Source organism: Tetrao urogallus, assembly GCF_951394365.1.
Source record: "Tetrao urogallus genome assembly, chromosome: 5".
In the NCBI taxonomy this organism is placed as follows: Eukaryota; Metazoa; Chordata; class Aves; order Galliformes; family Phasianidae; genus Tetrao; species Tetrao urogallus.
The window spans coordinates 13,813,753-14,102,110 of NC_136818.1; the positions used below are offsets into that span (position 1 = coordinate 13,813,753).

Consider the following 288,358-nt stretch of genomic DNA (forward strand, 5'->3'; position numbering starts at 1 on the left):
ATCAGGGTCAAAAAAGAAGGTCCAAGAACAGTGATCTATTCACAAATCCTGAATTACTTCACCTCTTTCATGGAAAAATACAGGGCAAGAGTAGACTGTCTTGCTTCATGTGGTTACAACTAAAAATACATCTTCCGCTGACCCACAGATATTTACAGATATGATGCCAGGCAGATTAAAGGGACATTCTTGCCAGCCTCTCCCTCCTTTTGATAACAGGTATACATCCCTGACACTTGGCCAGAGTGTGGTCCAAAAATGACTTTGGGAATCTTACAAGCAACAGTGGCTATTTTTACAGTCCACTTGCCTAGATCTGTGGGATTTTCCCCATTAGATAATTGCTATTTTAAGATGAACTTGTCAGTCAATACGAGCCAGACAGATGAGAACCAAACTTTGTACTGTTTGTATCACCATCTTGAGTCAGTAATTGGTAATACTGTAGAACAACTGATTTTAGGCATCTGAGAGATGTAAGCAATCTTCAGCCAGAACAGCATCACAAGCAGGCTTTCTCTCCCAAGTGGAAAAGTGTTCTGTGTGTTTAGGATGCTGCCCACTACTATTTGGCAGGGAAAATCAATGAACTCAATATCAGGAGTCAGACAACATTGCTTCTAACCCACAGCATTGCTGCAGGTCACCAGGACCTTTGTGTGACAGTATGTACCTTGCAGGATGCTCTAACTTGGCCTCATTGGAGGGGCTCCCTGGGCACATGGGTACTGCTCACGGTGAGGTGATGGTGGATGGAGATTTCAAATCAACATCCCTGTTGCTGGTGGCAATTACTGCAGCCTTGAGCAATGCAGATTGTGAAAGAGTTTGGCTGTATGGGGAAAAAAAATTAATATTTTTCTTCCTCCACAGAAAGGAATGGATTCAGCATGTGCCAGACTTGCGTTTTTTTGGAGGCTTTTTTTGACAGCTCACAGCCCATTGTTTATAAAACGGCACCCTGAATCTTCTGCCTCCTATTTTCCTTGACTGAAATACTTTTATTTGACAAGATGAATACGATGGCAAACAAACAAATAAATAAACCAGAACTTCTGCAGAAACAAAGCTTACGATTTCCCACACAGATTAGATACTGATTTTCCTAATGAATTAAAACACTTGCATACAGTTCTGCTCTTCTGTACTCTTGATGAACTCAGAGCCTCAGACTACAACAAACTTCAGTGTGACGAGTGATTACAACCAGGTTGTGATCACCAATCACCTCATCGTTCTTTTTCCCCCCCTTCTGAGAGAGATGCTCCATATCCATTTCCCTTTGGCTTCTGACCTTCTTTGTTTCTCCCAACTGGAACAAATCTGCTCCAGAGGACACACGTGCCCTCCTGCCCAACAGGGAATTCCAGGGACAAGGCAGCTGATCCACGGTGGCTGTGGTCCGATGCTGTGCTGCAGGGCCCCATCCTGGGGCTAGGCAGGGGGTGTGCCAGTAGCATGTTAAACAGGAGGTGTCTTTGGCTGGACTCTGGTGTATGCCAGAATGGGACCTCCTGGGAGTTGTTAATGGCTTGAATAATCTTAGCACTGCTCTGAATCATACTGGGACTGCTTAACTCTCACTGCTGCACTGTTGTTGTGGCTATTGACAGCCTCCTCCGCTGAGCCTCATCCAGGGCTCTCACCTTCCCCCAGTTCAGCTCTCTCCAGTGAAACCGTTTTAATTTCTACCTTCCAACGGCAGAAGTAAACAAGAAATTCCAAGTGCGGTTTGCGACAGCCGAGAGCGGAGCGCTGTGAGCCCCTGCCAAGGAGAGGCGGTTACCTAACACTGCACCGCTGCTGCAGGACCGCTTCCTTCACCTCCACTCATCCCCACTTGCCAAAAATAAATGTAAAAAAAAAAAAAAAAATTAAAAAAAAAAAAAATCAAACCCTAAAATCCTTACATGAACCATACAACCTACCATGCAGGGGTTCAGATGTGTCTAGGCTAATAGCTTTGCTATGGAGGAGTACTGGCTTAACATACCAAAGGGTTCAAGTATAAATGAGCATTGTGGAAGGAGGACAAGACATGCAGAGGGTGATAGGGCTGTGACACTCATTTAACGTTTTTAGGTGGTACTTTCTTCTCTAAAAGACAAGATGCACATTTAAAAAAATTAAACAAATATCAATTATTTTGAACTTAAGTTTCTTCAGAAACTTTTCTTCAGGTAGAAAGAAGATCATTGTTTACACAATGTACGAGGTCTACAGCCTTTCTGGTTTGTTTGGTTTTTCAAGTAAGATACAGTTGTAAATAAGACCTCTGATGACTAAAATGGAGACAGAACAACACATAAGGCTTTTCCAGGCTGTTTATGAACATCTGAGAAAGGCTGCTTCACTTTTTCCTCTGCTCAGGCAAGTTTCCTCTGCCTCTGTGTACAGCAACAGAGGAGAGAAAAACACAGGGAAGATGCTGGAAAATGTGATAGTAAAACAACCAGCACTCACAGGTGGGCTCCTGTGAGGTTAATTCCTCCCTAATTGTTTTATTTTTAATGGACCAGACTTCACAGAGAAGTGCTGCCTTCCTTCCTGTGCAAGAAGGAGCCTACTTACAGGGAAGCAGGAGGGCAGCTGGGGAGGGAGAATGGCAGGACTGAGCTGGCATTTTATCCTGTCTCTCCCAGCTCTGCCGACTCGCTCCAGTCGCTGTCTGACACCCGCCTGCTGCCCTGCTCATACTCAGCACCTGTGCCCACAGACACCCTTGTCCCTGGGGATCCTGCATGTGTGGATGCAGCTGGCATCACCAAGGAGTAGCTCAGTTTCCTTCTAAGATCACTTGAACATCATTTAGAGCAGTGTATTTGAAAAGCTCAGTGTCATGGTGCTGGTGCACTGCCTGGGGCACAGACCCCTATGGGAGCCAACGCGTGGCTGCAGCCCACACTCACCGTGGGCTGCCAGGGTTGGGTCACATCCTCATAGCCAGGTTGCAGGGCCCAGCTAACCCAATGCAGTGTGGAGAAACAAGGGCTATTCAGTGGCTTTAAAAGGAGAAATTATTTTGCTGCCAGACCATCTCCAGCTTCTAGAACTCCCCACACCATCCTGCCCAGGTACTATGTTTAAAAGATCCTCTCTGCCTTGTTCTCCCTGAGGAGGATGTGAACAGCAAGCCAGAATAGCTGGAATGGCCCTGCTATAAAGCCACATTTTCCCAGTCAGTACAGTCTCTTGCAAAAAAAAAAAAAAAAAAAAAAAGAAAAGATCAGGATGGAATGGGCAGCACGGGAGCTGGGTGGCACACAGAGGGCGTCTTCCTACTGCCAGGCCTGTGGCATTCCTGGTCAGGGGTGGCTCTTGGGAGACAACTGCCTGGTTTCTGTTAGACCAAAGCAAATGCTTGGAAGCCCTGACAGAACAGTGAGCAACTTCTGTCAGCAGTAGCACTCATGAAACCCAGTTTCCTATGGACTCATGTTTTGCGGTGGGGCTTTCTGATGCTTTAAGAGCACAGGAGCTGCAAGAAGCACGTCCAAGGGAGGGCCTCACTGCCTTTCCCCGTTAGGTTCTCCAGCAGCCAGGACAAGCTGTGCTCAGACAGCTTGCTGAAATGGATCTGATGGACTCAAAAGCTATAGGGAGAACTAGCAGGCCAAAGTGACTTTAAAAACACTATTTAATGAGAAAACATTAAAAGCAGGTATATTTTGCATAAGTATTTATCTTTAATGAGATCTATTGTGTAGTACTGGCAAACACACAAGAACTTTGCTGACCTGGATCCCTGCCAAAGTATGTGGATCCTGCCATAAACTTCATGCACATCTTCTGTTAGTTTTCCACACAGATACAGGGCAGAACACATAGAACACATCAATAGTAAAAATGAGAGGCTGCCCAGCCTCCTGAGCTCCTTTCCAACTGGAGTTATACACTGATCAATTATTATCCCTGTGCCTTGATTTCTCAAGTGTAACATGCAAAGGAATATACAGATAGCATTTCCTGCTCACAACAGTTTCAAGAGAATGTGTGCACTGAGACTGCACAGCACCAGTGACTGGAGAGGTTTAAATATAACTACCTGCTTAAGACAGTAAGAATAGATTCCCGTCACATGAACAAGTGCAAAATCAGCTAGGAGGCTGCTGTCTGCGGGACAGGAATTCACTCTGCTGAGACTTCAAACATGGTTGCTGGTTTGGGGCCGAGCTGTATGGCACCAGGTGAGACCTGATGGAGCACACCCCCTGCTGCACGAGGAGCCCTATCCACATTCACAGCTTCCTCCATGCATCCAGCACCTTCTCTCCTTGCATGATAATCTGCTTCTCAAAACATTTGCCTTCCTAAAACTAACATGAAAACGAGAACAGGAGAAGCATAGCTTCAAATTGCTGTTTAAATAGCGCTGAGTTACTAAAAAGCATAGAAAAGGAAAAAAAAAATTAAAAAGTCATGCTGTAGACGAATGTTTCTGGAGTAGATGAGACTGACAGGCAGCAAGAGTCTTCCAGATATGCTCAGAGAAAGTTGGCTGCCATTTCCATCGACAGCATAATGTCACTCGGCATCTGGACCAGGACACCTCTGCACTGGAAGTTAGCTTTTAGATGGGAGAGGCCATTCTGCCATATATCCTTGTCTGTACCACAGTGACAGTGCTGCTAACAATTTATTTTGTTCATTTAGGAGACATCTACTTATCTCAATTATTTAACAATGTGTAAAATTACAAACATATTCAACTACAATATGTTCCTCTTGCGTAAACCTCTCCTCTTGGCCACATACATAATGAAAACCCTGTTGAGTCAGTAATAAAATCCAGAAAGCTTTCAAGTCTCAGAACTGAATGTTCAAATTTTGTAGCTCACTTCCTTTTCTAACCAGACAGCAGGGCTGCCAAGAGAATTTCTGGGCATTCAGCCCCTTTGGATATACATACGCATGCATACATACACACACACACACACACACACACATATATATATTTAGCACTTTACCAGGGCTGGCAGAGAGCAGGCACTAATTGTTTTTAAGCCAGTTACGAACTAATGCATTTTGAAAAGGAGTCAGAATACTCCTTGTTTTCATCCAATGGAACAGACGACTCAGACCTGGACAGGGAAAACGATCAGCTCCAGCTCTGTCAATAAATAAATATTTGTGTTTCATTCCAGCAGAGGAAAAATGCAGCACGGATTTTAGGAACCAACCTCAAAAATTCATGTGTTGAAATACCACCGTTCTTTATGCAAAGGGGACAGCTGCCCTTGCAAATGCCAGATTTGCACAAATAACTGCTCTATATGTATGCAAAGGCTGGGCACACAATCTAGCGTACCACATTTTTTGGAGGTTAAGCCTCATTCCTGCAAAGAGAAGAGCATCCTCATCCTGCACTGAAGCCAAACTGTAATAAGTAAACTTGGCCCATCACAAGTAGGAAGAGTTCAATAGCTAAATATGAGAGCTTTAAGATCGTATTACACAGCACACTTGTGATTCCTGCCTGAAAGTCTACATAGCTTCTAAATCTTTTGCACTATTTATAACAACAACCACCACAACTACATTTATTTCCCTTCAGAAGCACTGCCTGTTTTTGCATTTATACCGCAAGCAGCATAATAAAAAAGAGGACAAAATAGGTTTAACATCTGTCAATGCAATACAAGAGCAGGCAGCAGCCACGTGAAGGGAAGGACAGACATTCAAAGAGTTTCATATGGCATGGAAACACAAAGCTAAGTTCAAGTCTGAGAGTTTTCCCACACTTCAGCTAAGTATATTACCAACAGCCACCGCTGTACCACTTGCTGCGATTCCACAGGAGTGTGATGACACATGGCATGATGCAGCCCACCCCAACACACACAGGCTCCACAGCTAAGGATGCATGTGCATATACCAGCACGTGCTAGAAAAGAACTGAACAGTCTTAAATGGCTGTGAGATTAGCAAACAAATTGGCAAACTTAGACTGAGGAATTAGACCCCATGGCTCTTCAATTGACAACAGAAGTGAGGTTGTCCTAACTTACTTCACACACCCAAATGGAAGATCTATGCACTGCTCTCATGATCAAATCTTTCCACTACCAGTGGAGAGTGAGTCAGAATAGGACACAGATACTGTTTACTAAAAAGCTCTTGGAACTAGAGAGAGGAAAAGGGAAATACATAGGAGAGGCTAAGGACGAATTCCAAAAAACAAGACAAGAAAAATAAAACAGGAACAAACTGTGAGAGTGAGAAAAAGGTGGAGACAAATACTGAAGCACACGCAAAAGAGGAGACATGAGCTTGATGAACCCAGACAGAAAGCTGGGGACACGAGAAACCTGGTCTGAGTCATCAGGATGGTGGGAAGAAGGGGAGGAAGACTAGGGATATTAGAGGTGCCAGTTCTTCATGTTGTGTGCTGATGATGTGCACGTGTCCTATTTTTAAAGCAAACGCTTAGCCAAGATGACCCTGATACCATCAGGGCACCAATAGCACTGTTGGGACAGGCAGCTTGCACTGGCAGAGGATTTAAAGCAGAGCAGCCTGTGAGCAGGGAGAACTGCTGCAATCAGTTAGACAAGGCTGGAGACCCACCACCCCCAGCATGCCACTCCCAGTGGGTCTTTACCCTGCATGTTGTGTCTGCTCCACACATGTGAATAAGCATCCACACTGCTTGTGCTCACAGCCCAAGTATCCAAGTGTGCCCTAGTCTTTAGCATACCCAGATGACATCCCTGTGAATTAGGAAATAATATTTATCTCCTCTCTCTACAGATGGGGCATTCAACAGAGAAGAATGACTGCCCAGGACCACAGTGGCAGGCTGTGCAAACCTAGAGCCTGAACTCGCCTCTCCCAAATCTGTGGCCAGAACTGCAACTGCTATTGAGAACCAAGAAAATTCCAAAAATGCAAATGAGCCATCTTGAAAGTTTTATAAGTGAAACTCCTGCTGCAGGCATGAATGAAGGAAGCACAGGCTCCAGCAGGCAAATTCTTTGCCACCCCATCTCCTGAGTCCCAGAAATCCTGTTGATCTGGGCTAATAAATTTGCCCAAGCCTTAGACATTCTCTTGGCCCTCATCCCAAGTTCACATAAGAAGCTATTTCATAGGCAAGGTTCTTATTTACAGTTACTCAACTCCCGTAATATTTTATCTGAGGTGGCATTTTTAACACTCCCCTCCCCAATACTGGATGAACTGTCTCTTTCTTTGCTTTATAGATTTGTAACTAATCTAGTTAAAATCCCACAAATACCTGGATGTTTCTGAGGAGGCTAGCTGAGGAAAAAGCACATTAGCATGAAAACGATGGTGACATTCACACTGAAGCTGACCATTCATTTATTAAGTCTACTGTTATGCCAGGAGCTGACTGTGTATCTGCTGAGGGCTCCTAATCTTGTAGTACTTGGGCACGGGTACCCTGACATAAAATCCAGAGTCATGGGTTCTTGCCAGGTTGCACAGGGGGTTAATGTGCTGTTCTCCATCCCTTGCAGATCCGGGATAGAGTCTTTGTTTTTCTGTAGACCCACTGGCCACGCTAATAGCAAAAAGTGAGGTTGTAAAATGGAATGGGGCACTGGGGAACAGCCACAGCAGAGCAGGGTGCCTCAGGCCAGGGCTGCTCTGGAATCAATGGATCTCAGTATGGGTCTAGGACTGCTGTTTTTATTAAATTGGAGCTCACAACTAATGCACAATAAAGAGGTGCAAGCGGGCCATACTGAAATGTGGCCTCAGACTCAGTCTGCAAAGAAAGAGCTGCATTATTCTACCACTTCTCCTGGACGTGCAGCAGTCCACAAGGCTGTAGCCATAACACCAGGGCTCTGCAGAGGATTCTTGCTCTTGGCACCCAGTTTTGTGCTGCTCACTGTGCACCATCATGGTCAGTGGCTGCTCCAGGTGCAGGGTATGGTCAGTCAGACACAGATGGGCACAATCCACTTCAAGTAGCCATTCACTGGGCCTTCCTGCCCCCGATCTTTCCTGTTCTGGATTGTAAAAGCGTCTAGCAGCTTCTTTTTTGGCTGTATGTCCTCCAGGCTATCACACTCAGGTGTCCCCACCCTGTGTGACCCTCCATGCATCACCTGCTCCTCCTGCTCTGATGCTCAAATGTGGCAGCAAATCTCCTGGTTTGCTCTGCTCAGACTTGGGCTATTCCCTGCCCTTGCTGCCCACCAGGTAGCTGCCTGTTCTCCTTACAAGGGCTTCCTCAGCCTCACCTCCTTGTTAGAGCTGGTGCCAGGAAAAGCACCAAGCTGCCCCCAGCCAGGCACCCCAACCCCTTTTAAAAGTCACCTTAATCTTCTTTGGCAAGAGTTAAAAACTGGCCAACTGTTTAACCAGGCTATCAAAATAAACTGGCTTTATAGCCAAAGTAACTTCAGAAAAACACAGCCATCCATTTCTTCAGAGTTCTCCAGAAACTTGCATATCAGCTGCTTAATTAATATGTGCTAATTAATTAATGTCATTAACTGTGATCAGATAAACCAGATTTAATGTCAATATAACTGAGACCAGAAGCTCAGGTAAGATCCCAGTCAAGACAAAAGCTTTACAAAACCTTTTTGGACTGGGATTGTTCTCCTTACTGTCCTGGCCAGAAACTCACGTTTGTGTTAGGAATTCACATCCCACCAAACGGAAGCATTTTGCTTTCCCTGCAGCATCCATTCTTTTCTCCTTTGAGAACTTAACTCTTGGCAACATTCTGACTCTCCGGTTTGGTTCTGCGACGCAGCTCCTGTGGCAAACCAAAGGCACCTCGTGTGCCTCCAGAAGCACAGGGGCACAGCTCTGGAGCACTTCTTCCTCATCCCTCAGTGACCCTCCATCAGGAACATTTCAATGCCAACTCTGTTCTCCTTCAGCCAGAACTCCATCCTGACCGTCTCCCTCACCAGCTAGGTAAGCGAGGGAAACCTTCTTACCCCACATCCTCACTGACCACAATCTCATCCTCTATTTTTGAAATATTTAAGGCCTGAAATGTAGAATTTGGGGTTTTACACCAGCTAATATTAATAGAAACATTCTCAGGATTTTTTCCCCCAGTGTAAATGGAACGCTTTTATTTTTTTTTTTAAAACATCTCCCTGTGGTGCTCTCAGCCAAACACTGCAGCATTGTGCCAGTCCAGGGAGCTCACTATAAACAGATCTGTCTAGTTTCTCTCTCAGGCCCCGTGAGCTCGGCATGAACCAGGAAAAGTAAATGCGTACATTAAATATTTACTGTTTACAGCGTGTACAATCTAAAAGTGTTTTCAACAGCACAAGTAAGGCACAATTTTAATCACCGATTTTTATTTTGACGTGGCACTGTGAAGAAAAAATTGTATGGGTACATCCTGAAAGCCCACTCCTTCCAACCAGAGGCTCTCCTCTCACAGCTGTTGACGAACGTCACTTGGTTATTACACACTCCTCACATGAAATACCTATGTTGTGTGCCATTTTTCCACAAATAATCTTGTTAAAAATTGGGACTGCGGGCCTTTTCAGAATCAGACCTCAGTTACACAGCAAGATAAGACAGTGATAAGTATGTAAGTTAAGTATGCAAGTTGCTGAGTACAAAATGATGCAGAAGAGTACAAGAGGCACATGGACCAGTTTGAGTGGGAACAGAGGAGGGCCCTAGAAACAATCCAATCCTTCCCTGAAAGGACAGGCAGAGAGCGGGGGCTCTTTAGCCCCAAGAAGAGAGGCTGAAGGGAGGTCCAAGAAGGGAGACCTGAAGCAGACTTTTCAGTATCTAAAAGGGGGGCTGTAAGAAAGAAGGGCACAGATTCTTTGTCACGATCTGTTGTGACAGAACAAGGAGAAATAGTTTCAAATGAAGAGAAGGGAGATTTAGACTGGCTGAAGTATTCTTTTTCCAGTAAGGGTGGTGAGGCACTGGCATAGGTTGCCCAGAGTGAAGGTGGATGTCCCATCCCTAGAGACATGCAAGGTCAAGCTGGGTGGGACTCTGAGCACCTGACTGATCTGTAGGTGTCCCTGCAGAGAGCAGGGGAGCTGGACAAGATGACATCTAGGGGTCCCTTCCAACTCAAACAATTCTATGATTCCATGAAAATCAATAATGAACAAACACCCCCAAAAGTAAATAGCTGCCTGTCAGCACGATTTTTTTTTTAAATATATTTTTAAATGAATAATGTAACAGCTAGCTTTTAGTGTTTGCTCTATGCAAAAGGGCTTCTGCTTTCATCTCAACATCGACACTCAGAGTCGTAATTTCTGTACAACAACAGGAAAAGAAACGTTAACACAATCGTAAAAAAGTCTCCACACAAAAGTAGTCTGCTGATAGCCCTGCTAACCTTGTACTTCCTGAGGACACTGGTCTGTGGGAAAACAGTGAGCAGCAGACATCAGTGTGCTTCCTGGCTGACTCAAAGAGATCTTCCATCCCAGTGAGTCCGCATTCACTGGTGGGCTCCTCTATCCTGAATCTCCACAAGGGCTTGGAGCAGTGCATGCAACCTTTCACCGGGCAGCCTACCAGGTCTCACCCACCAGCTCTATTTTAGTCTCTGGCAGAGATAAACTGAAGAAGAGATTCCATTCAAACAGTTTGTTCTTCGCTCCTCAAGAAAAATTCCCCAACCAGTTCAATAGAGCAAGACGCACCTTTAAGATTTGGTATGCTATTCAAGGCTGGAGATGGTTTAGCACTTCTCCTTAATTGCAGACACGTAAGACTGGGATGGGCAGCTATTTGCACATTCTTGGATCATAACTCTGTCTCCAGAAACATTCTCAAAACACATACTGCTGGCTGCCTTTAAGTCCTCCCTATCTGCAAGGATGACATCGTGTCTACTTATTTGTCTGCTATTGACTTTTTCACTATGCTATCACTGACCAGAAGTAAGGGGCACGTGCCAGAGAACTGTGCAAAAAGCTGATCTCCAGCAGGGCAGCCCTAGTCTGGCTTCCTTCTATCAGTTAGCTTACGCGTGTCATAAAATAAACATGCACAACAGAGGAAAAGAACACAACTAGCTGCCACTGAAAGCTGATAGGTGAAAGGTAAGAGTGCAGATTGAACAGAATGGAAATAAACAGGAAGACAGCAAACACAATCACAGTCTCATTGTGTTTTAATATGCCTGTGTGTGTAGCAGAGGATAAGTAACGAGAGCGGACAAAGCCAACAGGCACCTCAGGGGACTCTACACTCATCTGAGACTGATGCCATGACATTTTCAGCAGGTAACCTGAAAATCAACAGAATTCACTGCGTGGCAAAACATCTTCAGTATCTTGAAAGCTCAGGACCTTCCTTCTATTTGTACTCAAAGAAAAAGAACTGCTTTTTAAACAAACACACAAAAAAGCACGCCTACAAAACTATGTTCTTAAAACCAAAACCCAGGCAAATCCTCTGAACACCCACCTATCAGTGACAAGAAAACGTATCCCTGGGTCATTAGTAGAAGAGAGGAAGTCAAAGCACCAGAACAAAGACAGAAGGTTCTGCTAGTACTGATATCACCTGACCTTAAGGGAATAGAACTTTGATGATGACTATAATGAAACCCAATACCCACTGGGAAAGAATAATTTGGCACATATTTTACATGTAGAAATGTAAAAACAAACCTGAATGTACTGAAGAGCAGACATTCTGGGCTGCAGAGCTCCACAGCACAGATAGAGACAGAAGGCAAATGACTCTTAAGGTGTAGTAAGTTGAACTGAGGCAGGCAACAGCTGAAAACCATTATGGACTACAGCCCATAAGTGTTCTTTGATTAAGAATTGCTCAGGCACTGCTCTATTGATTGCAATCAGGTTAACCCTGCTCCAGTAACTCTTCGTGATCATGACCAATTTTCCTTTGAGCTTGCTCATTTCATTTTAATAAAGATGTCAGTTTACATGCAATACTGCTCCACAGGGGAATCCTGCACGCTGAGAGCCAAAGCTGGAAGCTATGAAAAAGTTTTTCCTGAGGTCATATGGGATCCATGTCCAAGACTTTCTCTTTAGCTGGTGCTGGGAAAGCAGCTGTGTGCAGACCTGATGCCTCAGCTTCCTTCTGCAAAACTCACAACACACAGCTGCAAAAAGAATTTTTGTAAGATACATAATTTCAACTTATATTTTCAAGTAGAATCACTGCATAAAGAAGATAGACATGATTTGGAAGTCCACGTGCATCCAGATGCTGGCCAGGACCACGTGACTTTCATTACTTATTTACACAGCAAGAAGAGCTTAGGCCAAAGCCTTTAACAGTCTTTTCATTGAAAACTTCACATACAGGGAAGTGCCTGTTGCAAATACTGTCTTCTGAGCATATCCTGGTGTCAAAGCACACGCATGTGAGAGCAGGTTAAGGTACCTTAGTAATCCACCTGCCTTGCTGAGGAAACTGAATGCTTTCCCAGTGCTGCAGCAGCTGCTACTGTAGCATTAAAGTAAATTGAATGCCATCTCCTTGAGCAGCAGCAAAAAAAGAGCTTTGGGCTCTATGAACAAGCTGAAGGAGCTAAGCAGATGTCAGCTACTTTCCTTTCTGCATCCAGTTCTGGGTGAGAAGCCATGAAGCACATACTGCTAGTGACCATCTGCAGGGATGGTTCTTGAAGAAGCAATGAGAGCAACTGAATAATATTGCAAATTGTACTTGTCCGGGTTCCTGCAGGGTCAGCAGGCTCACAAGTTCCCTTTTCACATTCACAGAAGAGGAATCTTTGCAACTCCTTGACAGCAGCCAGAGGTAAAATCAGTGTGCCTACAGAGCAAAGTGTCTCTCAGTACATAGAAGCTGTAAAGCACAAACCCACAAATATTAGAAACCACAGGCAAAGCACATACTGAACAAAAACTGACAGGCATGAGCACAGCTAAAGGGAGGGCAGTGGGGAAAAGGAAGAAAATAAATAGGAAATACCATACTCAAAAAATTCAGCATGAACTGAGAAAATCAAAGTGAGAAAAAAAAAGTCTGAACCCACTTGGATTTGAACTGCTGAAGCCTTCTGGCTATTCTGCTGCTATGTTGCTATGCTTAATTTGCCCCGCTGGATTTGCACCTCCTGTGAGTCACTGAGAGGAGCCATTGACTCTGGAAGAACTGATTTAGTGCAGCAGGAACCAGCGGCCTGGCAGGAGCAGTAGGAGAGGCCCAAGCAAAGGTAGGTAAACATTAGGAGAGGAAAGGTCGTCAGGAAAAAGCCTGGAACAGGGAAAAGGAGAAGAAAGAGGAGGAGAGATGGAAGAAATGCCTAGTAAAGGATGGGCAAAGGAAAGAGAGAATGGGAAAGAGGAAATTACAGACAGTACAAAAGCAAGGGTTGGATGTTGGTTTTGGTAAGAACTTTCCCAGAAATTATGTGACTGTAAAGTTCTGATGTTCTCTACCTCAGACCAGATGCCTGCTGCCACTGGGCACACTGCTGTGTGGAGGGCTGCTGTCGCATAGTGCCTGCACCTCTCCAGAGTCCCTGCACACGGCCATGGAACGATGACCTTGGGTGGAGGAAGAGAAACTGTGTTTTTCATCAGGGTTTCTTCTTGATTTGTCTCTCCAGAAACTTCTTTTCCTGGGGAAATAAAGGCCTGTGGAAATGACGGTATATACCTGGTAAACTTGCAATACCTGGTGCATTAACCAATTGTTCCAAACTCCTGCTTAACCATGCTCTCAGCCCACCTCACCTTACCAACAGCTATTGCTGCCTATGGCACACAAGTTGGGAGACAGAAAGATGCTCTTCATTACACAGAGCTGGGAATATTTCCCAGTTTCCTTAGGACAGCAAAAGTCTGAAACTTGATGTTACGCTTAACAAAGCCTATGAAAGATGATCCCAGCCTTTTCCTGTCTCCCGATGTACACCTGCAGGCACAGTCGCAGCCTGAGATGTAAACACCAGGTCACAGTTTGTGACAGGGAACTGTGTGCAATGGAAGTGTATGAAAGGTTCATGGTCCAACCTCAAACGTTGTCAGCTGCTTGAAATTCAGGACAGATTTGTCAAAAGGCACTTCAAAGCTTTCCAAGTGACCTCTTTTTTTTTGAGCAAATGCAAGCTCGTTTACAGTTTCCCATCAGAGTCGTGTGGATGTGTGGTAAGACATGAAACAAACTGAGAAAAGCGCCATTCATTGGCTTTCCTGTGGCATTTGCTGAATGTTGTGAAAGCCACAGATCAAAGCAGAATGCTTGATGCACGTCCTTAAATTAGATGTAATTAAATAGATGAGTGTTTGCATAAATCCCTGAAAAGCAAAACGGTCCAATTTAACCACACGCTGGTGCAGCAGCTCTTCTCACTTCAATGTTTTCAAAGTTTTCAGTAACAACAACACACTGAATGACAATGTTGTTCCATCTGATCACAAAGCTGCCCTGTAGAGTCACTTTGAACAAAAAGCACCTGCAGGGTGTTCCACCTGAAAGGCAACGTTAGGCCGTTAGAAAAGAGCCGTGCCCAGAAAGCAGCCGCAGGAGCCAGGGAAGCGCAGGCTCCAAGACAGGGACCGAGCGTCGCTCCTCCTCCTCGCAACTGGAGCTGAGGGCTGGGAATGGCAGCGGGTACCAACATCACTGGTAGCCGCCTCAGCTGCCGGTGGGCTCCGTCTAACTTGACGAACGCGACCAATGACTCCTGCCGCCTGCAGTGGCACCGCACGGCACCCTCAGGAGAGCGTAACTAAGGACGGGATTTCCCTCTCCAGCTGCGTCTGCAGACGCGCGCCCGCTGCGGAACCGCCACCACTTCGGGCCTCTGGCTTCTCCCCCACGTGTGTGCGGCCGTACGGGCGGACGGGCCGCTCCGCTCCGGGGATGCGGCCGCACGTCGGGGCCGAACGGAGCGCTGCGTGCCCGCAGGCGGCCGCCGTCGTGGCTCCGCCAGTCGCAGGGCCCCCACCACATCGTGCCCCTTCTCTCGTCCCCGCGCCGCGCCGGCAGCCCGCGTCGCCCACCAACGCCGAGCCCGGCGCAGAACTGCAGGGCAACAACAGCCTCTTTTCTGCGGCGGGGTCCAACGAGGCCGTCGGTGCTAAAACACAAAAGCGAACAAACAGCGCGCACCTCCCCGACCCCGACTTACCAAGCCGTGCGCGTCCCGTTCGTCGCCGTGACGCCGTCCCCCAGCGGACAGCAGCCGGCCGCCCGTGTGCCCGCAGCCGTGCCCGCCCGCGGGGCCGCGCCGCCAGGGGACAGGCAGTGCCCGCAGCCCGCCCTCCCCACCCCTCCGCTGCGCTGGGCTCTTCTGCGCGCCTCCACCTCCATCCTCGAAAGCAACCGAAAAGGAAGAAAAAAACCTCCCCTGTAGCCCACCCCCAAACCGGTGTAAGGAACGGGTCTCGCTTGTAAGGAATCCCTGCGATGGGGACTCGCGGTCACGCCGCTGGAGCGCGGACGGAGCTCCGCTTTTCGCAGTACCCGCGGCGGGGTAACGCCAGTTGGCTGCTCCGGCGCTGCGCTCCTAAATCATGATGGACAGATTGCGTGAAAAGCAGGAATTCCAGAGAATTTCCTGCCCTGGGAACGGCAGCGAGGGCTATATTTAACAGCATCTGAAGCTGTCAAGAATGCTTTGCGGTTGGATAACAGAGCAGAAAAATGTGAAAAATGCGGGCTACTGCTATACCAAATATGGAAATATTGTTACGTCTGGTGGCTGAATCCCCATCTGGAAGCACTTACGGCCACGCAGAGAAAGGGCGCCACAACAGAAGCCCAAACGCTCCTTCCCGGCCCCAGCCCCGAACCTCCACCGGGAAACCGGTACCGGGAGCGCGTCCTCCCGAGGGGGGCAGCACGGGGGCACCGCAGCCAGCGGCCGTCTCGGCGGGACCCGTCCCGCTCGGCGCCCGCAGCTCCGGTCCCGGGGCCCGATCCAGCGGCGCCCCCGCGCAGCGCTCGCCCCCACGGACGCCCGAGTAACGGGATCGCGTCCGCGGCGGTGCCGGCGGGGCCGGCGGGACGCGGAGAGGCCCCCCGGGCAGCCCCCAGCCCCGCAAAGCGGCGCGGTGCCCGGACCGGGCGGGCGCGGTGACCCCCCGCGGCAGAGCCGCCGCCAGCGGCCGCGGTGCCGGGAGACGGGGCGGGGCGGAGCGGCCGCGCCGCGCGCCAGCCGCATTCCTGGGATGCCGCGAGCGCTGGACGCGGCCGCGGCCCGGAACGCGCGACGTCAGCGCCGAGGCGCACGCGGCGGCCCCGCGACCCATAAAAGGCGGTCGCGCCCGCCGCTGCCTCAGACCGCGCCGGCCCCGCTTCGCGATTGCATCTCGAGCTGCGCTCTCGCTCCGCGCCACTAAGACATGGGCTCCGTAGGAGCTCGCCCCGCGCTGGCGGCCGCCCTGCTCTGCCTGGCCCGCCTGGTAAGTGCCGCCCTCGAGGCTTTACGGGAGGGCTGGGGATAACGGATCGGCGGTGCCGGCGCTCACCGCTCCCCTCTGCTCGCCTCGCAGGCTCTCGGCTCTCTGTGCCCCACCGTCTGCCAGTGCCCGGCCGCCGCGCCGCAGTGCGCCCCGGGCGTGGGTCTGGTGCCGGACGGCTGCGGCTGCTGCAAGGTCTGCGCCAAGCAGCTGAACGAGGACTGCAGCCGGACGCAGCCCTGCGACCACACTAAGGGGCTGGAGTGCAACTTCGGCGCCAGCCCCGCAGCCACCAAGGGCATCTGCAGAGGTAAGAGCTGCCCGCAGCACGGTGCGGAGTGCCGGAGTTTAGTAACTTTGAGTCCATGTATGGTTATGCTTTGTTGTTGGTAGCTTGGCAGAAAGGCACATGACTTCAGCAGTCTGGAATGCGATTCAGTATGTCTGGGCTCCGCTAAAAGCACATAAGGAAAAGTGATTCCTGACTAACTTATTGTTCTAGCCCCGCGTCTCCGGGGGACTGTAGGGAACTTTACCATAAACCGAATTTAACAGAGCAGCAAAATATGTGTCTTTAAACGACCGATTCCCGGCGCTGACACCCTCTTCTCTCTCTTTTGCTCTCTGCAGCACAGTCTGAGGGGAGACCGTGCGAATACAACTCCAAAATCTACCAGAACGGCGAAAGCTTCCAGCCCAACTGCAAGCACCAGTGTACGTGCATAGATGGAGCTGTGGGCTGCATCCCGCTCTGCCCGCAGGAGCTCTCCCTCCCCAACCTGGGCTGCCCCAGCCCCAGGCTGGTCAAAGTGCCTGGGCAGTGCTGCGAGGAGTGGGTCTGCGATGAGAGCAAGGATGCGCTGGAGGAGCTGGAGGGCTTCTTCAGCAAGGAGTTTGGTCTGGACGCTTCTGAGGGCGAACTGACCAGGAACAACGAGCTGATTGCCATTGTGAAGGGAGGCCTGAAGATGCTACCTGGTGAGTGTGTGCTGATCCGTGTGACGGCATAAGCTGAGGTGGGAGGGAAGCTGTGTGACTCTTTAGATTGACGGAAAGAAACGCAGGGAGAAGGCAGAGGTAGTCTAAGCCCCCCTTTTCTTTTCCAGTTTTTGGATCTGAGCCACAAAGCCGAGCTTTTGAGAACCCCAAATGCATTGTGCAAACAACTTCCTGGTCCCAGTGCTCAAAGACGTGTGGGACCGGCATCTCCACCAGAGTCACCAACGACAATCCCGACTGCAAGCTCATCAAGGAGACCAGGATATGTGAAGTGAGGCCATGTGGCCAGCCCAGCTACGCCTCCCTAAAGGTAAATACAAACACCTCTGGTGCTCCTTTTCTTTCCAAACTGGTTCAAGTAGAGGGTAAAGGCAGGACAAGGATCTCCCACTAATGATGTCATTGTCTTCTTTACAGAAAGGAAAAAAATGTACCAAGACTAAGAAGTCCCCATCCCCCGTAAGGTTTACTTATGCTGGATGCTCCAGTGTGAAGAAGTACCGCCCCAAGTACTGTGGGTCTTGTGTGGATGGCAGGTGCTGTACTCCCCAGCAGACCAGGACTGTCAAGATCCGGTTCCGCTGCGATGATGGAGAAACCTTCACCAAGAGTGTCATGATGATCCAGTCCTGCCGCTGCAACTACAACTGTCCGCATGCAAACGAAGCTTATCCCTTCTACAGACTGGTCAATGACATCCACAAATTTAGGGACTAAGTAGTATTTGGGGTGGGATGTTAAACAGAATTCTGAAGTAACCAGCCATGGAGAAAGGACCTCTGATGGAAGTGGTGCCTTGCCCATTCGAGGGCAATATGAGATATTACAAGAGTGCACTGTGCAAATGGACACTAATGCAACAGAGATTTAAGCATAGTTAAAGCTTCATAGTACTGGAGCAACTTTACTGCTTCTTTTTGGAGCACCTTTATCTTATACTGTTTTCTGTTTGTAAGTGATCTGATGTTTTATTCCGGTTATGAAAACTTTTCCTTTCCTGTTCAGTTTAACACTATGCTTTTCCCCTCCCCTCCATCTTCTCCCCTACTTTCCCAACCAAGTTGGAAGTTACATTCCTTCCTGAGGTGGGCACTTGTGGGGTGTTCACAGTGGCAGCTATTATGTACCAACTGTAGTTTAATGGCAAACAGAAATCAGTTGTTTTAAAGCTGAGTATTTTATTTATCAAACTGTAGCTCTTGTTTTCTTTTTTTTTAACCCCTTCGAACCCCTGTAATACTGGAATAAGTTGTAAATGATTTTAATTTTATATTCAATGAATTAAAAGAATTTATTTATGGAATTAATCATTTAATAAAGAAATATTTACCTAACTATTCTTAGTAGAGAGCATCTTGAAAGGCAACAGACTTCAGCTCCTTTCCAGGACCACTTTGAATCGTCTGGAAACCAAAACAGGCTCCACCCCAAGTACAGCAATGAATGAGTAAGCTGAGTCTTTGGGTAAACGGTATTTTGAAGTGGTATATGCAATCTGTCACCCTGTGCACTAGAAAGTGTATACAGAGAAAGCTTCCTGGCACTGAAAGCAAACGTTTGGAAGAGAGACTGAAATGTTAATTAGTCTGTCAGATTATTCAAACTGTCCTGGAATTTGCAACATAAGGCACTTCATTAGAATGCAGTGTGTGCACAGTGATGTTGAGCACTGGGGTGGAAGCAGTGGGCAGGTCTCACATTTTTGGTGGCTGCTTTCTGCAAATTAATGGAGTTCAGTGGAAGAAGAATGTTTCCTACAGTCTGCAGGAGGTAGTTGGCTTTCACTAAATTCAAATTAAATGAGCTTGAAGCAATGACTTTTGTTAATCCTAATAACCCAGTGATGAAAAGTAAACATACTGTTAACAGGAGAAGAATGTGAGGAATTTCAAGTACTTTTCCAATAGAGTAAAAGGCAAAGCAGCCAATCTTCTCCCTTCTCCGCCTTCCCTTCCCACTTATTAAATATGTAACTACACTTCAGGGATGGGGATGACATTTAGTGAACCAAGGGAGTCCTAAGATAGCTAGCTGGCGTGCATTAAGAAAGTGACATTTAAAAATAATCTACAGCAGGAACTGAGAAAGCTGTGTGAACCATTTGTGCTATGCTGGTTAGCATAAAGCTGTACTACAGATAAGACTGAAAGGAAACCTGCAGCACCATTTTTTCCTCCTCATCATCAGTCTTCTGGCATAAGCCCTTCCTGTGGCCTTTACTAAGGAAAGCACTTCTATAAAGCAGCAACTGATGGTGTGGTTTTGGAATTGTGAAGCACTGCCGTCCACTGCTGTGCAGCTAGATGTGTAAGTGGTTAAGAGTTCACTTCTCATTTGATTAGGCATAAATACTTCAATAAAATAAATGGCCAAATATCTCGCTGGCAGTTAATGCTTTGCCTGAAAAAATTACAGCTGTCTCTCTTCTGCTCAGTCAAGTTTTCTCCCCGGAGGCGTTCACAGCTTCAGCTGTTTTGGAATTTACCACCTGGCCACCAGTCTTAGCTGCACCTAAACCTGTCTGTACAATACTTGTTGACAGCAAGAGCATAAAACACAGTGAAGTGCTTTTGTTTTTTTTTGGTAACATCTGGCACTGAACACTTCCTTACATCACCTTTCGCTGAGAAATCACATTTACTCACAGGGCTACTGTACGGATAGAAGAGTGTGCTGTGTGCAGACACAGTGCTGCCTGCACAGCCTGGGCCACCTCCACCTACAGGTACACCTGTGTAACACCTACCTTCAAAATGACCTAATGCAGCTCTCCTACAAATCACACATAGCTATAACTACACTGCGCTACACGCACAGGCTGTTTGCCTAAACACGCACGTACACAAGCACCCATGGCCCCTCCTACTCCCATCTGGTATGCAGTTACAGGTGCAGGCCTGAGGTTTTGCAGCCTATGTGCTGGGCTTTCCATGTCCCATCAGGCAGAGAGGTGCATCTGTCATCTCTGCTCAAAGAAGAGTTCTGGTGGGAGAGTAAGGGCTGCACGAGCAGGACATGCAGATTTTGGAGTAATGTGTACTAAATAAAATTACACTGTTATAAAGAGAGGAAAATGAACTACAAATCTTCCAGAGTTGTTCCTCACCAGCTGCTCATCAACAACATTCTCTTTTCATTTGTTGTATTTCAGTTACACAGCAAAATGACAAGCCCACAACTCCCAGTACGGTGTAAGGAGTCAGCAGAGTCAACACCTCTGCACGTGCTTTGAAACGTCCCTGCTGTTCCAACACTAGATATTGCCACGAAAATATCCCTGATAAAAAGAGGAGTTCCTTCAGGTGTAAGCAGGAGGGCTTACAGGTAGGGTAAATGAGCACAGATATGATTTTACATCTTGGTCAAAATCTAAGATATCCAAATCCTTCCTTCATAATGAATACTAACAGAACTGCAAAGAAGGCACGAGGAACATGACCAAAGAACAGAAGCTGTAAGCATTCAGTAAACGCTGCTTGTCACGGCTGCTCCGGCCAGCAGCCCCCGGCCAGCAGCCCCGCGGATGGAGGACGGGGTCACCCGAGGATGGAGCGTGGCACGGCGCTTTGCCGAGGCTGCTGCTGCCGCCACAAGGAACTCCTGTCGAACTGCACCGTTAGGACTGTCGGAGGTCTCTTCTATCCAATGCAGTCACTTACAAGGGCCCGATGGTGGTTCCTGCTGTACTATCAGGGCTACGTGTAATATATACATACGCTCCCTACTGAAGAAGGCAACAGTGGAGACAAACTTCATGCTTCCCGAAGTGCTGCATCACGGGAAGCACACGAAAGGCAGAAGCCAGCAGAAAGCAGTGCTCCCTCACTACGTTACGCCCTTTCCAGCAGGACTCTGCTAGCACTCTCATGAATGAGCAGGGAGGCTGAAGAGGAGCAGATGGGAGGAAAAGCCAACATCTCTCTGGCACAGCCAGCCAGCCACTAGTTAACCCGTTCTGAGCCTGCCCCAAGGACTGCTATAAGCTCCATATAAGCTATCATGGAGCTGCAGCAAAGCCACACCTACCAGGATGCTCCAGGCAGCAGACCCACCTCTTGCTGCTGGGGGCAGCCTCGGTGAGCTGGTGGCACTGCTTACATGGGTGCCCGCAGCGAGGGACAGCTGTGCACTTGTCCCGCAATCTGCCTCCAGATTGTGTTTCACACAGACGTGTCCCTGTTTTCATCTTCGCCATTCTTTCCTCAGTGTTACATATCCTCATAGAAAACAGCACACAGAAATACAGGGGAGGCCATTGAGAAAGCATCAACACAGTTCATTCTGGAGATACCTATAAATGCATTTCAGCTAAGGAACAACTGTGCTACACTGCAGTGTGGTGAGATTCGGTATATGGAAAATAGAAATCCAGCCAACAAATTTATACAATAAACATCAATGTGTACTGTCCCATGAAGACCAAACACCAAGAAACCAAATAGACAGTATCCAGTATGCAATGACTCTTTTTTTCCCTAGAAAAACTACAGAGCTATGAATTCTACATACACAATTTATGTTGGAGAATGTCCTGGAAGACCCCAAGGCACCATTCACAGAAGCAACCTCATATGTCCTGAAGTACAACCACTTACCAGATGGAACATAGCAACCATCCAGAACGGAAACATCACACAAGCTCTTGTAAGGCTTTCACTCACTGGATGGAATACCTTTGTAAGTAGGGTGCACAGATTTGTGCAAATGGGAACTGAGATAGGATAGAGACACCGACAACTTACCATCATGGTGAAAGCAGTCATAGTTTTAGTAACAGGAATGAAGAGACTGTTATAAATGTCAGTCTAACAGTCAAGAGTGTGGTTCACCAACATTTTGAGAACACTGTTTCCACATCTGATCAAATGGAGACCAGTGGGTCAGCAGATTCAAAGCAGCTGATTCTCTGAAACCACCGAGGTCCTTTAGCAACTCAAACCAAACAGATTAGATCCTAAAAATCTCATGAAATCTAACAAGATCAGACACTAACACCGCGTAGCCATAAATCCAGCAAGTTGTTAATGAGAACTTAAAACAGGAAGATACATTTTCCTCTATAGAAGTAGATACTTGCACTGCAGTGGAGCAACCCCATTAAAACCAATAAGGATGCCCAAGCACAGCTGAAAGTTGAAGCTGTGAAAAAGGATTAATAAAGGGAGATCACAGAGCTCAGATACAAAAGTGATGGGGATTTCCCAGATAAGCCTTCTTTGCCATCACTTAGCTCTTTTTCCGGAATGTCTGTGCCTCAGACACCTGTTCCTCACTTGTGCCTCTACAGCACCTGGAAAGTCCCCTACAGGCACTCCTGGAAAAACAGACAACTTCTGGGGTTAGGACATGATTCAGCAGAGAACCAGGAAGCAAAGAGTGGAAAGGCAATGGGCAGCTTTCACGCTTGTTTCTTTCTGCTTGTGACAGAAGTGGGATGACAGAAAGAAAGCACAATGTGATTTGAGAAATACTTTTGCTTTCTTCATAAGCTGGGATCACACAGCAACCAGCAAGCTCTCAGTGCAGTAGCAGTTTATTCTCTAAACTGAGACTCGCTCTCCCTCCTCACTTCTATCCTGCTTCTTTGGCAGATTATTTTTAACTTGTTCTAATTTGTCACACCACCAACAGCTGTCCTGATGCAACTGATGCAAAAAGTAGCCTCATGCAGAAGGACTAGACAAAAATGAGGACTACTGCGCCAATTAAAGAAAAGTCTATCATTTCTAGCACAAGCAGGAGTCAGCAAGGGCAAAAAGACTTGCCTTTGCCCCAAAGGTAGGTAAAGTGCTAGCTTATTTCCACATATTACCACTGTATTAATTTTCCTGCTCAACAGTCTACTGTTTTAAAATAGGCAGGAAAAGTTAGCAGTTGGGTAATCAGGCCAAGGCAGTGGAATTCTGCTTTCAAAACAACAACAACAAAATATGTTATGATACACAGAGCCAACGAGGGCAAGAAGCACTCAGTAAAAGCATCACTGGAGCAAAGCCACTGCTCTATGGGCCAGAGAGACCAGGCAGGGCACAGCAAGGACACGCTTCTGCTATCAGACCGCAGAGACAGGCAGCAAAACAACTGTCCTTGTGTTCTCCTGGTTTTATATGTCATCTGCAACTCTCCTTTCAGTTTCAGTATTTATTTTGAGTTGGTTTTGCTGTATTTCTTGTTTGTCTTCCATACATGTGACTTCCTTCCATCTCACCACAAATTTCTACCAAATAAAACCATATGCACTGCCATAGCAACATTGTAATACAAACACAGAGTAATCTTTGTTCATGAAGTACACAGTTGTTTTTTTTTCTCTCTTATTAACAGAATCTGCAACTGCATACATCAATGTCATGGCAACAACATAAACACAGATTCAAGATATTCTTTCTTCAGAGGGAGGAAGAATAAATGTTTTCAAGAAAAGTGTGTGGGATTTAAGGAAGCAGGATGAAATGTTTGTGACCAAATAGGGATGAAGTTACATCATCACAGCTGTGCACTGCTCTTTGAAGCCTGCTCTGGTAAGATGTAACACATTCTCAGCTCCTACAGGCGACAACAGAACACACCCCACCTGGCAGGCCATGTCTAAGCCACAGTTGTCCCCACACAACACACACGTGAGACTTCCCATCAGTGTGAAGGTGAACCCAAGCATTCATGCACTTTTTTAGACTAGATAAGGTCTCCTGCCCTGTAAACAGCTCTACTCCCAACACAAGGTGAAGCCGTGCTGTGTTGTCAGGTAGCAAGGCCTGCTCAGCTCTTCGCTCCCAGCTGCCTCTCAGGCAGCAGTTTCTGTGGCACAATCCTTTTTCCCTGATAGAACAATTCCCAAGGGACATAAATACGGTAAAACCTAGAATTTGGGTGTGTTCACTTAAAACTCAGCTTCTGCACTGACAGGAGCATGATGCTGTTTGCCCATGACAGTTCCATGACTTATGCCTCATACCGCAGGAAGTTTTACAAAAAAGGAAAAGAACCAAGTTCTCCCATATGACTGACTCAACCCCACTTCTCAGCTATTGCTATGCCCTTAGCTATGTGCTATTTTTGTTCCTTGGTTTGTGAAAGGGATGACTTCATTAAACATTCTTTTTTTTTTTAGCAGCATGTTCATTGAGTACAAAAGGCTTTACTCTGCTTTGTAAGCCAATGGCCCTTCAGTTCAGCATGCTGTGAGTGCTCAGGGCTTCAAACCTGAACAATCTAAACATTAACAGTGCCATAACACCACATGCAAATAGCTTGTTCTTTTCTGGGACAAGCAGTTTATAGAGGAAAACAAATGAGTGAGCATAGTAGGCATAAAATCAAGCACTCAACACAAGCTTGAGCTGAATGATGAAGATTAAAATATCAACACAGGGTTTCCATTCGCAGACATCATCTGCACTAAATCAAATAGGAGTCCTGTACTGGAATCCCATGATAGTATGATTGTGATCCCATGCTTTCCAAATGGATTGAAGTCTTCCAAACAGCCTCAGCTGTGTCTTAAATTTCAACTGCTTAACCAGAAATTCAAAAGTATGTTTAAGATGATTATGTCTCTTAGGGAGGGATTAAAAACTTCTAATTGCCTACAAAGGTATGTAAGAGTGGATAAGCCTTGATTAAATCACTAACTGTATCATTATGATGAATTATGATTCTTGCAGGACCTGTACCAGTCAACTGTCATCACTAAAGCTGGAGCAAAAACCATTATTTTGAATCATTTTTATATTAATTAAAAAAAAAAAAAAAAAAAAAAAAAGAACTAGCTAAACTGAGCCAGAATATTCTGATGCCATTTTGGCTTGCATTTGATGAATGCCTATACTCAACAAAGTGTAACTGTTACAAAAAGCAAAACAAAAAAAAACAGTGATACAATAATGAATGGCAAATGCACTGTATTAACATGGACTTTTACTCTCAGTTCAGATCTGGAAGATGGCTCATAGCTTTGTTTGTCAAATGTCATTTCCAGCAACCATTCTATGAACAGTACTTCAAAATGCTTAGGATTTTCTCTCAGGTAAGAAAGGATTCACATCTGTAAGATAGATTTAACAGCACCTTCATTTAAAAACAAATTAGGGTTGTGTTCTGACTCCCATGGGAGCTTAAACTAGATTTATATGAGAAAACACAATGTGGGGAAACCCTCTCATTCTATCAACGAAGACCTCCATGAGCAGGAAATAATGCAAATCACATCTATCACAGATCTGTGTTCCTCAGCCAAAGACTAATCACAATCATCCGCAGACCAACATGGATATCTGCAGCACTCCCATTCCCCTGCATGCTCCAACTGCACAGAACCACCACAGTGCTACTCCAGACGAAACATTTCCTGGCAAATGAACCGTGGCAGTTTTGCTGTTCTGCTCTTCTATAGGTGTTAATATGAATGGCTTCAAGAGCGGTTTAAAGTAATTTGTGGCTACCAAATGAGCATGCAATAATCACTGATTAGGAAAAGCTTATTCACTTCCACTGAACTGAAAAAATATGAAAGCAACACCTATAGCTAGGAATTGCAGTCCTTTAAATAGGGTTAAGAAAACAAACACTGAAACAAGATGTGGGCAGAAGCCCAACAATGATTAAAAAAGAAAACAGCACACAGGTGGCTACTGCCAGGAGAGGAGAAAAGCTTCCCTGTTTTATCAGAGCTTGCAAAACAAACAGAGGAAAAAGCACACAGTGTCCCTGTGAGGAGCAGCAGTACGTGCCTACCAAGATCTAATGTTCTTTCCAAACCTCATTAGCTGAATGTAGCTGTGAACAATAATTTAATGACAATTTGTCTGCAAAGGCGTGAATAAACTTCTACACAGCTCTTGAACATCTCAAAAATCTCTTCTAGGTATGGCTGGCAAGGACCAGACAAGCTGGTGCTGAGGTATGGGTGGAGCCTCTGGGAGCCTGAGCCCTTCTCCATATTTCTGTCATAGCCCCCTGAGACCTCAGCATGACTTCTCTGCTAGGTGTTGGATTTTTATCTGTAATGTCAGTTCCGGCTTTCTATCTGCAATGTCAGTCACTAGCTTGTGACTGACAAACCACCTCCATGGGAGCTGTTGGTCAGAGCATCCAGCCTTGCACTCAGGTAGCTGCCCAGTGGGCATCCCTTGCACCACCTTTAGTCACAAAGGTGACAGCCTCAAGCAGGGGGCAAAATAAAGTGGCAATGATGGCAGCAACCACCTCATGGAGCTGTTTGCCATGTAATCATGTGCTGATGACTTTGCAAATACTTCAAAAGTTTAGTTGATATTTCAGTACTTACACTACCAGGCTTCAGTAGGTAATTTCCAGATGCAAAACATCAGCACTTATAAAAAGTTCAGTGCATCAGCACTAATGGCACTCCGTGGACTCACTTCTATTTTATTTTTTAAACTGAGGCTAATTTAGAAGATGAAGCATGCCACCCCCCGAAAAAGTGCAACTTGCTCTCTCCTTAACATGAGGCAGGATGCAACCAAGCATAAAAAAAAATAATCTACTGCATCAGGCACCCAAAACGTTGCCGCAGAAGACTGAAGTCCAAATTAAAGAAAGATTACATGCAGCAGCTTTACATGGTGAAGAAATACTCTAAAAGAAAGTTGATCCAATGAAACACTAGATTTTATCAGTAAGTTGAAGTACTGTGACTCAAATCCACAGATAAACACAAATATGCAGTATTTACACTTTTAGAAATCTGACATTGAGGTGCTATGATAAAAAGAAAAAATACACATTGTTGAAGCCAACTTGGAAACTTTACATTTGGGCTATTGACTCAATAGAGATACATGGACAAAGGGGTGCTATGCAGTAAAATCAGCAGATTTTTCTGGAACCAGCCACTCCCAATCTCTTTATTTACATACCTAAATATGCATACTAAATCCAAAGTCAGGGAGGCAGTTTGGAAGTGCTGCCTTAAGTGAAGCAAACCAAACCGAACCTCAGAGAAAATCAGTTATGCAAAAAAGATTTAATTAAATAAGGAAATATAAAAGGCTCATCCCACCCTCTTCTCTCATAGAACTGTCATGAACTCTCCCGAATTTCTCCTTCTTCCTCAGAAGAAAGGGACGAACTTCCACTGTCCGAGTCCTCCGCAGATTCACTGGCCTCTGAGGGTGTAGGACACAAAACAAACAAACAAACAAACCATTAAGCCATTAGTTTCAGCAATTTCTTTTTCCAGTTTGCTCACAGAGAAGCAGTGTTTTCATTATTCTTTTCCTTCTAATCAGTCTCCTCAAGGATAATTATTTCATAAGGCGGAACCATCTCAATAGAGGATACCGCCCTGCAAAGGGCCTTGTTGCTGAAGGAGGAAGCAAGGTAATGTTAGGGATTCTTTTAGGTTTTAAATCTCAGTCTCTCAGTCAAGCAGCTAAGTAGAATATTCATCCCATACAAAATTTTTCATCTACTGAGTTCAAATTGTTCTCTTGATTTGTTTTAAGTGTTGTTTTTGGGGTTGCTACATAAACGTATTACAACTGTAATGAATTATAAATCATTAGCAGTTTTGTTAGGCTTTCAGTTAAGATGGGAAACTATTGAGAAATTCTAAATGGACAATTAAGATGAGGCACATATGTGCTCCTTCCTCATATTCCAGCATCCCAAAGATGGTGTCAAGCTGCATGAATCCATGAGCTAAGGCTGATGAGGTTAAAGCTACACAGCAACTTGTGCTTTAGGACAGGCTGCTGCATTCTGTTGAGCCCACATCATGAAGCAGTCATTTCCCAAACTGGTCTTAAGCCATGCATCCCGAGAACCCTTCCTTAATGAGCACTGACTCCTGTCACCTCACGGTGAGGTCACCAAATGCCACTGGTTGGTGGCACTCAAGTAGCACAAAAATAAACTACAGCCAAGTAGGCATGCGATTCACATGCTGCTCTCATTGATATTTTCAGCATTTGATCCAAATAGGAATTCAAAGACATTTTTGAGCATTTAATGTCAGAGGCTTCATTAGGAAACATTACTCAAAGGGAACTGATGAAACACAGTTACTGTCTTGTCTGGATTGGTTCTACATCTGGCAAACGTGGATAATACACAGGACACAGCATGCACCTGTACAGTTTCAATGGAATTTGTACAAGAAAATAGAAGCATTTCACCCAGAAACATCAGAGGTCACATTTTGTCTACATTAAATCTAGTGTATAATCAATTAACATTTATATGCCAGATATGTACGGAGTAATGCACAAAGTAAGGATTATTTTTGCCCCTAAGCCCTGTGAAAACTTCTATAATCCCCTACTATCTTCAGCCATGACTGACCTTGTATGCTGAAATCAGAGCACCTGTATTTTTTGCAATGAGCAAGTCAAGCATCAAAACACTGCATGAAAGAATGTGGCAATCTCCTGCCTCGCAAAGAACCTCAACAGACAAATCTTCACTTTGATTTAGCCTGTTATAAGTTTTATTTAACATGTATATAGATTGCCTGCACTCAAAAAGAACGTGTTTTTTTTTTAATCTTGATAGCATTGCCTAAGATTGCCCAGTCTCTGCCATCATAAAACTCTTGGCAGTTTACTCAATGTAAAATTTGAACTCTAGGTTTAAATTACTTGCAAAAACAAAAGGGAAAACAACCGAGTGTTGCCACGTTCTCCTTTACTCTGTAAAGGGTCTTAACACAAAACAGGAGCTTGATGACGGTGACACTGCTACAGAAGAGATTTTCTTGTCTAAAAATAACAGTGACATAAAGCCTCCTCCCACTCTGACGTTCTGAACATGCTTTTCCTGAAAGAATCTGGAGGACTGGAAACTTGGGAGAATTCAATACCAGAAAAGAAAGTGCTTGTTTGCAATACCCTGTCTGTGCCATATGCCTAAATACACAGCCAAGCCAGAGCAACAACAGTGTAAAATGCTTAGCTTCCATGTATAGGATCCTAAGAAGCACTAAAGGGAAGAGGGAAAGCTTACAAACACACACAAAATATCTTCAATATTCCTAAGCTAAAAACCTCACTAGAACATACAATTTGCAATGTTCTGCAGGTCACTATTCACTTCTATTCTAGTTCATCGTTGCTACTTGACCAGAAGTATCAGGAATATAATTGTTCTGCCAAGGCAACTTTCAAATGTAACATTTCTACTGGCCGGACCGAAAAGTAACATCCTCCACAAGTCAAACTCCAAGGCTTTATGAAAAAGACAAAAATGGAAAAAAAGAAAAAGAAAAAAAAAAAAAGGAAAAAAAAGATTGGAAAGACAGAGGTTTTTGTTTTTTGTTATTTTTTTTTTAAGATTATATAATCCTGTTGAGATACTTGCATTTTTAACATCCAGAGATGGTACTTTTGGAAAGCAAATGATCTTACAGCAAATATTCAATATGGGTTGAAATGAGTGTGATATGACAACAGTTGTGAAAAATCTGGTTATTTTTGCTATTAGCTATCATGTCTTCCTGCCACAACCTTAACACCTCAACATGCGCTTGACTGTGAAGGAATTTACAGAACGGTTACTAAAGCAAAAGAAGAAAATTAATGCTTCCCAAAACCTGCAGTAGTTGCCAATATTCCCTGAATACCAGCTTTGGGGATAGGGCTAAGTGAAGGATCCCTGCAGCAGAACAGGGTCACTGTCTGGAAGATGCATCCTTGCACAGCACTGGGTCGAAGAGCTATCTGCATCTTCCCAGCTATCAGCTCACTCCCCTCACCCTTCTGCTCCGCATTCATACAGAACCACTCAGTCACTCATTCACCACTTCTTGGTGTCTGTGCCCTTACACACACAATCCCTCCGCCAGCTCCAGAGGTGATAATGACAGCCACACAGGTCAGATTGAGTTTATGAGTCAATCAGTTCTAATTCCCTCCCGATATCTAAATCGCAGGCATAGGGCTGACTACCTTTTGGTAGCAAGGGACCTAGACTAGAAACAATGGATAAACCAAGGTACCTAGTTTCTGTGTATAGCAGTAAATCCATATGCAATGCTAGGGTGGACATCAGCAAATCAAGCTGCTTAGACAAGACTCCTGTCTCATTCCTTGGCACGGTGTCTCACTCTCTCCTGCAGTTCATAGCACAAGAAATGTCCACGTGCAGTTTCTTGCACAGCAGATCTCTGCAACAGATCACTCAGTGAAATCCAGACAGAACTGTGAAGATCCTTGGACATTTGATACCACGGTACAATATCATTAGTCTCAGATGTATTCAGTCTCATTATACACCTACAGATCTGTGATTCAGTTGCTGCAGGGAAACAGTAACAGCCAACTTATTTTGAAGCTTTTCTGATAGGGTGACCCATCACTGAAAAGTATGCGATTGGATGGCTAAGTTGACAACTAACTGGGACTCAAAGCTGAGACACAGACTCCGGGATAAATATGAAAATGAACTTCAAAACTAAAATATAAATTTCTGCTAGACCTGGATTGCCTACTAAGCTAATTTCAACATCAAAGCTTTTCCTCAACTAAATACTTCACAAAATAACAGTGCTTTATCCTACCCAAGAAAGCTGCTTTGCCATTACCATTTCAGTACTGTACTATAATTGAGGATTATTTGTCCAATTTTAGGAGTTACACTGGGAAATCACGATGATTCCCTTTTCTGGAGTAGGCTGACTTACAACTAATCTTCCCCAGATTAACATGTTAGAAACAAACAACTCTGCTGAAATGCTATGCACAGAATTTAGCCTGCATTACCTTAGTGGCTAAAATTATACAAAAAGGGATGAAGCACCAGTAAAGAAACTTAGGACAAACACATACAATACTGCTTACTGATGCAAGCCATCAACTTTAACATTTACGACAGAACATTTATAGCAGCTTTTTTATAGCAATCTTTTAGATTCTGAGGGAAATAAATACAAGACGTACAGTACATTCCTGGCATTAATAATGGGTGTATCCTTGATTATTGTTTATTCAACTAAAATATCTAAGTATAGCATAACAGGAAATAAATATATGCTTACCTTGGCCAAGAACCACCATGTCATTCTTCAATTTTTTCAAGACCACAAATAACGTTGGGTACTCAATTATTACTTTGTTTTTCAAATTTTCTAGGAGGCTTCTACTGGCATCCAGTTCATTGTACCTTAAAAATAACAGGAAAGTTTATTTTGGATTTTAATACTACCAAGAACATAACGTACACTTTCTAAAAAAAAAAAAAGAACAAAAAAAGTTTTCTGGCAGTTCATAGGGTTTTCAGATGATATCATGCTCAGAAGAACTATCTTATGACTCAAATCACATATTTGGTCTTATTATCCAACCACATTCATTTTATTTTTAAACCCTTCTAACACCTAAGAGTAAGAGGAAAACTGAAATCAAATTGCTCTACAGGCTAAGATGTTTCCAGAGTTCTTAATGAATATCTTGACCAAAATCAGATTCTAAACTGAAACTAAGACTTACTGTTCTACTTGTTTTCCCTCTCAGTTACTCTTAGAATATGTTTAATACACGTGTGTGCTTCTCTTTTTTCATGCTTACTGGCTTTTTAACACTACAGGTTTAATTTATATAGTTAATAATATATCCTATGATGTTTGCTTATGAATTATCATTTAAGTTTTGGAAAGACAGAATAAAAAGCATACATGGTCTACCATTAAAGCAAAGGAACACCAGAAGAGCTTTGTTTTAGTAGAAGTAAGGCTTGTTTACCCAGGTAAGACAGCAATGACTGCCACTGGAGCAGTCATTTCCAGCAGACGGTACAAAACCTCTGCTTGCAGCACCAACTGCAGGAAACCCCAGCAAAGAGCTGTGCATCTATGTGTGCTACAAGAGGCACATGACTCAGTTGCACAGCCCTGACCCACAGAAGAGCTCCTCTTCACCCCAAAGGGTGAAGCCAGTTTTAAGTAGTCATATTAGTAAACACAGTAAAAACTACACTGAACATCTTCTCAACAATTACATCCTAGAAATGTAATATTCTCTCTCATCTCTGTAAGAGGAAACCTGGAATCTTGGGGAAAGCAAGCGCTATTTCAAAACCCTCTTTACAACAGAAACCCTGTTTCTTTCACTTGATGCAACCGCAGCATCCAACAAGTGCTCTGATATTACACTACAACCTGAGTTATGCAATTCTTTCCGTAATCAGGATTATTCAATTACTATTAAGCTACTGTATCACTTAAAGCCAAAGGAAGTTCTGAACCAAAACACACTGTGGGTAATAAACTTCACATAGCTGCTCTGCCTTCTCTGATCATTTATATATTATGCAGTTGGGCTTTCTTTTGTCATTCTACTCCCAAAGCAAAAACAAATAAACAATAAAGTCAATAAAAAAAATCTCACAAAAAACATAAAAAACCAAAAACCACTGGATAGGTGAAGGGAATGTATCCTTCCTGATTTTCAGTAATGTGTGATAAAGACCTGTAGATCAGAGGAATCAGTAGACAACATTACTGAAGGCAAAACAGGATTTTAGTTCTCTGGATTTCAGAGAAACATAGTTTGAACGAAAACTATTTTTCTCTCATATTCAACTTCAAATCATCATGAAAATATTTGGTTTCATGTTTCTCTCAACCCAAAGAGATTAAGACCTGTTCTTAGAGAAACCCTTTAACAGGGATAAGAGTACACTGCATTTCTTACTGAATGAATATATCCATAACTTATGGATTAATACACATGAGGAGAAATATATTTACTGTTTTATTTACAGTACTCTAAATGCAAAGTATGGCAATACCTTTCCTTTGGCAAGAACTTCAACACATTCTTTTCTGATTAAGCAAACATTTACCACTAAGAGGCTAAACTAATTCACATGCCACAATACACTTTCCATTATCTCATGTTTTAGACAAAACATCTTTAGCGTCCAGCTTGGCATAAGATAAAACATTTGTCCTTAGAACCATTTTATGATAGTAAATTATTAAAGTGTTAGATCACTAAGTCAGAGCTTTATCTTTTTTGTTCTTAAAGTATATTTTGTTGGTTGGCAATGGCAGAGAAAAAATCCACATGTTTAGTTCATAATCTGTGCTGCAAACTTCAGGGAGAATATAACAAAGAGCCTAGAGCTTCTTGTTCTCAGATTTACTAGTTTGTGTCTGTTCTATCCAGAGACCCCAGTCCCTCCTTCCTTTACACACAAACACACGTTGAGGTTTTATGCTAACCCACCTGTCAGCCACTTCCTTCATGAGCACATTTATGATCTTGAAAGAAAAATACCTGTCACTCAATTCCAGTCAAACACAGGATGGTTCTGCTGAGCAAGACTGACTTTTCAGGTTCTCCCTGACAGACTTTATCACAATGAAAACCTCCCCAATTTATCAAAGAAGTGTAACAGTCATACCACGGTGGGTGAGCAGCACAAGCCTCTAGCCATGAGACCACCTGTAATACAGCTTTTCCAGAAACTTGACCTCACCACTTCAATTTTTTAATGTGAAAAGGTTAGACCTGCTTGGAGAAAAACCAAAAAGCACGAATCCTAAAACAGAAACAGAACAGCCTCTCACAAGTCACATACCACAATGTGGTCAGGAGCCAAACACGCAGACCCTGGTGTCAGAACAGGGCCAAGGCCTCACCACAGACAGGGTGGGCAAGGCTGGCACAGTGTGATGAAAACTTGCGTCTGGCATTCTTGTTCTCACCATGTTTACGTGCTTGTCCTGTACCACTAGGACTGCCTAGCCTGCCAGTAAGAACCTACACCAGGCTGCAACTTGTTTCAGGCCCTTCAAGTTCAAACCTACGTGTGATGCATCACAAGCCTGAAGTGTAAATTTGGAAAGAAACAAGTAATACACACAGTTTTTTTTCTTAACTTGTGGTTACACATGCTGCTGCAGAGCATCTTTCCCATTCTGGCACTGAACACAGACTGCTGGCCCCCTCTGCCTCACTCAGCTTCCCGGTTCCTGCACTCAGAGAGACCTCTCTTTACATCCTCCCTGGACCTTTGTCCCTGGTATTTACCTGCTACACGTTTCCTCTGCCCCTTCCATTCACTCCCTCAGTTTCTGTGTCCAACTTACTTGTCTAATGTACTTTCCTGAATATTTTCCTGCCCTAAGCAAGGCTTTATGCCCTTGTCACAAAGTAGGAAAATGGCCTGAATTTTTTCTTCAGAAGATTCCATTTATAAGGACCACAAAGAGACAATCTTGGCAGACAACAGCTTTTGGTTTTAGCTGGAATGAAGTAACAATAACGGCTTTTTACAAGACAAAAATTAAACAAAAATTGCCTGCCAGCAGGCAGTTTAAAAGCCTACAAAAATTGAGACAACTGAGAAAATTTAACAAGATTCAGCAATCCTACATCTGTTCCCTTAGAATCTTTTGTGTTTCTTCTATGCATTGCTTTGCTACTTTTAACACATTGCTGAAGTGAATTGTGGCTCTGCACTTTTGCTAGCACCTGCAAACTTCTGTAAAGGGTAATTTCACTATCTGTAGCTATTCTACTACCTTCCAGGAATTCAAAAATTCAGCCTCCTAATCTGTCTCCCACACACAGGAATGCTATATTAGGTCACAGCGTCACAACAAACTCTCTCAAAGGGAGCCCTGGGCTATCATTCACTGGTGCAACTTGTCTCCACGAATTCAGACGGCAGGAAATTCCCTGCTGATCAGGTTTTCCTGAATGTCATCTACAGGAACTTTGATTTTAATAATAGAGAAAAATCTGCAATCTGGAATTAAAGATAAATTGTAACCATGTTATTTCTTTAATTTAGTCTTCTAGCTACTGGAAAGAGAATAAAGAAGTTTTTTTTTACCAGTCTAAATAATTACAAACATCAGTAAAATAGATGTTTGCATAACGATGTTCCTAACTTTCCTGAGAGAGATATCAGCTAAAACTTTTATTCACATTTTAAACAAAGATGATTTTTCTTCCTAGAATTGAGTGGAAACATCAAAATATTTCCTTTGCATAATTCAGATACAACAAATCATGTTTATCTACTTCAGGCCAAATCCTAAAAATCCACAATATTCTGCTAATTTATGAGAAGAACGAGCATTCCTCCCCCCCTTCAATGTCCCCAGGCAAAGGAGGGCAGCATTTTCTATCTGCATTTGCCTAGAAGAGAGCAAAGACCGAGTACAGCTTTTAAAGGCTCTCCCAAGCACTCATTGTGAAGTGCTGTAGCATAGCAAAGATAATAGCTACCAGATGGACTTTCATTCCTAAGTGGTGAATAACCTCTTCGTGTGGTTATGATTTGGTGAACATGGAAGTAGTGAAATGTACTCCTGAATTAGATATGAAAGGAAAGTTATATGGCAGAAAGTAAACATGACGTACTGAAATAAAGCAGACTTTTAATATTTAACTTTGTCACAACTCTGACATTCTAAAAATCTAGAACAGTATATTTTTTTTTTAGTCCACATGCATGGAAAAGGATTAGAAAATTCAGTAAGAAAAAGGGCAGTCTTAAAAAAAAAAAAAAAAGAAGAGAAACAATAAAGAAAATTACTTGCAGTAATACTTCCTTTGTAACATAATTCTTAACAACAGCAGAACAATGCAGAAGTCTCTACTTTGCCTGAACGCTCTTAAGAGATGGGGAACAATCAAATTCAACTTAATATTTTAATACAAAAATTGTAATAGTGTTTACACTGATATTTTAAAACCTCTAAGCTCCTCCTTTCACTCTTCTCTATGGTTTCCCTCCTAGTGGAGAATCTCCACAGTCAGCCTTACCCATGCACAGTTTAATCCATACCAATACAGATAAGATGCCTGAACAATCCTTTTTCAAACCAGATCACCATTTTCAGCAACACCTCTATCACAGCACAGTAATTTTTTCTTCTTTTCAGAAAAAAAGGAAATATCAGGACAAGAAGCAACCTCTTCTTACCAGCATTACCAGCCCACCTGTCCTGCTGGGAAGCAGCTGAAAAAGCACAGGAAGAAAAGCTGCCAGTACACCAAGAAAAGCACCACACCAAGAAAAGTATCTCAGACTTCATCATCAACTCCTAACTACACCTATATACAGAGAATGCAAAAAGGCACATAACAGAAAATATGACATTGTTCCTTTTCATTCCTATATTTTAACCATAGGCCATCTGTACACACAAAAACCCTAGTAAGACAAGCTGTAACAAACCAGTCTTCTCTCTTTTCTGGGTCATAAGAGGCCCTTATATTAGGCAAATGAAAGTACTTCTGAAAATTGAAGTGTAAACTCAGAGCAAAATATCAAAATATTATGGAATACTCTTCTTATAAACATATTTCAGGGAGTTACAATTTAGAAAAGATTAAAGGGACACTAATTGTCACCTCAATTATTGGGGACAATAATAGCTGTCCAGAAAGACTCATTGGTCTGTTCATTTTTACCCTATAAAATATACAAAAGAGTTAATGGAAAGAAGAGATAAGCAACATAAAAGTATGTTATTGTAGAAGCACAAAGGCTATCCTTGTTTAAATCTCTCGAGAATGAGGCAATTGCATGAAGGAAAAAACACAGTAAAAGTTCTTCAGTGACAACCATGGAAAAATGTATCAATTGATGGCAAACACCGTAAAGTAGATAAGGCATCTGTTACAACAATTTAGTGGACAGAGCATTAAGAGAGATGTGGTAAAAGGACTCAGGATACAAAATAATCTAAAGATTAACTGAAGAATAAACCTTCTTGAATTTTTTAGTTAAGGGAGAAAGTATAATAAAACAAACAGGAGGAAAATGTGAAGCTAAGTAATGTCATTTTCTTGGATTCAGTAGAATTTGGTTCAAAGAACAGAGAAACTGTGATACTGAAATTTCAAGAAAGCAAATATTTTCCCCATCTCGTAAGACACAATGACAAGAAAAAATAAAATCCAGCAGCAAGTAACCATACTATCATTTAAGTGCATCACAGCAACTGTCCTTTACAGAAACAGAAGTTTGCTGGGAAGCTGCACAAACTGCTCAAAAGCTTATGGCTTATAAATCTAAGTTGTTTATGCAGATACGCTGTAAAGGGGTATACCATGACTGCTTACAACTACACACGACTGAAATAAAGAAACAAACCAGCCTGATGAGCCAATGACAGCCAGAAGGCCTAAGGGGAAAATGAAATTTCACGAGGGAAAAGTTATTAGAAAGAGAATGAGTTGAATACCAACCATGAATTCCTCTAGTTTCAAGAAGTGCAAAGATTTTAGTGGCATCTCTAATATAAGCAAAAGCTGTGGGTGGTTCCCTAAAAATGCAGGGAAATCAAGTTAAGTGACTTGTACCATTAATAAAAAACTGGCATAATCATGGGGGAAAAGTGATTGTCACAGGCCTACTATAATTACAGTACTTGTTACACAACCTCATGAGACAGTATTGAAACAATTTTAGAGGTGGGGAGTTTACCAAGGGATAACAAAGGATGCAATGAAAAATTCTTAATATACCAAGTTCAGAAAACAAATAGGTCAAGTCTCACTTGAAAGCTTAATGCAAGTCAGCAGTGCATTGACAAGATTAACAGAAATACAGGGTGGTTAGAAGTGAGCCCTCATAAACTGGCAATAATTTTCTTACACTTGGGTGAATCTAATGAACCTCTACTTCAGAAACAGAAGTTGTTACTTTTGGAATTTAGGAACCAAATTGTTTTGGAATTTAGGAACCAGATAGCAAATTCAATGTTTTCAAATTTAGCTCATATGAAGATAGTCTGAATATCTCTAATGCTCTGGGCTAAATGGTGGATATATATCCAGAAATTGATACTTATTAGCATGGAAATCAAAGTGTGATAAGCCTTCCATTAAGGGGTTACTGATGCTTTACAAAGAAAAGGAAAAGCTCTGAAATAAAGAAAACAAATTATTTTCTTGGCAAACAAGCAGAAAGGTCAATTCCCTCCTTGGCGGGGTCGAAACAATCAGTCCTAGCTCATTTCCGTCAGGAAGAAGAAAAAACAGAGGGATTCCCCTTTGGCAGCACCATAAGGAAATAACAAGATCTCTCCTTTCCCACTGGAGCACAAAGAGGTTCCCCCTTTACTACGCCTCTGTGAAAACACTGATGGCTGATGTGCCATTTTTCACAGTGCTGCAGCTTCCAAGTTCAGTCTATCACTTCGGCTACTCTCAAACCCAAATGAATTTGTGTATTTCCTTCTAGAAGTGTTTTATTCCAAACTCCCCATGCTGTCTGGTGACCAAACTGAGAAACTCAGCTAGCTGCAAGTCAGAGAATCACCTGCCTTTTCCTTCCATGAATAGCAATTAAACAGAATCTCTGAGGTGTATCCTCTGTATACTTCTGGAAAATACCAAACAGCAACCCAGATACGTATCACTGAATTAAACCCTTCAGTACAACCTACGTTTCCTCCCTTCTGCAATTCAATTTCAGCAACTCCCCAGGCCAAGTGGCAGCAGGGATGTTTCCAAACTGCAATCTTCTCTCAGACTCCTTCTTGCCTTTGAGTCTGCCTTACATGTGCATGCTAAACAGCACACAGACTGCGACGAAAGCCTTTTTCATACTATCCTCATGTTACATATTACGACCATACACTTAAGCTCATGTCTGCCCCCCAGAAGGGATGGAGGGCTGGAGCAAACTTCAAGAACTGCTCTGGAAACAGCCATTCCTAGACACACACTTACTTGGAGAGAGGAGAGAAAATCTGCCTACACATTCACTGGGTATGCCACTCTTATTCTATAAACCCAGTTATGATGCAGAAGAGGCTACTATGCACAGTTTTCCTTATATTTTAGAGTTTGGGGTCTGCCTACCTGATTTGCAAGCACGAAGGCTCTGCACATCTTTGAATCTGCCTGTGGTGCTTGCAGAACGCTATTGGATGACTAGATAGGGCAAAATGCTGGGTGAAGCCAACACTGCCACTTTTATTGGTATCTCATCCTCTACTCTTTACTTACACATCTCTTCCTCACTTCCTCTGTAAGTGGTCTGGATCTAACTTGCTGCAACACAGACTGCAGAATTTTGGAGCTGAGACTGTGACTTCAAATAAATCTTTGTGCAACAGATGTCTCAGCCTGAGATTCTCTAGCTGGGACACTCCAAAAATCCTAATGCAATACCATTAATTATAAAACAGTTCATCCAAAATAATTCAGCCTGTGTTACAAAACGCTGGATTGTTGCTTTAAAAAACAGGCACATACTGGTTCATAAAGGAATTCCTTTCAGGAAAAAAAAAAAAAAGAATGATTGCTCAAGATAGTAAGATGGACAAATTCTGATTTTGGAATCATCCCAAAAATCTTCTCAAAGGTCAAGTAATTGTAGTCAGACATCATAAACATTTAGCTATGCATGCTACAGATTCAGATCATACATACTTTTTATAATCAGCAATGACTAGTTTTCTGCTTTCCTTTCATGTTGTGTAAGACAGGATTTGGGTTAAGAACGTAAGTAGATAGGAAAGAAAACTGACTACTTTTTACAGTAAAAGCTGCATATCCTGGAATCTCTTGCTCCTCATTGCTTTGGTCAGCAGAGAAACCGATGAAGAAGGAGCAAATGAGAAGTGATGCTGAAATGGCTGCAGTAACAAACCTAGGAAGGCTAGAAATGATCTACAAGAAAATGGAACAAAAGTATTCAGTAAGGAAAGCACCAGTTTTAATAAAAAATAAACCAAAACAAAAGCCAGCACTCTGGGAAAAAAACAGCAGCAAGCAATACACAGCAGCACTGTGTTTAAGAAACAGACTACAGACCTAAAGCTATTTCCCTTGAACAGTACAAAGTAGCCAGAGCCTAACTACAGTTGTGCAGTGAAGAATGACTATTGTAAGCTCCCTGCCTTTGTAAGGCTGGCAGAACTGCTTTTGTACCAGCTGCTGTGAGCCAGAGAGGAGTAATGAATTCTACTGTCAATCTTCAGCTGGTGCAGGCTAAAGCCAGCTTGGAGTCTGTTCCAACTCATGCCAAGGCCAGCAGCTCAGCCAGGGATTTGTATCCCTAATTCCTGTCTCATGTATACCATGCACTAAATAAATGGGAAGAGAAACTGCTTCCTAAGTAAGACTAAAGACTAACAAATCACCACACATTTTTCAACGCCTCCAGGAAATGCAGAGAAAAATAATGCTTGAGAAGCCCCAACCTCAGTATGTTTGTTCTGATAGATAAATCAAGCAGCATTTTTGAAATGATTTCTATTTATGATAAAAAGTTGATCAATGCACCACACTGATAGCCCTGTTTTTTTTTTAAACAACCAAATCATGTGTGAAAAGCAGAAAGCAAAATCTATAAGCTCCACTGGTTTCACATGAAGTTATTCAGACACTACAGTGCAGAAGGAAGTGCCCTAGGAAGATTATACAAAAAATTAACACAATCTAAGGAAAACACTAACACCACAAATACGTGAGGCTGTGCTGTGGGTAAATATAACAGTATTTTATACTCTTACAATCACTGACAAAGAATCAGACATATAACAGGCTTTTTTTTAATGACAGGAAAATAAATAGTTCAACATAAATATTACATTTAAAAATATTTGTTTCCTTTAATTCATATTACTCCTTGAATTCCCAGACAACAGAATTCCATTGGAGTACAGAGGCTAAAGCAAAAAGAACTTACTTCATCTTCCTGAATCTATTACTCTGACTACTGCAACCTACTAATGTGATCTAACCCACAGATACTGAAAAACAATAGACTACAAAAGAAAATTCTCTTTGAGCACAGAACTCAGTCATCCAAGGAAAGAACTCTCCTTTCTGCCAGCTGATCTTGAGACAGGGAAGTGCTCCAACATTACTAACATCATCCAGGCTTCTGGGAAGCAACTGCACTGGATCAGTTGAAGCAAAATAAGCATTCACCACCATAAGGCAATGACATTTAGTAGAGAAGAACCTCCAATACTTGTTTAGTATTTTCTTTCCTGTGGTCCACAAAAATTAAGAGGCAAACATGCCAACATTCTCATGTTGCACCAGCCAGTGTCACCACAGAGATCAAGAAGCCCCTTGATGTTGCAACTGGCACAAAAATGCTTTGGATAATTTTGGCTTTCTGAGCAACTGAAGAAGCATGATCTGCACCAGTACTACTGCTACAAACACCAGTGCTACAACCAATCTGATATGCCAGCATCCCTAGGTAGCATGGCTGTTTTACAACAGGAAAAGCTGCTCTGCATTCAGTTCCTGGAAGGAAACAGTCCACTGAAAGCAGTGGGCTTTGCAAGGCTTCTAAGGCCAGGCAGGCTGTTTTCCAAGCACCTAAATATTCCATTAGCCTACCTAAAAAGACTCTCAGAATATTCTACAGTGACACACTCTGAAGCGATGTTTATGTGCTATTTTGAATATATTAACAGGTAAAAAAGAAAAATCTTACACAAAAGATCTAATAATGACGTTTAAGAAACCATTGCTTTTTAATTCCATTAAACTAAACAAATGTGGTTAAAGACAGATAACTATCTCCACTGACTTCATGCAAGATGTTACTGAATCCAGAAAGAGAGATCACTGAACAGTGACTCCTAGATAAAAATATCCATGGTAAATTAAATCTGTTGTAGTTCATTCCCTCTTAAAAATAGGATGATCTTACATGATAAGGAAGAGTAAATACCTCTCCAGCCATTCACTTAACCTACAACAAATATCAAGGATTCGTTGAATTTAGGATTTTCGGTTTTGCTTTTTTTTTTTTTTTCTTCATTACACAAAGCCTAATAAGGCAATTCTCGGGAAAAGAAGAAAGTGCATTTCCCAAATCAGACTGTGTAATTTGGCAGTTGCATTTTTTCTTCCCTTAGTGGAAAAAACAATACTCTTACCGTATGAAGTCACTTTGAAGGCATCCCAAATAAAGGACTGAAGGCAGTCAGGACATTAATTTATCCTGAAGAAAGAAAAGACTACTTTATAAAAGAATGTAGACTGTAAAAACCATCCAAGAGGCAGTGGCTAAACCTTTCTTGGAATAGTTTCAACCAAGGAGAGAATGGACACCAACTAAATATTGCATAAGAGGTGATAGAGGCAAGCACCACAAACGGAAAACTAACAAACCACTCAACTGCAGATGCTTTCCAAACCAAGGTTTTAAAGAAAGAAGAATTGTGTAACACTCGTGACTTTGAATCCTCCTTCATAAGGTTCTTTATAAAGTGCAACTAAATGAGAAGACAATCAAGTGATGTAACGGTTCTAGTGTTATCAGCTATTAGCTGACAGGTACAGAGGAGAGGATACAATGAGTGATTATACTGTAGGTTACTCCAAACAATCATGGAGTGCTACAACTCATACTGAAAACAATTCTTACAAGTTGGTTTTAGATTACATAGGAGGCAGAGATCAGGACGGGGAACAAGAAAGCCAAAATAAGAGCTTATCACAGATGGGAAAGTTGTATTGCCACTACTGACTATGAAAGGCACCTAGGAGCAAGAAAGCAAGCATCACGTTGTTTAGCTGCTATTCATAATACCCATATGGCACTGGATTTATCCAGTTGCTTTTAGAAGTTCTGCAGAACTCCTGTGAGGAAGCGGAAATCCGTGTTGCATGGTTAATTTATATCTTTGGAGAAAGGAAAAAAAAAAAGAAAACCCCTGAGACATAAAGCATTCTACAAAGGACCTTCAAAATGAAAGAACCGTTTGCGATGAAATGCAGAAACAAGCCAGAACTGAACCGCAAACTTCTGTTTCATAAACACTTGCAGGAAATACTAAAATCCTTCTGTAACATGCTTATCTTAAAACTAGCAGACAAACATTTTATAACCCATAATAATCCCGCTTAGATGTTTTCTGAAACACCACTGCACTGCCTCGGTAATCCATAATCCCAACTATGAAAAATACTTTTCTCAAATGGATCTGCTAAGCCAAAAAACAACAGCCAACCAAACAGCACCTTTTTTTTTCTTTTCTTTAAAAACAGCTTTCCCATTACCTAGAACTTGTGGAGAAGCAGTTTCTGCTGGGTCCAGGGGAACTTCAGGTAACAGGCTGTTTATGTAGATTTGCTTTATTAGATCATTAATAGACTATACTGATCCTACTCCTCTAGCCTGCCCACGGAGTGATGAAGAGCATTTTGTCATGCTGGAACAGAGGCCAGAAGTGTATGGAATGGGGTGGCACAGGGTGAGCTGACAGAGGCACTCAAGATGACACAAAGCAACAGTCAGCAGCCACTGCTAGGAATTGAACAGACCCAGTTCAAGCATTCCCACTGCAACTCCTAGGTACTGATTTTTACTAAGACAACATACACCCTAATTAATTTAACTAGGGAGAATCTTAAAATAGACAAAACCAAAGTAAATTCTCAACTATAATGCAACTAGAGTAAAAGTTCAGATTCTCTGAGAGCCTTAGTCACAGCAGCTACACTAGCACAAGCACATCCAGAACTTGATGGCAGAGACAAAGCTTACACAGACAAAAGATGTTTTCCTGCTGACATGGCAGTCCCATCACTTCAAACAAACTTTGTTCTTTCCTTCAGAAGCAGCTCCTTTCAGCACACTGTTTCCTTGACTGGTACGCACAGCCACAGCTGCGCCTGCTCCACTGACCAGGAGGTGCATTTCTAATCCTAAAACCTTCTCATTTTCTTCCTACAGTTCTATAATCTATAATCTATGTGACTCTAATATCAACCTATAGAGCTGATTCTTGGAATACAGATGAGACTCAAACATCAGGGTATTTCATGAGATTCTTCTAAAAAGCTTCATAAAAAAGAATGCTCTCTCAACTCTCTTCATGAGCTAAGGAGTTGTTACACCCATTTATGAACACCAAGGTTAAGTAAAAAAAGAAACTGATGAGCAACAGAGATTGTCCACTTTGATACTAGTTTATTTCCCAAGCCTTCTATGCAATTCACATGCCATATTTCAAGAGATCAGGAGGTGAATTTTACCTGCTGTTGCAGAAGCAAGTTTTTCTTCCTTTCTAAAAAACTGAAATGTAAAAAAAGCAAGTACCTATCTGAAAGGTGAAGCTAAGTAGCAACTTAAACAGTTCAAGAACTGAAAAATATCCCAAACTGTTAAAACTAAGATACTGAGGGAAAAACTAAAGAACATGTATAACTTCTTATATTTTAAAGATACAAATGAATATTCAAGCAATATCTTCTGAACACTACCTTTCCAGTAAAAAGTGACATATAACAGTAACAATCTGAATACATTTTCAGTTTTTGATGCATTAATTTGAGTACAAAGAAGGGGACAGAAGTTCATGCTCCAGGAACCTGTCCTGAGCAGCACTGCTAACAGATGAACCCAAGCCTGCCAAAAATATTTTAAAATTAGAAATAGTTCTGGTCTCCCAGCACTAAGTTCTAGAAAGGCTTCTTTGCTTTGTTGCACCACTGTATACAACCTGAATGGGTGAAGTGCCTGTGTTTAATTCATGGTAAATACAGTAAAGAGGAAAAAAACCAGAAATCTGCACCCATCCAGGTCCTTCCACACTGATCTTACCACTGAAGCTCACAATACCAGCATTTTTTATTTCCCTTCTAAGAATACAGAATTTGCAATTCTTGAAGAAAATGAAAATCAGTTGAGACATTTCACTCAAAAGCAACAGGTTTATGGGTGAGAACTCTAATGACAAATTTTAGAAACTATTTCTAATAGTGATTTCAAAGAGGGAAAAAAAATTTAAAACCATGAGGAGTTTATATTCTGGGGCTTGAGTGATCAAGTACGTTACTCACATCTGAATAATACTTACTGGGAAAATAAATGCAGCACAAACAGGAAGTTCAATTACAACTGAAATGTCTTTTCTGTATCTTTTTTTCCCCTTAGAAATAATATATAATGCTTTAGGGAAGCATGCTATTTCCACTTGTTACATTTGAAGAAAAGAATGTACATTAAAAACCCTAACTAGGAATCACTGGTCAACCACACTAAGCTACATTAAAGCTGGAACACATCCTTTCCAGAACAATGACAACAGTGGAATGTTCAAAATGGCATTTATACCATCAGAAATGATTTACTTAACATTTATTTTTGAAATTCAAGATTACTGTCTGCTCAGGAAACAAAGAAAGCAATCCTTTACAAGTCAGAATTCTGGAAGCCACACCCAGCAATATCATAGCATGAAGAATGATGAGCCAGAAACTGACAAAAATTCATTACTTCAGATGCTGCCACTGGATGCTGATGAGCAAGTCATTTTTGCTGCAATGCTTTAAAAAGACAGCTCTCCCCATTCACTCTCCTGGGGGGTTAACATAACCATGGAAGTGCTCGAAGAAGGGAACAGACAACACTTCTGCTGGTCAATAGAGTACTTTGCTGCTTAATACTCATCTAGCAGTGAGCTGAGTCACTTGCATGGATGGCTGCTGAAGCTCAAGCAGAGGCACTCTTGCCAATCCACCAATACAGCTGTGAGCGCCATAGCTTCTTAAATTGTCCAAGTAAAACTGAGCTGAATTTACTAATCACAGCACTTGAACAGATACTTCAATGTTGGCATAGGAAGCATAGGAACAGACAATGAAATAAGATTTTTGCTGCATCATTCTTAAAGTGGCTGATAATTACACATAGAAGTTAATCCATGGGCTTGGGCTATTTATTCTTGATATATTAAAGTTTAAGAAATACATTCTTTCTTTTTGCTGTCTTTAATTAATATGCACACAAACAAAGCAAAGAGCCACCTTACCTGGTGGAGTTTTGCCCCCTGTTCTCTATTTTCATTAAAATTTGTACATCTGACTGAGGAGACATTGTATATATCTTTAATCTGAAAAAAAAAACCAATATGCAAGAGAAATGAAGAAACGATGTGCTTCAGACTCTTCCTCCTATCATCTGTAAAAGATAAGAATGTTTTACATATCAACAAGCAAAAGCATTTTTTTATTAAAAAAGCTCATTTTCCACATCTTAAATACCTTCTAAAAATTAGGGCTGTAATTATTGGTATGTTTCTCTAACTCCTCCAAACAAAAGGATTACTGTTACCTCCACTGGGCTGAATTATGCTACGTTTCTTAGAATTAGAGTTGCTTTATTTGATTTTTATGTTATAAATCTTCATTATCTTTTCCTGGTTTAAATGTGGAGGCTATATTCCAGGGTTACTTGGTTGGTGAAAGTTGGGATGGTTTTTCATCACAGCAACTAAAGCTGTAGAGCTGACAGGGACCTCAGTCCTCCATGTTTGAAGTGCAGCAAGGTTAAGCAATCTGTTCAGAACCACTCCTGCCTTTTATTAGCAAAGCATATGGACAAGGCAGAAAGGAATTCAATACGCACCTTTGACAAACTACTGGATCTGACTCCACTGGATCAATGTAGGGCTTCAGGATATCAGTGAGCGTTTTATCCTCTGGCACTCTTCCCCAAAGATAAAAATCAAATACGTAAGACATGGTTCGTCATGCACACAGAACTCTATTATCTGAGTCATTTAGAGAAAGCTGGACGTTTGCACGCTACTGTGGTACACCTGAATACTTCATGGGTGAATTATAAATGTGGATCAATACAGCCCAGGTAATTGACAATTCCATATCAATTTCAACACTAAGACTTCATTGGCATCTGCAGAGAGTAAACAGATGAGTATCTCCAGTTCCAAACCCTGCAGCATAACATGCTGTCTGTACAGACCTAAAAGTAGATAGTGGCAAATTTCATATCCACCTTTAGACTACGAAAAAAGGAGAGAAACATTTGTCCATAAAAGCTGAATTTTTGGCTTTTACAAAATGCACTTGCAGGCTTTCCTACAAAGTAAACAATGACAAAATTTCATTGTGTGTGCAGGTCAGCTCCAGCACGCAGGCAAAGAGGGAATGGAAATCTTGCTGCACTTCTGTCCCACGAGAGCAGAACACATTAGCTGAGAGGATATTGCCACTGTAAACGTACAAGCTTCTTGTTCACTGCCAAGAAGGAGTAGCAATCAAATATTTCCTTTGATTTGACAACCTCTCCAGCCTTCAAAGAAGAAAGTACTGCACAACTTTAAATACATTTTAAATTTGAATGCCCTTCTAGTTAAGACATAAAATAATATTCGAGTTTACCTCATATAGCAGAAACAGTTAAGAATGGATCAAAATATTTCCCATTTGAATTCCAATAGAATAATTTCCAAAAATCCATTTTTCAAACTCTGTACCTTTTTAAAGCGTATTCAGCATTACAGTGAAGAAATACAAGCTTCAAATGCCAGTAGAACTTCTGCTCCCTGAAAAGAAGAAATGCAGATTCTTAACGCCTCACTAGTTAGCTGGTAGCTGTTACTTGTCTATCCACAGCACAACCTAAACAGAAGATGTGTCAGCAGCAGGGAGGGAAGCTGCCTTTCAGTGTAACAGTGAAAACACACGTTGGAAAGAATAAATGTAGTACAAAACTAACAGGAAGCTTCTGTAAGAGACAGAAGTTGATGTTGCATTCTGTTCTCCAGTTCATTTGTTGGCAAACCATCCTGCCTCCAAAGCTAGCATAATTAGTATCTGAGAACAGAAACTGCTGGAGCATGGTTTCAGTGCAGCATGGCATCAGGAAAGGCAGAACTGCCTAGAGGGCAGCGCTCTAGATCAAGAATCTGCTGAAGGCAGCAGTGACTTCAGGCAAACCATTTTTCCTTTTATTGCTTCAAATTCTCCCATCCTGTACAATGAGTGTAACAATCTTTTTCTAAGTGAAATCTCATAAGAAAAAGCACAGACTGAAAGATAGGTTTATGGCCCTCTCCTCTGGTTTAGAATTTCACACTTGAGACAAACAGTAAAGATTTAGAAAACAGATGCCAGGTATCTATCTGAAGCACAGGAACTTGAAATGGTACTTTTAAATTTTATTTTATTTTTACTACTTAAGACCCATGAATCCTTATATCTAAGATAATCAGCAACAGTTATGCAAAGATTCTGTTACTGCTACAATTAAAAATAAACATACTGTTGCTCAAACATGCTGTTTAATTTGCTTATCAGGCAGATGGAACTATCCAGCAGGATCTAGCTGCCTGCAGAGACAAGCACGCGTGCAATCAAGTAAAAAAGTAGTAAACAAGTTAGTTGCTAAGCTCAATTAACTATCATATCAATTTTTAGATGCAGGCACTTTATAAAGCACACTTACCAAATACATAATTATTGACTTAAGATACGCCTAGGGGAAAGCTAAGCTTCACAGCTGAGCTACACTTCTCATAGTCCAAGTACAATCACAGGTATTATCTTCTATCTTCACCTCCCACAAAAAAGATGCAAGAACCCTCCAAGGAGCTAATAATTTATATATTAGAATAAACTGAACTACAGGTGGCTAAGATCCACAAAGCAACCTGTGACTCAGTAGAGCTGTATGTGCCTCGTGATTTTTGCCCTGTATCTGCTCATGCTTGTAAAAACTGAGAATGAAGGATCCCTCTTTAGATGAAGAGGGATCAGGTCTGAAACAGGTAAGAAAATGGTATGACCAGAGCTGGACAGTAAGAGATAAAACATTATTAATTACACTGCATACACAATGCATAGCTGACGTCTTGCCTTGTGGATTTTTATGCTATTTTGCATATTGCTATGGCACAGTCTTAAATTACTGAACTGAAAAAGAAACAAGTCAAAATCAGTGAGTATACTGGAATTTGAAAGTTTTTTTGCAAGGTGATTGAAACAAAGTTTTCCAGTTCCTCATTTAACTACTGAAAGAAGCATCAGATGAGGCCTTTATAAAAAAACTAACAACTAACCTTTCTAGCATTTTTTTCCATTTAATTCACCACTAATATGTTCTATCAGACCATACACATCTATTCCAAGTGACCGACACTTACTGTGATGTGGACTCTCTTTCTGCCAAACCTCTGAATCGAGACCTTCGAAGTAAGATACTGCCAGATACTTCTCCCCAAAAGCAGAAACAGCAAGGTGTGATGATGATGACAGAAGCATGTACGTGGTCTACAGGACTGTTTCTAACACAGACACTTCAGTGAGAAATGTTCCAGAAATACTTCTAGCTATCGGCTACCTGTTAGGAACACTCTGTGTCCACACAAATTGTGGTCACACACCACATTCTGACTTCACATGCAAGACCAGCTTGCTGTGGGCTCACTGAGGCAGACTCAGTTCATCATACAGCTGTACAATCAGCTTAAGAGGGATCTTTTCAGACTTTCACCCTCCCTCCCCCTTACAGGCATAATCTAGTCTTTGGATTAGTGAACAGTAAGAGCTACGAATCAGGAAGACTGAACATTAAATTTAAAAACATCAGGAAGTTCCACTTTTGTCAGAAAGTTCCACTTTAGAAAAACAGAAATGTTGATATTTTTCAGCATGCTAAAAGGTAAACCAAGGTGAATTAATCTCTCTTCAAAATACACTTGCCTAAAAGCAAATGACAAGCAGAAAGAGGTGAAAGCTGGGTAAGAAGAAGGCAAGGAAGGAAGAAGCTTAGAACTGGAATAGCCTTACACACTTTGCTGACAAGTGAAGTATAGAAAAGCAGTAATACTTTGCACAAATTTCCATAAGTAGATTGGTAACAATCTCCTGGATGTCCATTATTAAAGGGAAGCATCCTTCACCATCATTGATTCCTGCCCAATACAAAAACTTGATGTCAACTCTAGATGCTATCAAAGCTGCTTCACAACAAGTTCAGATTTAAATTAGATACCCTGGCTCCAAATCTCACTGACTTCATTTTCCATTATGGCTCACTGGGGTAGTATTTCCTTCAAGTGTAACTGACATGTATTATGTTCATTGTCTAAATGAAAAATGCTTAATTGAGTAAGTCATCCTGAGTTGAGTAACAGCTCACACTGCTTGAAGTGTTCAACGCTGCTTGTCTGCCATGGAACGTCAATCCAAGGTTTGCTTGAATACCAAGGTCCTGACTATAAAGTTATCAAACAGCACAGATCTGGATGAGGCACAGCACATCCTTGATGTCAGTAAAAACAGCATCACTGCCCATCCCCACATTGCTTGGCTTCATATCCAATTCTGGCTAATTCAGAAGCACAGAAACTGATCAGAGAAAAAAAGAGAAGCTAAGGAACCTCTCCCCCTGCATTAGATGTAGCTGCAAATGGTACTTAGAACTGCAGAGGCCGTTCTGCCATTACTGTTCTACACTAGAGTAATTGTTTCCCTTTCATTTTTTCCTAAAACTTCCAAATAATTACTTTCTGTAATCAATATAATTTTTCCTCCCTAGTTTTCTTTCAAAGAACAACACATAAGTGATTTTTAAATTCATGACAGCTGAAACAGGTTTTTATTGCTGATACTACAAGACAGCACTGATAAATGTGACTGTTACCTCCAGCTAGATCTTGGCACAGCTATAAAGATTTTCTTCACTGGTTTTACAGTTAATGCAGCACCCTGCTAGACACTTCAAGCACAAGTGGGTGTATGCAGTATAGGTGCTGGCAATTAAAGAACAGATCTAGGATCTGTCTAGGATCCTACAGAAGATTTTGGGACCGACATAAGTGCCTTAGTGGATTTTTAAAAGTGTTTTTGAACTGATAGAAGAGATAAAAAGGAAATAGTGACCTTATCCTTAAACTATCCTTAAATTTCACAATACTCAGTACTCTCACCATGTGCATTGAGGTTTAATTGAAACATGTGGTACTCAGTATCTACTCCTTTGGATAATGTCACCTTTCACAACTTACTTAAGCAATGAACATTTAGTCCAAGTAAGTGACTAGATTCTCTTGTGGAATCCAAACAAACATTAACAGAAGATATCACACAGAAGCATGATGGTTTCCTTCTTCCCCCCTCAATTTCGTATTCCTTGCCAAAATTAGCTCTGCTCTACTCTGAACAACAGCACACTAAAAGGGACATCTCCATTTTGTTGGAGCTTCGTTAAATGAATTTCTGGACTTGATGTATAAACAAATATTTCTACTGCAACACTTCTACTGAAAGTTCAAGTGTTTCCTAGTTACGGTAAACAACAAGACAGTCAATGAAGAAGATGAAGAACAATTCCACTGCAGCACATGGTCTTCTGTCAAAGGACCTCCCAGCAGCAAGAGATGTTGTTACTGACCACATGTGTGGAACAGGCAAACACCACACCAACTTGAGCTGAGAGTCCCGTGTGAATCAGAAGGAGACTCGTAAGAAGCCAAACTCTAATCACCTTTAACAAATAAAACCACTGTCCTCTCCATTTCTATAAATAAACAAAATGACCATCAGATCCACTATGGAAAGAAAACAACTAATAAAAATCTCAGCTACAGAACTCAGTAATTACTTGTTTTCACATGGGGATGATCTGAAAAACTACCAACAGACTGAAATGCACCAAGGTCATGCTTTCTGCTCATTTCAGATCAGCACTTCTTTGCTTGTGAGGTCACTTTGGAAAGCAAGCAGAACTATGCACTAAATGACAGCTGAATTCAAGGTTAACAGCTCCAGCAGAGTAATACGATCCCCCAAACCAGCCCATATAACTCCTTGGTAAATTCTTAACATCAGCAACACTTGAAAAAATTCATTCTATTTATCTTTACCTAGTTCCAGACTAAAGACTGACATTTTAGGCTTTTCACATGCACCTCAGAGTAGCTTTTACAGCACTGATGATCACTTAACTGCTGCTAATCTCAAGGCTCCATACTACACTGTACTCATACTAGTAAGATGTCCTAAGCCATCTGCAAGCCAGATAAGAATTCACAAACTGGACTCAAACTCCACTTTCTAAAGATCCTCTATTATCTGCATTGTTTGAGATTACAAGTTAGTCTAACCCATGTTACCTAGCACTGGCACATATGCTTTCATAACACTGAGTTTCGCAAACCAACTACTGGAAGCTAGGAAACGAGAAGTGGTTAACACATCTTAACAACAACAGACTTGCCCTGCAGAACTGGCAGGGGCAAGGGATAACACCGGAACACACCTTACACCTCCTCATTTTGGATGGCTCTCCTCCCTGCCTCAAACAGCCGAGCAGCTTGGCTCAAGTAGAGAATACGAAGGAGACTTCTGAGCAGGCACACAGCCTCCCACGTACCTATGTGGAGCTGCCTCCAATCTCCATGCTCTGTAGCAACCTTTCCTCAAATCCTGGCAGACACAAAGCACAAGTGGGGGCTCAGATCTACTGAACACAGACACCAGACCCTGGCAACCACCAGATGCTAACCTCACAGAGAGCAACTATTAGCACAGCTTTTCCCATTAGACTGTAGTATTCAACAAAGTTATGTGTCATATCTTGAAGTCACGTGGCACAGGTGTTAAATGGCTGATGGATGCTTGTTTCAATCACACCTTTGGTTTGATTTCTCAGTCCCCCACATACGGATTAGGCACAACATGCCTATTACAAAAAATAAAATAGTTCTTAACCTACATCACTGAATTCAAACCATTCATGCCCACTGCTACATGAAAAACAGAAGTAGTAGAAAAAACATCATCCTTGCAGTAATCCCAGAGCACATCCTGTACCTCAGGATAGCATTTGCAGACATTTCCTTCCTACCCTTTTAAGAGCAGAGGACAATATAGTGCTCCTCTGTCTCAGAACAGAACAAGTGATAGGAGCAAATGACCAGGGGTTGCCAAGAAGCTCAGGTTGTTGTCTGTCCGAGAGGGACACCTGGTGGTTGGTCCCCACTGGGGCACCTCCCTTATCTACAGGTCACTGTTTTAAAGTAACAGAATAGAGGGAAAAACGCCTATGGAAAGCAGAACTTGCCACCAAAACTAAGAATGCAAAAAAAACCAACAGAATCTGGATCTGGTACATTTGATTACTACAAAAAGCAAATAAGGTGTTTTGGTTTTTTTTTTTTTTCTTTCCCTCCTTGTATTTTGAAGTATTTTCAAAGTAAAAAGTCTGAGTATTAGAGAAAATCCACAAGAGTGGATAAAGGAAAGAATATCTGAAGCCTTTTCTTAGCTTTTTTCCTGCACAAACTCCAGCATATGCCAGGCCTACAAAGGCTGCAATGGAAGTAAATGGATGAGGAATGACTAATCTCCGACTTCAAGGCAGCTTTCTTCAGGGTCAGGAATCTTTCACAATCATTTTATATCACTTCTCTATCACAAACCTTTAAATATAAGGTCTCTTCTAACAACAAAGCCCCAAAAAACCTTCACAATGTCATTTAACAAATGAAATATGCAGCAGCACTGATTCATCCTCCTCCTCACGTTGGCAGCTTTCAAAATAAAGCATGAACTGCACAAGTTATTAAAATGAACTCAAACAGCCTAACGGACAAGAACTGCAGTAGCAAATACAAAATCTAAATAGTTTTTGTAGAAAAGCTGTACATCTAATAGATTTTGAAAGTGAGAATGTCAGCATGAATTTACATTCACATCATTATGTGCTCAGTAAAAGCAAAATATCGTTGCCTGGTAGCCAAATGGAGACTCACTTCTTATTGAAGATAGTTGAATTTTCTCTTCTTTTTGTGAATCCAATGGGCAGTGTCTTCAGATTGATATTATGCCTTCGAGCTCTGTTTCTCAAGTAATTGATCTATCAAAAGTAAAAAAGATCCATATATTTTTTAATCTGAATGATGTTATTTGAATTATAAGAAAATTATACAAAGAACAGCTATGCGTGGAATATTTTAAGAATGTGCAAGCTGCTAGCAATTTATTCTTCGTGCAATTGGATGTAGCCATCAATACTACTATTAAATAAGCCCTGAGACTTCTCCAAAACTTGGGGCTGTTCACACCTACACAGTGAAGACCTCAGTCCTGAAACCCAGCCTGGCAGTGCCTCAGTAGGAACTCTAGGGCAGCAAATCCACGCCCAGCAGTCACACTGCTCACGTGGAACTTACGAATTTATTTGTTGTTGGCCGATGCACAGACAGATCTCGAGCAGCAGCATCAGCCGCTCTTCCCACGTCTTCCAGGAACCGATAATCTGAAGGTGAAAAAAAAACACAACACAGAATAGAAAAAAATAATGTAGTGCGGAACTATTAGAAATGACGGATTTTGAGAAGTACCTGGAATGTTCTTACCGCTCAGAAGGTTCAAGTCAGTAAATTCAGTCACGGAGACAAATGCAGTTTTGTCCCTGACTCCGTTACAGCTCAGGGCAAGCTTGTGCTTCTTCACGCACAACAGGCTGAAACGACAAAAACACGCATTAGTGTCACACTCAACAGAAGAGCAGACAAAATCAGCTCAATTCATATAACAGATACCTGCACGAATACTTCATGCATCGTGGACACCGGTACTTGGCCTCCTCTTCGCCACATGTCTCACATCTGAAAGAAGCAGAAAGCAGCTCTCAGAGCAGGGCCGGGCAGGGGAGCAGCTGCACGTGACAGCGGCCTTCAGAGGGAAAGCCCCACTGCTGGTGGCAGCTCAGAGGGAAAGCCCCACTGCTGGTGGCAGCTCAGAGGGAAAGCCCCACTGCTGGTGGCAGCCCGGCCGGCATGCACAGCGCTGCACAGCGCTGCACAGCGCGGAGCTGGACACACAGCAAGGCTGCGTCCGTGCGTGCTCCACAGCCAGCTCACCTCCTCTGCACCCATATTTTCATACAGTGCATCGTTATTTCTCTCAAGACCTGAGATTTGCACCGCCCCCTGAACGCCGCATCCCATGCCCACTTCGGGTCAGAAGTACCACGCGAGGGTTTGGCCAGCGACGAACCACACGGGCCGGGACCCCGCGGGCACGAAGCACGCCGACGGCCGTCAGCTCTCCGCCCCGCCCGGCGGTGTTGGGCGGCGGCGCCCCCTACTGGCAGGGCGGAACGCTGCACCGCGCGGCCCGAGCGCCGCGAGACGGTTATCCGTACACCGCGAAATCAAACCAGAAACGGGTTCGCCCCTTTGCTACACACCCGCGCCGCGCAAGGAAAGCCGACGCCGCTCCCGCAGGCCACCCCCCGTTTCCAGACCCATCCCGCACACAGACGAAACGAGCCGCCGCACGTGGCACGCTCGACCCACACCGAGAAGCGCGGGCCGCAGCCTCTCGCTTCGGCGGCCCCGCTTTCCCAGATCCCGGCAGAGGCGCCCTCCGGGCCGGGCCGCAACCCGCGGAGCGCCCTGCGGGCCGCGTTTCCACACCCCGCCCGCGCCCGCACCTCTGCAGGGCCATCTTCCGCCCGCCAGCCGCGCGCTGCGGGCTCTCGCCGCCGCCCTGCCCCGCCATGGCTGCGCCGCACCGCCCCCACGTGCCGCCCGACGCGGCTGGCTCGGGGCGGGCCCGACCGCGGCGTTTCCTGGGCGGCGGCGCCCCCTGGCGGCACACCGCTCTCCCTCCCGCCCTGCGGAGCCGGGCCGTACCTCCTTCCCCTTTCCAGCCCCGCTTCCCCCTGCTTTGGTTGCAGGTTTTTAACTACAAAGAACAACCGTGAAGGAAAGAGATGAAAGGGTTCTGCTGCTTCTGGCGCCGAGGCACAGTGCTGCCTGTGTGTGTCCCAGCCCCAACTTATCATGCTGTCTGCGTGGCAGTTGCGTTTTTATCATAACTGCAATAACACTTTAAGCTGCTCGTTTTTAAAATTGTTTTGTTTTGTTTTCTCTTGAAAGCTGTCTAACAAACAACCATAGACATGGGCTATAAAGAATTTCCGAAAGAAAGGTTTCCAAAAGAAAGGCCATGGGACTGAAAAACACCCGTGAAGCAGAGCACTTTCTAAGAGATGGCATTCTTAGAAATAAATAAATCAATAAATCCATTTATCACAATGTCAGCTCCAGAGCCAAACTAAGAGCAAACATCAGTGGTGCTGTCAGAGAGTAACAACCATGAGAACGTGAAAAACAACAGAGAAAGAAACATTCTCTGAGCTTGTACCATTCTATAATCTTCATTTGTCTTTGGTCAGATTTCTTCAATGGGGGAAAAACCTGATGGTCTAACAGAAAACACAGGGCATGTATCTACCTTACTGTGTAGAACTGACTACTGTCACTCTTGCAATACTCCATGGCACAGCAACTGCTTGTCTGCCCTTGGTAAATGAAGCACGGCCACCTGAAAAGTACCTCTCCTCATTGCTGAGGATGAACTACACAGCATGAGACAGAATAATAAAGACAAAGTGGTAGTGTGGAATCTTATTTTATTATATTTTCAGTATGATTTCCTATGGGTCAAGTCAGTTAAACAAGTTGTTTGAATGCTTCTCAGTCCCCAGTGTGGTTTGGCACCATCTTCATGAATTACTCAGCAGGTTTTTGATTGGTAATATGTTGAGGGATATCTTTATAAAGAGTGTTTTTCTTAATTGTAAAATTGTTTTGTTTGTTTTAAACAAAAGAAGATGGTTGAGCATTTTAGGTTTAATTTAAGGAAACTGAAGTGATCTAATAATATTACAAAAAAATGACGATTAAGTGGATGAAATGCTGATTATAACTTAACAGCCTGCTTTCAAAAGACATGCTGTAGGAGATTTAATGAGTTACAAATATATACACAGTATATCATCTTAAGATGCCTTTGTCATTCAAAAAAAGTTAACTGAAAAAACTGAAAACTACTGTAGGTAGCTCTTCTACAACGGGCTGTTGTTTTCAATGGCTGTAAAGCTAACTGTTTTGACTATATGCATTATATACAACGTGCTGTCTCATATGCCATTTCCACAACAGTACGCAAAAATATTTTAAACAAGAAATCCACATAAATAATGGTTTAGTTGTAGTGAAATATGTAACCAATGATTTAAAATAAGTACCTTGATAACAAAGACAGATCCTGATGTAACCGGCACATACAGTCTGAAAGATAAAAATGGACTCACATAATCTCTGTTAAGGCCACCAGCACCTTGTGTTACAAAGAGCACCAAGGCAACACAGACAGGGAACATGTAAGAGGTAGTGTGTCATCTGTTAAGATGTGTGTGTCCACAAAGGACTGCTATAGAACCGAGAACTTATTGTATTGTGACATAGTTCACTTTTCAGATATAGCTATTGCACATTTAGGAGCATTAGCCAGTATTGCTCCGTGGTATTGTATGTCTCCAGCTTTCCTCAGAGTGTTGTTTTGCAGTGCTGTCATACAGATTGTCAAGAACACCAGAGGTCCTGAAAAATTCCGTGCTCAGATATTCAGTTCCAGGAAATTATGCAAGAAAGCACCAACCAGTATTAAAAAGAGATTTAAATACTTTAGGAAAATTGTAGTCTTTTCTTTCTTTTCTTTGTTTTTAAATGCCATTTCTCCTTCTTCCTGAGGTTCTTTAACCAGCAGTGTTTAAAGCGATTCTTCAGTTTGAGAGCAATTTTGCCTCATTCATTACTCTCACACTCACTCCGCAGCAGTCCTGCACTGATGCAAAGGAACCAGGACACAAAACTCAAAGGAAGCACACCAAGCCACTTTCTATGAAGTGCTGCTGTCCTGGTTTGAGATGAGGAAGTGTATGAACTTGAACAACTGGAAGCTGATTGGTGTCCTGAGTGTGAAAAAAGAACTGTGTCTTGTGCCAGCTGCCATCCTGAATCTGCAACACACAGAGGCGGAATATTAAATTCACATCAAAAATGAGATTCAAAACACAAATGGAGGCTGTGCTTAAAGGGTGAGAGAAGTGTAAGTAAGCGTTTCTTCTTCCAGCAGCTTGTAAAGAAACCGAGTAACTCAACAAATGCCATTTCTTCCATGCAGTATCACAATGCTAAAAAGCACTTACCATGCATTCATCCACAAGCACCTTCGGTTCAAGTAGTGAATTGGCTTTAAACACTTGTCCATTCCAACCTTTGAAGCTAAGAGATGTCTTCTGGCCTCCTGCCTCACTTAATCCCCACATCGGTGTGTTCAGACAGTGAACTGTGATACTGTGTGTTGCTTCTGAGCTCAGTAAATGAAGAAAGTTCATCTGCACTTTTCCAATGCCAAACTCCAGCTAAGTTCCAAAAGAAATTTGCTGTTATACTTAACACACTGAATGGTCACAGCAACACCAAAAGGCATGCACAGGTGGGTGCACTGTTTATACATGGGAGCATGCATGAATGTTTATGCATTGGGATCGGTGCTGAAAAGCATGATTTGTATTCTTTAGGAGAGCAATTCGGTTCTATTATAGTGATTACTTCAAACAGAAACTTTCTAGGTCATTTTCAAAGCTTAAAAGAAACATTTACTAATGCCCACGAGTGCTGTTGGAACACAGCTGGGCAGAAAACATTATTTTTAAAATCAGGAAAGTGAGGCAAAGGATCCTGTGATTCAAACAAAGCTAACAGCGGCAGCAGTGTTTTAGTTGCAATTGCACCATTCTGCTAATTAGTCTTAGAGCATAGATTCTGCCTGTCAATATCTACCTTCTGTTAATAGACTGGAAATCATAAGCATGGTTTGATTTTAGACAGAAAATTCAGCTGCTCGTTACTCAACAAGAATTTCTCCGAGAGTAGACCATGTTCAGGGTCCCTACTAATGCAGGAATGCATATGTGAGTTATTCCTGATGTTCTTTGGTGGCTAAACTGTATATGCAGACCACCATATATATGACATCTTCACTACTCGCAGTGGTTTAATGACTATGTGTACTGAGGAGCACAGACTAATGACATAAAAGAAAGCAACCTTTCCCTAACAAGGCATTCAGCAGTAGCCAGGTGTTGAGAAGTAGTGACAAATACACCCTTGGCTGCCCTCCGAGATGAGTTACTAATGAGTAACGTAGAAGCATTTCAGGCTTATTTCTATGGCTTGTTTAGAAAGGTATAAAGTCAAATGAAAGAATGTCGTGAGCGTGGAAGATGAGTAAATGGAGAAAGTGACAGTCACAGTAACATACTGTCTCTAGATGTTCTGTAACTTCCTGATCAGAACATATGAAGTGTCCTTCCCAAAGTTGCACACAACACCCTCGCTCCCCTATTCCCCCGAAATCTCACAACTCTCTTGAGGTCAGTAAATAAGCAGCTACTTGTTCAAAGCTCTGCTGCAGAATGACTCCCTCAGGACACCATGCATACCTTTGTCACAGATGGTGGTGTTAAACATGTCTGACCACCCGCAGTGAAGTTGCAGAAAACTTCAATGGCATCAGAAGGACAGCCAATGTTGGGGTCAATCCAGTACTTTCCTATTAGTGTAGAATCCCAGAGAGAAAATGAAATCAAAATATAATCATTACTAAGCAGTTTACTAAAATATTCACAATTCTTGGCAAGTATTAAATTTGTTATTACCACAGCTTCACTGGGAAATGGATGAAAGGCAACATGGAAGTCTTTCCACTTCCATAATTCTATTAACAATGGATGCTGAGCAAGTCTATTAGCTGCTCAGAAAGTAAGTCATGTCACGGTATTGACATTACACATTCAAATAACTATTTTAGTTTGAACTATTAATTTGACACCTGCTAAAATATCAGCTGCTGCCAGTTTATCTGATTGTGGTGGGCTGTGATACACAATTTTCTTATTAGCAATCTAGAATCTGATCCACACAAAAATCATTTCTAACTGACTATAAATATTTGGGAAACTTTTGATCACAAAATGGAATTCAGTTTGAAAATTTCTGGCCACATCTTTACTTCTATATATCATCTCTGATATCTTTTTAATACTAGCTAGCTACATATGTTAAAATCCAGAAATTTTATCATACATGAAAGATAAAATAAAGATAGCTGTGACAAACTGCAACAGAATCTAATAAAGACAAATCTGTACACCAGAATAAGGACATAGGAAGTGTCACTTGGAAGCGACCAGCTCAGAGCCGTGCCATGTTGAAGCTCTGAGGAAAGCAGACACTTACCGTCGGACACTTTGCGCTCACAGCTGAGCAAGTCCCTGCAGATGCGTGCTGGGTTATCCCGTGTGCCAAGGGGGTTCTTGATGCTGTGCAGTAAATTGCTAAGGTAGTGCAGTGTTTTGTATATCTCTGTACTGTGATCCAGTAAAGTTACTTCAGTATTCTGGTATCTCTGCCAGGGGCCGTTAGCAAATGTGTTACCATGGAGAAGAAAGACGACAGCAGTACATGCAGTAAACATCCGATGGCCATTGAAGAGCCAGACAGAAATATTTATAATACATGCGATCAGCCATATGAAACAGGTTGGGAATAACACATCCCAATAAAAAAAAATTAGTGCATTGCATTGAAGCCAGCGAAGTTACAGACAGTAACAGTTTAAGAACAGTTAAGTACAGTTACAGTTTAAGATCATGCAAATATATCAGTATGACATGTTGACAGAAATATTGGATATGGGAGAAAAAGAAAAAAGGAAAAAAGTCATTTTTACAGTAAACGTAGTGTTTACAGTGAAAGCTATTCTTAGACTTAATTTAGAGAATACATGAAAATGCTTTCGACTTCACACATGTGAGGAGTTTTCTTGCTATCAGTGAGACCACACTCCTGCATACAGTTAAGTATGTGTGTCAGTACTTTTTGGATTCAGGCCCAAATGTCACTATTATCTGTAGCTGAACAATTATGGTCCCCTATCTGTGGTAGCTGATACATTTTAGTCTCTGTTAATTGTGATAAAAAGGTAGAAATGCTGCTGTTTTCCTCAATTTCATTTAAATGGTATCTTACGTATCTTTGCTTATTTAACTATATTTTTCAGTAATTACTTGCAGTCTGTGATTTGTTTTAAATTTAAGTTCCTTCAGAGAAGCCCTGTTCTGTCCTCAAATACTGTTTGTACTAGTGCTGCTCCAAAAGTAATTCCTCCTATTTTATTATGTTGGCCCATGACACCAGAGGCAGATGTTGGTGGTATGGCAGTAGAGGTTGAACCTTCCCACCAATATCCCATTACATGTTGTTGCTGTGTGACAAATGGCAGCAGAGGGGCAGTTTGACAACTTGGAGTCTGACGTGGAAGTGCGGATAAAGAAAAGAGGTGTCACTGAATTCCTCCCTCAGGAAAAGATGGCACCCACTGACACTCATCACCACTTGCTGAACATTTAAGGAGATCAAACAATGAATGTCAGCACCATGAGGCAGTGGTGTGTTTCAGAAATGGTAACAGCAATGTGAAAGACAAGCCATGTTCCAGACAGTTACACACAGCTGTCACACCATAAATGAAGAGTGAAATCAGCTCACCCACGCAAATCAACTAATGGTTGTGATGATGTTAAAAAGTAATACTAAGTAACCGAGAATTTGGTCTGTCAAATAGAATCACTACGCTCTTTGTATATGTTGGAATTTCCAAGGAAATGAATAGGAGGCATTACTTTTGGAGCATCCTATGCATAACTGCATATCCTGTATGACAAGGTGAATACAGTGTAATACATTACCTCCATCTGCAACGCAGCATTTGATGCAATCAAAGCCTGAACAGCAGCATTGATGTCCACAAGTTTCTGAAAACAGAAAACATATTTTAGAACATAAAAAGTGAACAGAAATATCCTAAATTGCAGGAGAAAAAATTCTGAGCATTGTTGTAGGAACATAAAGATGATCATAATGTTGCCATTTTAGAAACTAATTTGCAGACAATACTTACTTTTCAAACCAAATTTGCCCTTTCATCCCCAAACAAAACAAGCTTACATCATGATAAAGCATTATTTGATATTTATTCACATCCCCATCCCCATTTTAATGATCAAATTCCTGGAAGCTGGAATAGTTACAGATCAGTGCCTCAACTTAATCTCTCCCAGCCATTTAATTTGTACGGTTGAGAAAACCAATCTGCACAAGTATGAAAAGGTGCTACGTCTTTCAAGATTAGCATATAAAGAATGTTTGATCTAGTTAAATAGGTGCAGTTCATGCCATATTCTCTCTTCCGACTTTTGTGGCGGAAAGATCGCAGGACTTCTATCAACTGAAAACATCACTCCTGCTGAGCAGACTTTGTCTTGCAGAACTGCCACAGTTGCAGGTTGTTGGCCAAGGAAGGAAAAGGAGAACTGAGGTGAAAAAGATTGACTGGAGCATAACAGAGCTCTGAAAATGTCTGGTGATCTGAAACTGCAGGGTCTGTGCTGCTAAGAATTGAAGACATTTTCATGATGCATAAAAGTAAAATGAAATACCTAGACTGACCTAAATGCAGACTTTAGAGCAGAAAGACATTCCCTTGTGTATCTTCATTCTCTACACCTCATGAGATGTGCAGAGCAGACACCAGGTTTATTTATTTTTAACAAATTAAGGAAGCCATGCAAACAACTGTGCCTTGTGGTTGGCCCTTGTTCTCAGATTATGTACACCATCGCAGATTTAGGATGCTTCAAATACTGAATCTGAGGACTGTATTGGAATCATGTTATTTACTGTACTTACTCTTGGTCCTGGTGGCCCAGGTGACCCCTAGAAAATAAGAGAAACTACGTATTAGATTCTTCACACATTTATAGAAAGCAATCACAATGCAAAAACACAGGCATTTTTTTCAATGCACTTACAGGTGCCCCTGTCTGGCCCTGAGGTCCCTGGGGTCCCTGGAAGAAATGGAGATAAAATGCAACAGTTACAGTTGAATATCTCTGCTCTTATAATTATGTATTTTTTAAATCACAAATGCCACAATACATACAGTGAAATCAACAGGTTTGTGGTATGGGCCTTAGTAAAACTGTAATTGTTAATATTCTTAAAGTACCACACTCTGTGAATGTGAAATACTCTTTTGAGTATTGCTGGGTTGGCTAGTTACCAAAAATCGTTTATCCGACTACATTTGCTATAAAAGTCATTCTTACTCAAAGTATGACTACATAACATATCATACAACGTGCCAGCATTATGTGCATATTGATGATACAAATGCTATAGTGGACAAATTAGCATAAAAGTATTGTGAAAATGTTATAGGCTGTCAAAAAGAAGTGACTGATTTTCTTGTCTCCACAAATATCTTCAGGGCGTTTGTCAGCTCCATTTACCAGCAGTGATACTTTTCAGGTAGAATGCATTAGGTTAATTGCTTAACAGAAATATTGCAGGCTTCCTTTATATTAATGATATTATGTCCATACTCCCAACCTTAAGGGCCATTATTTTAGTATGTAGGATAATACGGTGGGCAGGAAAGGAGGACAGCTGCCTGGCCCTAGCTCATAGTTCCTGAGCTTCAGTTTTGACTTAGGGTTGTATACATACCCTCTCAAACACAGTCTTCCTCATATGAATGAGCCTTTCTATTCACACTGAGACAGAATGATACCTGTATCTCTGTTAAACTCCCTTCTCCATTCCCTATATACTGAAAGCCTCTAGGAGCTGCTGTAACATAATGCCAAGAACAGTGACAAGGAAAAGAGTAGGTGACAGCCATACAACACGAGCAAAAGAGAGAAATGAGAGGCACAGAGCAAATCTGCATTATGCATGAATAAAATCATAAAACCTATCTCAGTTTATTTAAGCAAAGCACTCCTTAGCTACTGCTGTGTATACCAATTATTCAAGCACAATGAGCTGTTCCAACAAAAGCATTCATATGCCACCATAGTCGTGCCAGAATTGTTCCTGCCAAAAGAGAAATAATCTTATCTGACATGGTAATGCAGTAAATATTGTGAGGTCAGTCTAGCCAAGGAGGTATCACCACTTAACATAGCAATAAAAAGTATTCCTGCTGTGAGATTTCACAAGATCTGTGTGAGAGTCACTGCAAGCTACAACTGCTGACCATGGGCTGCAGCTGGTCCAGCTGGAAAAGGCTCAGATAATCAATTCAGTCTTACATTGATTTCACAGAATCACAGAATTCTGTGATTTATGCATATTTAAGTAAAGAGGACCTCAAAACAAATAGCAGTAGTTTATTTAGGCTCCAAATTCATCTTTATTGAGGCAATAGAAGCACATTTCTTACTATTTCTACACATGCTCATAAGATAGAGCATACAGCAGCCACCTGGAAGTGTATCTGATGGGATTATGATGACTTCTGCAGCTGCTCAAGGTGACGAGTGCCTGCACGTCACCTGCTTTTCTCATGCCAGAGGGGTTCAGGTGCTGCATTGCTGCTGTCATGTCATTCCCAGCACTAGAATTATACCAACCAGGGGCTGAGACTTATGCTTTGTGCATGTTCTGTATGAGAACTGAAATAAGCTGTTCCTGAGAATTTAGAGATATGATCTTCCAACGCTTAAGAAAGACAAACTTAATAGCATAATTTAATGACTGAAAGTCATTTTTTTAACTGATGCACCCCAATCCTATTTATGTTTCATCCACTTGTAACCTCAGAAGGGACTCTTAAGTCATTTTGTAGGTAAGTGTTTGCTGTTATTTTATAAAGGCATTAATGATTAATTTTGAAAAATGTATTTCAAAGGATGAGTCACTTTAGCATATGCAGTAGTACAGAAAATACGGCAGGTCCTGTGGCAAGTACCTCACCTTCCATTTTTACTCTGATTTTGATTACTGCACAGCTTGAAATTACCTTTGAAATCCTGTTGTTATGAAAGAGACATATTATTTTTGTTACAAAACAGATTTTTTATTTCTGTTTTTATTACAAAACAGATGGGAGAGGAGTTTGCAGAGGTGATATCTACTTCACTATTTTGTGGTAGACCTTGACTGATACAAACAAACGGAATATCACAGAGCTGACCTCCACATTTAGTCAATCAGATCAGCAGCTCAGGTGCTGTTGGACTGCTGTGGGATTCAGTGGCATGTGGATGCACAGCTGGTCTCTATGATTGTGCTTGGTGAAGTATCTTTAGTATGAAATGAAAGTGCAAAGGAGAACCTTGGACAGACAAATTTGACGGTGTGAGGACATACTTGTTTATCTTGGTTCAGGACTGGATTATGCAAACACCAGGTCAAGCAAGGCACAAAGTCTCCAACAGTTCATCCCTAAGTAACCACTGCTCTCTGATGAATAGATGCCTTTGTTCTCTGGGTGTTGAGATTTAGAAATTCCAGGAAATTTTCCAGATGACCGAATACTTCAGTTAATATTCTATATTCTTGACATATGTCACAATTTTAAAACTTCTAAACTTCTGGGATTAGAACAGATGAAAATTGTGGTGCTTCTGATACAGAACTGAATATTTTAAAATCCCCAACTGCACTGTTCCAATGCTTGTCAGGGATCTTGCAAAAGAGGAATGGGACTTGTATTGATTCACTGTCACCTTGCCAACAAAACCAATCTGGGAAAAAAGATAAAAATTGAATGCAATTTGTCAACTGCAGTAAACATCTTTGGAGGGGATATTACATTTCCCAAATACATTAAAACTTAAAAGATCTATATCACTTACTTTTAAAAGTCTTTAGAATGTAGCCAAACTGTACAGAGCGTGTTGACAATCCTGTAAAGATGTTATATTCTTTCTTCCCGTTACATAGCAGCAGAGTAAGATTGAACTACACTTTTTATGGATTAAGCTAATTGCAGAATGTTTCATTGGAATGTAGGGGATTACCTTTACAAATCCACTTCATTTACCTTTTGATCATAATAGAATTTAAGTGAGAAGATTCTAGTATAATTCCAGTGTACTGAGTATAATTGCAGTTGATAACAAAAACAGATAACAGAGCTTTTAGTTTTAGGGTGCTCTTTAATTCTTTAACCACCCTCTATGCTAGTACAGAAGTTCAAAGGGCAAAACTCCAGCCTTCTTCTAACACTGATTTCACATGCATTGATAGATAAGTTTAACTTTGAAAACATGACCAGCCCCAGGGATGTCCATATTTTATATGCCTTCAGAAACTTTTGAAGAAACAAAGTGAAATATTTATTTAAAATCAATTGAAATGATTTAAAAAAGAAAAACTGGAATCCCAAAATGGTAACCTTTCCATGACTACTTTTGCTATTTTGATATTATTCCATTGCATCTCAGAATGGGTAAATCATAACAAAAACATAGTACTCTGATATACCAGACAGCGTATTAGCTGTTGTTAATGACTGTAAATCTACGATAAAAGATTGTAATAGAAAATTACAGACTCTGCTTTATCATATTTTACTTCACTTTTAACCATAGGATAGTCAAGTGCTGGAACACTTGCCCCAAAAGATTATCCAATCTCCATTCCTGGCAGTTATCAAGACTCATCTGAATTCAGGTCTGAGTGATGCAGTCTGATCGCAAAGCTGATTCTCCTTTAAACAAAGCTTTGGACGTGAAATATCTCATGGTCCAAACAACCTGGATTATCCTATGACTCTATATTATAATCTACTAATTTTTTATTATTTTGTATTACTAATGACATGCCCTGAAATTAAAAGCAAAAACAAAAACCAACAGTAATCTTAAACTAGGTAAGTTAAAAGACTTTAAGAAATGTCAGAATTCTGAAACAATACTCTATAAAGCTTTCCATGACTTTCTCAATGTTATAATGACAGCAATATGATTATTTTGAATTGGAAAATAATTTTCATTTTATTCCAAGAACCCTCTGTTTCTGACTACCAAATTTTCTCTAGAAATAGCCTACAGGACCTGAAGTTTTAACTAAACAAGGAGATATGGTTTTATATTCCATGTTTTTCAGAGGATGAGAGAACATTTCTTTCTAGTATTGAACACTATTCATGACAGACTAAAAATTTTTAACTAAAACTTAAAATCCTACAGAGAAGTTGAAACTTCCATGATTCTAGCACGAATGCCAATATCAATTTTGAAGGTATAAATGCAAGCTCAGAACATGCAGTTGGATGCAAATCACTTTATCTCCTTCACATGCGAAAACAGTTGGAAATATGCCCTTACATTGAAAACTGCTGCACTTTGTGTAGTTCAAAATTAAGCATCCTTGTTCAGAAAAAAATCTTAAAAGAGGAATTCATAATTTAGGTAATAATTTCTTAAGGAGCAGCACCACTAATGGAAAAGATGTTTTTTCACTGCTTTTTGTGCATATGTTTGCATGCATGTGTGTGCCCACATTTCTAGCTCTATGCTGTTACAAGCATTCTTGAAATAAAAGATGAGAATCATTTAAGATGGTTAATAGAAAGAATTGAGAGTCTAGTTTCCTCTTACTATGAGATAGGAATTGTCACATTAGGATCAGTGAGGAAAGCTTCTTGAGATAAATACAGAAAAGCTTCATTCTAAACCTTAATTATTTGAGTTTTTATGATTTATTTTTCAAAAACTTTATAAAGCTGTTAGGTTGGAACCGTACGTAGGTGGATAATAAAAATCAAAATCCATTAAAATGTGAAACTAAATGACCTTTGTGAGGTGGGATGAAAGGAAAAATATTGCATTGGCCAGTTACAGGAACAGGAAGTGATTGTTACAAACTAATGCCATATGTATCAACTGAAACTGCATTCACGTTTGCTGTAAATAAGATAAATTTACACTGGCTTTTCAGGTAGCCATCATTAGCTGGATGCTTTACTTCCTCTAACACAATTTTTAAATAAAACCAAACATTTAATATTGGACAAAAAATAACGTACTCTTCTTATTGAAGAATGAAAGCACAGCTTGATTAGCTATCAGCTGTGCCTGCTGTATCCACAGCTGGCATGGAGTACATGGACACCAGCCTCCTGCTTCTGGCTTCTCCCTCTCCAGACAAGAGCATGCAGGCACAAATGCGGTGCTGTATGCACACCCTGCTGTGAGGCACTGGAGTGCTGACAACAAACAGAAGATTTTGCTTTTAGATCTGAACCATACCAGATGTGGGGTATGTGCCTGCTATATGACTGTGAGCCATATTGTTTGAAACAGGAGCCTGCGTGCACAAGGAGAAGTCGAGCTTTTGACTTGTGGTCCCAGCCTTCAGGACAGAGCTTTGCTCAGCACAACAGAGCCCTCCGGCTGGCAGAGCAGGCAGGAGAGCACTCAGCATCACACACGAATACTTTCCACACAGCCAAGTGAATGAAAGCACAGAAGTGGTTTCAGCTTACCATTTCACCCCTTGTGCCCTTCTCACCTCTCGGTCCCTGTAAGAAAGAGAAGCTGTTAAGCCAGCATGCTTTCTAGCTTCTAGGACTTCAGCAAATCAGTGTGAGAGAGTCATACAGCTCCCATGAAAAGTCCACCTATGGAAGTATTTACAGCTCTGGGGCTTTAATTTTTCTGCATTATTAGAAGGATAAATTGTTTGAAAACAGCTTGTAATTCCTATATTTGAAAAACGGATTGTTTTCTTCAGATTGCAGACACATTCTTTTCTCAGTAATTTTAACAGCCAGTGTTCTCCCTCTCAGTAGGCTGTACTCTCCAATCTGATCCATCTTAGTGGGAGGTAAGTGTTTCACCATCTAACGAACTGGGAGCCAAACATGGTGCCCTCTGCCACTGAAGAAATCCATTGGTTACACATCCACTTTTGTTAGTTCTTTTCTCACAGCTAGATTACACACTGGTTTTCTGTCTCCGTGGCATTTTTAGCTAGTTTTTCATTTATGCTGTGTTACATTCAATATGAAGTCTATTAAAACCTTTGAACATTTATATAGAACTGTTTTCTTCCATGTGACAGTGAAATGAATACAGGAAGACTTAAAGTGTTGCCTTTTTCCCAACAGGTGGAAAGAGAAGTCTAGTTATCAGAGGAATTATTCCTTCTCCTTTTATTTTTACTTTTAAATAGTCATATATATTAATTTTATAGTGGAATTGCAGAATAGTAATGGTTGGAAGGGACCTCAAGAGATCATCTAGTCCAACTAAAGCAGAATCCTTTCAGCAGGTTGCACAGGAAAGCATCCAAGTTGGTTTTGAATATTTCCAGAAAAGGAAGCTCCAAAACCTCTCCAGGCAGTCTGTTCCAGCACTCTACCACCCTCAAAATAAAGAAGCATTTCTTCATGTATGGAACTTCTTATGTCCCAGTTTGTGCCCATTGCCCTTTGCTTTGCCATTGGGCACCACTGAAAAGAGCCTGGCCACATCCACTTGGCACTCAACCTTTAGATTCTTCTAAACATTGATAAGAGCCCTTCTTGTCCAGGGTTGAACAGCCCCAGCCCTCTCAGCCTTTCCCTGTAAAGAAGATGCTCCAAACTCCTCATCATATTTGCGGCCCTCTGCTGGACACTCCAAAAGTTCCCTGTCTTTCTTGAACTGAGGAGTCCAGAAACTGACACAGTCCTCCAGATGCAGCTTCACCAGGGCAAAGTAGAGGGGGAGGATCACCTCTCTCAAACTGTTGGCCACACTCTTTTTTAATGCACCCCGGGATACCTGAGGCTTCCTTGGCCATAAGGCACACTGCTGGTTCATGGCCAACGTGTTCTCCACCAAGACACTCAAGTCCTTCTCCGCAGAGCTCCTTTCCAATAGGAATATTATATATACCTGTTATTTTGAGGATTACTATTTCAACTTTTAGACATTCTCCTGAAATTGCCTCCAAGTTCTATGGATCAGGAATTTGGAGGTATAAAAAAAACATTATGTATCTTCCATGGATGGGATGGGTGTCTTGGGCACGGTAGGCAGAACCTGTGGATCTGCAGGTGGTCTTGTAGAATGCTGCTCTGTCCCACGCACAGGGAGAGTGAGACAGAATAGAAACAGGGATGGGGGCAGAACTCCCCTGCTTTAGGGAACCTAGAGAGCACTGAGGGCCATCAGAAAGGCCAAGAGGAAGATTTTTCTAGAACTCCTGCAGACTTAAGACTGAGTAAGGACAATCAGGTGACAGTTTATGTGTTGTTGTACACCTTGATCTGCTCACTGCCACTGTAGCCATGTCCTCTGTATGCTATGCTTCAGCACAATGCCACTACAATGATTTTTTCATCATCTTGTTTGTATCGGATGCTTCTATTACATATATTTTAACTTGCCAGCATAGTAACAGTACAAAGATGGTCCTGCTAGTTACTCCTTGCAGATGGCAAAATAAGATAGTGAACAGCCATAAAACAGATTATTAGAAATGAAGGTAAGTGGAATAATGAGAGTATGCAAAAGAAAAGGGAAACTCACAGGCCTGCCAGTTGGGCCTGCAATGCCTTCTTGACCAACAGGCCCAATATATCCCTGTAAACAAACAAACAAAAAATTAGATGACTGAGCTTTCAAAATGGAGAAAATCCTCATGACACATCCCTGCTTCAAGTTGCTCAGCACTGATAAATATCCAAAAGATCTTGGCAACATTCTTGTTCTGAATAGTGAACGCTCTTTGCTATATAATCAACAAGTGGAAACTTAAATATACTCTGACCACCAACGACCAATTATTTACTGAGCTACAATCACTAATATCTTGAGCCATGTTACTGACTGCAAGTACTCTTGTAAGACTACCGGTAAATACTGCTACAATGTGATTTTACCATTCTGTTTCATTTAGAGTGAAACAGCTCATTTCCAGTGTTTATGTTGTATAGGAACGTTTTAAAAAAGAAACAACAAACCAACAGCTATTAGAACAAGGTCACTAAAGTCTTTGCTCTGCATCTGGTTAACTAAACTGTCAGTGGTAGCAGTGAGAGAACTTTCCAGTAAGTCTTCTTGTGCTGCAAACTTCCCCCAGTTGATGCAGTAAGATGGACGCACGTTCCCAGATACTATACAATGCTTTCACATTTTTTGTAAGAAAGTACAATATCATGAAGGTGTCATGCAGAATGAACTAATGCAGACTAGTAACCTTATGAAAAAAGAAAGGAAATACATTTTTAAAAGACTACTTAGAAATTCTCAATGCCTAAGTACTGGTCTCTTTCACTGTAGGCAAAGTTTGACTTTTTTTTGCTTCCCTGTTAGACAGTTATGCAATCAGCATTGTGGTCAGTATGAAGAAAGAAAAATAAATAAATGACAGTGATAAAGAAACTTGTGTAGATAAAGTTATGCAAGGAGAGTGTCATTATCAGCAGAACCTGCTTTTTTCCTTAAAGCTGGGATCCCAGCTCTGCTTGTGTGCCTGCACCCACGTTGTAATCACACCACTGTGGCTGACCAAGCAAAGGGCTTCTAGCGGAAACGGTCTGAGAGAGAAAGTTTTGAGTAGAGGGTTCTGGTCTTTTAATACAAAAAAGGAGAATTCCTTCAGCTGGAAATGTGTGAAACCTGTAAGCCTTCCTGACAATGTCCTTTATGGAGTGAAACACTTACAATTTGCCCTGTTGGGCCTTTCGGGCCCAGAATTCCAACTAAGCCAACGTCTCCTGCAGGACCCTGAAAATACAAAGGAAAAGTTTAGTCAAACATAAACATCAGCTATCAGCTTGTTTTAAACTCTTGTAAGCAGTGGAAGATAATTTCTAAGAGCTGTAACAGTGAAAATACCAAGCTCGCTGACCCAGAACATTCATATTTGGACATGAAGTACACAGCTCTGACTACAGTGTTCCAACAAGTTCAGACACACTCTGAACAAATTATTGTTAAAGCTGATTAAATCTGTTCTTCCCTAGTATTTTCACTCTGTAAATGGCTTAAGATCTAACAAAAAAGAACAAACACATACTTTTGGACCTGGGAATCCTTGAAACCCCATCAAACCTTGATCTCCATCTTCTCCCTGTAATAGAAGCAGGCATCCTCACTTATTCCACGCTGGTAACTCTTGGAATAGTTGTTTTGCCTCAAGAGCTGTGATTACGTACAGTTTGTCCTTTGGCTCCAACCTCTCCCACTGGCCCCTGGTCACCTTGTGATCCTGGATGGCCTCTTTTACCCCGTTTTCCTGGATGACCCTGAAGTCCTTCTGCACCCTATGAGTAGGAAGAAAATGCATCTTAATATACATGCTTCAAGCTATTTCCAGTATGGTACCTCCCTGTGAAAGTGCTCAAGTGCACAGAGTGAATTACAGAACAGGAAGAAAAGGAGTAAATTTTAAAAAACAATCATTTGAGCATGGCATAATATAGCTGTGGAACTCCTTGTTGTTAGACTAAAATTTCACATTAGTTCACGCAGAAACTGGGCAAGTTCACGCTAGAGGAATTCTCTGAGGACAATTAAATGCATAAGAAATCACGTCTAGCTCAGGAGATCACCAATCTGCAAATTATTTGGATTGGGAACATACAACTTTCAAGATTGCTTTGTGCTTACGCTCTTTCTTTGGTAATTCCTTTCACCTCTAGCAAAGACTTTTGGCATGACTCAGTATGTCTCCTCCTAATACTTTGCAAAATCTGGTAACACTTTTCCCCTTTATTTCCTATCTTTCTCGGATTGCAAGCTTTTCTGAGCAGGAACTGGCTCTTTTCAGTTCATCATCCAGACCAAGCAGTATAAACTGGACTGGAAGTATCGGCAGAAGACACTAATAACAGTGAACACAGCTTTTACAAAATATCTTTATGAAAAGATAACAGACAGTATTTCCCTGCCCAGTTTTCAATTAACTTAAAGCATTGAAAAGTGCTTACTGTCGGAATCAAACAGAACATGGCAAATCACCATTTTAAATGAAAAGTTCATCTTTAAATGGTGAAAATTATTTGCAATGTTTCCTTTCTTCACTTTTAAACCATCGAAATGAGTCTGATTAATATTATCAGTAGAAGCAGAGGAGGCCAGCACAATCTATACTCACACCTTTCATATAAATCCTGCTATCAATTGTTTGTATGATTAACAGTAGCATGGTATTTCCCTACTCACTGCACGCTGAGCAGTATTAGTAGTACTGCACTTAAACGACATGATCTGATGTGCATACCTTTAGCCCGGGTGCTCCCATGGGCCCTGGCATGCCTGGCAATCCCTTTGGACCTCGAGCTCCAGGATAACCTGCCAGACCTGATAAGCCTGGGCTCCCTTTATTACCCTTAATAAATTGAAAATAATTATTATTAGCAGAAAGGTCAAACATGTTTTCACTATATGCTAAAACAGGCATGGAATATACAATCAGCTAAAGCTACTTAAAGCTTTCTGTATACATGGATACACTGATGGTACTCCAAAACATACAGAAAGAGTCATCAGCAGTATCATCTGGATTTCTATTAATTCTTAAAAAAAAAAAAAAAAAAAAAAGTCTGTCATACTTAGCAACATAGCTTCATGTAATTTCACTGTGGTATAGACAGAAGTTTCGGAGAAGTCAAGTAATTGCAAGATAAGTCACTGACTGTTAAGCAAAACAAATGTCAAGCACATCTTAGCCCATTGCAATGGGCTAACTTTACTTTCTAATCAGAATATCACAGAATCATGGGGATTGGAAGGGATCTCTGACGATCACCTTGTCCACTCCACTTCTAAAGCAGGTCTTGTAGAGTAGGTTGAACAGGAAGGCATGAGCAAACAGCCTGCTGTAATATGAGCACGTGGTATGAAAAACAATCCTGAGTTTGCCACCAATTTGCATTGCATCCTAACCAGAACAGTCAAATTTGTCCAAGTTTCTGAAAGTGCAAGCAGTTCACAGAAGGTGGATTATTGTGGAGATAGTAAATGGGCAATTTTTATTTTCCCAAATATATCACCATTACAAAGGAAAATCACTGAATGATGGAGGCTCAGGCTGGTGCCCAAATACATGCAGCCATGGGCATGTGATGTCATTTACCAAAGGGCTGTGATATCAGTGAGAGATGACTGTGACCTTCCTGACCCTCATGTATGAATTCGGGTATTGGCGGAGGTCAGTGTGGGCTTGTGCTTGGACTCTAGTTGAGCACAGCTGCAAGACTTGGAGCACTGAACGAGGACTTCCTTGGGTTGTGCAGTGGGGCTGAGGGCAGTTCTTGATGCCTATCCCAAAACACTGTCAATGTTTACCCTGCCCTGCCTGACTCAGGCAGCTGGGGCCCCACAGGGTGCACTAGCATCAGCAGAGGTGAGCGGTGTGGGAATACAGCATTGGGCAGCCGGTGTGGAGCAAGGGCCAGAAGGTCTTGCTGCTGAGAGACCAGAGCATTGCTGCTGCCTGTCCTGGGGACAAAGAGTGACTGCAGCCTCTTTTTCTCTTTCTTTTGCAGTTTATGACACCTTCTATATCACTGCAGTGCCAGCGAGGAGAGTAGCTTCCCAGTCTCACTCTCCCGCACCCACTGTGGGGCCATGGCAGTACCATCAGAATAGACCTGCCCCGTCTGTTGGCAAAACTGGGATGATGTCACCTACGTGACCCACCGTCTCCACCAACTTTGCTACAGCTGTGGGTTCTCGTGGGCCAAGAAGAAGCTGAAATGTGCTGTATGCAGACACAAGATCAGGACCATACGATATTCAGTGCAGTCAAATGATGATTACTTCTAGCATTCTGTTCTGCGGTTCACAGCTTGCTCAGGTTATGGCCTGCAAGGTGAACAGGAGTCTGCAGAGCCCATGCTCCTGAATCCCGAGCACAGCTTCCCACCTGAGGGCTGAGCTGCCTGTTTTAAAGAATATCCAGCAGACCTCAAACCCCTGCTCCAGTGCTTCCAAGAAGAGATCTGTGGCAATGGGTGGTGGAAGGTGTTTGAAGGACAGTGCACTGTCATAGACTTCCTTTGCATGCATGGAATAGAGGCTGTGGTCATTCCTCAAGGACCACATGGTGCCCTTTGTGAGGAGGTTCATCACTGCTGTCAATTACCATGTATGGCCCAGAGCTCCGCTGGCAGCAACACAAGCTGGGATGCCTGTGCTGCAGGAAGGCAATAGGACAGCCTCACAGCCACCCTCAGTCCCACCGCCTGCCATCAGAATCCTCCTGCCTCTAGTCCAGGCAACTCTTTCAGCCCTGCAGGCTCCAGCGCTGATGAGCTCCCTGGTGATCTTCATGGGGATCACAGGTATCCCACCATTGCCACTGTGCCCTCAGAGGAGGAGATGGAGCAGGCAGAGGTAGTAGGACTCTCCACCCAGGGCAGAGACTGCTCACCAGGGGGCTCTGGCATCCCCTGAAGAGGAAGACCCATAGCAGCCCCCCAGATTCACCTCCACCCCACAAGAGTTGGCTACAGCAGCGCCGTTAGGCTAGCAAAATCCACCGCCAGGCAAAACACAGCTCAGGGGATGGGAGACCAACATCTCTTGGTCTGCTTCTGAGAGAAAATAAAAGCTTAAAAAAAAAAAAAAAAATTGGTCTGATTTCCAAAATGTCAACAGAACTGAGACTGATTCCTTCTGTTTAAACACTGTAATCTCAGAAAATCTTTAATGCAGAATGACAAAAAGAGGGGCAATGTGGAAAGCAACTTACCTTAGGACCAGATTTTCCTGACAGTCCAGGCTTGCCAGGGTTCCCAGGAATGCCCTCTGGACCAGGGTATCCCACTGCTCCTTTCTGCCCTACTGGTCCCAGTTTTCCCTTGAAATAAATTTAAACCAAATATAACACAGTTGGCACTCCTCACCTTAAAAAAGCTAGATTTCAGTCACAGTATTTCCTAAATCCTAGAGTGATGCATGTGAATATTCACAGAGATGGAGAGTTTGCATGTATGGTTTAAAATGCTATTGACTTAACCTTAGGCTTGCTAGGTTGTGGGATCTGAGGAAATTCAGACAAAACCATGGAGTTGACCCTTCTGCATGCCAAGCCTGGAAGACAGCTGAGTGTGTTGGTTCTTAAGCTGAAGCAAGAAAACCTGGTAAAGTCACCTAGGTATCTCTGTAAACAAAACTAACCACACCTCTTTATTTCGCGAGAAAATTAATATCATATGTTTGCAAATTTATGCTGCTCGAATCTGCACACCTTAAAAAAAAACACAAAAAATTCTAATTGGACAAGTTTGTGCTAACTTGCTATACTTGCACTGAAAAACCTCATGTTACATTCACCAGAAGAACAAAAATTTTCTCTTTACAGTCATTTCCTTTTAGACTGACACATATGATCATATGGAACTTGGAGTTCTGCAATATCTCTCTATGAGTATATTTCTCAGAAACGTAAAGCATGCTATCTAGGCCACGGCTCATTATGAAAAGTATATTTGGCTGTCTTAAAGAATGTAAGTGTTCCATCTTAATCTCATTTCTAACTGATGAGGAACCTCACACTTGGAATGTGCTGTAAGACTTCTGCTTTACTGTCTTCTCTTTGCATCTCCATTTTTCTTGCATTTCCCATTTCTCCCGACATCTGCAGTGATGCTCTCTGCAGACCTCCAGAGGGAAAAGCCAAGTATTTACAAAAAACACACAGTTTGCCTGCCTTCAAAGGGCTATTCTTCCACTCTTCCCAGAAGGTAGAAGTTCTGTGAAGCAGCTGCATTTCTCTGGTTACCGACAATGTTTTGATGTGAGGTAGTAAAATATATTTACAAAATAGTCTTGTGTGGTATTATTTATTAGGGGACCAAAATAGTCTTGATGCATTTTGTTCTCAATTATGTTTACAGAACACCTACTGCTTCCTGCTTTCTTTTCCCTCGGGGAGAAAGGGATGCGAGTTAGCTTCTTTATGGTTACTCAAGAAAGAGCATTAAAAATTTCAGCTCAGGACAAGTGAAAGAATAAAACCTCCAGAGATCCATCATGGACATATGGATATAGCCTTCTGTAGGCCACAGCTGTTGAAGGAGCTGAAGGAATCCAGGAGTGCACAGTAGTACAGCTCTGCGTAATGTAATGTGATAACTTGCACATGTGCTATGGGCCACACGAACATCTAGTTAAGTAACTGTTCAAGTGGGATGCACCTTGTTGCTATAGTAGCTGCACTTGTCTGCCACATGCTGAGTAACTGAGTGTAAATTAGTAAGATTAAATACAGTCTCAAAAATTATTCTTACTTCCACAGGGGCCCCTTTACTCTTCCTGGAAAATGAGAACAGAAGGCTATCTAGTACCACTGCCATGAGTCAATTTTGCTGTCCTTCATTTCTAACCAGAAGATCAAAAGGCCAGAGCTGTGTTACTTACAGGAATGCCAGGTTTGCCCGCCTGACCCGTTGCTCCTTTCTTCCCTGTGGGCCCCTAAAAGTTACAGATACTTGGGTTACAAAACACCGTCCTCCAAGAAGATCTGAAAATTGATTTTCCTCGCTGGTACAAATGTCCATATTGCCTCACTTTGAGGTGGAGGTAGCAGAAAGTTTTTCAATAACTTAACACATTTGCCACCAGAAAACCACACCAGCACAGAAAAATATGCTCTTGCAGTACTTTCAATACCTTTCAAAAATGGAAATCATTAAGAACTGGCAATGCACTGAGTAAGGAAAGGAGTACTAGAAAAGAGTAGCATCACAAATAGGAACATTATTTCTATCTAAAATGTAGACAGAAGACAAAAACTACATAAAATCACTCTATTTTGGCTTGATCTAGTAATCTTTAGTTTGAGACATCTGAGTGATACTGACAGGAGATCCAGCAGGCAAATACCAATGCAGAAGTGCTCAGATTGGGTCAAAAGGATCTGAAAATTCTGTTTATATCACATTCTTCATCGAATGTAAATATCTAAAACTTGTCACAAAATTTAGAAAGTACTCATTAATTACAACATATTCATGAATTTTATCCTAACTCTCAAAGATATAACCACTCAGACAACGCAAATGAGAATATGTCAATTGAGTAGAAAAGAGCTCCCAAGATTTTTTTGATGTTACATTTAACAGTGCTCTTAAAGCAAAAGCTATATTATGTTACTATGCTGTAATATTACATAACATGCAGTAAAGTGAAAAAATAGCATTATAATTATATATTTTTGAAATTATTAATAAAAATATGATTTAGTTAGCAAAATTATGTCCTATTCCTTAACATCTTTAAGTTAATGAAGGCATACATAACATATTCAAAAAAATTTCTATTGTTTTAAAATAGTGGAACGCATATAAAGTAAATCCAGATGATTCAGCATTGCATTCTATGGGATTGTCTTTTTTAGACTTTTGGTTTGCTCCAGGTTGCCTACTTATAAATGGCAGTTTTAATTTGAAAGTTATTTCCAACACAAAGAATACGTTCCCTAAGGGAAAGGTAGAGGAATGACCAATTTTACCCTGTGATGTGTGTAGTTTCTTAAAGGCAATATATCCTGGTACATGGTTAGGGCACATGCTGATAGTGCTTTTACATCACACTTCCTTTTTATTGCTCCCCATTCCCCACTTGGTGTAGATTCTGGTATTCACCTAGGACTTTTTGAAACATTAACAACTGTCTATGAAACTTTTCAGGCAAAACATCTCATTTAATTTCCAAAATGAATTTGTATTATAATTGTATTGTATTATACATAAAATAGTTTTGGCAACTTTCAATGAACCATCACAGTTAACTATTATTTCTAAAGGAAAAAGACTTTGTGTTTTATTTTTATCTGGACTTGCTCTGCCTCTGCTACTCTTAAGCAAATTCCTTATTTCCAAGTGACAATTCAGTGCAAGAGGCTTCATTTATAAATCAAACCAGCAAAATCCTGGTTGTTGTCCAAACCTCGTCACAAAAACTCCACTTCAGGGTATAATTGATTATCACTGAAGTATTTCCAAAAGAGCCTCTCAAATGCTTTACACAACCCAAAGCAAAACTGCTTATTTATCAAATAAAACATAACTATTAAGATTATTATACAGTTTTCCCATATATACTTTTATTGCCCCTGCACATATGAAAAAGCAAGCCAAATACTGAATTTCCTTACAGAAATCTCCTTACAGAATTTCCTTACAAAGAAGCCTTACAGAACGAGAAAAAATGCGAGCAGTTTCCATGCTGCTGTCAGTCAGTTACAAAAGTTTCTTACAAGCTTACTATTTGCAAAAAAAAAATAAATCCCAGTAGTTTCAAAAGAGAATGCAAAAATAAAAATTGATTATTTTCAGGGAAAGGCAAGATGCCACTAATGGATGCTGTCATATCAACGCCAAGACATGACACAAGCATCTGAAAAGAATCAAAATATGCCTGCAAGGGAGAGAACACAGTGGGATCTCTGTGCAGGTGGCTACTGCCAGATGTAGATGCAGCCACAAGACCTGCTGGAGCTTCAGTGAGCAACAGGCACAGCACCGCCACCACTTCAGACTGGGTGTCTCACACATACTGCTGAGCCCCTGATGAACAGGCTCTTACGGACTTGGATCAGTGTGAAAAAACATTTGGTTAACATTTAGCAACAACTTTGGCCTAAATCTACAGAACAGCTTGCATGCAAATTTCTAATAACAGACTGCAATAAATCTGTGTAAGGCATCAGTCAAACCATAGTGGTAGATAATGATGCAAAATTAAGCAGGGTTCAACTTCAGAGTGCTGGTTAAAGATGCTGAAGACTTCATAGGATGTGCAACATGAGAACAGGTGATGGAGAGCCCTAGCCTTCTCATGACACTAGAATATAAAGGCAAATATTATGTAATCTTTAAGAGTATCCATCAGAAATCATGTTTTATTCTGAAAAGTTCTTGTATGTATCAAACACCTACACTTTTTTTTCCCTTCAGTGATGGAGAATAAACAAGAAAAGCAAATTCCATTTAAATGCTTTTTTATTATTATTATTGTTTTTACTGTTTTTCCACTTACTTCTGAACCTCTTTCTCCTTTCAGTCCTTGCTCTCCCAGTTCACCTGGCTCTCCCTTTGGAAAGAACACATTAAATAAGCAAATAACATCATTTGAACACAAATGAAAGTGTAATTCCAACAACCAATAAAGAAACCTCACTTCTCAAAACACTTACTGGAGGCCCCTGTTGTCCAATTGGTCCTCTAAGCCCTGGAAGACCTATATGACCCTGGGAAGCAGAAAATATAATATATTGTAATACACATAAATCAGGGTAACACGCTCAATAAGCTATAGATCTGCTTCTAAAGCACATCCTGGGAGGTGTTGAGTGGCCCCAGCTTGACTGATTTCACTTGCATAAAGTATGCTTAGCTCTCCTGAGATGAGACCTTAGGGAGCTTTTATTTTTTAAACTCATTATTTCGAACTCACTCAAGAGGAATATATATGTCTGTATTTTAAACATTTCTGCATTTTCATGAGCATAGTCTATATTTGGTTCTTTGATTTATTACGATGCCTATCTTCACTGTGCAACTTAAACAGGATATTCCAAGTACTGTTTTATATTTCACCAGACAAGTAGAAAGAGTTACTATCCTTTTCTGTTTGCTGAAAGACTGTATACAACTAATGAATGTTAGAATTAGAGAATAATTTAGGTTGGAAAGGATCTTATCCAGAGCAACTAAGCTCAAGAAAGACCATCAGGCTGTCTAGGACCATTGCCTAGTTGGGTTTAAAGCACCTCCTAGGAGTCACTTTTTTAAAAAAGTGTTTTCTTGTGTTCAGATGGAACATTTCACTTGTCTCAATTTGTGTCCATTGCCTGTCACTGCACACTACCGAGATGAGTTTGTCATCTTCATCCTCATTCCTTCCCATTAGGTATTTATACACACCAAGATTCCCTGCCCAAGTTTTCTTTTCTCCAGGTGGAAGTGCCCTTGCTCTGCCAGCTTCTCCTCACAGGAAAGACGCTCCAGTGTGTACTAAGAACACATCACTGCAGTGAGGCATCAGCACATGCATCTTTGTGCATGTGTGGGAGATGACGATACTTTTGCTGCATGAGTCTGCATGTATGCACACCAGCAATGTTCAAATGGAAAGTATTAAAAAGCAAGAGGTATTACCTTGTAGCCCTCATCACCAGGTTCTCCTCTATCTCCACGTTCCCCAGTGGGCCCCTGTAAAAAAGAAAAAAGAGCACAGTGCAGCAGCTGAACTGAAATGCAGCAAAATAAGGAAGAATCTGACCAAGCAGACTGAATGGAAGACTCAAAATATTATGTTTAGCTTGTCTAAAGGAATAAATATTTTTTTCCTAAAAAAAATTCACTGCAGTCAGACAGAAAGCATTACCTAAAATATTTTCTAATTGAAGTACTTAAAGTAGCTCTTATATAGGCAAAAATAAAATAGGAACACTGAGCTCATCAGAAATTCTGATACATATGTATATTCCATGGTATCGGAATTATGAATCTCATGAATGATCACACTTTGTTTTCAAGGAATACAAGGAAAACTCTTGTGCAATTTCCATAAGACAGCACATGGTAAATGAGGTTGTCTTTCACAATGGCTTGCTACACTCAGAATTTGCTTCAATTCTGAAGTTCATCCTAATAAGGAGGCAATGTCAATCCCTCAAGCTACTTCTCAGAAATTATAACTGAGCAGGAGTATTATTGTCAGTCAAGAAATAATGCCATTAATAACGCCAGTTCTTACTGCTGCATGCTGCCACCTTAGTATCCCTGCTTCAGGGAAAGCCCCTTGCTCTAAACCCACAGAAGAAATAGGATTTCCCCCCCGAATTTAATTCTCATGGCAACAAATTTACCAAACGTCATTCAGAGGAAAAAATAGTGGAATAAGGAATTATGCCCGCAGAAAGTAAGACTGGCCAAGACTTTGACAACTAGCACTCTTCAGATGAAATAAGGTCAGCCTTTTTTGTGTCTGAAGTAAAAACACATAAAAAAAACTTGGTGAGGCATAGATAACTGGAGTGTATCAATTGGAAATGAACAAATTGGCCAGGTCCATCAATATGTACTATATGCAACTGCTTCTATACCCTCCAAAGTTTTGGCATGTTCATGGCATGTTTCTCCTTAGGGGAATCTGCAAAGTGAAAAGACCTTGCTTGCAATGTTTGAGGAATCAGCTCAGCTACAAGAGAATCAACTAAGCCTCCTCTTATGCATTTCCAAAATTAAAACAAAAACCTGGCCCAGGTTGTCTTTAGTCACACCTGGGTCTTATAGTCCCTGCTTTTTGGGAAGTGAGGTACAAATATAAAGGTTAATCTGAAAAGATGTAGGCTGGAAGTATTGCTTCTAGCACAAAGCCATAATAAGACTTTGAGACTGCATTTAATTTTTGGATGTGCTCCTAGTTACTGCAAAGAGACACCTCATATACAAACTTACTAAACATAAGGTTACAAAATGCAGCTATTTCTCTGAGTCTGTCAAAATGGCTTTGCAGTGATAATGAAGTCAGACAAAACATTCTGGCTAGTAAATCAATTAGGTATAATTCAGTATAAATACAGGGGATTAAAATAATGATTCAAAATGCACTGGTCTAAACACAGGCTGAAGGCACTCACATAATTAAATACAAGGCACAATCTCAAGCAGGAAAGAGCACATGGTGGCATTTTTCAGAGTGCGTTTATCAATGGAAAAAACCATTACTCTACAACTTTGCACAAAGAGGGTACTGACTCCTTAGAAAGTGATAAGAAGTCTCAGAAAGCTCTCACTGTCTCTTGTTTTGAAGCACTAATAGAATTTTTTTGAGAAACAAAGACCTACTGGTTCACCTATGGGCCCAGGTGGTCCAAGTACTGTACTGTCTTCTCCTGGGTAACCCTAAAATAAAGGTAAACATTAAATACTTGTAAGTTCAAGATTTTCTGTAATTCATACACGTTCAAATGTAGTAATACATCAGAAAGCATACTGTATAGATGCTACTAGTGAGTATGATGCTTTTGGTTTTAAACAGTAGAAGTGGTAACACTGTTACAACATGCATCATCTTTTTAAGAAGCAAATATAGGACTAAAAACCTAAGTATTTGCTCTGTTCTCAAAAGCATCTGTTGAAGGAGTATTTGAACATTGTCCGTGTTCTTAGGAATGGAGGAATAGAATATTTGAACCAGAGTAAAAAATACAAAATTCTTCTAATGTCTTAAGAAATGTACTTAACATAGACAAATGAGTGCCCAGAAAACTCCAGCAATCAGCCTGAACAGGCTCATACTATTTCTTATTTTAAATATGAAGCGATCATCATCTAAAGCAATAGGAAAATCAATTATGTATTCCAACGTATTTAATACAAAGAGACACATATTTTCAATATTATTACAGGTGTCAGAAAGTGCACTGAACTGGATTTTCAGAAGCATCAAAAGCATCAAGGCAAGCTAAACTAGCTCTCAACAATTTTCTTTTTAGATACTGTTTCTGAACATCTTCTTGGAAGCCAATTACAAAATCCTCAGTAACTGTCTATTAGCAGTATTCATTGCAAAACTGGCCCTAACATTAGGACACATTTGTCTGCCTGGTGCAACTGTAAACAAATCTTTATGAAGGGAATCTCTATACCTTCCTGGGGCCACAGGGTCTTCACTTGGCATGCAAACTTGTTTTCAGGGTTCAAGGGCTTAAAAGAACAGTGAATTTAACACTAAAAAACCAAACTGGGGCAATTTCCTGTCCCTAACATCTTATATTAAACATCATAATTGGACCTTCAGCAAAATCCATGAGAGTACTCACAAGCTTAAGGTTGAGTGAATGCTACTCAGTTCCCACACTGATTATTCCTATCAGCAGTACTTACTGAGGGCAGCAGTGCTATCTGATACGATAGAGTGTGTTTTTTTAAACAATGGATAGCTTGTTTTTTGAAACCTGAAACATTTCAACAACAAAGCAGAACTCTGCCTCTGCAAGATCTGTTTCTCCACTTCGTAATTCTTTGCATATTCTCTCACAACACTTAATAAATGGTGGCTTTTGCTGCATGCTGTGGAAAGCAGTGAATATGCAGTAATATTTCCTCTTTTGTGGTTATCTAAACCATAAGAAAGAATAATCCATCTTCATACCTTTTCTCCTTTGGGTCCTGGGGGCCCTGGAGGCCCTGCAGGACCTCGGTGACCCTAAAGAATGAAAGAAAACAAAAATTAGTTCCAATGCAAATAATTAAAGAAATAATTAATTCCAAACTTTTGTTTAGCTACTTGTTGCCATTATTTTTGGCTGCTTGCTAATAATGCTGCATAATGATGTGGGACAAAATTAAGGGGCACTGGCAGGAAACTTATTGTGTGCAGGAAAATCTGTGCACACAATGGGAAGCCAAGGGCTGATGTCAAACAAGGGCTCGATGCATGTCAAGGGAGCTGGGCCTGATCTTCAGGCCTAGGGCCAAAGATGGAACTTTCTGTTTAGAGTAGACACAGCAGTCTGGTCTGTAAGAGGAAGATACAATGCATATATGAAGGCCATCAGAGAACAGCAATTTTTGTTCAGTGAATGCCACAATATCTTTATATCCTTCGGCTAACCTCATTCAATCAATGGTTCTGTTAATGAAAGTGAAACTGCCTGACCAGATGGTAAACAGAGGTAGTGGCTTGCTTAATTCTCTTTGTAATGAATAGCCATAGTAATTTTATAGGAACTTTATTAACAAATAGAGCGGAAAGCACGGAAAAACAAAGGAAGGTTTCAAATCTGATGCAAAAAAATGACTGCTAGTGAACTTGCTGACATTGCTTAATGCTTACACTTCTAAGTTGAAAATCAGGTGTGATGCAAATATATGCATCTGACACAGAAAACATTTGTATATTTTACAGAAAGACTCCACATGATATGTGAAACTATTCAGAGCACCAGAGCTGCACAGAGGTGTGAGTGCACATGAATTCAGTCAAAAACTCACCCCATAACCTGGAAGGCCTAGCTCTCCTCCTGGTCCCATTCCTCCAGGATGTCCCTGACAAATGCAATAATCAGTGATAGAAAAATGAGCTTCCTTTTAGAATATTGCAGCCATATAAACATTATAAATTCATCTTCAGACACTGATACTTGAACCACCATGGATTATCTCCTTGTTACTTTTAACTTAATTTGTTCATAATAATTAAGATCAAAAGGATCTGAGGCTTTCAGAACTGTGGAAGAACTTCATGTGTTCAAGAAACACAGTGCTGCACTCCATGGACTCACTGGACCCTAGAGCTGTGATTTAGATACATACTGGATGCATTTGGTTTTGCATTTGCCATCACACAATGTGAAGTATGCATGGAGAGCTTGTGATGAGTTCATAATGTTAGTAGAAATATCCTTAAATCAGTTAACTGTAGATTAGACACCCATTCAATAGGGATATAGCAGACTTCATCCAAAATGCTGTGTTTTGGCCATAACTAAGGCTTTATTTATGTAATAGCAAAGCCCATGATTTCAGTTCTTGGTGTCAGAAAGGTTTAAGAAACAGTAACATAAGTGAAGATGCATCTTGACTGTGGATATGTGTACTCTGTGGCATACCCTGCCATCCTGCTCTCTGATTGCCACATCAAAAACCCAATGAGAGCAGAAGATGACTTTCTGCTGATCCATGAGTTTCTGTCTGGACAGGTGCATAGGTCTCATTCTAACACCAGAAGCCCAGGGAACACATTGGCAGCCAGGGGTTGGGAAGGACTTCTAAGTAGCATAAACAGCACCTACATCTCCAGCTACAGCTTTTGCTATTTATACATGGTACATCTGTGACTTCCCTTCATTGGTGGAGAGACAGAACTGCTAAACCACAAATGCATGAGCTCTTAAATAAGCATACATACATACCAAGGGGCCTCGAGTTCCTCTTGCACCTTTAGGACCAGTTTTTCCAGGTTGACCAGAATCACCAGGGGGACCAATTTCTCCAGGAGGGCCAAGCTGCCCTTTTTCCCCCTGTTGGTGTTATTTTATTAAAAATAATTAGAGACTGATACTACATTTCAAATGCAGCTTCTGCCTAATCAAAGTGAATAACAGCACTATTTAAGAGGAATATTACATTTATATGTTGTTTACTGTAGTTCTTAGAAAGCCTGAATCCAGAACTCTGTAGGAAAAGAAGTCTACTAAACCCTGTCTTTTTTGTTTAGCCAGAGCTGAACTGTTTTTATAGCATCAGAAGCTGTTCTGATTTGCACATCCTGATTCAAATTTAATATTCCTAAGGCCCCAAATGCTATCAATCACAAAATAATGATTACAATTTCTATGTCTAACAATAAAAAAAAGTCACTTGAGAAGTGAAAGAAAACAGGCACGGACTTAGGTTGCATATTTTACCATCAGGCTGCAGTAAGAAATTATCAACATATAAAACCTACTGATGTCTTTCAGAGTGCTGATTGGCATTCTTCCATGTCAAGGAACTAAGTGGAATTATTTTGTAGTGTAAATTCAAGTTTCAGACAAAAGGAACAGAATTTGGGAAGATGAAAAGTAGTACCTTCTTTCCCAAACGGCCTCTCTGACCTGGGTTTCCTGGTCTTCCTTCAGGACCCTGTAGGTTTATGAGGGAGGCAAAAATAAATGATTGAGAAAGGCCCTGGAAACATGTTTAAACTGTGCTCCAAACTGGATAACTAAGCAGGCTTTTGTTATACAGAGAGGTGGGAGGAAAAATCTCATTAACTGTTGCTATGAGGAAGTTAGCGTGGCTGTTTCAAGTTACAGCAGAAATAAATGGGGAAACATTAGGGTTCACTTATCAAATCAGTGAAAATGAACTGGACAACAACAACAACAAAAAAGACTAACACTAAAACACAATAAATCTTGCCCAGACAGAAAGCATTATTTCAGGAATAAAGTCGCTTCTGGATTTAGAGAAATGCAATGCATAGTTACTCCTTAAGAAAACCTCGGGGTTGTCAAGTGCCAAGAGCAGGGCCCTGACAAAATCTGCTGCAGAGGAGAGACCTAGCTCAGTGCATGGTGGGGCACTTCCACTGCCAGCCCCATGGTGGTTGTGTAAGTGGGTGTGCTGTGTGTAGCAAGGGCTGCCACAGAGCTACAACCTCACTGCCCTCTGGGTCACTTCAGTGACCCCTGGAAAGTGTCCAGTGAAAATTGGTCTCAATTTATTCAATAGCTCTGTGAAGGTGAGGAGGTAATTTAGCTTTAGTTTTGGGAAAGGTGAGATACTCATACAACATTTTTAAAAATATGGTGGTGATGAGCCAGAGTAAGTAGAGTTCAAACAGAATAGTGAAGCTCATTCGTTGCTTCATTAGCTTCTGGTTAAGGAAAATGTGATATTACTCTCACCCCCAGTAAAACTCCCAAAAAGGAAATTGATTTCCTTGTTTAGACCAGGATGTTGTGATCTGTCCACATGTCTAGAATGAGGTCAAGTCAATACTGTGATACAAACACCCCAGATGCTGGGGAAGATGAATGGGGAGAGTGGCAGCTCTGCAACTACATTTGGAGCAGAAACGTGAAAATTACACTGCTAACCACATCCTCCCAAATTCTGAATCACCAGACCTGCCTGTCTCACTGAGGCGCAGCAGTGTTGTTTGATGTTGTTTACTCTATACAAGTATAATTACATTCAAAGCAGATCTGTCAGGGCTGAGATATTTTATGATTATTTTAATGTGCAAAACATTCTTGCTTCTGCTGAATTGTCAATCAAAAAAAAAAAAAAAAAAAAAAAGAAAGAAAGAAAAAAAGTCATGGTGATATTATTGTGCCAGAAACATCAATTTTTCTGCAGTGCACCCTAAGCTGTGACAGTTGAAAAGCGCATTTTCTTCCTTCACTAGAAGAGTTGTTTGCTATGAAGAGCCTAGGAATAAAGAAAGCAGATTGTAGTTCTGAGGCTGAGGACAGAAAGGACAGTGCTCACAGCTGGTGATAGCTGGCCCTCCAAACTGCTGCTTACTCATACTCCATCATCACATAAAAGCTACAGTGAAGACAACCAGGGGATTGTGAATGAATTTTGGGAGAGGGGATCTGATGTCCAACTTGAGGCTACATAGTCGCTTTAGAAGCTGTGCTCCAAAAGATTTGTTTACACTAAGTAGTTGCATAAAACTTCAGCAGAATAGATTAGATGAATGGATTGTAGCTGCTAGGCATGATGCCAGAGCAAACAGCAAACTGATCTAACAGTGTTAACTGTGGATCCCCTGATTCATTTGCTATTTCACTTATGTGTGCATGCTGCCATTTCTTTCCATTTGTCATCTCTAGCAATTGGTGATATTGTGATATGTCTATTTAATTCTTTTCACAGAAGGACCAAAATCTAGTTAGTTAAGGAATAAGTGTTTTTTAAGAACAAAAAGAATTTCATTATCCCATTCTTCCTCTTTTTTTTTCCTTTAATTTATTGTATATACCTTATTGCAGGCCCACTAACAAGGTAAGAAAAGAAGGCTCAGCAAAGCACTGAAGCAACAACTGAAGAAGGGCTGCCTGGCATGATAGTCCCTCTCTTCTGGAAGTCAGCTTCAGTATGAGTTGGGCAGCATTCATAATAATGTCTTTACATCACTTTGACAGCAGCGTAGAAAGCCCACTGCTAGGAAAGGCAGACTATCCTCCCATGGCAACTGATCACAGATCAGCAGTAGGTGGTGCTTAGATTATGCGATACCTACTACGATGTGATACTTCTTTTAAGTAACTTTTGAACTGCTCCTTGAATCTTAACAAAGAAGGCCCTATAATCCACACCAACACTTCAAGAAATCCTGTGCTCTTGATGTCTGTGCTGCAGTAATGTTGTAAATAAAGACACCTTGATGTTAAATACATCACTTCTTCTAGATAAATTAGTTTTAGTCGCTGCTGTTGTTGTTAAGGTATATAAAGTTAAGCATATATTTGGTGAGAATATTAGCATAGAATATTCAATTGGAGCCCACCTTTGCGCTCAAAGTTCTGGAGCTTCATTATTTACAGTGCTCAAAATGGCAATTATTTTCCCTAAAGAATTTCTAATCTAAACTAAAAACTGAACAGCCCTGTGACAGTAAGCAAACCCATTAGTAGGGAAAGATACAATGAAATGACAGAACTATTTGTGATTGTATATGCATCCAGGCAGACTCTTTGGGCATTTTTTTTAAATTTAGAGAGTGATTGAATTCTGTGAAATTACCCACAGTCTCCAAATTAAGGTGAGGATAGGATCTGACAACAGAAGGCTGTCTGCAGAGACCTCAAGTGAGAAAATCCAGGCTGTGTGTCGTATGTGTTGAGGTAACAAGAGTGAGGAATTAGTGTATGCTGAGAAGTCCCAGATTTAAAATGGGGAAAACATTTGTCTCTCTAAAATCCCAAACTACATAGGAAGGGTAGACAAGCTAATTTAAAGATGGTAATCTCTCACTGAAAAGGAAAACAAAACAAAAATAAGTAAGCAAAATTTTAAAAAATTATTAAAAAGCAAATGAAAAAAAAAGCCCACTTAATACTGAAAACACTTACTGGAATACCCATTATGCCAGGTTCACCAGAGGGTCCAACATTTCCTGGTGTTCCCATCTCTCCTTTTTCACCAGCTTCTCCATGAAGTCCCTGTTCTCCAGGATCTCCCTAAAGCAACACAAAAAATCTTTCATCAAGTTACAGCTCCAAAACTTATTCTTTAGAAAAGAGAATTCTAAATCTTCAAGTTCAACCAAAGAAAACAAACAAAAATGAAAAAAAGAAAACCACCACCACAACAAAAAAAGTCCACAAAGCAAAACAAAACAAAAAACTACCATACAAGAACTAGTGGGAGTCTTTCGGTCAAGGCTCCAAGCTAAGGTAAAGCCTTTTCTACAGCTAATTCACAAACTCATTCAACAGCCAGGTCTTGCCTCAACCATCTCCTACTACTGTGAAGGTGTAACATCCCCTGTCCTTGCACCTCTCATAGTCCCTGTCACAGTATTGATCTGATGCAGAGAGTGAAACACTGGGCTTGCTCTGTCTGGCACGATGTTCACAAGTGAAATAAGTTGCACTGAGTTCTTCACTTTGAGTTCCTCTGCCTAGCCATTCAGTTTTGCAGAGCAGGTCTGTGCCATTTAGGGCTTTCCATGGTAAAATTACATGCACTCAAATGGGCTCCGCTGAGTTTGTGTAATAGAGAGTGGGGATATCTGGGCCTTTAAATTAATGACTGCTTTACATCTGCTAAAAAAAACGAACCTACCTTTGGGCCATCTCTTCCCTGTACACCATCTTCTCCTGGAGGTCCTGGTTCACCCTTACAAAAAGGAACAGTTGAAAAGAAAATTATTGCCACTGACTGAACTTTTCCACACTTCTTTCTGCCTTGGTTTTACAAACATTTATTATCATTTTGGACTTTCTGGGTGATGGACAACTTTTATGGCTCTGTGACAGTTTATTTTGCCTTCATTTTTCAGTTATTTACTGTGACAATTACAGCCTTGTGAACCCAGAGCACCAATAACCAGAAAAAACAATCAGCAATAGAAAAACAAGACAAGGCTGATATAACAATGAATGTTTGGCCACTGGCACTGGGATTGCTCAGTTTTGGAGTACAGAACAGGTAATTACAGTAACTTCAAAAATACACCTATCCTGTCCTAGATTTCTATGCTTCTGTGGATAACTACTGTTGGTATGTTCAGTGATTCAGTGTAGGACCGTGGAAAACCTCATTTACCATCAGTAACCACACCATGACATTTTAGAATGCTTGCCTTTCTTATGGCCTGATCTTGAAAGACAGCGGCACCTTACAACTTTTGATGCAGATAGTGGAAGAGCAAATGTGACCTGCCCTCTACTAATAACATGGTATTTCAGTCATAGAAGTATGGTAAGGTGTGGAACTTCCATGTGGTCTAGTATGAGAAATTACTCTTCAACAGCAACAGATGTAATTGTAGAATGCAACATGCTGGAGATTTTGGCCAGGAGGAATAGATGACAGCGAGGAGCTAATGGGACATTAGAGCAGCTCAGTGGGAAGGCTTAAGCTTAAAAGGATACAATTTACATTCTTTTACAAGTGACCTGGATAAAAATCTGTCTCTAGCACTTGAAAAGACTTTATCATCCTTCAAAGGTAGGCAACTATTTGGGTCACATGAAAAAGGCAAGAAAGACATAGGGAAGGAATAAGAAGGTATACAAGAGTTTGCTGAAATCAAGTGCTGATTGAACTCATTCAGCACAGTACCAGAAGCAAATCACCTGCATGAGATGGTGATACACAGAAGTACCCTTCTCTGTTTCGGCAACAAAGTTCCATTATTTTGCCTAACTGCTACAGAGAATTACTGTCATCTTAACATCTGGGATGGACATCTTTGGATTTAGCTTCCTGCTGAAACCTGTCAGATCTCAGTGGCACCTAGAAATATTTCAGCATTATAATCCATGCTCTTTTAAACTTGCCACAGCATTGCAAATGTTCTCTTAAATGATAGATTAAAGTACTTATTAAATTATTTTCATAAATGAAAATTTTCTGACATGTTTGTAATGTATTTTCCTTTTTGGAGGAACATTCATGCCATTAGCTCACCCTTAAGCCTTGGTCACCAGCTTCTCCAGCCTTCCCAGCAGGCCCAGTGTCTCCCTGAAATGTCACAAGAGAATTAAGTCAATGGATGGCAGGGGACAACATTTCCCACAGTGATGAAGTTTACATGAAGACAGTGCAGTCATTATGACAATACTTCTTAATGGCTCACATCCTGTATCACTCTCTGCTTGGCTAATGAGTCAAATTGCTCTGATTTGCTTATGTGGAAACTGAAAAATTTAAATAGTCCAACAGGATATTTTCAGCATTTACCTTTGTGCCTGGTTCTCCCTGCAGTCCAGGTTCTCCTTCAGGGCCAGGAGGTCCCTGCATGGTACAGGAGCTACTATTACACATGGTCATTAGTAATTTTGCAACTATCAAATAATACAGCCAAAATACAAGCATAAATATGAAATGAGACACATGGAAAACTGCATGTCTGAAAAATTTAAATAAGAAAACACAGTTGTTTGGTCTTTCTGTAGACTGACAGAAGGAAAGTACTGGGGATTTTAGAACTGTACCATAGACAAATAGATTGTGAAGACACAGCAGCACCACTAAGCTTGCAACTTTCACCATAAATTACCAGCAAGCTGAGTAATCTACCTTTTGCAAATCTTACTGACAACTCTGTCACTGTTTTGGCCTGGATCCAAGTAGATACAGTCTTTGGAAAACAAATACAGAGGTTTTCAGATTATTTCTTCTAGAATTTATATTTAAACCTTTTTTAAAAAAGTATTTTCAACAGGCAGTCAGAAGACTGGGGTTCTGGGTGATTGGGAAAGCGCACTTCTCTGAATAAGCCAAATCCTTCAAGTCTCAAGTGACCTCACCCTTCAGCTACTTTATGGCAAATATAGCTAATGCATTCTGTCATATTTCTTTCAAAGAGTTATTAAAAACAAAGTAAAAAATAGAAGCAAAAATTAGCAAGAAGAGTGGCTGCAGCTGCTTTTCTTCATCTGCTATTTGCAAAAGCTGAAGATTAATATCGTTCCAGTTGCAAACTCCCACTCTTGGATAAGCTGTCTAACTGCAAGGAGGATGTTTCTCGTTTCTCTTGAATGCTGATTGCTATAGATGTCATGACCACATGCCTGACAACACTTCACAACAGAAAGAGGTACTTATTTTGGAAAGCCTATCAATAAGAGAGGCTCTCAACAGCTCATGGTATTTAAATCAACTACAGGTAATAAAATAATTTGTGAACACATTGTCCAGGCATATTCTGTTGCTTGAGTGTTTCTAGTTAGAATACAAATAATTAAAAACTCACCTCAAAACCCATATCTCCAATTGCACCTGCATCCCCTGGTTGTCCTCTTGGACCCTGGCATTAAATAGAACGTTGGATGCATTATTCAATTAACATTAAATTATATTTTAGAGCCTTGACTTTGACCCTTCAAAACTATCAACTGGTGTAAAGAAATGTATTTCACTGTTTCCTCTTGAATCCTCAGAGTATGTAAGTACCATGATTACACACAGTACCGAAGCCCTTATTGCCAGTCTTGACACGCTAGAATAACAGATTTCCTAGAATAACACAGATGTCTCTTCTTATAGACTAAAAGTAAACCATTATCTGAACAAAGCTCTCCTCTTGATTAACTGAGACTTTGTTTAATTAAGGATTGTTAGACTGTCTGGTTTGGTTTGTGGAAAAGCCTACAGTCTGGTACAGAATTAACTGGAAGCAACTACTGTGGATTTAGCAAAGTTTAGACAGAACAGTCACTGAGGTGTAATGGAGTAAATGCTGGGGCCTTTTTTGATAACATCAGTAACTATGCTACAAGCACTTTCTTACAAGGCATGCTTATAAGTAACAAATTGATTGCAATTACACACCTATGGATTGCTTCCTAAGGCAACATTCTCAATCTCTATGCACCTAAGATTGTTTATAGCTGCTCACTGAATGGGATTTGTGTGCTTGGGGAGCAGAGCTTGCCGGTAAGAGCTTACAGCTGATTCCATAGCCACTATGAATATATGTCATGACAAATCAACCACCTAGATCTATCCAGTCTGAACTCTGAGAAAGTTCATTTCCACTTACCCCAAATCTTGGTAAAACAGAGTTTGAGTTGCTAGGGAATTCAGTACAGTAAGTGGAAAAAATTTTAAGCAGGCATAAGAATCAACTTACTGTCTCTCCCATTGGTCCTCTGTCTCCTGTGGTTCCAGGAGGCCCAGGCAAACCCTCAAAGATTAAAATAAAATGAAGGAAAATAAAAAAATCAGTTGGAAGCAGGCTGTTTTACATTCTATGCAAAACCACTTCCCTCTCTCATTTCTGCTCACTCAATTACTTGCTTGAAATACTTCAGAAGCCTCATTTTCAGAATGATACGCATCACCACATCACTAGCACTTTTGGCAGGTAAGGAAGTCTCAAACAAACCCCTCCACTATTTTTACAAGGGATGAGCCTTGACTGACCCACCATTACCAGACCTGCATTGCTCCCCTTTGCCTCAGGTGGTGCTGGTGTGTGCAAACTGGGCCTACCCACAACCGTATGAGTGTCCTATCCTACAAATGGTATTTGAGATTACCACTAAGGTTCACACCCCAACTTCCTTTCTGTTTAACCTGGCTCACAGCATTTATCATATTCCCTTCTAGAAACTTCATCTGTAGGAGTACTAGTGCACTATCTTTTACTTTGCAGCAAATGTGCTAATTCCCATCATTTCAACCCAGTGAGATTTTACTCCATTCCTCATTCTGTATACACACAAATCTCAGTGAAGGAAGAAAGAAGGAAAACCCACTGTCAAAGCTGAGAGGCAACAGGCTTACAAATCCGACCAGAAGAGGCAAAAAAAGTGCAGTGGCAATAGCATTGTGAGTCTTAGCTTCAGCCCAGAATCACAACCATTACTGCTTTGCTTCTGTTTTTTGGCTTCCTGCCTTCTTGAATATCCCCTACCATTTTGATTCATTGATAACCTTATTTGTAGAAGACAGAAAATAGAATCATAGAATCACGCAGGTTGGAAAAGACCTCAAAGACTATCAAGTCCAACCACAACCTATCTTAGATATCCACTGAAAAAAAGCTCTAGATGAGGAATTTTCTCCTATACAAGTGGTGTATTTATTATATATTTTTCTATGTTTATCTCAACATTGATAGTACCCATCTAGTTTAAAATCTGTCAAGTAATTTTCTATGTCACAGTGACTTCTTCCCTTAAAACTACAATAAAATCATTTGCAAAGCACCCTCTATCCCCTCCACGCTACATACAGCTGCTGCTCTGCTGCACTTTGCAATCATTCTATACTCTGTGCACCACCATCTGTGAAAGCACTGGTCTGGTAGCAACTGCCATGTTCACACTTACTCTCACTTCCGCCTTTGATTCTCTGTACAAAAAAATGCAAACTCCTACGTTAGTTTTCTGTTAGTTAGTTAGCTGCTCTAAAATAATAAAAAAGTATGATATATATAAATGATGATATTTTGTGTTTCGGAAGTAGTACTGGAGTATTTAATACTCACACGTGCTCCTTGATCTCCTCTTTGACCTGGATTTCCAGCTTTACCCTGGTCAAAGAGAGATTTTTAAAGAGGTTGCCCTCTGATAATTTTAAAGAACAGGTCAGAAACTGGTAGTAAATACATTAAGGCTTAATACAAAGACTGGCTCCAATACTTACAATGAGCCCAGGAGTGCCTTTCTTTCCTGGATCTCCTTTTTCTCCCTGATAAATAACAACACATGAGTTCTATTGGCATTTGCTACATAATCTGCATACAGGCAATATATATTTAAATGCTGGTTAAGTGCAGAAATTGCAGATTTAGGCTTAGATGGGCTTCTACTACAGTTAAGGAGTACCTGGAGAAAGCAGAAATTTGCAAGTCTCCTCCTGGACTAAATGAAAAAGCTTCCAAGATGTTGACTTTCTAGGGATGGCATGGTGTATTGCCTATCACAGTCTATCCACATTTTGTACTATGCTGAGCAATGGAAGCACTCACCTTAATACCTTGTGTACCCGGCTCTCCAAGAGGACCATCTACACCTCTAGGCCCCTGAATATTGAACAAGTGATTAGGAACATTAATTGTGCATTATTTTGTATCAATATACACAACATATGCTCTAGAAGATGGAAATCTATTTTGTTGACTGTAACACTGAAAATTCACAGGATGAAAAGCAATTTTCCTTCATGTTAAGTATAAAATGAAGCTTCAAAGAATAAAATAAAAGTTTCTGGTTTGTCGTAATGTAAATTTTAGAATAAAGATATATGTTTATAACTATATAAACAGGATGCCTAAGGGCTTCACTGGATCAGGTTTGCAGTCAGATATTTTCTGCTCTTTTTCATCCACTTTGCATGCGTGCAAGGCATATTTAGAAGTACCTAGATGACTACTGGTTATATAAGGCACTTGCTTTTGGACTTCAGTTGTACACACAAAAAATCCTGCTTGCTTGAAAGACTTTAAAACAGGCAGATAAGGTTCTTCCATTAATAAACCAGCCCGAGGCAAGATCGAAACCAATTTATTACCTTGCATCATGAACTGCTGTATTATCAAACTAAATTATCTACTTTAAACTGACATTTTACAACCAACACATGAAAAACAATAGCCTATTTTGTTATGCTTGTTACGCTATTCCAACATAGTAAATATTTATTGCCAAAATGGTCAGACACAATTATTTAAGACTAGCAATCTTAATCCAATACAAGCAAACAAACATACAAAAAATCCTTAAAATAGGTAATGAGCAAAGTGGAAAAAAACCTGTTTATTCATCCTGACATTGGAGGGTATTTCCATAATTCTATACACTCTTTGGGTACAGAAACAAAATCAAAACTAGTTAAATACGATCTAAAACCAACAACTGCTTTAAAGCAAGAGCTAGACGAAAATAACAGAGCTGGGTTGTTTACAACAATATGTAATGGGAGGATGAGATGACAGCTTTTCTGGTGGCTTCCTGGCTGTGCTGTGCTGCTATCAAGTAGAGAGAATATGTATATTGCTAAGGCATTACCTCGATGAAAATGATTTGCATTTTCAGAGCGCATTTCTGAGTTACAGAGAATTTTCTTTGTTGGGTCATGGTTTTTAGTGCAGGGTATTCAATCACATCTGATTACAAAGTGTTTTAATAAGTAATAAAGTAGGGATGCAAAAAGGCTTTGTTGGAAGCATATCTGATTTTATTCACTTCCTTCTAAAAAAAAAAGTTTGTGACATCTCTGCCCCTACTGAGCTTTTTGAGACAAAAGATAACAAAATCCTGTCTGTTAGCTTGGCTATATTGATGCACATCAAAGCCCCTGTCAGAACAGATGAGCAGCCACCCGCTCTTCTCTGGAGCTACAGTAAAACCAAAAGCTGATGGGTACCTCGGAAACAACATGCATTCAGGTTCTGTTAGGCTTTGCTCTTGAAATGGAAATGTCTCAGGAAAAGTCCTTTCCTGTGGGCTGATACATAATTACATCCTCTGGCCAAGCCAAACTATCCCACGAGAAGCTTATCCATCAGCTTTTCAGCACTGCTGCTTCTGGCCAGCATGAGCAGTGCACAGGAGCCACAGGGCAAGGAAAGGAAACAGGATGGGAGTTGTTAGAATCCTTCTGATACCTCAATAGGCTTGGAACCAGCTTTTGTGAGGCTTTCCCTCTGCTTTCTTGGCCCCCTTTCTTGCTTTGGTCAATTACTGACTGAGCATTTACAGACATTTTTTTAAGCCAGAGGAGAAAAAAAAAGAAGCCACAAAACACAACACTCCTGGTCTCTGTAAGACTCTTGCTGAGTGCAGTCCCAATCCAAAGACAGCTGATGTCTGTGGAAATCCTGGTGACTTCAGCACACACAGATCAGAATCAAAAGACTAACAGCGCCTTCAAGGGTGATGGAGACCTTGATGAGAAAAACAGAACTGCACCTAAAGCTTAGATTATGTAACTGTGTAACTATTGAATTACTGTATAGCATAATCTAAAAGAAAGCTGAACATCTTGATCAAATTAATGTCAGGCTACTGCTCTGCACTTTTTGTATAATAGATGACTAAAATGTACACAAAATGGGTTGTGATGAAAACTTAAGGAGGACTAAGCAGGTTTAGAGTCCTGTGATTTGATATTGATGTTGGGTGAAAATTCTCCATGGAAGGGGGAGGGAAGGTTGGAAATGTTGAGATGAAGTGAGGGTGGATCAAAAAATGGAGGGCACAGGGAGATAGAAGCTCAAAGAAGAGCAAATTAATATCCTGAGCAACATACTGAAGGGAAGATTCAGAGTACTAAGTAGAGAAATTGCGAAGAAGTTTTATTCTTTCCCAGGCTTCTTAAGTACATGATCTGTTATTTGCTTTTCTGCATTCTCCACGGTGCTTTTAAGGAAATAGAAACTCAAGGAGAAAAATGGACATTTTAATTGTACGCTTCTGAGTAATAAAGAATTTTCATTCTAGGTTTTATCTTTTATCATTAATAATATTAACAGATCAATTGTTTTAAACACTTGTGACTTCCTTTTAATCACACTGGGGGTTCACAACCCACAGTTTGGGAGATCGGCCTGTAAGGAAAATGATAGGATTGTCAGTTTGTACTTTGTGCATAGTACACCAAAATCTTCCTGCTAGTCACAGAGATATTGCTACACTGACAGCCCATTCACTAGGAAGAATGATCACTAATAATCACTAACAATCAAGTGAAAAGGCCTATCATTCAAAACACTAACCTTTCACTAAATAACTTTGAATTGAAAATAAGTTAACAGAAACCAACACAATGTTCAGCTTTTGGCTCAGGATTTTGCCTGCCTTTAGCCAGTCACAGAGCAGAGTGTAGGAATCCAAGGGAAAGACAATTGAATGTTCTATCAAAAACACACCATAACATTCCTATGAATAGTATACAGCTATGCATTATTGGCACAGATCAGTTGGATCTGTATCTTTTCCTACTGTAACTTGTACAGAATGAGAGATACATACAATATGCTTGCTGCTATTTAATTTGGGTTGCAGCTAAGCTGAGGAGTAAGTCTGCCAAATAATTGCTGCTACTTTTTTCTTTGGCATGGGTACAGTTTTCTTATTAAAATGAAACATACTGCATTGAAAACTTAAAGATAATAAATAAAGCAAGAAGTTCATCTAAGAAGGAAAGAGGAACCAACCAATTCTTTTTATTTTCCTCATTCTGTCTCCTAGATCACAGAATCACAGAATCACCCGGGTTGGAAGGGACCTCAAGGATCATGTAGTTCCAACCCCCCTGCCTTGCAGGGCCACCAAACATACACATTTAGATCAGGTTGCCCAGGACCCTGTCCAACCTGGCCTTGAACACATCCAAGGACGGGGCATCCACAACCTCCCTGGGCAGCCTGTTCCAGGGCCTAACCACTCTCCTTGTAAAGAACTTTCCCCTAACATCCAACCTAAATCTTCCCTCCTTCAACTTGGATCCATTTCCCCTAGTCCTGCTATTGTCAGCCCTTTTGAAGAGTTTACTCCCCTCCTGGGTGTAGGTTCCCTTCAGGTACTGATAGGCTGCAATGAGGTCGCCCCGCAGCCTTCTCTTCTCCAGGCTGAACAAGCCCAACTCCCTCAGCCTGTCCTCATAGGGGAGGTGCTCCAGCCCCCTGATCATCTTAGTCGCCCTCCTCTGGACCCTTTCCAAAATCTCCATGTCTTTCTTGTACTGAGGGCTCCACACCTGGACACAGTACTCCAGATGGGGCCTCACAAGAGCCGAGTAGAGAGGGACAATCACCTCCCTGTCCCTGCTGACCACCCCTCTCCTGATGGAGCCCAGGATCCCATTTGCCTTTCGAGCTGCCAGAGCGCACTGCTGGCTCATGTTAAGATATAAGATATATAAGATATAGATATAAGAGTGAAAATAACACTATGTATGCTAAGTACGCCATCAGATACGTCTCTCTCAATAAGAATTCCAGGAAAATAAGAGCATAAAAATAACTGCTTTTAAGCTTTAAAATACTAAGCATTAGCCTGAAGAATACTAGCTGCTCAGAATCTTAGCAGGTGTTAAGAACTTTACTTTGGTCTTGTTCATGAAGTCAATCTTATGATACAGGAAAACTTTCTCTCAAATTAAAGGTAACAGTTGAGTTCAATGGAGATTATGGTACACACAAGAAGCAGTATCAGTCTCTGACATTCAAGTTTTCTTCTCCATACATTAACACACAAGAACTAAAAACTTGGCAGCCATAGAGCCACTGCCACAATATTGTTACCAGTATGTCCTTCAAGACTACTCTTCCTCTTGGCCATGAAAGAGATTCCTTCTCCTTGACACAGCTATTTCCATTCTCCAGAGTACCAATTCTGACAATAAAGTATCTACCAAATGGCATTCTCCTTCTGTACTTTCAAAAGATCAAATAGTATACAAGAAAAAGAAAAGTGAGTCACAAAAGGACCCAACAGAGAAAGCTCTGCTCAGTGGCATATCTCCCCCAAGCCCCCAGCGTGCTCCACAGACTGCCAGACAGCCTCCCTTCAGCTGGCCAGAACTCCCCAGTGTGTTGGAGACTAGCAGCTGGATGCTCTCAGCCAAAAGTATTCTGCTGGGAAACTTCGGATGTGAACCGGTTGCTGAAAGATCCATAATTTATGGGATGAAGGAATTCCACTCTGTGACAGTGCAGAAGTAGAGGTCAGTGCTCCCAGGGGTTTCTGCAGATTCCAGCTGTGAAGATGGGACAATTTCTTGTTTCAGTATACAATAAAAGGAATTTTCCATATGCTTCTATTTAACTTCTGTATGTGACCACGGTATGAATTTTTCCAAGTTCTGCCACACAGAGCTTTGGGTTCTTATACTTGTCATTCTGAATCCAGTGATGACAAACCCCAGATTTCAGGGGCCTCCAAATATTTTCCTTATGCGTTCTGGGTTTGATATTTTGATTTTGAGAGTAGAAAGTATTCTCAACAGCTTCACTGGAAGTTTGTTCACAGAGCATAAAGATTTGGGTCTGCTCCAAGACACTTTTCCATGAAGCATTCCTAGTCACGTTGGATGTAGGCAAAGGCACAAACCACAACTCTGTACCACGACTTCCACAGAACTTGGGATGTTTGGGATTTATTTTGAGTGATCTTTAATTATAAGCAATGTACTCAATGGTGTGCTGCCAAAATCGTTAAGAGACACCCTCAAAAAATCTTGTCTCAGTTGGCAGAAGATGTGACATTCCTTAAATAAAATACCTCCTACCTTCAAAACAGAATCTAAATTAAATCTGCTGCCAGGAAGGAGGAGAGCCTGGAGCACTCACATTCAAGCAGCTTCTTGGTCCCAGTCCCAGCACTGGTGATGCTGGCAGATGGACTATCAAGAGGGAAGGGTCAGAAGGGAAGTTTCAAAGAGAATGCTGTGTCCACTGGAATTAAAACATACTACCTGAAAGAAGTTTAGTCCCAGTTTCAGAGACTGATTACTTTTTAGCTGGCCTTTGAACTCACTGTATCCCATAGGTGACCAGTTGAGCAAACTCCAGTAGACATGTGGCCCAAAGAATTCTCAAACATCAGCTTCGTACAGTCAAGACTGGGTTTGCATAATACAACTCTTCTGCAAGCCGCCGGCTTGCAAGTAATAATTCAGCAAAACACTTCAGGATGCATTTCACTTTGAGTCATGCTTCCACTGAAATCATAGAGAGGTAAGTGCACTCATCTGGTTCACTGAATCAGACCACTGAAAGTGGTGCCAAACTTCTGCTTATTTTCAGTCTCGCAATTGCCTTGCATTTTTATTTTGATACAGATTTTCAAATCTGTCTGTGAAGTAAATGGGATATTTGTCTTATTTCTCATCTAAGCTAAAACAGAGAACCTCACTCCTGTCAGAAGGCTACCAACACAGGTTCCTGGGAGACCTTAGGGCCTCCCTATATCAAGCCTATTTGTAAAAACACCTTCCGAATGCTTCAGAAGCTACTGTTCTAGAAGCCAATGGCTGGGGTTGGACTCTGCTGCTAAGATAACTTCTGATAATTCATCGGGCTCCATGTTTCTGAAAGGCAGGGTGGGTTCTCAGCTTCTGCAGCTCATTAAGGTTTCTCTTTGAATTTTGTCAGATATCTTGCATAAACAAATACATCTGCATTCTGAAAAACTGGCCTCAATTAACTCATTTTTTTCTAGGCATTGACTAGTATGACACTTGCTCCCTACATCTCACATGTTCACATGCTAATTTTCTGAACTTAATTTTCTTTTTGTGCAGGTAAGATTACCAAGCTAATACATTCTCTTCTGACTTTGCTATTCCCTCACTGAGCCACTGGGTATTTTTATTTTACGTTCAAAAACATAAACGATGTATTGATGAAGAAAACTGTTCCTAAAACACCCAAACAGATCAATAGTGGTCATGAATGTAACACTTTCATATTTGTCTATAGAGGATAAGGCTAATAGTTATATTTGCTCTGGTCCTGCTCTCAGCTGAAATCAAAAGCAAATCCTCATTTAACTGAAACGTGAGGGGAAAAGAAGATTCCTACTTTTTCCTGGATAGAAATACAATTATCTTCTGCTTGATTTCACTACAAATAGCTGGAATCCAGAATTCAGAGGAAGCAACTGTACGTGGGTTCCACATCAAATTTATATTGGGCAACACCCTGCTCTAAGTACCATGAAAAAGCAGAATTACTTACCCTTCTGCCCTTAGGCCCCTGTGGCCCTGGTGGTCCCCTTGTCCCAGAAGGTCCCTACATGTCAGATAAGCTAATTATTGTCTTTGACATATAGATTTATAAAAATTATAAGGTTCATACACAATGAGTAACAACCAGTGCAACCAAAACAAATTAGTAATTTCCATCATAATTCAAATTAAATTAATTGTGTTAGTATGATTTATCTAGTAAAATCTGGATAGCAGTTTTTAAGTAATCTTATTCTGAATAAGAAAGCGTGATCTGTTGGATTACATTAATTCTGTCCAATGTTCAAAAAATTCCTCAAAGGATACTCTCAATTCATGGATTATCCTGATACAGAGCAAGTGAACACTGCGTCTGACTGGACAAATTTTCATGACAGTTTTACAGACTCCAGTACCAGCTAGAAAACATTCGTAACTCCAGCAGAGCAAAAAGGCAATTTAAAAAATGGTATATTTTATGTCAAATCAAAACACTATTTTATACCTACAGGTAATCCTTCTGGCCCCACTGGCCCAGGGCCTCCTGGAGGTCCTAGGTAACCCTAGAATTGAAGTAAGTATAGAAAAAAGACACAATTTCATCAAAATTGTTACTAGAAGAACTATAATAAATCCAGTCAGTTGCTTGAAAAATTGGAGGTAAATTAATAAAATGCCAACTGATGCATTCATTGTTGCATCTCGACTTAGAACAAGCACTGCTGTCAGGAAACCAGTCTTCCCACTAGGGCGAACCCAGGGGCTGCCCGCAACTGCTGTGCAGTAGATTGAAGAGCTCACACTGGTTACCAGTCTGACTAGTAGTACAACTTGGTTACAACAGCATACACAACAAATCGTTTGATCTACTTCCCTTCCTTTATTTCTCTCTTCTTTCAATTCAGTGTGTTTTATTTTTTTATGCAAGTCTCCTGAGAGCATTTTGATAAAACTTCTGTTATTTTGCTGCTTCATTCAGAAGATCAGTTTGCAACATCAGCTCAACAGCAGTCAAAATGTTGCTAATGAAGCTTCCTAGGAACACCTTATTATAAATACTACTATTTTCCATAAAGTTTGCACAGTCAGAAGGCTTACAATTCATTACTGTTTTGGAAGGGAAAGTGCCTTTGTAATTAACATAAATATGGATTCAACCTTACTTACGACTTACCATCACACCTTTCTCTCCAGGAGGACCTACTGGTCCTTGACTGCCTCTCTCTCCCTTTAATGAAAAATTAAAAAGAAAATAAAAGTGAGGGTTCTTTCCCTGAAACATTCCTAGACCCTCTCTAACAATACAACAGCGATGCAAGAAGACTTTTATTAGAGGTGTCATTCACAATTTACAAGGGATTTACTGCTAAAAGGGGGGTGCATAACACCTCTGGTTTAGGGTCTTTCCTTTTCTTAGACATCTACAGAAGAGATTTTGTACTTCACCAGTTTTTCTGAACTGCTAACTGCTACTAGCAGATCTCTCTGTTCCATGCACCACATTTATAGTTATGTTTTTAATCTATAATCCTCACCTCAGTAAACAATTTTTTTCCTCTCTCCCTCATTTCTTCAGCACGTTTTGGGAAAAGAACAGATCTAAAAGGAAGGCAGCCCTGCATCAGCTGCAGAAGCAATGGGAATGCGCAGCATAGAGAAGATCTCATTCTTGTCCTACATACTTTCCCAACTTTTATTCTTATAACATCCAGCCCAACCATCAGCTTGGCTGTAGATAATCTTAATTGCACAGATTGCACATCTATCGTGGACAGTACACATGACATAGAGATAATACAATATTTTGTTACATACTTTGAAGACACATTTCTTTATAATAAATGTGCTCAAAGTTTATTCGTCATTTAAATCCACACAGCATGTTTACACTGTAGTATTCAATCCAGAAAAGAGGAAGACAAGTTCTACAGAAACAGCACAGTAATGAAAATAATTATTGTATTGTGAAGAAGATTGCTTCCAATTGCTGATAGATCAATTATTCTTCTACTGTCTCTTCCCCTCCCTCCTACTTAAACTAACAGCAGTATCCCAAGGTAATCTTTGTTGAAGTGGAGTATAGTTATGAACAAAAAGCATCCTTTGATACTGAATTCTTAAATATTATTTTAGTTTTAACAAGCAGCGCTTTCCACTGATAAATTGCTGTTCACGTGTTCACAGAAATTCTAATAAATTGCTAAGACTTTTCTAATAAGATTCCTGTAAATAGCAGCCACCAGTTTGGATGAAATAATTCAGCCCTGCAGGGCAGAAACACAAATGGTGCTGGATCATTCTGACAAACAATTATGCTTTTATTATAATTGAAGCTGACATGCAGTGCCGTAATAGTTTCCTGTTTTTCAGTTTTAAAATATTTCGCCTAAATAAAACCATGTCAAATATACTTAAGCTATTTATGCAGTTCTAGTCACATCGTCTGCCAAACTTCACTTTCATACACAAGTGTTATTATACGGTAGAGAAAACGAACAATGTTGCCTTTTTTACTCAGTTAACGCATACTGTCATATTTATCATTCTACTTCATCTGTTAATGATGTAGCAATGCTTAACCAATGACTGTTGCATAAAAAAACCATCATTTATGACAGTTTTGTGAATCAATAGCAGTAGACAGTAAGGTGTCCTAACGTGACATATCACACCTGTAAGCAACAAATTGCTGGTAGATTGGCAAATTCATTACCAATTCAAATCAAGAACACCAGACAAGTACCCCTAATAAAAGCTTTTGGGTTTCTGTTTATTGCATCCCCATACACTGAAATACTACAAAACGTAAGCTTTATCCAAGCAAAACACCTCTCACTAATATTTTGTCTCCCCAACAGCTTTTAAAGTTGATTTTTGCTTCTGAATGTTAGATATGTTATTTATACCTTTTCACCAAGGCTTCCAGATGGCCCAGTTTCTCCAGGTAAGCCAGCTGATCCCTGGATAAGAAGTACGAGGAATTATTAGTGCAGTGTCCATACCAGTTCATAGCTGGCAGCTCCACAGTGCCTAGCAGCAGTATAGCACAACTCTCGATTCCTGAGAGCCTCTGCTCTATTTGTATAAGTGGTCCTGTGGGCAGTGAGGACTGCACAAGCTAACTGAGCTTAAAGTCCACGCAAGGGGACAGCTGCAGTTAGACAAACCACTAGTAAATATCTATTCCTACAAATTGCATTAATTCAATCATAGTAATGTGCTATCACACAGAGCCTACCTGTGATCCTAACATTGCAGTGCTGGAAGCTTTCCAAACATACAGCTTGCTAGCAATACAGCCCGACCACAGATTTCAAGGGGAAATTCAGTAGAACAGGTGTTGTAGCCCAAACAAACTGAAAATCAGGAAGATCAAAGTCTTCTAGTCCTTTTTAAAAATGAAGTAGCTCTCTCCTGAGGCTCTCCCACAAATTTCCCCTGTGCAGGACAAGTACCACCATATGAAATGGAAAGCAAGATACTAAGCTTTTTTTTTTTCTTTTTTTTTTCAAATCTTATTCCCTATGCCTGCAAAACCTCAAACTATAAAACAGAAAATCAGCTCAGAAAAAATATGGAATGCTGAACTTGAAGAAAAAGAGGTGCCCAGAGTACACTGCATATAACTGCACATGGAAGATGGCAGAAACATGAAAGCTTTCAGAAACAGAATAAAGCGTGAATGCACTGCAATGCATTGCTTCAAAAAGCACTGTGTAAATAAAATGGCAACAGGCACACTAGCATTAGAGTCTCTACATATGTCTACATAAGCTGTGCTAGCTTAACTAGCACTAGCCTGGCATTTAAGGAAGTATTAAAAAAAAAAAAGAAAGAAAAATATTTCTCCTGCATTCGATAGGCAGTTATATTCTTTTCATAAACCAAGTAGTAGTTTGTTCCATAGAAATCATTTCATATCAGAAAGACAATATTCCACCCTGAAATTTCTGTCATTAAAAAACAAAACAAAACTTTTAAAAAGATTTTTACTTATGTAATTTCAGTAGAGTTAAGGCCCAAATACTTTAGCATAACAGGTGCAAAGTAAGACCTTTTGATTGCTTTTTATTTTCTTTTTTCCCTTGAACTGCTAACTAGTCTGGAAATCTCATAGCTTATATATACTGCAATGAGCCCTTGAGACAGTGACCTTGCAGGCTCACAGCACTGGCACAAATGAATTTCTGAACAGGCTAGAGAGACAAACAGGTTCCTCAATGGTTGCTAGAGCAACGTACTGTGTGTCTGAAATTTTGCATTATGTTTCAGCCTAAGGTGTCTCTTGGCATCTGTCAGAGATCTATCCTAGTCACACTGGCAGTGAGGCAATCCTCAGAGGTCAGTGTCATGATCAAGGGACTTTGTGACGAACTCAGAAAATCAGAGCTACCATTGCTGTCAGTGTGACTTGTGGCCAACTGCAGGCTTCAATGCCAGGCAGAAATCGGTGAGACAAAGAATTACCCTGTACTCTTGTTCATCAAGATGAGGACCGTGGAGGTATGATTTCAAAAGGCTAAAAGACTAATCACTTTCATTTTCTCATTTCAGAAAGAGAAGACCTAATCACAGCCAAGATGGAGCTGAGATCTATTCTCCCTCCACAGAGGCTCCTGACATCCTGGTCAATGCCACGCTGTGCAGAGAGCTGAAGACAGTGACAGAAAGTTGTGCCCTGCACCAATGGTGATGCATTAACTGACCAAGACCCCTCTTCAGGTCAGAAGTATTGTCTTTCTGAGTAAGTTGCTCTGAAGTGAAACAGAAGGAATGACAGGGAAACAGCAATGGAGAATGTGTTGTGTTACCCAGCACATCAGGCTTGCCCTAAAAAACCTTTGAGTGAGAAGGCTAATATTGGCTTCTAAGTAGAAAGTTTCCTAGATGCTGTTCCTCAAAATAAAGTAATAAAAAAAATGTATGGTAGAAACACCAGAAGAAAGTGGATTCCTGGCGGTACAAAAAGAGGAAAAGAAACTGTGTAAGAGTGGAAGCATCTATGTCTGGAAAGCAGAACAATACTTGAGATGACAATAATTGAAACCAAAGTAATGGCAAAAGCAATAGAGACTTCAAGGGGAGCTAAGGAGATAGTTTGTAACAGATTCACCTCTCCTTTGAAAATAGAGGACAAGTAACAGATAATGTTAGGAACAGGTACCAGCAGGACAAAAGAAAAAAATAAGTTTTAGAAATATTATTTTACTTTTTAAAACAATTAGTAACATACAGTGAAAGGAAAGTACAATCAGAAAGCAAACATCTTGTCCCATTAATACCTTAGGCACAAGATTTTTCCCAATAGACGTTCTTAAAGACCACGTGACTCCTTAAATTTCAGTTTTGGATTGGTTTGCCATAGAGATCAGCCACTGAGACTTGATTGAGGTTTCTCTTCCTCTTATGTAAGAAAATCAATACACTCTAAAGTCCATTTGTCAAGTCATTGCTATTCAGTACCCCTTCAATCCTTTGGGGACCAGTGGTGGATTACAAAAATCAAGCCGAGAGTATTAGGCAATAGAAAAGAAAAGCACAAAAAAACCAAGCTTTGAAATATTAAAAAAAACTCATCGTAGTTTTAAACCTTATTATTAAAGTCATAAACTTTCATTTGCAAGGATTTATGTAAAACTCGACAGTGACAATAAAAGCATTTTAGAAATCTTCTTGACAGGAGTATTTTTGTGGGAAATGAATCAAAGACCAGATCTCACAAGTAATACATGCCTAAGACAGACAAAACATCTTGCCAGCACATATGCTCCATGTTAGAAACTGGCCTGTAGTGGAATAATTGAAAACACGCTGTGTACTTAATGCAAACCCAAGTTCAGAGTAATCAATTGAAAAACGTGGTTGTGAGGAATGAACTCGGCTGGTTCCTAAAGTGCCTGTGGAAGTAGTTGTCTGTCAGGTTGTATCCTAACATATTCCTGCGTTAAGTGAAAATCTTTCCAACTTTATTTCATTAACAATTCAGCATTTTCAAATATCTCCATTCACCATTCTTTCAATGGCATCACACTTCTTGCCACATTAACTTTCTCCTTTGAAATTTTTGGGGCATTTTCAGTTAAGTTTCATGAAAATTTGTACTTAATCTGTGCATTCTACTTTCCTCCAGATCACAGTCACCATCTATGCCTGCTCTTTTTTGACGCTTCTTATAGGCCCATCAGCTTCATACTTCATGAAGACGACGGCTGGACTCAATGACCTCCACAGGTCCCTTCCAACCCTACTATTCTGCAATGGACTTCATATAGTTTGACACATATTTAAAAATAAACAAACAAAAAAGAAACACTAAGTGAGCAAATATTAAGGCTATAGATTTGATTTATTTGATGATCCTTGAAGAATCGTTTCAACCATCTCTATTATAAAGAAGACCAAGAACAAAGGAAAAGAGGGGGAAGAAGAGTGGATGCTCCAACAGTCAGGTTCTGTTATTTCATAGCCAGCTGATACATAGAATACTTCTACATCTCAATTATAATAAAAATTTAAAATTGAGGTTTGAAGAAAGAAATAACAACCTAAGTTCAATTTTGCCAGCCAACCTTTATGGTACTTAAAAGTATTTTTAAAAACAAATCCACCTTGACTATGGCACCATAGGTGCTACTTCTGGATCTGTACATGTACTCTTGTGCCAGATGTTACAGAGATTAGTTCTGGAAAAAAAATTAGGATGAAAGCACAATAAAGTGCTTATGCTATCTGATATTTGGGCTTCAAATCATCTGTAGTAGAAAAAAAAACACGGTTGATCTATCAGTAGCCATGGAAAGTTGATACTTATACTTCCTAGGCAAAAGTTTTACAGAAAGATAGGAAATGGAATTCAGCAGGGAGAACTGCAAGGCAGCACATTAAAGTGGTTATTAATTACAACAGCATCTAAAATTAAGAACTGGGAAAGATAAAACTTATAACTCAGAAGAATTTCCTTTCTACTCAGCAGTTTGAGCAGTTTGGGCAGTAAGCTGGAGACAAAGATGCCTATACAAATTGGAAATGGACTACAGGATAGTAAGAAGGTGACCTAAATTAACTAGAAAAAAATGAAAGGCTAAATGTGTTGGGACAGTTTAGCCTGAAAAGGAGAGAATGAAGAAAGGACACAGTAACAGCTATCATTTGTAGAATGCTGTATCAAGAGGAAGCGGATCAGATTACTGAACTGGAGGAACTTCAAAATAAAAAGAGAGAAGCCCTGGACTGCATGCAGGTCATGGAGCCCTCGTCCTTGGAGATTTTTAATAACTAGTTAGCCTAGTAATTGTTAGGAGTGACATGGAGATAACGTATTCTGCCTAGGCACATAGCTACATGTCACCTCAAGGTCACCCGGAGCTCTGTGATTTTATGGAGGAACAGACAGAACAAATCTGTAAAATACTTCTCAGGCTGAATGCAGCCTTTCAAATCACTTAACTGGAAAAGAATTGCTCATTCACCAACTTGAACACGCTTTGGAAGATCCCTGTGACTACCTACAGCATTCACCCATTATGAAAAAACAAAAACAAAAACAACCAGAAACAAACCGAAACACCAGAATCAATTCTGGCAAATATTTTAACTGAGGAATTTCTTTAAGTAGTAAGATTCTGAAAGACCACAAAGCTAAACCTGATATACTACAGATTGAAGGAAAACCAAAATTCATCATTAAATTTACTATGATAAATTAACCATTCACTCTCAAATAAATACAGAATGAAAATAAAAGCAGCAGGAGAACACATGCTTACTGCTTCACCAGTTTTTCCAATGTTTCCTTGGTCTCCTTGTTCTCCCTGTTAAATGGGGAAAACAGATGAGGTAGATGAGGTTCATTAGAAAAGTAATTTCTTTCATATGTGTATATTCAGGCTCTCTGTTTTCCTAACAGACTTTATTTTCTAATCTACAGCAGCCAATTATAACCTTAGAAACTAAAATTATGCAACTGGTGAAAAATAAAAATAAATGTCATCAGTTGATTTTATTTTTGTAAAAAATATGGTAGCTTTATCCTAGAATATTTATGTATTCTCCACAAAAATGAAAACTGTGTATTAAGGGCTCATTGAACTGTAAGTCAGCAAATACTCTGAATTGATGTAATTTTCTTTTATATCTTCCTGTTAACAAATATGATTGCTTTGATTATTTCAGAATTGATTCAGAAGTAAAATGTTACCTGCACGCTCTGTCAGTAACTTTGTTACAAAATATTTTATTAGGAAAACTCCCATTTGAGTTCTATTTTAACACATACTTTTTCTCCTTCCAGAAATCCCATATTTTAAACTAGAAGAATTTTGTTCTCCTTCATAATGCTGCACATTATGTAGCATTTTCCTACATGTTTTGGAAGTGGAAGCTCAGTGTATATGTGCTATGACAACCTCAAGCATCCTGATGAACAGAGGTTTGGGAACTATTGGCTCAGGTGGACGTAACTCTCATCCTTTCAACTACACATCATTCAATATTGCACTGGATACATGTACACAGCTGATAATCCAAACACACTTATTTCATACATAAAAGCAGCATTTACCTTTAAACCTTCTGGTCCAGGGTCACCCAGATAACCTTTCTGTCCTGGTTTTCCCTAAAATAAACAGAATGAATTAGTATTTCAATTTCACCTTAGTTTCTGTGGTTATCAAACTCAGTATATACAAAAGGAACAGTTTAGTAACATTTAGTACCTGCATTTGAATCTAATGCATTTATAAATCAAAGTCAAGTATTCTTGACTTCCTATACAATTTAAACTATGGCCTACAGATTTGGTTATTTGAACAGCACAACCCTGCCTAGGCAAACTTCGCCCATCTGCTCCAAGGGAAAGGTCTTGGTCCAAAAGTAAATGTCAAGTGAGCTGGGGCTGGATCTTGAGATAGTCAGTAATGAGATCATGCAGGTCTGACAATTGGAGAAGGAAAATGAATTCAACATTTTAATGAACCTGTATCAAGAAAATGTGAATTTCTGCTAGAAGGAAGCTAACAGATGCTAAACCACAGTGCTCTTTCAGCAGGCCGATAACTGCAATCAGACTCTCTGTAATGATAGCTTTCGTTTCCATATGGTTGTCCTGAAACAGGAGTGATCAAAGTAAGAGATCCCAAAAAAGATCCTTCAGAAAAGGACATGACATTTCTAACTGGCTCTTTTGCCCTGGCTTTTCTGTGCCTGAAGATCAGAATGTGAGTTCGTTTCTGGGCATTCTTTATTATTTTAATTGTATTATCAAAACTATATAATCCTAGACTTCTCATTAATCTTCTTTCTCTTGTGTTTTTTTCCTCTCTCTCTGCCTGAGTGATTTCATTTTGTTCTGCAAGTTACAACAAATCTCACTGAGTCAGGAATAGCCTTTTGTTTTGATAAATGGATTAGAACAGGGCACAGTCAGGAGTGGAGGGAGAAGAGACTGAGAAGACAAGTTCTGAGAGACCCAGAGCAGGCAAGTCATGTCTTTCCACAATGGTTAGATCAAGCATAGAACAAACTTCTGCAGGTTACTATGTTGTATTTTACTCTTTTGTTCTGAAGAACGATAAGGTCTTTATGGTGAGCAGAATGTAATGTAGGAATATTTAAAATAGAATTCATAGAAAGAAAACTAGTGACCACCATTAATGACCTGGATGGCTTTGGTCCTATCAGAGCTGAACTGCAGTTACAGCTTGTAAAGCTTTCCTGGCCATACCATCCCAGTTACTTGTGAGCAATGAAGGGCAAATGGCAGATGCAAGCTGATCAGAAAACAGAACAAGAGGATTGCAATGGTAAAGCAAAGTGGAATGCACAGGTTTGGCTTTCTGCAGAAATGCAATATGACTGTAAATTACATATGGAGGAAATGGTTGCTTTTCTACTTGCTAACCCCTAGCAAAATCATTCTTCCAGGGCAGTGTAATCCCAAAGCAAACATGCATTTCCCAAATTATTATCTGTTCTGTCCATCCCTTTCAGGAAACAGCAACCACCTGTGCCTCTTTTCACCTCACAGTATGTTGATACACGCTTGGATATTTTAATACATGTATATTATTATCACTCCAGTCCCGTTCTTCTACAACCTTCTCACATGCCCTCAGCCTACAGGAAGCAATGAACCACTTACAGAAAATACTGTGCCCTTGAGAGCACTTTCCTTAGTCTTCAGGAGAACTGCTCATCTAATGACAATATATAGATACCAGCTTCTGTTTTAAGCATGTATTTCAGAATAAAAACCAACAAACCCCTCATAATACCTTTTTAGTATTCTGATGGACTTCAAAGGCATTTTCTGCTCCAGCAGTGAGGATACAAAAAATTATGAACACATGCTTGCACTGAGCTGAGCTACAACAGATAGTTACAGTGTTCATTTTCAGATAGCCTTTGAGAAAGAGTCGACAGATGGAATTTAATAAACATGGTCACTTACTTAATGTTGTATGTAACATATTTTCACAGGACAAATAATTACTAAAGAAAACATACCTCTATTATTTTTTTTAATAAGAATTCATTTAAGACAATGTAATAATTTGACACTGGAGTAGAATTGGTGAGAAGGTATGGAAAGACATGAATAAAAATCAAATCCCGTGACCAAATTCAGCTCAAAATCCATCTGTTTTAGACATGAAAATTCTTTTCCAACCTGAGACTTGGAGCACAGGTTCCTATTCACCACTTGTTTCAACAGAGAATGATCTGTTTTGCTGGCAGCATTTGTTAGGTGGGTCCCCGAGGTTTTTTGGTGTCATGCACATTTTTATTTATTATTGCTTTTTCCAAAAGCGAACACTAGGAACGAGCAGGTGGGGAAGGGAGAGCAAAAGGGAGGAGAACCTATTGCTGTTTGCTTAGTGCACACCTAAATTTGATTTTGGGGTAGAATGTTTTTACCTGAAACCCTTAAAGTAGAGGAGATGGATTCTAGAAGAACTAGAAATTGCCTCTGTTATTGTACAATAGAAAGCTAGAGTAGTCTAGAGTAGTTTCTGTAAGAATAAGGAAAGGGTGGATATAACAGATAACAGACAGAGTTTGGTGAGCATTATTGGTGGGGAAGAGAGGAATAAACTACTGACCATGACAACAGTTTTGTAGGACAGGAAGGCAAGAGCCTGTAGGAAGAAAGACAGGCAAGACTTTCAGACAGAAAGGTGAGACTTTAGGAAAACTGTCTGTAAAACAGAAAAAAAAACAGGGCACAGAGGTAGTTTGCCAGAGAAAGAAGAATCCCCAGCACGTGGAGGCTGCAAAAACAAATTAGGGATATTTGCCCAGAAAGGCAGAGCTGACAGCTGGTGGTACCTTGGGGCCCTGAGTAAGGCTCCATCGATTCTTACTCTGTCAGGGTCCCCCTCAGAGACCTCCCCTGCTCTTGGATACTTATTTAGTATACTGAAGACAAATACAATAACACAGCTTCAGCAACATTTACTTTCAAATGTTTTTGAAACTCCTTTCAAGGATGCTGGAAATAAAGCCTATGTAAATCAAAATGAATGTGCAATTGCAGTCAAGCAAGCATAACTTAAAAAGACGGATGTGTCCAAGAGCGCTATATGAGATCCAACAACTCCACGTCCAGCATGAGCAGCGTGTGCTCCTAGCAGGAAGGCAGACACAGGCTGAGCAGTGAGAGCAGTGCTAAGGCACACTGAGAACAAGGTGGCCTGGGGCTGTGAGGCTGCTCCAGCCAACAGGACCTGTGGAACACAGGTGAGAACAGTTGGGCCCTGGGATGAGAGGAAGAACAGGCAGGGCTCCACACCAAGAAAAATTCCCATTTCCCCTACCTCTCATTCCAAGAGGAACATTAGCCAACAAGCTACCCAGAGATGCCTGGAGACAGCAACCATGGGGCCACCACAGATCCACAACTTCTCTCAGCAGCATGTTGTGAGAGAGAAACCAAGGAGACATAAGGCACGCCAATGGTGTATTCATTTCTAACTCAACTTCAGTCAAACTGATCCATATGAAAGTATTTCTGCTTGCTGATTTCCTTCTTGGGTCTCTCTGCCACCAGCAGACAGTGGCTGGTGCACACACATTGATGCAGGCAACGTGACAACAGGTGACCAATGAGTCATGTGCTGCAGCAGCACCTTTCCCATTGCCACTGCACAACATGGGAGATGCTATCCAGCCATGGTGCATTGCCCAAGGGGGAAATTAAAATATGAGGCAGCCAAAATAAAAATTTCCTTCACGCTCTCAGCAGGAGATCAGGAACTGAATATCAAATTGAGTTATTTGAATTTGTTCAATATTCCCTTTGTTGAAAAGTATGATTTTCATTTCATTATTTTTACTTATTCCATGTGGCAAGCATGTTCTTAAATATTATATCTAACAAAAAGAGAATTCTCAATTTTGACAAGCTAAGGAACAGGAAAAACAACATAGGAATCTCTAGAAGTGGGGAGCAGCAGGAAAGATTGCAGCTTTGAATTTTTTCTAAAAAAAATAAGCTTCAACTCCCCAAAATGCTTAGAGGTTAGTACATTTTCCTAAGTGACAGAGTGGTGAAATGAAAACATCAGTCCAAACAGCACTGTGATAATCCAACAGTACTACTCTAACCAATTACCAACCACATCTGCTAGAGAATGATTTCTTAAAATATTTGTCATTTACATCACTCCCATGAAAGCTACGTTTCACACTCAGTTCTTCCCCAGTTTCAGTATTCAATGTATTTCATTCAGGACCTCAGAACTGCACAGTGGTTTTATCTGTGCCAAAGCAGCACCATAGGCAGTTTGAATTGCCTCCTTTTCCTTTTCATGGGTTTTACTTTGTGCACCATGGTTGTGCTTTCCTTTCAAAACCTGGATTTGGAAAGGCGTTCCTCTTCCCATCTCTGCCTAAAACATTTATTCATTTATTATTTTAAAACAGTCTTTTTTCCGCAGTCAATGTATCTCTTAAACCAGCACTTCTGCTGAATAATATTCTGCAACAACAAGATTACTTACTCTTGGGCCGACTGTGCCAATAGGTCCAGCTGGTCCTACTTCTCCCTAGAAAGAAAAACAAAGTAAAAAAGAAAATAATCAGGACTTCAATAATCTTGATGCCAAGAAAAAATAGAATCTGCAGACAACTATTTTTGCTTAGTATATCATCATACGTTTGCTTCATATGTGCATATGCATGCACTCAAATCAGACAGAAACACTGAGAGACTGAACTGATTTCAGTTAATTAGCCAGAGGGCCAAGCACTACGTCACAGACAGTCAGAAAAAGACTTCTGTACTCTTCATTATCCCTCCATTACGGCAATATTTTCATGGTTCTGAGACACAGCAATGAAGGGTCAACCTCTCTGTCTGCCCTATGGTTACTCTCTTCCTGCAACATTTGACACTTCATAACCATGAGAACAGCAGGAACATTCCCACTTTTTTCTTCCGTATGGGTAACGGTGCAGTCAGCAAAGTTAGCCAAACCATTTTGGCAGGGCTTATCCTTTATTTCTTGGGAATGGAGGAAGATCAGGGGATCAGGCTTTTTGGGTATGAAGATGAAGAAATGACAGTGTCTGTGCTATAAAGTGTGCTGATAGAACTATACATAATAGAGAATTGCAGTGTTAATCTTCAAGGTTCATTCATTCATTATACAGTTACAAAGAACAGATTTGTACCAACGCTGTGCCAGGAGCTCATGCTGTTATCATTTAGTTTTCTGATTCTCTCAAAGTGTAAGATTTTATCCAGCTTCTGGAATAAGTAGAACACAAGCTTTACAGTTCCAAATAGAACTAACCAAAGGAATTAAGAAATGCTATCTACAGCTTCCTGGCTTGTAATTAAATGGAACATTTTGTCATGGCTAGATTTTAGTCACCTAGTATCTGCCATGAAAGCTCATAATTTAGAATCATAGAATCCTCAGAGTTGAAAGGGAACTTTAAAGGTCATCTAGCACAACTCCCCTGCAATGAACTGAGATATAATTTAAGCATGCTTTATAATTTAAGCCGACTATTTAGAAAGCTAAAGGTCTATTCTCACATTCATCAATTCAATGATTTATAACAATTACTTCTGGCCTAAGATACATAAGTTTTTATTTGTATTGTGATGAATTTAGAGTGCCTAAAAAATCTTTAAGAAGAAAAGCTGTCTATCTTCACTTCAATTAAACGGAGCCTTACAGTTTACTTAAGTATATCCAGGACTTTTTCATTAAATTCAGGTTTGCTTTTTATCTCCATGCACAACTCTGCCCTGTCTCCCCAGCTTAACAAAGAGAACCATGTCAGATTCAGGACCTAGGTCTTGAGATTTTACTGAAATCACCGAATAAACTTCACTGAATAAATTTAAAGGATACACAACCATGTAACACCTCATTGCAATCCCAGTCAAAAAGGGAAAAAAAGCAAAATGAAATCTTGCACAGTAACACCATAAATACCTACCCACTCTTTTCTAATCTTCCTCCTCTTCACAACATTTCCTTTTAAACAATGTGCTGACTGAATAGTTTTATTTTCCATCTTTCATCATAATTAATCCATCTTACCTCAACTCCTTTTGGTCCCTGTGGCCCTAAAGATCCCCGGTCACCCAGAAGTCCCTAAACAACCAAACAAAAACAGCGAGATCTTACATCAGCTAACAACAACTATGGTACAATTTTATTTAATTTCATCTTAAAAGTCTGGACACAAACGCAAAGATGGATAGGCATATCTCATTAAGTACTCTTGTTCATAAGGAAGTCAAGAGATTATGAAGCAGAAATCTAATATCTGCTGGAATACTGATTATCTTACATACTTTGACTATGTAGATTTTTTAAAAATTATTTTTAAGTTTTTGAAATGGAAATAAAATACTGGAGCTTGCAGAAGAACCATCTCTCTTCTTCTGAGAACAAAGCATACCATCACTAAGATTACAGATTAAAGCAGAACTGAAATAACTCTCATAGACATTTGATTAGATAGTATTTAGCACTTGATGAAAACATTGCAATGAAAACAAACTAGGAAGTGAATTCTAACTACTAGCTTGCCTGTCCAAAAGTACTTGTGATTTTCAGCCTTTACTTTTTGTTCTTGTTTATAATCAGCTTTCCAAAGATGAAGAACCTTGGCTTGCCAACTCTTGAGTTTTTATGACTGCTACAACAACATTTTCAAAACTTTATTAAATGAACTAATTGCCAGCAGTGTGTCAAAAATCTTGGTCATCCAAATTGCATAGGTAATAACTTGATAGAGCACTCAACTTGGCAGAAGACAATGTATTTTATCTCTGTGTAATCATATTATTAGTCTTCTGGGAACCAAAGATTAACAATATGAGATAAAGCACAGAAAAGAAAAAAAATCTGCCCTTCAAGAAAGTGATGGTGGGAAAGTTCCAAGCGTAAGCCTTATTAATTGCTTACTAATGAAGCTGAAGTCTAGACTGAAGGTGTAGGCATTCCTCCAGTAACAGTTAGCTTGCATGCCAACTAAAACAGAAAAGAAAATGGAATAGGCTACTTCAAGATCCATAGGTTACGGACCAGTTTAGGGAAGTCTGAGATGGAGAATGTATGTTGTTTGACATACCACATCAGAAGTGACAGGAAGGCTTTTAGGAGCACTGCATAAGCAGTATTCTTGTGTAGTAAGACAAGAAATTGTATAATAACAAAATGCATTAAGAGAAATTATTTTCAGTGCAATGCAATTATACCACGAAAATGTCAGCAGCACTGCCACTGTATGAGACTTCACACTGCATTTAACTGGATGTGGGAAAAAAAGTCCTAGACTATAAAGATGGTATTAGGACTAAAGGAAATTTCCATCTCCCCTTTGATGCTTCAGACAACAAACAGAAATTAAAGGCAGTCATTAGACACGTGCCAAAGTGCCTGGAAAAAATTCAGGTAGTCTGCGAATGGGGTATCCTATATCATACCCGTGTGCACATCTATCTATCTATGTATAATGTACACACACGGACAATTTCTTAGATGTCCACCTCCTAAAAAACTGGTGGAACTCCTAACAGCTGTTTTTATTAAATGTCATCCAAGCAAACATAAATGAGCAGAAGTCAGAAGTTCTCAACCACTTCCACAGTACAACACGAATTACTGGAAAAAACTACAGCTGTAGTCACCATTCTCTGACTTTTCCTCTCACTTCTCTCAATTACAGAGCATAAATACTTACAAGAATAACATACGAAGCAAACTAATTCAGAACTTCTTTAAAACTTTATTTTTTTTTAAATAAGCAATGGATCAAGATCAAACGCCTTCTAAAATATTGTTTCCAAGCTGAGTAATGTACTATAGAGCAAATTACTTAATAAAGCCTTTGAACATTATTTTCAGTAGGTCAGATTTGCTGATTACTGCAATAATTCAGGGAAAATTCGTAATCCAGTTCTACTGGTATTTAGAAATGGCTGATCATGCTCATAGAGCTTAAACTTTCCAACAAGGGACCAAAGATCTGCCTTGCCAGCTACTAAGATAGAAAGTTTATCTTGCCTCTTGGCTTTTAAAATGAGTATTGCTTCTGAGGAAATAGAAACAAAAACATGCAGAAAAGCACAACACAGTAAAAACAGTTCTAAAAATAAAAGGAGGATTTAAAAAACAAAACAAAACAAAACAACAATCAACACAAGACAGCTGGAAATCATGACAGCTGAACATTTCCAGTGTGCAGCCTTTCTCCCATAGCACTAGGAGTCATTTAGGAATTTTCCAGTTTGGTAATCTTCCATCTCAAATGTAAGCCATCAGATCTTCCTGATTAGAGCAGGCTGTCTAAACTTCTTGTCTTTAAGAGCAAATGTGTTGGAGACCACTGAATGCTGTTCAGCCATGTAATTTCTCCATTACTGGGATGCATACTCTGAAATAAATGTTATTGGCTACCTTTTAGAATTTTTTTAAATTGATATTTGGGAGGGAAAGGAATAGAGTGGTAATGTATATGTTAAATATCAAACCAATTCAATCAAAAATACCCAGCGTAACACTTGGAATCATGCAATCTCAGTTAATGGAGAAACTGGCCAGTAGGGATAGGATCTCAGAATTCACGCATCTGCTTGGAGGATCAAATTTGATCTGTATGTCAAGAGCTGTCCTATTGCTCTTCTCCTGTTGCCCCTAAATCCTGTATACAAACTTTTGTCACTATAAAGTAGCTTGATAATTCACCACTGTCAGAAACATTGGAGCAATTACCACCCAATTGTCTGATAATCATTCATATAAGGAAGGCCATTAACATTACACAAACCGATTAGCAAACGAATAAATCAGAATGAAAAAAAGTTCATCCCTGCCTCTGGAAATGTATTTTAACTTTTCCCTTTCGCTGCATCAAATAATGTTTTTTCAGACTTCCCTCTAAATTCTTTCTGGGTTATTTTGGGACAGGGTTTCTGACACAGATGAAAGACATGAAGTGCAGAAAAGATTGGTTATGGCTTTGGTAAGTGCGTTATTTGTGATGTTTGTTCTCAAGGCATGATGAATTTTGTCATGAAGTAATTTCCAGGTAAAATAAAACTATATACTTAAACCATTCGCAGTTTCCTGTACCATGTTGTCTTAAGCAACCTGCCACAGAATTTCACAACTCTGCTGAAATCTTCTCGTTTCCATCTCTGTTTATTCACAAACAACTTTACAGTTTTGTCCTTGAAGCAAACAGTTCATGTCCTTGGTCCTGCATAGTTCTTTGGTCTCCACACAATTTCTGCCCTTTGCTATGCTTACAGAACTAGAAAAGGCCCTTCATTTTGGTAGGATAAATAAACTACCTTTCAGAATAGTCATTCAAGTAATCTTTTCTGCATCTATTCTCATTTGACTGTGTCCTCCTGGAGTACAAATACCCAGAACTCTGTGTACTTCTAAAAGTTTTCTTGTGCTTTGTACAGTAGCATTAACGTGACACCCTCCCTCACGTATTCTAGAATTTCACTTTGGTTTTAACAACCTTATCATGCTTTCCTTTCAAGGAGATCTGGCAGTTCTTTTCTATCACTGCCAGCTGAAAAGCTCTATGTTTACAGTAGGATTTATTGTTTTAATCCCAGCACACATCAGTCTGAAGAAACATGAGTGGGGTGAACTGGCACAAAGTGCAGTACTTAAGATTATCTGAAAGTGTTCAACTTTGTTCAAATTTAATTCCAGCATACTTGTGCAATTTATTGATGAAAATATTACCTAGGGATAGTCCAAAGATACTGAGTGAGAATCTCCACTGATTCTTTCAACAATAAACAAACTAAACAAATATTTCCCTTTGGGTTAATTTTTGATGCACCTGCATTTCTATTAGCTGTATTCATCTCTATCCTACTTGTTATAACCAAGAACTTCCCATTTGTGTTTTTGTCCAAACCTTCACTTAAACCTCTCTAAGAATCACTGCTATATTTAGTCTAAAATATTAGTCTGTATAACTCTAATTATTTAAACTGGTACATTACTTCCATCTTCTTTCTGTGTATCTTTAGCTAGTATTAATTTCAAAATTTGTTAAAAAATCTGTATTAGACAAGTGAGATGATAAAGGTCTGTGTGCCTTTGACAAGCACCATTTTCAATACTGGTGAAATACACAGCATTTCCAACTACACAGTGCTTTTTCCAAATTTTCTTGCACTCATCTTGCCATTCAAAGTCTCTGTAACGCAGTTACTACCTCTCCTAACCATGCAGACACAAGTAAACATCTGATTAACTTCTTCATACAAACACCAGAGGCAAAGTATTTGCATTTTGACAAATTTTGTTCTTGTAACGCTAATTTCCATCTCTCAGACCTTTTCCTCACCGATTTATGCTGATTAACTGTAAGCATGAATAATTTTTCATGGTCTTACCTTGGGACCTTCGGGGCCATTTAATCCAGGTACTCCAATATCTCCTGGAAAACCCTAAATAAATCAGACAGACCAATGATTTATAGCCTAGGAATGTTTCCAACACGCATATTTTGTTTCTGCCCATTCATTTAACAAATCTGAATTGTAGAAAAAAGAACTAAATTTGTTTTACCATTCCCAATACGTCAGAATTCATTAAGCACCCTCTAAGGCCTTGGATAACTGACAGATTTCAGACAGCTTTCATTAAACTCATTTTAGCAGATGTCAGTATGGATTTCAATTTTCTTAACATGGGACTTTTTAACCGCTGAACAGTGTTTATTATTAAACCGTAGGAGTGGTCTTGATGCACAAAATACTCACAAAATAGCCAATACCAGGTCTTGTATTCACAAATTCAACTTTAAAAAACTTTTTAAAATAAGCTTAAACAGAAGAAGCTGGAGTCCTTTAATCCTTGGCTTCACTTTAAGGACAAGATCACTGCAAGATTAAGAATATGGTAAAAAGCCTTTTGCCTCCAAATCAGTAGGAGCTAATCCAGGTCTGGCTGGCAGTAAATGAAGGTCCCTGGCATGCAGTGTTATTTGGAATAAGCTTTTGTGAAACACTGCTTGGTGCAGATTCAGCTGTTGGTAAAGAAAGCCTATATATGTAAGTGAAATTAATCAAGTAAGAGGATATATTTAAAGATTCAAGAGCCACTTTTTAGGCTCTCTAACTATGAAAAAGGTCTAAAAATTGTCTCTATAGTGGATAACAGTTAGCCATACTTTATTCTTTTCAATATTCAATTGAACTTCAAATAAAGATTATTATAATTTCTAATGCTCATTCATAATTGGCTAAAACCACACAGAAAAAAAAAAAAAAAAAAAACCACGACAAAAACCCCCCCACATCTCAAAAGAGAAAATACTAAACAAACAAACAAAAGAAATCAAGTTTACCAGGTAAATAAAAATCATATAAAAGTAATAAGTAAGTAATAAGTTGGTAAATAAAATATATCCCTTCACCCTCAACTAGAACAGTAGAGCTGCCACATCATCATAAATAATATTTAGTGTATCACTGTTTCTATTTGCAGATATCTCTTCCATTTTCTTTTTATGACTTGTTCTTAGCAGTATAGAGTAAGAGTTTTAAGAAAAGATGTTGACAGGATAAAAATATTTTGGGTGCTTTATACGTTAAATCAAACACAAACATATAAAACTAGAATACAATCGCAATTTCTTAAAAAAACAAACCCCTTAGTATTAGCTGTTGAATATTAATGAGTAATGAAGAAAACACACGAAACACTGGAAAAAAGAACCAAGCTGAGCATTCAGAGGAACTGGAACAAACCTAAGACACAGCATTTCACAAAGCATCGTGTTCGTCATATCTTTTTTGCCATGAAGCAACTGATAGACCTGTGCAACAATTGCTACGTGCCTCTAGGTGGCACTTTGACGTGACAAAGGCACTCAGATAACTAATTTTCATCTTTGAATCAATCAACATTTCTATACAGTTTGTAAGAGGTTTGGTTGTTTTTTTTTTTTTGTTTGCTTTTGGTAAGTTTTTTGTTGTGGTTTCTTTTTTTTTTTTTTTTTTTTTTTTTTTTAGGTAAATAAAATGAGCAGCCATATCTACTGAAAAACACTGAAGAGGTAGGTCATGCTTATCTGAAATACACCATGAAATACACCTTTCCGTAACTTAAGTTTGCTGATTTACAGACACTACATAGCTACACAGGAGCTGGGAGATCAATGTACATTTTACAGCTGTAATAGGCATTCTGTACAGGTTACTAAGAACAAAACCTCACTTGATATTACGACATCTAAGGGAGGTTACAGAGTAGATTCTGGTCTTGCCATCAGCCAGAAACCTGACAGCTGGCAGGCTACAAATTATTTCAAAATCTTGCTGCAGAGGTGGCCTTTTGCCAGCAAAGCACTTAAGAGTTCACTCAGCTTAATCATACTAGAGAGTGCCAGAAAATAACTACAGTGATCACCTGCCTAAAAGCAAAGGTAGTTTAATCTCAACGTGGAAGTTGCGTTTCGTGCCGAACAATTTAAATATAAAATGAATTCTGGAAATAAATGAAATTAACATGTCTTGTTCTCATTTATCTACAAAATACTTAATTAAAAACAATCCAAATGTGAAGGCTGCTACTATTTTAGGGTTTGTGTTTCTGTAGTGAAGTCAGTTCTCACAGATATGAAGAAATTGCAAAGACTATTGCGTTTCTTTTGTTTGTTTTCCTGTTCTGCTACTAGATAGAAACAGAATATCAAACATTTGGAAGTCACACCCCCTTACCACTAGGAATTCTCTTGCAATTGCAGAAACCCGCTCATTCCAAGCAGTTTCCACATGTCATTTGTCAGCATCGCACCCTCCAGCTCCCCAGCATCTCTCAGTGGGTTGGGGATGTGAGCTGTGGTGCAAGAGCAACAGAGAGCAAAAATCTCTTTTCAGCTGACAAATGTTCCTGCTTGGAAAAGATTTTATCCAACAGCATGCTGTGTTTCATTTGAATGAATATTTAGAATAAACTTTCAGAAGCAGATTGGATGGGTGTTGCTACTGATCTTCCGCAAGAAGCTTCAACAGAGCTTTAGTAATACTTATTATCAAATTACCAAAGATAGATTTCTGCTTAAACCACAATTTCTCTGAACTGAGAAAGTGAGAGCTGCAATTTTACATTCTCAAGTAAATGCTTTTTTTTTTCTTCTTCTGAAAGGACATGCTATCCAGAAAGACAATTCAATAAATCTTTTTTTTTTTCTTAAAAAAGCTTGATGTCAGCATTTTTGAAGGGCAGAGACCTTTTTTTTTCCCCAGCAAACCTTCAATTCTGATTTTGGAAAGGATGAAGAAAGGAATCTAACATACAAATCACAAACATACAATTACAATTTGTCAAAGAACAGAAAAAGCTAGCAATCCTGTATTACAGTAGATATTACAGTAAAGCTTCAAAAGGCATTATTGCTAAGACATCAGCATGGTGATGCTGTTGGTTTGAGTATTTGCCTAGTTGAACAGCGCAGATATGTTCAGCCATGCTCACTGAGACACTAGAAGATTATTTTCTTCTGAGACAAAGGTACTGCATCTAGTGGAGTCTATTTCATAGAGTGTGCAAGACCCTATCCTGGCCCTCCCAAATACCTCCTCCACAGACCTGGTTGGCTGCTTTATGACCAAGAAAGTGGCTGGTGATTCATAGCAGCACTGGCCACCAGTCAATATATTAAGGATGGTGTCTTGCTGTGTTCTGGAAATCTACAATGCAAAATGGGAAGAGCTTAGGCAAGAACTTCAGTGCAGTTCTGCTATCTGCCAACACTAAAGCATCGGCAGAGACATTAGGGAAGGTGATGCTGCAGACTGTAGCAAATGTCCATGCTATTATCTGCATGTCCATACACATCCCACCACATCTAGACCTAGGCCATGTGCCAAAAGGAAGAATTTTCAAATTCATTTCTTGCAAGATGAACAGGAAAACTCAAGGGGGAAATTAGTGCTGGTGTTTAAAATCAAATTGAAGACTTCCCCCCCCTCCCCCCCAGTCTAAGCAGATTCAGAACTCAAGTAAATACATTGTCCTGGCAAAGCAGCAAAAATCAAGTTTGATTTATTTGTACATCCCTTCATTTCTAGGGTGAAGGTATCCCAAGACAAGCCTGCCTGAAAAAGGAAAGTCTCCAAGACAAATGCATAACTCTGTGAAACAGAAGACTGTTACTACTGCTTTCATGACATTGTCTGTACAACTCAGAACATCGTGTGATAAGATAAAACATGCACTGAAAATAAACTTGTTTTCTCTTTTGAAATGAGCAACTCAAAGTAACCAGTGATTCATTTAGAAAACACTCAGATGTATTTTTTTCCTTCACAAGCTACTGCATTCTGCATGAAGCAAAGCAGCTGAATCCCATATGAGAATTTTCTTGAAAGAACAAGTTAACAACTTCAGATGAAAATAATGCACAGATGAACAAAGATCTATTGAAGACAATGACTAATCCCTCTCTGCTCCAGATGAAACCCATTTATAATACTCAGAGCACATCTGAAGGAAACTATCACCATTCTTGAAGGATAATTCATTGTGATTTGTAGAACAAAATTTACCAATAAATGAAGTATTCTGAATACACACAGAAGCCTGTTAAAAATTTGACTAATTTCATTTTCATCAGGAATGACCACTGCACACTTCACTGTATATAGTGTGTAAAAAGCCAAGTCCCTGGGAGAAGGAGCAAAGCCTGTTGGGTTTGACCTGTTAGTTGCCTGTTTTTTGGAAGCAGCAGCATGATTAGAAATATGACACCAGGACTGTCTTGTAGGAAAACCTGTACTTAATTACTCTTATTGTGCCGCTGGCAACAAAAGCTGGCTTATTTTTATAAGAGCAAGTAGAGAAAGTAAGATACTACCTAGAGTTCTGAAAGAAAAATACCAACTTACAGAACTTCTGGAATTTGAGTTTTTCAAGATCCTGATATACTGCTGTCCTAACTCCCTGCTGTTTTTTCTGTTTCAGAAATGGTGACTGTTTTTATGTCTGTGCATGAGACAGGCAGAACTTTCACTTACACGGATCAATATTGTGCTACCAAAGCAAGGAGAGACACCACTTTGTAGTCTTAAACCTTTAGCCACTTTGCAGATGGGCATCAAGAGGAAAATACTGAGTTGCTCACATTTTAATTACTTAACATGTAGCATTTAATTCACCATAAAATGGCTGGAGTAATTTCACACACCTGAGCAAAAGAAAATGTTGTCTCCTGTACAGTTCATATCATTTTTCCTTATATATCTTGGTATAAATGCCCAAAAGCACCCAAATGAACAATTCTGTGACAGAATCAGAATCAGTTTCTCTGTACAATTCAGTAATGCTGCAGTATTATACCCAGTTCACAGGCAGCTGCTGAGCCAAATTCAAGTGCTTGGCAATTCTTACTACGTCACTGGTGCTTGTTCTTTGCATTCCTTCCAAATTAAGTTTTTTTGTATGAGATAAATAAGCAGTGAGGCTTGGAGAATCTCATTTGTAAACAAGCTGTAGAACTCAAGTGTTTGAGAAAACACATGAGACCCATTCAAGGTGTGAGCTCTTAAAACTGATTCAGATAAGTACTAATCCTAATCATATCAATGAATGAGCTACTTGTTTTAATCAAGGATTGCATAAATATTTTGCATAAAAGAATAAGAGCTAGATTTTTTGTTTCTGTATGGAGAACATCACATTCATTGGAAACAATTGAGTAAAAAGTATTTTCTGATTCAACTAAGTCAACAGTCCTAGAGGTAAATGCATTTGCTTCATAGATCTCAGTAATTTAGAACATACAGTTTATCAAGTAATTTCTTACCTCAGGACCTGGGGGACCCATTGGTCCTTGGGATCCAGGTTCTCCAATTTTTCCCTTAAGATAGGGGAAACAATTTTTGATTATTTAAAAACAATAAACCAAGCAACAACAACAACAAAAATCTAAATAAAACAAAACAAAAAACCCAACATCAGAAAGTTGGTATTAAGATTTTTAAAACATTTATCTAGGAAAAGCCATGAGAGTGGTGAGATGACTTTTCAACTAAATAGAAATATCTATACCTTCTTCTCTTTGCATCTAAGAGTAGTAGTTCTTGTTGAAGTCACAAGAAAAATGCCAATTAGTTTTAGAAAAATAAAAGTGGGAGCTTTGGGCTGGTCTATGTAGTTATATGAAGCAAAACTTGAAATATGTAGCTGTTTCCATAATAAAGAACCACACATTTTTCAGAAGTTGGAAATAAGTGTTAGAGAGAATGGCTTATAAACGTATCTCTATAGCTTAACAGTCATTTATGGCCAAGAATGTTAAAGGCTGTTTTGTGATTAACATTAAATTAATGTTAATAAATTAACATTGCAAATATTACTGTAAATAATAAACATTGTAATTTGCTCTACAGGAAAATTGGACCCATCCCAAATGTAATAGTGACTTTAAGGTATATCTTCTCTCAAACATTTTTAAACATTTGCTGCTGCCTCCATAGCTGGGTGTTACTCAAGCTTGACTTGAAATTTTTTTTTGATGTTTTTGATGGAAGTAACTTTAATGTAAATGAATTCTATACATTTCAACATAATGTTAAGTGCAAGAGTGAGGTCTTTCTGTTTAACAGAAGTCAAGATGCTGATCACAACTACTCAGGAAAACGCTTAGTGCACATATTCCTTTTTAACTGCAAACAGGCCAGTTTCCCCATAGAAACTTAAACAAACTTCCATAAGCATTTTGCAGGATCAGGGTTAATATTTCAAATTCTCATATATATATCTATATAATTTTTTAATTTAATAATAAATATTGATTTAATAAAATAAATACACAAATTCTTATATATATGTATATATGTACGTATGTATATAAGGTCTAAGAGTCTACGACAAAAACTGAGACTGGTGTGATTTATTCTTTAAAAATATTTGCTAATAACTTGCAATTCTCCACAGAAAGGAGGCTGTTAACAGTGCTAAGAACAAGTGAGAAAAAAGCCAGGTAACCCTTTGCTGCCCCAACATTTACAATCCCAGCAGAAGCACTAGCACTACACAGGAGCTTTTAAAGCTGTTACCAATCAGTAAATACTTGAAATCCCTTTGAGAGATGACTGGCCATTATTAAGAAGATTTCCCATGCTCTCTCCAAATTCACCTAGCCCAAACTTTGGGAAGTTCCCAAAGCTGTTATTGGATTTGTTTCTAACATTACTGACATGTATTCTCCCAGCAAAATGAGTGACAGAATGACTAACATAATAAGCATTTTCATATTAAAATCAGACATATCTACTGGACTCTGTAATACCGTCTGACACACAAAAGCAGCTTAGACCTTCTTCTTTGTACTTCTTGATGTAGGTAGCTTCTAGAAGATTGTATGCAGCAGGAACATAAAATACAAAGTAGTATCCAATACAGTAACACGTAGTAATACATTGAGAGCAAAAAATTTATGTTCAAACTTACTTGGGGTCCAGGTTTTCCCCTGATTCCTGGAGGTCCCGGTGAACCAGGAGCACCCTGAAAAAAGGAAAATGAAAAAGAGAGCGAGCCATTAAATGCAAACAAAAACATGTTGTGCTACACTGAAAACAACAGATTGCTACATTTCGCCACCCAAAACAGTTCAAAAAAAAAAAACCCCACAAAAAACTGTGGGATCAGAAATGAATTCTAACATTCAGCTCTTAACACGAGTTCTCAGGGGATGGCCTAGGAAGGCCCCTCCACATGTGCTGCTAGCCACAGCTGACCCAGGTGAGGTGCAGAGGAAACTCAAGGTTCAAGGGAAAACCCCCCTTGCAACTCATAGCAGGTCTCAGGTTACACCAAAGTTATTTTCTAATTTGATGCATCTCTTATAACAGATAAAAGCCAGAACTTTGCCCATGCCCTTTACTTGTCCTTTTTCACTGCTTTCCTTAATTAAGTTTTAATTAGAGTTTCTTAAATAAATGTTAATTCAGTGACATCCAGTAACTACTATTATGCACTTTTTTCTATGAAGCTGACATAGCATTTCAAGACTCAGAAACAAAACCAACCAAACAAAAAAAAAGGCTGATAATGCACAATTCTGTAAAAAACAAACAAAAAAAATCCAACATAACCATGGGTTACCTTGTCTCCAGGGTACCCCTGATCTCCTGGATCTCCTGCAAGGCCATGCTCACCCTAAACAACACATTGTATGCAGACACATTTATGGTTTAGAATTAGATACAGAGAAAGATTAATTCAACATTTAGCACTGAAAAGTAACAGAGATCTTTGAAAGACAATGAAATGGGCAATAGCACAGGATAGTCTTTTATGTTCCATAGTAAATGCTTTGTCCAAAAGTTTGTCAAAGTATCAGGTCTGGGGCTGAAGTACTTAAAGTTAATTTTAGTTAATTACTTAAAAATTAAAGTTGAAAGAGATAACAAACCAAAAGCAGAACCAGAAAAAATTGTGAAGCAAGTTATTTTACTCAAGATGTGATGAAAGAAGTTTGAAAGAACTACATCTCTGAGATAATGGAAATATTTAGATCACCTTATCACCTTTCATTCCAGGCTGTCCCATATTTCCTGGAAGACCCTATTAAAATGAAGAAAAAAAATCCAGTGTATGCCTGTCATTTGGAAGGCAGCATAGAGACCTGGCTGCAGGAATGTTCAGTGCCATACCATGGGCCCTGGAATTCCTGATGGTCCACTCAGTCCTGCTGGCCCCACGTCTCCCTATGGGACAGCAAAAAAAAGTGGCTATATTAAACATTTGACCAAGTGGAGCAACTTAGAGAATGATAACTGTACTGTTTTCTGTATCACAAAGAGAAAACTGAACCTTTTTCAGGCTAAAAGCTTGGTTGAAAAGTATTCATATTATAAGCCCTCTATGGTTCCCTTCCACTTCAGCAGAAACACCAGCAACCAAAAGTCCCTCTTTTCCTGTAGGATACGTGTCAGAGAACAGACAGTGGTGCACTGTGCAATGCAGGATTAGGAAGCCTTCCTTGTTCTGCATCCATGCATTCAGTAAGTGACTATCACTTTTAGAGTTACATGGCAACAATACTGAATAAACACTGAATTTGGCTTAAAGTAATGATTCTGCTTTCAGTTGTGACAACTTCTGAGGTTCTTCATCTCTCAGTTCTATAAGTTGAAACAGAGATTTGATTCTCCCAACATATAAACAATGTTAACATAAAATCTGATGAGCGTGCAACTTCTGTTCTTATGTACCTTCTAGCCTTTTCTGCATACTTCCTTTCTGAGATTTAAATCTTCAGTTTCATGACAAAAAAAAAAAGAACCAGAATTTTAAAAATTAAGAATCTTAAATGATCAACACAACTTCACAAGTAATATTAATGAAAGATTGTGAATGAAACAAAAAAATTGATCCAGCAATAGCTAAAACTATATTACAGATAGGGAAGCCTACTTTATACATATTCTGCCTCTGAAAAAGAAAGGGGGAAAAAAAGCCTTATACCTCTGTGGCTATACAGGAATGTAGAAGTAAATATCAATACAAATACAAATATCTTCACCCGAATGTAAAGATGTGATACAGAGTTTAGATCACTGATAAGGAAAGAGTTGAATAAGTATTTGAAACTGCCTTCTGCCTACAACAGCTTTGCTGTATGGTAGCACACATTGTTCAGTTTCATTGAAACTGGCTAGCGGTCAGGAAACAAATTGCTTCAGCCACATGAAGCATGCTTTGTCCACCACTTCTATGTGACAAATGAAACAAAAACAAGTTTTTTTTTTTTTTAGCTTCTCAAAAAAGACAGAATACTCAGAAAGAAAAAAAAAAAAATAGAAAAATCAATGCTTCCTAGTATTAGGATTTTTTTTAAGAAGGAAAAAAGTCATTTTAAAAGAAAGGCTATCACTGATAACTACGCTTGCAAATTCTCTCAAAATCGTTGTCATACCAATACTCATGGCTGGGCAAATCTTGAGAGACCGAGAACTGGCATATTGCCTGAACAAGGGACATAAGAAAATGGAGGCCAGGGTGCACAAATCCATTTGGAGAGTAAACACAATATGGGAACAGGACTGCACCACACAAACCATCTGTGGTGATGCAAATCTCATGAGTGTTGGTGAAATTCTGCTACAGTTCCCTTTACAGGTCCCCTGTAAAGAAGCTCTGCAACAAAGTAAAGCTCTTCCAATCATCTTCCTGACAGGACACTGGGCATCAGAGCTGTTATATGATGTAGTACAGAATCTCCAACAGATGGTGCATAATAGCATATTTTCCCAATCATGTCTGTACCCTTGTAGTATCCACACAGGTATCATGCCATTAATACTTCCTTAGCTGTGTTCTAATCTTATTTCAAAATCCCAGTCAGACTTTCTGATGCCTTGGAAACTTCCAAAGCTGTTCAGAAATCTGTAACAAATATTGCTGCACTATTTTCCTCAGCTGCAAAATCTTACCGTATCAGTAAGCAAACACAGAGTTAACTCCTGCTGAGCAGCATTTCTAACATGTCTTGGCTCAATGGAAGAGAATACCTTTAAAAACACTACAAGATATCTGTAAGATCTATTAAACTGTCAGAAGAATGCATGATAACCCTATCTTACTGAGCTGTATTTGCACCTCATAAGTACGTGTCTGTACATATTTTTATTCATACATTTTTCATCTCAAGCAATAAATGTTGAAAATAGTTCATTTGCAAAATCATTTCTGCCTCTTAAACTGTCTGTTTTTCAGCACAGATATGTACAGCTCAGCTACAAGCACAGGTGTAAGAATCAAAGGTGCTCTCTTCTCCATCAAAGACCCTTAATTCCTTGCGGTCAAATGGAGCAGCATCAGATGATGTAAAGTTCCCAGCACTTCATGGGATGGGGTGTGTCAAACTAATTCTGACAAAAGATGTGAACATGAGCACATGCCCTGCAAAGTGCTTTTCCAAATTGTCACACTGAAAAACTCAAAAACTACAAACAAGAAGAACTAGCTTAGTAATTGCATGTGATAAGGAAAAATATGTCTGTTCCTGTTCTTTACGAAACTTGTACTCAAAGGACAAAAGGTAAAGCAGGAGGGCACATAATCAATGCTTTTACATTGGCAGAACAGAGCAAAGGGGAGCTCATATAAATGAGAGCTGGCAGGCCATTCACATGGCAGAATGTGTACTGACCTCATGTTGGTCAAAACCTAAATATGCCATCACTTTTTTTTTTGTCATTATGGTTGTATTTTTTTGAAGTTTATAAATGGTTAAGACTTCAGCTGGTGATTGACTATAATTTATTTTGCAGAAAAGTATTGACACTCAATTGAAGTATAAATCACTGCAACTCAGCAATATGGTTAAGTAGAGCTTTGACCTTGTATACATTTGTGCTCACGAATTTCAGAAAGGGATAAACTGATAAATTTAAGACAAAATAATCAGTAACAGCATATTTACAGAAGCAGTATGTGATAGGTTTCAAAAAAAAATCTCAAGTACATTTATGTAATTATCAACATCCTTCAGATAAAATTTCAAAGAACGCTGTGTAAGAAAGAAAAGCAAACTATAATTCAAACCAAATTCTCAAGAGTGCAATTTATAATCTCATGAATGGGCCAACTGGCCCAAGTATGTCAGCTGGCAAGATTGCAACAAATCATATCTGCATGATAAAGACCGGAAGCCACAGTGGTTCCTTCACCAAGCTTGTGCACCTCCACCATAGCAATGCCACAACAATCCCAATCATGTAGGAGGAGACTTCTTAATAGCAATATTTTTTTTGTTTTAATTGTGTCGCTAAGAAAATGGTGATGACAGCTGAGCTGTCATACTTCAAAGGTGAAGTTAGATGATCATCAGTGTAAACTAACAAACTTATCAAGAACGTTTCTCAAGTTATAAAATAAAGCTGACCAAAGGAAAACAATAATCTACATTGGACACAACCATGGCTTTCTTAACTTGTGTATAAACATGCTATTAGCTCTTGTGTTACAAACTGTGAACGCTGCAGGGTAGCTAGCCTTGATTGAGCCAACACTGAAAATCAAACCCAGGTTCTTTAACAGTAAACACTGGAAGTACTTGAATAATGAAGTAATTCTACATGGTACAGGAGTATCACAGCCAGTCCCACTTCCTCTGCAACTGTTCATGTCGCAGATCTTCTCTTGTGCAACTGAATTTATATAAATGCAGTTTGAAAATTCACAGTGGGCAGCACAACATTCTTTAAAAAATTTACCAGAAACCTAAACTGAAACTGCATTCAAAAAGCTATTTTGCATGAAGTTTGGAAGCCACAAATGAGAATGAATGAAGGCTGTGGACATCCTTAAAAAAGGATGCCTGAAAGCATTGTACTCTTTCAAAAAGTAATATTGCATTTAGGAATAGAAACTTGAAAAATGTGGTTATTTCAAACAAAATATCTATACACATCAGATTAGAAATAAGGACACACAAATCGAACCAAATATAGAAGTGCTTCATAGCCAGCACTACTATAGTAATTTTATACTGCAATTTCAATCACCACTATCTAATCCAATCTGTTTAAACAACTGTCAGAATACGTGGATTATTGTATTTATTTGTATTATTTCACGAATACAAAAGACAAAGGTTCTAATGAAGCCACATCAAGATTATAATAAGCATGTACTCACTCTTAGTCCTGGAAATCCAGGAGGACCAACACCACCAACAATTCCCTACAGTGGCAACAAATTTTAGATTTTAATATATGTTTATTCATTCTTAGTGATCTGAAAAAAAAGTAATTTGGAATTTATATAGAGGGGTCCTACGAATGACAGATTTTCATTGTATAAAATGTCTGACTGCAAAACTGATCACATGGTATTTGTATCATGAAATTATTCCTGCATTACCAAGGAATATACAATTTTTTTACCCCGATTATTTCAACTGGAAAGAAGAAAAAGTTTCGGGGTGGAAAAAAAGCAAACACCAGGAGAATTTACATAGATTCCTTTAAAACATAAATGGAACAACAGCTCAGTGTGTTGAAAGACCTTTGGAAAATACTCTCTTGATGGCAAAAATATTTCTTGATATAAACTATATACTTGAGTTTTCTTTAATAAGAAATTTAGTAGTGCTCTGCTACCATATGTGTTGTGCTCAAGTTTATCTCAACTGAGGCCAAAATTCTCAACACTGCAGAAAATAGACCAGCCAAGTCCATCAGCACGGCAGCCCCTGCAGCTGCAACTCTGTCCTCTTGACTGAACAAGCCCTGCAGGGAGAGTCTGAGGGGAGAAGTGGGAGAAGTGTTGCTGCCTGTTTAAGATAGCAGCAAAATCAGTTGTCTTGGCAAATTAGAAGGAACTTGTCAGCAAATATTTTTGTTCCAACAGGCTTCTTGGAAATAGGTAAGTTTACTCTTGGATCCAGTTTTTCTGAGTTTGTTTCTGTTGAAGTACTATTCCTTCTCAGATCTTGTGAAAAGACATCTCTGCCCTGTCAGGAAAAGAGGGCGACTTAGGAGCACGAGGAGGGAGGGAAGAACTCACCTCTTCACAGCATTGGCAAGCTGCAGGTCACAGAGCCCCTCAGAGTGCTCTCTGTGTTGCTATTGCCTGACATTCTCATAAAGGGAATTTTGCCTCAGTGAACAGAAACATAAAATACTTTTTTTCCGCTGTTCCAAAACGCTGGAATACTGCAGCAGCAAAATTTCTAAAATAAGTTCTAATACGAAAAGGCAGGCCATCAGCAAGAACTCTCGCCCATTTACTGATCCACATAGCCCAAAGGCTGGTCCACATAAGAACAGCCTTTAAAGACAAACTGATTGGAGTTTCCAAAGCAGCACCCAGCAATAAGAGTTGATTTAAATCAGCTGCTCTTTTGCCCAGCACTGGCTGGCTGTTTGTCTGGCCCAGAGTTTTTTCACTGATTTCTCATATCAAATGAAACTTGAGTTTTGAGTCTGCTGCCAGGGTTCCCCTACAAATGCAGTGTGACAGCAAGCTCCTTTGAGAGTGGCCGGTAAAATAACTTGACTGCTGCAGTTTGAATACCACTTTAAGCCTGCACACACTGCCAAGGACAAAGCTGTTATCATATGATGATATATCATGATTATAACACAGTAAATGACATACTTGTATCCAAAATGACATAATTGTATTCAGTAGCAATTCAAAGAACAAAATCAACCATCAAGTCCAGAAACACGTGAAAGCTGCAGCTTTGGCACACAGGCAGACACAGGCAAAAAAACAATTGCTAAGGTGACCCTAGAATAATCATTTAATTAGCAGTACAAAATCTTATTTAATGCAAGAATTTTGGAAGACAGAAAACATTCATTAGTAATGCAATGAGGTCAGTAAGACATCTGATTCTCTGGGAGGTGCATGCTCTCAGTAGCTATCAGGTTCTTTTCTCTCTCTTTTAAAAGAACTACTTATTACAAAAGTATCTTGCACCTTCCACATAAAATTAACAGTCCAGTATTTCTCTGTGAAAACTTCAGTATCTTTCTTTTCAAGCATAAATCTTTCTGTTTGGGAGGGAAATTAATACTGAGCATTATGCATTTTACCATGATAACATGATACTTACAGGATTCCCATCTGGCCCTGGGGGACCTCTGTCTCCAAAGTCACCAGGAAAACCCTAATGCAGAATAGAGAATTGTTCTTTGGTATCCTAGACAAAGGAAGACTAAATACCAAATTCCTGTATGTATTAAAAGTCAAGATATCAGCAAGAGGGTTTAGAGAGAGAGGAGAAGGAACTGGAAAAGCTGAAAGTTTCAGCTACACAAATCAAATGGTACTTTGTTGTCTTCTAAAATCATAACCAAAAGAGATACAACTAAAAGATGTAGAGAAAAATTAGATGACTGAATGTCTTGAGAGCAACATTAAATACGATTATTTCAGTTGTTTGGAATCTCTTTTCCTATTTAGTACTTCAAATTCAAGATTATTTTTTCTCCTGTACCCTACCACATTCATTAAAATACTTGTCTTTCCTTCCTCCCTTATTCTTCCATCAACATTAATGGCTGCAGGCTCGGTGGGGAATACATTTGTTAGAAATCAGGTTTTTCACCCTTGTAGCACAGCACTATCCTTAACCAATTTGTACACTTGTCATAGTCTGCACCTAGAGACTGAAACTATAAGTCAAACCAGACATATTAGCATCTCATTCTATCAGTTTTGATTCCAGAGACTCAATTATTAAGACAAGGATTATCAAACATAAGAATGCAGAAGAATTCTGACTAGCATAATTAACTGTTGAAGTTTAAAAAAATATTTCCATTTCTTGCTTGAGAAGCAAAATGATATGGAAATACACCACCATCTTGCTCTAATCCTACTTGGTGCCTCCTCAGGTTTTGCAGACTATTTTACTTCTTTCCGATGGAACGCAACAATATAACAAAAGTTAGGAAGGGGCCTGATTACCTACAGTCATCATAATCCCATTCTCAACCACTTCTTCTAATGAATGCTGATAAAACTACACTAGCTACTGAAAAAGAAAGGAATATCCAACACAGGGAAACAGTCAGAAAAGTCTAACATGGAAATATACTACTGCTACTACCAGGAAATGTTGGTAGCATTTCATTACATCAGTGTTACCTTCTAACAGTACTATAAAGCATATGAAGGATGACTATTCATATTGTTAATATAAAACAAACGGGACGGGTTTTCTACAGCTATAATGGACTAGACATTTAAATTGCTATAATTTACAAAGTCTGTTCTGTCTTATTGGCTGTTGCCTGTAACTAATCCCATACAGAGGAAAACTACGTAAAAACATCCTTGAATGTGGTCGAACTATGTACGTAAAAGCACTGTGTATCGTACTTACAGTACAGACAATGCATTAAAACTACAGGAGACCCAGCCAAGCTTCATATTGCAAGCATGTAATGAAAAGAAATGTGATACATATGCTTTCATTATGAAGTATTTTCTTTAAAGCGTACTGTATGCACAATATAAAAATAAGTTCTCCCTGTACAGTCATTGCTTACTGAATATGTTGTTCTACTTCAAATATGCCAAAGGTATTACAAATTCGAATGACCAGTCACTAAACCTCCCAACTGGTAATATTTTGAATTTTACAAGTAGGATCCTTCGTCAGATATCAAACATGACAGCTGTCAGGCTCTTGAGGTGATAAACTAAAAGGGAACAAATGCAATTGTTTATGCTTTTTCATAATAGTTTTTTTTTTTTTTCTTAAATCAGTGAAAGATCACAGCCTCTTCTTTTCTTATGCTTCATATCACTTTCTACAAGAGATAATCATACTCAGGTTGTATCATACATCGTGTAATCATACTTTACTACCAGTGAGAATATTTTTTCACCAGCATTATTATTGAAATGTTGTCCAAATAAGTTGCATTCTACAACACAAGGTGAGGAGCCTGACTTAAGGCACTATGCAATTTCCATGCCAAATTTCCTTTCATGACAACATCCTATCCCAAAGCACTGCAGTAGTTAACTCAGGGATACTGTGGCAAAAAAAACTCTCATCACAGCTATCACTGGAGCTGAAATAACTGACATTTTCTAAGTTTCCAATCCAGCAAAGTACTTCAAGCAAGGCTTGGTCCTGATATGAGTAGTCTTTGATCAAGTAAGTAGTTTATAGGAAGGATGTAGAATGAACCTCAGGATTGAGGAAAAAGAGAACATTACAGAGGAATCAATACCAGATGAACATAGTTAGGAACACTGCGCAGAGGTGCATTGGGTGCTGTCACTCTGTCAAACCACTTTGAGTTGGTTTATATAATTTCAGGTCCTCACCAGAGAACAGTTTGGCGCTGATAGAAGCTCTGCTTTTGCAGATGAAAAATGCAACTACTTCCTACAGCATACACATCACCAGCTTTCAAAGATGGAAAAAACTATTTAGTGGGGATCAGAAGCCCCTGTGAAGCTTGTTGCTGAGAATGAAATTCACAATGCTTTTGGAGTGCTCTGTTATCACCTCCTCTTCCTTTTCCATACTGAGCACAAGCTGTGCTTTCCATCCATGCTCACTTTCTTCTTAAATGCAGCATGGGACTCAGTGGTACAGCTACTCAGTCCATGTCAACCATGACATATTGATAGCACTGACAGCTCTCACTCAGCAGTCATATACACCATAAAACAGCAATTGAATCAAACAAGCAAATTAAATGTTGTCATAAGGACAGAAGCACCCAGTTCTGCTAACTGAATAATTAAAAAACAGAATCTTACTTTGTTTTTATACTTTATCAGTTTGATATCAACTTCAGAAAGAACAGCATCAACTTAATGGGACTTCTCTCTGCATGCCTTTCTTTACACTAAAAGGAACTCTGCTGAATGGTAGTGAGTTTTTTGGCTGGTATAAAACAACATATAAAACAAAACGTAATAAACAGAATCTTCAGCAATTTTCATCACATCACCTAGGGCCATATGGTGGTAATCACACCACTCCTGCTGAGCATGCTTGTTCAACATGGTAGATGGAGGTCATCTGAACAGCTGAGCACAGCTGAGTGCAGGACTGGAGAATGGAATCACAGTTTCCAGTAAAAGACCATAAGCAATTTAAAATTGGAAACTCCTGGACAGCTTCAAAGATCTAAAATAATAAGGTTGCAGCAGAAAACAAAGGACTTGGCATTGCAAATATACCACAGGAAATATGTGAACTTTGATAATGTGTGTTTGGCAGATTGGTGTTTACTCTTAGCTGTAGAAACATATGTTAACTAGAGGACAGCTTTAATTTACCATTGTCCAAAAATATCATGGATTAGAAGCAGTTGATTTCCCTTCGAAACAACAAAAAAAAAATCAGACCTCACAAAACCTGCATCATATCTGTATGTCAAGCTAACACCAATTTTATCAAATACCTTTATGTGTTCCTGCCCTTTTTTAACCCTGAGAGAGCTGTTATCAGTACCCAGCAATGAGGCTCATCAGGTTAAGCATCCTTCATTTCAAAATAGAGTTACTGTTTGGAATTTGCAGCATCTCAAAGCAGTAATTGGAAACAGTGGAAAAAAAAATTAGTATTTTTCAACTGAGTAAAGCTATGGAGTGAATCACAGGTATATTTACATTGGCAGTAGAAACCATAACAAGTATTAGAAGCTTTACCTGTCTCCCTTTAGGTCCTCTTTTTCCATGGAAGCCTGGAATGCCCTGAGAAAGAAATTATCCATCATAACCAGGTTTTTGTTTGTTTGTTTGTTTGTTTCTTCTTCTTCTTCTTCTTCAGTTTAAATTCAAGTACTTAAGGCTGACTTTTGATTGGAAAAGACAGCCTGAGAAGAGGCACAATTAAAAAACAATCAACCAAAACATAGCTTTATTGTGGGCATTGTGAGGCAACTGACAATTTCTTCAATGAAAAATACTCAAGGGCCTCAGCAGTCCTAAGAACAATTCAAATAATAATTTGTTGTGACTTATTCATATAATTTCCTAAACCTCCATTTTGCTTTTAGGCAAACTCAAGTAGTTTGACCTTGTGCATTTTTCACCATTTTGACATATGTGATCACCTAAACATTAATGCTTCCTTGATGTTCCATCATACCTACCCTTTCTCCTTCAGATCCTCTTTGTCCTGCCACCCCTGGAGGTCCAATGAAACCCTAAATAAATAAGAACAATTAATGATTACGGGATTGCTTTCCACCAGAACTGCTTATCCATCAGTGTTGGCAAACTGGATTAAAGATCTATGGATTAAACCCAGGCTTGTTTGAAATTACCACTGAAACTCAACTGACATCAACATGACCAGGATTTACTCTCCAGCTAACAGCAAGGATAATTCCCTATTTTATAGGTACTGAATAACTTAACAAAGAAGTATGGACATAGTGTTCCAGTAATTTAGGCTTGTAGAGACTTAATTATAATACACAAAACATGAAATCTATGAAATTAGATTTCTCTCTGAAATGCAGCAGAGATGTTACTTATTTTCAACAACTTTGTCTGACTTTTCCAATATGCAAGCATACTAGAAAGTTTATCTTGTCACAAGCAGAATGTCCTCCTTAAAGGGCTGTCACAGCGTATTTCTCTCCCAGTTTTCTCTTAGGATGTCAGAAGCAGATACTCTTGTGCAATTGTGTGGAGATAGAAACATGCTTTTGGAATGGTGATTTATCAAAAAAAAAAAAAAAAGTACAAGTGAAAATGCATTAAAAGATTCAAACCAAGATTGAAACAGTTAATAGTTAAGAAAACAAAATCCCCTTATTTTCATCCATCTCTTTAGCTGTCTGAGTATAATGTAATTTTTAAATTTCTTTTCTTTTGTGCCACCTCCACGGCACACTCATGTATCTCAGCAGACTACGCCATTTTTGTTGCAAGCTGTCTGTAGAGTTTGTATAAAGAGCTTAGTCTTGAGACCTTACAGGTGTTCTTCCCTCAAATTACTTATAATGCTAAACACTGGTCATTTTTGCCTTGTGTCAGCAGACAATCGATAACTTTTCCGGAAGCAACTGCAATCAACTTAATGCCTCATTTAGAGGCATTGAGAGGAGAATGAGGCAAAATGCAATTAGAATTTGAGCAAAAATAAAGTGAAGAAACAAAGAGATACAATCCCTGAGGGTGTGATGTCTGTTGGCAGTTGATCCTGACAAACTCATTTTTCCCGTCACTGTAATGAAAACTGACATCAAAATAAAAAAAAAAAAAAACAACAAAAAACCAACAAGCCAACAAACCAGATTAGTATCTAAAAAGCTATTGTAGGTAAATGCTTTTAGTAATCTCATTTTAAAAAACAGGTAAGAACAAATCTACAGTGAGCTTTAATAGATGCATGAGAGCACAGCAAACTACTCAGCAACCTGTAGAACACAAGGTCTTATACAATGTTTATGTGGCAAGAGTATTTCCCTTCATCAACTTCTGAAGCTATTGCAGATTGTAATTGCCAGATACATCCACCTTTTTGGTAGCTTCCATCATGGAAGTAATGCTTCAGGCAGAAAATGTTCACTTCTCATTCTCAGCCCTCACATCCCCACATTCATTATTGCTTTACTTTTCTTGCCCATATGCATTCCGAATGAGAGGAAGAGCAATAACAGGAGATTACTCACCATAGCAAAAAATGTAATATTATTTTGAAATAAACACTCACTTTTTTCTCACTTGTGAATTGGGCATATAACTGTCAGGAGTGAGTACAACTCCTCAACCTTTATTGCATACATTGTGTGTGAAAAAAGACACACATATCAAAATGCTTGATATTCTTACTTACCCTTGCACCTTTAGGGCCTGGGTTACCTTCTGGTCCAGCTAAGCCCTATTAAAAAAAAAACAGATACGTGAGTTGTGATTTGTTTAAGTAAACAGATATGCCTTGTTTGAAAAATATATATATGTATTTGTCAACTATGTCAAAATGATCACGAACTGATGAGGATATTATCAACTGGTGTGCTGGGACCATGTTCAGAAAGGTCTCATTAATTCATAGCTGAATCTTAGTGCTTGAAGTTTCCTTTATATTACAATTATTTCTGCTTGGAATAAACTTTTTCCAGACTGATCTGGCTTTATGGCGACAAAATTTCACAGGGGTTTTCATAAGCTTTTACATTTGGACACAATTCAATTTATTTTCAAGCTAATGTCATAATAGTGTATGTAGTCCAAATGTTCTAAGTATTTTATGTAATTCAATACAAAACTGTTATCATCCATTACTATGTGAACTATTGTAATGGAATATTTAAATACACAGTCATCACAAACCTAACTGAATAAACCAATATTTGTCAATTTCACTCTTTAAGACAACATAAAAACACAAAGTTAGTAACTGAATTTGACTCACATACCTTTTTATAGGGAAAATAATGAATATTTCCTACTTTGTCTTATTTGTATTACTGGACTGAGGTATGCGTTACCTTACATTAAAAAATAATTCAGTATTTATGTATGTGCCTGTATTTATAAAAAGCTCTTTTATGGTTTGCTGGTTCTTCTTGTAAATTAACATATTTTTTCCCATCTTGTAAAATATTCTGTTTCCCTAAAAGGCTGAAGAAATAGTTTCAGCAATGAAGTAAATACACTAGGGCGAATCAGGAGGAACTATACAGCAATAGGCAGTCTCCTATTCCATCTGAATTTAAAATGTGAAGTCAAAACACAGAACCCCTTGTGGTTCTGTGAGCTACAGTGTATTATGACATTAGATATAGTGATCTGTGTGCACTGGAAAGGTATAGCATTATGACTACAGCATAGGATGTGAGCCAATATGTAATATTCTTAGTGGTCTCAGAAGAGCTAGATGTGGTACTTTTGAAAAGAACAAATAAAAAGAACCAAACTACCAAGACATCAGCATAGTTACTGCACCTGCCTGCCAGGGTAACCAACTGCCCCAACATTGCCAGCCATTCCTGGAACTCCCTAAACAGAGAAGAAGGAAAAAAAAAAAAAAAATGGCAAAATAAAACAAAGACAGAAACAAGCAAACGAACAAAAAACCAAAACCAAAACCAAAACAAACAAACAAACAAAAAAAAACCAAACAGAAAACGAGCTTAATGTCAGGTTTAGAGTTGTACATTTCATTATATGTAAGTAACTCCATCAACATCAGTTATACATCCCTAAAAAAGCATTACAAGAGTAGTGTAAGACTTTGTGGGAAAAAAAAAAAAACAGTATACCACTTACTTTCATAACAAAAATATATACGCAACTTATGGAAGTAGTTGAGGAGGACTGTAGGAGACAGGTTCTTACAGTTGTAAGTAACTGCAGTGGTCATAGCTATATATTAACAAATATGTGTTAAAACTTTCATTAAAGAAGAATGAAAGCCCTTATAAAGTCACCTTTCCACCTTCTTCCTCCCAGTCAAACCCAAAAGTCAATTTTGTTGTTGTTTTACTACTCAGCATCTGCACAGCTTACTGTTTTTTGAAAAAGATGCTTTCCTGCAATGATACCACATACTGTGGTCCCATCACAAAGACATGAGAAGCTCCACCTAGATCTGCTCACTTAGCTTGCTTTTATGAAAGCCCAGTCCATAACCTGGACAATATCCTAGCCTCAACTTTCCACCCACTGTCATATGCCAGTGTTACTATAGCAATGGATCAGGAGGACACCTTCTCTGAGCTCTTCACAGCTGATTTATGGGAAAGAACAGCAACAGGAACCAGAACTCAAAAATGCAGAGCCTTTCTCTGGAGGAAAGGCAATTCTGGGTAAGGGCCTGATATCCTGATCTAGCTGTGGTGTCCCTGTTCATTGCAGGCGAGTTGGACTAGATGGCCTTCATAGATCCCTTCCAACTCTAAGGATTCTATGATTCTATTAAAAACGGGTTGCTGTATTTTTTGTTTCAGTGTTCTGCCACCTGTTTTCAACTGGAAGCAATTAATGTTCTGACAGATGTTCTGCTGTGGAGCTAGTATCCACTGTCTTCTATTTTGGCTCAGAGGGAACTTACAAAAATGTGTATGAAAAAGCTCGAAATGTGGTGGAATTTTTGCATTTTCAGCCTCCTTTTAAAATTCTGCTGCCAGCTATTCAAGGAGCTCAACAATTCACAAATTCAGAGGAATATCTACCTTTGCTTTAAAAGCTTCTAAAAACTATAGGCATGGTTAAGTGCTACAGATGACTACTGGTCTAACTTAACATCTTCTCCAGCCAAGTCTGAAAATGGCAGCACTAAGAACTACTTGCAAATCTAAATGCTTCCCCCAGAAATGCTTTCTTAAAGGAAAAGTCAGAGAATTTTCTAAGCAATAACAAAGGAAGACCTTCACAGCAGTAGTATGAAAACACTGAGGTATCACACAGTTGCACATTGCCAATTTTCACATTCTTGAATTGAACTGAACTTCAAAAGGAACTCATGCTTGACTGCGCAAATAGCAAGCAGAATTATTTTTCAGTGCAGGTTGCAACTTTTTCCCTCCATGGAAACTGATCTATTACTTTTCCCCACTAACTCCTTAAAGTTTGAGACACTATTGTCCTGCAGTTAACAATGAATTTTTCTCTCACTGCAACCATCTACTACAGCCATCACAGTAAAATGTCTTTGGGTCTATAACAAAAATCACCACTCATTGCGAAAATATTTATGGAAAGAGCATATTAATGTTATGCATGATACTCATGGTTGTTGTGTTTTTTTTTAATCTCTTTTCCAGTGTCTATCTTCTGTTATTGTTGTCATTTCCTTCTGATTGTTGCCCAGAAAGGAAATCATGGTTCCACTTATTCTGCTGCTAGGTGCCTTGCTCTTGATAACACTACATATTCAGCAATTAGTTGCTGCAAAAAGGTTGCTTCTTGAACTACGTGAAGGTGAGAAAAGGCACTGAATAAACACTTCATTTGCAACATACTAGAAGACTAAAAGTGCAATAAATTAGTAGGCTGCTTGGGAGAATCTAAACAGTAGCTCTAAAATTTCACAATTCCTGCCAAGCTAGCATGGTAGTTGAAGATAAATAAGTTGGTCTTTTCTGTTTCATCTAGGCCATTCTTCACCACACTGATCATTATGCAATCTGAACCCTTAAGCAGTTGGTAATTTACACTGATTACCTGTACTGAGTATTCATATTGAATTATGCATTCTTCCATCATGAAATGCTCATCTAAAGAGTACGGTCAACTGTGTTTTCTTTACTTACCTGCGCACCCCGTGGCCCTTGAAGTCCCATAAAACCTTTATGACCCTGCAGGTAGAGTAACAGACTATATAAATATAGTTAAAAAAACCCAAACAGACTTCTTCTTCCCACTCCAGTTTCCCATTATCAAGAAAAAAAACACGTTATCCAAACGTGTTTCATCCCAGACATCCTCAAGGAAGGAGTACCTTGCAGGACACAGTATTTCTTTTATAAAAAAATAACTTAGAATAAATTCTAGCCCTTACAGAGTTCCTACCAGTGAAGAGAATAGCCTGCTTCTCATCCCAGAAATCTTTCTTGTGGTGCTGGAATTATGAAACTGTCAAACTTTAATCATTTCAACCATTATTTAGCTCTTAAAGGAAAATAAAGAATTAAAAATACACCTAGAACATTCTATCCACGTCACTACACCTGAAATAGAAACCTTCTTGGTCTTTACACTCACCTAAGCAGACCCAAGCAAGCTGACCTGTAACAATGCATGATCATGCATTGGCCAAGTATTTGTTCTGCACATTTCTTTCAGAGGTACTGGAAATAAACATGTTCCCAAAAACTGCAGCTTAAAAAAAAAAACAAAACAAAACAAAAAAGCCCACAGAATACTCCTTATTCTGCATAGAAATCTATCACAAAACTGGTTTTTAAGATGGTGATTGAATAGTAGGAGTGTCTTGGATGACACGGAAGATCTGGCTGCATTGGGCTACAACATTCTTAGCCAGCACAGCTTTAAAGTGATGCAACAGACCCACAATAAGGAATTCTGCAACTCATTTCAGAGAGCCAGGCATCCTCACATTTTGGATAAGCTTCTGTTGAACCAAAAGTGTGCTGCTGTATTGAATTAGTCATAATATACAAGATTAAAGAACAGAATAACTTTACTCAGTGATAATTTTAGGTAATAGAAGAAAATTGCAAGTTAGGCAATTTTTCTGTTATAGGATTGTTTAAATAATTTTGTTCCAAAAGAGAGATCTTCCTTAAGAAACCCAAAGACCTCCTTTTCTCTAAACTCAAAGCAGGTGTCCTTTCATTTTGCTAATCACACATGGGATATTGCCGCTTTGCAAAGTTATAAGGCACTGTGGTTTCAATCCTGTCCTGTAACTTGACTCAAGTAATTTTGATATGTTATCTCACATCTGAGAAAGCAGCTCAGCACTGCTGTTGAAAAAAAAAAAAAAAAAAAAAAAAAAAAAAAGTTAAATCTGTAATTGATAACCTGGATAAACCTGTTAATCTGATTGTGGATTAACAAATTGCTACAGAATATTCTGATTTTGTAATCTGAGAGCAGAAATTCTTATCAAACTAATAAATAGAACTAAAGATGCCAGTGTAAGTCAGTAACACACATCTAATTGTGTCTCAGAAGGCCATAAATTTTGTTAAATCCCCATTATGTATTTCATGAACCTTGCCAATTTCAGAATTTCGTCCTCTTCTTCTGATTAAATGACCAAATGAAATAGGTGTTGCTGGAAGAAATATCTCAAAAATCAATAATTTCAGTTTTTCCCTTTCACAAGGGAAGTGATGCTATACATGCAGTCACTCACAGAAAAGTCTGTCACAATCTAGTTTTAAAGTGGGTGGGTTTAGCAGAAAAGACTGCTGCATGGAGAAATTCAAAAGAAGGAAGACAAGGAACCATGGGATGAAGAAGGGCTGACCTGTGTGCATCTGTCTATGCAAAAGCGTCTTCTGCCTGAGGAAAATTGCAGTGAACTCTTATTTTAGAGTACACATTCTTATTCAGAATTAGCACAGTCTTAATTCACTTAAAGTCATTTAAGTGTTTGAAAATGAAGCTAAGGGCCCAGAGTAAGTGATATCTGCACACAGGAGAACATCCTTATGCTGATAAATCTCCACCCCAGTTACCCAGCTGTCAGAGGCAACTACCTGCCTGTCTGCAGAGGTAAAGCAGGCCCTTCTTCTCAAGGGAAGAGAATGAGGGGATTTCCATCCTTGCGAAGTCTCTGGACTACTATTAGGAAAGCTTCTCAAGGGCTGATTTTAAGATTACACTGTCAGAGATGGCTCAAGATAAGATTTGTGCTCTGGAAACAGTATTCTCTGCAAACTAACTCTGAAGTTTCCAGCCACCATTTCTCTGCTTCGAAGATGCCTGAAAATCAAGCTCTCAAAACACTCATGAGCATGCAATTCTCTGTGCTTATTTTAGAACAAGTTCAGAACACAGCAACAAAAGCCTTATCCTGAACAGAGCAAAGCCTGGTTTTGCAGCTTGTGTTACAGGAAAGAGAAATGTCATGTTTACATGCAGACACAAAGATACGTACTCTGACACATGCTGTGTAATGAAAAAGGTCTATCAAAATTATCTGTTCACAAAGTCCTGATTGTTAACATACTTTTGTTTTACTATCTCACAACAAAAACAAACAAAAAGCTATAGTCTCAGCTTCACAGAAAGAAATACACCAATTTCTAGTTATAATCCAAAGCAGCAGTTTATCTACATTTTCGTAATGCACTGAGGACTTCAAAAACTTTTTTTATTTTTTATAAAATGAATCTTTTTAAGAAACACTTCTAACATGATCTACTGAACTTATTCAGAAAAGAACCAGAAGCATACAGCTTCTCAAAAATCTCTCAGGTCAAAGAAGTGAAAAGAATATACAACTTTGCCTCAAATTTCCGCAACATGTTTTTGTATAAGCTCCAAAAAACATTGGGCAAAGTCCAGAAGCAGAAAAATTTTGAGTAGAAAATTTGTTAATCAGAACATAATCCACAGGCACAGCCGAGGCAGTCCTGTCCAGCGGAGGGCAGCAGGCATTGCGGTACACCCAGAGCAGCTCCATGGCCACCATTACCGCGGTTAGTTAGGAATGGATACCGCGTTTGCAGAACAAAAAGCAAACCCTGGACTTCATTGTTTCTGGAAGACGCTAACAAAAATCAGTATGAAAAAAGTAATTTTCATGAAAATAACACAGACTTGTATTACATCATTAAAAGAAAGTCTGGAAGTATGGTAGACTCATTTGCTATCAATTACTTTTAAGAAACTGCTTATGTTGACATGAGCCATCTTTGAAAAAATCAAACAATTTTTGACACTATTAATTCTTATTAAGATTTTCTTATATTCCTTTTTTAAGTGGAAGAGAAAATTGATCAGAAATAAGTTATTTGCTCAACACTACGTCAATTACCATTAACACTGAGCTACAGAACAAAAATGGAAGTACTTGTTTTTATCCTGCAGTTTATTCTTGTATCTAGATGACTTCACAGCTATTTCTACTTACATTCCTTTGAAAATGATTTCCAAGATCACAATAAACTGACAGAAAATTATCAGTATGACAGCATGTTTACCCATTTATATATATTGAAAAGTGATGCAACTAATTCTGAATTTGTCATTAAAATATTAAGCATGAAATACTTTTATTGTTTACAGGTTCAGTGCTGTTCAAAACCTGGTGCTCTTGCAATGCGGGTCAGGCAGAAGTTAAACATGGTTCTGATTAGTGTCTGACGTTTACAACATGCAAACAGAGCGTAAAGTTTCCAGTGATCAAGTGATCCCAGTTCTTCACTGAGTCTCTATACTCAGATAAGGAATGAATTCTTGTGGCAGGAAGAGAGCATGATGGCCATGAGATTTTCATTTCCTTGCCCCTAAATAAATCAGTCTTGTAATCCAAAACAAGTGACTGCTTCCCATATAAAGAGCTTTAAAACAAAAACTACTTTGTTTTCTAACCATAAACCTGATGAAAGAAGAAAGCATAATACTTAGGGAATCTCAAGGCTGCCCAAGTTCAAGTGAGTAACAAAATCTATCAATGTCCAGACTTATTGGGTAGGTCTCACAAGGGGGGATGCAAATTCTTGTTGCAGCTACACGTTTGCCCAATTCAAGAACTGAGACCACATGTGTTTGGCCAAGTAAGTTTCCACACTCCTCCTGGCATTACTTCAGTGACAGCTTCCTTTTCTGGTCACACATTCACTGTTTCTGTCAATTCTAGAAATGAATTAGTAGGTGGTATATACATATATTTTTTATTCTCAAGACAATGTCAAATGAAGATGTCTTATAACACTGAACACGAGTTTTGTTGCAAAACCATTTCATCTTTAATTCATGAACAAGCAAGCCTTTAAGTAATACTTCTCCTTTATATGTCAAGGTAAGACCGTGAATACCAGAGCCCATCTTTCTAACAATTTATTCCATCCTTTTGATGGACACTTTACACCTGCCTTTAATATTACATACTACTAAATTCCACTATTTTATCTGTTTTCCATTTCACTTTCCATACACTTGCAAAGCAGAAATGTCTTATTAAAATACAGTATATAACAACACTTTTTTCTCCAGCTTTGTTGCTCATTTTTGCCAGTTTGTCTATAATACAGCCTAACTAGAGCAGCCTACTAGACATGCCAGATATTCTCTCCTTCCACATAAACTGCATTTACTCCCTCTTTTTTTTTTATTTTTATTTTTTAAGATTGTCTCATTTTCTCTAGTGACATCATTCCGTTTCCTTTTCCAAAACTCTTTGTTTGCCTTCTGCCTTCCTGCATGCATAGGACTGCTGTAATTTTTATGCTTTTATTAATGCAAAATACTGTATCTGACTTTTTCACATCACAAAAATCCAATAGCACCCAAAATTGGAACTTATTTCACTAGGCTTCTATTTAGCAATTTAGGCAAACATTTGGAAAAGTAGTAAAATAATGCAGAGGTACTACCAGCAAAAGAACACATGATCCCACAGAGTTTTTTGTATACTGCAAAGTACACAAGGTAACACACTGAAAATTGAATACAATCAATCTTAAAATGGCTGTAACTTGCAGGCAAACCTATACAACCAGAAGGGGCATGCCATGCCTACCACAATTTGTTTGCTTAGTATTTGAGAGAAAGTTTTGCACTGATGGACTTCTGACCTTACATATTTGACAGTACCAGTAGTAAGCAAAGCTCATATACTTTCTATTCTTTCTTCTTTCTGGCTGTAGTATTGAGCCAGAAGGGGCTATGTGAAATAGGAAACAGGAACTTACCTTCTGGCCTTTCATCCCTGGTGGTCCTGAAAAGCCTATTGGGCCTGGATCACCCTGTACAACGACAGTTAGAATCAGTGTTGCATTGGACCACAGCACTGGGCTACCAACATGTAGCAAGCCATATCTTCTCTCCAACATTTGGTACAAAAAAGATGATGATTATTATTATTTTTAAATTGGGCACAGGTTATTTTTTCTTAAATTAAAAAAACTTGAGAAGGTTATATTTCCTCAAGTGCTGCCAACTGGTAACAGGGCTTAATTTAAGAACTCAAAACAATGAGAACTATAAAAATGCCTAATCTGATATTTGTTGATTACAGATGCATGCTATATATATTTAGGCATAGCTCATACTTATATGTGGGTGAGATTTGGACTGTTCAATACTATATCCATGGCAGTTTGGGTTCCTGCCAATGAATATATCTTGAGTTTCAAGGGGACAGGTATAGCCCATGACACTGGTTAAGCTGCCAGAAGTACAAGCTGACTAGCTTAAAATAATGTTGCAATTTCTGCAAAAGCAGCATTAAGTTTCTTATCAGTGCATCAATTGAAATATTTCTGAATGCTGCTCAGTAGTTCTTTAACACTGAAAATACATATTTAAGAATGTTAGGGTTTGACAAAAAACAAATGTTAATTAATTAATTGCATATTTTACATATGCAACAGCAGTTAGTAAACAAGTTATTAGCTAATGATTGACTCATTGTGGATAGACCAAGTTCTGGACTTCTATCTCTTTTTACTCAGCATAAACATTCCATAATTGAACTACCAGCAAATACTCCTAATAAAATTTTGCATAAATACAAGTCATTCTAAGAATGGAAACACATTGGAATGCCATTAAATGCTTAGCATTATCACTTTCATTAAAAATTTTCACACGTAAGCATCAGTAGATTTGTTACATAAAAATAGTCACAAGCTAAAAACCCACAATTTCTATGAAGAATCAAACGAAATATCTATATATTTTATATATGTGTATATATATATATATATATATAAAACTATTTTGCGGAGAGTGAACAACTGCTAACTTGGCTACAGAAGTTTACAAGGATCTAGGTGAAAAAGTGTCAAATGTGAGGGCAAATCTTAGCATCAAGAGTCTGACTAACTACAATGAAAACTGACTAACTGCAATATTGTAAAGAATGATGAGTGCATTTGTCAGATTTTGTCTGTCTGTACTAATGCACAGTACTCAAGAAAACAGGAATCAGTACTTTGTCATTCCCCCAAATAAAATAAAATACATAACTTCTGTTTCATCTTTGGGTAGTATTTCCTGTTTAGCTGTGGTTCATTACATCACCTGTATCTCCACTGATCAGTCTCTCAGAAGAGCCAAAACACACCAGAAGTACAATGCACACAAAGCATTGCCTTGTTTAATGGTCACACGAGTTGTAACAAGGCTTCAACATTTTTCAATAATTAACTAAATGTTACCTTTTCTCCACGTTTTGCCTGTCCTGGGGAGAACCCTGGGTCCCCTTTAGGCCCCTATTGCAGAGAAATTAAGCTTATTAATATCAACAGGGAAGAGACTTTTTAAATTATATATGTGGAAGCATATGTTTTTACTGTTGTAGCAAGAGAAAGGGAAATACATATACACTATCTGTATCAGCAAAAAAGTTACCAGATAAAAAATTGCAGTGAATCATGGCAAAATGCAATAAATCACTCTAAAAGGAGATCTGTTTTCTAAATTCCATGTCACAACATTCGATTACAAGTTTTCATTTACAAATTTTCTAGGGATACAGATATGTCAGTGTGCATGTATTCAAGATTATAACTGAATATAAATGCTGTTTCGTACCTTACCAATAAAACTTCCGTATATCAAACTAACACAAAATGAATATCAGCAGAGAATGCTGCTATCCCAATTTCCAATGCAGCTATATTTTCAATTCCTTTGCATAGTAGGCCTGTTTATTACTGTTCACTTGTACCAAAAGCTTAGCTTTCCTTATCATAGACTGGCACATCCCAACAAGGCTATGTAATTATATAATTTATCCATTTATCTATTATTATATCCATTATAGTAATTGCTAAGTTTTTATCTCTATCCCAAATCTCTAGCTCTCCCAACAAGCTGCTTTCAGCAACCACTTTTATTCTCATAGGCATCCCCAGGAGTCTATCCACGAGTTTAATACATTCCTACACCAACACTTGGAAAGGGTTCTTCTGAAGCACTCCCTCTAAGCAGAACACATAGAGTTAAACTGAAGTGTCAGGCCACAAAGAACACAGTTCTTCAGCATGGTAAGAGATATCTGAGTATTTTTCAGCAATTTGTTTGCATTTTGGAAGGCAAATTACTACATTCCTTGAACAAATCCAGTTCGTCTTCTGCTTCCATTTTCCAATGCTGGCACATTAAACTAAGAGTGGAAATAAAATCGTGATCAGCTCTCGACTAGTTAAAATAATAATGAAAAAAATAAACTGAAAACCTGCCCATTCTTATGCACCAGTTGTGGATGAACACTTAGCCACAGATCAAGATGCAAAGATAAAAATAAAGCACATTGTTATTTAATATATGTAACATTACAGTGTAGTTAGAATGGTGCTGAAATCTACAAGACAGATTTTCTTGAACTAATCCTTTTTCCAGAGAGCCAGAAATGCAGCCAAGCTTTATGAATACTTTTTAATTACTTTAACATCCCTACCAATCATTTACCAGGAATTAAATGCTGAGGATGCTCAGCTATTGGTGGGAACTGTTCGCACGTGTTCAGGGATGGAATCTGGTACTCTGAGAAAATCAACTGAAACACTGAGAAGGATATGAACTAACATTGTTCCATGCCTCAAACAAGTGCATAAGGATGCTTCAACACAAAAGGGAAAAATGCATGAATTTCAAAGCTGCATTAAGTCAGTGGCAGAATATTGTTGCAACTTATCTACATGTTTTGAGATCCAAAGTGTGTTTAATTTTAGCTTATGTAGTCTGTGTAGGTCAGATGGATGCTCATAGTCAATCCATGCTGAGCATCTAGGTAGCTTCTACTTAAAGTTTCAGAAGGCACTTTTATTGAAAGGATAATTCATAACCTAACAAATTAAGAAGAGTGTTACCCACCTACTGAAATGTGTGTATGTATAGATACACATAGGTATCTATTTATACATAGGTATCTATACACGTAGGTAAATATTTATGTATATAATACATAGGTTTATATTTATATATATAATACATAGGTTTATATTTATATATATTATACATAGGTTTATATTTATATATGTGTGTACACACAAATATACACATACATATATGTATAAATACACATGCATATGCACATACATTTCTATTCTTAAATTCATGGATATGGCTACAGAGTCATTAAGGGTTATGACCCAATGGAGTGGGAAAATACATTATTAAACAAATCCTAGGAATCACTGGTTATAATCATTGTCCTAATAATGTGCATTATTATAGAGCCAGCACAGATAATGTAACAATTAACTGTGAATCTCTGAGTTCAACTGTTCCTATAAAAGCAGATACTAACTAAAGAGCACATACCAGACAGAGTTACTCAGTTTTACACAGTGTTTAACACTGAAAGCTTTATTAAATTTCTTTTTATGTCCTCAAGCACTTTTTAACACCTGCCATGACAAGTCAGATTTCTGCCACAAGGAATTGCACTAAAACAAATCAAGGTTGCTGCTGTTTTTTCCAAACCTATCTATCAAATTGTTCAAACTAAATATGAGTCGAAGGCATTCTGCAATTACACAAATCTGTCAAGTCTATTTAAAGGGGCATTACGTGACACAGATTTGAAGGGTTTTCTGAGCTTCCAGGTCTAGTATTTTTTGCTGCAGATTGAAGTATCATATCAAGAGTGAACGTCTGAAATATCAGAGTATTTAAATATGAAAGACTGGGCACCAACAGAAAAAGGAATTAATAGAGAATGATTCAATTTCCTTTTTCTGTTGTTATTCAAGGCAAAAGGTTGCATCAATTAAATGTTTATTCTCCCTTAAATTCCAGTTTATCTAAGAGGCTAGGCTGATTTACATGAACTCCTTTGGGAAGCACAGACTACTTGTTTCCAAGTCACCATCCTGCACAGTTTCCTTATTCCTGGATAAACTGCTATTTCATTTTGATTTTAAGTTCTGTTTGATTGATTATATTTAATTAAAAATTGCTTATGTTAACAGTCTCCATCTATACTGAAGACAACCTATTGCTTCTATTACAGGAAATGATTCTATGGCTTCCAAAAAGCCACTAAGAAGTTCACTTATTTACATGGAAACATGGATAAATTAACTCACCTTTGGACCCGGCAATCCTGGCAAACCTGGATTACCATGTGGTCCTGGAATACCCTATAGAAACAAAGAGAGGGGGATTATTCAGCAATTCACTAAACTTCTCATTTGTTCAGCGAATCATTTTACTGTTGCTTGTAGAAGTAGTGGTTGAGACTTTCAAGAGATTCTCAAGAAATGAGCACAGCCTCCTAACAGTCTAAAGTGAAGCATTCCCAAACCTTAGCAGTTATTCAGCATGTAGCTCTGCAGCTGCACAACTTGGAGGCACTGGATTAACACAGAGAAATCACATGGAGGCACTCAACTATCATTTACAAAATAAGAAACTGGAATAGTGTTCACTGACTGAAAGGAGGACGTAAAACAAAGTATTCCACCTTCTCAAAACAAATCATTACAGATAGAAACCCTTCAGATTCTCTCGTAGCCAGTGTAAAAAATGGACTTGTTGCCAGAACAGTCTAACTGAAACCATTCCAGGAATAGAATGGCTAACCAGAACTGTGTCTACCTGGTAGCTGAAACACTACCCAGGATAAATGTCCATTCTTGCAATACGCTGAGTAATCCTCAATCATGATAAAGTGTACATTAGGGAAAATATTTCTGCAGTGTCTGTCAGCAGCTATTCTTCTTCCAAACACTGAAGGACCAAACCGGTGAAAAGCTAACCCTGGTAAGTAAGCAGCAAAGCTCTTCCTAGATCCACTACGGCCAAAATTTCACACAAACTGAAAAGAAGATTCTGTTTCAGCTCTCTCATAAACTCAGTGCTCTTACAAAAGATAAATTCAGCATTACTCTTTCCTTCACTGTGGCAACACGGAGCTGCGAAGGCATCCTGGTGAAATGGGAGGCACTGAGGGAATTTGGCTTCCTTGCTGGTTAATTCTGAATTTCCTGAAAGTTTATTCTGGAGAAACTTGGAACAAGCCAAGAAACAAACATGAAACTCAAAACCATGTGTCAGATGCAGACCTAGCTCTATCACAGAAAAAGAGATTTTAATGGAAATCTATAATCATTAATCAGGCACTGGTAGCGTCCAACCCACATTAACCTCTATCAGGACTGGGCTTGGAGGCGGCCCAGACACTGCCACTCTGCACTTCATTGCTCCCCTGTGACACCTCCAGTCACACTTTCAGACCACAAAGGGCAGCTCACATGGTGGTAGACAGAAGTCACAGATCAGATTGGTAAATGAGGAAATGAACTCTGCATCACCAGGGTTTTACATGTTTTTTGTCTCTGCATTAACTCTACTTGCAGTATTGAGCAGATCTCTGGCATTTAAAAAATACATTAATTGCTTAAAATACTTTCTCAGCTCTTGAATGCATTTTAAACTCTGTTTGTGTCATAACTGCTGATAAATATTCACCTTCGTCATTTCCTTACCCCTCCAGGCACCTTATACAACACTATAAGACATGTTTTCTGACATAGCTTGTAGTTTCCAATATAAAGATCTATGCTGTACAAACCACCAGCTTTTCTTTAGCAGGACAATATGGAAACAAAACAAAACAAGAAAATGAAGTGAAGAAGACATGGATTTGAAAAAATTGTTTTCATTTTATACTTTTAAATGTATTTCATCCAGTCCCTCTTCACCAGCCACCCTGAAGTACCAGATCAGTTCCTGTCCCTTGGAGGGCTGCATTTTCCTAGCCAGCCACACCAGGTTTTGATAACCAGCAAAGAACAAAATGTTGAATGCAACGTGGAGTGACAGCTTGTTTAAATGTGCCTCAAAGGCTGACTCAACACTACTCCCACACATCTGCTGGGATTTTTGTATAATCTGCTCCCTTGCTTCCTGCTTGCCATTTGGCTAGCTGAGTGCGTTCCAGCCGCAACCACTTACACCCCCAAATACCACAGCCCAGCAAATCCTTACATTACCTATCACATCTTTTGTCAAGCTGCTGTAACACAAGAATCTAAAATAGATTATTGGGAAAAATTTTTGTCTTGTAATGGCTGACTTTGTATCCATCGCCTGCTTGTCTGCACAGTGATACGCATCACTCACTCCTCATTCCAAAACCAAATAACTTGACCCTAGTTGCAGATGGGGACAGCATGGAAAATACCAAAAAGTTAATATTGCAAGCAATAAAAGATAGGCATGAATGTCAGTGCCCTGTGTGTATGTGCCCCTACACAGAATTGACTGCACTGGAAGCTCACAGCAGAAGAAAAAGTTACTTTGCCATATGTCCAAATCATACATTCTCATAATAAATAGGCACACAAATGAAGTTGAAAAGAACAAATGCCAACTCCAGCTTAATTATAGTGACCTGTGTGGAGCTACACAAAACATAGCTGTTTTACTCACCCGAGGACCTCTTTTTCCTGATGGACCAGGTAGACCTGGAGGACCTGGAGGACCCTGGTGATAGAAAAATCAAAACAATTGAGGCTAAAAAACCAATACAAGGACAGCATCACAAGTTTGAATAACACTGGTACTTCTACCTGATGGTTTCCTGTTTGTGGAAGCCTTTGCTGCTTGAAAAATGACTCTTAAGCTACAAGCACATGTGTTTTAATTTTGCTCAATATCAGGTGTTTATAAATCATTTTTTGGTGTGAGGAATTGGAGCTAACAATCTAGATTAACACAAATACACTTAAAAATTTACAATGGAAGAGCAGCTCAAGAATTAGAAACCAGTTCAGCGTATTTCAAAACAAAGAGCAGAATAAAGTATTTTTAATAAATATGGAGACATGCCTAACATTTTATGAAAGTCAGACAACTTATTATGACAAATGAGATAGCACTGCACAGAAAAAACAGACATGAATAGAGGAGACAGTAAGTATGCATAAATGACAGTTCTGTTTCACCAGTTGCGAGCTCAGGATAAGAATAACTGGCAGTGTGCCCATTCTCTGTTTCACTTGCAAATAAACCATATCATTCACTTAAAAAGAAACAAAAACACAGATTCTTCTATTTTTGTGAATGCATTCCTAAATAGATAGTTTATAACCAGATGTATCTTTTGCAAATAGGTCAGATTAACAGCAACTCTAAGAATATGAGATAATGTGTCACCATTCGGACAGCGGTTTTGATCATAGAAATCTTTCCTTTTCTCTGTGCTCACTTCCAAAACCCCAGGATCTACTTCATCGTAAACTAATATGAATATGAGTGAGACGCAGAACAAGTTTTGCACCAATTTATATTAGATTTTATCTACCACATTTAAGTGCTGAAGAGGCATGGGCTATAATTAAAAATGAATTCATCTCCCAGCTGCATGCCAGTCTGAGTCCCAGCAAACAAACACTCCTACTGCAAGGGAAAGCAGGCATCAAGACAGAAGGAGGGCAACTCATGATAGCAGGAAGGATTCAACTTGTTCTTTTTCCCCCACATCCTCACACTCTTGTGTCTGCAGGTGCTGCATACCACCAGCTGAGAGGATAGACAGAGCCTTTTGAATATCATGCTTCTCATCACCAAAGAACATTACTAAAAGCTGGCTGGCATACAAGGGAAAAGCAGAAGGGCAACAGTGATGGAGAGGAGGGAGGGAAAGGGAGTAAAAAGGGTAGAGGAAAAAAAAAAAAACAGGAAAAGAGAATCCCTAGCACCTTTTGGAGTTCTGTTAGCAACAAATAAAAGACTTTATTAGGACAAAAGCTATATTTTTTAAAAACCTTAACAATTTTTTTTTAGGGAAGTGATATTTCTTTTTGTTTAGAAAAGACCTATTGGCAGAGAAGACAGTGCTGATCGCAAATTTTCAGTGGCCAAGCCAGTTACCTTTATTTGGCTAAAATACAGACTACTTCACACAATTCTGGAAAAAAAACAACTGTTATTCTGAGGAAAAACAAAAACAAAAAAAAATCCTTTCCTCTCCAATTGGTCATAGTAATCTTCAAAGACCAATATTATAACTGGACAAAATTGAAGTGATACAATCTTGCACAGTCAAAGACTGAGAGTTTCAGTATTATGGACTCACGAAGATGCCACCCTACTCAGTTACAAAACACACTGGTATCCCTGAATATTTACAGCTCTACTAGTTAAACGAACCAGGAACACAGTGGAAATTTTAAACTGCAAGATTGAAGTCTTTGTTCATATAAGTCCAGCTGAATTCTGGAACCTCCCAGTTTCAAAACCTATAGAATCAGGAAACATCAGGTTTAGGAGCAAGGCTCTGCAACACGGATTATCCTGAAAATAAATTATAGCCTTTTTTTGCCCCTTTTTTTTTTTTTTTTTTCTTTTTTTTCTTTTTTTCTTTTCCTGGGCTGGTATATACACAGAGACAGTGAAACTGGGCTTGGGCAGAAAAAGCAGACATCTGGATTCTCTGAAGTGCTGTGCACTGGCAGTTGTCCCTGGGTGCCATCTGCCAGAAAGTTCAATTGGCAATCGAAGTGAAAACAATGTCTTACACAACCTAGAAGACATTTTACAAGCTGTTTCCCCAAAGTTAGTATCATGGACATGATAGCTGTTTAAGGAGAACTATGGGTATGCAAGTACGGTGCAGAAAATGACTCTCATTGTGTCAGTCAAGCAGACAGACATGGAAAGCTCTTGGCCAGGTGTTCTTGTCAGGAGAGTTCCAAAAACTTGAACTTCCACCCAGCTGGAATACTAAGTGAAGAGATGGACTTGGTGTAGAAAATTATAATGGGGCTACCAAGGGAGATGTTACATTTTCCATAAAAATAGTTTTAACCAGTGCATGTTCTTTTGTGGGAAAATGTTCTTCTCTAACTCTTTTTCAGATCCTTTCTACACTTCCTTAACAAAAATTAGCAATCAAAGCCTACCATCTTCATGGCGGGAAAATGAATGTATATTAACTGGCATCCCTCACCTTTGCTGATAAATTACTGAATGACAGCAGCAAGAATATTCTTTCCTACGTGGCTCCTTTCTTGTTTTGCCCCCTTCCCCCCCCCATTTTTTTTTTTTTTTAAGGAACATCTGCTCTTTTTGCAAAAAAATTACTTCATGATTACCTAATTCATGAGTTATTCGTTATCTCTCTCCATCAGAACCTCAAAAGGAAGCAAATCTAATGGAGGAGAAACTTTCTTCTACAAGGTATGAAAACTAAGTCCATTCTCACAATTAAGTCCTCAGAGAACCCAAGAAAAAGCAGTAAAAATTTTGAACTGTGTGGCCAGGGATGAATAATGCATTCCCAAGGATTTCTAAAACCAAGTCAGCTGTTGTAATTTAAGTCTCTTAACAACAATTAATGGTTAGATCAAGTTAATTCAACAGTCTCTCAAGACTTGGATTCTTCCTGCAATCCCTCCTTCATCTTCAAGATTTCATTTTAAATGTTTTCTTCTGTAGAAAGATTAGTTTCTCTACAGAAAGCCCATTTGGCTCTCCACCTCTGCACATGGACTAGTAAGCCAGATCACTGATTGAGGTTATAGAAGTCACCTAAAATAGCTTAGGAAATAAACAGTGGGAAACGCTTCAGTGACCTTACTCTATCCTACACAAAGGGTGTCCCAATTGCCTTGTGTCCAGATTTTCAACCATTCTGGAAAATAACAGCTGAAGAACTGCAGTTAATCACTTCTCAATTTTGGATGCTGGGCTTCTTTTTTTTTTTTTTTAAAGCAACAACAAGCATTTTAAATTTGCCCCATGCCAGAGACAATAGAATCATAGAATCATGATAGGAAGCACTGCAGAAGAAAATTTCCACACAGGTAGATTCCGATCCTGTCCTTTATGTCACACGTAAAATTTCCCACAATTTCTTCCCATTCTTTCTGCAAATCTGTGAACTGTCTTTATTAAGTCTTCCTTTCATGAACTGCAATGTTTGTCTTCATTTAAATTATTAAACCTGTTGTGTTATTTTAACTTCTGCTCAGAATTGTATTTTCAACAGCAGACACTGCTAATGCACTCTTCTGCAACCTTTCTATCTGCCAAATTGTTTTCGTTGTTGTTGTTTTTATTCTGGGTGTTTGTTTTTTTTTTTTTTAATTTAAGAAAAAGGCTCAGCACCCAAAATTGAGGACTTTTCTTCAAACTGCTGCCTCAGAAGTCAAACCAGTAGAAAAAATTACCAGTCTCCAGTATATACTCCGGGAGTATAACTCCTAACAATGAACTCAGTTTTGTAATGCTTAATGCTTTCTCCAATATGCTATGTATGTGCTATAACATGTATAATATATATCACCCTCATCTGACTACCTTACCAATCCCTCCTCCTTCCTCTATTTCTAATTCTGATTTTTGTAATGTTGCACAAAATATAATGCTGTCAGTCTGGGACCATCTGGAATTCATATTTTGTTACTCAAAATTCTACCTTTTAGCAAGTTTGTTTCTCTTTTTAAATCACACTGATTATAAAGCAGCCAGGATTCTACCGAGCATGAATGTCCACCTACCTTTTTCTCTTGCTTCATTTGCATTTTATTTGATGTGAGAAAAGAAGCACACTTATCTTCCCAAATACCCCATAACAAGCAGTCACTTGTAGGATTAGCCTACTTTCCTGAGACCTGTTGAAGTCTTGCTCTCTCTGTCAAGAGCTACAACAGTCAAAGCAATGTCATCAACATCAGAGGAATATATGTAGCTTTGGGTGATGGATTACAGCTTCTCAAGACTGTTATGCAGAAAAACAGGGAAACTGTTTCAGGTGAATTAAAACAAACGTTCGAATATTTAGAACAAATGTTATTTGATGGAGTTTTGTTTGCTTTTTCTAGTAAGAAAAATCTTAAGACTTCATCTAAATTATCAGATAGTGAGATAGAGATTTCTCAGCCTGGGCAGAATAATGTGAGGGTTACTCACAGAGTAAAGATACGTGAAGGTGATTAACTACCCAGTGTATACCTTTTGACTAGGGACAGACACAGCAAGCAATTTTCTTCAACTGATAAATCGGCTAAGAGCAAAAATCTCAGATGATGGTACCCTTACTACTGCTAATTTAGGATTTTTAAGCTCCTGCTCTTACTCAGAGTTCTCACTCTCACATCTCCTGGCTGTAATAAGAGCAACCCATCCAATTCTCCCTTATCCAGGCACTGCACTTCTATTTCCTCCTGACAGTATCTCTAGACTGATGTCAGCAACCGGACAGCCTATGGAAAGACACATTTTGTCTTCTTTCACTGCTGGAGGACTGTATTCTTAACACAAAAAAGTTTTCCAAAAGAGAAAACTAACTCCTAGCTCTTTTCTCAGGGTCATCAAAGCTCATGCAGTTAAGCAGGTTGACTCGGCAGCAAGTAACTTAACTCTGTTCTTCAATCCAGACTAACACCTCCCTTTAGACAAGCAGGATCACATATCATGCTCCTGCAAACAGCCTTAGGACTTGTGCGACAATGAGTATCAGTTGGAAAGCTAAAAGAATTAAAAATAGATTAATTTTTAAAAAACTTTTTATAGTGCCAACACCCCCAGCAATACAAAAGGAGTGGTTCAGGTGAATCAGAGGGAAACGTGGTCAGGAGACAACAATGTTTGACTTTAAACTTGCTTCGTATTCCTATAGAGGATTCTGGTCATTGCAATTGCTAGGATTTTACTCAGTCATAGTGATTTGGAAGAATTAAGTGGAAGAATTAGATATGCTATCCATAAATGAAGGCCTGAATTCTGGAGCCCTCCTTTGTAGCAATGGGTGAATTCCACAGCTGTGGGATCATGGAATTCAAGGGGCCCAATTATACAAGGCAAGAATCAGTTCTGGTAGATGATTAAAAGCTAAAATGTAGCTGAGGAGTCTAAGAACCACAAAAGCTAGTTCTTGCCTGTCAACTCCAATAGAACAAACATTATTTCTGTGCTGAAATCTTGAAAGAAGGTTCAAACCAACCACAACATAATGAGAGAAGAAAAAAAGAGAAGGGACTTCATGCCTCATCAGGATTTCGTTTTGCTGCAGGGGAACTCTGCAAGTCCCTCACTGCTGCTTTTTTAGGCTCCTCACTGAGAAGACTCTGTGGATACTTATTTATTAAAATGTTAGAGCCTTGAAGATAAAACCTGGATTATCACAGTCTTCTCTCCAAGGATGTAATAGACAGAAAAATAAGGAGTACCTCTATAAGTCTGAGTTCAATAACAGCGGCAGGCACAGTGCCACACAACCTCCACCAAACACAATTCTTTACAGAAATCTTCTGTGGAAGAGCCATACAGAGACCCTTTTCTTGCTTCAGCAAAAATCTCTGTGGCAACACAATTCTTAAGCTTGCCCATATGCTCAGTGGGTGCTGTTGGTCCTTCCAGCTGAACTTGTGCCCACAAAGATCTGGATCACCCTCCTAGCTCTGCAACACATCACTTCTAAGACCTCAGGCATGTTATTGAAAGTCTAACCCAGCAATGCATCATATGCTGTAGCTGACCTGCAGAGGAAACAAGCTTCTGCATCCCATCCGTAAAACAAACATACAAAATGATAGCATACACATCTTTTTTATATATATTTTGAACTCTCCAGATAAGGTGGTATGAATTACTGTACGCACAGTGGCTGCATCTTGCAAAACCAGAGCATTAGCTTGCAGCTGCTTAATACACACCAACAACAACAAAAAAACCCAACACCAACATCTCCAACATCAGCAGCTACTTCTATGCCACACAAGAAATGGTGATTTCAGTCAGTTACAGTCAATAAATTTAAATGTACAATTTTTAAGTTATGTACTATGAATCAAAACTTTCTGTTAAGCAGTTGTTAAATATCATGTGCTGCAGAAATGAAAATTAACCGCAGCTCACATTTATAACAGTGTATGGGAACTGCTGAGTCACGGCCTGAACCTCTGGTTAATCACCTGAGGCGAGCCATGAGTCAGCCAGAGGAGCACAGGTGAAGGCAATTCTCCTGTGCTCCCGGAAGGGGTGGAGCCTGGCTCCACCCCTCCTAGACCTATTTAAGAGCTGGCTACCAGAGGGGAAGGATCTCTTCTAGAGATCACCTCTCTTGGTGTTTTCTGGTGAGCTCAGCCGAAGGGTAAGCTCTTCCACTTACTCTCTTTTGTGATCATTGTCTACTTTGCTTAATTCTCTTGATTATATTGTGATTATAACATCTTGATATCTATTGATTAAACAATTATATTGCGATTATAACATCTTGATTATACAAACAGCTACATACGTAGCTGTACATTTATGTCCCCACAAATAAAGGGCTTGAATAAAGAAAATTCTTTTCTTTAAGAAAAGAAAAAAAGACTGGCTTCACGCTCACAAAAAAACCAAAACAAAAAAAACCCTCCAAACAAGAGCAGCCCCTGACAAATATGAATTACTTAACCCATTTTTCAACTCAGTAACAACCTCTTATCATCAAGATTCTGTTTAGAGTAAAAATTAAACTTCTACACAAATTTTCAGTTGCTGACTATCTGAAGAAAATATTTTTTCAGTCCTGAAATTATACATGCATATTCAAACATATATTAGAAGCTGCTTGCCCCCTCCTACCAAATTATTTTCCAGTAATAACCACACAAATACATGAGAAAAACATGTAGAACAACCTTTTCCATGCCATAGTTTAACAAGTTTTAACTAGAGACTCAAACAGGAATTAATATCATATCTCCAAGACTAAACAGGAACTGCTGTTACTTCTTGCATGTAGTTTCATGTGCATTGACCCCAGTTTTATGTATGAAAATGTTTATGACCCTCAAACACACACAATAAGAAAGGACAAATTAGTGCTATTAAAAGCACTGCTGTGCAGTTGCAGTCATTTCCGAGATCTCTTACCCTGCTAAATGAAGTGATGTCACGAAAATGAGTTCTAAACATTACTTTGCATGCAGGTTTCTGGGATCCTGCAACTGTGAGTTAGGAATGGTTTGAAAGGATTGGATTCTACAAGTGGTCTGCTTCAACAATTACAAATTTTGATAGCATCACTCAAGTGAGAAAACCTTATCATTCTTCCAAACAGCCTCGTTTTTCTTTTCATGGAACAGTGCCTACATTTGTAGAGAGTATGAAATTACCCTGTAATTTTATTAAGTGAGCAGCCTCCATAATTAGCAGTTACAAACATCTGGCTGCATTTCAGAGCTTAAAAAAGCTTGGGTTGCCCACCACTTCACCAGAATTGAATGCTTACATGTTCTGCTGTAAATAAAAATACACACCACTTAGGCCAAAATTATATGCCAGAGACACACTTATGGGAGACAAACTTTTGCACAGTACAAATGAAAGAAGTGGTAATTGCAGCCCAGCAAGTTTTGCCAAATTTATTTCAAAGCCTCTTTTAAATATATGTTGCTTCATTATAATAAAGAGCGTAATAAAGGTAACTTACAGGAGGTCCAGTCTCCCCCTTTAAACCTCTGCTACTTCCTATTTCAAACATTTTGCCTTGATCTTCATAGCTGTAGTTATCAACATCAATATAATAAGTGTTTTCTGTGCGATAAGTATTATTAGCATCAAATGGACCTTCTTCCTCCAAACCAAGCTGATTATCCAGGGAGAGGTCAGCAGTCAAACTGTACAGAGTTGTGTTGAAGATTTGCTGCTTTTTGGTTGATTCATCTAAATGCTGTTTTTCTTTGTTCACTCCCTTGTTTTTCATTTTATTCTGTTTTAAAGGGAAGATCAGAGAAAGCTCACTTTGTCTGTCTGCATCTTCTGTGGTAGTATGTGAAGTATTTGGATATGAAGCCTTGTTTTTTTCAGTGCTGCCTCTTTCTTTGCTTGGGTCCTGCTGGTGAAGGAGCAGACTGACCTCCTCCTGGAGTTCTGTTTCTGGCCACACTTCCAGCAGCAGGGGTTTAGACTCTGCAAATTCCGATGTTGAGACATTTATTGACTCAAGGTACTCCAGTATGGAGTGAATCCGAGCAATGTTGGTAACAGGATCATTTGATGCTTCCTTCCTTCTATAAGATACATCTTCCCACTGTTTTTTCTCACCAATCTTTTTCTTCAAAGAAACATCTAGCACACCTGATGCATATGGTGTTCCTAGCAGAGATCGATACGTTTCGGCCTGGCGACACTGCTGTTTCACATATTTACAATAGTTTGCAGAGGCTTCTGCAGAGGGAATGATATCTAGCTGGCATATAACTCCTTCAAAGCTGACAGAGTGAGAGTTCATCCTTCCCAGGGTAAATAAACCATCCAAATCAAATGCCTCCACTTCATTAAGCATTTCCCTGCTATAATACTTCTGTCCACATTCAGCAAATATTGAGACAGTCTTATCTCTAATTTCAATGGCAAACCAATGCCACTGTTCATTATGAACACTATAATCGAAGTATGCAGGCTGCTTCCCTCCAGTGTGCACTGCTACCTTTCTCGGTAGTAACTGGACACCAAACTGCAGTCTAGTTTTGTTCCTAATACTGAAAAGAAAAGCATTATTTACAGTGTAAGAGTACAACCCAACCAATATGGTGAAGTGATGCCCTAGACTTGCTGGTATAACTTGAGCAACGGAGGCCTCAACACGCGCGTCAGCAGTCAGCACAACTCCGGACACAACCAGGTGAACTCCCCGGGGCAAGGGTGGCACTGCTGAGGGCACTGGCGTCACTGACGGCTGCCGGACATCGCTCACAAGGCCGAGCCGATGAAGAACATCTACTGCTGTAAAAAGAAATGAAGGTACATTGTTCATTTCACTTACGAGCTCAAATTCAGATTCGAGTAAGCAAGTGTGAGGCACAACATATGTATCAGTCTTTCACGTAAATCCAACAAATTTCATTAAAGCTGAAAAAAATAATTAATAATTAAAAAAAAAAGCACGTGTAATGCCCATTGGAGGTTAATTCATTCATAGAACTGAAAAGTCCCCATTTGCTGTCATCAAACTTTTTACAAGAGTTAATGAACATACTGTGTTCATTTTGCAATTCCTGCCCACCTACCCTTTAAAAAAAAAAACAACAAAACAAAACAAAAAAAAACAACCCACAAAATGCATGTTTTCCCTCTTTATCTGAAAAATATTAACATTTGAGGAAGGGTTGTTTTGTTCCCATGAAGGGACAAGCTATTTACTAACACAGTAAGCAGTGCTCAGGCGCATCGTGCAAGATCCTTTCTCACTGATTCTCAGAGCAGAACTGGACAGCAGCCAGCAGGCCAGACTAACATCAGCTTTGGCCCTGATCTAAGCACCAAGTAGGACCAGACAAGCTCGACATCCTTTCCAACCTAAACTTCTCAATTTTTTTGTGCAAGGGAAAGCTGAGCATCACACAGTTTTTATAGGCACTATTGCACAGAAGCACTTTTTTTCTGTAACAGCTGGCTGGATCTGAACTGTAGCAAACTGCCTATATTAAAAATGACTAATATTATTTAATATTAATGACTAACATTATTTAATATTATTTAACCATAATAGTGATGTAATAAGCCTAACAGAACAGGCTGCACTACTTACAGCATTGAGCCAAGGGTATTACTTTTTAATTTTTATTTTTTTACAGTTTTTTTTTTTTTTTTCAACCACGCAACTAAGTGTTCTTTTTAAGCAAATAAAGCTACTAAATGACGTAACAAAAATGGGAGTAACAAAGAGAGGCTAAAGATTCATTGCTATTTTAAGAGACAAGAGCAACAAACGGATGTTCACTATTTTAGTGGAAAAAAGGTTTTCTTTCCCAGTCTTCCTTTTCTCTGTTTACTGAATGTATTCACAGCAAACTTTAAGAACACACAGATGTTGGCTTAGTTTCAGTAGTAAATTATGAAGAGAGTCTGAGACTTCCTTGAGAGTAGTTTATAAGTTGGAACCAAACGCATCAACCTGAACGCACTGTGCATCTTGAAAATTAATTACACACCTTGTAGTGTTTTTAGCCATGTTAGAGATCTGCAGGAGTGCCAAGATTGGCCTGGCAGCCAGCCCAGCCAGAACTGCGGGGAAAGCACGTCTTTGCAGAAAGTCACACGTACGCCAATTTCCCAAGATGTTCTGCCTCAGAGCAATTAACTTACTAGGAGTATTTTAATCTGTCAAACTGATAAGAGAGGTCAGGTTATAGTAGAAGCATTCTACTTTGCAGCTCTGCTAATGAACACCCGGACTTTCCCAGGACCCTGGTCCTACATGGCTGGGTGTACTTACGGAGGAGAAAGCTGTGCATGCATAGTCTTCTGGGCAATACAGAAATCTCATGGGGCAAGCAATGCACCAATGGCTTCAGAGACAGCTCCAGCACTTCTGTGCACATGCTGAGCCAACTGGTACACTACACCAGGGAAGCCGTCCCAGCTTAACTTTGTACTTTGATTGTCACAATTTTAATCTCAAGTATCAGGCAGATATTTGTAAATATTTATTATTAAATAGATACACTTAAAAGTAACAGTGTCAAGTGATCTTTGCTCAAAGTATTGCAACTGAAGAACAAAACAAGTCTACCATACTGACACAGAACAACCAATTTTAAAGTGATGTTAAGGAGCACTTTTCCTAAATCTCAAATGACAGATTTTGGCAGTTCTAATTTGTAAACACCGCATTGTTTAAAAAATTATTTTAAAAAAGGAAAAGCACTCTTGAGCGTGAAGAGATATAAAACACTTTCTCCACATCCTGCAAACTATGACAGGTCTCGAGAAGACTCAGCATGGAGAAACGCTGTGTGAAAAATAACAGCAAAAGATTAAGTACCAGCTAATTATTTCTTGCTGACTTACTGCCTATTAACCTGCCATCAAGCCAAAAGGCTGTTCCAAACTTTTTTGGCCAGTCATTTCATTTCATTTCTGGTCCAAATTTTTTTTTTTTTTTTTTTTTTTTTAAAGAAGAAGGTTTCAGAAGCTCTTGGCAGTACACAGGGTTTTGGGAGCAGGCAACCCTCTTAGCTCTTTCTCCCAGCATGACAACCACAACTTTCTTTACCTATCAGTAGCCAGTTTTCTTTGTTTATCCATGTCTGTGCAACATCTGTCTTCACTTACTGTTCACCCAATCCATTAGTCCCCCAAACTATAACAGCTCCTCTTCTTTCAAAGAGTAGCTGTTTGGGTATTTTGGTCTCAGTTGCCTTCTTTTCATCTTCTAGGATTACTTGTAAAATTCACAGCATAATTGGATTGTGAAGAGAGGGAAAACTTAATAAAAGTTAAGACTTGGACAAACAAATATATATAATACATATAATATATAATGTATATTATTTGATATATGTGATATATATAATATTATATAATATATAACTTATATATAATATATGTAATATATATAAGAAAACAATCCCAGAAAGAATGGTGAGGTGATAGTAGTGTTCTGTGTCACTCTTCTGTTCAGTGTCTGCTGTTCATCTTCCATACTCCCCCACTCTCATTGTCTAAGGGCAGAATATTTGGGGGCACTCTCTGCACTTCAGCAAACATACATGGTTTGTTTTCCCTTTACTGATATGGGTACATAAAAGTAAAGATCATTCATATGTCAGCTTCACCAAAACTCATGATAATTACTCAGCAGGTTGCCCATTTCCTGGGTGGTGGTGCATTTGCGGTTGGGTAAGTTACAACACAAGGTTTCAACCTATACTTTCCTGGATAGCAGGGCTGGGCAACTGGCACAGCAAAGCTAGCCAGAAACAAACATTCTGTGTATCCTCAAGCCAAACTGAAAGAAATATTCCTAAAAGCCAAGGCTGTGTATTTACATACATTTCAGTGAACACAATTTATAGCACCCTACCACAATGCATTGAGTGTAGCTTGTCAAGTAAAGCACACACTAGCAGCCTGATCAGCTCAGGAAAGAAAGAACATTAGTTACACTTGCTAGAGTCTTTGTATTTGACAGAATACTCCTTTCGAAATGCAAAGTACCAAGAAAGTTTTGATACCAGCTTAAGTGTTAACATAGTTATAAATGGGCAATCCACCCTGTTTGTAGACAAACCCTAAAGCACTGTGAATGGAGTGCTACCTCAGTGCATACTGTATAGACTGAAGGATATTCTTGAGCCTTTCTGACTTCTTTCCTTCCCTTCCCCAAGAACTTGTTTTTCTTGAGATTATTATTATTATTATTTTAATCTTCGAGAGTATGGCTTCATTCACTTATGCTTTCTTCTCTAACAATTTTGAGTTCTATGATTCAACTACAAGCTTTCCTAAGAGAGATTCCTGGCATGTGCACTTATTCAGGAGTCACATTTTTCCATCTCCTGAAACTGGTGAGATTCAGGGGCACAGGTGAGCAACACACAGAAACACACGTGGTTCCACACCTCTCCACAGTGACTGCTTATTTCTTCTACCAGCACCAACTTCTCTTCTTAAACCCTCCACAACTCTAACAACCACTTTAAAAATGACACAGTAACAACAACTGCACAGATTATCTCCACAACTAACAGTACCAGATGTGCTTTATGGTGATAGTTCTTTCAAAATTATCTTCCTTAATGCTAACTACTGCCTGCAATAGCAAATCCCCTTAGGCTTCCCAAACCTACCCAGACCAGTCTCATCCCACCACCTCACCCCATCTCCACCAGCAAGGAAGCAAGCCCTGTAGATTTGGAGTACCCCAACACCGGTGACCCAGCTGGCTCTGAGGCTTTCACAGCTGTCTCCTGATGTGCTATTGGAAAAGTAGTTCCACAGGCTGTAGAATATGAGAATCAAAATAAATTACTTCTTTACAAAGGGAAAAAAGATGGGTGGAGAGATGAAGACAACTCCTGCTATCACAGCAGACCTGTGCCTGGCATTCTTCACCTGCTCCATTGGGAAAGTATGAACTGCCTCCCTAACTCAACATCTCCCCATCCCGCAGGCCCAGAGTGGGGAGACCATACACATCTGCAGGTGCTGCCCTTGTCAGGTGAGCTTTTTCTTCCCTTAGCCCACCCTCCCCATGCAAATCTTGGCTCAGCAATTAGACAAACTGGGAAACTCCCATTGTCACAAAAGCACATCCCCATCTAGCTGAATGGGAAAAGTGAGCAAACATCTTAACAGGCAAACCGTGAGCAGCTAATGGAAGGAAGAGAAAATGCACTCAATCTCACCATCACAAAACAACAACAACAACAACAAAACAACTTTGCCAAGCACAGGAATAACAAGAAGGAAAAAAAAAGCAATGGGATACTGGAGATGTATCTACGGGGCTCTAACAAAACATTGTCAGGAATGCATCCTGACTTAACCATGAAACCCAGCTGTTTGCATTCAGCTGAACATTACATGAAGATTACCATTGACCATATCAGCCAAGGACAAGCTATTTCTTGCTTCAATGAAGGAATATGGAAGAGAACTGATACTGCCACTCTTCTGGCTACTAAAGAGTAAATGGCATGTTAGCTTCCACCACTTTGGGATGCTAATATTCCCCCAATGGTCTCATAATAAACATCTGGTTCAACTGTAACAGTTGGCAGATTAAAAAAGACAAAAAACAAGACAACCTTATTTCCTTCCTAACATCTGCATCTGAATACAAAACCAAAAGAATACACAATTTCACTTTCTTTCTTTAATGATGCCAGCCTAGACTAAGCCTTTATTATATGCGCTGGTTTGCTTGTTTGTCCTCAGAAGTGCAAAGGTAACTCAGTCATAGCTTGCCACCCCCAATGACACCCACTTGCACTGAAGACACAATCAAAGCCTTTTCTCCTTACAAGACTTCTCTTTTATGAAGAGTCTGCTTAAATATGTAAGTAATTTCACGGACTGAAAATCTGAGTAATTTTTGAAAGGTCATCTTTTCCACACTGGTTACTTTAAACTTTTGCTCTTGTTATATTGTAGCTGATATTTAAGTCACCGTAATTAACTGAACTAGTTACAACAACCATTTACGCTTTCCATGTGGTAACAAAATAACATCATTTTGTAAGAAAGTATTCTCACCTTGTTTGGGTGCTTTCGCAGCACCCGAAGCTGTACATATTGAGATACAAAGAAGAAGGATCTTCCTAAAAAGGGAAGAAAGAAAAGAGCGTGTGAGAAAACACAGAGTTTCAGGACTCCAAAGAATTAGAAACTTCTTTCGACGCCCAAAGTCAATGGCAGGATACCACTGACTTCAGCAAGTCCTGCTTCGAAGCCTTCCAGCCGTCATGTCATACAGCTTTCCACCAATGCTGAGAAGGTGTTTTACAGAGAGAAGTATGCCCTCATGTATAGTACATGTATTTTGCAATGGCTTTTATTAATAAAGTAACTGCATCTGTTTTATATTTTCTCATGTCAGCCTTCAAGTACAAGAGCTGCTGTGTAGTAGATTTCTTCTGGGAGGGGAAAAAAAAAAAAAAAAAAAAAAGGTACTGCAAAGGAACTAAAAAACAAACGACAAGTTAATGCCCATGAGATACCTTTGTGCCAGTGTACCTTCAGCCTTGTTGCCATACCACATCATTTACCATAAATGAAAATGTTGAAAATGTTGCACCACTTCTTCCTGTATGCTAATGTTTTTGTTTTTGCTTTTGTTTTTGTCATGCTACAGATAAGATATTTATTTATTTTTACTTTGAAGATAATAAGTAAAATCCCATCACATTGTGACTTGAAACTTTACACTCTAATAGAATATTAAAGGGAATCCCAGCGTCACCAATTGAAAAAAAAACAAACACAGAACAACCAAATAATCAAGAAAGTGCAGGAAGAAAGGCCCACAAATTTGTACAGGAGCATAAGATACAAATGGTAAAGGCAGACAAGTTTCTTCCTTTACCCTCTAGGCCTGTACCTTCAGCACAAAGGATAACATATACAAAAGGCAGATATTAGTAATGCTTCAATGACGTTACATTATGCTATGGTTTACAAATATATACAATATAAAGAAGAATTAAGTGGAGATCTTAATATTTCTTCCAAGTGTTTGCAATCACAGCCCAAGGGCTCACACTACATTTTTTTTCTTCAGCTTTGAACACCAGAATTCAAGTTCAGTGTACATTCACAAGAGAATACTCTATGATCTTTTAATCTAATTAGAAGCTCAGTGAAAGAAAGTCTTAAAGGTGGGCAAGTAGTCATGGTAGTAAGAAGTCCACACACCGCACTGCATCAGCCAAAATGAAAAGACTTTTTTTTTTTCTTTTTTCTTTTTTCCTATTTTCGTGGACACAAAACGGATTCTCAATTAAGAATAAAACAAAGCATTTTAAATAACTGAACTCCAAATTCAGGACACCTAGAGAACCCTATAGCTCAAACAGCAAAGACAATCCCTTAACACAACAGCAGACTCTTCCTCAAAATCACAGAGGGACAAGCTGTGTGTCAGACGTTTGCCTCTGTCACCTCCCAGAAAATGTTGTAGAAAGGCAAGAATTTCTGAAATGCTCCCAGGGATGTAAGTTACACAGATGTAACTGGATATAAAGAGACATAAAGACAAATATCTGGCTTACACAGTGCTTTCCAGCTAATGTCAAGAACAGACGAGCAAGCAACTAAGAGAAAAAACAGGGATCAGAGAACAACCATAGAGCTGGAGGTCCCCTAATACATGGGAAAAGATTTTTTTCCTTCTACCTTTTTCCACAACAAGCAGAAACTTTCTGTAAATGACACCATGTGCAAACCTGAAGTGAAGCTGCACGATACAGCTCTTGTGGCCAAAGATGGAAAAGGAAAAAATAAAATTCTGTCTTCTAGAGATGATGTATTCATTCAAACACTCCCTTCTTGGTCAAGACCACTATTATTAACATGAAAAGAAACAAAGCAGCCAGCTCTTGCACACTATGCTCACATGGTTAGTGACACTAGGCCACCAGGCTGCTCACTGTATAACACATACGTGGCTTGATCCGTATCTGCTGCGACTACAAGAACGTATCAAGCAACACGCTTGGGGAGACTTGCCCAACTGGGGCACAATAACAGAAAAATTCAGAAATGACTGACTACACTGTTGGCTAGTTTTCCCCTTTTAACATCACACAATGAGCCTGAAGCTGTCCCAGAAGTCATTGGCAATGTCCTGTCCTACAGTCCAGCAACCTCTTAAGCTTCCCCTGGTATTCTCTCTTCTGGTTCAAATACATGCACAAGCTGATGACAACTACATAACTATTTGGAGGTAGAAACTACCAAATGTAATTGAGCTATTCTACCACTTAAAATTGAGCTTATCTTTCTGATAATTCTTAACATCTTGCTACTGCTTTCTTCTTCCTATCAGTGGAAGGTGACTGAGTTTTTACGGTAGCATGTTATTTTTCCCCATTCAGGATGACATACATCTTTGGAAGCTGATAAGCTTCAAAGCAAGTCTTGACAAACAACAAGGCAAAACTCCACCATTTGAAGACTATTCAGCAACATATAAAGCTTGTGTTTGGTCAGCACTTAGCGGTGTCATGTAACAACATTCTCTATTCACTGGCAGCTTTCTCAGCCTCAGCTTAGAAGGAAGGAATACCACTGGCTGGCTGTGGAGAAGGCCAGAAAACCTGACCCCAGAGACACAGAAGATGCTAAACTTGAGTGCTGCATACAACTCTGCATCCGTCAGTGATGATGGTTGAAACACCAGCACCTTCCCCACATGCAGTGCTGCATTAGATATGTTCTGAGCACAAAAGCCCAGCTTGTATCCATCACAGAGGACATAAGAGCACCACGTACACATCTTCTAAAGCACAATGTCTTCTAAGGCACATTTCCTCACAGTGCTTGTTTCCATAGCACTGAGCTTCCAAATTATCTGAGCAAATGCAGCAAGCCTTCTCCTACCACTCCAACCAAGAGCCCTCTTGTAAATCTCATACAAGTGATTAAACATTAGGAAGAGACACTACACTGTAGTAAACCAAAACCTTCATTAATCTCTCCCTAGCCTGCTTGGGGCAGCCTATAGCTCAAGGCAGCATGATCACTTGCCTCTGGTGATGCTCAGTGTGAAGTGGAGCTCTCCCCCATCTCTGTATGAGCGCCTCACAGGGCTCAGCACAGGCAAAGCCATGCACTGCAACTTGAATATCCAGGAGCGTCTGGATACCCAGCTTCTTCACTTGTCAGGTCCTAGAGCAAGGGCAGGAGTAGCTCCTGACTGAGAAGCATTAGCATAATTGCTCCCTTTTCTTCTGTTGTGCTTGTTGTTATTGTTTGTTTTCTTGCTTTGTTTTTCTTCACCTCCCAGACTGAAGATACTGTATCTGCTTTTCACAGCACTCCTTCCAGCTGGGCAGATCTAACCACATCACAATACCTCCCACACAGGCTTTCTCAGAGCTATTAACAAGTCTCTACATAAAGGAAAAAGGACAAATGGCAGAGCTCACGCTCACCTCAGCCCCTCTGGTCTCTCAAAACACTCAAGAGAAATGCACTCAGATAGAGCCATAAAGAGGGAAAGGTGATAACGTGTCCTGCACCTAAGTCTCCAAAGCAGTTAAGAATCTGATTGTTCAAGATGTAAGAGGACAGACATGTATCTTGCCATGAGGGGACCAGGCAGCAGGCCAGCCCTGCCTCTGGTTCAGAGAGGCCTGTGGCTGGCATGGCTGAGGGGACATGCAGCCTGCACAGCCTCTGCTGACAGCTGCACACCCAAATGAGGGAGAAACCCCGAGAACCTTGCAGCAGGCTCACAGCATAAAGAAAGGAAGAGACACAAGAGAAAGTGAGAGGAATAGTGCATTGCTAGTTCCTCCTGAAGAGCAGTGGCCCGAGAGGAATCCCACAAAAGCATGGTTTAGAGGTGGGCCCTGCTGTCCTTGGGACAGCACATGGCACAAGGTGATAAACTGCACATTCACAGCAGTCAAACTTGCTTGCATTTCTGAAAGCAAAAAAAACCAAAAACAAACAAACAAAAAAAACCCCAGAAAATTATTTTAGGGCCGATTACGATTACATCCCCATTCTTTTCTCTATCTTTTGTATGAACAGGGAGCACTCAGTTTGTCCCTGAACCAAAGCAGGCGGCAGTCTGACCCAACAGCACTTCTTCAGAGGGGTGGTTTGGGTTGCAAGGGACAGACTGGTCTGAGACATGCTGAGGAAACCTGATCCCTGAGCAAATAGTCTGGTTTCTTAGCACAGGCAAGCAACCGGGTTGCTTTCTCTCGGGTGAATTAAGTAAACAAGATAAATACTGTCCATATAGCTTCAGAGTTATATTACATCTATGTAATTCTATCTCAGTGACAAACATTGCTCTCAGATAAATAGCACGTGTGATCCTTTTCCATAATTCACTTTGTATTTCTCCATCAGCAAAACATTCTGTGAACTTGCACCAACACAACTTCTGGAGCAGTCCCGCAGGATCTCAGACCCCGCAGCTCACAAGAAGCCTCCTGCAGGCACACGAAGCCACTCACCGCCGCTCAGAGGACACAGACAGCACAGAATTCGCTGCATCGCTGTCCTTCAGCTTCCCACCGGGAGCTCTCTGCAAATGTCATTCTAGCTTCTGCCCAAATACAGCAAGAACTTTACAAGACACACACCGGTAACCTGTGTAATGTCACTATAACCATCAGAAGTCCGTAATCACCTTCCTTAACCTTCTTTTAGGCAGACTGCAATGAAAAGAGCTATGCCATTTCGAGGATACACCAGAGAAGGCTAAGCCTATTGCAGAACGCACACGAACGCGGAGCTCACCTCACCTCACCCGGCGCTCACTGCGCTGAGAGCAGCCCCAGCTCCCAGACCGCCGTGCTTTCAGAAACCGGGTACTGCGTTCCGGCTGCGGCACGGGACCCCTGGCACCGGGACCCGAAGAGCTGCGGGGCGCCCGACACAGCTCGCGGCGTGGAGCGGAGGGAGAGCCCCGGCGGGCTCGGTGCTGGGAAATGGCACCCAGCAGCCAACCCCCCGGCACACAGCGAGACCTGCCCAGTTAGAGTGGCTGCTCAGACACGAGGACCCCATCCTGGGCTGGCGTCCCCGCGGGGCCGTACCGCCCGCCTTCGCGTCTCCCCAACCCAGCTTACGTTGGTGCCGTGGGAGAGATGCGTCCTCGCCTTGTCCTCTCGGCTCCCAAATGCATTTGTATGCATTTGCCCGGGCAGCGGAGGTCCGAGGGAAAGCCGGAGCCGAACGCAGCGCCGCCGGAGCCTCAGGTACTGTCCATGAACCGCCGCCGGCCCCAAGCTCTCCGCCGAGCTCCACGACAGCCCGAGGGCGGCCCGCGCACGGCCCGCGGGGGCGGTGCGGCGGGGGGGCGCGGCGGGGCCGGGGGCGGTGCGGCGAAGGCCGGGGGCGGTGCGGGGGGCGCGCCCCGCGGAGCCCCCGGCGGCGGAACCGCGCTGCTCCGCACCGCGCGGTGTTGGGTTTCAGCGCTCTCTGTTGCGATTACATCAGCAAACGCGGCTCCGGGGCGGGACGGCCCCGATCCCGGCTCGGCCACGCGCGGCTCCGGGAGCGGAGCTGCCCCGCAGCAGCGGGAGGGCGCGGGGAGCGGCGCGGCGGCCCCAGGTGCGGGGCGGGGGAGGCGCGGACAGGTGGTGCCGCTCGGCACGGGGCGGCTGGGAGCCCCGGCTACGGGCTGCGCTATACCGCGGGTCACGGAGCGATGAAATAAATGGGGCTGAGCGTGCTGGAGGGTTTTGCGTCTCGAGTGTAAGTGATGGTGTCCAGCAAGACTCTCTCTGGAAAACATTTGAAGAGCAGATGTAGTTCGGTAGCGCTGCAGTGCCAGAAGAAGCATGACACATTTTGCTGTCTCTTCCTGAAGGGACAGAGATCTTTTCTTTTTTTTAAATCTCAATCAGCGGTTCTCCTCCCCTGTCCCAGTAACGGCTGGTATAACTTTCTCCCGTAAGACGTTCCTGTGCACGAAGATCACACGAAGTAGTGTCAAACATTCTGAGTACGCTGTGCTGCAAACCCATGGTCAAACCTGGCAGCCTCACTTAGCAAAGCTTCCATTGACATAAGCAGAAATTTTATGCAGGTTAGGAGTGTGGTATTTGGCTCTTGCTGGGTGGTATTTCACAAAGATCTCTCATCAGACCTCAGCAAAGGCCTTCAAGTCATAGGTGTCATGGAGAGGATGGCAGGAAATGTCTAAACATTCAGGAAGCAGGAGAATTGCCAAAGTGCAGAGGAAAGCTGCACAAGACAAGGATTTCATACTGTTGTCACTAAGGGTGCTCCACTCAGCTGAAAGGGCCCCCACTATGTCATCCAGGTGCATGCAAATAGGCATAAAGATGCAAAAGCAAGGGCTAATTCAGACTACAAATGTTTTTGAGTATAACAGAATACATGCGAAAAGTGACTCTTAGAGAACCCACTCAAATGTTGTGCTGTTTCATTTCACACTCAAGTTTATTTTCTGCATCCTGAATCATTCAGAATCTATGTAGTTTCAGTGGCTGTTGTGTGATTTCCTTTTACTTTTTGAGAGCTGAAGGAAAAAAACTGGTGATATTTTGTCTTCCTGTCTTCATACCTTGCATAAAAATTAATGCAAGCTGAACATATTTGCTCACTGAAGAGAACCTCATACCTGCTCAGGGAGGTATTAGACACTACTGCACTGAAGTCTTTGTCAGTATTTCTTTCTGCTTTAGACCACACCTGAATGCTTTCCAACAACTTTAGTGTAGCATTTTATTTACTTCTTATTAGCATTAAAATGACTAAAATGTATACATTACAGATAGGTTTTGGAACAGGTTGATGCCATTTCATGAAATCTATCAGTTATTTAAATGACACATCACATACTCAGTAGGTACATAAGGTGGCTTCTTAATGCTCCAGCATCTGCAGTAGGGCTGTTATGGAGAAAATGCAGTAGCAAGAGGAACCCCAGTTGAATCTCCCTTGTTTCAGTGCACACTGAAGAGCTGTCCGGGAGCACGTGGTGAGGTGGGGTGGGGACATCTCATGCCAAGGTCACTCTTTAGAGCCCCTGAAGCTGCCAAGAGCAACAGCTAATGCAGACAGAGAAAACAAATCAATATACACAGGAAAATCGAATGGCTTGTCTGAGGTCAGACCACAAATGTGAGCATTGCTGGAAATAGCCCAGCAGTCCCTCCCTGGTAGCCCATCACCTTGTGTGTTAGTCTTGCCAGGTTTCTTCTAAGATTCACACCAAAAGTCAGCATCAGTCTTAATGTTATACTTGCTTCCTCCAAGGGTTCTTACTGTCTGATCAGCTAAACCTGACATGTTTAAAGGTATCAGATTACTTGTGTTTATTTCCAGAGCTAAATATAGTCATCTGTATACTTACAGACACTGAAAGACATATTCAAGCTCCAAATGTGCTAGCTCTCATTGCAACAGTGATGCTGAAGTTTCATTTCTTATTGTAAATGTCCCCAGAGCCCATGTTTGCTCTCTCATGCTCGACTATAGCCTATCCCTGATTTCTTTCCCCAGGCACATCCAGATACAGGTGAAATACAAAATTAGTTATTTCAAGACACCACTTCTGGCCCTTCTGACATGATTGCAAGCTCTTATTTTTATTTTTTCATTTTTCAGAAGTTTTCTCCTCCCTTCATGAACTAACTTGCTCATCTGTTGCTCCAGATGAAAGCTGCTGAGTTCCAGCCTTGCTGCAAGACACAAAGCAGGAGCTGTTCTGAGGTGGTGTAAGAGGTGAGGAAAGTGATTCCCAGAAAAGATTCTCCTTCCAGGATGAGTACAGGAGAGAGAAATGTTGTATATATATCTCCAGAGCTAAAGATACAAAAAAAAAAAAAAAAAAAAAAGTAAGAATTTGAAGGAAAATGTGTGAAATGGGAACATAAATGCTCTGTGTTGGAGTCTGAGCCTTATCCCACTGCAGGCAGTAGGAACTTTACCTTCAGCCCAAGCAGAATAGGACCCATGTGAGTTTCCTGGTCCAGTCCCAGAATCAAGATATTCTGGCAGAAGATCCTTGTTGCTATTGAGTTCCCTTTGCCAAACTGCTTTCCCTGCACACCACAATATATGGTGTTAGGCTATGTACCAAAACTGTTGGAACCTAGTTCAGCAAAATATTTATTTAGATTTCTCTCTGTGGCAGCCAAAAAAATGTTTAACACATTGCTCTGGTTAAAGAAAGTTACCAAGTTATTAGATGTGATTAAGAAATACAAGAAATGGAAAGGATTACAGCATGTCTTCAAGAACAATTGGCTAAAATCAGAGGGCCTCCAACTCTAAAACCATCAGTTTTTGCTGGATGTGAAAGAAATTGTAATGACCATTGTCTGCCTTCAATCTCTAGCTGGGCCCATGATTTCCTCAAGAAGTAGTTAGGAAGAAATAACATTTTCAAGATTTGCATATGCAAAAATCTGGAAGTGACTGTAGTATGACTCTCGATTTTTAGGTGAGTTCTACCCCTTCCAGTTTTGTACTTGTAAACTGGAGAAGTAATATAAATGTACACTTGAAGGAGGTCACAGTGAAGGATTCTACCTTTCAAGACCAACGCACAAAATCCTCTGAGGGGTTGAGAGAGGAAGAGAGATGCTCTGAATTCAGAGGACCAATATTTCAGACATCCTGGCATATATAGGGGGAAAAAAAGAGGAAAAAAAGCACAGTTCAGAGTGACAAAACTGCCAAGCCACAAATGACCATATAGACCAGTGAGATTCTGTAGGATACTTAGTTAAAGCAAACAAGGGAATGTGTCCAGACAGGAGCAGGGAACAGAAGAGAGCTTCAGTGAACCACAAGGCAGAGTAAGCTCTCCAGACCACAGGGCTCCAGCAACTCTGGCTGGGAAAGGTGCCTCACCAAAGCCAGGATGATTGCAAGTGCTTATGAGACCTGATAGTATCCATTTCAATAAGTCACAACTATAGAAGAGATCCACCACAAAATAGAGCTGGAGAAATCTGAAACGTGCAACCAAAGTGCACTGCTCTGAAGCAGCACCCCCATATCCAGCATGTAAAGCTGTACTACCTTGTTCCACTGATGGCATGGCATACACCACACCAGGAATGCAGAGGAACCTGGCCAAACACACAGGGAAATATTAAATGAAGAGAGAAGCAGTTATTAGGAAAGTAATATGTGAATGGAAAATACGATAGGAAGAATGAGTACAACATGGGAACCATGGGAATGGCCCACCAGATGAGAAGACTACAGTTACCAAATAGGCCAAACTGCCAAGGGTAGCACAGTAATTTTCCATCTCAAAAGAAGCTGGTGAAAGAAAAAACAGAGATAGAGAAAATCCATTTATTTTCATTTTTAGTTAATCTTTATCCCATCGTTGACGGAGCGTTTTGTAATCTGGGCAGGAAGCAGAGACACCCACACCTACAGGCAGAAAGATGCATTTGACATGAGGTATTTTCTGGGATACTCATTGAACTGAAAATCCCCTTTGTAGATGAAGTTCATAAATACGACTAGAAGTCTGCATGCCCAGGACCATATCACAACCTATATAGGTGTGTGCTCAGAGGGGGACAGAGGAAAAAACAAACCTCAGCAGTTGTGTCACAACTTGTTTCTGTCACAGCATGGTCTTCTGCACCACAGGATCCTTAGCAGGTGTCCAGAAGCCTCCTTCTGATGGAGAAGCCTTTTCCAAAGGGCTCCAGACCACCATCACTGTACAAAACCTGCTCCGACTCTGTCTATAAAGGGAGATAAAAGACTATTTCTGTAAAACATGGAAAGGTCTGATTGTCCTATGTAAAACAACATTCCTTTGTGCCACCCAGGGACCTTCTTCATAGTGCTCGCTGTCACCCCTCTGCCTAGGAAGAAGGGGCCAAAACCAAGCATCTTGTGGGACACCTTTCAGTGGGACAAAATTCCCTTAAAACACCTGCCTGTAAAATAATAAAAACAGAGTTCATTTTGGAGAGTGCCCACACTGATAGGATGCTCGCAGCCAGCTTGCAAAGCCTCACCAGCGCTAAAAACTACTCCCGCATCTGGAAGAACTAGCACAATCATCTAAGAAGTATTTTGCTCCTGAGCCACAAAGATCTGCACACGAGGCCAGTCTTTTTTCAATTCCATTCCCACACTTCTCTCAGCAACTGGGGCAGATGCTTCATTCCTTAGTTTGTTAGTCCTAGGAAGGTCTCACTTGTCCATTTTTGCCTGAAAGGCTGGAAGCAAGACTTCACAGCAGCATTCTGCAAACAGAAAAATGTATTTCCAGATATTCCTTCTTCAGTACTTAATGTTTTTTTCAGTTTTGACAAAATTAGCTTCTGGCCACAGCAAGGGGAGGTAGCAGAATCATAGAACTGTTAAGGTTGGAAAGACCAATAAGATCATCCAGTCCAACCATCAGTCCATATCTGTGACTGCTGTGGACCGTGTCGCTCGTGTGACATCTACCCTCAGCTTGAAAACCTCCAGGGATGGCAACTCCACCACCTTCCAGGGCAGCCTGTCCTCCACTTTCTTACCAGCTAACAGGTAAGCTACCGATGGTCAGTAGCTGAATCCACATTAAATCTCCACCTTGGAGTAAGGAGATTTCTTCTCACATTAAAAATCTTATCAAAATTTTCTCCCATTGCTTCAGTGTTTCAAAGTTTCCTCCAACTTTGTGTGCGTCACCTTCTGTGTTTAAGTATCCTGAGTCTCTAACCAAATAGCATACCTAAATCAGGAAGGACAATGGAGCAATTCAAACTTGACAATATTTGTTGGTGATTTTCATTTTAAAAAAGGATTCTAGACTCAGGAGATATTAACATCATTGATAGAAATTGCATTATTTCCCACTGTATTTCTCCCTGGATATAATCAAAATTTTCCAGTGCACTTTAACTCCCAGCGAAGGAAGAATCTGCAACTTATTTTTCTTGATACCTCTGGATCAAAGAAGAAAGCCAAAACTATTTTCAAGTAGGACTTAATACTTTTGCATCATGGACACTCAATTTCCAAATTAAACATTCTAAATGAGACATATATAGTGACAGGAAAAAGTTTCTCTGTAGAAAGAGAGTAAGTAGATTGCTTTTTCTGAAAATACCAGACAGCTGAATATGTGGTATCCCAGACCAAAATACACTGGCACCAACTTCAATGCTGATATTTTTATAATAGTAGCACAATTAATTTTTGTAAATCCTTTACAGCTGTACCACCAATATAGCACGGTATTTTTAATAGGGTATTTTCATTACATTATTTTTAGAGATGAAGGTTTTAACTCTTTTCTTCAGTTGTTTACAGTTGATTAGATATGTGAGCAAGAACTTCTGTTACAGGAAAGCAAAGGAGTAGGTCTTTGCAAGCACAGAGTAATTTTGGGGCAACTCATCCCCACTTGTCCATCTTCAGCCACATCACAATGGAGACTTTTCTGAGTTGAACTGACCAGAACGATAAGCTCTGATAAAAGCATCAAGAACAGTAGAGAGAAGGGATGGATAAATATGAAAAATGAGACTTTCTACTTGGATCAAACAAACTTCTTAGGCCAGATGTGCCTGGATTTTTTTTATTGGAGAACAATAAAAACCTCATGATTCTTGAATTATGCAGCGTTGGCTTAGAAATCATCAAAGTTGTACAGTTACTTGCCTCATCTGTTGTTCACTGTTGACCCAAACATACACAAAGGTTTTAATGAACATCTTTATAGTTGAGAAGTCCAAACCTCATAAGTCAAAGCACCAGCACTAATTTTTGTCTACAGCATTGCAAGGTGTGCACTGAAGTCCTGCAGGATCATGGGTTCATGGGGCTCCAGCTTCTCCTGGTACTCAGGTTCCCCTTAAGACAAGTCAGCATCTTCCAGGGAATGCACTGCAGAAATCTGCAAGGTCTCACAAGGAGCTGCTATGTTTTCAAAGCCTCACAACCTACCAGAATTTTAGGGGAAAGGCAAAACACAGACTGCACAATCTGCTTCACAGACAGACTTCAGATGTTTTTTTCAGAAGCAGGTGATGCCAAACCTTAACTTGGTCTCCATTTTCAAACATAGGCACGACAATATGGTTTTCATCTCCCTTTGGAAACTGACAGGGCAATACAAAACTTTCTGAAGCCATCCAGCTGAGACAGACATTCACAGACCAAAATGTAGACCTCCCTAAAGCCAATAAGAGGAAAAAAAAAATACATAAAAATTCTGTAGTTTGTTCTTGTCTTATTTTATGGTTTGGGGAGCAGTTTTTTTCCCCTAAGTATTTATGGCAATAGAATGTGGTTACAAAAAAATAAAAAGGACATTTATGATTATCAGATGTTTAACTTCACTTTTCCAACACATGTAAACTAACTGCTCCTTCCCAAATCAAAGTATTCTGCCTTAATAGTTAACTTGCAGTGATTTCAAAGTTACATATGTAATACAACAGCACTCTTACTTGCCTGCTAGAGAATCAGAACAAAATTTGTCTTAATACATTTTTAAAAAAAATATTTTATTCCTTCACAACAAATTGCAACTCTTATCTTAGAAGATATTTTTATAGTTGAAATGCACATTAAAAAGTTAGCAAATATCCTCTTTTTTTTTTTTCTTCAGATGATTTGCATTATTCTTTAAGTAACATTTGGAAAATTATTTCCCTTAGCTTAATACTTTCTATGTATTAGTGTCTGCTTTTTTTTTTTGGTGGTGGTGGGAAGAAGGGGTTCCCAGTTCACTGAGGCAGTATGAGGTTGATTATAAGCAGACTTCCTGTGAAAGTCTAGGCAGGTCCTCTGGAGCATTCCCCAGTCCTAGAACACCACTCCTCTGGAGCAAATTCCTGAGGGCAAAAAGAAAAGGGCTAAATTTTTAAAGAAATAAAATCTTCTCTCCAAATCCAACCAGATATTTCAGTGACATGAACATATCCTTCATTTTTGCAGCATCTCTTCTATCAGGTCCAGTTAACTTTATGAAAATCCCAGTAACTGTCAAATGCAGACATGGGTTTCATGGAAGAAGTCCAGATTCCAGAAACTTGGTTGGAGAGGATAAGTACTAAATACGTGCTTCTGACAGCCAGCTACGACCTTCACTCAAGCTCCATTTCCCATGCTTGAGAGAATGGAATAGATTTCAGAGGCCTTTGATTTAGCAAACTTAGTGATAGGAAACATCCTCCCAATCTTCATTCGTATTATCTGGAAGTGGCATGTCCTAATAATGGTGAGGCAAGCATGTCCTTCTCTAGTACTGTGTGTAGGGCACAGCTGTCAATCAACACAGATGAAGGCATGCATCTGTTAGAAAAAAGATTCATTTAGTATTTTGATGATACTTTTGAGGCACTGGAAACTGACCGCTGGCAGAACATCAAGTAGTGGGAAAAATCCTAAAGGCACCAGAGCTACTTCTGTGCTATGGGAACTTGTGTACTGAAGCCAGTTTGCATGGCAGGCAGACAGGAAAAAAACTCAGATCTTCATTCTGCATTGCAGCAGGTAACACATCACTTCAAATGTGTAAATAACTAATGCATAATAAGAGAAATATTTGCTAACAAAGCTAGTCACTTCCTTGTTGACAAGACGTGATTTTCCATTCTTTTCTTTAGCTCTCCCATTCAGCTGTTTCAGTCATTTGACAGTCTTCCATGAAGAAGATGATACAGAGTATTTGGAAGAGGGAATGTTTACAAAGAGCATTGGTAGTCTGATGTATCCAGAGTAATTAGCTGTAAGCCAAATAATAAAAACGTGGAGAACCTAGAAGTATGTCAGATGACTGAAAACACGGGGTTAATTCAGATGTTGCGTACTGTATAAGCACACAACGAATGCCACTTCATAATGCAAGAGCACAAAGCCATGGGCTGCATTCAGACCTAGTGTGTAGTACAGCCAAAACACCAGTCAAGACAGATATTAATTTAGCTCATGACCCTAGGAAGGCATTTCTGCCATCTTAGGTACAACATCCAAGCTCTTTACTGAAAGAAGAATCTTGAATCATAGAATTCTTCAGAATTTATCCACCACTACAAATATTACTTTTATTTAGATAAAGAAGAGTAAACACTGAAAATGTACTTCATCCCCACTGTGGAAGCTGTTGGCTAGCAGGGGAAAACCCTGGACCTCCTTGCCTCCTTCTGTTATGTTTCTTAAAAATTAACGCAGAACTCTGTCCGATCAATGTTTATTTCTGACAGAGTTTTTGGCTGGGAGGCAGCTAATGTCCTTGGCATGTTTTAAGTAGCATATCAGAAGCAATCACTGACTTGGGTAATACCGTATTATACTTCTGTCTCTTGTTTAGAGAAATAATGTGCAGCAAGGGAACCCTTAATGATTAAATTTTCAGTTTGGAAGACAGTTAAATGCACATGCACTAAGATATGGGACTAAAAAACAGCAGCTCTGAACTCATTATATACACACACATTCATTGATTTTCTTCTCCTAGTCTAGAATATTAACCAGTTCTCCAACCTCATATTTCTCAGCAAAATATAATGTAGAAAAAGAAATCGCGAAATACCCAACACAATTACATTCAAACTTCTTTGTTTTTCTAAGGGTCCGTATACACAGAGGGCTACGAGTCTGCAGCTCTCCCTGGCCTCAGACATAACCTGGCAGCAGGGAAGCACACTGTGCAGGGGTGTGCCAGAGCACTTCCCCCAGTGACCCTTCCAGAGCTGGAGAGGAATAGGATAAGTGGAGGTAGGTGCTGGCTGTGCTGACAGTCTCTGCCCTGGACAAAACACATTAGTGAAGCACTGTCAACTAATACTGTGGTTTTCCACAGGACACAAAACACACACATGGTTTTGCTTAATCTCATTCAATGTGTCTTCATCTCCTCCAGAGCTGCTCTACACAGTGACAGCATCAGACAATTGTACTGCAGCAGCCTGGAACTTTGAAACCTTGCAGGTGTCTTTATTTTTTTTTTATTATCATAGCACTGCAATACAGTTTCTTGTCACAACTGCTTCCTTCCCAGTTTGCGTTAGTGTAGCTCTAAGTATTGGAAATGCAAAAACTTGATAGATGTCGGCACTTGGAATTATGTTACCTTTCTTAATGTATTGTAGTCTGTAAGACTTAAGAGCTGATCGTCCCAAACAGTACTAGCCGTGTTATGATAGCTTCTTCAGTGCTTGATTGTTTGGATTGAGCACCACACTATTATCTACATCATACGCTTGAGCTCATGTATCTGGACAAAAAACAACATTGCAACCAGCAATATTTTGCCCACTGATGATCTTCATTCTCAATTTTAAAAAGCCAAAGAGTCTACTAACAAGGAATCACTTAGCATTCCCATTTAACTGGACTTTACCTCCTGTTCCAAGAATCACCAGGAGCCTCACTCTTGCATTTAATTTCTACTGCACTCAGCTCAGACTCCACACTTCGCTCATCCATTCTACCCCCTCTCTTTCTGCTGTATGAAACCATGAAACCAGAATAGTCAGCATATTGCTTGGTCTTCTACTTTCATTGACAGCTGAGTGTCCTTCAGTAAGGGGAAGAAAGCAGAAGTAATTACTGGAGCCAAACAACATTGCATATCAGAACCTCGTTTAATCCACAGCAATTCTTAGAGCTACGACTAGTATTTACCAGAAAAAAAGACACTAAAGAGGCATTAACTCCACTGTGAGGTATCACCTTACACTAGGATAGCTTTTAAGATCTTTTTTTTTTTTGCAGACCTGTCATGCAATTGAAAAATTGTAACAGTGAATTTGCCCCCAAACGTCTGAAAGGTTAGTTTATAGACTCCATAGTTTCACACAAACAGTTTCTAACACCTTTAAATCTGGAAGATGATATATGCCCAACTTGGACATTAGCAATGCCATGTTTATTTAGAAAAGCATTAATCTCTTTATTAAGAAAAAGAGTTTCTCACTCTGAACTTGACACTGTTTGCTTTCTCAAGGAGAATGAAGTATGGCAGTTTGCTTTTAAGACCTTGCAGACAGGGCTGCTTCACTGCTTCCTCTTGTGAAGCTCCAGAGACAGGTCTTCCCTGCTAGCAGCTTCTGGCCTGAGCTCTGGGTTCACAACTAAGACTATAGGAACATATTTCATTAGAAGTACCACATGCTACTCAATCCAGCTGAGTATCACACATTCAGTCAATTCTGTCTTCAATTTTTTTTTTCCCCCCTCCTTAACTGCACCAATTTTCATTACTGTATTTTTTAGATTTGCATTAAGGAGAAACATAGAAACAGGGCTACCGAGTTCCTGATGATTGTCATCTATTCATCTTTTTCAGCTCATCTAATAACAATGAGTCTGGTCACATCTTAAGAAACACTTCAGCCAACAAATGACATTAGAAAGAAAAACTGAAGGAAGTGGTGTCTTCTTTATAGTAAATTTGTACATGAACAAGATTTTCTTCACATCTGGCATTTCAGCTTAGCTAGTAGGTACTTTTCATCATATTCTCAGATACCATGTCCATAATAGAAAGGCATTAAATGATCCAACACAATCAGTTGATATCTATTAAGCACATTAAATATTTATATCTTGTTTGGGATTTGCACATAACTGAGTTGATGACAAAGCAAACAACTATGTCCCAGAACATTAAATAAAAAGCACCAGAAAACATAGAGCATGAATTACTTTTTCATTTCATTTCCTGATTCAACAGCATTCTAAAATGAACAAATGCATCTTCTTGATGAGTTTTCCAGAGCAGTTTTAGACAGGAAAATGGAAAAGGCTTTGGCTCATACACTAAAAACAAAGAGAAATCCATGTAAGTTTTGGCAAGTTCCCTCTTTACTCTAGAGGAGAGTGAACTCTGACTTTCTTGTGGGAAGCTGATTGGAATGGACTCTGGAAATGACAACATGCAGCCCTTGTGCAGATTATTTATGGAAAAAAATAAAAGAGTGTCTGAGCAGGTACTACAAAAAGATCTGAAAATATGGCATGTTTGAGAAGAGTACAAAGAGAAGACATTTGACAGACGATAGTCAAGATCAAGCCACATCTTAATGTGATCTAGTTTGCATGGTCAAGCACTGCTCAGATGTTCAAGTACAACTGAAAACTTGTAATGAACACTGTAGTGATAGTGCTTTTCACAGCAGGGAGTTTTCTACTGGTTTGTGTTTGAGGGGCTGTGGGGTCCCCCCCATTGATCTACTTCATGAAATCAGGATAACCAAGATATCCTTAACTATTACAAACATGATCCCTGCAGGAATCACATCTGAGCACTCCCACACAGGGAAGGTGGTGGTAGGTGTATGGACCACACATCAGAACAAGGCCATCAGACTCAAACAGCTGAACTCCAACAGGCATAGCCCTACAAATATAAGAACCTTTCTTCTCTTCGTTTTCAAACCTGAAATTTTCCTCAGACATATAGAGACACATATAATTACGGACATTTTGCTGGCTGTAGAGACACAAATATATAGCACTGCTCTAAGTTAAGCCATTAAAATCAAAGTGGACATACAGACCATTAATCAAGAAAAAATATTTATAGGAGGAAGGAGGAAACACTGCACGCCTGCCCACAGATCAAGCCACAGTCTCAGACTTGCAATGGGCCTCAGCATAGAATCCCCACATTCTCTGCCTCCCACGAGCCTGCCTTCACTCAGGTGCCCTTGGCAAGGGTTGAAAGACATGAAGAAGTGGCTCTTGCTTTGACATAGGACCATCAGAGCTTATGAGTACTGCTGTAACATCACATCCACAGTTTTATTATAGACACCAGAGAGATTACTAGCAGAGACTAGATTCAACTATAAGACTTATTTGAGTTCATGCAGTGGTTGGAGGAGAAAAAGGAGATTACTGTCATATACACTTTTGCTGTGATACATCTAATTCAAATTGCCTTGTGCTTTGTCACAGAAGTTCTCCAAGCAAAGGATTTTTAAGCAGTGACCAGCTTCTTGGGTGCAGCAGGGCTGTGACCTGCAGCATAGTCCTTACACAGTACTGATCTTCCTGCTGAGCCCCAAAGGCATCCAGCACATCTCTTCTTTTTAATGCAAATCCATCACCTGGCAGTCCCCACTTGCAGCTGCAAAAAGCATGTGCCAGCCCTACTTCTGTCAACTACAGACCTAGAAAGTCTCTGAGAAAGCAAAAGTTCCTTGTAACAGCAAAGGGACCAGCACAATAGGAGGACATTACAAAAGAAAAAGAAGGGCTCACCGGTCTCCAAAGACCTAGGCTCACAATAGAAACTCCACAAGAAAGGGATCTCTAACCAGAGATACTTCCCTAGTGGCAGTCAGCCCTTAAATGAGGCCTAAGAAAGGTAGAACCAGGCTCTACCCCTTCCATCACACTGGAGAATTGCCTTCACCTGTGCTCCCCGGACTGACCAGATCCTTTCCCCAGGTGCTCAATCAGTGGTGCAGGCTGTGACTCAACAGTTACCATACAATCCTTTACATAGATAACAATATAGGCTGACAGGGCCAGTAGAAAGCAGAGCTGAGAGCTTCCAGCATTTTCTTTTACTTAAAAATCAGTTTTACAGAGGACCTCTGTGCAAGTTAATCACTTGTTGTGAATCCTACTTCTGCTTCCACTCCAGGAGTAGATGCACTGGCTGGACACAGCAGTGGCACCCAGCACTGAATTCACCTCCTCTTCTGCCACAACAGGTGGCTCAGGACAGTGCTGCACCACCCAGCAACCATGGGAAGAGATGACAGCAGGCCTCAGCTGCTTTGCATGAAGCAAGTCACCAGCCTGCACTGCTGGCCAAACAGACCATCTGGATGTAAACATGTTACGATTCAAGTTGCTTTTCGGGACAAAGCATCCTTTCTCCTCAGCAAAACACTTAAGATTGTTCCCGTCCCCTTAGTGCTCTTCTGTCTCCAAAGATCATATCTCCTGTACTGTATCCAAGATGATACTCTCAGGTCAAGGAAGAATGCAGCTGCTATGCCAAAACAGTAGGAGTGCTTTGCTACAATAGTTTCTTGCTGAGCAATGAATTCAAGGGAAAGAAAGAGGTAAATTCACCATTGTCTAATTTCCTGTGGTGAGGAGAAAAAGATTGCTACTTCAGATTCAGCAGATCAGTTTTGCTGACCAGTTCCCCTGCTCTGTCAGGAGATATCCTTCTTGCCATCACTGTGGATGCAAATGTTGCCAGCACTGAGCAGGGGTGAAAGTTGGTGTTATTCAGTGAGCAATGCTGAGGGTGTTGTAGCATGCCTGAATGCCAGGGTCTCAGCTTGCTTGCCACAGATACAGACGGTCAAATCTGATCATCCTGCCACAAAATGTTGCCTATTCTCTAGCAATGGCACACAAGAACTTAAAGGATGTACCTCAAAAGGCCACAGCATTGATCTGTCCGTTCCTCCACAGCAGATGTGACTTTGGACACTGATATTTTGCAACACACCATATATACACGCACTCAGCAGTTGCTCTTGGAGCATGGTCTAGAAATCCAAATATTATCCTTAGACTTATGAACAACATCTCCATAGGTGTCATGCAGATGACACCTATGGACACCAATTCCTCATTCAAACCTGGCCCATCTGCTAGATAAATGACACATTTCTAGTTTTAAATAAGTTTACTTTCTGTTAAGAGCTCTAAAAGCTCATTAACATTTTTTAACAAGCAATCAGAAAAACAAAGCCCTTAAATCTCTGAGCTGAAAGCAGGCAGCACAACTTGCAGGATTAAGCTTGTGATCATATTAGAGGGTAGAACTGCATAGGATATAATATCTATTTCTGAACACCTCCACAGCCCATTTAGGCTCACATACCTGTCAGTGTTCTGAAACAAAAAGAACATCTCACCTTGAGAGGCAACAAAGGCTTTTCTCAGTACTATGTAAAATCAAAAGTACTTTGGCTTTTATAAACAACTAAGGAAATCTCATAAAATAATAAACACTTCCAGGCCCCATCAGTCTAACTAATCCAGCACCCTGAAAAAAAAGGTAGCTGAGATAGCTAGACATACCTGCAGAGAGCTTTAAATTACCAAAGCTAATTCTTCCTGCAGTGCAGGTTGAGGCAAAGATATGCAGGATATGACAAATGAGGGCCTATTTCAACAGGCAGAAGTCCAAATTAGCAGAGGTAAATCACTCAGAGCTGAAGGTCGTGTGCACAGTGTGACACTGCTAGAAGTAGCGGTGAAAGCTCAGGGGGTGCAGCTGCACATACACCACCAAAGCAGGCAGCAGGTCTTCCCTTACATCTGGTGGACATTCAGTATGAGCCAAGAGAACTAATGAGAAATACTTAAAAGCATGTTGTTCATGGCATATTTTATCTATTGGGCCAATTTTTTTTTTTTTCTCCTCACTAACTGCAAAATTTGAAGTTTCTATCTGGAGTTCCTTTCACAAGCATTCTGCAATTAACAGAGTTGAACAAACAGTGCATTTTACAGACACTGATACCATATAGGTGGAGGAAGCATAACATTCAGCTGCTTTTTAAAGTTTTGCAGTAAATCAATGTGTTTTATTCCTTTATTTTACACCAGGGCTACAGGAGAAGCACTATTATGAAAAACGAACAGAAGAAGGAAACAAAATGGCACAGCCCTGAAATTACAGGCTCATTCGTTACTACTTCTTGATATTTATGCATATGATAACAGAAAGAGTTACATACAGCAGCAAGGCACTGAGATAGCAAAACATCCCTTTAACATCATGGCTGGCCCAGAACAAATCTCCAAACACCCACATAAAACTTAGTGAATTAAGCAAGAAGTAGAGAAGAACCAAACAACAGCTCAGAGCCTACTCCCTTTACAGGACTTGCACTGGTTCAACAAACCATCACATAATACAGGAAAAAGTACATCCATCTATCCCCCAAAAGAAAGACCAAAAAAAAAATAAAATAAAATAAAAAAATAAAAAAATAAAAAAAAAATGCAAAGCACCATCATGCTACAAAAAAATCAATTTAGTTCAAGCATACCAACCCCAGTAGGCACGGTACTCTAGTCACAACATATAACAGCCTTACTTGAACATTGCTTCTCCCAGAAGACACCCAAAACAGCTGCACAAGGTCCACATTCACCCAGGTGACAAGAGCTGGCTTTGTAGAAGAACACCTCAGCCACCTCACCCCAGCAGCAACAGGACCCATTCAGGCCTGGGGTTTATATAGGGAAAGGGATTGACTGGGACTGACCATAACAATCGGAGGCAACAAATCTCAGCTGAAGCTTTACCAAGGGCTGCTGATGGGGTTGTTTCTGATATAGAGGGCAATAACATCTTTAATAACCAGTCTAGATTTGGGGGCTTATTTGTACCTGTGTCATTTACATATTTATGTAAATTTTACATGCCTGCTTATTGAATAGCAATCTATGTGTAAGGAGGTGTTATAGAATCAAAATCACAGTATCATCAAATCTGCTAACATGGGGTTAAAACCTTTACTCAAGCTGTTGAGAGCACCTGCCCCACCTTTTGCAGGGAAAAAAAAAAGATGTATTTGCCTTTCCTTTGAACTTCTGTATCAAGCTGGAAGGGGTTCAACTGCCCCAGAGTAATTTATTGTAGCTATTGGGAGATAGGAAATTTGCATACACATTCCTGTTATTAGGAGTAAGCAAAAGAAGGCATAAATTTCACTTCTGCAGAAAGCACATCTATCTTCATGTGAAAATGATTTATGTGGTGAAGCCATCTGTCTGTTTACACCTTTTAAAGTAGAATGAACAATTGCTAATGAAACAGCTACTTAGAAAAAGGGATAAATACAGTGGTGTAAGCAGGTGCAGGTCTGGTTTGCTTCACAGCATAAACGGTACACTTCAAAGTCGGTTCTGAATTGCTTATAATACTGGTTGTCACCACAGCATCTCCAAGTACGATGTGAGTTATGGCACTAATGGTTAGCTGGGACCTGCAGAAATCAAAAAGTTGATGTGTGTGGGAGAGACAGGGAAGGTGTGCCCCCAGATGCCATCTGCAGACCCCAGTAGAGGATTGACTAGACATAAGGACGAAGCTTTTACAATAAGGGTGGTGATGGACAGGCACAAGTTGCCCAGAGAGGAGGTGGATGCCCTATCCCTGAAAAAACACAAGGTCAGGCTTAGTGGGGCTCTGAGCACCTGAATGAGCTGTAGGTATCCCTGCTCAGTGCAGGGGAATTGGATTAGATAAACTTAAAGGTCTCTTCCAACTCAAACGATTCTATAATTCTATGTTTCACAGTTGTGAACATCTCTTCTCTGCTGCCTGCCTGGCCCCATGGGCACTACCCTGCTCTGGCTGATGGCAGAAAGTTTCTGCCACCTGCCCTCCAGCTCTGGGTTTGCTTCACTAACCTGAGTGCAAGCCTACAATACAACAAGTGGTGCATAACCACAACATAATATACCAAGGTGATCCCTCTGTGCCAGGCCACTGCACCGTGTTCAGAACAGCCTGGAACCAGTGCTGCACCAGAGAAGCTGTGCCTGAGATGTTCTCCTGGGCCATTCAGGCACTAAGAGCCTACTGGTATCTGTTTGCTGGCCCCACCACCACTGTGGGTCCACACTTGGTCGCTGTGATGCCTGGAGATTTACACAGTATGTAAGCAACTGCCAGCTACAGACCAGTAATATCTAAACACCCACTTTTCACCTCTTTAGGTGAAATAGGTTAAATCCATGTGTTTAGCTTTTACTTTTCCATGTTCTACAGTGCATAAATACAGACCAGATGTGCACGAGGATGGATAAACCTCTATCAGGCAGAGAGAAGTAGCATCAGAAGCTGCCTGGGCACTCTGAGCTGCTCTTGAGGCGCACGCACAGGGAACAAGCAGTCACTTTTCCCTGGGGAGGAGCTAATGGAGATGGCCTCACCTCTGGAGAATGTATTCCTCTGTTTCAGGTGCACATCGGTAATGGGAGCACAAAAATGCTATGAACATAATTGTTACTCACAATAAAATAGCTAATAAAACAAATAATTATCTAAAGATAAAATTAAATTATTCAAAACAGGAAGAGCATCAACAGAAACTGGTTTTGCTGTTTATTAGGCGGACGTTGCTAAGTTTGAATGATCTACAAAAACTATGGAAAGAAATTCCATGAGCTTTGTAATTTTAGTGATGATTTTACTGACAATCTAGTGTGTTTAGATGTAAAGCACAGTGCAGGTAATGATTCTGCTCACTGTAGGATGCACTTAGTAAATCAAAAGTATTCCAGAAACATGATCAGAGCTCCTTTATTTGACTGAGTTTCACTGGGAATTCAAGATATATCATGTGTAAAATGATGTGTAAGTTAATTGGCAATAGCTTAAAAGATTTGAGAAAGGTTCCTCTAATGCAATGCATGCCCCTAGGAAGCTGTATTTGACTCATAACCGCAACTCCATCTTGTGCAAATGTCCTTCTGTCTTCCAAACGGAGCCAGAGCCGAGCACCCCTGTTGCACAGCTGATGGTTGCTGGAAGCCCCCAGGCCAGGACTCAGACTTGCTGTTTTCTCCCTATGTGCAGGGTGTTCAGGTGTGCCACTGCTGAGCAGCCTCTTGCTGCAATGGAATTGCTTCTCTGACATCAAACCTCCAAACAAAACAAACTCTTCCAGTATAATAATATTTACTGAAGCATCAGCTTATGCTAGAGACAGCAGAAGACTGCTAAGAAGGTCTAACCCAAGAGGATGTTTAGAATTTAAGATTCGCTTAGCCCTCATGGTGTAATTTATGCCATATGTTCTCTTATTTACAGTTTTCCAAGCAAACCATTTTCTATTAGTTGTGGAGCATGAGGAACTTTCCATACAACAGTAACTCTGAGCCTTTCCCCATTACACAGCCCTTCATTTTCTTTCTATGGCAAGTCATTGAATAACATGTGCCTTCTATATTTTAACTGGTCTCTGGCAGCAGGGAGAAGTTGCACGTGATGAGCCTGATTTGCTGCAACCTCATCTGAGGGAACTGAGTGCCTATGCAATACAGAACACTAATTTGGTTTTCTGATGACCTTTTGCATCCAATCCTGAAAAAAAACTTCCTTAGCAGGCTGCTTCCAGCTGTTGGGAGCCCAGGATGTTCTGGGGTGAGTCTTTTAATAGAAAGATGCAAGTCCTGTGTTATTAATTACACTGAGGTCATTGCAGTAGTAGTAAATTAATGACCACAGATTGTCATAAACCGTCTGAAGAGAAGGAGACAAATTGCCAACCTCTGCAGAAATGTTTGTGCGGTCCTCCTGTCTGCTCTGAAGGGAACTCTGGCTTCTATCTCAAGCAGTCCTTCAGGCTGCCTGCTTAGTATGTGTTGATTGGATGTTTCTGTGCAGCTTCAGCCTCATCCCTTGGCAGCCGTTCCAAGTTTCCAGCGCCTCTGCTGAGCAGCGGCCGTGTGCGCACCACATTTCATTACACACACGTGGGGGTCGTGCACACTGCTGCTGCCCTTCACATTTTTTTCTGCACATTGTCTTTGAAAAATGGGATGCAGCTGGTCCCAGGGCAGATTTATTGGTAACTTTTCTGGTCTGTTGGCCTGACCATTTGGGAAAATCCTTGCTCTACTGGAAGAATCGGTCCCATTACAGCAGAGAAGTTCCACATGTTCAGGTGACAGCTGTGTCCTCTGAGGAACATGGCAGAGGGAAGCAGTTGTGCTCTCTTCTGCCTGAAGACTATAAGGTTGCCATTTCTCTTTTGGCACAAGCTTTTCTCCAGCACTTTTTCCCCTAATTGCTCTGAAGATATTTTGCATCCATCCCTCCTTGTTTGTGTTCATCCCGCCTAATGATTGCTGTTTTTCAGAGCCAAGTCCTGCTGCTCGGTGTACCTAGAACCACCAAATTACTGCCTCTTCTACCTTCACAGCTTCAGGGATGGCTCAGCTGCAGTCCATTTCTCTAACAGTATTGCATGCATGAAAATACCAAATCTTCCCCATTCCTGCCACCGTACCCAGCAATGGTTTTTCATTCAGTAAGTAAAGAACTGATATTTGTAATTGCTGTTCTTACAATGTTTGGTTTGATTTCCCTGCTTACATTGCTACTGAACTTACCATTGCTCTTCATACATTATTTTTTAATGCAGAGCCTGCTTCCTCTGTATCAAAATGGGAAGATGTGTGGGTGAATGTTGTCCAGAGCTTTAACTTCTCCACGCAGTGAAAGGCTTTGCTTTGTTGTAAAAGAAATAGATTTTTTCCTCTTTTTTCTTGAGAGCAACATTTGATAGCTAATCAAAAATGAAACACATTGATGGGCTTAGGTCAACACAAAGTGCAAACCAAAAGACAAAAACAAGAAAAAGATTGAGAAAGTGCTTTGAATTGTCCCTTTTCCTTGTTTGGCAGTAAAAGAACATATACAAGGGCAATTACCCCTGGGTGTTAAGTTTATGCTTATCTCTCTCATGTATCAGGTTTGTTGTAACCTTGGCCTTACCACCTCTGGAAATCTAGCACTTGTTACAGGACATGCAACCTGAAACAACATAGCTCTGAAGAAAACATATTTCTGGGACTCTATTTCTATTTTGCTAGTTTTAAGAAGTCCTAGTACTGACTTTCAATCTGTGGGAATCTGCAGGAGGATCTTTGTAGGCTGTAACACGGGGAAGCTCCCACCTGAGTGGATCAGCACTGGCCTATCCTCACCTCCCGCTGCCAGGAGCAGGCAATGTTCTATTTAAGCTTGAGGACCTGCACCCATTGTGCAAGCACTGTGCAAGCACTGGGGGACCCATTTGCAACCAAATACCTCTGGAAAAGCAGACAGAAGCTGGGGCCGGACACACACTGCAGAGCTCCAGGATGGAGTCAGAGGTGAGCAACGCTCATGGCCCAGGACATGCTGCTCAGCTGGTTGGACTTTCTCTAGGTCTGATTCATGCTTTAGGTCTCTAACACCCATCTTTCTCCTCTAAATAACTCCTGCCATGTGTTCTGAGAACTTCTCCCAAAAGCTGAACAGTCACAATTGCAAGTATCTGCTTGCTTGTAGTGCAACTCAGATGCAGAAAACTGCCCCAGTGCTTCAGGCTCCTCTCCAGCCTCTTTCTTCCTGCTGACTCTGGATCCATTTCACTTTATCTCTACAAAGAAGAAAAAGCAACACCGAGATGGCCTTCATGTTGAAATCTCTCTCTTTGATGAATAAACTGAGAGTATTTAATTGTTCCCATTTGACACAGACTGAACACGTTTATGTTTTCTTTTGGTGTTACCCAATAAAAAGAGACAAGGAAAGCTGATTCAACCCTTATGTTTCTGAGGCACACTCCTGGAGCTTTCAAAGGGAAATGCATCCATGGGACAGCACGCTGGATTCAGGCTCATTCTGCCAAAGCACAGTGCTCAGTCACCCAGTGCTGAGAAGACTCTCTTGCTTCCTTTCACTTCTGTACCGTAACTGATGTCTCAAATCATTCTCCAGACCAAAAGCTATCAGAGGAAGAACAGACAAAAATGCTTTCCCCATGCAATACTAGCAAGATTACTTTGACTGTATTTAAAATAAAAATACTGGAATATAAAAAAATCTATATGTGGAATTGCATAGTACATGCCAATATGTTAAAAATATGGTATTAAGATGCATGAACACAAACATCTTTCAAAGGAGCCACTATTTTTATAGCCCACCACAGAGCAAACTCTGCTTTGTGTACATTACCATAACTTTTTGGAATGACACTGTCATGCACAGGCTTCTCCTCCCACTCAGACCCTCTGGTGCCGGAGCCAGCAGCTGAGACCAAGTTCAGGAGCCTGAACTAGATTTGGACCTGACATCCTCTGCCCAGCTGCCACCCAGCCCTGCAGATGCTGACAGTCTCCATGCCCCTAGCTTATTGGTACTGCATCTTCACAGATGCCTGAAATTCTGCTTCTGTGCATTGCCAGTCACACCCAGCATAGCAGGGTCCCCACAGCCCTCAAAGAGGCGGATTTAAAGTTTCATTCCTAACCTTTCTACTGCACTTTCCTTCTGAATTTCTAGTTTTGCATGACCAATGGTTCACTTTAAGGAGAGCTCCAAGTCTTACACAGGCCAGCAATAGATTTGGCAATCTTAATTTGTTTTTCCCTGCAATTTCTGTTATTTGAACCATGGAAAATGTACACAATGGAATGGATCTGGCCGTTCTCTCTCTCTTCTGCTTCAGTTGAAAGCCAGTGTAGTGTCTGTGCTTACTGCACTTTCCCAAGGTTGGGGCAGTGTCACCGAGCAAGATCTCTATATATTGACAATAAAATCAGTGACAGTAAAACATTATTCCCACACAACACCTGTCTCCCAAAATATTGACCTCAAATCTCAACAGAATAATTCAAGACCAGTAGAGCTGTAGTAGGTGGAGGATTGAACTAGATGACCTTAGAGGCATTTTTCAAACTTAATATTTCTATTAGGTCTGGAGGCACGTAAATTGAACACAGCAAGTCTTTAACACAGGACAGAATTTCAATGTGAATATTGTTTAAAGATAATAATGCTAAGATTAAGTAAAAATCCACTGGCTACACATATATGTGCAGGAGGCTAAGTGCCCAAATAGTTAGCTGCAACAGCTCACAAGCTCTGCTGTAAAGATGATAAGGAGATTGTCCATCTGAAAGGATCCATTACTGTAGTGAGTTGACTTGGAGTTTGCAAGAACGGGAAATCATCTAACTCCAGACTGATTCTGCAACAATGTACAACATTGCATAGGTGATTCCATAAGCCTTCTAGTTCTTGAAGCACCGTGTCACTAGAGAAAGTGATCTTTCCAAAGCCAATGGAGTTAAGTGAGCAAAGTCCTGTATACAGTGAGTATTCAGGAAGAATAAAGAAGTAATTTTTACCAGGGCACTAGCCATGAGACTGGCCTTCCCTGTGTGTTTTACATGAGGTGTTACTGTACAATGAGTACATCAAATTTACATCTAATTTTACCAGGCTCAGTCATTTTTATATGATATATAATCAATGTACTCACTAAAAAGAAGAGTTTTCATTAACGAGATTAATGCAACTGAAAGGCTATCCAACATGTTTCTTAAGCAGATGCTCCAAAGAGTCAAGAGCAATTTATCTTTTGTTTTGGCTGAAGTTAAGTCTACACTAGGAACAGAAAAACCCTGGAATATTTAGTTAATGGAATCTAAATATAACTTCTTTTTATGTTTTAGTTCCCAGGGAATAAAGCAGCTGTCAGCAACATGTTCTTCTGAGAGACATTCACATGTACACTAAGTCTGTTGTTTCTAATCCCAAAAATACAGTCACAGTCAATAGTCACCCACAAACAGGTGTGCAGATCAAACGTGAATTCTGTATTTGCCAGCGCATACACACAGTAAATAAGAAGGCAATTCTAAGTTTTACACAGTGGAATAAGAGGTCTAAAATTAAAATCAAATACTTTGACACTGTCAGATGGTTACCAGGTGCCTTATTCTATGAATTTTACATCATTAGGGACATATTTGAGAAACATGATTTGTGGTGTAACATGTCACTGAATTTGCCAAATTCAAAGGGTGAAATATACTGGGTAAAATCATTTCTCACGCTTGACAGATTTAAGTGGCCTGACACACAGAAATGCAGGCTAGACTCTTTGAGCACATAATAGAGATATATTCAAGTGGACAAGTTAAGGGTCTGGAACAGAATCACTGCCTACAAAAGTAACAGGCTGTTTATGACCGGGTTGAAATAGTTGAAATCGTCCACAATTCTCTATTGTTCTGAGTAAATCGAAAATCCAGCCCTCAGAATCTAGCTGTGGACATCTCCTGCAGGTACAATGAGTAGGGAAAGTTATGACATGGTCCTGGCTTTGTTGATATCACTGGCAAAACTACGGATTTTTAACAAAGCCATGGCCACTACTGATGGAATTGGCATATTAAAAAAAAGTATAAGTGCTAAGCAAATGAGCAAAAACTGCTTAATTTAATGTGAAACATTGTCTGAATTAAAACTTGTTTTTATTTTTTGCCTTTTTTCCTTTCTCAACTAAGAAAAATAGAATGTCCAAGTACGTATAGAATGAGCAGTGCCCAACTTTGTTGTGGTTTAACCTGGCAGCAGCACCATGGTTATTTACTCCTTCCACTCCTCCCAGTGGGAGGGGGAGAGAAACAACATTGGAAACAAACCTGGGTTGGGATAAAAAAAAAACCATGTACTGAGACAGAAAAGGGAAAGGAGAATAATAATAGTAATGATAATATAAACTCACAAAACAAATGATGCACAAAGAAATTACTCACCACCCACCAACTAATGCCCATCCAGTCCCCAAGCAGCTCCACAGTTTTTAAAGTTTTTTTTCTAGGTGTCAAATGTAACGGAATACCCCTTTGGCCAGTTGAGGTCAGTTGTCCTGGTACTGCCCATCCCAACACCTTGTGCCCCTCAGCCCCCCACAACTGTACACAGAATAGTACAAAAAGTTGAAATGTCTTGGCTCTGTACAGCACTAGTCAGCAACAGCTAACACATCGGTGTGTTGTCATCATTGTATTTCCCCTAAAACCAGAATATACCATCATACCAGGCACTATGATGGAAAACAAACAAACAAAAAAGCATCCCTCTGTCCTAGCTGAAACCAAGCCAAACTTCCAAGTAACGTTCACAAATTTGTGAGTTTCTTTCCCCAGGAAGACTTTTAAAGGAAAAAGGAAGTAACAGAAAAGCAACAAAACCAAGCAGTTCTAGGATATTTCTGCATCAGAATATTGTTCCATTTCAACTATGAATATAGGCTATACCAGACAAAAGGAATGTGTTTTGAAATTGTTTTGAAATTAGAGCACAACAGTTACAATCACAGACATTCACTTTGCTCCCAAATATTTTTTATGTTTGTGTGCATACCTGAAAAGTGTTGCACATCTGCCCATTTTTCATACAAATATGGGACTGCAACTCTCCACGTGCACCTTTGTCACTCTTCACCTGGAGCCATGCTCTCTGCAGTGCTAAGGAACGCCTTCATGTAACAAACAGACCATCAAAAGCTGTTGTGGAAGCAGAATGAACTGAGCAGCTCATTTATTTTAAGGAAATCTGTGGGACAGGTACTGACTCAGAAAGCCTTTTTTAGTGGCCAATAGATTTTTAGTTAATAACATTTTGATAACTCTGTTAATCCTGAATAATGTCTTGGTATGGAAACAATCTAGTTCAAAGGATGAATTATCTGTTCCAGTGTGATAAATGTTAAGCAAGGATAATTGATTCCATATTCTTAGATTCAAGGACTTAAGTTTCTGAATGGATAATCAAATACGCACTACAGTAAGATAATTCAGGAAGTATGATCAAATATTTTATGTGCCATCAGAAGCCTCATCTATCATAAAAGAAATACTCTCATTCTAAGGGCAACTTGATACAGTAAGATATTATAACCACCCCTCACCTACTTATACATTCATATAAAATAAGAAATATGTAAATAAAGCTTGGACATTCACCTTGGGAGGATTTCTCTAATCCGTCTACTCTTTCACAGAACTCTACAAGTATGAGTCTTCACAATTATGCTGGAAGTATCTCATTTACACAATCCCAGACAAAAGTAGATGTTAAATCGTTAAAATCTGGAATCAAGTGTGGCAATTTTGTGCCAACTTTTTAATACTTTATTCACTTGTACAGCAAGTACCTATCTCTTGATCTATCTTGATATATCTTGATCTATCTCTTCACACTTTGGGAACTTATGCGTGATTAGCAGGATGAAGGTTCTGCAAGGTTCACTATTATAAAGCAATATTAACCCAAATGGTAATAGTTACAATAAAAATAAACTTTCGCCCTCTTTAAGACTAATAACTTGAAGCACGTCATTAGGAGGCAACCACATTTCTTCTCCATTATTATATGAGCATAAAGAAAGAGAAGTTATCAGCAAGAATATAATCTCCGAATGTTTTGTCAGGTAAACTCTCATGAAATATAAGTATGCAAAGAAGAATTTAAATACCAATTTCCAAGTCACATAAATTTGATAGAATGTGTCAGTGCTGGAGTATAAATGTGTCAAATTATTAAGGTTTGGAACATCCTCAGCAGACATCAGAACAATTATGTGAACTCTCCAGTTTTAGAACTTGAACTCAATTTTTTTCTTGGTACAGCAACCAGAAGATTCTGTCTATTCAGAAATACCTTTGTAAAGTTCCTCCTAAACCAAAACCCTAGCAAAACCGAACAACAACAAAAGTAGGAACATTATTTAAATTTGAAAAACAACCCAATTTTTTAAAAACTAGGATTAAAAATTCTTGCAAGACAAACCTGATCATTCAGCTTTCACTTAATTGCAGAGAAATCCAGTTTCCTCTTTTTAGATTGTTCTTACCAACATATTGGTGGTCAGGCTGCCACCTACAGAGCGCTAATTCTGATCCTCCTGAACCTTATATAGAGCCACCATCCTTGCCTTCCAGAGCAAGAATGCTTTTCTGCAGTCAAGCTTTGGGATTTCATAAAAAAATGGAAGCCAGGAGCTGCTGGAGAAATTTTCTCTAGCAAATTGCACCCAAATTACCTGCTACTACACAATACAATTTAAGCATAAAAAAATCCAACGCTAAACTGCAAGATGTAAACATCTTTTCATGTCATTACTATGTTTTATGCAATTTGTAGAATCATGGAATGGCTTGGGTTGAAAGGGATCTTGAAGTTCATTTAACTCCAACCCAGTTGCCACATGCAGGCTTCCCATGGCCCCATCCAACCTGGCCTTGAATGCCTCCAGGAATGGGGGTATCCACAGCTTCTCTGGGCAGCATATTCCAGTGCCTCATCATGCTAATGAATCAGAAAACAGATATCCTACTCTGTGATTAGAAATTCAGAAACAAATTGGAAATAAAGCTCAGGACAGAGTCAGGAAAGCTTGCCTGTACTCCGGCAAAGAATTTTCACAAGAATTGAAAGCTTCTAGGCTGAGGTCCTTCTTCAGATATCCTAGGATTTATATTCTCTAAAGAATAATGAATTATTGGTATGCATTTTGCAGTACACTGGTGCACTGACTTTCTCAAGTGGAGAGAGGGAGGAAAACCTTACTGTGAAAGAACAGCCAATGTTCTGCAAATAACCTGTAATGACAACTTAGCATTTGTGCACTTCAAAAACATCATTGACTTCTATAAGTCATGATCGTAAAAATTGAGGCTGTTAAAAATATGCCTTGCTTTGGTAGTTTATAGTTCAAAGTAGCATTTAGTGGGTGGAGTTGTAAATTAGTAAGTGGATTGCTGCCCCAGCAGAGCGTGCTGCTTCTCTGCAAAGCAGCTTTACTAAGAATAGGAACGTGGTCACCATGATAATGAAAAAGGGCTCAGCATGCCTAAAATGGTGATGGGAGATCCGGAGATGGTTTCTGTATGTATAACAGCTGCTCTGGAAATTAGATGTTAAAGATCTTTTAAAGAGTGAATTGGTTGAGAATCGTGTCAAACTTAACCATTATGGCTTAGTTTCAATGTTCAAAGGAAATAGTGGCATATTAAATATTTATGTTTTCAATAATTGTGAAGGCGTGGCTCTATACACAACAAATGCCATGTCTACTCTGCCATAAGTGGCAGTCTTACACTTAAAACATCCTTTTTACTATCCCTTTTCAATGAATTAATCAGTCATAAAATGATACGCTGATCACGTATTTGATCCATTCTGTCAAACACCTAAACAAAAAGGTTCTGTTTATACATCATTTGCTTTCTGGAGAGAAAAAATACTATTGTTATTAGTACAAACAGAATTACCTGCATGGGAACCACTTGCTTGGACTGTTTGTAGTTGCGAAAGATTGCAAGTCAATGACTTTACATTAAGAATCCTGAGTGAAATCTGTAGATAGATGTGGATGGTAATATAAAATAGGCCCTATCTTCAAGTGTTTGGAAGCCTTACTACTAAGTGAAGCCGCGAGTTCAGAAGAAAATACACTGAACCCAAGTGTGTAGCAGGGTGACCTGTGTGACTACAGTGAAGCCACATTATTGACTGCTTAAATTCCTCATCAGTGGACATCAACATCATACTTTCACCCCTCTCTGGCCTTATAGAACGTGCACAGCCTATATCAGCCTTAAAACAATCTGCAGGAAGATTTTCAACAAAAACAAAAAGAAATCTGCCTGAAATCATTGTGTCTTCTTCATGCTCTCGCACAATCCCCTCCTTGGATGCCCTGCTTTGATCTCTGTTTGTGCTGGCTAGCTCTAAGGCTCCAGCACAGTGAGGGCTGTACACAGTTCTTACACCACTGAACAGTCTGTCAGTGAAGGAGGCTGGGTCACAGGTCACTTTTCCTGTAAGAAGACACCAAAGTGATTTTGTCAGAACAATTCTACTCTTGCTCATTTCCAAAGCAAAATGATGGACTCAGTTCTAGTAGATGATGTTCGAAGCTGCATGTTAACAGTTCCTACTTAATTTTCTTGTTAACAAAAATCCAAGTGTAGAATTCATTCACTATTCACTACTCTGATCAAATGCACCATGTAGAGCCACTGATATCCAATAATTGCTATCTTCTACACAGACATTCCTTAAGGATACAAGTATCCAGAGAAAAGTCTGAGATTCTCTTGTCTTACTGCAAAGTGCCCACCTTATAACAGAACTTACAGCAGTTTTTGTGCCGTAGTTGGGAAAAAGATAAAGTTCTTAAATCAACCTTAATCCTCTAGTAATAAGCTAATGGACATATAGGATTTAAGAGAATAGGGCCCCAAGAAGCCCAAAGATCTATGCTTCTGTTTTAATTTGTGCGTTCCCATACATTAATACATCTAAAGCATACAGTAAAACAATAATCTTCTTCCCCAAATACTTTCTTTCTCGAAAACAGCACTGAGGCACTGATATGTTACCCTACATTTTATCACCAATAAAGAATTGCAGGAGCTGTGAGTTCAGCTCAGCTCTTAAAGGTCTATTAGATTCAGGATAGTGCTTGCACTGAATTCTAACCGAAGCTTCCAAGCTCCAACGGAATATTGAAATTCACTAGCTAGAAAGTGAGTTTAATCAACCTCAAAGCACCTTGTTCTTGATAACCCTGAAATCCTCATGTGGGGAAACACAGAACAGTACACAAAGCGCTGACAAGCTATACCATACAGTTTTAAATTATTTTTTATTATAAATTGAATTTTCTAAGTGAACGAGAACCGCACTAAGTATTTTGACCTGATGTGTTATTCTCTCTTTAGGCTATTCCAAATAGCTCAACAATAGAGCTATGACATGGTATAATGAAATACACTCCAGAATTGTAAAAAAAGCAGTGATCCTCTTCCAGACAAACTGGCATGATTGAAGAGTAAAATGCAAAAACCAAAAATGTTACAGGAAGATTTGCTATCAGCAGATCTCACATATAAGTTGTAACTTTATAAAAAGACTTGAATACAAGAAAATTACTATCAGATAGCAGTATTTGTTAGGATAAACAAACATTTGCAAAATAATGAAGAAAGAGCATCAACATTCTACACATAAATAACAACAAAATACTATGTGTAGCAAACATAGCATGCGTACACCAAGTTATTTTTCCAGTCAAAAATAAATATTCCTAAAATACAAATTCTAAATCACATATACTTACCTAAAGGTACTGCTTCTGAAACAAAGCATTAACAGTTCTATAAGCGTATGTTTCTCTCTATATTTATATAAACAGTTACTTTGTGAATCAGAATTGTGTTTTGCTGTTTTTTTTTTTTTTTTTTTTTTTTTTTTCTTCTTTATATTAGCCCCATATCAACTGAATACGACGACTCCACCACTTCTCTGGGCAGCCTGTTCCAATGCTGTGTCACCCTGACACTATCAACACATTCAGAGCTATATTTATATCTGTATTTGAAATACTTTCCTAATTATTGCATATTACCTAATTATTGTTAGATATACTCCTCTTCAGAATGAGATGTAAGACAAAATCTGGATGAGATAACTGGCTGCAACCACTTCATGCAGTGCAGTAAGCTCTAGGGGGAAGAAAGGAAGGAAACCTAATGCTTTCTAAATTCCTGCTTGTCTTAATATAATGGATGCCACATCTTGGGCAGGTAGCATGTATCTGCATTTACCATGGACTGAAAGGAGAGACACAAAAATTTATAGCATTTGACCTGAAATGTGGTCATATACAGACCAATTTTGTATGCATATCCTACACTTACACACCTTTCACTACTATCGTGTAGTCTGCCTTTTCACTTTATTCACTTCTGTGAATATTACAATCATTTCCATCAGTAATGCCACATAAATATTCTCTATGTCAACAGCCAGTAGAATATACAATAATAATCTGTGTATCTAGATCCATAGCAGAAGTTTTCTCAGAATAGAACTAAAGCTACAGTGCTCAATCCCACAAAATTCCATAAGAGTCAGAGCCAAATCTGGTACTGTTTCTTTATTATTAAAATAAATGAAGTTACAGAATTCAGCCAAATATTGTTATGTATGAGGTTTTCAAAAACTGCACGTAATTCTGGATGCTCTGGTTCTCGTTTTCTAACCTTTGTAGGCTGTCTTCCAGCTCTTTCAAGTGTATCTCATGGTGCTTTTCATCCTAAAGAATAAAAAGAAAGGCAACAACTTAGAGATAAAATGCAAATCAAATAACAGTGTAATAGAGTTAGTACCTACATTTTAGAGGCCTTATTTATCCATTAAAGTTTTCAGAGGCTTTACAAACTTGAGAAACTCAAAAGGACCTCAAGGTATAGAAGCCTTGCTTACGTCCAGTCAAAACCAAATTGAACATGCTTGAATACATTTATAATCCAAAAAAGACCTAGGATAATAGAGGCTAACCTCCCCAAAGAAACAGATTATTTGTATGTTCAATATTAATGCACCTCATTATGGAATGACACTCAATTTACTTCTTAACAAAAAAGGATATTATGGTTATTTACTTGCTAAGTATTATTAAATTTCATACTCCTGTTCAGCAGTTGAGACTTTCTGGGCCGAAAGACAAGAAAATTTCCTTAATTTTTTATTTAACTGTAGCATAGTAAGAAATTACTATGAAAAAAATATTTGAAACTGTGTAAATTACTAGCCAATTTCTGACTTCGTTTTAATGTTTTTATCTTAGTGTAAATGCAATCATTAGTTGAATTATACTCAGTGGAGATAAAAATAAGAGCATACCAAATGCAGAACAGTATCTTTGATGCATTATTTGAACCCTTAAGAGAATTTGCACTAATTCTGGTCTGCGATTTCAATTTTGAACACTTCAAGTCAGAGTACAGAATCATGTTTTTGAGGATCTAAGAATGATAATGTCATGTATTGTCTCTTATTTATTGTAAAGAGCTTGTAGCTTATTGTCACTGATTGTTGGACAAACGTCTATCAAAACTTCAAAGTCATTATTAGTAGAAAATGTGTTGAGATTTCCTGGATTAGTTGAAAGAACAGATTGGATGTAGCAAACCCCTTCCATCCTTCTTTGTTTTTTGGCTTTCAGAGAGCATCACCCATTTAGCAGAACCACGAGTTAAGAAGGTAAGCATCTACATACCAAAGCCTGGATATTTAACACCTTGTCTCTTCGAAAAAACAAAACACTCCTTTTCTGTTACCAACCACCACAACATCAGTATACAACTGAAAGCTTTGCATATATTCCTGCATGGTAAGATGTTTTTAATCAAGGCAGGAAAAAAAAAAAAGACCGACAGACAGAAAGGGAAAAAAAGATACCATGTTGTTATGAAACATTTTCTCAGATAGTTATGGTTAATGAAAACGAGTTATCTGAGAGAAAAATTAGTTTCATACCTACTTCATGATTTTTATTTTGTTGGAAAACTGGCCTGAATAAGAAATAAAATCTCAATGTTATTCCAGTTATTTAGTAAGATAAACTGGGCATTTGTTAAACCTGCTAAAAATGTCAATAGACAAAATATATTGTAAATATATTGTCAAGTTTAAATAATTTACTGTTCCTCAGCACACTTTTTGTATTAATTAATTGTATTAATTATTAATCAATTGTGTTAATAGTTCCGTTTTCAGTGAAAGAAACCTTATGAAAATGATGTGACAGTTTAAGTCATAAACAATATTCTTTACTCACACGCTTAAGCGCACAGAGAAGTTCTTTTTTCTCCTCCTGCCTCTCTCTCACTTCATTTTCAAGAACGAGCATTTTTGTCTGAAGGGCTTGTTCTAAGTTCGACATTTTTTCAAATTCTTCAGCCACCTAAATTCACATGAGAAATATGTTCACTTATATTTAAACCCTAAATCAAATTATTTTCTTGTACCTCAGCATTAATAGGGATATTTCCCCATTCCATCATTTAACATTTCAGCTATTTCCCATACACAAAAACTAAATAAACCTGGAAACTTCTGCCTGAATCTGAATGAAGTTTCAGTTTGAAAAAAATTATATATTTACAAGAGGGAGCACATTTTGCAACACATGTATACAGGTATTCCAACTCTTTTTTTTTTTTTTTAAACCAAATTATACTCACATAGCATTGAGAAAAATAACACTTTTTCCTTGCATGATTAATCTGAGATGGAAATTACAGCCTCATACCTATTTTAATATTAAACAATACAATGCACTGAAATCTAAATTACTTCATTTTCTTCTCCATTTGAATTAGTGTCTGCATCCTTTGTGTTAATAATAAATCTTTGCTTAATATTAAATGCATGCAAATTCTTGCTCTAAGATCAGAAAGATTTCAGCACTAAGTTCTTGTGGACCAGCTATTGCAAAGAAAATAAGAAAACTCCATTGTGTGGGATTTAACCTAAGCAACTCAATGTTGGTTAAAGCATTTTGATTTGTCACAGAAATGATGAAGAAATGTTGGTCCACTGAAATTTGTCATTAATTTCAATAGGCTTTTAATTCTACAAAGATTCTGAATGGTGCAATTCACATTTCAATAGAATTCCAAGCAACTTCTAGCATCGTTCCCTGTAAGCAAATAATCTTGTCCCATTTTTCTTCCCAAGCATACTTATTCTTTTAATGTCATTTTCAAGTAGAAAATTGCAATCAAAGCTAAGAGCTGTATTAAACCATCAGTACCATTTTTCTTCCTTCCTTCCAAGCAGATTCCAGTTGTTTGGTTAAACTATTATACTCCGCAATTTTCTCCTCAAGCTGCAATTTACTGCACTGAAGGCTCTCATCTTCTTTTCTGATCAGATATGCAAGTTCTTCATTTTGAAATTCCATCTTTTCTAGCATCCTTTGTGCAAAAGGGTTTAATGTGTTAAATTTCAGTACAGTGTAATAGCACAAATCAGTCAGTCCGATTTTTTTTTTTTTTTTTAAGAATTACCTTTTAAGATGTTCATATTTCTTCTGAATGTTATTGTTTTCTTCTTCCAGGGGACAATTACCCACGGAATTTACACCATCTTCCTCCTGTACAGATAACAATTCCTTTCTTGTTGAAGGACTTATGTGAAAGATATCAGAAAATAAATTAAGTATGCCTAATACAATCCAGTCAATCTAGTTTTGAGTTCACATCTTATACTCAGGTTTTTGAAAAAAATAAAACACTAGAAATTTCCGTGAACAGTTAAGACTGAAGATATGCTGTGTAACAAAGTGAAGTCCTAATGAACCACATATGCTGCTCATGTAACCTTGTGTATGAAGAGTTGGCCATGTCTATGTCCTTGTGAACTTAGGCTTTAGGCTCCAGCAAGAATAAGTTTCCTCACCACTACAATCACAGGAGCCATAAAAATGATACAGGATATATATACACACAATTATTATGGAAAAACAGGGTTGTACTGACAAAGAATTTCTGACAATATTATGTATAATCAAAAAAGGCAGCTGAGTTCATAAGAAGCAACTGAAAACAACAAGAAGCCAAACTGTCCTACCCCTACTCAGCATCCAGACTGACAAACTTTTACATGTTTAAATTTAAATCTTGGGAACAGTACCAATGAGATTATTGCTCTTGCTACCATCCATCAGCACGATACTAGCAGTAAACGGCCACATTTCCATTCTGGCACCATGATTTAAGGACAATCTCCATCATTTACTGGACTACATCAAGCAGTTGCATTCAGTAACTTGAGCAAACATGGCTGAGTTTGCTTATATAATTATAGGCTTTCTATTAACAAACTGATACTAAAATACACTTTCAGCAGAGGGACAATAAGCTGTTATTATTAAGCTGTGAATAACAATAAGATGTTCTGGTCCAGATGAGACCAGAAAAGGGCTTCTGCACGTGTTCCAGTTTCTTCAGAAGGAATTTCCCTAAAATCTAATCATATGATTAGAATATCTAAAGGAGATAACCAAGATTTACTGCCAAAATTTAACTGCTGTTTGCTAGACTAGTTGTTATATTCCCCAATTATTTCACTATACTCAGGAGGATTTTTTTAATTTATTCATAAAAATAGGTAATAAAATTAAAAAATACAGGCAATTTTGTATGTGCACCTCAAAACTAATTATTGCTTAAGTAATTCACTAGGCAAAGATGGAATTATGAGCTTCTGAAACAAGTATTTATAATGACAGAAACAAGCAAATTTTGATGCTATAATGATGATAATGACAGGAAATTGGAAAAGAAAATCAAGATCTACATTTTAAAGAATAAAGAATGAAGCATGTAGAGACACAGAGATTCACTGTGTTTCAGCTGAAGTCAGCATGTCTTCCACACACAGGAAGATTAAATTTCTTTCCCACCCTACTGATTCAAACACCTGTGTCATTTGTGCTAGCAAATTATTCTCTTCCAACCCAAAGCACAATAAAACAAAACGAAAAGAGGAAAAAAAAGCCCAAACCAGAGAAATGGATGCCACGGCTAAAGAATGCTAAGAAACTTTTAGATTCAGGCCTTAAGGAAAATAAAAGCAGCAGCGTTAACATGCTGCTAAAAATAGAAAATGTTTTCTTAAAGCAGATAATTCATTTCTTTTTATCCATCTTTATAATGTATTCATTAAAATCATAAAAATAAAATGCATAGCTATTTTTCTGAGCAAATATTGCCTGGTTTATGAATTAGTCATTAAAAAACAAAACAAACATAGCACTAAATTAATCCACAAGATATAAACAATAATTAGATTTGCATGTTTATTTCCAGAGAAGAATTCTGAAAGTCTTATCAGCACATGGCTATCCTAAAGGACACAGAATATATTAGATTAAGGATACAAAATAGAAAAGAACAAATAACTAGAATTTCTTCTCCCATACTGCACGAACATAAATACACTTGGCAATACTTTCTCAGCTTCTGATTTATGAAGCAAACAAAGGAAACAACCTAACTATCATAAGCACTAATAGGAAAAAAATATTCTGGAGGCTTTCTTCTACATAATTTCCTCATTTGTCTTTAAAAACTTGGACATACAAAGCACCCAAACCTGCGGCTCCCTGAGGGTTTTGCATTTCTGTTGATCCTTTCCCAGTACACAAGATTTTCTTGAAATCCTCAGTTTTCCTTCAGCTGCTTTCAGTAAACCACAAACAAGTTCTAACACCTTCAACTTAGGCTCTGTTCTGTCCCTCACCTGCACAGTATCATCACAGTAGAAAAATGTAAGTCTAAAGCCATAAACTGTTATGATACCTAACAGATTTCCACAAAAGTAGTACATCTAAAATTCCACATAAGTTGCATAGTGTCATCTGTTACATCAGAAAACCCAAAGTGACAGGTTCATTGCACAGTTTTCTCTTATGACATGTGGTTGGAGACTCAGTAACACTGATAATGAACATTCACAAAATTAAACAAGCGTTAGCAACACCCAAGTTTTGATTTTTATCATAATAAACTGTAGAAAATTGCATGCCAACAGCAGCTTATGGGAAAAATTCTAGCTAAACGTGTTTTGCAGTATTTGAAAAGACAACAACTGATGCCACCTAAAGCTGCATACAATGCCGCACAAATATTATTTGTGGGACCAGAAAATATTTTTCTCCATTGATGAATCAAGGAAAATAATGAGTATAAAATAAAATGAACATGAGGTACTTTTTTTGAGAATTCTATTCTCTAAAACCACAGCAGGCAATTGAAAACCTGACCGTTTCAGCCCTGCTTAAAAGTATATGCAATGTTATGAGCAGCGAAACCAAGGAAAGTCGTTTTCCTGCTGCTTTTCTATGATGTTTTCTGATGCCTAAGAAAGCGCAACCATGTTCCAGTATTCAGCTCCACCTGCTGAAAAAACTTAAAACTTGTCTCTGTATTGGTTCTTGCTCTTGACTGCTACATAAGTCGAACTTATACCACTGAACAGTCTTGCAGTGGGCTTTTCTCCCTACACAACTTTCACAGATGCTCTGCCAAGAGATGTAGTTCAAAAATCATCAGCAAAACTATATTTTTTAAAACAGTGATGGAACGAACTCTAAGATAGCAGCCCAACCCCTTAGTCATTTGTCTTTGAATTGTTTTCTTCCTAGCTATTTGCAGTTGTGTAGTACCCTAAAAACACCCACTCAAAAGTTAGTAAAGCACTCAGTGCATTAAAATTAGATTTAACGTGGAAAAATAAAGAGCCAGTACCTTGTTACTTCTATTAAGTGGAATGCAGTAACATCTGCAGGATCAACATCCTACAGAACTGTTTGGGAACATGCTATATTACTGCTTACCTCATAGCCTCCTAAGCATTTGCTTTCTCTTATACTTTTGTTTTCACTGAAGACTGTTTTATACCTGAATTTCAGTACTTCTACTTCTGCTTGTAATTCTTGTACCTAGGACACAACATATTTTTACCTTTTTTTTTTTAATCTAGAAAAATAAAACTACTAGCATTGCTTCTATCATTCTCAGTGTTAGACAACTATTATAATCACCATGACAACAAATATGTTTTATTACAAATAAAACCTTTATGATTTATTCAAAACGTTTTATAGATTTAAAACTTACGTTTGAACATTTCAATATGCTATTCACCTGATTTTTATAGTGTTCAACAACATTTTCCTGTAGCTTGGTCTTTTCTTGCAGACATAGCAGGTCATTTTCTACAGAAATATTACTGACTTCCAAAGCAGCAAGGGAAGCCTTGATTAAAACATGGGAAGGAAAAATAAAAAGCAACAATGAAAGGCATTAACAGGTTGCCCAAGGAGGTTGTGGATGCCCTATCTCTGGAGGCATTCAAGGCCAGGCTGGATGTGGCTCTGGGCAGCCTGGTCTACAGGTTAGCAACCCTGCACATAGCAGGGGGGTTGAAACTAGGTGATCTTTGAAGTCCCTTTCAATCCAGGCCATTCTATGATTCTATGATATGATTAAAACAATCTACAATATATTAATATCAAGTGACCTGAAGAAATAAAGAAGTAGTAACAATTACTTATCTTATAAGAAATGACAGTCCACATTTACTTTGGAAGATGAATACATACAAAACCTGGAAATTTTTTTTTAAATTGTATCAGTAATCAAAATAAATTCAATTCTTGTGTTTGTGAAAATTTATTTTATATTAAAGAGAATAATTTCCAGGAAAGCAATTTTATATCTACTGACTGTAAAACAAGTGACATCCTGGTTAAATAGAATGACCAGAAAATCCTGTTCCTGGCTTTGCCATAGATTTCCACTGATGAATTTTTAACACCTCATTCCACTTACTATTAAAAAAAAATGGGTGACAACATTTATTCTGCAAGTTTGGGATCTCTAGACAGAACGACAAAAGCAAATTAAAGGGGTTAATCTGTAAATGCATCAGAAATGCAAAGCCATTCCTGAGTGATTTATAGTAATCTCACCTTTAATTTTTCATTTTCAAGATAAATCTTCTCATTTTCAGAGTTAACAGAATTTAGCTTTCCAAGAATTTCCTCACTAGTTTTTTTTCTGAATTCCTCCTTTCTTTCCAGGTCTTCAGAAAGGCTTGTGATCTGCCTTGTTGGATAGCAAAAAATTCCGTGTAACATACAATGTTCCCACAATTCTTGCTATGCAAATCAAATTGTTCCTTAGGATGAAGTACTTCATTGCTCTTATTTCATACAAGAAAAATAAATAAATACGTGGGAGAACACATTTAAACATCTAAAGAAAGCACTACCTGTTGAAACAATTTTTTTTTAAAAAGAGATGTGATCCAACAACAAAGTAGACCTAGCTCAGTTGTAAATAAATGTATTACCTAGAACACACAAGTGTACTTCCAAGGCAAATATGCATATACCTACTGTAAAAAAAAAAAAAAAGAAATAATACTGAATTTAAAGAAGTCTATCAGACAATGTCCTAATAAGTGCATTTCATGTTACTTTAGGAATAGTACTTTCCATTATTAAAAACAATAATTTGTCATTTGTTCCTCACCTTTTTTTCATGTTAATGAAGTTAAGCAGTAAGAGTTATTTCACTCTTCAGGTAGTTATATGGTACCACAGGTCTTGATAGAACTGTACATTTCAATACAGACTTGTATTTCCAGTTCAAATACAAATGGCAAAAATAACCAGCAGTGAGTAATAAGAGCACTTGAAGAAAGTATCATAGATGTTTTCTTTTTCCTCTTGTTTCCTAGATGCCTACGCATATACAATAGACCATGGCTGCCTAGACAGATTTTCAGCCTCACATCATTTACCTGTACTCCTGTGAAATTTTAAAATATGCTGAAAATATTTTTAGAAATAACAGATTTTCTGAAACAAAAATCAAATAGTCAAGCCAATTTAATTTGAGTTACATATTTGAGTATGAATCAAGATCTTTATAAAATAAGCATTCTGCGTTAGTCCAAGCCTTACTTAAAAGCACTTACTGGTTTCTTTTGCTTTTTTAAATTAGAGCCCACATTAAAGGATATGTTGAAAGATAACTGTCATTGTCTGAAAAACATGGCATATTCTTCATCTACATTTCACTGCTTGAGTAAGATTGGGCAGTTTTGTCTTGCTTTTTCAGACAAGAGTAAATTGTTCAAATGTGCATCTGCAAGGAACTCTGTCCTAGGAGGAGTGAGATATTAGAGGGACCAAAATGATTTTGCTGCCATTAGTCTGCAGTACAGCCTGGAAGCCCAAATAAGACATTTTTACATTGCAACAGATGCAAGGGTTAAGACTCAAGCTGTTGAATAATTAAATAAATGATTCTGTGAAACAGCACAATAATCTCTAGCAAGCTCCAGCTGAAAGAAACTATGCAGGGGAAGTAGCAAGTTCCTCGCTTCTATAGAGGAGTTATTTAAAAAAACAAACAACAAAACAACTTGTGAAATGAAGCTAGAATTATAAAACTTGTTCTGGTTTCTAGTTGCTAAGTTCTGCTCGGAATTTTAATATGAGTACATACAATTGCTTGCATTGTCAATACTAACATGCTACTAAATACCAAATTTCTGTGACTGCAGAAAATTAATTAGATCTCCACTAGTTTAACTTACTTCTTTAGGTCTTCTGTCTGAACTGCTAATGCTGTCTTTTCTTCTACCATTCTATCATGCTGTTTTTTCCAGAGATCGGAAGCTGACAGGATCTCAGACAATTTCACTTCCTACAGAATACATTAATTACAAATCACGTATCATAAAGATGCCATAAGGAACACCATCTAATTCTACAAAATCTTCTAAACAAGAGCTATTTATTGGAGATCTATAGCACAAAGCAATGTAAATTTTGTCTTACTATCTCAAATAGAGAACAAATAAACTACCCACATTTTAAAAAGTTAAAGTGAAATACAAACTTACTTTCAAAGTATAGACACAGTTAAACACAGGTATTATATAGCAACTTCAGAATGTACCATTATTTAAGATGAAATACTTCTTAAAACAAAGCTGCCTCCAAAATATCTCTTCTACATATAAACCATATAAGCTAATACCAAAATAAAATTCTGTCAAAGCATTTCAAGAATTAAAAAATACACAGCTATATAAGAAATGCAAGGTTTCTAGCAGTTACCAACGTACTATCTTGAAAGTAAATGAGGTCCTTAATGGAAAGAAAATAACAGTACAACTACAAAACACTACCAGTTCAGGAGATAAGCAAATGCTACTCCTCTGTGCTGCTAAATGTAACTTCTTACAAAGATCAAAACAAGTTATTAATCGCATCCAGATATACTGACTGGAGAAATATCCTTAATAGAGGAAAATCCTAAACAATGGCAATGCACAGAAATTGTGATAACGCTCTTATTAGGAAATCTAAATAAGTTGTCAGAGGTCTCAGCGCAGTCCTGATCCATTTTTTCCAAAAATTACACACTGCACACAGGTAAAGGGCAAGGCAGAAGCCACGCAACAATTTGAAGTCAGGTGCTTGAATATTTTAAAAGCTCAAAGCAAGCAGCTTAGAAATAGAAAGCTAAGCATCCGTACTGGACACCATAAGCTAATAAACAAAGGGAACCAAGACTTCAACCCCAATTCTTATCTGACAACATATCATTCTTTTGAGCTTAGCTGTAGCTCTACAAAGGTCTAAGAGAAAAATCAGAAGATGCATAAAAGAAGCTGATCAGACTCCACTTATTTACTATGAAGCGTACAACTGCATGAAGACATTCACTAAATTTTAACAAAAAAAACTGTGAATACAAGAATGGTTTGCATGTCTCTTACAGCAAGCTTTTCCTTAACTGAGGAATAAAAAATAAAAGACACAAACAATCCAACAACAAACTTTCCTATTTTACAGAGCCAAAAGTTTCCCAATTATTCAATTTAATGCGGGACAACACTGGTCACTGTAATCACTCACACGTTCTCTTACTCTGGAGGTTAAGTTTTCCACAGCTTCTTCAAAGCATTCAGTTTTTTGTTTCTGGGACCTGATTGCTCTTCTCAGATCAGCCTTCTTTTGCTCACTTGTTTCCCTCAAGGCCACCATCTGATGCTTGTAGTCCTCAATTTGAAGTTTCCACTCTGCTATTTTCTTCTCTAGAGTCTGCAGCATATTTAAACATCAACCTTATAATTCTGTCTCTGAGTTATCATAATGAAGAATGGTAATTGCATTTATAACCTTTTTCCATTAATATCTCTGTATCTGAAATCTTCTGGTAGGCACAAGGAGTTAGTCAACATTTGTGCTACACTAGGCAAGAGAAATTACATGTAGGGAAATTTGTTACAAAGATAAACAAGATAAGAGGTTGAGGAGGCATATAAACAGAAAGCAGCAGAAGCAGGGGGAAAGACATCCGTCTAACCACATCACATGTTCTTTGAAATGAATGCAAAATTTCTGCAGATGACACAGCACTGACACTAAACCCATTCTTAAGATGGGAAATATGAGTGCTTACACCAGCGCCTAGTTATTCATTTTGATGAATATCACCTTATGTTACTAGTGATGTAAATTGATGTAGTCCACGCTCTGAATCTATAGTGAGCAAGCACATGGCTAGGACTGAAAATCAGTAAAACTGTAAATGAAATTTTAACATGAAAGTCAGGTTTTGAGTATTTTAAGTCAAGAAGACAGGAAAGACCAAGGTATTTTTCTTAATATATGCACCGTGTTATAATCTGTTATCAAATGACAGTTTACCCTTTTCATGCAAGATTTAACTTTTTCTCATGCATATAATGGTACCATTCTAAAAATGAAATAGAATTGTCTAGCAAACAAACTTTTTCTAAGAGTTTCTTATGCCTTGTGTATATTGTATATATATGCTGTATACATACACGATAAAATCCACACTGGATTCTTCTTCGAGAATTTCAGATACAATTTCAGATACAATTATTTTTAAAGATTCTGTATCTTGCCAAAAACATGCACAAGCTAGTGGTTGTCAGTAACTTATCATAAAGAAAAGTGCAAGTTCCATTCATCTCACTTGCTATTCTTTTGCCAAGCTACAGAAGTGTATATACACCAGTAATATCATTTTTTTCCTTAAGTCACTGATAAATATCCTAACTGTAAGAATGATTAGAATTTTTTTTTTTTTTTTTTTTAAATAGTTGATTCTGGGTCTAACATGAAAGACCAAAACAGCACACCATTTACCTAGTAACCATGTTAATCTGCCAGATTTATCTACCAGTTGCTATAAAATGCACATATTACGCATTAGATGCTATCCGCCAGTACAGGTGCTGCTAATGACTCCAAAAGCTTATCCACAATCAATGGAAAATTTACACAGTTTGCCATGTGAAAAGTGGTTTACTAGGATTTAGTCTTAGATCTTGGCTTACTAGGATTTAGTCCCACTGCCCTGCAGTGAACAAGGACATCACAGCTAGAGCACATTGCCAAGGGCTTCACCCAGCCTTGCCTTGGAAGTCTCCAGGAACGAGACACCAACCATAACACTAGTTAATCTGTTCCAGTGCCTCACCACCTTAACTGTAGAAGAATTTTTCTTCATATCCAACCTAAAGCTACCCTCCTTGAGCTTAGTCATTTCCCCTCATTCTACCACCCTGCTAATGAGTCTGCCCCCTTCTTTCCTGTAGCTCCCCGTCAGATAAAGAAAGGCCGCTATCAGGTCATCTCAGTGCCTACTCTTTTCCAGGCTGAACAGTCACAGCTCTCTCAGCCTGCCCTCATAGGAGGGGTGTTCCATCCCTGGGATCATTATTGTAGCCCTTCTCTAGATGCATTCCAACAGCTCTTTGTCTCTCTGCATATAAATATATGCAGGAAATAGTTTTCACGTAAAACACATGACTTGCAGGAAAAACAACTTCAGTGAATAGAGAAACTGAAAAATTTGAGTCTATGCACAGTTTTCCTTAACTAGTGATATCAGTAAATAACTGTTATCTCCTGTTACAACCACAGGGGGTCAGAATCACATAATAAATTAAATATAAAGAGTGCTTTGGGCATTATTCAGTGACCAAGACTGAATTTAAAAGGTGAATTAATTTTGTGAGCTACTCCAATCTTTTTCCTAAGTAGTAACAAAATCATCTACAGGATTTTAGCTGTCAACTGATTGTAAAAGAAACAAACAACAATTTTATACAAAGATTCAAATGAAAATACAGTTATTCATCAATTACTTTTTCCAGGTACTACTTAGTGAAAAAGAAGCAATTCTAACCAATGTGCTACGTAGTACAAGAAATCAATTTTTATTCATAGGAAAACAAGGAACACAATCATACATAAGTGGTTTTTTCTCTTGCAATTGAGCTGAAACAGGTTCCTCAGCAACTTCAAATTCGCATAATTTGTAGGGGTATGTGTGCTGCTAAGAAAAAACTGAAAATTAATAACATTATTTTGCAGCCAAGGTTTTCTCATTTATGCCTATATTCATTACTGGATTCAAATACTAAAATCTGAGACCGCTTTCAACTCCGTTATCTGCCATCTGACCTTGTCCTTGATGTGGTTCTACAACCAGCATCTGCTGCAAATGCCCAAGTTTACCCCCAAGGGGGGGGGAAAAGGATTTCAAAGTGTATAAGTCAATACTAAGAGGATTATTGATTCCTCCACAGTTTATAAAAAGAAACAGGTGTTGGTCTGTCACAATTGTCTCAAACAACTTGCAGTGGAAAACTCATTCTGGGACTTGTCTCTCTCTTTCTTAAGCAGTTTCCAAACATTCAATAGGATAGATATCAGGCTTTCAGATAGTAAAATTAGGTGAATACAAAGACTTCTATGCCAGCTTAAATTTCATTAGCAGGACTACTGGTATGTATAAGTTGAAATAATTACAAGAAAATTACCCACAATTAAGACAACAAAGATAGATTGAAAAATATAAATGCTATTTTTAAAATTTTTTTTCAGATTTTTCTTAGAAAGTTTTCTTTTAAGTGATATATGAAATAATATATTTTATTCCATTTGATCAAAGCTATCAAACCTAAAAAAGACTTAACTCTTAATTTTGAAATAAACCCACAGAAGGGCTTTGCTAATTTGCCTTTAAATTTAAAACACAAAAATATGTTGACCTGTGTTTTCAGCTTTAATTCGTTGTTTTCCACTTCTTTTCTTTGAATCTGATACTGCAGATGAGCTTCAATTGCATTTACCGGTTTTGACAGATAGTTTTTCAGTACATGTACCTAAGAAAGAGAAATAAACACAGACTTACTGGTCTCTGGAGACAATGCTATGTGATGTAAACTTTATTCTTACTACTTTATTGCAGAATTTCCAACTATTTTTAACTCCCTCAAAAGGTGAAAAAGATAAAGCAGAGTCTACAAGTATACTCATAAGCAGTAGCTTCTTAGTGATGTTATCAGTGTTATCAATACAACTTTTCTGTAGAAAGCTAACAAAAAAAAAAATCACAAAATTTAAAGAATATCTGTACGCTGATTATCTCGTATTTAATTTAATTTTGTAAGATCAAGTGGGCCTGGATGCACTAACACAGAAATCCAGGCTAAACAAAGGTACATAAATAACAGGTCCACCAAAATTGAGCCAAACTAATGAGCTCTGCACTAAATAATTAGATGTGAGCTAACCTTCATTAGACCCCAAAGATCAGCAACTGATCTAAGAATTACTGATACGTTTAAATCATTCAACTTTAAAGGCCTACATAAACAGCAGGGGAAAGACAACTTCCCCCCAGAACTAAAGCCAGCTGATCTATGAAATTTTTTTGTAACTTAACTCTTCTGGCTTGCTTTAAATAAAATAATAACAAAAAGAGAAGGAAATCATTTTACTCGTACAGACTGGAGTTAATGTTAATGTATCAGTGCAAGTGTTTACTGCAGATACCAGTAAGAAGAGCATTCAAAGTCCAAAGCCTTTAGTCTGGATTTATGGCCTTCCCAGAACTGTGGGGCATTAGCATTGAGGAAAATTTGTAACCAAAATAGGTGTGGATACAGTGTAGATGTTTTATGTATAGAAATGTCTTCCAGGCATCTTTTAATGCCTAGATCTTTGAAATAAATGCTTTCATCAAAACAGTAGACTAGAAAATAAGAATATAGTATACTGGGAAAAAACATTTATTCCAAAATAGCTGGTCACTCACTTTTTTTAAGCTGAATCCTAGATGAAAGTTCCTTAATGTGTTCTTCTCTTTCTACTATCTTTCTCCTGAGACTCTTCATGAAGGGGAGAAAAAAAAAAAAAAAAACCAACAAAACAACATTTTCATGCCTAATAGCACACACTGACAAATATTTCAGTTAAAAATGACTGAGATTCCATTTTGTGATGATACGTTACAAATACTGCCATCACTTCTAAAATGGCAGAAACTATGGCCTGATGAATCAATGTTTACTTTAACTGTATAGACCATAACAGGCTCTTGCTTGAGTCATGTCACTAAGACTTAATTTGAAGCGTATTTCACAATTTCATACATGTCCAATTGTTCTAAATACTTCTTATATTGCTCTAAAAAAGAAAAAATCTGCTTTCTAAAAAAATATAACAGGTAGTAGGAAAAATGATAGGAAAACAAATGATGAACAGAACACAGCACCCGTTCAGAGATTTTAAAATGCATGAATACAACATAAACATAGCCCTAATAAATATTTATGAACAAAACTCAACGCATTTTTTAATCACATAGCTCTTTATATCAGCTCTCTGCTCTGCTATTTTAGCTTTATTTATTAGTTCAGACCATTCCAGATATTGTTTGATAAAATAAAGAATGGCTTTGAAATACAAGGGATTGTTTACTTAGGTTTTTTGTTTGTTTGTTTTTTTGGTGTTTTTTTTTTTACTGATGATGTTGGGCTAGATAATCTTTGAGGTCTTCTCTAATTTTAATGAAGTTATGATCATTTTCTGCCCATTAATATAGGAATAAATTACAAGTTCTAGTTGAAAAAAATCTAGGACTTTCGCATAGGAATACTTATTTCATTTACAGTAACTGCAATAGTAGAGTCTACTCTACACACAAAACGATGTATGATGCATTCTATTTTGTAACAGAAGTGATGCCAAAGTCCAGCACGTATCCCTTCTAAAAATTCGCAATAATCAAGTGCTAGTTACAGTTCAATTGTATCAGTAAGCAGAGTATTCCCATGATACTCTGATGTGAAACTGTGTACCATAGCATAGTCCTTCTTAAGGTATCATATAGAATAAAAAAGTAGCAGATATTTCAGTTTACTTACAGTATTGTGGGTTTCATTTTCACTTAACTTCTGTATCAAAGCATCAATGTTTTCGCTGTCTATCTGCAAGACAAATGCAGGAAATGTTAACAAATTACTTCAGTTTACAATTGATTTAGTACTTTGCTTTAAATTTGGCATAATACTTAGTTTTAGTTTGGTACATACAAATATTAAAACTTGCATTCTTGTGGGCTATTTAAAGATTCAATTTACTTAGTGCATAAAACAACTCAGGGAAGGAAAACAAACTAGGATTATTCCCTATGCCAATTTATTTCTTCCACCAAAAAAGTAGTCTGAAAATCTTATGTGCTTAAATGTTATTTGAACACATAATCAAAAACAGTAACAGCATTAGTACAAACTGTAATACTTTACAGACTAATACTAATTGTTAAAGGCTTTCAGTAACTTCAGTTAGATATAAAAATTTGAAGAATGAAACATAAAACAGCCTAAAAGAACAGAAAAATCAATTTATGCTGTTACCATAAATCTAAGAGAATACATGTAGTTATAACATTGCCAAAGACATTTTAAAATATAAAATTTGGAGAAGGTCTACATTTAAATAAATAAACCAAAACTAACAGTAGGACTTCCACTTTGTACATCCAAAGCATTTTACTGCCACCGCTAAGAGAACAAATCTGACACCTCCAAGGAGACAGGATAACTCAGCATTTTATGCCATTAGACATAATCTAAACTCTGAATGACAGTCTGCACCATAAGACATCCCAGATCACACACACACACCAGCAGTGAAATTATCAGCCATGGAACAGTGGCAGAGCAAATCCTTCAGTTATGTTCTAAGCTCAGTATTCTAGCACACACTGCTACTGTGCTTGCTCTCCCAAGCATATTACACTCCATATCAGGAATTAAAACAGCTGCTTTTAATCCTTTTAAAATAAGTAGGTCTCTTCCAGCTGGAACTACCTCTGCCTAACTAGCTCCTGCATCCTGTCACAGCCCACCTGGCTCTCCAGGTGCATCCATCTCCTTAATCTCTCTGCATTCCCATTATTTTAAAGCAGTTCCATGTGGGGCTATCCTCTTTCCCTCTATTGTCCAGGTACTCAGAACCTGTCCTGCAATTTACAGACACATGATCCCTGGCACAGGAAGCTAGCGATTGCTTTGGATCATCTTACGTGTTTCTGTTCTCTTCTTTGAAGTAAAAGCCATAACAGAATTTTGGTGGTTTTGAGTGCTGTTAACTCTTTTACCAGCAGATCCTCTTGTGTATCAATAACTATCATTTCTGATGTAGAAAGTTTACAAACCTGTTAAAACATTGTAACCAAGAAATTATACGTGATCCGCAATGCTCCCTCAAACATTTATCACTAATATTTAGATACTGCTTTCAAATACAGATAGTAAAAATAAATAAATGATTGCAACATTTAAAAGTGAAGTATCAAAAGAAAAGATAGTGCTGTAGTAATCTTTAAACAGTATGCGAAACACAGAGGTTCCTCTTCCAGTCTAACAGAAATAAGGTATCATTAATATTTGTTTCTGACAAGCACCCCAAAATCTCACCTCAAAGCCATCGTGCTAGCATAATAAATAAATAAATAAATATTAAAAAAAAAGAAAAAGACAAAAAAGTGGAAACTTTGGAATCAAAAGGTTTCCCAGAACTCCTTGCAAAGAAGTCATCTTTTCCTCATCTGCATATAATATAAATATGGAAAACTTTCATGTAAATGTTCTTGGAGAAAAATTCAAATGAAACTCTGGGATGACAGTTTGAATTGATAAATTATTTTAAAAACATGACAACCTCCCCCCAGATAATAGTCAGGCAGCATTGACTTGTGACTTGTGAATCTTTTTTTTCTGCTAAAAACAACGGCAAGCAGGCTTTAAGGAACGTATCTAAATAAGGTTGATGTATTTGTCTGTCAAAGGTTAAAACAGGAAAACTCACACCTCCCTACTCTTTCAAGAACTTTTTTGTGCATCCTCTGCAAATGGGGTTTAGAAGTGGGACAAGCATTTGCAGAGATCAGAAATTTAAGACTTTCTAAATTTAAAAAAACATCCGCAGGCATTGATAGAGACGATAAATTTAAACAATAATAACTATTTTAGAATTCAGTATTTAGTGTGTGTACAAAGTTTTGACTACAATATACTTACATTTGTCATTCTACCAAGTATGTCTTTAAAAGTTGGAAACAAATTCTTTGCTGAATTAACTGCCATTACTTCAAAAATCTCCTGTGAGGCACCATTTTCATGAGAGGCATTTTCTTTCTCCCTGACCACATACAAAATAATAAATGCAATTTGACTTTTGCTAAAAAGTATGCAAATATACAAGGCTCATGCATAGTTAATAACACGTAATTTTACAACTGTTTTTTTAGAAGATGCATAGTAAAGTCGATGGGGTATGGATCTTACACTTTGGCTTCTCTGCATCAGTATTCTCAAATACTTATTTAGAAATAAATTAAAAGGTAGCTCATTAAAACATTCCTTTGCAATTAAATTTTACCTTTTCTCTTTGTCTGAAGCGCATCTTCTCTCTACACTTCCATTCAAGTTTTGTGGTATGTGATTTTTTTGTGAGCTTTCTTTAAGCAGAGGGGACAGTTCTGTAATCTTGATCCCATGTTTATCAGGACGTGGCCCCCACACCTTCTTCCAAGTTTCCTCCTGCACAGTCGCTGCCAGCTTATAAACAATGTTTTCAGTTAGAGTTTAATTTGTTTACAATGGTGCGCGTTCACTACCATGAAATAAGTACATTGCAAACAGGAACGTGATTTTCTGCCCCCAAGGTAATTGATCAGCATAAAGGGAATTGTTAAGAAGACTTCAGAGAAACAAATGGACCTGAATTAATCTTGCCTTTGTCTGGTTCTCACATAATTATCTTTGCCACAGTCTATGAAGCTACTCCCTCTGTAGCTGTCAACAAAAAGCCTCACGCCATAAGACTGTCAGCTCTATGAAAACCTAAAGATCAAGAGAAGTTTCTCTGAAATTAAAGAATGTTCAGAATAAACACCCGTCTGTCAGCCTGCAAGAAGTAAAGGTTATGACTTCCAGAAGAGAACCGAGGAAGTCAAAGATGAAAAATTACATTTAATTTTAAAAGCTATCTTGGTTCTTTACTCCACAAGGTTTCCATATCACACTACTGCTCATATTTAACTGCTGTTAAATGTGAATTCATTGTGATCTATCTCCCATTTTGACTTGTATTACCCTCTGAAGTCCTTCCAACTTTGCAGGCATGTTTTCATGCATAGGACATAAAAGAATATATATATATATTTCAACTATTTCTAATAAAGAAAATCATAAGACTAAATGTTAAAGATTTGCATAATAAGTTTATGTTCACATTGGTACTATGTTTTGTTCTACTCATTTTCTTACTTGTTGTTCTGGATCCTCAGATTCTTTGCTTAGCTCAGTAAAATATATTCCATCTTGGATAGATTTTGTAGTTCTGTGACAATCATTTTTATATGGCAGAATCACTGAACAGTGTTTTTCCTCTTCTTGAGATGTAACGGGTACCCCACACCTTTTTCCCTGAAACATATTCATGATTATGCAGCACTTAGTACCATTCACTGTTAGGGTATGCACCTTTCCAGTTCAAGGCATAACAGCATAAAACAATTCAGCTCTTCAGGCAATTCAGAAGTGTTAGGCACAAAGAAAGCTCACTTTTGTTTATGATTTCCAACAAGTGTACAACCCTGTGATACCACAGAACACACCCTCTGACTGACAGCTCACATCTCATTTGTGAGGCAAAGGTGAACTGCCTGCAGTGAATTTGGAGATACCAGGTGTCACAGCAATTCATCCCATTTGGAGGCAGCAGCAGCTTTTCTCTTTTCCTGGTTGGGATCAGCTGCTTACCTTGGAGCTACACAGAGATATGTGCTACCCATGGCACAAAGTCCAGCTCTGGGGGGTATGCGCTGGCAGCCCACTGCCCTGCTCCCTTGCCAAGCACCAGGAAGATGCCTTGCCTCTGCCATACCCGGCCATAAACAACTACTCCTGCTTCCACACCAAGCGATGCATCCTCTCCAAATGGGTTCAGCAGGCAGAAAGTTTGTATTCCTCCATATGTATTCCTCTTGTCACGTATTTGAGAAAATGTGTACCAGAATTCTGGGACATTCCCCTACAAAATCTGGATGTGGAGTGTTTTATCTCAAACTCTTGCTGTAAGGCAAATAACTACACTCCAATAGTGCAGTTAACTGTTGTTGTTTTTATTTATTTTAATGTGTACTTACACTTCCCATCTTACCACATGCTTACATTTTGTAGCAGGCCCCAATTTGAGTAACACAGTCCAAGTCTCTGTATCTTTTTCTTACTTACAACCAAAGCTGGGCTGTTGAATTTAATTGCTTTCATTGAAAATGGCACCTTGGAAGGCTCTGTGTGAAATTTAATTCATCTTGGTTCGTCTATAGATTCAGGAAAGAAGAAATAAGATTTTCACATCGTTCTGGTGTGCCATTTTTCAAGCTTAACAGGAGTGAATAAACTTGCCTCGTTAACATCAGCAAGAAAAAACTTTTCCCGAGCAGCAGAGCCGCGTGCGGGAGCGGTGCGGTGACACAGCGGTGGCGGCGGCGGTAACGGCATTCTGCCAGCGCTGCGGGGCGCTCCGTGCGGCTCAGCAGCAGTCGCTACCTGCGGGGTTACCCCAGGACGCAGCTGGATCCCACTGCAAAACGCAGTGTACCGAGGAGAACGCAGTCCCATCAGAGATACAACACAACGCAAGCGAACTTTTGCGCAGGTATTCATGCCGCGTAAGGCTGTTGCTCACTAACCGCTTAAGCGGCGATTAATTCGTAGTGCGCACAACGATCACCCCGAGCAGCAGCAAGCGGAACGCAGCCGGAGGAAAAGGCGAAGCTCGCAGCTGCAGTTCCACTCCCGCACGCCGCACACAGCTGCAGGGCCCCGCTCCCCGCACCGTCACCCCACACGGCCCCCGCACACTCGGCCCGCTCTCTCTCCCGCTCCCGTTCCGCCGACCCCGCCGACCCTCAGCGGGAGAGGCCCTCACCGCCGCCGCGGATCGCTGCAGCCGTTGCCGCGGCAACCGGGCGTCAGCAACCGCTGCTCCGCTGCTCCTCGCGCACCTTGGAGCGCGCAGCGCCTCGCGCCCCCGGGAGGCGGCTGTCACTGCACGGACACGGCGCCTGGGGAGCCCTGGAGATCTGCGCGCTCGCTGATCCTTCTTGCTTTCTTTCTGCTTGTTTCCATTAAAGTACATTTTTCTGAGGTTGTCCTTATTTATTTAAACGGACTTCTCCGAATCTTTTTTGTTGCACAAAGGGGAAAATCATGCTCCTAGCCTTTCTGCTCCTTGTGTAAATCTGTATTGTTTGTACAAGATTAAGAGATGTAAACTGAGGTGCAGCACCCGGAGAGCACTCAGGTAACTGCCTCCTACAGGTGTGACATTTCGGTCGTCTCCCGCGGAAACGCCTTTTCAGAGCCCTGCACACAGCCCCGTGCTCCTCAGGGAACCCCGGTTACAGCAGGAGCGTTGCTCTGCTCAGAACTGCTGCACACCGGGGGACCCCAAATCCTGCAAGCTGATGTCAGATACCTGTGGCACTCATGTCACCACAGGCTTCGTCAGTGTTAAATGACATTTCTTTGTCATGCGCTGGGCAACCTAGTGGTACAGATTCAGAAAAACAAGCTAGTGTGTTCCGATGCAGGAGTGGCACTCAGTGCACACATCCACAGCTGTGTTAGGAGGAGCATGGCTGGGGACAGATTGCTTCATTCCTCCCTCCCTCCACAAATGTTCTTCAGAACAAGATGAGGCACAGATTTCTGAAGAGAAAAGAAAATTCATATACACACAAAAAATCAAAGGTTAAATCCCAACCCTTATAATACTACTAAAGATGAAATCACTCCATGATTCATTATGGATTAATGGCATGTTTATACCTGTATTGCTGGGAAGATTTTGTCTTTGCATGTGGAGAAGCCTGCTGCTTTGTTCTTTATAGGAACAAGAGTTTTAGCAGTGAATCAATGATCTCCATCAGAACTTTGCATTGGCAAAATTTGCCAGTGAACTTTGCATTTGTTAGCTATGCTCTTGGTGTCTTATATTCTGCTGGAACAGATTTTGGAATTTTAACTTCTCAGAAGTTGCCATAAGGTAAATTTATTTTAAAAGCAATACTCGATTGCAATTATCTAGAAACAAGCTGATTGCTTATGTAATAAAAAAAAAAAAACCAACAAAACAACGATGGTAAGGGTTAATTAGCATGATAGTTAGCACTGCACTCTGTACCTTGTGAACAAAGAGGGAAATACAAAACTGTTTTAAGATGGCCCTGTTGTATAATGTTCCAAGTGGGAAATAATTAAAGGAAATATAACGAACAATTCAACTACCACATAACCGAAAGACTTAATAAAAGAGGTGCTGGAGAGTGACTTCTTCAACTACTGCAGAAACTGCTGAGTGTTTGTCCCAGCTCATGACTTTATCTGATTTAAAGGTATAATGGAACTTCTCATTTCTGTGTCAGAAACTTGAGAATCCAAAGCCATTCTTTGTTCTTTGTTTAATTTTGGCAATAGCTACTTACTACAAAAAGACTCACTTTATCATGGAACAGGTCTCTTTATAACTGCATATAATATGCTTGCAGTGCTGTGCTGGTGTTCCTGAAGGCAGCTGCTACATTTTTTCATTTTTCAGAGGAAGAGCTAGCAAGCTTTAAAGATAAATTCAGTTACCTGCTAAGAATTCAATGTGAGGAGAGGACAAGGAAGAGACAAAAAACAAAACAAAACAAAACAAAAAACAAGGTTTATCTAGGAGGTCAAGGGGTTACATTAAGAAAGAAATGTGATTTCAGTTCCTCATTCTTCCTCCTGGATTGATTTTTACACTTCCGCCCATGGCCAACTTGTTATTTGCAAAGATACATTACAAAATGCATGGAGAAGTCCCGAAACCCAAGGTTCTGTGCTCATATCAGTAAACAGGACTGTAACAGTTCCCAAATCTAAAGCTACAGCTCACAGACCAATAAACATATAAAAAGTGGTACTAAAATAACTTTCTCGTCAATTAATTTGCTTAGTCATGTGCTCTCAGATTCTAACTGAAGGCTTCATTAATACTCTTCGAAATACAAAACAGAACAGTTCTCATGTGTAATCCCTCCACTGAACCATCAGCAGTGGTGTTCTTTTTTTTTTTTTCTCTTTTGATTTGATACTGCCCTGTCTGTAAAATTGTTCCTTCCCCACACCTCTATGTGCCATAATGTGAAATGCTATCTTTTCTGGGAAAGGAAGGACTTAATCTTCCTTTCTCTTAGCCAGTCTCGGACACTTACTGCCTTACACAGCAGTATATGCCCAGGAGAGTTGATAACATATCTTCCCACAAAATAGACCTGGTGGTTTCTTCTGCGGCATGCCAGCTCCTCAGGCAGGTCTGCCCCAAAGTTATACAATCATAGGATTATTTGAGTTGGAATTTTCCCTAAAAGGTCAGCTAGTCCAACTCCCCTGCAATGAACAGGAGCACCCATAGCTTGATGAGGAGCTCAGAGCCTCCTCCAGCCTAACCTTGAGTGTCTCCAGGAAGGAGCACCCACTACATCTGGGCAACCTGTGTCAGAGCATCACCACCTTTATTGCAAAAAGCTTCTTCCTTATGTCCAGTCTAAATCTCCCCTCTTTTAGTTAGAAATCATTTCTCCTTGTTTTGTCACAACAGACTCTGATAGTCTTCTTTCTTACAGTCCCCCTTCAGACACATAAAGGCCACTCTCGGGTCTCCCTGGAGCCTTCTCTTCTCCAGGCTGAACAGCTCCAGCTCTCAGCCTGACCTCACAGGGGAGCCCTTTCCTTAGCAGCGGTTGTGGTCATCAGCACTGAGCCAAAAGAGTTCTGATGCTGTAAGCTCCCACCTAAGGATCTCTGTGTGGAGGACTTCACAGAAAAAGTAGATCATCTTCACTGCTGTTAGAGCAGCAGCAGGTGTTTCAGTACTGCTTCTGTACCTGAATGGATAGAATAAGGGCAGTAAAAGGCAGCGCTTTCCCCTGAACAACATTTTACATGGAGGCAGGTCTGGGTGTTCTCCATTTGCAGACCACTGTTTCAGTGCTAAGCTTGTTTGGCTTCGGCTGAGATTCATTTGGGAACATCTCACCTTAGATGCAGGATATAGCACTGCAGCATTGCAGGACTGCCTTTACTGCATGCACTGACCTGCCTGGGCCAGATTTTCTAGTCCTCTTTGTTACTGTAAATGAGCCACAGCTCATTCCCATGTGAGTCACTTCCAGTTCAGTCAGACATTTCAGCTATTTACACGAGACTTTCTAGACCTTCTAAGGAAGCAATAGTAGCTTTCATTTCTCTTTACTAATCAATCCATGAATATACGTGCATTCATTTCTCAATTTTGACATTCTCCCTGCGCAGTGCATCAGGCTGGAGAGCAATCCCTGCAGAAAGGGATCTGGGGGTTCTGGCTGACATCAAGTTGAATCTGAGCAACAGTGTGTGCTGGCAGCCAAAAGGGCCAACTGTACCCTGGAGTGCATCACGCCCAGCACTGCCAGCAAGCAAGGGGAGGGATTGTCTCCCTCTGCATTGCATGATGCAGCCTCACCTCCAGCACTGTGTGCAGGTCTGTGTGCCACAAAAAGGACATAAAGATGTCAGAATCCAAATGAGGGCAAAGGAAGAGCATGTGGCTAAGGTTTGTGAGGAGTGGCTGAAGTCCCTTGGTTTGTTCAGCTCATAAGAGAGGAGGTTGAGGTGTGGCCTCATGGCAGCCCACAGCTTTCTCATGAGGGGAGCAAAGGGGTGGGCTCCTAGCTAAATTCTCTGTTTTATCAATGTGGCCACAAGTAGCCCTGGAAATCCTGCAGCCCTGGAAGTTCTGCCTTGCATCAGGCGGAGGCAGAGACCCCTCCACACATGTGCGGATTGGGCAGTGGGGTTGGATACAAATGGTGCCTGCTGACAAATGGGAGATGTCTGGAAGAAGCATTGTGGCCCATCAAAATGAGTGGGAGCTTTGGTGGGTGTTACATCACCAACGTCAAGCCACTCTCCTGGTGTAACTGTAGGGCTGTAACAGTAAGGATGCCATCCCGAAGCTGTTCATGCAAAGAACAAACTTCTGCTTAAGCCCTAAAAGCCCGCGGATTCTCAGTGTGGGCTGCTGGCGGGCTTTGGCTCTCCGATTTCAGTGCCAGACCCGCGTCGGGCAGAACGCCGGGAAGGCGCCGGGCACCGACACCCGCCCGGGGGGGTTGCAGGGCAGGCAGGGGAGGAGGGAGTACGGCAGACGCCCGCCTCGTCCTCCTACGCCCGCAGCTCTTGTGCCGGGGAAGGCGGGCGGCATGAGCGGCGGAGCGGCGGCGGGGGCTGCGCTGCTGGCCCTGGCGCTGGCGGCGGCAGGGGAGGGGGCGGCGGTGCTGCGGGACGGCGGTTACGATGGGTTGCTGGCCGCCGTGCATCCCCGCGTGCCGGAGGACGGCCGGCTCGTCGCACGCCTCCAGGTAAGGCGTAAAGCGGCGGGCCCAGGAAGGGGCAGCCCCGGAGGGGAAACCGGGCCCGACGAGTCCTTCAAGCCGCCGCTAAGCTGCGCAACAGATGCCGTAGTCGAGATCGATAGCGGAATGAACACACTGCTAATCCCGCCTTTTCATTGCGTGTTTGCCAGGAGATGATCACCGAAGCTTCCTCTTATCTGTTCAATGCTACAAAAGGCAGGGTCTATTTCAGAAGCGTGAAGATTCTGATACCTCCGACGTGGAAAGAGAAAGGTTATGAGAAACCAAAACACGAGACCTATGAAAAGGTAAGACTCAACACCAGCTGCAGGAAATGGGGTGCAACTAAAAGTTACTTTGAACATTTATCTGTATGCCCAAATGTACGATAACTTTTAAGCAGTGATATGAACACCATTCACATGAGAATGCTCTCAAGATCAGACAAAATGATCTCTGAACCACCACTAGTAAGTACATAAATAATGAGCATCAGTAACAAAATAGTAGTTACAGCCTACAGTAACAGTAGTTGTAGCAGCCTGTTGGTTTTAAATGAGAAACAAGAAAGTGCTGGACTGCAAGAAGCTCCATGTTAGAAACATCAGAGTCCGTAAACTGATTGCTTTACAGGCTTTTGATTCATTTTAGAAGCCTGATTTGAATATCTTTGATCTGATCATTCTTATTTCATTTCTCTACTCATTTCCACATTTATGACAAGTTGGGAATGTTTGCTTGTGAGTTCCAGTGATGACTGGTTGCCTTTTTCACCTTTTACATTCTTAACCCATCATCTTTCAAAGACATTACAGAATGGCTTGGGTTGGAAGAGGTCTTAAAGATCATCTAGTAAATTAGGTCATAGTTGTCTAATTGCACCGTGGCTGACATTTGTACTGAAGACAGCAGTAATACTTGTCTAGGTGGAGTTTCAGATTCATTAGGAGAGGACTGGCAAGAAAGCCAAGGAAATCCAGAACAGCAAAGTCACCTTGTTGCTACGGAAATAGAAAAAGAAGCATAGACTCCATTTATTCAAAACTTTGTGTAGCTGCAATCCAGGAAGCGGGACACACATGAATCTGCGTTTTAGCTACTTGCATGACCGCTGGTACTCAGTGACCAGCTTCACAAGTACGAGATATTTGCAGCAGACATTCCAATATATTCTCTCAGTAGGTAATATAGTACATAACATATGACATATGCAATAAAATAATATATGTATCATATATAAAAAATACATATACATAGGTTGCTTCAAAAGCAATGGCTCCTATGTATTTCTGTGGAAACTACAACAGCTCTAAGAGCACAACAACACTGTTCGACAGAACAAATTCTCAGCTACAAAACACGATTTTTCAACACAGTCACCACCGTTAGCTGTACATTTTCACTAGTGATGAACAAAAGTTTGTATGCCATGCTCATAAAAATCTACACCAGTAGAAGTGATCACTGTCACTGTTGCCACTGCTGAAATGCACCACTCACCACCTCAGTGTGCTCACACTTACTGTTTGGTCTCCATAAACATTCAGCAAGTGTCAATGTATGTCAGTGGATTCAATTTTTTTTCTGCGTGGAGGAATTCAATAAGACACCTTTGCTTCATCCACACTTCCATATCAGACAATATTCTGTCAGACTGCCCCTCTGCTGTCATTTGTCACACAGCAACAAAATGAGATACTGATGGGAGGACTCAGCCTCTGCTGCCATCCCACCAACATCCACCTCTGACATTGTGGGCTGACATAATAAAACAGGAGGCATTACTTTCCAAGCAGCCCTCGTATAATATATAATAAATATATAATATTATAATATTAACGTATGTTTTAGTTGTGTTCCTGCTTGTCACCTTCTTTCATCGGTAACATTCCTCAGAGGCAGAGTAAAGATAAGAGGGACATACCCAATGTTTGTTTTCCAGTCTGTCTTGAATGGACAGATGCTTACTACCAAACCCTCTGATTTGCAGATACCAATTTACACCTTCTTCTTCCTCTCTCCTTTGAATGCCTGCTTTTCTTTATATTCTCTATAGTTGGAATTCTGTTTCAGCCTATTGTATTAAACCTTCCTCCTGTCTGAAGTCATCCCAACTATCAGTACTTGCAGCCAGCTCTGCAATCCCACCCAAAAAGAATTTCTTTCTTTCTAAGTCTGGGGAAAAAAAAAAAAAACAAAACCCAGAAACCTGCAGAAAAATGTTGACAGTGATGCTTCTGACTAATTCTTCAAATAACGTTCTCAATATGTAGTGAAACCTAACATGAGAGTAAAGTTCCTTGGATTTGAAGTATGGGAAAAAAAGGAAAAATGTGGCTATCTACAAGAATAGAAGCTGTCCTTTCTCATGGCTCTCTGTTTTATTACCGTAGTGACAGATTCTAATTATTTTTTTATAAGAAATGAATCTAATATGTAAAGAGCTTTAATAAAGGAATAAGTACACTAGTATGTCACTTCAGGTTTTCATTATGCTGCTGGGAAATCTATCCATAATCTTCTGTTCATCTTGCTGCGGCAGAAGTTAGGAGCTCAGTTAGAGCTGGGTGGTACTGCATTGGACAGTTTAAATAAACAACAAAGCATTTCTTCCTTTAATCAAGTTCCTATTTGTAATTTTTTGCACTTTTTAATGATTTTAGGCAGATGTCATAGTGGCAGCTCCTTATTGGAAGCATGGCGATGACCCATACACCTTGCAACATGAAGCTTGTGGAAAAATGGGAAAATACATCCATTTCACACCTAACTTCTTAGCAAACGATTATGTGACAGACATCTATGGCTCACGGGGTAAATTCCCTAAATTGTTTACTTCTCCAGTTTGCCCTTACTGTGAAACAAAAGATGGAATATTGAAAGCTGATGATAAAATAAACCAATTCTAGTTAACATGAAAGCTAAGATTTCCAAATGATGTTAGTTAAAGATAGTCAAACTTAGGCACAAAAGTGAATTGCTTGATATTAAAACCGCTTGTGGTATGATGGTGTGATTAAAGTCCCCAGTGTAATATCACTGATCAGCTGTTCAGGCAGTAATGTAACAGCCAACTCTGGTCACTCTGTGTTTGCCCTTCTGTCCTTTCTGCAGGCAGAACCTTTGTACATGAGTGGGCCCACCTTCGTTGGGGGGTCTTTGATGAGTATGACAATGACAGACCATTCTATGTCACTGGACAGAATCAGGTTAAAGTTACAAGGTAATTCAGCATTTGCCCCTTCTACAAACTCTTTCTGGTATGTTTTAGAAAGCTGCCTGGTATTTTTCTAAAAGCTCTTGAGCTATCCCAGTTTCTTTTAGCCCTTATTTATTTTATCCATCATTAAATATTCTTCTTTCTTTATGAGTAAATTACTATTTTCTGTGCGTTCACTTTTACACTTTTCTGTGGTTGATGGCTTGGCAGAGGTGATGAGTGTTACATTTTTCTGGTCTCACACTGGAGACTTCATCACTTCTGGACTCTACTGCTGGAGAGGAAATGGTGCTTGTTCAGAAATCTTCCTTCCCATGATCTGCTTAAGCATTTCTCCTTTCTCTGAGCATGCTGCAAATCTGGGGTTTTTCTGCTGAGCTTCTCTTCTTCAATTCGTTTTTTCATCTTCGCTAAATCTGCACATCTTCACCTCTGCATTCACCATTGCAGTGGTGCCTGACTCATGACCTGCTTTTCCTCACTGTCTATACAACCAAATGGACCTTGAGAAACAAAGTTTTATTACAGCACATTTGACCTGGAACTCACCAAGCCTATGGTACACCAGGAGGTCATTTACAGCAGTTTTTCAGGGTATGGAAGTATTTGGAAGATGTGACTTCTGGATGAATAAGATTGCTTTTGCAGTTGTAGACTTTGTATTATTTCTGCTTAGTCAAGAGGCTGAAGTGTTGAAAAGGAAAAAATTAATGATTCTTCTTTTTGTCACTTTGCAATGGATATTCATATATTTTTGCAATGTCAACTTCTATGCAGTTGGGCTGCAGAGTACACTGCAAGCATCATTAATGTCAGCACTATATTTGGGTAGGTTTTTAAGTGGAAATGTATTCTTTTTTATCCTTAGATGTTCCTCTGATCTTACTGGAATCTATGTCTGTGAAAAAAACTCCTGCACTGATGGTAGTTGTGTCATTAATAAGCTAACAGGACTTTTTAAGGAAGGATGTGCATTTATTCCTGAGAGGAATCAGACTGCAGTATCTTCAATAATGTATATGCAGAGTTTATCATCTGTAAGTACAAACATGTGAGAACAGATTTCTTTCAATGAAACATATCGTTACAAAATCTGATATGTCCTCCTATGCTACATTTGGTTCAACTTTTATGTAAGCAAATCAACTGTAATGTATTACTATGAATGCGGTACGAAGTTAACTGTGAGGTGATGTCTCAACTGTGTGTATACAAAAATCACCTGCTATGGTTTTCCATCTTAAATTTATTTATTATTCTGTTATTGCTTACTTCTGAGTTCTATCTACCTGTTTTGAACATTTTAGGTGGCAGAATTCTGTAATGAGCATAATCATAACAGAGAAGCACCCAATTTGCAGAATCGAATGTGTGACTACAGAAGCACATGGGAAGTAATTAAAAACTCTACAGATTTTGAAAATGATCTTCCATTGACCAGCAGCAGCTTTATTAGTCCTCCCTCTTTCTCACTGCTTCAGAAGAGAGACAGAGTCATCTGTTTAGTTCTTGATGTTTCCAAGACTATAGCTGGGGTAAATTCTTCATCAGTATATTTCATTGTATATTGTATTTTTTTTCTTATGTTTTCAGAACTTTATTCATCTAGAAATAGTCTCCATGCAGAGACAGAGAAACACGATTAGAGATGTAAGGAATCCACTTGACAGTGAGAGTGTTTGGGATTTTCTTAAATCTTTGAGGCAGAGGAGCCATGAATGAGGCCAGGACAGCGAAGCAGAATACTGGCCAGGTGGCTATCAGTGGCAAGGCTTTGAGTGGAATAAAGGACTCTGTGTGCTGGGTAGCATGAAGTGTGAGAAAGATTGATGATGAGCCAGAAGGGTAGGGGGGAAGCTGTGAGGAACAAAAAAATTCCAGAAGAGATGGGTCTGAAGGCCTTCTTCGCTGAGGAACAGTGTTCAACAGTGGGTGGGCTAAGTATTGGCTAACTTCAAGGCTGATCTTCAGTGAAACAAACAGAATAGCATTGCAGGGTTTTGTATTCTAAATTAACATTGGAACTTGCAGAAGTGAGTATTTTATGTTCCTTCCCACTGTGATATTTTCTGCCAACAATTTTTATCTATCAGCTTGTAATTTGCAGCATTCATTGTTATTTCACATGCTTAACGAAATTCTTCGCTTTTCACTCCTTCTATGTGTAGGGTAACTGGATCATTAGATTGCATCAAGCAGCAGAACTGTATTTACTGCAAATTGTGGAAGAAAACACTTATGTCGGTATTGTCACATTCAGTGACAAAGGAGAGATCAAAACTCACGTGCACCAGATAGTCAGCGACGAAGCACGGAAACAGCTTGCTTCATATCTCCCTACAGCTCCAGGGGGGAAGAGGGCAAATGTTTGCGCAGGCCTGAGGCTGGCGTGTGAGGTGAAGCACCACATACACTGCTTCTGTTTGCACCTCTTGTGCAGATGGTTTGTTTTTTCAGTAGTGAGGATATTTGTGTCTAGGCTACATCAAATGCCTTCTACTGATTACTGCATGGTTTCCGAGAAGAACTCTCCTAGTTTTCCTGTGAACCTGCTATTTATCACCTTGTAATAATTAAAAATACAACAGCCAAACTCTTTTTATAAGAATTTATGTGATTGTTGCAATACGTTTCATGATATCTGTGTATAAACCATCATGATATATATTAACTTCACAACTTTAGTAGTTACAAATGTTACGAGTTATGTAAGTTTTATCTTTACTATTTTTCCATTTTGCTTTGTAAATTATTTCTAAAACTGAAGCTGACATACACTGCATTTCTGCTGTCTTTGATTAAGTGGGATTTTGATTGCTAAATTCAACTTAGATTTGTCTAAAATCCCATTCCTTTTTGGCCTTGATATGCAGTATGAATTCATTAACATGGTTTTATTATTGCATCTTTAAGAACTGTATATTAAGGGCAACTTTTCCCTGCCTCAGTTTACCTCAGCCTGCTGAGTACTACAACAGCTCAGCAAATGAATTATGTGAAATGTACTCATCCCGCCACCAGGGTGGGTCACCACCACCCTGAATTTTGTCTGGGAAATCTGGGAGCAGCGATATTTTTTCATGTCTGATTTTAATTGACTCCCTGCATGCTGAAGCCTTTGGTCTCAGCCTTCTGCTGGGAGGATTAATATCTGCATAAATATACCTGAGAGAAAGGAAATTACTGGAGTTTTTCACTGCATATCTCATTGTCAAGTACCCATGTGTCACATTCTCATTTTGGTCCCTGTTATTTCTATGCCTTACTGCTATATAAAACTTAGAGGGTACTCATCATGATAGAGTGTCTTGAAAGACAGTGTCAAAATGAATTACAGTGTAGATTATGTGATATTTATTGCTTCTGCTAAAGTTTGTTCTTCTACCACCAGGTCATTAGGAAGAAAGAAGGACATCTGTATGGATCTGAAATTATACTGGTGACAGGTGGACAGGACAATAGTACAGGCAGGTGTTTTTCCGAAGTGATTAATGGTGGATCAGTCATCCATACCATTACTGTTGGGTCCTCAGCTGCTAAGGAAATCGAACACTTCTCCAAAGAGACAGGTAAGTACAGGAATAAACCATGACTCCAATCTGAAGATGCTGAGAAAACTCCGATGAAGAAGGTGGTGTTTGTCCACAGGGAAGTGAGATGGCTGTCCTCCCTCCCTGGCACCACTGCAGTTCTGCGGTAACATTTGGTACATTTTGTGAATCAGAAGTAGCTCTTATGTCTTATGTAATACCTAAGTCTGTAATAAATCATGCTGTTTCAGGAGGATTTAAGTTTTTTGTCCCAGAAAGGCTGGACTTCAGTGACTTACTGGATGTTTTCTCTGGAATTATGTCCAGAAGTGGAGACACATTCCACCAATCTGTTCAGGTTTGTTTTATAGGTACAGTTAATTATTCTGCTTATTGTTTTTTTAGATTAGATCAAAATGTATCATGTGTATCTAGGTGTCCTGCTCCCTCTTTTCTGATGACAACTTCACCAGCCTGATGTATAATCATCTGCTTGCAGGTTGAGCAAAGTGATGAGAAAATACAGTTGTGTTTACTCTAACTTCTTTTGTGTTACCTGGAAAACTGTAAAAGTTTCCTTGATTTCTACTGCATGCTAGAATATATCCAACTTTTTCTCTACAGTTTGCAGAGATAATTACCACTTCAAGCAGGGCACAGAATGTCATCTGGAAATTTGATCATCCAAGAACATGACGAGGATGAAGTTCTGTCTGCATCAGGAATGTTTTTTATTCCTTTTCCTCATGGAGGAGCATATAGATGGAACTTTAAATCCATAAATCAGTCTTATTCAGGATGATGCTCTTTAATATCATCATTTTCAGCTGGGAAAGTAGTAATATCCTACATACCTCTGCATTTCTGGAATTCCATCCAGTAAAAATATAACATTAGTAGAAGGCCTAATTTTTCTGTCACTCCTATGATTCTATGGAGCTGCCCCTAAATTGTGCTATTATATAATTGAAGGGGAGAATAAAGTCCCCAGTTATCAGAGGCTAATATTAGTGTACATCTTCATAACTTTTCAAGTCTATCAGATCTGATAGCTAAAATGGTAGACCAAGTCCTTCTTTGTAAGAATGTGTGATTTCCAGAACTGATAGAACAATTTTGTTCTTTCTGATAGATTGAAAGTGCTGCTGAAAGTGTTGCAGGGTACAGGCAACTCAGGAGGACAGTGACTATTGATAGCACTGTGGGACGAGAAACCTTCTTTGTAGCCACATGGCAAGCTGCTGAACCACCAGAAATCATCCTGATTGATCCGATCGGAAGAAGCTACACCATCAAGGACTTTGAATTAGATTCAGAATTCCACGTAGCTCGCCTCCAGATTCCAGGAACTGCAGAGGTACAACTCATTCTCTTTTTGTCTTTTAGCAATGGGAGGAACATCCTGACTCTACATTTCTTCCATTTCATCAATGTTAGGTTAATTAAAATCATTTTGTGGCTTGAGATAGAATTGCTCATCTACACCATGTGACTGCTGCTGTATCCCAAGCAGAAGTATCTGCTGTGTTCAAGAGAGCTACCTGAAGGTTTTGTCTGTATTGTCTTTATTACAATTTACACTTGATTTACAACTTAACTGAAAATTTCTGAATACTAATCAGCAGCCAGTAAATGAATTTTCTCTCTTTTCTGTTCTAAGAAACAGATAACGTTTAACATAGTAAGTCCATTTAAATTTACTGTATTGCGCATAGAAACTTCTCTCCATCGTAAAAGCTCTGAAAACGTTTTTTTCCACAGAATTTTATTCTTAATCTCCTGAATACTCCACAGAAGCTAAGGAAGTAAATTGAAACTGATGTTTGTGTTCTCACATGGAACGGCTGCCAAGAGTCAGAGGATAGAATCATAGAATGGCCTGGGTTGAAAAGGACCACAATGATCCAGTTTCAACCCCCCTGCTATGTGCAGGATTACCAACCACTAGACCAGGCTGCTCAGAGCCACATCCAGCCTGGAGGATAATTGGAAAGCACTTCTTTACTCTGATTTGTAATCATGAGTGCTTCCACTGACAAAATGCAGATACTTGTAGGGTTCTACCTAGCCTAAGTAGGCTGGAAGAATTTAAATAAGGACAAATCAAATTATCCAAAAGATTGTTATTTCATTTGAAAACATTTGGTTGTTTTTTTTTTCAGACAGGAGACTGGGCATACACACTGATAAATGTTCACCTGGCTCCTCAAGTTCTGACAATGACAGTAACTTCTCGAGCAGCAAATTCTACTCTACCCACTGTGTCTGTGAAAACCTATATGAGTAAAGATACAACTTACTATCCCAGTGCAATGGTTGTCTATGTACAGATTAGCCAAGGCTTTTCCCCTATTCTTGGGGCAAATGTGACTGCCATTTTCAGTTCAGAGAATGGAGATATGGTTTCCTTGGAACTTCTGGACAATGGAGCAGGTAACAAGACTCTAGGACTATAAATTCAGAAGTACCTATAAAATTAAATTAAATTACTCCTCTAAGTACTGTTTTCACTGAATACATCAGGATATAATGCTCTGAGAGAAAGAGCATTATATCGCAGAGTTTCTAATGTTCTATGGTAACACACACAAGTGTGTGTTCTTGTTGAATTTATCTCTAGATAAGCTTTTGTTCAGAACAGGATTTATATGCATGAATTAAATGCACAGACACATTCCAATAAGTTCATTAGTTATCAGTTGTCATTCCAGCTGATTGAACTGATGATGTTCAGTACATTGGAAGATGTGGTCTTTAAATCTCAGTAAATTAGAAAGCTGTTAGTAAGGTGAAGTTTAAACATTTCCAGGCAGAAGTTGCAGGCCCTATGCTCTATTGCCTCTTAATAGTCGTCAATAAAAGGTGTGAAACTCCCAAAGGTGTTAGAATTTAGTAATGTTTAGTAACTCACACATTTGCTTTGCATAAATTATTATGGTTAATTAAACTTGATGCAAGGTGACACAATCTTAACTGCACAGACCATCATGTTGCTGGATAGGATTTTTGAACAGAGTAGGTAGTTATGAACTTTTGGAGCAACTTAGATTTGTTGTTTCTGCATTAAATTTCACAACTGAAAACAATCAGAAGATTATAGTAATGAATACTCTCCGGTTTGCATCACCTTGGGGGTAAGTCTCTAAATGAGAATACTTTCTGGGAATGCACATTGAGCACTTCAGAAGTGCAGGTCCTCTGTCTCCCCTGAATTCCTGGGCACTCTCCCAGAACGCAGCTTGAGGGCACCTGTTGCAACTGGTGAAATAAGATGATTTTCCTAAGTTAGCTTTTTCTTCAGCTAACGTTCAGTACAAGGAATGCATCTTAACTTCAGATCAATTTAACATGCAACCAAAGGTAGAAGAGCTGCACAGATTGCCTATCAGAGAAGAGTTTACCTATTCTTAAACTCTACTTTCTATGTATGAATCTAGAAAGCACAAAAACTCACATCCATTATTATTTGAAGTCAATTTATATCACTCTTCTACTAGGTTCTGACATTATTAAGAATGATGGCATCTATTCCAAGTACTTGTTTTCTTTCTCTGGGAATGGAAGATACAGCCTAAAAGTTCATGTCCAAGCTAACAGGACTACCGTGCCACAGACTGCAATGCCATGGAGTCATGCCATGTATATACCAGGTTATGTAGAAAATGGTAAGATGAAGTAGTGCAGAGAAAAAAAATAAAGCTTCATTCCAGGACCTGAAGAAGTCCATCCCTTTGAAGATACTAAGAGCAGGCATTATGATGACAGCTCAGCTAAGAGAGATTTACCTGTGAAGCATTTAACACAAAAATAGTCTACATACCCCAGAAAAATACTGAAAGCAGACTTCAAACAACTATAATGGGACAGTATCTATGTAATGTAGATAAATAGGATTTGGTTTTTGTCTCTGAAGAAACTATCCATAGGTTTAGTCTGTAGATGACTCTATTCAGTCATCTCAAATAAAGAATGGTTAAAATACTAGGACATCAAACTCTCCTGTTTATATTATAAAAAGCAACACTTACTTCAATTTCATACTACCTTTCTTAGTAGCATTCTTGAAACTACAAAGAAATAGACCATGCCCTTGAAATGATCTTAAATGAAGTGGATGGTATTTTTGTGTTTAAAACAGTATAGGTGAAGTTCAGATAGTTTGTGGAACACAATAATACTCAAACAGTTAAGATTAATAAGCATTTTTTAATCTTGTAGGTAAACTCAAGATGAACCCATCAAGACCCCCAGCTATTAAAAATAATATTCAGGTCAGAAGAGGAGGTTTTTCTAGAACAGCTGTGGGAGACTCTTTCACAGTATCTGCAGTTCCAATAGCACCTTATGTTGATGTTTTTCCACCATGTAAAATTATTGACCTTGATGCCAGAATGGAAGATGATAAAGTCATTCTATCATGGACTGCACCAGGAGATGATTTTGATGAAGGCCAAGGTACATTCATTGGCTTGCTAGCCTGCCTCCTGCCCAAGTTGAAATATTTGTAGTGGAGTTTTGTCTCACATCAATGGAAATTTCATTAAAAGCTACTGTGGTTCCAGGGCTCTATTCATGCTCTGTGAAATGCTGTGTTAATTATTCCATTGCTGAACTGGCTTGTGAGGATGGTATTAGGTAATCAGTATCTTAGAAGTATTTTGAAAGGAGAGTATTTTAAAACAGATATGAGATTGGAATGATAGCTAACAAACAGATGACAATATCTTAATATTTGTATTTTCAGCCGCAAGTTATGAAATCAGAACAAGTGAGACTCCTCTGGAATTAAGAGACAGTTTCTATAACACTACATTTGTGAATACTTCCACTCTATCACCTCAGCGTGCTGGCTGCACAGAAATATTTGTGTTTAAACCAGAAGCTTTTACAACAGGGAACATAACCGTAATCTATGTTGCAATACGTGCTGTGGATGAAGTTTTTCTTCGCTCTGAGCTATCTAATATTGCACAAGCAGTAATGTTTATTCCTCCAATGGCATATACCCCTTCTAATTTGAAGCTTGGTGTTTCAACAATATTGTTACTATTCTTTGTATTATTAACAGCATTGTGTCTAACAGTAAGTACAAGCCTTTGTTTAGTAAAGAAAAAGAAGAAAAAGAATCTTTCAGAAAATACAGCTAAGCTGCTTCAACATAAAGTGTAAGCTTGTCAGAGCTCTGGGTACTTTAAAACATTTTACTGCTTAGACTTGTAAAAGTAAATATCCTACAATAAACAGAGTAAACAATCAGATTCCAGATATTATGAAGACATAATGACTTAACACCTGCATATTGTCTATGAATTTTATCATGGAAGATTGAATGACAGTAAATCAGGTATAGGCTGATAGCTTTGTACTGCAAATATGCAATATCTGTGTACAGTCTTAATGCTGTGCAGTGTCATGGCCTATTCTTACTGTGTGGTGGAAAAGTTTAAATTGAGAGAGATACTGAAGATACTGTTCCTTTTTAAAAAAACAGATGACAAGCAAAACTAAGCAGTGTGAGTTGTGTTTATGTTTCTGTAAGTGCATATGCCATTCAGCTTCTAGATGGGGAATTCCCAGGGAGGAGGAAATTGTGATCGTAGGGTGGGGGAGAAAATTCTGCAACAAGACAGAAGTAATCTTTGTCCTAACCCAACTAAAGACAAAAGAATGTTTACTAAAAGCCAGAGCAGAAGGAAGGAGACCAGTTGGGGCACTTTGCTTTCAGCTCTCTGACATGTCATGTCTGGAGAAAAACTGTACAGTCTGCAATGGTTCCAGTACGTTTCTGCTACTAATCACCTGTATCCTTAAACAAGCAAACACAGAGAATGGCTTTCTACCCTAAAGATGGATCTCTGCTATAAAAAATCTCATCAGAACTTTTCTTCCCTGTTGTTACTGCTCCCCTTGTTTAGAAGGGTTTAGAAGGCTGAAAAGTGCTTATTATTAACACATTGGGTTGCTTTGAGTTTACTGTGTCCTTCAAGGAACTTTTCCTGCTCCTATAAAGACATTAAAGTTATTCTTTTATTTTTGTCTACATCAGTGTATATGTAAATGTATGTGAATGTTGGTGTATGTGCACATATGTGTGTATGTGAATATTTGTGTACGTGCACATATGTGTGCATGTGTTGCGGGGGCTTACTTTTTTCCCGTAATGAGATTGCAAATATAATGATTATGACTCAAAGCCATATCTAAAGATAAGACAGGGCAATATCTTATGGGCAGACTGAGTCAGTTTGTACTCCACTACTTCAGAGAGAAAAGAACTGAAGAAACTTTAGAATATGTTGTGTTAGATTTGCATTGTTTCTTTGAAATGAATTGGATACATACAACAAAGTCAGCTAGGTTCTCTGATGCAGGGAGGATCTTTTCCTCAAAGACTACAGTATAGGTGCAGTGTAAAGAGCATTTCAGAGCAGGTGCAGACTTAAAGAGCTTGCACTGCATTGCTAAAATTTGACATTTACATGTCATTGCCACCACCTCCTCATTGCACCTCTGTGGGGTGACAACTGCTGCTGCTGCACCCAGAGAGGAGCCAGTTTTGTAGCAGCCGCAGTTGGAAATAACTCAGTACACCCTGCTGAGAAATAGAAGTGAGGTTGCTGTTTGGTACTTTAGCTTTTTGGTGATAATATACATTGGAAAGAGAAAAGCACAGAAGCCCATGGAAAGAGAAAGATGAGGAAGGGAATTTTGGCACGGGAGCGATCCTTGTTAAATCTATCCAAAGTGAAGAACGTAGGGAAGATCTCTCTGTGAAAGAGACAGGATCATAGGGTAGATCGAAGATCAAAGGATATAATCAGGAAGTCACCGGAGCTGAACAGCGTTCCTGCCCATTCCCAATCCTTTTATAGTTGAGCCTAAATCCAGGGACAGGTTTTGGAGATTTAAATAGTTCCTTTCCTAATGCAGGAGGTGAAGGAGCAAAACTGCTGTGTTATCCAATGAATATAGGATAGGCGGTAGGTAAGATAGAATAAAAAAACAGGAAGAGAAGCAGTGAGGGTGACACAGGGCAGTGTTTCTGTGGGCTCTGGTCTGACAGAGATGGTGCTGCACGGGGAGGACAGGCCTGGCTCTGCAGGCCGTCCCGCTGCATGGCCACCACCTTCCTTCAGCTGCCACCAAGTGACCTGGGTAAACCTGATCACTTTTCTGAGTCAGCTGAAACCTCTTCTGTGTTTCCAGCACAAGATACGGAAAGTGGCCCTGCATTATATTGGTTCACATTCCTTTGTGAAACCTTGCCCTTGGAAGAGAGTCAAATATTACAGATTGCTTCTGAGATTTTGTGTTTTGCCCTTTGAGATCATTTCACCTTCTTGCTGATTGAACCAGGAAAGGAGAGAGGATCATCACTGAAAAAAATGGAAGAAACATACTTTTCCCTTGGATCAAGGTAAAAGACAAGAATAAAACAAGCACAATTTTTATAGTGATCAAAATCCAATGAGTAAACAGGAACAAATAGATGAGCAAACAAAACCACCACCACCGAATACAACACCCAAGCAGGAACAGAAAGTATGGGATAAGCACATCAAAATGACAGAAATAAATACTTCTTAGGCTTCACGTAGCCAGAAAATGGCTGATTTCAATTACTATACAGCAATATGGTTTTGACAGTGGAGAAATTACTACAGATGTTAACTGCTTGCTCCATAATGAAAGAAAAATCTGAAACTGAAATGCTTTTTAGTTTTGAATATCGGTTTTATTCTTTTGTACATGACAGCAGAACAGAGCTGCAGAGGGAGTGACAGGTTCAAGGCACCAAGGGAGTCCTAAGAATTACAGAACAGTAACTAAGTGCATTGTGTCTTATCAAGATATCTTAATAGCTATCTCTCAGTGGTGATGACGCATGACTGTTGTCATGTCAGCTTTTTTTGGTTTTTGTGGCATCTGGTAAAACTTGAAGAAGTGATCAAGTGAAGAAGTATTTAAAGAGTTCTGCCTTCCTTTACGGACTGCTCCTGGAGTGCAGTGATTACTGCTATGAAGATTATAAAAAGGTGTATGACTACACTTACTAGGTCAAGTCCAATTATGTGTTTCCTTGTCTGCCATCCCATGTTATTACTTGGTTTGGACTTACGGAAAGAGTTTGTAATGTTTACAACTAAATAACAGGAACAATTTTCTTCAGGAACTAAACAAGCTCAACCAGATTGTTAAGCTTAGGAAGTGATCTGAAGTAACCTGGTGTTCAAATAAAAAATATTACCCAAATGAAGCCAGTTGAAAGGGCTAATAAGGAGTTAGAAAGTTAGGAAGAGATGGGAAGACATACTGGGAGCAGGAAGAACATTTTGACTGTTTTCCAGTATCTCAATCCTACATTTTGCAGGTGCACAAAGCAGACTTGATCTTGGCATTCCACAGTTAAGGGCTGTGGAGGCTGTGGAGGGAGAGGCTGTAGGATGACTGCAGATAAAGGTGGCCAGGTGCAGATAAATGGCCAGGGCATTTGAGTCAATAGGTGCATTCAGGGTTTTGATGAAAGAAAGTTGTAATAAAGACAGCAGGTAAGTAAACACGTAAAAGGCACTCATAAAAAGTAAAGATTATAAAAAGAAGACTGAGAAAGAACAATTGTTGTGTTATCTCACCTTAAAAGGGAGAAGTGTCAGCTAAACAGCAATTTCACCTTTTGACTTTGTATTAATGTGTGATGATTCTGTCCCAAGAGCTGGCTCTTTTCTCTTCTGTCCTCTAGTTGGACAGTATTCTTTCTGTTCTTACAGTATGACACTAAAGAAAAGTGCTACAATTTCTATCTCACTTGAGCTAATGAAAAATAAGTTTTCCAATGGAAAATAGACAAATATCTTCCCTTGGGAAAGATCAAATTAATGCCATATGCTTTCTGCTGGACTAAATAAAATGGGCAACTGATCACAGGCCAATAGTGAAAGCTGAGAAGGTAATTTATTCAGCCAAGTGTATTCTTCCTGAAGGTGTGAAAAATATTCTAGCTTGATTAAGCATAGCTCTAGACAGGCACATCACACATCACAAGCAGGAAATTGAAACTTTACATGATTAAGCTGATTACGCAAAGACCTGCATGGCTGATCCTGGTAGAAGGTGCTCTGTTGGTGGCCAAATGGGACATTGGGCCATGCTGAGCCTTCTAGATCTAGCCAGCACTTTTGCTTTCAGGCTTTCTGCTGCTTCACTGCTGCTTTTAAGCACTTAAACTTATCTACTGGTACCCATTTTACAGTTAATGGCTGCTGCAATAAACCGAACATCCTGATTTCCACAGAGCCAACAACATCTGCTTCACAGGCCTTTTCTTTTGAAGACTGTTGGAAGTTCCCAGCTTCCTCTCAGTTCGATCGTTTGCCAGGGACAATGATTAAACTTTCTCACACCACTTCAACTGAAACACCTGTTAAATGGAAAAATCCCCATCTCAGGCATGAGAAAGGGATGAGGAGGCTAAATCTGCGGAGTCTGATCCCAGGATGACCCTCACGGTACAAACAACTTCAATATGGGAGTGGCTTTGCAGTGCCATCATACTCTCTCGTGTTCCAGTCTGGATAAGATTGTTGACCTTTGGAGCTGCATGTGTAGAACAGAACAGGTGTCCTGTAAAAGACCTGCAAATTCCTCTGCTATTGCAGCAGTAATAAAGAAAACAATTGGATTGAAAACATTCCGCAAGGAAATGTTATAGCCTGATACAGTAAATCCAAGGGTCAAACTGAACCCAAAGATCACAATAAGTAAAAGCTCTCAAGGTCTGAGTCATGCACAATTCCCAGCTCTGTCCGAATGGCACAGCCAAACACATACACTTAACCCACTTTGACCTCTCAGCGCATTCAGTGCTGACTTCCCTGTGTGATAGATAATATCTCACTGCCCTAGGAATTAAGTCAGAAAACTTTGCTAACCAGTAGCATGTAGAAGACCTTTAAAAAGGAGTTGTTCATTAATACTTCCTAAGACTTCAGTGACTGCTAAAGACAAACAGAAAACTAACTCAGTTTTGTTGATATGCCTCCTTAGTCTGGAGAGGAAGTAAAAATAAAAATTAGAGAGGACAACACACTGATTAAGTGAATAACAACTGATGTGAGTTAGAAATTGGAAAAGCAGAAAGCTAATGAACTACAGTATCAGGGAAAAACTGTTGTAGCAGAAAATGTGTCAAAAATGGCAAGAAATGTTAAGCAAGAATAAGGCAAGTGCCAGATACAGCATAAGTACAGCTGGTTTAAGAAGAAAAAAACCCAGCAAATTATTCTAGCAAATTCAACCCAGTTATTCTATCCAATATTCAATATTTCTACCTAGAAATATTCAGGCATAGTTTTTTTTAGATTTATGTGCCTGAATACCTTTCACAAATTATTTTTAAAGATTTGTTTAAAAACTTGGGCAGCAGTTCACTCTCATACCTCCTGAAGGTTCTGTAAGTTCTGTAAGTACAGCTGAAAAGAAATAATGCTTTTATGAAAGTGAGAGGAGAAGACCTGCAAAATTACTGAAAAATTTAACCATCTATTCCACCAAAGTAATTGAAAGACAGATACAGGAATCAATCAGTAAGGAATTAAAAGATGAAAATATTATCATGACCATGTTTATTCTATTTTTCTTCTTTATTTTTATACAGTTATGAATTTAACTAAAGATATATTTATGGCATGAAATGTCTGTGTGATTTAGATATAGCAGTGTATTGGATAAACTAAGCACTTCCTTTACCTATGGAAACTACCCAGCTGAAGACTCAAAAAGTAGCTGGTAGCGAATCATCACCTCACAGACATTTATCAAATCATTGCAAATCAGCAACAGGCACAATGCCACTGAATATTCTATCAAAAAAATAAATAAAATATAAGGCTACTTCTGGATAAGTTTCTTAGAATATGAAGTGGGAAATTGTGAGGAGGGTTAGAATGGTCGCACAGAGCTATCTGGCATGGTTGGAAATCTGCTCCAACTCCAGAAAAGAGCACATTGTGTTACCACTGTATTATTCATCTAAAGACAAAGAATGCAAGACATCTAAAAGGTGGGACATTACATACCAACCGTTCACTACTATTTATCATCACTTTTACTCTTGTGATGATCTAATCTTGCTTTTCCTATTCCAATTCCATGTTATATTATTATTACACTACTAGAATTATGTAGGAAATCCAAAAAAGCTGTTTGTTTGATAATTTCTGCTGACTCAAAATTATTCTGACTGAATCTGACTTAAAATAAATAAAAGATCATTGATTACATGCAAAGGCATAAGGAAGTAAATTGTATTTTTGTGATGACAGTGAGATACAAGCATTTCTTCCTGAAGAATGCAACCAACTTAACCAATCATTTTTCACTGTACTCATGGAGATCAAAGTCTTCTTACAAACTGTTACGCCTCTCTTGGCTCCAAAAACAGTTGTATAAATAGGCATGATAACCCACTCCTTTCTAACCACAGATGTGGGTGCAGGGACAAATAATGGGGGTGTTTAGGAGTTTGATATTTTTGCTGTCTTTTCAGCTCCTGCATACTGCAAAAGGCTCCCTGGTGTGGCTAAACGAGAGCGGCTATGAGGATTTGGTTGTTGCAATTAATCCCAGAGTGCCAGAAGATGCCAACATCATTCTGAACACAATGGTAAGAACATGCATATATCCACTAACTGATTCTCAGTAGTTAAGAATGCCTTGACTTTTTCTACTTGAAAAGTAGCATGAGTCCCATTCATGTTAGTAGGTTTTGAATTAATAATGAATGAAGCCCACAGTTACCAAACTAGTCATTTCTAATTTGCTTTGCCATATTTTGCTTACAAAGGGCACTTATTTCTTAAGACAGAGCTGTATACAGAGATATTTCTGTTTGAAGACAGGCTGAAATTCATTAAAGTAGCTTTCCAAATTGTCTGAAAGAATGTCCTATGAATTTTTTTAATAGTCATTGGTTATACTGTAATGTGTTATTAGCTAACAATATTCCTAATGCTCCATTTAAAATTGTAAAGGAAGAAGAAGAAAAATGTTAGATCTGGTGGTATTTCTAGCTTTAACTTCCATTGCAGTCCACATAGATGCTTCAGTGGATCAATTTCCCAGGAATCATATGCTGGCCAGGTTCCAAAGCAACAAAATTGTTTCAACAAAATCAAATTATTTTGGAAAAAAAACTGCTGAATAGGATATATATTATGACAAACACTTCAGATTTTGCATATAAATAATGCCTTCTATACCCTGAAGTAGGATTATCACCATCCCTAAAATCAGTTATGAAGGATGCCAGCCTTTGGTTAGGCATAAAGTTTATAAAATTTCCAGACTTCTTTCACCTAATGAGTACAGGTTTACATGAAGCAAAAGCAGATGTGGTAGCTCACTTGCTACTTTCAGTCATTGACTGTCCCCTTATTTAGCAATGGAGTTTGGATCATTCAGTTTTCACAGACAGGCCACCAAATGTTTTTTTAAGATAGAAGTGTGCAAGTAAGTACTGTTGGTGTAAGATATCTACCATCTGATAAATTAGCAGTGCTGTCAGTATTATGAGAACTTGTTCTGATATTCTTCCTTCAGATCCTTTGAACCATTTAAGTACCCTATTCTGTCTGCAGAGCAGACAAGGGTTGCTGTGGGGACAGCTGAAGTATCTCATTAGCGCTCAGCTTGTCATGGGTTTATCACTGACCACTACCCCAGTGCTGGCAAACTGAATGTCTACAAGAAATCTCCTTTGTCTTAATTCTGTGTGTGTAGAACATGGATATTTGCAAATGCTGTCAAGCCAGTATTAATTTAAGGGTAAAATTCTCGAATTTAGTAATTTTTATCTCACATGAAGGCTAGAGTGTAAATTTTATCACAATCTCTGATTAAGAGGAGGATTAGAGAACTGCTGAGAGAATCCAAGAACTACAGCTTAGGTTTTGTGGTTTCTTCATTCCTTTTTTTCTTAGTGAAGACTGTAGTCCTTCCTTAGTTTTCTATTATGTACTCAGCTCTGCTTTAACTACTGCTATTTTCTGATTAGGCTGTTCATTGCATGAACAGTCAAACTTTAAATATTAATGTAGATATTAATGTGCTTTCTTTCATTCCTCAGACAATGATCAAAGACGCTTCTAATTATTTGTTTGAAGCTACAAAACATCGATTTTTCTTCAAGTCTGTAAAAATTATACTTCCTAAAACATGGGAGAAAAACAGCAACTATTCAAGATTAAAAACAGAATCATATGACAAGGTATGATTTAGAGAACTGCTTATGATTAAAACCACAAGAAAAATCAAGACTGATAAGGCTACATTATGAACCACACAGTTATGACAAATCCTGGAAGTTCTTACTCAGAAGAAGAGTTAGTGGGAATGTTGACAGGAAGAAAATAACTTCATTTATTGAAAAAGAATCACCTAAACCTTCTCTACACTGACATTACATATGCCTTTGGTCTTACTGTTTCAGGCAGATGTCATCATAGCAGACCCTTATTTGAAGTACGGAGATGATCCCTATACCTTACAGTATGGAGGATGTGCAATGAAAGGACGATACATCCATTTCACACCCAACTTCCTGTTAGATAGCAGCTTGGTTAAAATTTATGGAGAAAAAGGTAATGCTACAATTTAATTTAATTACCTGCTTCATTATTAATATGAAATGGCCAATATTTTTTAAATTCAGTTTTGCCAAACTGAAAAAACTTGGAAGAGAGACACTTTTTTGGAAGTAGTAAATACTTGTAAGATATCTCAAGCTAAATATTCAAGCAGTGGATCAGAAGTTGTTAAATTCTTCAAAAAGCTTAAGAAAAGGTTAATCTTCTGCATTTAATTAGCAGTAGCCATCCTTTATGAGCACTTAGTGAGCAAAATGTCCAGTGACTTTATACCTGATTTTGTATTATTGTATCAAAAATATAGAGGTTTGCTGCCGTGTGGGACTGAGACTTCACCAAAAAATGATTTTTCTCATCTGATGTTTGCCAGTTTGGAAAAAAGTGTCTCTATAATAATGCCTGCATTTCTATAAGATTGATATGAAAACCAGTTCGATCTTGCCTACTGAATTGATGCCTTCCTATTTGATGACTGACATCATCTACCTGGACTTGTACAGAGCATTAGATATTGTCCCATGTAACATTCTTAATTTTTAGAAGGAAGAGATGTGGATTTGACAGGCAGATCATTGAATGAATATGAATTTATCTGTTGGTCATATTCCAAGTGTTGTAGTCAGTGGCTCCCTTTCCAGGTGGAGAACAGTGAGGACTGGTGTTCTTCAGAGTTTTAATTGGGTCTGGTATCATTTAACATCTTTAGTGATATGGACGGTAGGATTGAGTGCAACCTCAGAAAGTTTGCAGATGATACCAAGCTGAGAGGTGTGGTTGACTCAACACTGGAGGCAAGAGATGCCATCCAGAAGGACTTTGACAGGCTTGAAAGGTGGGCCTTTTGAAGTTTTGCACCTCATGAAATTTAAAAAGACCAATTGCAAATTTCTGCTCCTCCAATCTGAGCATACAAGCTGGGCAATGAATGGATTGAGAACAGTCCTGAGAAGAAGGACTTGGGGGCATTGGTGGACAAAAATCTGAATATGAGCCAGCGGTGTACCCTTGCAGTTCAGAAAGCCAACTGATCCTGGGCTGCATCTAAGGAATTGTAGCCAGCAAGCTGAGGAAGTGATTCTCTCCTTCTACTCTGCCCTTATGAGCCTCCACTTGCAGTACTGTATCCAGGCTTAAGACCCCCAAGACAAGAAAGATGTGGAGCTCCTGGGGTGAAGAGGCCACAAAGATGATCAGAGGGCTGGAGCACCTCTCAGATGGAGCAAGGCTGGGGTTGTTCAGCCTGAGAAGATGCCAGGAAGAAAGCATTACTTCCTTCCAATACCTAAAGGGGCTTACAGGAAAGATGGGGTTGGACTCTTCATCAGGGACTGTAGTAATAGCACATGGCTTTAAACAGAAACAAAAAGGGTAGGTTTAGATTCAATACAGTGAGAAATCCTTTACTCAGAGGGTGGTGAGGAACTGGCATAGGCTGCGCAGAGAAGCTGTGGATGCTCCATTCCTGGAAGTGTTGAAGACCGGGCTGGATGGCGCCCTCTGCAGTCTGATCTAGTGGATGGTGTCATTGATATGGCAGGGGTTGGAACCAGATAGTCTTTAAATCTCTTCTGATCTGTATTCTATGATTATATGACTTTTGCCTCGAGGAAAAATGATTAACCCTCTTGCTTAACTATTTCACAATTTTCTACTAATACCTGAGATAAGAATTATTTTATCTCCTTAAAATTAAAAAAAAAAAAAAAAAAAAAAAAAAGCCAGGTATGCTTTAAAATGTTTTAGTTTGATTGTGCACATATTATTGCTTTTCAACAGGTAGAGTTTTTGTCCATGAGTGGGCTCACCTTCGGTGGGGCGTGTTTGACGAATATAATAGCAACGCACCTTTTTATGTTTCTGAAAATGCACGTGTTGAAGCAACAAGGTATCATATTTCATTTTTCTGCTTTTACATTGCACTCTTTCAAAGATTTAAACAATGTTTTCAGTCTTCTTGTAATGTGTGCTAAGTTACTGCTTTGTAGAGTCTCTGTGATCTGTTTGTATCAATAAAAGATGCTTATTCAGCATGGTCTGTTGCCTGCTCTGTGACCCAGAAAGCAATAGCTGCCTTCAGTACTGTTTTGTAACAGCACTTTTCTATAGCTCAGGCCGGATAATCTTTTGCTTCATGTGCAACTGCAGACTTTAGTCAGCACTGGTTATATACATAAGATAACTTTATTAAATAGCAGTTGTTGACAACAGAGAAATTCCCTAACCAAAGCTCTGTGATTTTAAACAGTTTCTACAAAGGAAGACATTAACTGCGTGGACATAAAGAATTAATCATTACCAACGTCGACACAGTCTATTGCACTGCAACTATTAGCAGAATAAGTTTTGTGCATAGCCTACAAATATCACAAAAAAATTATCAACTCATCAGCAGAAGCCCACAAGTATTTTATGATTATAAACTCTTCTAGATTACTTTAAGAACCCTTCCAGGAATAGAGATTGTCTACCTGTGTACTTGTGTGTTGTCTAGAACCATGCTGTGCCAATAGCAATTTGTCTTCAGGCAGGCATAATTTTGAAAAATAACCATTTATGGATTATGTGTAGATTACCAGCCCTGCCCACTTTCTCTTCTCCTAGGTGTTCAGCGGGTGTCACGGGTAAACCTGTATTCCAAAACTGCGTTGGAAACCAGTGTACGACAAGAGAATGCCAATATGACGGTCAGCTGTATGAAGCTGGATGTGTATTTGTACCGGATCTGAATCAAGACAGCAAAAATTCTATTATGTACATGCAATACTTACCTTCTGTAAGTATTATTAAATCTTTCTGGAGTAAGAATTTAGCAACAATAGTCAATAAATGATCAGTTATGTGTCTGATTAATTTCTGTCTATATCAATGAATATGGATGATTCCGTCATTCCTAGTAGGCTCAGTTCCAAAGGACAACTGCTATACAAAGCAGCTATTGGAACTGATCTGATGGATGTTTCACGTCAATAAGGGTGAGATTCACTGGAATCTCAGCACCCTTCTTGCTTCGCTTTTGGAAAATCAGATCGGTGGTGTATGGGAACGGCTGAATCACCGCCTGAACCTCTGATTGATCACCTGAGGCAAGCAGTGAGTCAGCCACAGGAGCACAGGTGAAGGCAATTCTCCTGTGCTGCCAGAAGAGGTGGAGCCTGGAGCCTCCATTTAAGAGCTGACTACCAGGGGGAAAGGATCTTTTCTGGAGATCCCTCCTCTGGAGTTTTGTAGTGAGCTCGTGATGCAGATAAACATTCTATCTTTTTTCTTTTTGTTATTATAACCTGCTTTTCCTAACTCTCTTGTTTATTTCATAATTGTAACATCTTTATATTCATTGATTATACAAGAGGGCATATGAGTGAAGCATTCTTGCCAAATGCCTTGGCCATAACTATTAAGGAATTATTTTTTGCACTTTGTTGCAGAACAATCTTATCCTTTTTCTTGTCTATTAAGATCCTGTTTGGCGAGGCACCGTGGCACCCAGAAAGGTCACTGGAGAAGTCTTTGTGTCCTGTCTCCCACCACCAACTTCACATTTTCTGAAAACTTTTCTGAAAAGCTTTCTTATACTCAAACTTCTGGGTTAGTAACACTTACAAATTTCAATCTGACTTTTTAGGTTGTTGAATTCTGTGATAAAGATACTCACAATTATGAGGCTCCAAATATGCAGAATAAGATGTGCAACTACAAAAGCACATGGGAAATAATCATGGAATCTGATGACTTTAACAACTCATCTGTTGTTGATGGCCTTGCACCCCCCTTTGAGACCACCTTCCAGCTACTGCAGACTCAAGACAGAGCAGTCTCATTAGTACTGGATGTTTCTGGGAGCATGTCATCGGTAAGAATAAACATTTCACAAGCAAGTTTGCGCAAAAATCATAAGCAAAAAAAGTTAAAGAAGTCAAATTATTTTTAGTCAATTCAGTCATTAACTATTTTATTTTAGGAAAAAAAAAAAAAGATTACTGTCATTCTCATCAATGATTTTTTTTTTAAGAATTCCTATAAGAAATCATTTCAAAAAACTGAGAGTTGTAGGCAGAACTTGGTCATTTTCTCTTGTAAAATCTCCTTTTAATAAGTTTCCCACCTCTATTCCATACCTAGAATGACAGTGTCTTTATATTTCTTACAAGAAGAAAATGTCTAATAGGTGGCATTTTACATTGTATTTTCATTATGAATCATTTAAAAATTTTAAATTAAATATTTAGGTTGCAATATATCAACAAATTAGACTCTTTTTGATGGCATACTGCATCTCTTCATCCATAACTTTCTCTTCCATAGTAGTGAGCCAACGACCATTACTCTTCCTCTGAAAATATTACAGTTTCAGAGTTTAATTTGTCACAGGAATTCAAGCCTAAAAATAAGATTGCTCATCACAAGAAAATAACTCAAAAGGCTCTATCACATTGAGAGATATTATTAAATATTTGTCAGTTGTGTTTTAAAGGAAAACATGGGTGAAGAAGCATAAAGCAGTATGTGCTCCAATTCTATAGGGATTGCAAAAATATCATATATCATAATACTAGAATTCTCCTAAAGTGTTCCACCAACAGATCTATTTTGAGACATGCCATTCTAGCCCAGAGCTTGAGACTGACCTTCAGCAAAGATTTGCAATCATAATACATCACATGAATTTTTTAATACGGATGTCTATCATAATACATTTTACTACGGCAGTTGTTAAATAATGTAATGCTGAAACATTACAAAAAATATGCTGTAAGAATAGCTATAGCTGCAGAGAGAGATGTTTCCAAATGTAGCTGGATTGTGTTTTTTTTTTTTTGTTTGTTTGTTTGTTTTTTAAGTAATCTCTTCAAATATTTGCATTTAACATATTCATTCTGTTACCTTAATTAATTTATATTTCCGAACTATTTAGTCTCTGAGCTAAGCTACTCCTCAGGAATTATAAAAGTTGTCATTTGCATTGCCACCATGTCATGAAAGTGACAAAAATCTTGATTAGGAATAAAGCTGTAATATCAGAAGATGGATCTTTTCTGATGACATCTCTCTTGCAAGCTGCAGTACGCTGCATTTTCATGGTATCAGAACATGAGCATGCATATCTTACCCTATGCAGATCGTTTTCAATTTCTAATAACAGTCAACATCAAGATTTTCCTGTATTTTGTCCATAGTCAAAGCTTTTCAGAAGAGATTGCATTCTAAAGATGTTTTTTATTCACAAACAGAGTAACCGCATCACAAATCTCCGTACTGCTGCAGAGGTGTTTTTAATCCAGATTATTGAAGTTGGCTCCCAGGTTGGAATTGTCACATTTTCATCTAGTGCTCAGGAAAAAAGTCCTTTGACACAAATAACCACTATGGCAACGCGCCAAAAACTTGTACAGAGTTTGCCTACAACTGCTAGTGGAGGAACCAACATCTGCGCAGGCATTGAGAAAGGACTGCAGGTAAAGTACAGTGTTCTCCTCCAGAGGAGAGCCATGAAGATGATCAGAGGGCTTGAGCACCTCTCCTACAGGAATGGACCAAGAGAGCTGGGGCTCTTCAGCCTAGAGAAGGCTCCTGGAGCACCTTACAGTGGCTTGCCAGTACCTGGGGAGGGGCCTACTGGAAAGCTGAGGGGGAACTTTTTATAAGGGTTTGTAGTAACAAAAGGGGAAAATGGCTTTAAAGGGAAAAGAGTAGATTCAGACTAGATGTTAGGAAGAAATCCTTTTCTGTGAGGGTGGTGAGACACTGGGACAGGTTGCCAAAGGGTTGTGGATGCCCCTTTCCTGGAGACATTTAAGGCCAGGCTGGATGGGGCTTTAAGCAACCTGATCTAGTGGGAGGTGTCCCTTCCTATAGCAGGGGAGTTGGAACTAGGTGATCTTAAAAGTCCCTTCCAACCCAAGCCATTCTATGATTCTATAATTTAACATTTCCTACATCTAAGTGATTATATATTGCAATATCAATTGCAAAAATATTAAAACAGCTTTACTGTTAAACAAAAATTCAAACACTGCTTAACAAGTCTTACATTTGAAATAACAGTTCTAAATGTATACATTAACTGCTCTCTGGAATAAACCAGTATTTAAAAGATAATCAGTTTGTATCTCACATTCTTTTTCTTTAATACAGATAATTACCACTGCAATCGGTACAACATATGGCTCAGAAATCGTGTTACTGACAGATGGAGAGGATTCATCTATGTCAACTTGCCGTGAAAAAGTGAGAGAAAGCGGGGCAATAATTCATACCATTGCACTGGGTCCGTCAGCAGCAAAAGAACTAGAAGAATTTTCAAATATAACAGGTAAATAAGAGAACTCTTTTGCTGGCATTCATAGTCAAGTATGAAAATATCAAAGCATAGCAATTCACTGGCCTGGAAAAAATAAATAAATCTGATTTATAATAAACCTAAAACATTTAATTTTAAAGAAATCTGGTTTTCATACAGGCTTTTTTAATGCAAACAAGTAGAACTTCATATATGCACAGTTCTGCTTTCAGAGCTGTCTTGATTTGAAAAATAGAATAATGCAAAAGTGTCCTGTTAATGAGGAGATGTAATTGTGATATTCTTACATAGCACATAAAACATAGTGTTCTGCAATTTCTCAAATTTTATTTCTGGCATAGCATGCAATGACTGGAATGCTCTATATTCTTGAACTTACAAGAATTTTTTACACTATATGCACAACAAACCTTTTATCCAGCTTTTGCAACTGAATGCACTGGCTAGGAAACTGTAGATGCCAGTAGATGCCAGACTGTGCTTGTCATGAGCCAGCTGAGCTGGAGATTCATAGTTTTAAAACAAGCATTTGAAACAATTCATAGGGGTATGCTTCATGCTACAGTACGTACAACGTGCCATGGAGGACAGAAGACTCCTTGCGTAGCCCTAGAAAGCAATCTGACTACAAACAAGTATAGTGAATAAATATGAGAGGTGCGCATGCTGTGCATATTCAGACTTGTAGCCACTTGCAGTCCCCAGAGCTCAGCAGTCAGTCTCTCCCTGACTCTGAGAGAATAAGACACGGCTCCTGAACCAAAAACACTAGGAAAAGTCTCAAGATATTGTACTTCATTTTATGCTGCAAAAAGTGATTTTTAAGCTGAGAGATAAAAAACGAGGTGATCACAAGCCAGAACAGATATTTTCATGAATTTCCTGTGATACAAGTATTAACACATTGGAAAAAAAAAAAAAAAAAAAAAAAAAAAAAAAAAAAAAAGATGCATTGCATTTTCTGGTTTGTTACCAAATTGCCTGTCTCATTAGAACACTTCGTACCAGAAGTCACATGAAAACTGGCATTTTTAGAGTATAAATCAGTATTACTGAATCTTTTGTCTTTCAGGGGGTTTACAACTTTATGCTGTAGATGTAGATGTCCCCAGTAAACTAGTGGAAGCATTCAGTGGAATTACAACAGGAAGTGGAGATATTTCTGAACAATCTATTCAGGTTTGGATTTCAACACTTCTTTTATCTCCTATGCATTTACTTGATCAGTAATTGAATGAAGTTAGGCTAATGATCCTAAACTAATAATGGTTCAAATTAAAAATAGTATCAAACACAATTTTTAGTCATCAGCCACAGTTATAATAAATTTATTGCCTTGAATTGACACTTCTGCCCCACCCATATAGAAGAAAATAAAGTTAATGACAGGCTATTTTCTAATTGCAGATTTAATTGCTCGTACTTACTAAATAGCAATAACAAATTTTCTCTCTCTCACAGCTTGAAAGCAGAGACCAAACAGTTACTGCTTCAGAATGGATAAATAATACTGTGACCATTGACAAAACTGTGGGAAATGACACTTTTTTTGTCTTCTCATGGAGCAAAAGCCAGCCATTTTTCTTCGTGAGGGACCCCAAAGGAAAAGAATATGGAAGCTCAGACTTCACAGTTGACAGTTCAAATTTAAAAACAGCTAGACTTAGTATAAGTGGCACTGCAGAGGTAAAGACAATGACTTTTTGTTTGTTTCTGAATTAATATTTCCTGTGAAGAAGCATAGTGCTTTTCTTTTCTTTTCCTTCATAATGTTCTAAATATTTCTGTATTTTATTTTCAGGTGGGAGATTGGCATTATTACATCCAAAATGTTGCTACAGTATCTCAAAATATATCAGTAACAGTTACCTCTCGAGCAGCCTCTTCTGATGTTTCTCCTGTGATCTTGAAAGCCTACATGGAGAAGGCAAATGTATCTCCTTATCCAGTTATTGTTTATGCAGAGATTAGCCAAAACTTCTTGCCTGTTCTTGGTGCAACAGTGATAGCCACCATAGAGAAGGATGGTGCTAATGCAGTAAGCCTTCCTCTTTATGATAGTGGCACAGGTAAGGATCCACATACATAGCAAAAATCTTTGCATTTATGCATCTTGGAATCCAAATCTGTGTGTTACCATCAGACTTATCAAGTTGTATCATACTATGATGACATCTTAAATCAGTGCTAAAATAAAAAAGTAAAAGAGAGAAACCTACTGTTTAAAGACAGAAGTAAGCTACAAGGCTTTTGTTTGCTGAGCTGAACAAATAAATGGGTCTTACACTGAAAAACTGTCACATCTTTACTGTGTTCCTGTTGTGAAAGCAGGAGTACTAGGGATAGTAGAAGGTAAACTGCTCATATCCACTTCTGTTTCATGCAACTACCTGACCTCAAGTGGGAAGGTAGAAAGAAAGCCAGCTGTTTTGTTAGTCCATCTCATATTCTATGAAGATGGACTACAGCCTTAACATTAGCTCACTAAAAGATAGTAATATCTCTTTTGCATGTTTAAATAAATGCACTATTATAATTATTAAATACTTAGAGCAATAGCTAGTCATTCTGAAATGCAGCATCCCTTAATCTCTTTTCATCTTTCCTCTTCCTTTTTTCCATTAGTATTATAATCAGTGGTGCAGCCCTGTAGCTTTATGAATTCAGTACTAGTCAGTACTATCATCTCATTCTGACCTGGTTTTTACACTGCCATACTTAGAAATATAATATTTCAATGGGCTATCTTGTGTTTCTTAAACACGATCTCTATTCTGAACTACTGAGGTTATTTTTTGAATTGCTGCTAAGATTTAGAGTAGTTAGCTTGGATGCCACCGACTGACCTTTTGTTGCAGCAACTGTGCAAGTTCACATGGAGAAACTTTTCTTGATGAAATCCTGACCAGAGGTTATTTTGCTGTTGTTTGGTTTTTTGTTTTTTTTTTGGTTTTTTTTTGTTTTGTTTTTTTTTTTTGGTTTTGTTTTTTGTTTTGTTTTTTGTTTTCCAATTTAAAGATGTTATACCTAGTAGATGATCACTGAGTATTAAGCTAGTGGTTAGAGATAGTAACAAGAGGTTTACCTAGTTAAAAGTGTCACTGCAAAGTAGTTCTTTTAAGCAAAATACATTTAAAATACAGGTTATTACTGTGGGACAGTACCTGCTTTTAAAGATGTCTGCATTAAAATAAAGATGTCTGCATTAAAAAACATTCTCAGGCTTTCTGCATTGTAATATTCAGGCTTTATATTTGTGTAAGAACTAACCTCACTTACCAGCAGGTATCTTCTTCTAGACATTAATTCTCTATAATTTAATATGAAGGTGCTGATATGACCAAGAATGATGGAATCTACTCAAGTTACTTTACTTCTTTAAGTGGCAGTGGAAGATACAGTCTAAAAGTGAGTGCCCAAGGGAGAAATCAAACCGTCAGACTTGGCCGTAGGCAAAATAGAGCCTTGTATGTACCAGGCTACATAGAAAATGGTAAGGATACTTGTTTAATAGGCAGTTATTTATGTGATTTCCATGTGTGTGGGGAGCAAAAAATATAGCAAGTGGGACCATTTAGATTCACAACAACGATACTTAATAATACTTAAAATAGATAATAAAAACATCTTAAACTATCATTTTTACTACAGAACAAAACAAATCCCCTTCAACTATTGTTTCCTATGTACAGGAATAATGCAAAGTATCGTCATTAATCCAAAATAATATTTTTTCTTTCTTCTGTGAAAGGATAAATATTGCTCATATTCTGTATGTCAGCAGCTCAGAAAAAAAAATTCCACAGTTCTTCTGAGATTTTACAATGGGTCTTTGGCGTAAATGCATTCGACATGCAATGTTAGTACACAAGTTAATGCTAGTAGAAAATGTCACTTATGTATTCTGTTGGTTTATTTTTTTTTAGTACTTTTCCATTTTAATGCTGAAGATGCTTTAGTTGTTGAAAATTAATATTCACATGTGTATATAGTACGATTTAGAAGAATCAATATAAAAGATTGTCTAAAAATCTCACCAAGTATGGCCTATAAAACATAAGATCTTCTAAAGTCTGTGATGGGTAGAAAAAGATGGAAAGAACCAATTTATGACAGCCAACGTACACAACCTGCTTTATGAATCACAGAATTTCCTGGGTTGAAAAGGACCATAGTCATCATCTAGTTTCAACCCCCCTGCCACAGGCAGGGTCGCCAACCATCAGACCGTGCTGCCCAGAGCCACGTCCAGGCCATATCCAGGGATGGGGCATCCACATCCTCCTTGGGCAACCCATTCCAGTGTGTCACCACCTTCTGAGTGGAAAAACTTCCTCCTAATATCTAACGTAAAACCTCCCCTGTCTCAGTTTAAATTCATAGCATCATTTCCATTTTCTACACATTTCAGAATTTTTCCACTGTTTGAATTTCCTAATCAGTATGCTCAGCATTCTGAGATCACCTTATTTGCTGTCTTTAAATCACCAACTTTCTACTGAATTTGAATAAAGAAGATAAAGATTATGAGATGAGGTAAAAAGATACAGTGAAAATAAAAAGAAACGTAGTTCAGAATTTTGTCATGGTGAAAGTTGAAAAATTTTTCAAACAGGTAAAATTCAGATGAATGCACCAAGACCTGAATTGGCTGATGAAGAAATCCAAGCCAATCTGGAAAGTTTCAACAGAATTTCAACAAGTTCTATTACACTGGACAACATTTCAGAAGATTATCCACCCTGTAAGATTACAGACCTCGATGCCTACATAGAAAATGAAACAATAGTGTTGACTTGGACAGCTCCAGGAGGTGTCTTATACGATGGAAAAGGTGAGTAAGATACTTTATGGAATCAGATTGATCCTCCTGTCCTAATGGACATGCCCTAAGGACCAGCAGACAGATATGAGGGCTGCATCTTTTTCACCAGAAAATCGAACTATATAGAAAGTTATCTTGTTGCATGTTACATGTTTTAGTTCTTATTTTCTTTTCACAATAAAAAAAAACATGCAAACAAATGAAAAAGAAGTAAAGCAAGGAGTATTATTATTGAAAAGGCAAATTAAAATAAAACCACAAGACACTTTACTAAAAGGTCTCAACCCATGTTTGTGCAGAAGTTAAGAAAGAAAAAAGATAAAAGCAATGAGATGTGTACAGCATGCACAGTCTGAAGCATTACTATATGCACAGAAATACAGTAACATTCTTACCAAAATCTTTGCTACATGGGGAAAAGGAAAACTAATGCACAAACATTTGTGTAGACCAGAGACTGTGTTCAAACATAGTTATGTACATTATCTCAGGTTTACATCTTAAACTTATCTGAAACTGTCAAATAAGAAACACCACAAGAAAAAAATCACACTTTTAAAAAAAAAAATTAATCCCAACTTCTTCTATGCAGCTGTTTTATAGCAAAAATGATCAGTCATTGCCCTGTAGTTTAAGGCAGTGCTGTATTGGTTAGGGCAAATCAGTATTGGTTTGGAGCAGGGCATGTCAGATACATCTCTATTACATAACAGTGAAAGAGAGATTTGTAAGAGGAAAAGAGAAGAAGGGGGAAGTCTTGAAAAGCTACAATTTTGACACAGAAACAGTAGAATCCCCCAAAACTAGTTGAGCACATATATAGCAACATAACTACGGGTTCTCTGATTGCAGACAAACAGGAGAACCATTCTATGTCTGTCTTAGTTTTTGGCATCAAAAGCTCATGCTGAGAGAGAACAATGGCCAAATGCAGGACAGACATCTGCTACATACATATATTTTTAAATTGCTGTTTTTCTTTGAATAACAAAATACAGTCCTTGCAAAGGTAAGAATATTGATGAAACAATGTTCTTAAGGCCAGTTAAAAGGAGTTTCCAGACCTGGGAGAAACAGACTCTTGATGGTTCAAAGTGAGGGTTAACAGCAATCCTGTCACTACCCATGCTAAGCAATGCAGTCATTGTAAACCAGGAATCTTTCCAAAACAGTTCTAGAAATCTGATACTGTCACCTTAAGCACGGATATTAAAACATCTGTATTCGTATTAATTTGTTTTTACATATACTCTTTTTTTTCCCCTAGCTGATCACTACATAATAAAATGTGATGCAAATCTTCTGAGCCTAAGAGATGAATTTGATGATGCTACTTCTGTGGATGCCTTCAATCTCATACCTCAGGAGGCTGGTAACGCAGAAACATTGAGATTCAAACCAGAAAATCTGACAATAGAAAATGGTACCATAATCTACATCGCCATGCGTGCTGTTAATGATAAAAACCTGACTTCAGCTACATCTAATATAGCAAAGGCCACATGGTTCATTCCTCCAAAAGCATCTGTACCTACAGATGAAGACAATGCCAGTGATGGTGTTAACATTACACTAATAGTGGTATTGGTAGCAGGATGTGTAGTACTTGTCTGCATTATTGTAAGTTCAACTGTATGCATTTTACAAAACCAAAAGAAAAGAAGGGATCCTGCAATCAGAATGTAACAATATTGGTAAAACGCTTTAAAAAAAAGAAAAAAAGAACGAAGGAAAGGAATATAGAGTAATTTTTGCCATATGTAAGTTTCAAAGCAGAGGAAAGTAATTTAATGTAAGTGCGCTTGTTTTAAGCAGATATGTAGTTGACTTTTTGATTGTCTTATAAACACAGATTTTCAAAAGCATGCCCTAAATGTGTACTTTCATTTTTCTAAGCAATATAAGTACTTCACTCTTCTCTTGCGGAATCTTTCCAATATAGTGTGCTTTAATTGTGTGTTAAATAAAGAAGAGAGAGGAAAATATTTTCCCTGCTTTTGTTTTGCACACAGTAGTCAAGTAAGGCAAATTGCAAGAAGTCAGAAAGTGTTTCGGATAGTGTCATATGGCGTCATACGTATCTTTTACAAGGTAGGCTTAATGAGCCAAGCACAAAAATATTTACCTACAGGCTATTTATTTTAAATATATATATATTCAAACATATAACACAGAATTGCAGGAGTTGGAAGGGATCACAGAGTCCAACTCCTTGGTAAAGCAGGTTCCCTACAGCAGGTTGCAATGGTAGGTGTCTGGATGGGTATTGAATACCTCCAAAGAAGGAGGCAGCCTGTTCCAGTGCTGTGTCAGCTCCGCTGTAAAGAAGTCCTTCTGCATATTTATGCGGAACTTCTTGTGTTCCAGTTTTTGGGCATTGCTCCTTGTCCTGTCACTACGCACCACTGAAGACTGTCTGATCTCATCTAGTTGCCTCCCACACTGTAGCTATTTATAAACATTGATCAGATCTCCTCTCAGTCATTTCTTCTCCAGGCTGAACACCCCCATGTCTCTCAGCCTTTGTTCATACAGGCGATGCTCCAGGATCTTTATCATCTTTGTTGCCCTCCACTGGACTCTTTCTAAGTGATCCCTGGTTTTGTTTTGAACTGGGGAGCCCAGTAGTGGACACAGTACTCCAGATGTAGCCTCATGGGGGCAGAGTAGAGGGGAAGGATCACCTCCCTTGGCCTGCTTGCTGGCCATACTCTTTTTAAACCAACACTCTTTTTCATGCACTCAGTATTTCCAGAATGAGAGTATAAGTACTTTCAGAATAAGATTTACAAGAGTATATGCAAATAAGAACATACAAAATGTTCTTAAGTGGAGGCTAATGAAAGCTATAAAATAGGAGCTAGGAAAAGCTTTTATGTAACAAGAGGTAACTTAAAAACCTAATACACAAGTTCTGCTCTTTATCTAGGGTCCAATTTTTTCTTGTGAGTTTCTGTATTTCTACACAGTGGTGTTTCTTAATGAGCCTTATTATTGGATGTATTTTCAGATCTAAAATTCAATTTCATCAAGCAATAACAAATGTTTCAATTTCAGGTAATATGAAGGCAGGAATAGCAGCTACATTTTAGAGAACAGATCTCTTTGCAGAAAAGAGTCAGAAATAAAAGGACTATTTAATGATATTAGTTCTCTTAAGTAGCTTGTAGGTCAGTGAATGTCTGTTTTCCAGATGTTTCTCCTTTTGATTGCTTATCAAGTGTCTTCTCATTCCCTGAAGTATTTCTATGGACGCTGCATCCAAGTTCTTTCATAGGAACTACACCACACAATCAGAATAAGCAGGTTGCACTACTGTTTCTGGAACTGTTTCCTGGCATTATGTAAAAATATTACAGAACTTACACACGCAATCTTCGTGATCCAAGGCAATCCACCTCCGGCACTCGACCCTACTAGCCCAGCGAGCAAGAGCTGCAGTAAACTGTGGTGACACTGACATCTAGTGGGCTACAACAACTCTTCCAGTTTTTCCAAATGTTCCTAAAAAAGCTTTGGACAAAGCATCTCCCTCCGGGATGCTCTGACCATAACATAAATGCATATTTGAGAGTAAAATAAAATATGATTAATCCATGGTTGAGTTTCTTACTTGAACATGGCTCTTAGTCTAAGAGAATGAAGAAGATTCATTTGAATTTTATGGGGAAGCATCTAAAGCTTTCAGTTCAAACACCACAGCACTCAGCACCCACCTCCTGAACATCTCTGCAAGACAGACACATTTTGCTTTTTCATCTTTCCAATGACAGGGTAAGACTTTTTACTTATTTTGATTATTACCTTTACACCAACAGTATGTGTACTCTAAAGCTGCATGGGTTGGGACACCAGTCACTGACACAACTGCCCCACTCCAATTCAGTCTAGCTAGAAAAAATGTACTTCTTGAAATAAAAAAGCTTTGTTCCCAAGTATGATCTTCCAATGGTCTTTAAATTATTTCGTCATCCTGCACGGTAGGAAGTAGACTTCACATCACAGAGAAGTTTAGTCTAATTATTTCTGTATTACACATGTGGCAAAACTGCAGTACCAAGTGATAAAGTGACTTTCCCACAGTCATCAGCAGGGAAATATTAGAGATGCAATTATATCTCCAGTCTGTTATTGCACAGCAAAAAGGAGAACCCCCAGAATTTTCCTTTAATTTTTATTTCTGTTGGGACCAGTTCTGGCCTAGAAAATTCTCTATACAGTCTTCCTCTGAGTATAGTCTTTTCTAAGGCAGACAGTTGGAGTGTGGGACAAAATTATTATCTTGCCTGGGTAACAAAATAACCCACTATGGCCCCAGGAATTATGAAACTGCAAGGACAAAAATCACGTAAACAGATATTTCAAGAAAGCCTAACTACACTAATGCAGTCCAATTCTTTGAAACTTCAGGGCCTTGGGCTACTGACTGTTTTGCCAGTTGCTGTATGCAGTCATAATACAACTCCAGTCAACACGGTCAGAAGGGGCAAAGCAACAGCTGCTATGAGGATCAATGGAAATGTGCACTAATGCAGAAAGAATCATTAATTCTTACTCAGAGAGCTGTATTTTCTGGAGGTAAGCACACTGTTGAGAACAGCTGCTTTCTTGTTCTGACAAATCCAGTACCCAGATTTTACATGAAAGCCTGATTGTACATAGGCCAGACAGCTGGCCCTACTGATTTCATTATCTTTACTCAGTTATTATCAAACTAAACTCACAGTTGTTAATATTGGCACAGATGTACACGCACATAAACAAGTGCTCTTTCCCATTTCAGTAAAATACTTTTTGACCATTAAACTGAGAGAAGTCTTCAAAATGTTTCTTTACAATGACATAAATGTATCTCTTTTTAAAAAATTATTATTATTTTATCTTTTAGCAACATTAATGAATGTTAAATCAAATTTACCTTTGGATTTCCATGCAGGTGTATTTGCGCACTTTGAAAATCTGGTTCAAAAACTGCAGCTATTCTTCAGAATATTTGTTGGTGTTCTGAAGGGATATGACTGGTAATATGCTGCCAGAACTCTGAATTTCCAGCTGTTCAACTGCATTAAAATAAGATATAAATATATAAATATAAATAAAATAACTATTTTATGAAAATATGTACCACAGTTGAATAGTCATGAGTAGAAAGGGAAATAGCACATACACTGGCAAAAGAGGTGACCCATGTAACTCAGTGTACTCTAGAGCTGAGTGTGCATGAATTTCAGCATGAGTTCTGTTACTGGGACTATATGTTCTACCAAAATAGATTTATTTGTTTTAATGCATTTTCACTGTGATATAAATTGAATATGGAAGCATTCTTTGGTTGTCTTTTAATTTAAATCTTTGTCTCTAAAGCCTTGAATTTAAACATTAGCCTCCCATGTAGTCAGAGCACTGTTTTCAAAAGTAACCACCCTGCTGTCTATCCTACACTTCTGAAGGAGGATACTTTTCCTCCAGCACTGGTGAAGAAGTAAACATGCTGAGTCCTCAGTTATTTTCAGCCTATTTTAGTGGATCTATAGAGGGTATCTCTACATGCCTTACATTCTTTGAATATACCTTCAGAACTCTTTAGGTCATTGTCCAGTTCTTATGATGTCTGCACACAAGGCATGGCCCTCCTTGTCTGAACCAGGTACGTTGATTTAAACAGAGTTTTTCCTGAACACTAGATCATAGGCCTTCAGAGTATAGACAAAGAGAATTCCAAGAAAGGAAGTAACTCTGTACTGTTTTGGGAGCGGGAAAAGCCTGTGGAACTCAGGCAAGATGGAATTCCAGATAATCCAATAGCCAGTTTTAGTTTTATCTTAGAATATTGTGAGTTAAAATGGGGAAAAACATATCCATGCCAGGGTTGCTTTATATGAAATATATAAACATGCAATAGAACAGATCTTACTCTTTGATAAGTGTGGCAGCCCTTAGCCTGAGGAGTTATTTTCTCCCTCTCATTCACATTGACTGCTGTACATTTGATAAAAGAGGAAGAATGTTAATAGCAAGAACTGAAAGTAACATCCAATGCCTCACATATGCCAAACAGCCCATGTGATAGGGGTGGAAGTACTGTTTTAGTAAATCATTTTCCGAAGAATTAGAACTGTCATCTTTAGGACTCTTGAGAAAAGAAATTATTGAAAGTAGGCAATTCAAATCTTTCAACAATGCTCTAATCCGTAGGAGCTTAAAAGATGGGACTCTTCCTCCACTTCCATCCAAGTAATGCTCAAAAGGAGAGCAGTTCCAGAAGGAAAGAGCTGAGTTCCAAGGCAACAATTGCCTCTGATAGGTGAGGCTCACGAGCAGCTATAGGTTTCATGGTTCAAGATCAGCAGCATTTTATTCTGGTCTGAGCTGATCCATGCCAGCTCTAGTGAAATGCAGACTGTACACACTGCTCAGATGTCTCCTTGAGGTGGTGCTTCTGTCTCAGTATCGGGCACTGCTGCTCTCAGCTCTTCAGCACCTTGTGGAACTCCACAACTGTAACTGCTGACAACACCATTGAAAGATCTGGAATTCAGTAACTGCCTTTGTGCCTCCAAATTTAAAATGTGTAACGCTGCATTATCTCCTTGAAGAACAGAGACTCACTAGAGCTTATTATGCTACTAAAACTCGGAAACATACTTGCCATCAAGTTTTTATATATAAACAGTTACACATAACATGTCTGTTATGTAAGAGACACAAAAAGAGCTAACACACACACACAGCAGCTTTCAGGCCCTCTCCTTAACAATACTGCGGCGCAACAGGAGCTTCGCACAGCTTGGGCTGTGTTTTGGTTTTAGTTCCTGGAATCTGACCAGCATGTAAGAAAGATTGTGTTGATCCTTCCAGTTATTTCCTTTTTCTGGAGCTCACTTCCTGCCGTCATGCCTTGGGATTTCCTCCAGCCTTATCAAATGCAGCCCAGTGTTACTTGCTGTGTAGGTTACATGGTCAGTTACCTGACTGAGTGACCAGGACTGCTTTCAAGTTGGCAATATTAACTCACCGCTACAAGACAACACACTGTAAAGCTGCTTCCTAACAGCCCACGTCGAAGCTCTCCCTTCTGGGGCACTCAAAAACCATGATGTGGGACGTTTAAATAAATATTTTAATGAAAAATCATTAGAACTAGAGACCAGTTGCTTGCTCACCGACACTACGCTACGGTACCGAAGGTACTTCGAACTGTCCCGTGGCACGTAGTGCTTCTTGCAGCTGTCTGTACGCGGTTATCCAAACTAGACTGTTCAACTAGCAGCGCATTCTGATTGGCTGCTCGCAAGTTCTGGACCACTTCCCATCGTCACGCTCTACGCGCCTCACTTTTTTCATGAAGGCGAGCACGATTTGATTTACAAAGCCTAAGGCTCAAGAAACGGAACGAGCGGGCGGCAGCAACTCCCCGAAGCACACGCAGCACGGTACCGGCACGCAGCTCTCCCTCAGCCGCGCACCGCCGCCCTCACGGCGGGAAGCGCCGCGCGCAGCGGCTCGGCCTGGCCCCTCCCTCGGCGGCGCGAGGCGATCGCCGCCGTCACTTCAGCAGCCGATCCGGGCCCTGCGCCTGACGCCGCGGCCGCGGCCAATCGGTGGCTGCGTCGGGCCCCGGTACCGCCCCCCGGCGGATCCCCACAGGGACGGGCCGGAGCGGCGGCCGCCGCCGCGGGTGTCCGGGCTGAGTCAGCGCTCCGCCGCCCCCGCCGAAGATGAATATCATGGACTTTAACATGAAGAAGCTGGCGGCCGACGCGGGCACTTTTCTCAGCCGCGCCGTGCAGGTACGGCCGCTCCCGAGGGGGCGCGCGCTCCGACCGAGCTTCATCGCGGCGGCCCCGGCTGTTGGGAAGCGGGCGAGGCCGCGGGCCGGTCCTTAGGGCCGGTCCTTAGGGCCGCCGTCCGTCGGCCCGGCGCGGGGCGTTGGCCGGGGATCGCGGTTCCGGGCTGGGCCGACGGCTGGGCGTGCCGCGGGAGTGCCGGGCCCGGCCGCGCTGCTTGGGGGCCAGCGGTGCGCCGCGCCTCGGGCTGCTCCGTGACCCCGCGCCCCACTGCGCTCGGTCGTCTGTCTGTCTGTCTGTCTGGATACGGGCATTTTTCCGCGGACCGTTGCACAACAGCCGGGCTCGGCGGGCGGGGCAGCGCAAGGTCAGCGTAGGCCGAGAGGGGAGGGGGCGGCCGGGCTGGGCAGCGGCAGCTGGGGGAGATGGGGCTGAAGCAGAACAAAGGTGTGACTGCCGTGGAGTAAGCCGGTGTCTTCACTGGCTGCTCTGAATGCATCCTGCTGGCCGATCGGTGAAACTTGAGCTCTGACGTGACACGTGCGAGCATCTGTCTACTTTAATTTTCGTTTAGCTTCGCTGTCGCTTTTAGGCTCGTTCGATAGCCCGTTGTTTCTCGGTCAGTCTTCTCCTTTCTTTATGCTAAGGGCACTATAACTGGCTTCTGTTCCTTCGCTGTTGTCTTGAGCTGCAATCCTCTTTCTTTACATAATCAAACCTGAACAGATTTCCTGTAGGGAGGTGGATATGGTGGATATCCAAACTGAGCGCAGTAATTCACAGTAATTTATCCTGCTCTTTCCTTGAGTCAGGTTTGGAACGTGATTAAAGTGGCTGTGTGCTCAGATCAGGCGGACTGTTGGCCTGTATCTAAACATTCAAGCAGAGCCAGCGATCAGTGGTACAGCAGAGCACTGAAGATGCAAACTCATCAGAAAATGTTGTTGCTCAAGCTTAAATTACCTTAAAGCAGTAATTATGGCTTTTGTACATGTTGGAGGTCTTTCCACACACTTTTTTTTTTTTTTTTCCTGACTTCTTTTGGGGCTGCATGTTTCCCAGACCATCTCTTCCTCTCCAGCTTTAACTTTTCTTGCAAGACAAAGGGGAAAAAAAGGAGATGCAGTTCACCCTTCATTGTAAGATCCCTGGTAGGATCTTGTGACTTTTTTTCTTTTATCTTGACTTTTTACATGTAAATACTTAATTGTATTAAATGTAACGGAGGCTTTCCATCATAGTTTAAAGGTGGTATAAAGTGTGGTTTACTCCAGCATGCTCTGTGTTGCTGGTTTTCATCTGAATAGCTCCATTGATAGGCTTCTTCATCTGAACTGAAGCTAAGGGGAATGTGGAAGTAATAGTAATCAGCTCTACCGATTGCCACCTCCTCCTAAAATAAGATGTTTAAGGAGGAGAGTTGTTGTATATGCATATATGCCACTGTATACAAAACAGTACTATTTCCTCCATCGTGACCTGGGCACGTTCAAGCAACCTGTGGAAACAGGTGGGAAATCAGCGGGGCAGCACTGATGCATTTTATTGATGCTGGAAACCGTACTTCTATCAAACTGTTATTTGCCATGCTGCTCTATATTTTTAATCTTTTTTCTTCTAAGTGGGTGCATGAAGTGTAACATGGACTAAGCAGTCTCCACACTATGAAGAAGAGTTCTGGAAATACTAATTAGAAAGGTCATTTCATAAACGAATACAATTTTATGTAATTAGGCAAAAATCAAAGCTATTTTTATTGTATGTTAATGAATCTTAAGAAGCTTTTGAGAGCTACTTGCAGTACGTAATACTGCTTTAAAGAGCCTTTTAAGAAATAGCAGTAGCAGGTCCATCAATAAATTCTGTGCCTCCCTATACTGCAATTGAACTTTCTTGCAAAGGTGCCTTTCTTTCTTAGTAGAGCCTCAAATAACTGCAGTATTTATCTAGCTTTCAGATCTGTGTGCTATCAAAGTTGTTTTTGTTCTATGTGGAAATTAAACTTGGGCAATCAGTTTTATTTGCATTGTATTCTTGCTTTCTATTGTAAGTTTAAGTATTTCAATGAGGAGCTTGTTAAGAATGAATTTTGATAGTTAGAATGCTTTGTTGCTCTTACATTCTTGATCGGTAAGCTCATTAAGGATGTAGTTCTTAACTAAGTTCTTCTGAATATTCCTGACTTTGAACAGGCTGTGAAGGGATGAGGTCATCTTGATGAACCAGTGCTCTGAAGAGAGGCAGGCCAAACCCTTAGCTCCAGCTTTGTTCCGTTTCCTGACAGAAAGCACTCATCTTCTGTCTTTCCTGGAGACCTGGGAATGAGGTTGAAACTGGTTATGCATTAATAAGCATTGGCATGAATTTAATATCAAGTGAAATTAATAGTCTTCTCTATTTATTTAGCTAATTAGAGTATCATTGTGTTTCACTGTCAAAGAAAACTGCTTGGAGAAGAATTTAAGAGGTCAGCTTACTGTTCCTGTAAAGCTTAACAGGATCAGCTGTATCTAAACAGATCCTGATCCATGCTTTCAAGCATGGATCTGTCCTATTCTAAAATGCAGTCCCTCCTTCCCCCAAACATATATTCCAAATCTTCCCAGGATGGCCTATTTTAGCTTTTAATCCTTGCTTTAAGAGCAATATAGAGTGTCTGATATCTAGTTCTAATTTAAATCATCATGTTGAAGTTGGAGCCCACTATTTTTTGTCCTGTTTGCTACAGACAGGACAACATTCTTTAAATACATTGAAGGAAGCTGCTGTAAGAATCTGTCGTATCTGCAGTTTTCCCTAGGGGTGAAGGGACAACCTTAATTACAAAACATGCAAGGCTGAAGTAATCTTTCAGTTATTTTGTTACCTTTGGACTCTTTCCATCGGACTCGTGTTCCCAGGGGCACGATGCAAAATTGGACAAATGCTTCAAGTGAGAGCTCCAGGTAGCAAGAAGAGCAGGTAGAGCAGAGGATTTCTTCAAAATGTTGTAAATCATCGTGGTCTTGATGTGATTAATACCCTTCTCCCCTTTTTTTGCTGGTAGTGAGGGTGGGTTGTTGAACTTCCAGATTTAACCTTAGGTTTTCTTAATGATGTCTAGATAACTTTGTGTGAAAGTAATATGAGCGAGTAGTTGCCATCCTGGACTTGCACTTGGAAACTAGTTTTATGAACTGAGTATTTCCAACCTGTCTGACTAACCACAGTTCACAGAAGAAAAGCTTGGTCAAGCAGAGAAGACTGAACTGGATGCTCACCTGGAGAACCTCCTCAGCAAAGCAGAGTGCACTAAGCAGTGGACGGAGAAAATAATGAAGCAAACAGAAGTGTTGTTGCAGCCAAATCCAAGTAAGGAGTCATTCAGTTTTTTTGTTTGCAACATTTGAATTAATAGGCTTGCCAGTGTAACTGTTAGTGGTATAGGTATTGCCTAAACTATAACTAAATTCAGCAGTTTTCAACGTTGAAGGATTTTGAACATTTTGAAGAGCCATTGGGTATCAGAGGCACTGTTCCATTTGCTTGCTTTCAGTTCTTCTGTGAGCTTTCAAGTGCAGAAATATGTAAATGAACATAATTAAATTGCAGCATTGGTTCCATACTCTTGATTGCTTTTGGAGTTGTTTCCTATTTAGTTGAATTTCTAGCTCTAATTCCAGAAATCCTTGGTGGCTGTAAGAACTCTAGAATTTTTCTTGTGAATTCAGTGGCTTGAGGAACTTTGTTAATCTATTTCATTATGCTAAATTTCCTGTGCAATGCAAGTCATTCTGAAGCTGGCAAGATGAGCTGAAATGTTTGTCTCTTACTATTTCTTTACTGAATAATTGCTTTTCCTAGACACTGAATGTTTAATTTGTAGCTTTCTGTAAGCTACAAATGGTAACTTTTATTTGTTTTTCAGAAGTGCACTATGAGACTCTTAGAATGAAGACTCAGAACTAAACTTTTGAAAACCCCATTGTATAAGGAAGGTTAAAAGTTTAATTTTTCGCTTTGGAAGACAGCTGTAAGGAATATTTGAAATAAGCATGACATATAAAATGCAGATAGCTTTGAAGAACAACAACTTCATCCTAACGGTGTTCACTTAATGTTGAGCTTGTATGTCTGGAATTTAAAATTGTTTTATTCCTTTTCTATTTGTAAGTTGTGTTTTGAGTGACAGTTCTTTGAAATGCTTGTGTTTTTCAGATGCTAGGATAGAAGAATTTTTCTATGAGAAACTGGACCGGAAAGCACCAAGTCGTATGAATAATCCAGAGTTGTTAGGCCAGTATATGATTGATGCTGGTAATGAATTTGGCCCAGGAACAGCATATGGTAAGAGAAAGCAATGAATGCAGAGGGAGAAAAAATGCACGTATGCTTTTACACTGGGGGGGAAAAAAATGTGCATTTGTCTCTTTTCAGGCAAAACACTTCAAAGACTTTTTTTTTAATCAGTTTGAGGTGACTTGCTCTGTAACTTTGTGTGTTAGGAGATCAATGATGAGGTTTCTCTTCCAATTAAAAAAAAAAAAAAACAAAACAGAACTTAACGTTGGAATACTGCCCGTCTTTGTGGAAAGATGACTTTCTGGAATCATAATTCTGGAATCTAATTTCCTAGTTAGACATAAAGACAGCTCATCTGACAACACTTAATGTTATCTAGAATTAAATTCTTTACTAAGAACCTCCTCTAACTTCACAGTATTCCTGCTTTTCATTTTATGTGTGTATGCATATGGCAAAATGTTTGTATAGGTGACTGTTGAGCATGATCTAAGCTTTGTTCTCCAGCAGACTTCTGTTACTATGACAAGAGAACTAAGTGGTGGGATATAATGTTTTCACGCTGTTTCAGTTAAAAGATCTAATGTTAGTGTTCTCTACGACCCTGGAAGTTGCTGAAAATAGATGTAGCTGTTAATTTAATCTTACTGACTGAAATACGTGTGTGTGCTTAAGTCCGCAATGAAAGTCGAGCAGCTAGCTGTCCTTAGTTGCTTTCTTTAAAATTGCAGTTGGAGGGGAAATCTGTTCTAGGAAGAATGATTTATATCTGGAAACAATGGGTTCCTTCGGAAAGGAGGGAAAGAGTATTTTAAAAAATGTTTTGTAGAAGATATAAGGATACAAAATTGATAATGGCAGGCTTTATACTTTTTACTTTCAGTATGTTTTTATGCTTTTATCTGTGACCCCTTTCTGATCATGAGCTTCAAGATTCTTTAATGTTGCATAGATTTTTTGCTTACAGGCACACAGTCCTTTGTGTTGCAGTTGCTGTAACATCTGTAGTTCAGGGGAGTTGCAGGAACTTTTAGCATAAAGATAGACTTGCATTTTGTGGTGTTGTAAAATTGATTTGTCTGTAGACCTGGTGAGTGCCTTTTCTAATTCAGCCTTGTGTGTTTGTTGAAACATATTAATGAGCACTGTGCATTCTTGATGCACTAACCCAGGCTTCAATGCCTAACCTGTAACCACATTTCCAAGTATTGTTCAGTCAGTAGACAAAACCTACGTGCATGTTTAGGAACTGGTGTTGATCTTAGGGATAAAGGTGGAGGAAGTATTTTCCAGTAGCTAAGTGGACTTTTCCTTGCTCCTGAGTACTTGTGACTAATTACTTAAAAATATTATATAAAGGGAGGAGGTTGTTTAAATCGATGTAAGTAGGTACAATATCCAGGCCTAAAATAGGTGTGGACAACCAAGTTGCTGTAGTTATTGCAACTTCTACAGTGCTGTATCTATACTCATTGAAATCTGGCCTTCGCGTGTGATTTTTGATATGAAACAAGAATTAGTTTCATTAGGTAATAACATATTTTGGAAGTCCCTGCTATGGCATTGGATTATCTTTCAAACTGTTGGCCTTGACTCATGTGCCTGTAGTAACTTGTCTTGACAGCTACCTGTCTAAATTGCTATGAAATCATCATATTTTCTCATTTTCAGGAAATGCACTCATTAAATGTGGAGAAACGCAAAAACAAATTGGAACAGCAGACAGAGAACTAATTCAAACGTCAGCTATAAACTTTCTCACTCCCCTAAGAAACTTTATCGAAGGAGACTATAAAACTATTACTGTAAGTTGAAGTGTGCATTCCTCAGCATTTCAAAATAATTGAAAAAGCAGATCTCTGGAATTGCAGAAAACTGAGCAGTATTGCTTTTGGAAACTGATTTGGAAAAGGTCAGATGAATTTGTAACCTTAACGTATCCTTTTTCCTTTTGACCATTCAAAATAATTCTGTAATCTTACCTTTTCTTAAACTATATTAAATTATATTAAATATTAAAGGTATGTATCTGAAGTGTAAAATGTGTAAGGGTAATTAGAAACTAATTCTGCTTGTTTGTTCAACTGAAGAACGCGTTTTATATGTGATCATGAGGAGAGGAGGCAGGAAAACAAGTAGACAGGATTTTGCTTTTGAATTGTATGTTTTCTCATGAACTAACCTACATGGCTTTCAGAAAGAACGCAAACTATTACAAAATAAAAGACTGGATTTGGATGCTGCAAAAACCAGATTGAAGAAGGCAAAAGTTGCTGAAGCTCGAGCTGCAGTAAGTAATGTTTTTAAAATTGTTTGTAACTTTCAGACTTGTTATACTTATGTATTCATAGGTCTGATTGTTTCCTCTCTGCTATCGTGGGAGATCTCATGTTTAGTGTAGTAAGGGTTATGCACACAGATGTTGAAGAAATAGAGGCAGTTTCAGTATGTAGGGAGAATGCGCGTACTATGCAAGATGAAGAGGCAGGAGCAGGATTCTGACTTTTGCTGGTGTTTCTGAATGGATCATTGTCTTAAAAGATACCAGAATTGTTATCTATGAGGCTGAGCTTGACAGATAAAGCACCTCATATCCTTGGGGTGGTGATCCCTTTCTCTCTCTCTCTTTTTTTTTTTTTTTTTTTAAAAAAAAAAAAAAAAAGCAACAAAAAAAGGTAAAACAAAAACAACCAAGCAAACAGAAATACCCTTTATCTCCCTGACAGTTTTGCCTGTCTGTCAGTCTTCTACCTCATGTCTGCTGTTCCTGTGAATTTAAACTGTTGATATATCTTCCAGGTCAATGCATGCATTTCTTCCTGTATCATGTTATTCTGATGCAAAAAAAGTTATTTTTCTACTTGTCACGCTTTCTTAATTTGTAACATTACCAGCAAAATGTGGAGAAGTGTTGTTAATTTATTGTGTTATGGCAGTAAGTATACATTGTACTTTTAAAATATGTGTACAATGGGGGAACTTTTCTTGAAGGAATTGAGCTTAATAGTAAAAGGAATGTTCTGTACTCAGGTTTGTTAGTTCATCTGTGGTATAATCATCCAGAGCCATGTGCTTGGATGAAGCTATTGATAGTTGCTACTGCTGCTACTACTTGACTGGTTTTAAATATCCCAATAGCATGTAATTCAGTTCTACTTGCAAGTTACTTTATGATGGTAGAACATGAAACTCCAGGCTTCTTGCATCACTATCTTGCCTACGCTTGAACTTTACTTATGTTTTAATAGCAGTAAGCATGTCTAAAAAGAATTGAATTTTAGGATTCCTAGAGAAGTTTTGAAAAAAAGAAAAAAATCTCAATTTTTATCCTGCAGTACAGAAATGGAGACTAATATGGATGTAGCTGTTATGCAAATAGTTCACCTTCTGCTAACTCGTTCTGTTTGTGAAGGAAGATGTCTGGCAAACAGTGCTGAACTGATAATATAGGAAAAAGTATTGAATCAAATTTGTTTTACCACCTTACTTGACAGGGTGGAGCAAGGTGATTAAATTAGGACCTACAATTAAATGCTTTTTTTCTTGCTGTAAAAGTATTATTTTCAACTGAACTAGCTTAGATCAGTATTTAAAAGAGCTGAATAAAACTGTTTAGATTTCTATGATCAGTTCACAATCTTGTTTAGCTTAAACTTGTAGGATTTGTGCCAACAAACTGTTCACCTGCTGTATTCAGTGTTGTAACTTGCTTTTGTCTTTTATCTATGCACTTAAGCAACTAAACACTTCTCAGCCTGAAGAGAATAACATTATGGTAAATGTCTCTTACGTGCTCAACTTGCTGCATGTAAAATGGCTGAAGGTTTGTTGGCCTCCTGCGTTCATTCATTTTCTGTCAATTGGTTCCTCTTGCTATCCTTTCAATTTGGCCTTGCTTCAGGTTTGATAGTAAGAAAAAATTCTTTTCCAAAGGAGTACTGGAGCAGGCTGCCCAGGGAAGTGGTGGAGTTCTCATCCCTGGAGCTGTTTTTAAAAAAAAAAAAAAAAAAAAGTGCAGATGTGATACTGAGGGATGTGGGTTAGTGGGTGTGGTGGTGATGGGTTGATGGTTGATCTAGATGATCTTAGAGGTCTTTTTCAACCTTAGTGATACTATGATTTCCATTCCAAATGGATATGTATCTCACATTGCATATGAAAAGTGTACTCAATACACTCACAGCAGCACAGCATCGGGTGGTGTTTTCATCACCTATCTGGAAGTATACAGTATTAAATTCATGCTCGCATGAATTCATTGTAAATTTAGCCTGCAAAGGAATTTAATTTTTATTCCTTGTCAAAGTTTATCTGTTGAAGGGAAAGGAATTATTGTTTTCCTATTGTTTTTGTGTGGATGGGAGAAAGTAATGTAAAACAGCTAGAAATATGTGGAAACTATTTGTTTTCTTCAAGACGTGTTTTACGAACAGTTGAAATGGATTAAAATCACAAATGAAGGGCTTAACTCAGAATATGGCTTATCCCAAAGCTGTGGTAGGGACTCATTAGTGCAGCTGTTCTAGCATCATTGTTGTGCTAAATGGAATAGGGGGTTAATTTTTGTTTGACGTAATTGGCCATATGCTCTGCTGGGTGAAACACAGGCTGGAGTTGTGGTCAGTGGAGTTAAATCCAGGTGGCAGCCTATCCTGAGCAGTGTCCACCAGGGCTCAGTACTGGGGCCATGCCTGTGCAGTATCTTTATCAGTGACCTTGATGAGGGGATTGAGTGCAACCTCAGTAAGTTTGGAAATGACATCAAGCTGGGAGGAAGTGTTGATCTGCCAGAGGGTAGAAAGGCACAACAGTGAGACCTGCATAGATTGGATCAATGGGCCAAAGTAAACTGTAGAGTTTCAATGGGGCCATGTGTCAGATCCTGTGTTTTGGTCATAACAACCCCAGGAAACCTGACAGGCTTGGGGAGGAGTGGCTGGAAAGCTGCCTGATGGAAAGGGACTTTGGTGTACTGATGGACAGACAGCTGAATATGAGCCAGCAGTGTGCACAGGTGGCCAAGAAGGCCAATGGCATCCTGGCTTGTATCAGGAATGGTGTGGTGATCAGGACTAGGGAAGTCATCCTGCCCCTGTACTCTGCACTAGTGAAGCCTCACCTTGAGCACTGTGTTCGGTTTTGGGCACCTCAATACAGAAAGGACACTGAGGTCCAAAGAAGGGCAACAAGGTTTGTGAAGGGCTTGGAGAACGTGTCCTGTGAGGAGTGACTGAGGGAGCTGGGGCTGTTTAGTTTGGGGAAGAGGAGGCTGAGGGGAGACCTTATTGTTCTCTTCAAATATCTGAAAGGTGCTTACAGCGAGAGCGGGGTTGGTCTCTTCTCACTGGTGACAGGTGACAGGATGAGGGGAAATGGCCTCAAGTTACACCAGGGGAGGTATAGCTTGGATATCAGGAAAAGCTTCTTTATAGAAAGGGTTCTTAAGCTGGAATGGGCTCCCCAGGGAGGTGGTTGAGTCACCATCCCTGGATGTGTTTGAAAACTGTTTGGGTGTGGTGTTCAGGGAGATGGTTTAGCAGAGGGCTGTTAGAGTTAGGTAGTATTGTGAGGTTGAAGGTGGACTTGATGATCTTTAAGGTCTTTTTCCAACCTGGGTAATTCTGTGATTCTGTGACATAAACCATGCTGTTTGGGTTGTCATGATTTGATCCGGGTCTGTATAGCACAGTGGGTCTCATTGCAGTATGTATGTATGTTTCTCAGTTGTGGTCAGATAAAAGGGTGAATGAGGTTGTTTCAGCTAGCTTCTGTGACCTTTATGCATGCTTCTTCTTACCAAAGTCCTGATTGTGTCATCTTCTTTCAACTGTGGAAATGTGAAGGTTAAAGGAGAATTGCATTGCGAAAGAAAACTGGGGCAGCAAGCTGAAGTAATTAAGTTCTAGAGTAAATTCCCTCTGGTTCTATGACTTTGCTGTGCTATGTGCTCCTACTTTTAATTCTCAATTTGAGAGTAATTTAATTTCAATGAAAATTCTCGTGAAATAAAAGAAAAAACAATGGACATAGCAAGAGAAATCATTAATTTGTCTTTCTCAGTCTTTAATGTGAGTCTTTAAAATGAGAATAGCTTTCCATAGCTTCCAGTTTCTAACATGTGAACATAACCTAACTTCACCCATAAAGTAACTCAGTTTGATTTGTATCACTTCCTAATCTTAAATTTTAGCTTGTAGTAATATCTTACAAGAATCTATTTGAAGCAGAACAGTTCTATGTGTCATTCTTTCCCATGTGTGAACTTAGGGATTTATTTCATTGACGTAGTTTTGTCCTTACTCCACTGTATATGGAGGGCTTTAAGCAAGTGATTTATTCATAGAATTTCTCAAATCTCTGAAGTTCTGAAATAAGGAAATAGTTAAAAGGCAAAGTTAAGTTGCATCTTCTAATAAAGTAACACCAGTCTAAGTTTGCATGTTTTTTTCTCTGCTCTTTTAATGCTGACTAGATATGGGCTGAGGAAGTGACAAAAGTAAGTAAACAATTTAGAAACTGCAGAATTCTACAACAATAACTTGTGTTGATATAATGTAATAAAGGATATTGCATATTGCTGACTTAAGTACTGATACATAATGTAATAAAGGATATTGCATATTGCTGACTTGAGTACTGATAGTGTCTCATGCTGCTTCAGAACACTCGGGGTCCCTTCAGGGCCTTTCAAATTCCAGTGCTGATACAAAGCCCAAAGCTCACTGTATAGTCAGCTATTCTGGCTGGCTATCACTTAGTATCATATGACTGTCATGTGACAAGATGCAATAGAAAAAGAAAGAATGAAAACTACAGGGCTTGTCTTTTAATTTGCTGGGTTTTTTTCTTTTTTTTTAAAAAGAAAACTTCCTAATGAGCTTCCTTGAAAATTTTCGGGAAGGTAGAGCTCTAGTAATCTAGCCTGTTCTGAAAGACACCTTTATGCTAGGTACAGGAGTTTTGCAAGGACTTTTCTGTGATGTCTGATGTAGTTAATTGGAAAGAGAGGAGGCTTTTTGCTCAACACACTGAGGCTATAGAGTGATTTTTGAACATTTAGAGGTGCTTATCTCTTGGACTGGAGAGGAAACAAGGAGGCCTTGCTGTATTGGATCGTATGAATATATTCACACACTGTTTTATTTAGTCTGTCTAATAAAACAGCATTAGGAAAGTGATTTTATTTCCTCTGCTCTTGGAAAGTGTTATCCCTCTGTTACTGCATTACACAGTATTTCTAAATGTTCACATAATCTTCTGTGGCGTTTTGGGAGGTCATGGATTTCTGAATGTTAACATTCAGGAACCAAGTTTACGTTCTGAATTTGAGGACCAAGTAATTATTTTGAGTGTCCTTCAGTGGGAGGTACTCAGTGAACACTTCTAATGCATGTAAAAATAAAATCTGACTACATCTTAAGGACCACAGGTAAGTATGTATTTTGAGCTTTTCCTTGCTGATTGGTTCCTGCGTTGTCCAGTGAAAATAACATCAAGCATATGAGCAGAGCCTTGTGAACTTCAAATACAGGGGGGAATAAGTTGTCCTTCACTCCACTGCTGTGCTAGGAGAGTCTGTGGTACAAACACTGTTATGCCCCTTAATGCTTGCTTTGTTATTGAGAGAGGAGGGTTAATAATGCTGGCAGAAAGATATTTCTTTTGTATACATTTTATCTATGTGTTAAGTGTCTAATGATAAAGCTGCTTGTTGTGTAGATAGGACTCCAGCATTTCTGAACCCCCCAAAAAACCAATTATTCTTGTGTAGAAAAGATCTGTAGAGAAAAGCACAGGATTCAAACAATGAAATGTTATTAAATATGTTTGAATGACTGGCACTGAGTAAAATGGGACTGTCACAGTCCAAAGGCGCAATATTGCACAGTACAAATATCTAACATGCATATTTGTTTCTAGTCTGAACAGGAAGTACGAATTACCCAAAGTGAATTCGACCGTCAAGCAGAGATTACCAGACTTCTCCTGGAAGGTATCAGCAGCACACATGTGAGTATCCAGAAGGGGGAAAAATTAGTTAAAATCAGGGCAGTTCCTAAAGGCAAACAAAAAGCTACAGTAATCTATATGGGAACTTCAGGCTACTTGCTCTCATGTAATGTCTTAAACGTATCTGTTGGAAGATTTATTTTTTTTAACTGTTCTTTAGTGCCCATTGAATCAACTTTGTTTTCCTGTTAACCTTGATCTCTGGTGTTTTCATTGTTACCATTCAACATAATTTTCAATTTATCTGATCAACTGATTATTGAAATCACAAAAATGCGCTAAAATAATTTGTTGTGGAAACAGTATAGATAAATGCAAGATTCTTGTACTGCACTTACTTTTGATGCTCACATACATTGATTTGGGGCACTTTATTCTATTTACCTGGTAAATCCAGGCATAGTGCTTATGTGGGATGAATACTTATGTACTGATGTTAGCCTTACCAACCTGCTTAATAGGCCAGTGTTTGTAATGCAGTGTGAAGTTTTTGCAAGCTAAAACTTAAATATTTACTACTTGGTAGGCACATCATCTCCGCTGTCTGAATGACTTTGTTGAAGCTCAGATGACGTATTATGCACAATGTTACAAGTATATGTTGGATCTCCAGAAGCAACTGGGAAGGTAGTAACACTGTTTAAAACATTCTTCTCTGAAGTTCAAGTGTTTATCAGTGGTAGGAAAGCTTAATGCTGATAAAGCAATGATTAAAAACAGGGGTGTGCTGTTCTAAGAAAATACCTAGTTTTACTGTTCTGAGGTTTTAACATTTTTAAAGTAAGGGAAGAAACAGTCTGACATGAATTTCACGTTTGTAAGCCTTTGTGACTGGGGTGATGTAGGAAGGTCTACATGCTTCCTTTTCATACAGGTTTTCCTATTCAAATTCTTCTCTACTTGTCAGAATCTTAAGGCTATTGCAGACTTGTTATTTAGATGAGCACAGGCACTGAAGAGTTGTCTTCATTTAATAGTGAGGTAAACTGGAAGGTTTCCTTAACTATTAAAATTTACTGTAGCGGCTGTACTAAATAACTGTCTCTGATGCTTTTGTTTTCCAAGAAGAGGAAGTAGAAACAGATGTGTTTTTGTCCTTTTTCTGACTTGCTGCTTCCTGTGGTGCTTGGTCTCCTTGTGATTCTCGGTTTGTTTAAATAGATAGCTTAAAGACTCACAAAAAGTCTTTGAAACTGTTCGTTTTTTTTTTTAACGCTACATCTTTAAAGCTACATTACATTGAAAAAATCATACAACTTCAAAAATTGGTAGCACACAAATATCATTATGTAGGTTTGCACAAGTATCAGTACTACTCAATCTTTGCTGTTTACTGATGTCTACATGCAAAAATTCTAATTTAAGCATGGAGGAAAATGACTTTTCATGTGGAACTGATTCAACCAGAGATCTTTGTTTTGTTTTCCCCACAGCTTTCCGTCTACTTTTCTCTCTAACAATAATCAGTCTTCTTCAGCTCCTGTGCAAAGCGTTTCTACTCCCTCAGTCTTGGTCTCAGCTTCTGCTTCATTGCCTTCAGTAAGCAATTCTGTAGTTACTTCAGGCATCAGTGAACTGAAATCGTCAAGTGGCAGCAGGAAAGCTAGAGTTCTGTATGACTACGATGCTGCAAATAGCAGCGAGTTGTCATTGCTTGCAGATGAGGTAAGTTTTTGAAGTACTTTGATAATTTAAGTGTAAACTCTGAATAGTTGTGACTGGCCAGTTAAGATGAACTACATAGATCTCTCAGTGTAGCACATCTATTAATTAAGTCTTAATAGAGCTCTCAGAAGTCAGCATCTTTTCTTGTATACTGTAATGATGAGAGTTGATATTTGTTATGCCTGCTTAGCTTGCAAGAACATTTGCTGGACAATCAAGGTACGATTATACTATCTTCCTTCTACCATTCTTCCAAAACTATTATCAATACAACTGGTCTTTCAAACATGAAGTGTTGCAGTTTGATAAGAAAATGAAAGCACAACCACTTCTGTTTTGGCAGTGGCAGCAGTGCTGTGCTTGTTCCTTTTTGATTCAGATTAACTCTAATACTTCAAAGTTAGAGAGCCTATCCTTTGCAAGTGAAGTTGTATAAAATGAAGCTGGGTGCTGAAGCAGTATTCCACCCAGTAATGTTACTGTATAACATACACCAAAGAATTCAGGTTTCTTAAAGATGTACATCTTTTAAATATTTCTGTATGACTTTATTTTCATCTAGGCTGTGATTTAGATGGAAGCTGTGGCTTAAGATTGTCTTTTAAGATGCAGCCCATCAACACCATCTCTTTTTCTATCATATACTTGAAGATCCAAAAAAAAAAAAAAAAAAAAGAGAGAAGTAGTAACTAGTATAATTAAAAAAAAGACCTAGACAAAGGATGAGATATTTGAAATATTTTGCCATATTTACTTTTCCATGGACCAATGAAAAAATAATGAGCATTAGATTATGTTCCATGGATGCTTTATTTAACTTGGTTTGTTTTGATTCTAAGACCTTGTAAATTACAAGGAAGTAGACTTCTAATTTGTTTTCCAGGCACTGACAAGATTATTATCATGTATTTATGTTTTTTTTGTTTGTTTTTTTAGGTGATAACAGTTTACAGCATCCCTGGCATGGATTCAGATTGGCTGATGGGTGAAAGGGGAAATCAGAAAGGCAAAGTGCCTATTACTTACTTAGAACTGCTAAACTGAATTGTTGCCCTGAATAAAGACTGTCAGTTATGGTGGCACCGTATTTATATACAATTAACGTTATATAAGCAGGTTTAAGTGTCTTCCATGTTTCTTTCTTGAGGGACAAATACCAGCCATTACAAACTGGCTTCTCTGCCAGTGTGGTTGCATGGTGAATATTCTATTCAATCTTAATGTTTGAAGCTTTTACTTCATGTGCCAAGAATGTTTCCTACAGATTTGTTTCTACTGAAGTTTTCACTAATACAAGCTTCTACTTTTGAGTAATCTAGATTGAAAGCAGGACATACTGTTTTCTACTGAAGTTTTTCATTAATGGCAAAGCTTTTCTTCATATAAAATAAACTTATTGTGAACTGATGCAAGTGTAATGCACTTTTTTTTTTTGAGTAATCAAAACCTAACATGAAACATAAATTGATATAGTTTTGTTCCTGATATGTGCAGAGTACAGACGTGCATACATACATGGTTATCTAGATATACTCGTGCATTTAATCTGAATTAAATTCTGAACAGTGTAAACAGATGTCCTTTCTCTGTTGGAAACTTGAGGCAAACTGCAAGTATGTTGAGGTTCTAAGCTTTGTATAGGCAGAATGTCACAAATTAGTTTCCTGTGTTCCAACACTTTAAATTTGCTTTGTATTTCTACTCCTTAATTGCCTTCCAGAAAGACTAATTTGCCCCGGTGAGTAACTACCAAGACACTTGCAACTGCAAATCCACCTTTATATTAAATCAAGCACTGCATTTTTGTTAACAAAGTACATGCTCTCCCTGCATGAAGAGTCCTGTAGATAAAAACACATTTGTTCAGATTATAGGTTTTAATGAAAATCTACATTCACAGTTCTTATGCCACCATTTCTTGTCATGTTTAAATTGGATTCAAGTAGTGTTACATTTCTGTTTTGCAAGAGGGCCTCCTTTAAATATGTGGGAAGAAAACAAAGTGCTGTGAACCTAAAAATGGCCATAATGAAGGTAGGATTATTTGCAGGTAACGTAACTTTTTCCTACAGAACAAGGGGGAATGATTTCAAGGTCATAAAGGGTAGATTTAGCAGTCCCAAGACTCAATGCTATTTTCTTGGAAATTTTCATAGGAAAATTTGTACTGGACTTTTGGTTTTTTTTGTCTGACCTAACGGTTTTTGTAACAAGGATGACAGTAACTGAAATCGGCTTTGGGTCTTTAATTTCTTTGGTTAACTCCCTGTGTTTAGGTGTGGTTTTCATTTCTGCTCTGATTAGTGCTTTGGCGTGTGTTCTTGGTTTCGTTTTTGTATGGGGATTGTTTTTGTTTTGTTTTAGAAGCTTCAAAGACTTAACATGACCAGTCTCCTTTCTGTAGAACTTTTATAATCAATTTCCAATAATTGCTGAAAGACAGATGTTAAGACAGTATCTTGAAAATAACCAAATTAATGGTGTATTTTGAAATGGTGGTAACCAAAGTTTGAGTATCTAACAATTTGATTTGTTAGAATAATCTTCCTTCTTTTTTCTATAGATATGTCATACTAAATATGAAAATGCCTTGAATTTATTGTATCCTTTTCTGACTGTTGGTATGAAAATGACCAATAAGGTTTTCAGAAAGCTCCCCCCAAAAGAAACTCAGATCCATGGAGGTAAATATGCAGCTCAAGAAGGTAGAAATTGCTAATTCCTAAAGGTTGCAATGTTGGAAGAAAGCCTGAGCACTGCCAGGTGAAATTTTTATGTAGTAGTGAAGAACAAGTTGGCACATGCACCAGTCAGCAAGATAAGTGAATGCCAAGTATTTCTCCAGTGCTGTTCAATGCAAAAAAGTTCCCACAGCACAGGATCTTCTGTATGCATACAGATGTATAGGTCAAACTAGAGAAAAGTTATATTTAGAGCTCACTTGCTGCACTTTAAAGGACTCCTGTCAGCTTTGGTGAGGCTGAACTGGTCTAGTAGCTTACTAGTCTAATTTGATGCTTGTGTCATCGTAGCCAGGGATACTTGTGATGATTTCTGAAAGCAAACTTTGAAGGATTGGCCTCACCTGTGTTCAGTACAGTAAAGGTATAGGGACTCTCGATTTAAAAAGAGCTGGCGTGGGCTTTCTGAATGATAGAACATACAGCAAGTATCTTACAACTCCAAAAATCTAAGAACAAATGCATGAGTACTAACAAGTACTGTAAGTTGTGTCTTTACTGTGGAAATGAGTTGTCTGGGACTTTAAAATCAAAATGATTACTCGCTGTAAAGAATTTTACTATTACTGTCCACGCAATAACATCAGTAGAGTATTGAGTAGAATAGCAGAACTGTGCTTTGTCCTGCATTGAAAGATAGGAGGTCTTAAAAGTGACATGGTGAAATTGGGCTGAGGTTTAAGCCAGGTACTGCAATATGTGGGATTGTTTGGGAGCAGCACCAAACTGTTCTGTCTTTTTTTTTTTTTTTTTTTTTAATTAAAAACAAAAACACAAGAATTTGCCATTTCATGTTGTACACACACAAGTACTTGACTGCCTGGGAATATGTCAAAGGTTTATGAAATGATGGATCTGCTCCATTCAAGAGCCATCAGTACTTCACTTGTACTTCTGGCAGGAGTCGCTTTAGTAATTTTTGTGTTTCCAGCCAGGGCCACAAAATACTTCATTATAGGAGAGGGAGTTTCATTTCCCCAGAACTGGAAAGTGACACACTTCATTTAATGAAGATACCGAAGCCCCATGAAACTCTGCACTGCAACCTGATACATTTTAATCTATCTTTCACATTTCCTGAAATGTCTCTA

General features: G+C 39.3%; 7 protein-coding genes across 10 annotated transcripts; 4 read left to right on the forward strand and 3 right to left on the reverse strand.

Moving 5' to 3' along the window:
* Positions 1–16,286: 16,286 nt before the first annotated feature.
* Positions 16,287–18,059, forward strand: CCN1 (cellular communication network factor 1; the record flags this gene model as incomplete). Its single annotated transcript, XM_079535327.1, has 5 exons — positions 16,287–16,346; positions 16,437–16,653; positions 16,974–17,321; positions 17,450–17,652; positions 17,760–18,059. The coding sequence occupies 5 exons, from the start codon at positions 16,287–16,289 to the stop codon at positions 18,057–18,059; spliced, it is 1,128 nt and encodes a 375-aa protein (XP_079391453.1).
* A 9,324-nt stretch (positions 18,060–27,383) lies between these two features.
* On the reverse strand, positions 27,384–55,008 carry ZNHIT6 (zinc finger HIT-type containing 6; the record flags this gene model as incomplete). Its single annotated transcript, XM_079535500.1, has 10 exons — positions 27,384–27,469; positions 31,336–31,460; positions 46,060–46,140; positions 46,656–46,736; positions 47,527–47,595; positions 53,809–53,912; positions 54,229–54,314; positions 54,415–54,521; positions 54,601–54,666; positions 54,947–55,008. 10 exons carry the CDS (start codon positions 55,006–55,008, stop codon positions 27,384–27,386), a joined length of 867 nt encoding a protein of 288 aa, XP_079391626.1.
* Positions 55,009–57,725: 2,717 nt separating this feature from the next.
* COL24A1 (collagen type XXIV alpha 1 chain) lies at positions 57,726–165,796 on the reverse strand (the record flags this gene model as incomplete). Its single annotated transcript, XM_079535501.1, has 59 exons — positions 57,726–57,872; positions 58,062–58,277; positions 59,361–59,470; positions 60,157–60,325; positions 61,668–61,733; positions 62,668–62,694; positions 62,790–62,825; positions 68,258–68,293; positions 70,290–70,343; positions 71,427–71,489; positions 71,782–71,835; positions 71,921–72,028; positions 72,988–73,095; positions 75,463–75,570; positions 77,133–77,186; positions 79,755–79,808; positions 79,912–79,965; positions 80,876–80,929; positions 82,571–82,627; positions 83,880–83,933; positions 84,722–84,775; positions 85,642–85,749; positions 86,300–86,353; positions 89,299–89,406; positions 90,014–90,067; positions 91,364–91,417; positions 91,637–91,690; positions 92,652–92,705; positions 93,531–93,584; positions 94,893–94,937; positions 95,051–95,095; positions 95,376–95,429; positions 102,090–102,143; positions 102,589–102,642; positions 103,254–103,307; positions 104,986–105,039; positions 109,846–109,890; positions 110,640–110,693; positions 115,078–115,122; positions 116,635–116,688; positions 120,972–121,025; positions 126,389–126,442; positions 128,038–128,091; positions 128,692–128,745; positions 129,109–129,153; positions 129,243–129,296; positions 133,234–133,278; positions 135,161–135,214; positions 138,730–138,774; positions 139,176–139,229; positions 140,870–140,914; positions 141,982–142,035; positions 144,291–144,335; positions 149,370–149,423; positions 150,840–150,893; positions 153,717–153,770; positions 156,064–156,117; positions 164,057–165,351; positions 165,769–165,796. 59 exons carry the CDS (start codon positions 165,794–165,796, stop codon positions 57,726–57,728), a joined length of 4,977 nt encoding a protein of 1,658 aa, XP_079391627.1.
* A 40,231-nt stretch (positions 165,797–206,027) lies between these two features.
* On the reverse strand, positions 206,028–226,504 carry ODF2L (outer dense fiber of sperm tails 2 like; the record flags this gene model as incomplete). Its single annotated transcript, XM_079535502.1, is given in 21 exon segments — positions 206,028–206,156; positions 207,684–207,809; positions 208,662–208,824; positions 208,918–209,003; positions 211,001–211,035; positions 211,038–211,075; positions 211,077–211,153; positions 212,250–212,354; positions 212,560–212,670; positions 213,387–213,522; positions 215,024–215,133; positions 216,354–216,539; positions 219,530–219,643; positions 220,579–220,587; positions 220,589–220,651; positions 221,690–221,752; positions 222,853–222,984; positions 223,850–223,970; positions 224,211–224,371; positions 225,101–225,259; positions 226,244–226,504. Coding segments are annotated over 21 exon segments (2,385 nt in total).
* Positions 226,505–230,363: 3,859 nt separating this feature from the next.
* On the forward strand, positions 230,364–243,186 carry CLCA2 (chloride channel accessory 2; the record flags this gene model as incomplete). The annotated part of the gene is given in 17 exon segments (XM_079535503.1): positions 230,364–230,465; positions 230,910–231,015; positions 231,018–231,104; positions 231,107–231,273; positions 231,438–231,575; positions 233,931–234,081; positions 234,382–234,490; positions 235,356–235,524; positions 235,795–236,022; positions 236,656–236,883; positions 237,879–238,056; positions 238,269–238,375; positions 239,150–239,374; positions 240,180–240,450; positions 241,515–241,682; positions 242,236–242,472; positions 242,762–243,186. Coding segments are annotated over 17 exon segments (3,096 nt in total).
* A 6,313-nt stretch (positions 243,187–249,499) lies between these two features.
* LOC306947157 (calcium-activated chloride channel regulator 1-like) lies at positions 249,500–264,469 on the forward strand (the record flags this gene model as incomplete). The annotated part of the gene is made up of 14 exons (XM_079536385.1): positions 249,500–249,679; positions 251,141–251,281; positions 251,504–251,654; positions 253,437–253,545; positions 254,262–254,433; positions 255,283–255,510; positions 256,889–257,113; positions 257,793–257,970; positions 259,031–259,137; positions 259,420–259,644; positions 259,760–260,027; positions 261,287–261,451; positions 262,574–262,792; positions 264,051–264,469. 14 exons carry the CDS (start codon positions 249,500–249,502, stop codon positions 264,467–264,469), a joined length of 2,787 nt encoding a protein of 928 aa, XP_079392511.1.
* Positions 264,470–270,501: 6,032 nt separating this feature from the next.
* On the forward strand, positions 270,502–285,570 carry SH3GLB1 (SH3 domain containing GRB2 like, endophilin B1; the record flags this gene model as incomplete). Of its 4 annotated transcripts, none has more annotated exons than XM_079535292.1 (11): positions 270,502–270,573; positions 273,780–273,921; positions 274,768–274,896; positions 276,523–276,656; positions 277,049–277,141; positions 278,588–278,674; positions 281,324–281,347; positions 282,772–282,861; positions 283,388–283,488; positions 284,295–284,526; positions 285,463–285,570. In XM_079535292.1, 11 exons carry the CDS (start codon positions 270,502–270,504, stop codon positions 285,568–285,570), a joined length of 1,212 nt encoding a protein of 403 aa, XP_079391418.1. The 4 variants fall into 4 exon arrangements, with proteins under 4 accessions (XP_079391418.1, XP_079391420.1, XP_079391419.1 ...); XM_079535294.1 differs by having other exon boundaries at positions 278,588–278,626; XM_079535293.1 differs by lacking the exon at positions 281,324–281,347.
* Between the last annotated feature and the right edge of the window lie 2,788 nt (positions 285,571–288,358).